Here is a 209,867-nt window from a genome sequence, read left to right as displayed (position 1 = left end):
CAAATCTGATAGTAAAGGTAAAGACTATGCTAATTTCTTTTCCTTTCTATAACCCCCTCTTTCAGTTCTGAACATAGCTGTCAACTTTCAGATTTGAAAATAAGGGATCAGCAGTCTCAAAAATAAGGGATCAGCAGCCTCACCTGTCCCGGGGACAGTCTACGGGATATCTAACAATCCGGGATAGCAGCGGGAAGCAGCGGGAAACAGCACTGGAATAAGGGAATTTCCCGCAAAAAAAATTGAAGGTTGACAGCTATGGTTCTGAAAATCCAAATTTTGTGACTGGGATAACTTAAAACAGAGGCATAAATTCAGTGTCTGATTACTTGTCAATGCAATTAATTAAATAACTCATTGTGGACATTCTTCTTTGGTGATCACTCATAGCTGAGTAAGATTGTCTTTCATGAACACAGTTTTAACAGTGAGTCCGTAAGTGACTGTTGAGGCCAATTCTGGATCCACACATCCTTCCACAGTGGGGACATAGGTTTCCAGGCAGGAGTCAATCACAGTGAGGGTTTGCCAAACGTGCCTTCCTCTTAGCATGTTTCTCCCTTTTTGTTCAAGCATCTTTGAAGCCCATTACACCTTTGGTAAGGGCTGTTCTCTAATTCGTGCACTCGCAGGCCAGTGTTTCCCAGTTGTTGGTGTTTATACTACAGTGGTACCTTGGGTTACAGATGCTTCAGGTTACAGACTCCGCTAACCCAGAAATAGTACCTTGGGTTAAGAACTTTGCTTCAGGATGAGAACGGAAATCATGTGGCAGCGGCACAGCAGCAGTGGGAGGCCCCATTAGCTAAAGTGGTACCTCAGGTTAAGAACAGTTTCAGGTTAAGAATGGACCTCCAGAATGAATTAAGTTATTAACTCGAGGTCCCAAAACCATTCAAAAACCAAGGCATGGCTTCCGATTGGCTGCAGGAGCTTCAAGCGGAAGCCGCATCAGACATTCATCTTCTGAAAAACATTCGCAAACCAGAACACCTACTTCCGGGTTTGCGGCATTTGGGAGATGTTTTGTTCAACATCTAAGCTGTTCAAGAACCAGGGTACCACTGTACATTATTTTAGATTTGCCTTGAGAGCGTCTTCAAACCTCTTTTGTTGACCACCAGCATTACGCTTCCCTTTTTAAAGTTTGGAATAGAGTAGTTGCTTTGGAAGACTATAATCAGGCATCCAAACAACATGACCAGTTCAACAAAGTTGATGTTGAAGAATCATCATTCTGGACATAAGCACTGATTAACACTCAGAGCTCACTTGCTCTTGCTCTCACTCTCAGCTTTCACCTGGGCCCTTTGCCTCCTGAGACAAGTTGCCCTCCATTCTGTTCTGTCTTCCTTTCTCCTAAGAATAAATCATATAGGTTGCCACCACATCCCCTAAGGTACAATTCCCTTTGAAGTCACCCAACAGTGGTTAGGGAATATACACTCTCCTCTATAACTAGGGTGTCAGGATTCACTCTGGCAGCAAGGATGTTATCAGTTCCTCAGTAGTGGGAACTCTCATTGGGGTGATGGCACACTGCAGTTGTGTTTGTTGCTTCTACAGTTCATTTATACACATAGCTGCAGTATTCCAAGTGCAACTGCTAAGCTATCTAGACCAGTAAAAAATAGGGGAGGGGTACAGCATGAAAAAGGGACGCGGGTGGCGCTGTGGGTTAAACAACAGAGCCTAGGACTTGCTGATCAGAAGGCCAGCAGTTCGAATCCCCGCAACAGGGTGAGCTCCCGTTGCTCAGTCCCTGCTCCTGCCAACATAGCAGTTCAAAAGCACATCAAAGTGCAAGTAGATAAATAGGTACCACTCCGGCGGGAAGGTAAACGGTGTTTCCGTGCGCTGCTCTGGTTCACCAGAAGCGGCTTAGTCATGCTGGCCACATGACCCTGAAGCTGTATGCCGGCTCCCTTGGCCAATAAAGCGAGATGAGCGCCACAACCCCAGAGTCAGCCACGGCTGGACCTAATGGTCAGGGGTCCCTTTACAGCATGAAAAAGCTCCCAGATTCAATCTTGGGCATGTACAGTTAGGTCTGGGAATGCTGCTTGAAACTCTGGAGAGCCATTGGAAAGCAGTCTCAACAATACTGAGTACCAACTGTTTGACTTGGTATATAAGGCAACTTCCTTGGACTGTGAGTGGCTCACTAAGAATAGGGATTGAGAACCTGTGACTGTCCAATGGCCAATGGCTGCATATGATGGGAGTTGTAGTCCAACAGACCTGGTAGTGCCACAGCTTCCCCAGTCCTGCTTAAGAACTGGAGCAAGGTTATATTTCCTCGGTTAAGCTTAGATCAGTTTGCTTTGCTCTATCACCAAGCTAAGGATATGACCCCACCAGATTTAGAATGGCTGATTCAGATACAGTGGTCATTAATAAAGGCCTGAGTTTAAATAAATGTAAATGAACCAACCCAAGGCTGGAATCTTAAAGGACCCTTATCTAGTACAATTTAAATCAATGTGATTTTCTTTGAACTAAATGTGTTTGGGATCGAGATGCGAGCATGTAAGGTCAGGCACACTCCTTGGCTACCATCCTCAAACTGCTCCATTTCAATAAACCCTATTGATTTATCTGGAGCGCAGGGCTTGAGTGCAGTGGTTACAGACTGGGATATAACATTTAATTATGAAACGGGCACATGAATAAAGAATGCTGTAGACTTTGATGGTTGTAAAGCTGTTATCCACTGCCACTTCTTGGACAGCAATTATTTTCAAAAGATTTATTAATTCTTCCTCTCTCACTTTAACAGTCCGCAAAGCATCAGTTTTATAGCCTTGCCAAAAGTTTGAAGATGGCGCAAGCCAGTGTGGGTCCCTGTTCCAATGGTTTTTAAATACCCTTTTCCCTTGTTTATATTTAATATGTGTATGTTAAAAGGTAAAGGAACCCTTGACCATTAGGTCCAGTCGTGGCCGACTCTGGGGTTGTGGCTCTCATCTCGCTTTATTGGCTGAGGGAGCCGGCGTACAGCTTCCGGGTCATGTGGCCAGCATGACTAAGCCGCTTCTGGCGAACCAGAGCGGCGCAAAGAAACGCCGTTTACCTTCCCGGAGTGGTACCTATTTATCTACTTGCACTTTGATGTGCTTTTGAACTGGTATGTTGGCAGGAGCAGGGACCGAGCAATGGGAGCTCACCCCATTGCGGGGATTTGAACCACTGACCTTTTGATTGGCAAGTCCTAGGCTCTGTGGTTTAACCCACAGCGCCACCCACGTCCCATGTGTATGTTAAAAAGGTAAAGGTACCCCTGCCCGTACGGGCCAGTCTTGACAGACTCTGGGGTTGTCCGCCCATCTCACTTAAGAGGCCAGGGGCCAGCGCTGTCCGGAGACACTTCCGGGTCACGTGGCCAGCGTGACATCGCTGCTCTGGCAAGCCAGAGCCGCACACGGAAACGCCGTTTACCTTCCCGCTGGTAAGCGGTCCCTATTTATCTACTTGCACCCGGGGGTGCTTTCGAACTGCTAGGTTGGCAGGCGCTGGGACCGAGCAGCGGGAGCGCACCCCGCCGCAGGGATTCGAACCGCCGACCTTTCGATCGGCAAGTCCTAGGCACTGAGGCTTTAACCCACAGCGCCACCTGCGTCCCTCATGTGTATGTTAACTTGCACTAAAAGGATATTTAAGTTTGGTAAGCTGGACAACTCTTTTTTAACCACTCTGTTACAGTGAGATGTTCTGTTGACATGTCCAAGAGACAACTTGGCTGAAAGAGTGTGGGTGGGTTTTATGTTATATTTTCTAATATTCTTCAGCAGCTGTGCCAGATAATCATTTGGTTCCACACACCTTCTCAATCCCCAGAGAAGTAAACGAAGCCCTGCCAGGTATCTTCAAACTTACCCAGATCTTTTATTTTCATGTAAGCACCTTTCCCATCGACCAAAAGCATCCAGAAGTCACAGGACCAGCAGTTTATGCCCAGTCCCATTTGAACTCTGGTTTTTGCATGATCAGCATCTTAAGCATTTCAAGGTTGTTATTTGTACGCTTTAAGATCTCGTGCTTATATCAGTCACTTGTTATATCAAAAATAAAATAGTAAATCCTACACCAGTGAGGAAAAGCACAGTGTCTGCTAACTGCAGTCTTCAAAATGCTGAAGTCACTGGAATTATTTTAGATATATATAGTTTGACGATCTGATGTTAACTGCATTTAGAAATGCAGAACCAGACATTCTAAAAAGTATTTTAAGTTAAATATGTCTAATGAGAAATGGAGTCGAAAAAGCATTTTAAATTAAAATGTTAACATTCAGAATATGCTTCTTATTTCTATGGGCTATAATCTAATACAGAGTATACTTGAGACCATAGGTATTTTTTCTGTTTATTAACCTTTCTTTCTGTTATTCTAGTTATAGGTACAAATTTATTAGAAATGATTGAGCATTTTATAAGCACTACGTTTATCAAAAGGAAAACACAATATCTTAATAAAAGATTCCTTCTATAAATATACTTAATCTCTCCTCCTGAGGTTTCCAACAGCTGGTAATTTGAGTATAAAATACAGTACATTAAAACACTCCCTCTAGCCTGTGCCATTTCATATTCCAAGTGGTCTACAGTAAAGGGCTCAGGAGCTTCAACTTCTTTTCCTTCCCCAGTCATTGCTACTGTCGTTTAATTTGTTTATTTTTAAAAGTGTCTAAAGGAGACCTTGTCCATCCAAAGTATTAGGGGGAAGGGTGTTCTAGGCGCCAAGATTGCTGCTCTTTATCTCTGTGCAAAGTCTCAGACATGACAAAGCCGCGGGGGGGGGGGGGAGGTGCGTTCTCCCAAGTGTGTAAGAGCCAGTAAACTTCAATGGAGCCCTGCAATTATTTGCTATGGAGAAGCATAACGCTGCAATTTGCTATTAAATTGGTACCTCGGGTTAAGAACTTAATTCGTTCCTGAGGTCCGTTCTTAACCTGAAACTGTTCTTAACCTGAGGTACCATTTTAGCTAATGGGGCCTCCCGCTGCTGACACAAAATTTCTGTTCTCATCCTGAAGCAAAGTTCTTAACCCGAGGTACTCTTTCTGGGTTAGCGCAGTCTGTAACCTGAAGCATACATAACCCGAGGTACCACTGTATTGTGAGGCTTGAGGTAGCGACAGGACACACAGTTAAAGGAGGTGGAAGAGGAGTCTTTGAGGAGAGGCAAAGGGGTGGAATGCCCCAACTTTTGTAAAATGTTTGGGAACTAATGTTGCTCATTTTATGCAAGACCTTGAAAATACAGAGGTACCTCGGGTTAAGTACTTAATTCGTTCCGGAGATCCATACTTAACCTGAAACTGTTCTTAACCTGAAGCACCACTTTAGCTAATGGGGCCTCCTGCTGCTGCCACGCCGCCGGAGCACGATTTCTGTTCTCATCATGAAGCAAAGTTCTTAACCTGAAGCACTATTTCTGGGTGAGCGGAGTCTATAACCTGAAGCGTATGTAACCTGAGGTACCACTGTACACATGTTATCCCTACATATCACATTTTGGGGAAACCTTTGGCCCTCCAGACATTGCTGATCTAAAACTCACATCATCCCTGATAGTTGGGCCATGCCTGCTAGGACTGACAGGAATTCAACAAAATAAGGAGGATTCAAGGTTAGCCAATCCTGCCTTGCAAAGTCAAGATACACAGTAGGGCAATGTGACCTATCTATTAGGACTAACCAAACAAACATAATGAACAAGCTTTTAAGAGCTCTGAATCAGGCCGGATATTAAGCAAAATTAAGCGGCAGTGCGGAGGAGAAAATGTTGGGGCGGGTGGGAGCTGGCATAATATTAAAGCCCAAACATATGCAGACTGAAACAGGCTTCAAATGGATTCCACGAATTGTTGTGCTGCCTTGGATTAGATTAGCTTCTGCGAAGTGCTGAACAGATTTTCAAGTTGTCCTGTGGGCTCTTGTAACAGAGAAACAAAAATGGTTAGTTCCTGATCTCGCAGTTACTCAGATCTGCCTATTCAGAACACGCAGGTCCTGTAGAAGTCATAGAAAATAAACAGAGAGAATATGTTTGCAAAGCTGGAAATTAAATTTTAGTTCATCGGTAGGTAAAAAGTGAATAGAAACTGTTAACAACTTGGACCAAAACCTAGTGGGGTGTGTGTGTGTGTGTGTGTGTGTGTGTGTGTGTGTGTGTGGTATTCAGGAGTTTTTCTTCCTTCTAGAAACAAAGGTTTGCAGGTTAAGGGTTCAATGCAGAAATGGCAAAACTTAGTGGAAGAGTAAGAAACCAAGAAGAAAGAACTTTTAACAAAGAATGGGGAAGATCTGTAGCTTACCCTGGTGAAAACTTGAGGTTCCCAACCCCTATGGTTGTAATTTGTGGGCAGTCATTTAATTTTATCCTGATTCTAATTTTTAAGCTACATTTTAATCAATTGTTTGATTGTGTTTTAATGTATTTGATATTTGATGTTAGCCCCCTTTAGCCCGGTCTTGGCCGGGGAGAACGGGGTATAAATAAAATTTTATTTTACTTTACTTACTTATTTGAAAAATCATTGTAAACAGCTAAATTCATTAGCAAAATTAATTTAAAGCAAGTGGTTAAATGTATTTATTAAGGAAAACATAGGGAATAACTAATAACTGAAATTATGTGGGAGATGCAGTAATGAAAATGAAAACATAAGAAACTACAGAAGGGGGGACGGAAGTCAAACTCTGTATTTTTTATTGGAAAGTCTGATTAGTGTGGATGATTGTTAAAAATTTCAAAAAATAAACAAATATTTAAAATAAATAAAATAAATAAATAAATAAAATAAAACACTAATCATTCTTGGCGTGGAGGGCAGAGATTTTCATTTATTTTATTCTGCTGCTGCCACTGTTGTATAAATATTCTCACACCAGTCCAAAGAACCCTGCATCCAGCTGCAAATGACAATCTCTGCACAGTCACCCGTACGACAGATTTTGGGATTACAGGAACCGCAAAGTAAAGCAAACTCAGAAGTGGGGCCAAAGTTCAAAACGTTCGGGAAAAAACACTCCTTTAGAAGGGCTAGGCTATCCCAATGGCTGCAATGCTAAGCATGCTTATTCATCATTTCCTATTTATCCCAATCTTTCCCCCAAAGAGCTATAGGTAGTATTTGGTTATTTATTTTCATTTGCATATTTATAATCTGCACTTTCATAAAAGAAAAGAAAATCACTAATAATAATAATAATAATAATAATAATAATAATAATTTTTCTTTATACCCCGCCCTCCCCAGCCAAGGCCAGGCTCAGAGCGGCTTACAAGCAATAATAAAAACAAGTTGAATGATTACAACTTAAAAACAACATTAAAATGCAACATTAAAATATTGAAACATTAAAATATTAAAATGTAGCCTCATCGCAGGAGGAGAAGGAAAGGAAAAAAGAAAGAGAGGGAGGGAATCAAATTGGCTCCAAGCCAAAGGCCAGGCGGAACAACTCTGTCTTACAGGCCCTGCAGAAAGAAATCAGATCCTGCAGGGCCCTGGTCTCATGAGGCAGAGCGTTCCACCAGGCCGGAGCCAGAGTTGAAAAGGCCCTGGCTCTGGCTGAAGCTAATCTAACTTCCTTAGGGCCCAGGGCCACTAGGTCAAAAGCATTAATTAAAACATAATTAAAAACAGCAATGAAACAACAAATCAGTACAGATTGCTCAACAGGAGAAAATTGTGTATTTATGGTAAAGTATTGCAGGGAATGTTACTGAAGTTAATTTAGCTCTGCCATTGCGATGTAGTGAGTGGAGCATGGCACAAGGACTGGGGAAACAAAAGTTCAAATTTCCATGCAGCCGTGAGGCTCACTGGGTGATCTTGGTCCACTCAACAACTCCCAGCCTGGCCTACCTCACAGGGTTGTTGAGAGGGATAACATGGTGCAGAAGGCACAGTGTATATCACAATGAGCCGCCTGGAGAAAAAGCTGGATATAACTGGAATAAGGAATGAATCAAGGAATGAACATGTATTCTCACACCAAACCTCTGAGCTAGGCTAGTCTGAGAAAAAAACGATTGTTCCAGTGTCAACCAGTAAAGTTTGTGGCTGATTAGGAATTTGAAGCTAGGTTCACATCTAAAAACAACAACAAAAACCAGGATTGTGGGGAGCATTTTAGAACTAGAAAAGATGCATAAAGGGCAACACATAATTGTCTGAAATTTGCAACAGCAAGATGGAGTGAGAGCTATTCACTTAAATGGCTTTTAATGGGGGATGACAGTCTGTCAACAGCAGCCACTTGCCATGTGTGCGATATCCAAAATCTCCAGGACCAGCAGTCCTGGGGAGCAACAGCAGGAAAGGTTATTGCCTTCAGGGCTTTCTGGAAAAGGTGTGTGGTTGGCCATTGTAGAGGAACAGAATTCTGGACCGATCCAGGTGGACTATTATGTCCTGTGCATCAAATAATAGATGCAACAAACTTTAAAATACAGACATTCAGTACAAAACACCTTGCTATATAGAGCGGCATGATAAATCATCGCTGGCATGGGGGGGGGGGGAGATGGGAAGCTGGAGGGAGTTAACATAGAACGGATAGCATCATGATCTTTCAAAGGAATGAAACTGAACTCTTTAAAGTCCTGGATGATGAAGAAAAGCGCGCTTCAGGGTAACTGCAGTGTTGAAACTTGTTCCCTTTTATCAGTTTAGGGCAGTAAAATTATAAGTGAGTGTTCAGAGCAAGGCTGATCTTGGCGGCCGTTTAAAAGCCTTGGCTCCATTGCCAATTTACTCAAAGTGAGAACACACATCGCCTTAATTAAAAGAGTTTTAAAATTATTATTTAGGAGGTTTTGATGTACGAAAGGATCACAAAGCCTTTTTATTGACAGCACAGCGTTCTTTTTTTAATTTCCATATGCTTTAGTCTCTTTTAAGGAGAATGTGATCATTTTATCAAGAGGGCAGTGTGTGTACTTTTTTTTTCAAATATTAGCTCATTAAGTAAAGAGAAATGGTCCTGTATATTAAATGTGCATACCAAAGGCACAACTCCTGGTTTCTGCACTTCTTGAAGGCATCTTAATTTTTAAAAAATAAGAGTTTGTTTTCCTGCTTGTGTTTTACATTTATTTTCCTGGTTCCGACAGCCATTAAGAATGTCAATTTACTGGGACCTATTTGGATCACTTAAAGGTAAAGGGACCCCTGAACATTAGGGCCAGTCGTGGCTGACTGTGGGGTTGCGGCGCTCATCTCGTTTTATTGGCCGAGGGAGCCGGTGTACAGCTTCCGGGTCATGTGGCCAGCATGTCTAAGACGCTTCTGGCGAGCCAGAGCAGCGCACAGAAACACCGTTTACCTTCCCGCTAGAGCGGTACCTATTTATCTACTTGCACTTTTGACATGTTTTCGAACTGCTATGTTGGCAGGAGCAGGGACCGAGCAACGGGAGCTCACCCCGTCGCGGGGATTCAAACTGCCAACCTTCTGATCGGCAAGTCCTAGGCTCTGTGGTTTAACCCACAGTGCCACCCGCGTCCCTTACTGATCACTTATTATTTTTTAATACTATGGCATCACATCTGCCCATAGGCCAGTCCTACTATTCACATGCAGCTGTGCTCCTGCTTGCAAGCTTCCCGTGGGCATCTGGTTGGCCAGTAGAAGATGCTGAACCTCATGTCAATGTCCAGATTTGCCAGGGTATTGCATTCATTTTAACAGGGATATAACAAGAGTGACTTTGCAGCCCAATCTGCTACATGCTTTATTATGAAGCAAGGAGGAGTATATTAATCAAGAGAAATTATGACGTTTAGAATCATCACTTAATTCCATAATTCATGATATGAAGTTACTAACAATAATTCTTTCAAAGTGTTAATTCTATCATGCAATAGCAAGCTATCACTCAGCTTCGGAACACATTTTAAAAAGCAAAGCCTGACTAGCTTTTCAGATACCTTTTAACTGAATAACTTTCTAAAGAAATGCCTGAACTGATAGTATAATTTTGAAGTCTTGCTTATTTTCTTATATTTTACTCCAAGAAGACCCATTTTTAAAAAATGTGATCCCATTGAGATCCCAAGATGAAATTTTGCAGGTAGCTCTTAGGAATATTAATCAATACTTTTTTTGGAATTGTTAAACCACATTGATTTTTAATCACTTTTTAAATTTTGTAACTTAAATTTAAAATTTAAAGTAAGCCCACTATGTGACATATCATATTAAAACCCATGAAGTTCTGAAGAGGTTGGTGTTTTTAGTTTTGACGTATCTCAATTCTGCGCTGAGCTTTTTTGTGTAGGCCAAAATTGTCATTTTTTTTTTTGAATTTTCAAATCCTCATAACTCAGGATGAGATAAAAAATTTAAATTGTAGATTTAAAGTTAGTTTTGATCATTCAACAAGTGTACAAAATATTAAGAAAATTGGATGACATGAGGTAAAAAAAGTTGGATCACTTGATGACCCATAGAATCAGTATACTGGAAATAAATTTAAGTGCCCCTTGAAAACGTATTAAGCGGGTGTGTGTGTGTGTGTGTGTGTGTGTGAGAGAGAGAGAGATATTGCTCATGTCCCCAATTCCAGTTCCTCCCTAAAATAATCTCTTGTAGATTCCACTATGAAAATGTACCATTGCTAATTGTTCAAACAAACGTTCACGATGCATTCAAAGTGATTTATCCCTAGATCTGGGGAAAGCATAAAACACAATTATCCTACATATCTGCCTTTGTGCTAAAGTGAATTAAGGATTGCCAACCATAATCCTACAAAGGTTTACACAATTTTGCCCTTATAAAGATGGGCTTGGTGGTGCACAAAACACCGCTGCTGAACACTTGATCAGCTACCAAAGAAAAAATCCAATTTCTGCTGTATACAAATTAACTCAAATTTAAAACGAACCTTTTTTGTCTCATTTCCCCATCTTATTGTATACACCACCCTTTCCTTCAGAATTTTAACTGGTTGCATCGGAAATCAAAACGAGTTCCACTTTAGTGTTTGGAAGTGCTAACTTGAGTCAAGTTCCTTCAGTCCTTGAAGAACATGAATAAAGTGGTAACACTGGTTATGTACTTAATTCATTCCGGAGGTCTGTTTTTAACCTAAAACTGTTCTTAACCTGAAACACCACTTTAGCTAATGGGGCCTCCCGCTGCTGCTGCGCCGCCGGAGCACAATTTCTGTTCTCATCCTGAAGCAAAGTTCTTAACCCGAGGTACTATTTCTGGGTTAGCGGAGTCTGTAACCTGAAACGTATGTAACCCGGGGTACCGCTGTATATAATAACCATTTCAGTCCAACTCTTGCAGATATTGTCACATATGGTTACTACAGAGGTAAGCATGAAGAGTTTTCCAAAGGCAAGTTGTTAATTTTGTTAATTTTAAGTCCTACCAAATGCCGCTATTTTGCCCAGGCTGCTTGTACAGTCAGCAGCCCTCCGACCCGTAAAAGTGCTGCTTTTTGGATCCAACAGGTTGTACTAAGTGGCTAACGGTTATACTGGTTTCCAATTGGATAAAGGACATATGCAAGATACTGAAGCTTTGCCCATTTTCATTGGTAATTGCATTTACCCTCTTGTTGGCTTTGGTTTCTATCAAGAATCACCACATACTTTGCAAAATCCACAGGCTGAATCTGAAGTTGCCCTCCCGCTTACAGTGGCTGTTTTACAACTCACACATTATCATGCAAGAAGAGTGAAATCAAGTCACTGGGCTGCTTGTGGTGGTATAGAAATACTTCTATATACAGTGGTACCTTGGGTTACATACGCTTCAGGTTACAGACTCCGCTAACCCAGAAATAGTACCTCGGGTTAAGAACTTTGCTTCAGGATGAGAACAGAAATTGCGTGGCGGCAGCAGAAAGCCCCATTCGCTAAAGTGGTGCTTCAGGTTAAGAACGGTTTCAGGTTAAGAACGGACCTGCAGAACGAATTAAGCACTTAACCTAAGGTACCACTGTACACACATTTATACACAAAATTGCTAATGATCTACCTATTTCCACTCTGCAAAAGCGTGTGTGGCTCATTAGTAATGGCTATTTCCCTCCTGGTCACAGTTCTTTAGCCATTTTCTTTAATAAGGTATGTTGCACAATGAACATACTGCTCAGTTCCTCAGTCAATGGCATAAACACAGAGCAGGTTTTGAAATTGGGCGAGTGTACGTCTGCTCACAAAAAAAGGCTTTCAGTCTTCACCTACAGAAATGCCCCTCCCCCCGTGTTGCGGGGTGCTCTCCAAATTTTGTGGGTAGTTTAAGGGTAGAGGGCAGGAGGAAGGAAAGGTAGGTGCAGCCCCATTCTACATTGCTCTGCTCACAGGCTGCATTTGATACAACCCATACTATGCCTAAGAAGCCTAATATTATGCCTAACAGCACCTTAAAGTACTATAAAGTAAACAGAAGCTCTGGTTTTTATATAGGTAAAGGTAAAGGTACCCCTGCCTGTACGGGCCAGTCTTGACAGACTCTAGGGTTGTGCGCTCATCTCACTCTAGAGGCCGGGAGCCAGCGCTGTCTGCAGACACTTCCGGGTCACGTGGCCAGTGTGACGAAGCTGCTCTGGTGAACCGGCACCAGAGCAGCACATGGAAACGCCGTTTACCTTCCCGCTATAAAGCGGTACCTACTTATCTACTTGCACTTAAGGGTGCTTTCGAACTGCTAGGTGGGTAGGAGCTGGGACCGAACGACGGGAGCTCACCCCGCCGTGGGGATTCGAACCGCCGACCATGCGATCGGCAAGTCCTAGGCGCTGAGGTTTTACCCACAGCGCCGTCCCGGTTTTTTTTATATATATATATATATATATATATATATATATATATATTCAACATTGTTGCTGGATCTGACGAAAGCCTTGAACAGAACAGGGAAAGAAGCAGTTCCCTGTAATTGAGACCCCAGCACCTCCCACCCCAATCAGCTTCAGAAAGTTGTAGGGCCTTTGATTAACAAAAGGGCTTCTTCCCTATATTTTTAACGCTGTTTTGTTATACTGTTGTAACCCATCATGGGCCCTTATGGTGAACAGTGGCTAAGAAACCCTATAAATAAAAATTTCTGAATCAGTCTAAAGGTGTGGAGTCCAGAACACTTCTGAAAGCAGCTGATTTCAAGTGCTGGAACAGAGTGAACACAAGTTTTCTTCCTTGCCCCTTCCTCCTGCTGGCAGCCCCCTGAAACACTTCTAAGAATTGGGGAACAGCTATTTAGATCCCAAGAGTTTCTGAGGCCTTTGGAGCTACATACTGAAGCACCATTCTAAGAACTTTCAAAAACTTTTAACGGGAAAAGAATTCATTTTACATCCAAATGTGGCTCATCTAGTTTAATTAAAAATAACATATCCTTATAACAGACATATCTGTTGAGCATGTTGTATCTGACACTACTTTAGGGACCGTAGCCTAAACTATATGGTTTTTTTTCATGTGGAAGTCTAGAACAGAAGATTAAAACACCGGCTTCACTAATTCACATTGTGCTTTCATTTTAAAGTCTTAAAACAATCTAGATCATGGGTGGGCAAACTAAGGCCCGGGGGGCGGATCCAGCCCAATCGCCTTCTAAATCTGGCCCGCGGACGGTCCGGGAATCAGCGTGTTTTTACATAAGTAGAATGTGCCTTTTTATTTAAAATGCATCTCTGGGTTATTTGTGGGGCATAGGAATTTGTTCATTATTTTTCAAAATATAGTCCGGTCCCCCACAAGGTCTGCTGACCCCTGATCTAGACAGTTATCAAGACAAGAAAGATGAGCCACCTGCAATTATGTGGTAAAATTACTCAAGTGTTACTGTAGCAAAGATACAAGTCAAACAAAAGACATTTATCCATAGGAAATTGAAAATAAGGTACAACTTGCTCCATGCTGCCTTTGTTAGGTCACATTCTGCTATAAAACTACCATTCTACAACACTGGAATAAAAATGGGAATTCAGTTCCATACCTGACATTTCTAGACACAATGGTACTTAAGGTTAACACTGAAGTATAATATTGTTACATTTCTTTATAAAAGAAAATATTACAACATACTTATACACCTGGAAGGGTAAGAAGATCATAGAGATAGACAATGCAAAAATATTTGCTGGACAAATGAGGGCAAACTGGGATAAATCAAAGGCCATTTCCATTACACAGGCAATACGATTTTATTGTGTTTTTCCATCAATTGCAGCAAAAAAGTGTTATAAACCAAATGAATAATCAAAGGAACTTAATTCTCAACAATTCTTCAAGAGAGATTATGTTCTAAATTTCACCTGGAGGGAAGAGATGAAAAAACCAAATATACAGTGGGATAAAGTCTTTTTCTATAACCAATTCAATGCATCCCTAAAGCATTAAGGCGACTGAGGCACCTTACTGCAAGTTATGTATCATCTCCTCTTTGGCAATGAGATGTGTAGTTTTATTAACTAGAGCCATCAGTGAATTGAGCTTGTGAGACCAGTCATTGAGCAAGTTATTTGGGTCCTTGGGTCTCTGAAAGTTGATAATTCCTGCCAGCCTATCTACTTTTGCAAAGATGGTCTTATTCACCACTAAGTTGGACAAAAATTCTTCAGATTCCTGTAAAGCAAACAAACAGCACTGAATTAGGCGATAAAATTTTAAAAATTGCTTTGAGTGACACTCTATTGTCTCTTAGGGGAATTCTTCAAGAGAAAAGGGATATAAATATTAAATAAATAAATAAATAAATACATGACAAAGATATCCGGACTTTGATTTTGTTCCTCCGAAATGAATACATTTCAACTTCATTGGTTTGGCTATCTTCTTATGTCAAACAGTTCTTTAAAAATTGTGTCTCTAGCGATACAACTATATCGAGTATTCTCAAACCAGGATGTAGCACAGAGGAAAAGTACTATTGCATGTCAAGGAAATATTGTGTGACACAGGCCAAAGTTATATTTGATAACAGTGTTCAGAAAGGTTAGCTGCTTAAGAGTGCATTTGAGATCATGTAATTCCATGTAATGTCTTTTGCAACAAATCTTGAAGAGCAGGTTCAACAAAAAAATTCAAACAAAAGTGATTCCCAAATATCCCCTCCACCCCCAAGACCACTTGAAAATTGCTGAGTCTTGACAGACCACTTCAAGAGTTTTCTGCTTGTCTTAGCAACTGCAAAGTGCTGTGCTAGATGCTGTATGATTTTAAATTGTATTTTTAAAATGCTCCTTATATTCTATTTTACTGTATTTACTCTAAGCACTCTTCACAGGCACATCGTGGACCACCTGAATGAAACCTGCAGGCGGCAGTTTTGGAAACAAGGGGATGATACAAAAGCCCTCAGCAATTCTGAAAATCACTTACATCAATTGATAAATCCAGAAGTTGTGCCATTCTCTTCATGGTAATCCTGGTGTAATATTTTGCCATTATTCTAATATTCTAAAAGAAAAGAAGAATAGAAGGTGATCAGAAAGTAGCAGCAGAAATACAAAAAAATAATATGCTGTAATGAAATCAAGGGCTTATGTAGCACAAGCCAAGCAATTATGTAGTTTTGGTATTTGAGGAAGTGTGTAAGGCACTCTCAGATTACACATGCACACAGCTTAATCAGAAGGGACTATAAAATAACATAAATGTACCTTAATCCCCAGTGGATGTAAGTTTTCTAAAATATTTTATATACATATACAGTAGTACCTTGGAAGTCAAATGGAATCTGTTCCGGAAGTTGGTTCAACCTCCAAAGCGGGGCTTCTGATTGGCTGCAGGAAGCTCCTGCAGCCAATCAGAAGCTGCGGAATCCCTGTCAGACGTTCGGCTTCCAAAAGAACGTTCGAGATATATATATTATAACAATATAATATCCATGATGAGTCTTACACTTTGCTAGAATGTGTTAATTACATCCTGATTTGAGTAGCTCCCGACAGTCTTTTTTTTAAAAAAAATAAAAATAAAACATCATTTATAAATAGGATGGTGATTGTCAGAAATAGTATTCCTCCTAGTCCTAACTTTTTGCTAGAAAGCAGATTGAACTTACATGCTCCACAACTCTGTTTTTTAAATCTTTCCATCGCTTTTCACCTTCCTCTGTGTAACCAAACACATCTGTTGCAGGACTTTCTAGAGAACCTTCCCTTAATTCTTTTCCATATTCCTCAACCAGGGTAGTCCAACGCATCAATTCCATAGTGGTAAATAATTTTAAAAGATCTCTGTTGGGGGGGGGGGGGAGGATAAAAAAGCCTCAGTAAATTGTTGACTGACAAAATTGCGAATGTAAATCCCTACTTGTATGTGTAATAGCAGGGTACGAACACCTGAGCCATTTTACAAACTGTCAGTTAGGGGTGAACAACCTGTGGCCCTCCAGATCAGCCAGAATGGCCAATGGTCAGGGATGAAGGGAGTTGCAATAGTAGTCACAGGTTCTCCACTCTACCTTAAATAAACATCTTGACTAGCTGGCTTTCACAACATTTCAAATGTCACACCAAATTCTACAGGGATTGTTTCTCAGTATATTAGCATGCCAACAGGAAAGCTACATACTTGTACTTAGGAATGTCTTCTAGTTTTTTATCAGTGCTTATTCTGTGTACCAGGTCAGACTGTTCATTGTCATAAGGTGACAGGATAACATAGAGAACAACACTCTTCAGTGCCTGTTTAAAAGAAGATAGGAAGAAACTTGATTTTGTAGCTGAACAAGAGGCAGCAATGCAAGCAAGCAAGCAAGCAAGCAAGCAAGCAAGCAAGCAAGCAAACAAACACACAAAGCTGAAATCAGCTTGATCAGAAGACAACCTATGCATCTAACTTTCTCTAATTTATGGAGGGTTATAGCCAATGGCTATGCAAAGAGAAAGTAAGAGAATGATTGGCTGCATAAGCTAACACCTGCCTGTGAAACCATTGGATACAACCCAAGGTACTAAAAATGACTCCACCTTATAGGATCACACAAGCAGGGAGCTGCAAGATGTTATATCGATCATCAAATCCAATCTCGTGTTGCAAGCAGGAATCTTATTTAGAACCAGCATTTTAAAATTATTTTACATCACTTGCTCTTTAGGGACATCATAGAATTAAAAAAAAAAAAATGGAAGTAATGATTCATGTAAGAAAAGTAACATGCAAACAATAAAAAGGCAGTCTTGCATTTAAACGAATTCCTTCCTTTGGAAAGCTGTAGTGTAAGTTAAACGTAAAGGTACCCCTGCCCGTATGGGCCAGTCGTGTCCAACTCTAGGGTTGTGCGCCCATCTCACTTAAGAGGCCGGGGGCCAGCGCTGTCTGAAGACACTTCCGGGTCACGTGGCCAGCGTGACAAGCTGCATCTGGTGAGCCAGCGCAGCACACGGAAACGCCGTTTACCTTCCTGCTAGTAAGGGGTCCCTATTTATCTACTTGCACTTAAGGGTGCTTTCGAACTGCTAGGTTGGCAGGCGCTGGGACCGAGCAACGGGAGCGCACCCCGCCGTGGGGATTCGAACCGCCGACCTGACGATCAGCAAGTCCTAGGCGCTGAGGCTTTAACCCACAGCGCCACCTGCGTCCCAAGTGTAAGTTAGCAGGCATTAATTCAGCCCCCACCCACAATCTGAAGTAGGACTACACTGTTTGCTTGATCTGCACACTTGAATTGGATGACACAGATTTTCCAAATATACCGTATTTTTCCTTCTATAACACGCAGATTTTTTCTCCTAAAAAGGAAGGGGAAATGTCTGTGCGTGTTATTGAGCGAATGTGTGGTCCCTGGAGCCAAATGGTGCGAGGGGAGGCAAAAAAAATCAGGCAAAAATCAAATCGCGCGTCTCCTAGAAGGGAAACCTGAAAAGAGGAAGCGGCTGCTTTCCGGCATTCTGCCTCAGGGTCTTACTGCCCACCCACCTGTTTCCTTGCTGTGTTTGCTCAAACGGAACAAAGAGCAGGGAAAGCCCCTCCCCTCCAGGCAAGCAGAGGGGAAAGCAGAGTGAAAACATGCAGGAGGGAGAGAGGGAGAGGGAGAGGGAGAGGGAGAGGGAGAGGGAGAGGGAGAGAGAGAGAGAGAGAGAGAGAGAGAGAGAGAGAGCGCCAGCTGGCTGGCTTGGGTGGGTAGGTGAGGGAAAACTTTTGCCTTCTTTTCCTCCCTACCCCTCTCCTGCATTCTTAGCCAGCTGCTTCTCTGCACACCCCTCTCCTGCTCCTTGTCCCTTCTGTGTTTTTCCTTCCCTCCCCACTTAAAATGTGGTTAAAAAGCATGGATCCACATGGATCCTCAGGATCTTTGCATCGGGTCAGCCCAAATTCACCATCAGATCACATAGCATGTCCATGGCTACACCCTGCCCCCCAAAAATCACGCACCCACTGTTGCCTGGGGCTGCAATGGTGCAAAAATGTGGTTAAAAAGCATGGATCCACATGGATCCTAAGGATCTTTGCATTGGGTCAGCCCAAATTCACCATCAGATCACATAGCATGTCCATGGCTACAGCCTGCCCCCCAAAAATCACGCACCCACTGTTGCCTGGGGCTGCAATGGTGCAAAAACGTGGTTACAAAGCATGGATCCACAGGGATTCTCAGGATTTTTGCATTGGGTCACCCCAAATTCACCATCAGATCACATGTCTGTGGCCACAGCATGAAGTACAAAAATGATACATCCACTGTTTCATTCAGAATGTTTTTTCCCTTGTTTTCCTCCTCTAAAAACGATGTGCGTGTTATGGTCAGGTGCGTGTTATAGAGCGAAAAATACGGTAGCCAAAGCAGGTGATGCTGGTTTCTTGACACAAGTGCAAAAGTGGGAGCAGATTACAAGGAGTTCTTGCCTCCTTAGCAGCTTTCTACATCTCACATGGATGAGAATCAGGCCCATTTCAGATGCTTACTGAGCAGATACTGCAGTGGGTAGTGGTGGAGTAAAAGCCCAAAGATAAAGGAACGCTGAGAGATCCTGCCCTCTCATTACATTATGCAGGCAAGGAAAACAGATATTGTATGTTAGGTTCATGATGCATGGGTTAAGGCTGGGATGGGCTAATTGCCTGCTGCTTCTGAAGTTGCAATACCAGCCTGTGAACTGCTTGAACGTAAGTCTTCAGATGTTTTCTATATAGTCTGAATGGAATCTACTCCACAGGCACAGCTTTAGCTATAATGCAGTCAACAGAAAATAATGTTATGGCTGTGACCAATTGATTGGGGGGGGGGCACGTTTCTCACAAAGAAAATTAAGCCACATAAAGAAATTCAAGAAAGTGAAATCTTGACCACAGTGCAGAAACAGCAGTCCTCTCCAAAACAATATGTAAAGGTAAAGGAACCCCTGACTATTAGGGTCCAGTCGTGGCCGACTTCGGGGATGCGGCGCTCATCTCGCTTTATTGGCCGAGGGAGCCGGCGTACAGCTTCCGGGTCATGTGGCCAGCATGACTAAGCCACTTCTGGTGAACCAGAGCAGCACACGACAACGCTGTTTACCTTCCTGCTGGAGCAGTACCTATTTATCTACTTGCACTCTGATGTGCTTTCGAACTGCTAGGTGGGCAGGAGCAGGGACTGAGCAATGGGAGCTCACCCCGTTGTGGGGATTTGAACCGCTGACCTTCTGATCGGCAAGTCCTAGGCTCTGTGGTTTAACCCACAGCGCCACAATAGCAAATGATAAAAAAGAATGTTCCCTCAAAAAGGTAAGACATTCCTTTATGTGATATTTTTTGCAGACAACTGAACAGGTTACACTGTATTTGCTACTTTCTCTTTCTGTCTTTTTTTACCTGCTGCCACTTTTCTCCTTCAGCCTGGATGCAAGGAGTATCGTAAATGGCTCTGTAGTGCTTACAAATGGAAAGGTAGGAACCTTCATGTTGATCCAGTTGAATCATTAAATTGTAGTATTTCAGTTTTAATTTCTGAAATGTAACACAGTGTCAGGTTAAACACAGAAATGGTGGTAAAATTTCCCCAATGTGACAGAGAAATCCATTTAAAACATGCCCATAACATCCCCTAAACCAGCTTAGTATAAGTCATCCACCACCAGACTTACTTCTGTGTTTTCTTCCTGGAAAAATTTGGTGTTAATTTTTTTGCTAATAATTTGAGTTCGGATATAGTCTTTCACAGCCAGACAAAGCCTCATCTGCTCCAAGATGAACTCCACACGTTCCTTCTTCTCCATTGATCCATAGGTTTCCACCTAAAATTCAGAATGTATTAATACTTTCTAGACCGATATGGAAAACTAAAGTTTGCAAGGTAGAATTATCCATCAAAGCTGTCTTGCAACAAAATAATAAGTGTACAGAAAGATGGCATCTGTAGGCATGCAAATACAGTTTACATGCCAGTATTTATGCTTCAGTTAGTATACTTTAAATTTTTAAACTTCAGGTACTGCTGTTCTTAGAAAAACTTTGAAATTTAAAAATCTTGGGTTGGATTCAACTGAACTGCTGTTCTAGAGAGGAAGTCAGTTCAACAGGACTTCTCCCCCACCAAGCTGCAGTGTACTAATAAGACTTTATTATTATTATTATTCAAAGCCCATCTGGCTGGGTAGAAGGGAGAAATGCTTCCACTAACAGAGTGATCACCTTACCACAACACTGAATTCCACTCCCTGATTTGTATTTATTGTTGATCTGCAGATAACTTGTTTTGCATACCCTATATACTGTACAAATTTCCATAACCAGACTTCTATTAATTTGTTTTCATCAGATATGTTTTCAAGACTTATGAAAATTGACATCAACCTTTAGGAATCTAAAGATGTTTTACCAGCCCTATTATACTAACAGCTCACAAGAAAAATACACCCCTGCCCCATAATATTCAAGTGATTATTTAATTTCTATACTGCTTAATATATTAAAAATTAAGCAATGTGCAGAAAACTGAAGCAAAAGACAACTGAAAATATTACAAAAAAGTTACATTAATGCAAAGTTGCTATTAATATAAATCAGTATCAATTCATTTTCCTTCTGACACACCCTCCGGGTTCTCACCCAGGGTTCAAACAAACTCTCAGAATGAGAAGAGTTCCTGGAAACAGCAGACATCACACTAGTCTCTCACTCTAGTCTTGCTTTTTATGGGCACTTGCAAACTGTAGTATACCTTTTAAAATACAACTGGATAATAAAGTAACCTGACACCACTGTAGCCAATAGCTGAAGGGTGAAAGCTTTTTCAAACTGTTTAAGGATAGCAAATAATAACATTCTGTGATAAAAGCAATTCAATAACTAATTCCAATTTTTATCCATTTAAGAACAGTAAGTTTTCCCCTTGAGCAAACTAGAAATTTGTAATAATTGTACTAGAAGTCTGAATGGTCCAAGTACATTGCAACATTTAGTATGGGGGGGTCCGAAATGTACAGTGGAACCTCGATTTTCGAACGTAATCCGTTCCGGAAGACCGTTTAACTTCTGAAACATTCGGAAATCGAGGATCAATGGGCGGTTGGCAAAATCCATTGAAAAAATGGAAAAGCACACAGCGGAAGCCATTCAATTTCCGAAGTGCATTCAAAAACGGAAGCAATTGCTTCTGGGTTTGTGGTGTTCGGCTTCCGAATCGACTGGATTCCAACATGCTTAAAAACCGAGGTTCCACTGTATTAACGATTTGTTATCTGTTTAAATACAGTCTGCATAATTCAGCTAGAGAATCTTTATTGGTTCTGGTTCTTGACAGAAATCAGTTTAGCACATCAGCTCAGAAAATGAATTTATAAGAATATTATTAGAAAGCTGGCAATCTTCACAGCGACAGCACCTAAGCTTTGCAACGATTTCTACAAAGTGTGCAAAACAGCCCCGACTGAATTCGTCCCATTTTCCAGTCTTGCCGCTGCGTGCATGTACACACACTCAAGCTCCATCCCAAACCTTTCTAAACAGTCCCACCCACCCCACCACAACGCAGTGAGGAACGGAAGAGGTAAGGAAAGCCCCATTGTGTGGATCCAGCCTAAAGATGGTGACCCAAAGTTCCTGGTTTGTTCATTTTTTCCATTTCTACTACAGTGACAATTGAAGCAAGATTTTTTAAAGAGTATATTTAAAAAAGGATCAAAGTTGCAGTACTTCAAACAATGTCATGTATTCCAGCATATATACTCCTTCACCTGAAGTTCTTGCAGAATTGAAGCAGCTTCTTTCACATCACCACTCTGCTCTTTTATTGTTGCAAGAGTATTGGTCAGCCGAGCCCTTTCGATTTCAACATAGATCTAAAAAAGAAGCAGAAAGCATTTAACTTTATGCAGTATGTTTGCCCATACAAACACTGCATGATTTGCCTCATCATCACAAACTATAGGGCGGGGGGAAGCTGGCGATGGCACTGCTTGCAGCCAAAGGAATGGGCCTTTCTTTATGGGCCAGCAGAGAAGGGTCCGAACTCCCATTCCACCACAGTGTAGCAATGGGCTCCTGGTGATGGACTCTTACAGGCCACAGCACTACTGCTACCAAACTAAGGGCTGCACTCTCACTCAATAATCAGGCCAGCCCCCTCCTGGCTCCCCCATGTAGGGCTCATCCGTGGCAAAGCAGCCTCCCAGGATTTGTCAGAACACAATTAAGAAAAATTAATGCCCAAGGCCAGGCTTCCTCAGCCTCGGCCCTCCAGATGTTTTTGGCCTACAACTCCCATGATCTCTAGCTAGCAGGACCAGTGGTCAGACATGATGGGAATTGTAGTCTCAAAAAACATCTGGAGGGCTGAGGTTGAGGAAGCCTGCTCAAGGCTAACAGGGAAGACCTTAGATAATCTTTTTCGTTGATTTCTGTGGGCACTCCAAATATGACCTAGAGAGGTACAACTCATAGGGTGAGATCCAACATCACACAAGTGGACTTTTGCTTGTGTAACAGGATTTCTCCTTCTGCTCTTCCCTCTGCAGTCCCCACCAACAACTGGCTCTGGAGAATCAACAGGAGCTGCTGTCTTAAGATTCAAGAGTGTACACAAGGGAGTCTTGAAATAAGTGCACGGTTCTTTAAAAGGAAAAATACTTACCTTTCCTTCCGTAACCATACGCAGTGTATCAATTAAACGCAGTTTGATTGGCAGATCTGTGATCTCTTCAACGTAAGTACAGCACTGCTGGACCATTTTAGCAACAGCCTAATACAAATAATGAGAAAACTTGTAATCCTATGCCAACATAGCCCATTTATCCGAACACTATCTTTTATGCTGTTTCATACCTGTCAAAATGGAAAAACTTTGCAATTAAAAATGGTTAGCCACATTTGCTGTGAAAAGGGAGTTACCACTAACACTTTGCTTCTATACTTAGATATAAACCACAATGAGCAGATAGCTCTCATGCAGGATTCGGCTCAAATGCTTCCTCCCATTTTCTCACTTTAGCAGCTTTGCTGTAAAGGTGCTAAAACGGATATTTAGTCTAAAATACATTTTATGCAAAACAACAGAACTTGCCTATATCCTATAGTGACTTTCACTAGAAGAACTACTTGTTTATTTCTCAGTGACCAAAGCTTGAGCTCACAATACAGTTAACATAGGCCTTTACATTATATACCAGCACGGTATGTGGCTTTGGTAAATTATAAAAGATGCAAACTTCCCCTCCTGTGCAACAAAGGCCTTCCGATAGACCACTATTTCCATTTGTTTGTGTCACACTATATCAGACTTTCATTGAAGGTGCCAAATGTCATTGGGGCAAATTATTTTTCAAAAACGTTTTTATTTTATAAAAATAGAAAAAATAGTAAGTTTCTACCAAATTAGGATTTTGGTTTCTTGTATTTTTCCAATACCCAAAGCACAATTTCTTCCTAGAGTTAGTGTTACTACTGTGGACCTGATTGAAGAGTGGAACTTGGTTGTCTGTATCACACATGCACATGATGTATCAGATGATTATCCTTCCTTCATCATCATCTCCCCCAATTAATGTAGCATCTTTTCTCTAAGATGGTTCATGATAAACAATGCTTTACAATACTACTCCATCTACTTTCCCATGCTGATGGTTCATTGCTGTCTTGCATATACTGCTAAATCGTAATGTAGAACTGCCATAACATGTTATACCCGTAACATTAAACATATACTTTAAAAAGTAGAGTATTCCGTGTATACGGTACAACACATATCTAATCTAGTCTTCAAAAACTTTGATGGGGGAAATTTCATTACCTCCTTTAGGCACTCTACTTCAAAGTCTAAATGTTCACAGAGCAATGATGTTTTACTTTATGGATATTTTAAAATTTTTAAATTGAACCCATGCAGGCTATTCCCACCCAGGGCTGCAGGTAAAAGTCCTACATGCTGGTCTTTACATCCAGAACTACCTTCAACATCTTTCATTAAAAATTTGTGCCTCAAGGTGAGATAATTCCTTTTCCTCCTCTCTTTGCTGCACTCTCCCTCTTGAAATGTCTCCAATCTGTCGACAATCACCGTAGCAAGCAAAGAAACAGAACAGGCCAGAACATTTTTATAATGTGTGGTGGGACTTTTATAATTTATACCAATACAGCTAACCTCCAGGACTCTTTGGTGCTACCAATGTGAGAAATATGCGCCTCTTTATGTTTCTACTAACAAATGTTGTCTCATATCTTCTGATTTTGTTGAAAAATTAAGAGAATAGCCCCCTTTGTCATTTCTGATATATTTGCATTTGTTTTGTATGTTTATAAAATAAATTTAAATAGGAAAAGGAAAAAAGCTCAAATATTCTACCTGCCAGCCAGCCAGCCAACCAACCAACCATGTGAGCATGCCTGGATGGTATTGAACACTTTGAGCCATGGAAATACTGTATGTCTTTTGTACACTATCATTTATTTTAATCCACCTTCCAGCAAATAGGTGGTCAAAGCAAACTAACATCTATATGAACAGCTATCATTCATTAGAACAAATTTAATTTTTTAAAAAACCCTTCATTTTTCAAGAAGTTATATAGCTGAGAAAATAGAGGTTTTACTTCTGGATACAAGAAGTAACAAAAATAAGCAGCAAGTCTTCCCAATGAAGGAGGGGGACTAAACAAAAGGAAGCATAGCATGCTCTTGCCACAACTGTTGTATGAACAAAGTAGTCAAGCGTACACCATCGAGTAACATATAATGTGTATGTTACAAATTTAGGACATCTTCATAAAGCAACCAGGGTTGGAGGGCCTGCAGGACTACAATATTTTTTGGTGTGGGCCCTTGGCCACAGGGGGAAGAAGAGAAACTCCCACTGAGCAAGCAGGCTGGCATTATTGGATGTTGCCCTAACATATATTCACTCCAAACCTATGCCTTATAAAGCATTTCTGAAAAGCCCAAAGCTCTTTTATTGTCTATATTCAGAATATGCATGCATTATTAGGCTATTTTGAAAGCTCATTGCCAACTTCACTCTATAAACCACAGCACAATTAAGATGTTCTATTGACAGTTGCCAGGATATTAGTGACAACTAATATTATCAAGAACAGCAGAGGAAGCCTCCAGTGTACTTGCCACAGGAATAGTGAATTATTAAAAAACCACCAGCGGCAGAGACACAACTCCCTTTTTCAAAATGACAACAGACTGCAACTTTGTGATATGCAGCACCAGTGTCATGGATGAGAGCAACTGCTGCAAACTGCACACAAACCCTCTGCCCACTACTCTTCTCCTGTAACCCTCCTTAGGAGGCAGTAGGTACAAAGACACTTTGCAGGAAGACTAGGTGCCTCCTGTTGTTGGCTATAAGGAACAATGTTTGATTACCAAACTCAAGAGATAATATATGGACACAAGGTTTTGAGCATCCCACACTTCTTACGGCTTAACACAATCTTACCTGCTTTAACTGACTTCTCCTCTTTGACAGAATAATAATATTTTCATTAAGAGCATCCCAGTCTTTAGCATCATAACACATTTTCACTACAGCAACCAGAATGCGAGATGTGGATATCATATCAGAAGCCTAAAAAACGAAAGCATATACTTAAGCACAGAAGTTTCTACAGTGTAAACACAAAGAAAGATTCCTGGCACTTCCAAATGGAGTAGCGCTACCAAAAAAGTCACTAGCTATTAATGGAAATTTGTCCTCAACCTTGTAAGACAAGTTGAGGCCCACAAGTAAGAGGGAAATCTGGGTTACATAAAGCAAAGCTAAGGATCAATTCACTGTTCTACTACTCACATCAAGTAAACCTACCAAAGAGGAATAGTACCAGTGTGCTAAAAGAACAAGGAACATCTCCCTTTTTTTATTCCCACCCACTTATTCTTTCTTCCAGAAGAGCGACTAGCAGTATTTGAACATGGGGCTCATATCTAATGCAGCAGCTTCACTGGCACAAGTGACTTCAGTGCAAACAAAGGAACTTCCTTTCCTGTCCCCTCCAGCCCCCCCAAATCAGCTGTGGAGCAGATCTGGGGGGTACATGCGAACAAAAGGGTATGAAAGTTCTGTTGTGACAGTGCAACCTCTCTGGTGCAACACTAGGCACAACACATGGTCCTGTAGGCTGTGGTAACAAAGAAAAACTTTTTTGCACCCTCTTGTTTCTGCAATCATAGTTATTAGAATGAATAAAAATCCCCACCATTCATATGCATGCATTGAAAGTCTGGGAAAAGATTCACCATTTTAACCCTTGCGAGAGAGCCAAGTACAATAGGATGGCTAAAAGTAATTAAGGGGTGAGAAATTCATGCTAGATCATGGGTGGGCAAACTAAGGCCCAGGGGCTGGATCCGGGAATCAACGTCTTTTTACATGAGTAGAATGTGTCCTTTTATTTAAAATGCATCTCTGGGTTATTTGTGGGGCATAGGAATTCATTCACCCCCCCCCCCCAAAAAAATAGTCCAGCCCCCCACAAGGTCTGAGGGAGAAGTGGACCAGCCCCCTGCTGAAAAAGTTTGCTGACCCAGATGATATATTCCATAATAGGGGGCTTTTAAAATGACCTTTTAAAAAACAATGTTATTCAGTATGCTATACTTACAGTTCGAGTCTGTTTTTCCAAGGAAAGCAAAGTCTCAATTGCTTCTTGAAGCCTTCCATCCTAAAATACAAGAATAAAAGCTGAGTTATTTTAAATCGTCCTTATTGTACAGGTTTTGAAGATAACAGGGCCCAATCATGGCCAAATGAGTCACGGCCATCAGTTAATTGTGGTCACTTCCCACTACAAACTAGAGGATTTAAATACATTGCAAAATATTGTTTTGTTGATTTCAACTGGAATTAGACTACAATTCTAACCACACTTACCCAGGAGTAAGCCCCACTGAATTCAACAGGACTTCAGAGTAGGACTGCAGTTAGTCATAACTAGACCAATCTTTCTTAAGAGACTTCTAGAAGTTATAAAAGGCTACTGAAGCCAAGTCTTCAGCCATCATTTATCTAGGTAAGTGTTATCAAAAGCTATTTTGTGATGTACAGTATTCATATACCGTGATACCTCAGGTTACAGACACTTCAGGTTACAGACTCCGCTAACCCAGAAATAGTACCTTGGGTTAAGAACTTTGCTTCAGGTTGAGAACAGAAATCACACGGTGGCAGCGCAGCGGCCCCATTAGCTAAAGTCGAACCTCAGGTTAAGAACAGTTTCAGGTTAAAAATGGACCTCCAGAATGAATTAAGTTCTTAACCCAAGGTACCATTGTACACAAGAGGAAATTTATGGACATAACTGCAACCCTTTTTGCCAGATGCAAATTGGATCCCTGACCTTTTGAAAAGGAGTGAACATACTCCCAATTTGCCTGGAATTAGCTAGTTTTCTAACGTGGAAGCCTTGTTGCTTAAAGGGGAAGGTGCTGCTATAAGAGAGCCCTGTCACTGCCTATCCTGTTCCCTGTGTTTAGTAGAAATTATGGTAAGCAAATGAAGCTCTACAGTTACTCAGTTGAATCCTAAAGCAACAATCAGTTCCTTCATTCCCACTAGGGTGGCAGAAGGGTAACCTGTCCTTTAACCACCTCAGAGGACCAGCAGCCACAAATTTATCACAGCCCAAGAACAAGTCCAGCTACAATTGCTACTTGCCCTGTTTGCTGGGAGAAGACAGCAGACTAACAGTATCCCAACCAAGAAAAAGAGCAGTGGAGAATAATAACAACAATAATAATTTTATTGTTTATACGCTGCCCATCTGGCTGGGTTTCCCCAGCCACTCTGGGCGGCTTCCAGCAAAATAGAAAAAGAATCCCAGTGAAGTAGTGGCAATACTTCGGAGAATAAATGACAGGAGCATCATCAGAAAAATAAGTTCTGAATTAGCTATTTTCACTCTAGAAATTAAAGCCACTATATTGCTTCTTGTACTATTGCCATAAGAGCCCCAGTGCTATTTATTAGAAAATGAATAGAAAATACAATAACTCTCCTACAGAAATAGAAGGTGCATTCACTCCTCCTTTGGTATCTCCTGTAACTATAGTCAATGCAGATTTGCAACAAAACTAAAGGACCATTCTAAACAGTGCAGCACACACCATGGAGTTATGTACCTTCAACAAATGGTTCAGAATCATCTTTATTTGCATCAGCCAGTAGCCAAAGCAATATGGTTTAAAAAGAGCAACAGAGGTTTAAAAGTAACCACAACTCTTAGGAAGGACACTAAAGAGTAACTTTGCATTGGTTATGTCTCTCAGGATAACCATAGGCCAGGCATGGCCAAACTTGGCACTCCAGCTGTTTTCGTACTACAACTCCCATCACCCCTAGTTAACAGGACCAGTGGTCAGGGATGATGGGAATTGTAGTCCCAAAACAGCTGGAGGGCCAAGTTTGGCCATGCCTGCCATAGGCCTAATATTGGTACCATGCACTGCTCGATGCAGCTTTGACCATGGCTGAAAGCGAGATAAAGCAATCCACAGTACACTAGCGGCTTTATCAAATGCAGCAAATATTTGCAACAGTGCACATTTTGAGCTATGTGTTAATCAATTTCCAAGAACAGCACTATAATCCAAAAGAAGATTTGATTACTCCTGCTGCCCCGATCTATCAAATACATGTCTACTCCAGACAGTCGGTGGGGCTGCATCCTTATTCCGATCATCACTTAACTATACTGTAGTTGCAATCTCTCTCCCTCCGTCTCTTTGCCTATTTCCATTCTTTCAAGCTACTCGGGTACAAAATTTTAATTTGGGGCGCAAGAGGCTGTCCCAGTGACACAAAGCTATCGCGACCAGCACAGCCCCTTAACTGAATACAGTGGTACCTCAGGTTAAGTACTTAATTTGTTCCGGAGGTCTGTTCTTAACCTGAAACTGTTCTTAACCTGAAGCACCACTTTAGCTAATGGGGCCTCCTGCTGCTGCCGCCGCGCCGCTGAAGCACGATTTCTGTTCTCATCCTGAAGCAAAGTTCTTAACCTGAAGCACTATTTCTGGGTTAGTGGAGTCTGTAACCTGAAGCGTATGTAACCCGAGGTACCACTGTATTGGGAAGTCTCCCTTGTCCAAAATACGGGGTGGGGCGCGCGAAATGGAGCAGCTTCATCCCGGTTTTGAACCGCAAATGTCTCTCGGATTGTGCTGCGGGGGAGCCACTTTCTGAGGCCGCCCCAATTTGCATGTCCCTTTCGCAAAAGGAGCCTCCCGTGTGGCCGCAGCCGCCTGAGCAGGGGAGGAAACTGGGCCCGTGACGATACAGACCTTCGCCCAACGCCGGCGACCCCCTTTCCCGAGCGCCCTCCCACCCGCGCCGCCGTCCTCCCTTGGCCGGACGGCGGCGACCTTCCCCTCAGGGCCCAGCTGCCGCCGGCTCTGAGCGACGCGGCCTAGGCCGGCCCGCCGCGCCATGACTCAGCCCCTCCTCGGCCCAGTCCCTCACCCGGGCCATCTGCTCGCACTCGGGCAAGCGCTGGTCCACGGTGGCGCTGTAGTCCACCTCCATTTTCACAATGCGGCCATCGGCCCGCTCCGCGTCGCCGTCCGCCATGCTGGGCCCGCGTCCGGCTCCGAGTCTCCCGCAGCTTCTTCACAGGCAAAAACCGCTCGCTCGGTCTACCTCAGAGAGAGACACAGACACAGACACTGACTCACCGGAACCGGAAACCCTTAGACGCATAGGCGCTTACAAAGACAGCTATCCCCGGAGGACCCCTCCCTTTCCCCGACGGCTTCCCCGCTCTGCTCTGAGAAAAGAGCAGCAGCAGCAGGCACTGCGGTAGACGGCTAAAGCGGGCTCGGCGGTTCTTCCCGCATCGAGTGATGGGGTCCTTCTTCAGGGCGAGAGGCGGAGGCCGAGAAGCCGGAGATGAAAGCTGAGGCGTTTGAAAATGCCCCATGGGACACTTTTATTTTTAACCCCAGTAAACTGACGTCAGCTGAGACACAAGCTGCTGCTAATAATGATAATAATAATAGTAGTAGTAATAATAATAATAGTAGTAGTAGTAATTAATTTATTAAAATCAGTAGGTATATTGGGATTATTATTATTATTGTTATTATTATTATTAGACCCAGGTACTTTTGATGGACAAAAGTTTCCTCGTGTTTTTAATGTTCTGTTGAGGGCCGCCCAGAGTGAATGGGAAACCCAGCCAGATGGGCGGGGTATAAATAATAAATTATTATTGTTATTATTATTACAAAAAGAAAATTGTCAATGGCAAGCGGTTGGAAATTTGAGGAGACCGCTCGCTACCATGCCATCTTCCAGAGAGGCTTCATTGTGCAACCTACGCGCTGTAAAAAAACCCACAATGAAAGCGCCCTGGGTTCAGGAAGGATTTTGGCCGTTCTAAAGTCTGGTCAGACGGGCTACTTGGAAGGAAAAGGTTAGGCCTGCTTCTGTTATTATTGAAGGCCTTGCTCGTTTTCACAAATGAGGGCGCTGAGAAATGCCCTGTTCTGTTCTGGATATGGACACTCGCCGACCCCAGAGTGCTCCACTGAAACGAATTGATTATTATTTTTATTTGAGTCATTAGATTTACAGTATATATAACTGAGGATGCGGCTCGGTTAGGCACTTTGATTTCAGGGGGTCTGTGAGGAAAATCCCAACATTTGCCATATACTCCAAAAAGCCTCGGGACGCAGGTGGCGCTGTGGGTTAAAGCCTCAGCGCCTAGGGCTTGCCGATCGAAAGGTCGGCGGTTCGAATCCCTGCGGCGGGGTGCGCTCCCGCTGCTCGGTCCCAGCGCCTGCCAACCTAGCAGTTCAAAAGCACCTCCGGGTGCAAGTAGATAAATAGGGACCGCTTACCAGCGGGAAGGTAAACGGCGTTTCCGTGTGCGACTCTGGCTCGCCAGAGCAGCGATGTCATGCTGGCCACGTGACCCGGAAGTGTCTCCGGACAGCGCTGGCCCCTGGCCTCTTAAGTGAGATGGGCGCACAACCCCAGAGTCTGTCAAGACTGGCCCGTACGGACAGGGGTACCTTTACCTTTACCTTACCAAAAAGCCTCACACTTGTCTCGGTGACACATCACCTGTTGCGAGTGCAAGAAATTCCCATGTCAATCCCTGGCAACCCCTATGGGTAGGACTGGGAAAGGCCCTTGTCTGAATTGTTCTTAATCATGGTGACAATACTGAGGTAGACAGACTCTGTAAGGCTACTTCCTAGGTTCCTAATCAGCGGCATAAGCAGTGTTGTTGTTTTTTGCATGCCTAGACAGGTACAGGAGGGTCCAATGGCTAGGAACATGCTGTCCCGCTTGTACTATGCTGCTGCGCATAATAGTCCTTGGTTCAGTAACGAAGAGACGAAAAGACGTTGGAGCACGAGAAGTTTCACACAGTGGTGTAGGTAAGGTACACCACACAGTTTTCATACATACCACTTACAATCCATTTGCACTTCCCCTCCTGCTGGATTGCATGTGTGAAAGGCAGAAATGCAGTTTGAAAAGCTCTCATGTGAGATTTCTGGGGTTCCAGGCTTGTTTACCCAGGGTCTGTGTTTCCTTTTGAGACATTGAGACATAGAGGAGACTGTGGTGTCTTTGTGATATATGGTTTATTTACACATATATACAACCTGAGCCTATGATGGAGGGGTTCACAGCATTAACTCCTCTAAGAGGATCTTGCTTTTCCCGTAGACGCAACTATTAAAACAGAATCACAGAATTGTAGAGTTGGGAGGACCCTGAGGGTCATCTAGTCCAACCCCCTAAGCCATTCCTCTCTCTAGATTGCTGACTTTAACAGCCTGCAACCTCCCCCCTCCCCCGCATCCAGCCCACTTTAAACCTCTAAACCCTGCCTTTTGTTCTTCTAACTAACTCTGAGCTGAAGGAAGGAGAGCCCCCTCCCATTTGTTGTCTGGCACATGGTCCCTTCTCATTTAGCTTTCCTACTGGCCCATTACCTTCCTTTTGTTTTCCAAATGGTCAATCACCCCAGGCAATTTCGTGATCAAGAAACAGGCATGTCTTAACATTTGCCTTGATTAAATTCTAACCCCTACTGGACCCAGAAATTTGGGGGAATCTGGTACCCACAAACCCCTAACAATATGTTAAAACTGAGTTTGCTAGATTTGACAAAAAAAAAAAAAGGGAAGTTACTGCTTAAGAATATCTTACTCCTATTTATAGTTTATGATTATTTTAATACTGATACTATCTTGTATCCCAGGGATGCAGGTGGCGCTGTGGGTTAAAGCCTCAGCGCCTAGGGCTTGCCGATCGAAAGGTCGGCGGTTCGAATCCCTGCGGCGGGGTGCGCTCCCGCTGCTCGGTCCCAGCGCCTGCCAACCTAGCAGTTCGAAAGCACCTCCGGGTGCAAGTAGATAAATAGGGACCGCTTACCAGCGGGAAGGTAAACGGCGTTTCCGTGTGCGGCTCTGGCTCGCCAGAGCAGCGATGTCACGCTGGCCACGTGACCCGGAAGTGTCTCCGGACAGCGCTGGCCCCTGGCCTCTTAAGTGAGATGGGCGCACAACCCCAGAGTCTGTCAAGACTGGCCCGTGCGGGCAGGGGTACCTTTACCTTTACCTTACTATCTTGTACACACTCTCTCTCTCTCTCTCTTAATGCCTTGCTAGCCTAATCCTGTTTACAGTCATACCTCTTGTTAGGTTTGCTTCATGATGCGTTTTTGCAGACGCGCAAAATGACATCACGCACATGCGCAGAAGCAGTGAATCGCGACCCGTGTGTGTGCAGACCCGGGATGTGTTCCTTTCAGGTTGCGAAAGGGACTTTCTCCCAAGTGTGTGTGTGTGTGTGTGTGTGTGTAGTGTTTCAGCCTTATTTATCCAGTCATAGTAGTTAAATGATAAAACTGAGTGGATTTGTAAGCTACTTTAGTGCTTATTTGTGAGAACTTTTCCCTGTCTTTTTTGTTGCTTTCCTTTCTTCAGGGAAGTAGGAGTGTTCTTGTAGTTAAAAACATATTACAGTGGCAACTCCTTTAAAAGGAGGGGGCAAAACTGCCTGTTAGAATATCCAAGATTCTAACCACATTCCTGTGCCTTGTTTTTTGGTTTTTTTTCCCCAGCTTTGAAAAAATGTTCAAGTCTTTGGTTTTCTATTTCTTTGCCAAAAAACATACGTTAAATTTATGTGGTGGTTCTGCTTTGCAATTTCTTGACATTAGTGTAATCTACTGATTTTCTTTACAAACTTAAAGGTCAAGTTTGATGACAATTCTATTTCACTTTACTACTCTGTTGCCCATAGTAACATAAACCTGTATAACCTGACCAGTAAAGTCCTTGTAAGGTTAAGATACTGATCTATGCAGAGATAAGCTTAAGCCTATTAATTTCTGTATGGGCTCAGAGTGTAACTCTGCTTCATTCTTCACTGCCTGTGCCAGAGTAGATATAAATCAATGACTTGAAATAATAATACATCAGATATTTTTATTTAAATTGGATAATTAATTGCTAATAATTTACTGCTGCATTTATAGTTGATATATACAGTATATTTTAAATACTGAGACAATTTGGCGATTTGTGTTATTTTTCTTTTTAATTATGTGAGTTTATTGTTACTATTAATAATTTATTTATTACTCACCCTTCACCATAAGATCCCAGGAGAGGTTACAGCATTAAAACACAATATAAAACAATTTTAAACCACTTCCAACCATAAAAATAAGGTGAGTCCTAAAAAAATACACCTCAAGTGTATGAATTTACTGGCAGATGATGTGTATTTGTTTTTCAGTTTCGAAACTGCTGTGAGAACCTTGTATGGATAGCAAAATGCAAGATTTTAAAATAAATCTTTAGTTGCAAACTTTGTTGGTCTCTAAGGTACTACTGGACAATTTTTGATTTTTTAATTTATTTCGACTGCGTCAGACCAACACGGCTACCTATCTGAATCTAGAAGCTTTAATTGTTAGCGCGATTGCTTAGTGTGCATGCTTGTTCAGAAAATAAAAGATAGCTGAAACTTGATTTTAATCTTTATGGACTCTTTCCTGATGACCTTGAGGCTGTTACTCCTATATCTGCAAAGTTGTGCATAAAAAATAAAGTTAAAGAGTGGGACCTTTCGGTAACCAGATATTAATTGCCGAACTGCCATTTTTGCCATTTTATTCTGTTAAATCTGATTGTGGTCTTCCTATTTTGTCACATTTTCTGTTGGCACAAAGAGGAATGCATTTATTGTTGAAATTTCAAGCTATGCTCGTAGCATATTTAGAGAGGAGGAGATATAGTGAAATACCTTGTAAACCATTGTTTTTGTATTTGTGGCCAGGCAGAGGGAGGATATTGTTCCTTATGTATTATTTTGTTCCATTTATAATTTCCTACGTAAAGGTTTTTGAAAGAAATTCTTGAGACAATTTTATGTTGTTTTTAACAGCAGGGAGAAAATCTGTTACTTATTTGTTGATATATTTAAAATGAGGTTTCTGTAAAATACTAAAATAGATTAATATTACCTTAACTTTCAAAGCATCTGGGTGAGTTTTTCTAAGCAAGAATGTTTTTAGTAGGCACCCAAAAGAGTACAATGAAGGCGTCTGCTTAATCTCAATAGGCAGAGAGTTCTAAAAGGCAGGTGCTATCACACTAAATAATCAAGTGCTTACAAATATGGAAAGGGTACAGTGTAGAAGTGCAAATTCTGCCAATCACAGCAATTACTTTAATTTAAGTTCAGCCCAAGATACTTTGCTGTCTGAGGCAAAGGACAAGATGTCCTCAACTGGACTGGCAGTTGAATCTTAACTTCAACACTGTCAATAAGATAACATTCTCCGGTGCACCTGCAGGCAGCAGGCCAAAGATTGCATTTTGGCTCCTTGACTGTTGAACTGACGAGTGTCACAAGACACTGTTCTATCCCCAGTGCTCTTTAACATCTTTATGAAGCCAGTGATGATGATCATTAGAACAGGCATAGGCAAATTTGGCCTTCCAGATGTTTTGGGACTACAACTCCCATCATCCCTGACCACTGGTCCTGTTAGCTAGGGATGATGGGAGTTGTAGTCCCAAAAAACATATGGAGGGCCGAGTTTGCTATGCCTGCATTAGGAAATTTGTTGCACAGTGTTTCCAGCATGTTGATGCTCACAGCTCGTGTTTCTGTAAAATGCCTGGATCAAGTGTGGCTGTACATGTGTGGAACCAGTACCTGGAAATAGTAATGGCCTGGATGAGGGCCAATACACTGAAGCTGAATCCTGACAAAATGGAAGCCCTATGAATGGGTAGTTCCTGAGTTTGGGATCTTGGTCGGTTATCTGTTCTGCAGAGAGTTGTACTTCCCCTGAAGGTTTAGGTACATAGTCTGGGGATGCTCCTCCATCCATTATTATCAGGAGTGCCCTTATCCACATTCAGCTGGTGCATGACCTACGAACTTCCCTGGAATGGGATAAACGAGCTGTAGTGGTTTATGCCGTGGTAACCTCAAGATAATCGCAACACTAAATATGGATCTACCCTTAGAATTAGTCTGAAAGCTGCAACTGGTACAAAATGTGACTGCTGGGCTGCTTTGTGTAGCAGACTAACAGCAACATGTGATAGGCTTGTTCAAGTAATCGGCACTGCCACTGTGCTATCGGTTGAAGTTGAAGTTACGGTATTTGCACACAAAGCCCTGTATGGCATGGGACGCGGGTGGCGCTGTGGGTTAAACCACAGAGCCTAGGACTTGCTGATCAGAAGGTCGGCGGTTGAAATCCCCGTGACGGGGTGAGCTCCCGTTGCTCGGTCCCTGCTCCTGCCAACCTAGCAGTTTGAAAGGACGTCAAAGTGCAAGTAGATAATTAGGTACAGTGGTACCTCAGGTTAAGTACTTAATTTGTTCCGGAGGTCTGTTCTTAACCTGAAACTGTTCTTAACTTTAGCTAATGGGGCCTCCTGCTGCTGCCGCGACGCCGGAGCCCGATTTCTGTTCTTATCCTGATGCAAAGTTCTTAACCTGAAGCACTGTTTCTGGGTTAGCGGAGTGTGTAACCTGAAGCGTATGTAACCTGAAGCATATGTAACCCGAGGTACCACTGTACCGCTCCGGCAGGAAGGTAAACGGTGTTTCCGTGCGCTGTTCTGGTTTGCCAGAAGCGGCTTAGTCATGCTGGCCACATGACCCGGAAGCTGTACGCCGGCTCCCTCGACCAATAAAGCGAGATGAGCGCCGCAACCCCAGAGTCGGGCACGATTGGACTTAATGGTCAGGGGTCCCTTTGCCTTTTATATGCCCCTGCCTGAGCACCGCAGCCTGCTGGGGAATTGGTGGTGGAGATGCTAAGTGGGGTAGTTGGCAGCTCCTTGCCCCCAAGCCTTGGGTTGGGTAATCCCTACCCTTTATCAAACATGCATCAAATGTGTACATCTTTTAGTGAAAGCTTTCTATCTTGCCCAGGCCTTGCCAGACAGAGGTTGGATTGTATTTCGCCTCCATACAGTGTTTACTTGGCTATGGATTTGTAACTGTATTTTGCATTTGAAACTGGATCTTATTGTGGTTTGTGTATTTGATGACTTTGTGTAAGATACTTAGCTATTTCAGTTTGAAGCAGTATATAAATAAATAAGGAAATGTTTTAGGGTTGGTGTTGCAGGCCTATGGGACACATTGCTTGGATCTCCAACAAAGGGGAGTGGCCGGGGGGATGCAAGAGAAATGGCTGAGAGTCTGGCACTGCGGTTGGTGCTACTTTGGAGCATTTGGCAACTGGGACAATTGCTTCACCCCCTAGTGATAGGCCCTCCCTGTTTAAATTGGCATTTTCAGTGATGATTTTGAATAGCTTTGATTTTTATCAGCTCACCCCAGACTTTCCCTGTGGGTTCATCTCCCACAATCTCTCTTAACCATTCACCTCTTTCATCTGCCTAAACATAATCTTTTCTGCGGTGGCTCTTCTGCTTTTGTATTTAGAGGGTGAGGAATATTTAGCACTTGTAATCACAGCATATGACAGATGCTACTATAGCCTTGACACCTTACATCATTTCAGTGGGTCAGCATCTTAATACAAAATAAAAAAATTCCTTCCAGTAGCACCTTAAAGACCAACTAAGTTAGTTCTTGGTATGAGCTTTCGTGTGCATGCACACTTCTTCAGATACCAAGAAGTGTGCATGCACACGAAAGCTCATACCAAGAACTAACTTAGTTGGTCTTTAAGGTGCTACTGGAAGGAATTTTTTTATTTTGTTTTAACTATGGCAGACCAACACGGCTACCTATCTGTAACAGCATCTTAATACATTAGTCATAACACAGCAGGAGCGCTTAGACTTCTTAACATATAAATGATCAAGTTCTGCTTCTGTGCAGCCTATGAGTGTAGTATTAAAATGTTTTCCAAGAACAGAAATAGAAGCTCTATGAAGCAGTTTCTCATCTGAATTTAAGAATGTGTAGGATATTTGATATTCTAAATATATATATATCACACTGATCCGGTTATTATCCGCACCACTGGATTAAGAAAAGGAAGATGGAACAAACAGTTTTGAGAGAATTTGGTTCCTTCTTGTTAATTACATGAAGCGTAAACATAATCTGAACCTATTAAAAACTTTTTCACTGCTGGTATAAATTTGAGATAACTGGAGTAAGTTTGTAATGGAATGAAACAATAAGCGAAAGGTCTGCATGTTATGCTACTAATTATAAAAAGGTAAATTGTGTATATATGTGTATTTATGCATTATATGAAAATAAAAATTGAACTAGACAATTCAATTATAAGATTCGGGTCTTACAGGCAGAGGGCCTTCTCGGTAGTGGCGCCCGCCCTATGGAACACCCTCCCACCAGATGTCAAAGGGAAAAAAACAACTACCAGACTTTTAGAAGACATCTGAAGGCAGCCCTGTTTAGGGAAGCTTTTAATATCTGAAGGACTATTGTATTTTAATATTTTGTTGGTGGGGAGAACCCAGCCATATGGGCAGGGTATAAATAAATTATTATCATTATTATTATTATTATTAGTGTGAATACATTGTAATAAGTGCAAATCCTTCCTTATGTAAAATCATTTCTCTTATAAGGACGTAAGATGAGCTTGCTATGTCGGGCCACTGGCCCAGGTAGCCCAGCTTCCTCTAAGGCTGGGACTCTCTCTCTCTCCAATTGTGTTACTTTAAGTTCAACGGCAATAACTTCCTCCCTAGCCTTCTCCGCAGTTTGCCATGTCAGAGTAGATCCCTGTGTCAGTTTCTGAATAGTTTCTATATTAGTGTTCACTTTTTGTCCCAAATTGTCGATTTTGGTAGTTACCACATCCACCTTTTTGTGAAGCTGTTCCAGTGAGTCACTTATCTTACATAATACAACCACTAGGGCCTCTTCTGTTGACATTCTTAACCGATTCAAGGTCCCCAGAATCTCACGGGTTCTTATCTTGCAGCTGGAAATCCCCCCAGCTCAACTCTTGTGACAGTTTCAAAGGCTTCCTCTAGAGGGAAACAATTCCTCTAGAGGGAAACAGTTTCTATTTGTAAATCCTTGTAAACTCAATTGAAACAGTCAAGTTAGTTTCAATTTTCTGTTACTTTTACTCCTTTTTAAATGCAGACGGAGACAGTGGAAACAATATATTCCTCTTATTTGGCTAACTGTCAGTGAACATTCTAATCACGGTCAATGAGCTTCCCAGAACACGTCAGTCCTGTTGGCAGCCCGTTTCCAGGATCGGAACGGTGGTATTTTAACTCTGTTCGCTCTCTCCTGCAGGTATACTCAGTCCAAAACTTTCCCCCCGTCTTCTCCTGCCACCAAGGGGGGTTTAGTATTTTTTACTGATGGAAGTTTAGTCCTTTACAATGTGCTTTCCGAGGCTTCAGCTTACATCCTCATTGCTTCAATCTATTTACAAAAGGGGAAGGTGGACTTCCTGTTTTAGACCTCCCCGTTTCGGCACCAAATTAAGACGTTTAAAAATCCAATTCTCCGCTCTACTCACAGGTAGTTGCTTTAAGATCAAATTGTCCACAGGAAAAAGTCAGCGCTCTCCAGCAACAGCTGTGTGGCTTTGCTCCGTGAAAGAAGCAGTCAATTCAAAGCACCGTGCCGCTCACCCCACGTCGCTCCGGATCCCCGAAACTGGGTTTCCCCGCAAGTAGGGGAGGCGCAAAAGGTGCCAGCCGAATCCCACATTCACAGGCTTCACCCGCCTGTGATTTCTAGTGGGTCTCCGCCATCGCCGTGGCGGCCAGACCCCGATTTCCACAAGCAAATTCCTCCCGATCAGAGGAATTCCGCCATTGCCGGAGGCGCTAACCCGGAAGTCCCTGCAGCTCCACATTCTGATGCAGTTTTATCTAGGAACTGAACAGAGGGGGCAGGTTTCCCCTTGCTTTCAATATGCAAAGTTTGTGAGTGTTACCCAAGCCCTGTTTACTTCATGTAAGACACTGTGATAGTAGCTGCAGTGCAAGCTTTTGCTTGCACCACAGGCGCATGTAAAGCAAGAAGCCCATTCAGTAAATAATGTGAGAATATGGTCAAACATAGTAATTTGAGAGTAGTCTTTATTCTATTTTTTGTGGTTCAATAGCCAAATCTATAGCTGCATTAAAAGTCAACGTAATCTAAAATTATAATGTACTGCAGCCATAAAAGAACCTGAATTCTAAATATAGCTATTTCCTCTGGGTAACAGTAGAGCAGGCTTTTGTTTGTTAGATGTGTTAAGGCAAGCCACCAGTGCGCCTTCTAGTTGAGTGTGCATTGGAGTGCAGAAGAGCTAAGCAAGAGTTGAAGTGGCTTATATTACCACTAGATGGCAGTGTTTGTCTCTGGACTAAGGCTTACAGATCCTAAGGTTGCATATAGGCAAATCTGAATTTCAAAATTTGTTTGATATTTTTAAGGAAATTTAACTTTAATAGTTGCATCTTGTAAATTCAAGTTTTGGGAACTGATTTCAGGCACTGTATTCTTTAGTAGAAAGTACTACCTTCATCTATTTTTTAGACAGAAAAAAAGACAGCTGGCATTCTAACAAAAGTCTTCATGTACTAAAAGGCGGTTCAATGCCAATTGTGGTGATGTTTCAGTGCAAAAGTGTTAAAGAAATAGAAATAACTTTGGCTGCAATCCTAACCCATTTTCCTGGGAGAAAGCACCACTGAATTCAATAGTACTTGCTTTTGAGTAGATGTGGTTAGGACTGTACTGTTAGTCTCTCATGCTTATATTTAGTACTTGATGTATTTTTATATTAAATGTTTGGGTTGCTGGTTCTTCAAGATCACAGTGACATTTTGAGAAGCACATATAATTTACATGACATAATTTTCAGGGGCAATTTGAGAATATAAGTTATTATGCATGTTAATGAATGAGCTTTAAATGTTGACATTCAAACATTATTAAAATGTATCAGCTTTTTATCTTTTGCGCATTGCTTGCTTCAAAAGTGGAAAAGGATTATGCCTGCTAAAAGAAGATAATAATGGCAATGTGTTTTCATTGAGGCATTTCTAACTGATATGAGAAGCTATGGCTGCTTTACAGAGTTGAGGGCTGTTAATGAAATGCTGCTCAAAAAGGAAATGGGTGAGGTTGTTATATCCTGTTTTTGTATGTCCTGTGCTGTCCTTTTATATTTATAAAGGACTTGCACATTTCTTTTTAAGAATACAAGCTTAATATTGCAATAGCTGCATCATCATCATCATCATCATCATCATTATTTTCAGTTTGTTGCAAAATGCTGTCATGGATCAGAACAAAAGCCTACTAGTTCAGGATTCCTAACTCAAAGATTGAGGAAGTAGAAAAGAATGACCTGTTTTTACATAATCCATATTTCATCACTTGCTTTTAGTTTCTTTCATATGTTATTTCAGCATGGCAGTAAGATTTATTTATCTAGAACACTTTTCCTCTGCTTTTTTCAGAACGACTTACAAAAAATAATAGTTCGGATAGAAGTCATTTTCTACCCATGCAAGTGCTGAACATTGCTATATATCTAAGACCATAAAATTCCTATCACAGGGGGCAGGCAATCATGGAGGGTTTTGAAGGTATTTCTTTGGCGTGTATATTGATGCTTTAAAACTCTTCAGGTGCTTTGGGTGATTATCCTCTTAAGGGATTCTTTTTTTTCCATGAGTCACTTGTTTTTGTTTGAGTGTCTCTAGAGGTTTGCCAGGAATCACAAAGGCCACAAGACACTCCTTTGCTACTATTAAACACTCCAGCAAAATTGGAGCTGTTGTGTGAAATGCATCATGACCCAAGGCTCCACAGATAGCAGGCAATAAAGGTAAAGGGACCCCTGACCATTAGGTCCAGTTGTGGCCGACTCTGGGGTTGTGGCGCTCATCTCGCTTTATTAGCCGAGGGAGCCGGCATACAGCTTCCGGGTCATGTGGCCAGCATGACTAAGCCGCTTCTGGCGAACCAGAGCAGCACACGGAAATGCCATTTACCTTCCCGCCGGAGCGGCACCTATTTATCTACTTGCACTTTGACATGCTTTTGAACAGCTAGGTTGGCAAGAGCAGGGACCAAGCAACGGGAGCTCACCCCATTGCGGGGATTTGAACCGCCGACCTTCTGATCGGCAAGTCCTAGGCTCTGTGATTTAACCCACAGCTCCACCCGCGTCCCATAGCAGGCAATAGAGCACCATAAAATGGCTGGTGGAAGTGTGAGTAGAGGTGGGACCACCACCACCATAACCGTTCCTGGTTTATTACAACAGAAATAGTTTTTAAAATGCCATGCATAAAAGATTTTGCAGGTGTTGTTGCCTCCAGTGAAGAAGAGTTTTCTTCTTGCATGTATCTCACGCTTAGTTTTATTTCTAAACACATCCAGCAAAGGTTCCCCCCAGATCTCTAGGAACAGCTTAGTAGCTATCGCTGTCTGGAATTGCCTCTAATTTAGTCATATACCATATGTCAGTTTCACCCAACTGCTGCTCCTTGCATTTTTCTAAATGGCCTGAAATCAATCTGCAAGAACCAAAAGGGGAGGGGAGATATGTGTGGAGAGTGAGGAGAAAGCAATTATCCCTTTGGATTTTATTTGAATTCAGTTGCCTCTTGCTTTCCTTGTGCTGGCTGACACTTCAGCAGAGACATGCTGTTTTGTTTAAAACGTTTGCGTCCCCCCCCCCATGCCATTTCCCTATTGGCCGGATGGGGCCATCCTTCCTGCTGTGGCTGCTGATGTCAGACACACACTCACACCCTTTCTAAGGCTGCTGCTGCATAGACTTCTCAGCTCGACCAGATAGGACCCGACCAGTACGTACACACAGCTCTGGTGGGGGAAACCCAGCCCTCAAGAACGATCAAAGGTGGAAGGAAAAGCCAAGACACATCCTGTCTCTCCCTCAGGGTGCAGTAATGCTGAAAGGCATAACATCAGCTTTAGTACAGTGAGGCGGGGAGAGAGAGCCTTGTTTACCAGCCTGGGAAGGAAACGTTATAAACCCTTTGTCTTGGAAATAAGCTTTGCATCTTTGCCGCTGCTGATCCTGTGTGCTGCTGCCGCTGCTGGTGACATTAACATCTGTGGACTATTTCATTTATTTTTACTTCCTCCCCCACCTCGGCTGCTCTAGGAATGTCTTGATGCAACTGGAAAGAAATTGTAGATTTTAATGCATTTCCAGTGGATGTCTCCATTCACTATGATAGCATTTTATGTTTGAGACTCCTTTGTGTATGTGTGAGTGAAAAATCACATGATCTCAGTTTGAAGCAGGAAAACTGGAAGAGAGAAGAAATTCTGTTTTTTCCCTTTTTTTGCTAGGTCAGCTTTCTAGATGGTGGCAGTGGCAATTTCTACATACATTGTCAAGCACACATACTACAGTGTGCTGTAGACCTTGCTGATTTTTAAAAAAAGATATAAAAAAAGATTTCCCCCCCCCCTTTTGTTGTTGCTGCAGTTGGGGTGCACTGTGATTACGTTTCTCCTAAATTGCTGATTTGCATTTAATGTGAAGGAATATGCTCATGAAGGAGTATCGGATCTGTATGCCTTTGACAGTTGAAGAGGTAAGTGCAGTAGATAGTAATGCTTAGCGCTTTGTTTTAACAATTGTTCCCGAATGTGACTGGAGTGGAGAAGAGTTAATAAATGACTGTGGTGTTTTATTGGGTTCTTTCTACTATTATGAAATGATTTTTCCCTCCACTCTGGTTCATGGAGTCGTATTTCTGTTGCGATGGAAGGAAAGTGCATGCAAGCAAAAAGTAAATATACCAATTTACTGTGTCATCAGAGTTCTGATTGGCTACTAAGCTTTACTAAGAACACACATGCAAACATAAGCAGGTACGCACACTTTGAGCAGGACTGATTTGGAATGGAATCCATGTGGCAAGAATTAATCCAGTGAAATTTCAAAAAAATAAAAATGTTTGGTTAAGACATCCTGTTCTCAAAACGTGCTCCTTCCATACTTCAAATTTAGATGTGTGATAATTTTTCCAAGTTTCTCCTATGTAAAGTAGCATTTGTAAGTGAGCTTCAATTCTTCTAGTGAAACTTTTAATGTAGCCATTCTGTTGTTGATATATTTTACTAAAGCACAGTGTATTTTAGGTACTGAGTATAGCACACACATATTTAAATAAAAGTACACATATTGAGAGCAAATGGCAGACAAAGGCAAAACAACATTAAGTATGTTGATCATGGTAGTTTTATACTTGGAAGGCAACAAGACTTCAGTACATAAGCTACAGCTTTGATGAATGTTTATATTTATTGGAGTAAAGTTGTGATGTTGTACATGCAGTGAACATCTAAGTTCCCCTTTCTTTTCAGATTCATATTAAAATGTTATGCTTGTTGTTTTAATTCAGTCCTTATCATGGAAGTTTATTTTCTGTTTCATCTTTTGGCAATGCGCAAATACATTCATTTTATTTTTGTTAAAAAAACATACCTGACAGTATTGTAGTCCACAAGGGGGAGCTTTGAACATATTCTTCCATAGAACTTTGTTCCCATCTTTTGATGCAGAAATATACAATAGTGGTAAGAATATCACTAGTAGATTGTTGCAGGTATCTTTTTTCTGTAAAAAATAAATAAACATAGCACTTGCACTCCATGTGTTTCGGAAGCCTGCTTGGACTATCTGGCATGAAACATTTCGGTTGTTGCAGAAGAAGCAGTGAAATGTTTCAAAAGTACCACATTTCTGCCTGCCTTGTGTAAAACGACTACAGTAAAGAGAAATACAGTTTTGAGGTTTCCAGTGCAATCTACTTTGTACCTGTATGTATTTGCTGGCTACATAGTATTTCGTACATCTGCAGACAGTGAACAGGTTGGGAACTAGCAAGCTCATACTGTGTTTGCTGGAGGTACATGTAATTGGTTGTTGTGTTGGTTTTTCCTTCAGTAGTTTCTTATCTTTTCCAGCCTTCCCAGCAAAGCCAACATTCTAGTGTTTAAAACAGGTTAGCAAATAATTCTGAATGCATTATTAGTCCATAAAAAAATAACCACTGCGTATCTGGGTTAGCCATTTGTGGACATTTACAACCTTAAAGCGACTCCTGCTCACCCCACCTCCCAATTTCCATTTTCAAAAGTTTCTGTGCCTAGTACTGTAGTTTGAAGAGAATAGTTTTGCATGAGTGAGAATTAAAACCCCAGGTGTTGTGTAAATATCTGAAAACCTTTGATCCCTCTTCAAGGGCAGCTTATGTAGACCTTTTAAGTAAGTATTTCTGTAGTGCCATCAAAGTATGTCAAATGCAAAACCATCTTTTAACAAAGATTTGTGGATGTGCATTGGTACAATTTGCTGCTACTTTATACTGTGAATAAAATTGCAATCCAACGGACACTAACTTGGGAATTAGTCCTATTGAACTTAATGGACATTACTTCTACGTATGTATGTTAATCTATATTTGTGCATGCACACGAAAGCTCATACCAAGAACAAACTTAGTTGGTTTCTAAGGTGCTACTGGACATTTTTTTTTATTTTTTAAATATATTTTACTCATACAGTATCTGTGCTGAGCTCCCTGTCCCAAACAATTAAAATGAATTAGTAATTGTTGGCTATCTGCAACAAGTTATGAACAACTTCGCATATAGGCATTGAAATTATACATACTTTCAGATCTGAACAGGATGCCACCCTGGATGAGGAAAAACTTAACTTCAGTAACAGTTAATTTTAATTATATTACTTGGAAGTTTGTGATAGGGTTTCTATAAAATAACCCAGTTCAAAATGATATCTGAATGTAATACAAACAAAGCCTACATTCTAAACCACTTAAAACTATCAAACACACTGCGGTGATTCAGATGTGACATCAAACAGTTTGACATTATGCCTAGCTGGATTATTGGGTTTCATTACTGCCTCTCCCTCCCTTTGTTCCTTGTTCTTGCACTTCCTGCCTCCTTTCCTGGTTTGAGATAAAACTTAGTTTGAAGTTTTGGTTGGCAAACTATGGTTTGTGCTTTCTCCGCAAAACAGAATTGGAAATTTGGTTTCTAATTCTGTTTTGCAAGGCAAACACAGTCTAGTTTTCTAGTTTGGATAATACTGGCAAGCTGGCTGCCTGAAACCAAGGTTGGGGGCAGGGAAGCCCCATGCATGAAGGGCAAAGGGAAGCACACAACCTGAGCCTCACCTTTGGCTTGTGCATATAAAATCAAATCATGGCTTGATGAACCAAGATGCATTTTAAGATAGGCTTAAGATAGAGCTCACATATCTGAGCTTGCTTAGTGTCCTTACGTATATATATATATATAGAACGGGCCAGTTGCTTCATCTCTACATTGTGTAGTAGAAAATACATGTTAGTTGCATGAGAAGCAATTTTGGATTATGCCCTGGTAATATAGAAGTTAATTAGTTTCAAAAGCAACCAATTTTTATACATTTTTTGTTCAGTAAACATTTGATAGAAAACTTGAAAACTGATTTAAATTAGCCTGCCTTGGAGTGTGTTTCTTGAGGGCTCTGAAATATGTTCCTCTTCTGAGACTGTAGCCTAAGTAATCTTGATAATGTTCTTTTTAACTATTGTCGTTTTGTGCAGAAAGCAATGGTAAATGTACAAGAACATTGGGTGATTAAGATGTTAGTAACTAACTGTTGCTTCCCTTGGCTACATTGCTATCCTGTTACTTTCCTTTAGTTTTTTTAAAAAGGCTATGAGCATATGACCTTTAAACATTCATCATCAAAGGGGACTTTTTCATTGAACAGTTAATATATTTGTTCAAAGTCTCATGTGACTTGAGTGAGTTGAGTAAAATGTCAGAATCCCATCTCCAGTAGTTTTGTGGTAAAAATTTCCGTTATGATTACAGTTTTTCCCCCCAATGCATGTAGAACTCTGATAAATCATATCTATTATACTGACGGAAGACTTGATTCAAGTCTTCTGAGTGCCTATGCTCATGTAACCACAATGATGCCATTTGTGCGCAAGAGACAGAGATCAGCAGGCTCAGGATAATCCTGAGATCTGTGGAAGTACAATAAAAAACAAATAACTGGGGGGGGGGGGAGTTACAAAACCTAATGAAAACTGAGTGTGCTCAGGGGCCATGGAATGCTAGCTGACTGTTGTGGAATAAGAAATGGGGGAAGTGGAATGGAATATGGTGAACAGGAGGCTTCCACACGACAACATTTTGTAGGTCCCGTTGCCTATAGGGCTAGGCGATATATCAATATATCGTCCAAAACTGGTTTGAAGTCCATATTGTGATACTGGTTTCATAATTTTTGACCTGGCAATATATCGCAAATCATGATGTGTATGTGTGTGTGTGTGTGTGCTATGCAAAAATCACAATTTGGGGGGACACCGTGAAGCCAGCCAATGCCTCTACATAGCTCCATCCTTATTTCAGACATCGTGATATGTTGTGATGTTGAAAACCAGGTATCGCCCAGCCCTATCTTAGCTACTTACACATCACCAAAAAACTTCATTGGTCTGTTCACAGGCCCATTAAACCAAACCAAGACACAAATGAGCAAACATGCAGGCCCCTAGAAAGTATGACTTTGCTCTTCACTGGTCATTATGCTGCTGTGCCGAACCAAACAGCAGTTTGACTTTATGTGTCAGCTAATGCTTGGCTCATGATTTAGCTGTTTACCAGGCAAATCACAGGTTGTAATCAAGGTGTGCCCTGTGGTTTGTTCTATTGAGCAGCCCACGCTTGGTCATTTGCACTAGGCCATGATTTGGCTTGGCTTGGTATTACCTGAGAACGAAGGCAGAGCTTGCAAAACATGTTTTTTTGGGCAATCTTGCCAAGTTGGATGACATATCTCATTAAATTAGTTCATTCATCGCTATTTCAGCTGAACGAGATTGCCCACCTAAGGCTGAAGACACTCCAGTTTGTAAGCCTGAGGCCAGTTTCTTTTTCAAAAAATACAACCATAATGAATGTTACTCCTATCTAGCCAGTAAAAAGAACTAACAATTGTTTACAATATAAACATTCCCTGTGGTATAATTTAGTATTGATTTTATGGCACTTGCTGAAACATCTGAGTATATATTTGCCCTAAGGAGTTGATCGTTCCTGGTTCTTAAGCAAGAGCATGAAATGTAGGAAAATATACTCTGCTTAGCATATTCATTATCTTGAAATACAATAGTATTTATAGTTTTTTAAAAAATATTTTTTCCCACATTTTCTGTTCGATAACGCCTTCAAGATGGTTTAACAGCATCAATCCAAACAGTTCGATTTCAGTAAAACAACACAATAAAACATCCAATATTAAGGAACATAATTCAGTAGTGCAGGAAGATAACCAATATCATAACAGTGAGCAAAATATTCAGTTATATAAGTTGAGAGTCCAGTAAATCTTTTCTGTGAACCATCCTGAGACCTCCAGGTAAAGGGCGTTATATGAATTCAATCAATCAATCTGATAACAATAATAATAATAATAATAATAATAATAATACAGTGGTACCTCGGTTTTTGAACAGCTTTAGTTCATGAACAACTTGGAACCCGAACACTGTAAAACCGGAAGTAGGTGTTCCGGTTTTTGAACTTTTTCCCGGAAGCCGAACATGCTCTGTTTTGAGTCCTGAGCTTCCGTTTTTACTGTCGTGCAGCTAATTTGCATCCCCCCATTGTAATTCAAACCTTCTGTTTCCGTATTTCCTGTTGTGCTGCTAATTTGCACCCCCCCATTGTAATTCAAACCTTCTGTTTCCGATTGCAGTTTTCTGAGGTGATATGTGGAGCTTACGGTATAGTTGATGCTTTTGTTTTTGCTATTTTGTGTTTTTTGTTTTTGAGGCTTTTTTGGTTAATTTGTTTTTGTGACTGTGATTGATTGATTGATTGATTGATTGTGTGACTGCGGAAATGGATACCCCCCCCCATCCAAATAGTCATTATCATCAGTGCAGGTAAGAATTTTTTTTAATTTTAATTTTTATCATCTACAATACTGCTTTATTTGTTTTATAGTACAGTACATTGTTTATTGCTTTCATTTTATGGATCAATGGTGTTGTTAGATAGTAAAATTCATGTTAAATTGCTGTTTTAGGGGTTGTTTTTAAAAGTATGGAACGGATTAATCTATTTTGCATTACTTTCTATGGGAAAGTGTGCCTTGGTTTTGGAATGCTTTGGTTTTGGAACAGACTTCCGGAATGGATTAAGTTTGAGAACCAAGGTACCACAGTAGTAGTAGTAGTAGTAGTAGTAGTAATAATAATAATAAGAAGAAGAAGAAGAAGAAGAAGAAGAAGTTTATAATCCGCTGACAGTCCATTCTCTTAGGATCTTCTATCTGGGCTTTTCAGGTAAAGGAGTTCCCTGGCTACTCCTTTCTCAAAGTGTGCCATTAGAATACTAATTGAGAAATAATGTTCTACATACTGTAGTTTTTAAAGAGAACAGTGGCATCACCAGCAAGATGACCATGTACAACTTGTCCTTAAACTGTTACTCATGGAATCTACTGGTTAGCTACTGTCCACAGCTATCTCAAATTAGTTCTTGAATTTCCCTCCAGTTAGCTTGCTTCAGTGACCTGGTGGTGGTAATCCGAAAGGGACCAGTTAAACCAAAAATAAGATAAATTGGAAATATATATTTAAATCAAAGCACAGAAATGTTAAAAAGAGATAAACTCAGCAATCCTGAATGAAATGTAACAGGGCATTGTATTATGGAAAAGAATATTACACGGACAAATAAAAATAAAGAAATAAACAGCTACCAATAAAGCATGCATCATTGCATCCTCATGAAACTTCCACTAGTCCAAGCTAGTTAAAAGCTTACTGAATCCCTAAACTTGCATCCACCTTCAAAGTCAACAACCACAGGATCTTATTGCCACATACGGCAAAATTTTCCAAGGCTAAAGACTCACAGCACTTCTAACTAAAGTGAAACGTGAAAGTCTAGAAGATCAAATCTGTTCAGAATGCCTTAGGGTTAGTCAAAACCACAATAATAGAAGTTCAGTTAGAAAGTGTGTTGACTATCAGGAAAACTACTCCAGGGCCAAGGTTTCCTTCAGACAATTGAAGTCTTGTCCAAACGGAAATAACAAAAAGGAACATAAACTTTGGCAAAGTAAATGCAAGTCAACGAAAAGTATTTGGGGAACACTTTGCTAAACACATTAAAACCACCACCAGCAAAATATTTAAATTTGTTAGAAGTGAGAAGCCAGCTAGCGAGGTGGGGTAGCAAAAGGAGTCAAAGGTGTGCTTAAAAGGTGGGAGGGACTGCAGAGCAGCTGAATTCATTGCATTGTTTTCCACAGTGAAAGATGTAGAGCAGCTGCCTGCCCTTGAACTAACTTTCTTAGGAAGGCAAATAAACAATGAGATGAAGTTATAGGCCTTATTGACAGATTTAAAACAGACAAATCACTGTTTTAAATCACAGATGGCATCCATCCAAGAGTTCTTAAATAGCTCAGATGAACTTGTCCCTAAGATCAGCCTCCATGCGTAAGCACTGGAAATAGACAGGATCCAGGGGAGTTCTGGGAAATTACAGACTGCTACAGGAAAACTGGTAGAAAGCACTATTAAAGATAGATTACCAAGAATATAGACAAACAGGTCTTGCAGAAGCAGAACCAGTATGGCTCATCTAAGTTTAACTAACCTTTGAGAGCTCTTTTAAAATATCAGTAAACATATAGACGGTGATCCAGTCAACACTGTGTGCTGAGATTTTCAAAGAGCTTTTGATTAAACATACCCCCCAACATTTTGGGAGGGCAAATCGGGGCACCACCCACAACTCAGTCGCTCACCTGCTTGCCTCCTCCCTGCCACCGCCCCCTTGCTTGCCCGTCTTCTTGTCCCCCTCCTACCTGTGCCAGAGCACAGGAGCCAAAACAGGACATCCCAAATTGGGATAATAATAATAATAATAATAATAATAATAATAATAATAATAATTTTTATACCCCACCCTCCCCAGCCAAGGCCGGGCTCAGGGCGGCTAACAAGCAATAATAAAAACAAGTTGAATGAATACAACTTAAAAGCAAGATTAAAATACAACATTAAAATACAGTGGTGCCTCGCAAGACGAAATTAATCCGTTCCGTGAGGCTCTTCGTATAGCGGTTTTTTCGTCTTGCGAAGCAAGCCCATTGACAGCTTAGCGGATTAGCGCTATTAGCGGCTTAGCGGCTTTTAGCGGATCAGCTGATAAGCGGCTTAGGGCTTAGGAAAAGGGGGGGGAAGGGAAAAAACCCCGCAGGAACTCGCAAGACATTTTCGTCTTGCGAAGCAAGCCCATAGGGAAATTCGTTTTGCGAAGCGCCTCCAAAACGGAAAACCCTTTCGTCTAGCGGGTTTTCCATCTTGCGAGGCGTTCGTCTTGCGGGGCACCACTGTATTGAAACATTAAAATATGAAAATGCAGCCTCATAACAGGAGGAGAAAGGAAAAAGGAAAAAGAAAGAGGGGGAGGGAATCAGATTGCCTCCAAGCCAAAGGCCAGGCAGAACAACTCTGTCTTACAGGCCCTGTGGAAAGAAATCAGATCCTGCAGGGCCCTGGTCTCATGAGGCAGAGCGTTCCACCAGGCCGGAGCCAGTGTTGAAAAGGCCCTGGCTCTGGTTGAAGCTAATCTAATTTCCTTAGGGCCCGGGACCACTAGGGTGTTGCTATTTATGGACCTTGAGGCTCTCTGTGGGGCATACCGGGAGAGGTGGTCCCGTAGGTACGAGGGTCCTAGGCCGTGAAGCTGGGCCGGCGTCTGTCACTCCAGGATGTCCCGCTTAAAACAGGACACTTGGAGGTTATGCATAAAGTCCGTCACCAAAGACTCTTGAGTAAGTTTAGTAGTCATGGAATAATAGGAGACATCCTCTTATAGATCAGCAACTGGTTAAGCAACAGAAGCTGAGAATAGGAATAAGCAGATCTCCAAAAGGACCTCTATTTTAATTTGCATTAAAATAGCAAATGAAGTTCAATATAAGCAAGTGTAAAGTGATGCATACTGAGGCAAAGAAAAGGCACAAATGAAGTCTGAACTGGTAGTGACTGATCAGAAACGAGTCTTTGGGATTGTACTGGATAACTCAATGAAATTTTCAGGTTGGTACACAGCAGTTGTAAAACAGGTTGGACTAAAATGCGAGCCAGCTTCTTTTTTGGCTGAGCAGTCTCAAACCCCTTCCCCATTATGCAGCCTTATGCAAACTCATGGCGCTTCTCTCTTTTACAACATTACAAGAGTATGAGCCTTCCTTTTCCTTTATGCAAAGTCTAATGCATGTCCAGCCTAGTTATTTCTAACACTGATTACTGCAGTTTTCTCTCTGGTCTTTCATTGTCTCACTTTCTTCTGTTCACATGGACTCTACTGCCATAGTTATTCGCCTCTTCCTCTCTTTCTGGTCATGCTTCCTATGACTATATATATAGTGCACACATGCATATGTGCAGTTTATAATTAAATGTTTAAAAATACACATACAAGCCAACAAACAAATATAGTCTAAATATAATCAGCAGATATAGTATGAATAACAATATTTATTTCAGTTCAGTAACTCCTAAATGCATACTTAAACCTCCATTCTATAAATCCATAAAATATTTAAATTGAACATCACAAGTATTAAGGAATTAATCATTGTAGCTCTCCTAAGAAGCATTCAAAAGGATTTGAAATCTTCCTTACTATTTTCTTGGTGAACTGCCCAGTGTTTGAAACTCCCATTGTTCCAGGCACTTTTTGCAACAGGGAATTTCATTAGTGCAATCTGTTTTTGTGCTCTGGGCACAGTACTGCGCCTAAGATTTCAGATTAAAACTTCAGAGTGGAAGGAAAGGAGGACCTTTTTCTGCCTCCCCATTTCCAGCTATTCTTTGAAGACTGGAGAAGAGACCCTCTTAAGGATATTGGGGGGGGGTGAGGGCAGGGGAAGAACTAGACCATGTGACAACTGAACACAATACTTTAGCTGCAGTTCATTCATTTTCAGCTTTGTATTCTTGTTATTAAAAAAATGTGCCTAGACATTACATAGTTGTGCACATAACACTAGGTTTAAGGTGCCATTTAGCTCCTAGCTTTCATATCTCAGTTTCTAACGCTGGAACTGCCCCTTGGAAAATATAGGTATTCCCTCCCCTAACATTGGTTCTTTTAATAATAATAGTTATTCCACTCTACTAGGGGCTGGCAACCTTTTTAGGCCAGTGACCACATTGGGATTTTTGAGTGTTCCATAGGTAGCATCGTCTCTGCTCACCTGTCTTAAGAGAAAGTGAAGAATATTTTGTAAAGAATGATAAAGGCAGTTTAGCCCTCTCTAATGGATCATTATTCCATGTCTGCTTAATTAAAATATTTGCTGAGAACTGCCAATGATTAGATAGATACAAACATACAATCAGATGTAGTATTCTGCATTTGAAACACACTGGCCCAAGAAGATCAGGCGTCAACTTGTGTTTCACCTTGATGATTTTGGGACTCCAGGAGGAAACAAAACTAGCCTCTGGATTCTCACTCTCAACATGCCTAGATTTTAATTCAGACTTCTCTTGAAAAAGTATTGTTTCAAAGAATAGCAATTGGCTGATATAAATAAAGCATTAGTTTATTCAATTTGTTAATCTTACAGAACGTAATGGACCCCTGACCATTAGGTCCAGTCGTGACCGACTCTGGGGTTGCAGCACTCATCTCACTTTATTGGCCGAGGGAGCTGGCGTACAGCTTCCGGGTCATGTAGCCAGCATGACTAAGCTGCTTCTGGCAAACCAGAGCAGCGCACGGACGCGCCGTTTACCTTCCCGCCGGAGTGGTACCTATTTATCTACTTGCACTTGGACGTGCTTTTGAACTGCTAGGTTGGCAGGAGAAGGGACCGAGCAACGGGAGCTCACCCTGTCACAGGGATTCGAACCACTGACCTTCTGATCGGAAAGTCCTAGGCTCTGTGGTTTAACCCACAGTGCCACCCTTACAGAACATAGCAAGTTGCTTTACACTTGAGCCCAAACCATTAACCCATCTAGTGCAGAACTGTCTGCAGTGACTGGTAGTCTCTGTCCAGGCTTTCAGACAGGGGTCTTTCCAGGTCTACTTAAAGATGCCAGCAGATGCTCTACCGCTACGGCCTTTCCCCTCTTCACAGTTTTACTCTTTAAAAAATGTAAATTTTCCTTTCATGTTCAGTTTCCAGCCAGCTAACTTTCAGAACTGATAAAGAAGCGGATCCAAATCTCTTCTACTTTTGCTGTTGCTTTGTGTGTATTTTACCTTCCCTGCCCACAAGTATGCAAAAAGACTTGCTTGAACAAAGAGATCTGATCTCTCTTGAGCACTCGTATCTGCTTACATCACAAGGCCTTCCTGAGTGCATGACTTTAAACTGACCTTGAGGTTTACAAGCTGGTAAGTAACTATACAACAGCTCAAGAACACAAGCCTACCAGTGCTGCTTTTAGGGAGCGGGAGTGGAAGGGGGGGGGGGAGAGAGGGGGGAATCCCAAGCATGGGATCCAAAGACATTTCAAAGAACATGTAGTTTAACCCTTTGGCAATATATTCTATTACTTATTGCTGTTATATAGGCTCTCAGTCCTATGTTTGAAAATAGTCAAACGGGCGTAATATATTAAAACATAACTTTTAAATGTTGAAGGTACAGGAGACACAATGGCAAAGTCACAGTAAAAAAAATTATGTAGAAGTGCAATTATCAACACAATAAACTCATTTCCAGAGGGGAAGCTATGTCAGTCTATACTGCAGCAAAAACAGAGGTTTGCAGTACCTTTAAAGACTAGCACATGTATTATTCCAGTCTACTTAATTTGATACACAAAATGTAAGATATACACAGGTGTTTGCAAAACAATAATTTGGTTAATTTTATTAGATGAAACATTCCCTCCTCACTTCACATATTAATAAACAGTGCATATTGCACAAGGCATCATGGTAAAAAAGAAGTGATTTTTCAAAACTTAGTTTAATCATGTGCACATATATGCCAATTTAATAAGTTAAAACTAATTGATCAGTGTATTGTAACTTTATAGGCTAGTGTATACATATATGTACTGGCTCTAGGGTTGCCATATTTCAAAAATGAAAATCCAGACACAAAAGTTGTTGAGCTCCCCCCCCCCCCACCGCTTTTTTAAAAAAGGAATTTTGCCAAAAAACAACACTTCTGACATGACTTGCCATACGCCTGAGTTTTACCAAATCCGCCTGGACGCTATTTCTGACGGACAAATTCCGGATATTTCTGGGAAATTCTGGACGTATGGCAGCCCTAACTGACTCTTATATTTGAACACAATCCAGTTAAACAATAGATTTAAGGTATGCTTAACTTTGTTGCTGTTTTGCCAAGCCTCCTTGTTTATCCTCTTGAAAATGGCCTTTCCAGGGTAGGTTGTAGAACCAATCAAACTCATTGGAGATCTTTCACGGTCTGTTCTGTTGCTTTTTATTTCACCACCTCTTCCCCTGCTCACTCTTCCAATACCAGGCTCTGTTTCTCTGTACTGCCTTCGTTCCTCTACTTTTGTCAAATTCAAAGCTTGTAACTTCTATACCTCCCAATTTTGGTGCCTGTTCTCATGATTCAGAAGAAGATTGTTGTTATCCTAGTCATTTCAGCCTGCTGCTTGTAGTGTTCCGAGGCTAATTCTTCAATCTGATGGATGTTTTTGCATTGTTTGGGATGAGATCCTGCCAGCCGCTTTCTGACAAAGTGCTTTGGGTTCTTTTTACAAAAGGTATCAAGGCTATACAAGATTAAATGCATCTTGCTTGAAGTAGCAAATTATTTGGATCTATATCTCACGATGAAAAATTTTGGAAGCTTTTTTCAGTTTGCAAACTACCGTAGCGTTCTGCAAACAGCATTTTCTTAGCTTCATAAAGAGGAAGAATGCTTCCCTTTATGACTGCTCTAAACAGTGAAGCTAGACTTGTATGTTAAGAGCGACTGCTCTGGTTCATTTGCTGCTATGCTATCATAGCAGTTGTTTTGAACAAAAAAAGAACTTGACTATAATAATGGATTGCCTCTCCCATCTCATCTGTGCCATGCTCTACTTAATATTTCTCTGCCCCTCTATTTTCCTCAGACTTGTTCCACATTTCATTGATCTTGGAATAAGGCAAAACATCTTGTAGTGGAAGTGTTATGTCATAAGAACAGGTGTCTATAGGTTGGTTACTTTTAGACTATACTTCACTATTAATAGCTTAACTTCTTCATACAGACACCTCTGTTTATGTTACCATGGTATTGTATGTCATGCTTGGTGGTAAAGACAAATAAAAATAGATGCAATGGCACCAAAATAACAGCATAACAGGTGGTCATATTTATGAAGTTGTAATTTTGGGTAGTGAAGAGACTGGTACGTTCTAGGCCCCAGAGTGTTGAAAATCAACCCTTAATAACTCACTGACAGTTGTGGAAAACGCTTTGCTGATAAATATACACTTGTTCTACCTTTGATGACGTACGTGAAATAGGCACGCATCTAGAACTCCCACAACTCCACTTAGATGTGAAACTTGCTCTTTTGTACTTGTAATATTCTTCAATTATGGAAAAAGTTGTACTCCTATCTAGCTGCATTTTGTGGATATAGGCAAAATATACTGCATTTTCAAGTACTGTTAAAGCAGAAGATTAACACAATTATGTATTGATCGTTCCTAAATGCTATTTGTAGGATGGCTTTTGCCTTTGCAAAACCTGTTTTAATTCTTAACTACCAAGGTTAGTATTGGTCTCTGATGAAGCTGAAAAATAATGCATACTATAAGTAGAGGGCATATAATATTAAAATGAGTGTTAAGTGAGATTATTATAGATTTACTTAATTAGCCAGCTAAAAATGTAATATGTTAGCAGGATTCTTAATCCTGAATTTTGTATCTGAGCAAGTTTGGTTATGTTTCTGTACTTGAAAACTGATAGTGGTGTACTAGGAGTTAGGGGTAATGACAGGGGAATAACTTTTAAATGAAGGATTTCAATTTGCTTCTTGTATTTTTTTTCACATATAGGAACACCTGCCAAGACTCCTTAGTCTTAACTGAAGACAAGTGCTCAGAACTTTTCAGAACCAAGGGCTGGTAGTGACTAGGATGAACATTGTTCATTCATGACATGGAAATTATATAGCCATGGTGACAGTGCACATATTGATAATTTGCACAATAATTAATACAGAATGTGGCTATTAACCATGATAGCATCAGACTATCTGGTTTATCAAGAGTTATCAGGACAGAGGCATGTTGATGCATGGTGCCAGTCATTCCCCACTTTGCCCCTTCTTGGCCTGAGTAGAATAAACAAACAAGGAAACTTTTACTTCTATTTACACCAGAACAAGCTATTGTGTTTGTTGCTTCCCAACAAGCAATAATCAGAAAGCCCGCAACAAACCATGTCTTCAGGGTGGCTGAATAACAGCAACACACCACAAAGATTGCAAAAAATAATGTGTCAGTACCAGGCTGCTTGATATTTTAAAGATATAAAATAAAACCTAGTTAAGAATGGTTTTACTAAGACCACAAAATTTGTTGGTTTACCAACACCTTGCTGATAGCACAATCCTATGTATATGTATATCTCCTGAGAGGTCAGTCCTGTTGAATTTAATAGGTCTTTCTTCCAGGTAAATGAATATAGGGTTGTAACCTAAGACCAGTTAGGGTGGAATTCAAAATAGTGCTAAGGAGATTGTTCCATCAGCACATGCATTCCTGCTTGCCTAACAGAATGACCTCTCCTCCATGTGCTGCTCTAGGGGAACTCCTGACCCTCTAGAGTGGATTTGGGGATGGCACATGGGGGAAACCCTGTTGTCCTAGCTAACAGGATCACCACGCTGGTTTCTGCTAGTAGTACAGGCAGCGACTGTTTTAGGTGTGTCCGATATATGCGTGACTGCACACATGTGCATCGCACGAAACCCAGAAGTAACCCAAAAAGGTCACAAAAAGGGGGCAGATGTGGCAGATGTGGAATGGGGTGTTTCAGGCTTTTTCAATGGTGTTTCAATTTCAAATATACAGCATGTCACTTAAACATGGTGCCTTGGAACGTAACCCATGCGTAAATTGGGAGCCGTCTGTAGTTGAATCCAGTCCTAAATCACATTTTGTGTACGTGCACAGGATTTCACTACAAAGCTACCAAATGTCATTGGTATTTGAACTGTATTTTTGTTACTGTAGATGTCCAAAATACATAGACTGTAGACCAGAGATGGAGGAACTGTGGTCTTCCAGTTATTGGTGGACTACAATTCCCATCCACTCTGACCATTGAGTATGCTGACTTGTACTGATGAGAGTTAGAAACCTGAGGCTGTTAACAGTCTCTGCTTTTTTGAGGTGTGTTCATGTGTTTTGGAGTTATTCCTTCTCTCTTAGTTTATAGGGAAAATAATATATAGGATATCAAATGCATAATAGAAGCATCTGTTAGGTTTATTATAGTCTAGATATTAAAAACATTTTCCCTGAACATCATTATTGGGGAATGGCCCTGAAAGATATGTGCTACAAAACAAAAGACCAAATGGTTTACTTTAAATGTAGTTGTTGGAATAGGGTAAGAGACATATTTTTTCCTGTTTTATAACAGAGAAAGCTTTCTTCTTTTTTTTGATAATTTGATTTGAGAAACAACAAATCACTTCTACTTTATAATATAAAAATTTATCCATAATGCTCTGTGAAATATTTGAATTATTTATTTTTAAACCATGAATAAAAAGATTTCTCTTTGTTCCCGACTTAGATATGTTGATAATGAATATAAATTAGTGAATCAATGTTCTTTGCAATAAAAGTCTCCTAACAATCATAAGCTATTTTAAACAGGCCCCTCTATCCTGTGTATGGATTTCAACTTTATTTAAATTGGACTGTTCTAAATTTATATAGGAAAAATGTTCTTTCCTGAGGCATCATTATTGTGTCTATCAAATGTTTCTGTTTGAATGTACCTAGTAATTTTGAACTTTTCTCTTAAAGCGAGGGTCCATTTTGAAGTTCTAAGTGGGCTGAGACTCAATTGTGAAAGACACAAGCACGTGATCCCTAAATGTCTTGTGTCTTTCTTTAGCTTTCCTTGCACAGAAGTGTTCTATGCACTGTAACCTTCTTTTAAAATAGTCAGGCATGTACCAGATATGTGCTTTTCCAAATCTGGGTGAGCACCATTTATAAAACTACTGTGCTTAAAATGAATGTGTGGACCTCTCTTCCATATTTCTCCCTGATATGCCACCTTCCTCTGTATAACTACATCAAAGAGGTGCAGAGAACTAATATATGAAAATGAAAATTTTATCCTTCCTGTGTCATGCAGCTCCTGCACAGAACTATTATCTTCTGGAGATATTATGGTGCTATGCCCAGGCCAGGCGAACTTGCAGTATTTTTTCAGATTACAACTGAGAAAATGACCTCTGCTCCCTCGTGTGACTGGGGACCAGCCATCATGTTTAATCTATGAGGAATTTGAAAGTGCCAAGAAAGATAGGGAAACTCTTGGGGACCTAGTTTCCATGGAGCTTTAATGCCTTGTCTTCAAAATATAGATGGTTGCTATTAGCCCCAAATCTATAGAGACATAACTCAGAGGCAGGCTGCACTGAATTCTGCCCTTATGATTGTATGTGAAGGGAGATAAAATGTTTATGGGAACTGGATGTTACTTTTTCACTTTCAACAGCTGTATTAGTAATAGAATTAGATATTAAGAGCAGTTTGCAAAATGTTCTTCCTCATGAAAGCTACACAACTCTACGTTCAGTTTACTACCTGCAGTGTAGTCTCTGATGTGTGATTCGCATTCCTGCTTCTAGACCATTATTGTGGGAGGTGAATTACGGGAATTAATTTTCCATGCTTACTGAATTTAACAATTCCTTTCTGCTTTGTAGATTCATTGTTGCTTCATCTCTTTGTTTATAGTCATAACTTGATTGAAGAACATTGGATCATAAAATGTTCCTTTATACTGCCGTAGTCCCACTGGTGTCAAGCATCTATGCTGGTACTTAATGAATAGCAAGAAAAGAAAATGGTAAAAAATGATGTTGTATTTAAAAAGAAAGATATGAAAACATTTACTACTGTAAAGCCAATGTTTAGCTTCTTCTCATGAAATAGCTATTTGAAACAAATATACAGAAGGGATGAGCTAGTACATAGCATGCATTTAACATCTGGTGTTGTCACTGGCCTTCCTCCCCACCCTGCCCCCAGACTTTATGCCTATTAATTTGTGTCTTAAGCCCATCTTTTGTGGGACAGCTCATGATATTACAGATTACTTTAAAAATCAACTTGTTTCTCCCCACAAATCAAATAATACAAATGGCTTCTTCCAGAGGTTCAAAACAGAGCACAAACAATAAAACAGCTGCAAATGTTAGCTACATAGGCGTGTTACAAAAATTTGAGTTAATTCAGTGGTTGACATCCTGTGAATGCTTACCTCAGAGTAAAGTATACGGAACACAGTGGGACTTACTGCAGAGTAAATATGCCTAGGATCACTCTGCATTTTGTTGCCGCATGTACCACACATATAGCAATACACACATATACCTGAATGATGCGTATTGTGACATTTTTTAGCACAGTTCACCACAGCAGAATTAGTAATGAGAAAATAAACCAGAGCAATTGATTTATACAGTTTATTAAAGACAGTTTATGTATATAGACAGCATTCAGACTGGGCCAAGCAATTACTGGATTAAATCTATAATCGGGGAAGTGGAGAGCATCAATTAGGAAGCAGCAGTGTGCAGACCATATGGGGAGTCTGAGGAAGAGGCTGATGTCAAATAAAGAGAGGTACATGGCAGGGTCTTTTTATTTTATTTTTAATATACCATACCTTTATCCACAAATTGATTTATAGGAAGTGTGCATTAAAAATTACAACAAGAAATTAAAAACAACACAAACAATTAAACAAAAATAAAAACTATACAGGCAGCTCAAATGCAGCTACTTATAACATCTGGTTAAATAAAAAAGTTTTGATCTGGTACCAAAAATAATACAGTGTTGATGCCAAGAATATCTTCTTCAGAGGACTATTCCAGAGTCAGGACACCCACCACAAAGTTGCTCCCCTCTTTGGTATATACATGGTGTACTTTTCCTATAAGTGGACCATGGAAAAGGGAGAATGTAAATAACACTTCTCCAGAAGTGGTATAGATTACAAACGTAAAGGTAAAGGAACCCTGGATGGTTAAGTCCAGTCAAAGGCGATTATGGGGTGTGGCGCTCATCTTGCTTTTCAGGCCAAGGGAGCCGCCGTTTGTCCTCAGACAGCTTTCCGGGGTCATGTGGCCAGCATGACTAAACTGCTACTGGTGCACAGAGGACTGTGTTGAGTGCCAGAACACAGAGAAACAACCTCCAGCTGTAAGAAGGTCAGCTGGTCATCAGGTGTAGGCTGCTGGCAAGTTCCAGAGGTGAGCTAGGATGAGTGGCTCATTCATTTGATACCCTGTGTTGTGTTAGCAAAATGCTCTTGGATGGGACTCTAGCAGGAACAGAGGTAGATAACCTGAGGCCCTCCAGACATTGTTGGACTTCGCAGCTCCCATCAGCCCCAGACTACATGGCCCATGGTCTGGGATGATGGGAGCTGTAATGCAGCAATATCTGTAAAACCACAGGTTCCCTCCTCTCTGGGCTACAGAGTCAGATGAGCCTACATCCCATTTCCCATTACAGTGGTACCTCGGGTTAAGAACTTAATTCGTTCCGGAGGTCTGTTCTTAAGCTGAAACTGTTCTTAACCTGAAGCACCACTTTAGCTAATGGTGCCTGCCTCGCTGCCGGAGCACGATTTCTATTCTCATCCTGAAGCAAGTTCTTAACCCGAGGTACTATTTCTGGGTTAGCGGAGTCTGTAACCTGAATCATATGTAACCTGAAGCGCATGTAACCTGAGGTACCACTGTATAAGTTTCTCTTTTGTCTTCCATGTGCACATGCACTTGGATCAACTCGTGATTCAAGCACTAGAATATGTGAAGTCAAGTTTAAAACAGGGTTGTCTTCTCATTAATCACTTAGTGCTTTAGCATGATCATACTAATGATGATAATTGTAGGGATGGAGCATGCTGAACTTTTTTATTATTACAAAACCTATTCATTCTGTAATGGCTGCTGACAGCACTGCAGTTCATAAGCCTTAGATGCATGTCACAAGCATTAAGAACTCTTCAGGCCATGAGATTTGCTGCTGGCTGATGCAGTTTAATAATATGCAATTTGTAGTGCTCTAGGGCACGAAGGAATCAGTTTTCAGTGGCAACCATCTGTCTTCCTGTCAAAGATGACAGACGTGGCTCTCTGACTCAGGCATAAAATTATTATGCTTCCATCCCCTCACAAATATATAGCCCCTGCTCTAGGTTACTTTTACTATATGCAATGTGTTGCTGCTACTTACCGTTCGTAGAGTGTCAAAAGCTTAGCCACCTTTCATCATTTTCAGGCCACTGCAGCTTGGCAATTTCCCAAGGAAAAAAAGTGGCTGGTAAAAGTGGCTGGTTGATGTCAATCACCAATTCACTATTCATCTTTGGCAATCTATGGCCTACTCTACTATAACCTTGAATTTGTCCTTATTTATTTCTATAACACTATTAGCTGTAATTTAAATGTTTACAACAGTTGAAAAAAACAACAAAAGCAGCAATATATACATAGATATATAATGCAATCTGAAAGCAACAGTACAGCAGTCAAAATAGAACAGGACAGAAAAGCTGTTAGGATTTCCCTAGGAAGGAAGTGGTGTTAACTTTAGGACTTACAGAACAGGTCCTGCTCTGGATGGAGGTGTTTTTAGAATAATATACAGTTGTTCTCACACATAAGGAAGAGAATGCTCCAATTACAAATTTGGAAAATAGTGCACAATATAGGTCTCGAAAGCACATACTTATGCAGATCTGGAATTTACCAATGATGGACTGCCAAAAAGTTATTTGGACCACAGCCATTTATTTGTTCACCATTGGACAGAACTATCCGCATGTTTCATATCTTAGAATAATCTTTAATACCACCATTTTGTTTCCCACAGACTTAGGCTGGAGGGGAATATCATTATAAGTACAGTGTACGTGTCAGGGGCTCAGGAGCAGAAGCACAGGGAAGAGGGGAGATGGAGAGCGAAGGGGAAGAATCTGAGGGCAGCGTAGGAGAAGATGACAGTGGCCCGAGAGATTCCATGAGCCTCTCCAGCGAATCGGAAGATTCACAGAAGGGGGCGCCGGTGGCCAGGGCAAGGGGGGTCCCAAGGGGGACACTCCAGAAGCAAGGGACCAGCGGGGACTCCCAGAGCAGCAGTTGGAGATCAGGACCAGCTTCCCCACCTGAGCATAGTGGGGGGGGAAGAGTCCCAGGTATCGGGGGTAGCGTCTCCCCCAGCAGAGAGAGAAGAGGAGTCAGGGCTGACCACGCTTCCATTGGAGAGTCAGGCAACGGAGGGGAGGTCAGGTCCGGCTAGCATCCCGGAAGAGGGAAGCAGTGACAGAAGCAGTGCAACGGTCAGGAGGAAGGTCACTGGGTTGGCGCGAGAGCCAAGTTCAAAAGTACAGGCGCGCGGGGCAGCAGAGAACGAGGATTGGGAGCCGGGTCCTAAAGCCCGCCGGAGACAGGGGGAGGAGTCAGGGGACTCAGCGTCAGAAGAGTCCAGAAAGGGGAATGCCCCAGCGGACAGGAGGACCCAGAGGAGAAGAGAGCAGAGGAAGAGGTGGAGCAGGGCGAGAATCTTAAACTGGTGTCAGGGGGGAGGAGATTCAGACGGAACTTCGGCGGTCTAAGGTTTAAGACGTAGAGCTGTGCGCTACGGCTTTGGAATGGAAACTGAACTTCAGTAAAGACTTTTGTATATAACGACGACCTGGCGTTGGTCCTTTGTGAGCTGGGACCTTGGGCAGCTCTGACAGTACGTGTTTCTGATTTTCCCTTTCAAAAATCTCCAATTGTAAATTCCAAAATTATTTATAATAGTTTTTCTTTAATGGGTCACAGGCTTTGTGGTGTGACTGCTCCACAAAGCATAGTCTGAGTTCTTTTAAAAGTACATTTAAACTTTTGTTTTATTTTCTATTCATATGGTTAAAGCTGAATGCCACTGTGATTTCTGCAGCAATTTGTAAATGTAATTGGGAAAGCTGCTGCTACTTACATGCACACAACTGTGCCGGTGCTTAATTAAATAATGGATGTTAACATAAACTTTTTCCTCTTGCTTGTAATGAATGACCTATTAGTGCAGCAACATTGCTGTAAAGTATATAGACAATACAGCTATTAAAATACACATAACATTTACTAATATAATTTCACTGGGCTCATTTCTAGAAGAGTAATGTGGTTAAGTGTAATTTTGGAGCTGAATTAGGGGAACCAGCTGCATTTCATGGCTTATTGAGCCTGGCCAAGCAAGGAAGATATCTAACATCCTATAGGATTAGACCTCTTGCATACACGTAACTCCATTTCCAGCTGTGTTACGGAGTTCCAGCTGAGATCTGGCACCAGCTGCATTTTCCTTAGTTCCAGATGTCAACATATCACATTGAACAGGAGTCCATGAGAGGGAAGCAGGAACTCAATATTTAACACTTTACCATTCTAAAAATCACAATAGTGCTAGCAATTGTGGTAGATACTTACAAATGCAAGCTAGTTACTGCAGACTACTGTCATAAATTAATAATGCATCAATTCTTTTAAAGTCATGCATGAATCAAGTTACTTTCCACCAGGAACTGAGCCTGTAGAGAGTGCTGGACTTCAGGACAGAAGGGTGAGATTTAGACAGCTGTACTGCCTCCAATTCTGCTAATTTTGCTTTGTAATATAACAGTTGTGCCTTTTTACCCATTTAATTGTGGTGGCGACTCCTCAACTCTGGATGATGCAGATTATTTAATATAAATCTACTATATGTTTTAGAAAGTTGTTTCCCTGGCTGTTGTCTATGCATTTTGGATACCACTTAAGATTTTGTAGCCAGATTTTGCATGACAGTTCCTGAGATCAAAGAGTGGTGTTTTATCTATGTTTTTATACAATTAGATGCCATTTTAAATCAAGATGGTGGACTTAACCTTTCAAAACTGCACTGATTTCAAGACTGCATTGGTGTTTTGTTTGTTTAGTTTCTTGGAATTCCCAAACTATGTCATGTATGAGATGGCTAGTAAATAAACAAACAAACATGGGGTGGTAGACATTTTTGAAATTTGAATATCGGAACCATTCTGGTGCTATGACTGCTAATTTGGATCTAAAGGTGGGATAGATTGCAGTGACCAAGTGTCTATCTTTGTATTACCAAGTATGCTGTTAGGCTTGCTTAGTTAAGCCCATTGAGAAATATTGTAATAATAAGTGTTTGATTATACTTTAGTGATTTTAAAAAAAATTTTTTTAGCTTGTTCCATTTTATCTGTGTGAGCCCTCTTGAGTCCCCAACTGGGAAAAATATGTGATATGATGATGATGATGATGAAGAAGAAGAATAGCTGGCTAGATACACCTAACTGCATTGGACAGGAGTGGCTGAATCACCCATTTCAACCTTAAGAAATATTTTTGGTGAATGGCCAAATCCTGTTTGAAGTATTCAACCAGTCCTAGCATGGTAAATAGAATCCAGAAGCACCGAGCTATTCCGCACCTCCTTGTTCTTAAGGGAAAGTGCAACTGCAGCTTACTTGTCCAAGACCCTTTTTGTATCATGTTGCATTGCAAGAGCAGTCTGTTGGATGGAAGAAGAAAAGAAAGCAGCCGCTTTGCATCTAACAAGATTTCAGCTTGCTTTGCTGGAGGAATATTGCTTAGGAGGCAAATTGCCCAATGCAGCCAACATACTCCAAAATGAAATGAGCTAAGGGTTAATTTTGAAATGATAATGGAAATGAGTTGAGAAAATTGCCTGCTTCAAGCAAGAGTTCAGAGGAGGTGTGAAAGTTATGAGTTCCATGCACAAAGAAAGATCATATTACTGTCTCCATTATTTTAGACGGTCCAAGACCTAGCCTTCTGAGTCACTGCAAGTGGGTGGATTGCTACATCCATCTTAAATTGTGCTTCAGTCTGCCAGAAAAAACACCAATGGAAGTGATACGAAATTCAAACAATGTGTAGCAGAGCAGGGCGGTGGGAGGGTTGTCACATATTTCATTTTGTATTCCTTAAACGGTCTGTTTCCATTTCTGCTGGCCAAAGTCGCCTTCATAAACCTTTCTTTTCAAAAACCTCCAAATACGCAATCCTTTTTGTGTAGTTACTTAAGTGATGTGGTGTGTATATCCCTCTTGATTACAACGCTTCATATTTCAGTGAATGCCTGAAAGGAATCAACATATTTTCCTTTGATTATTGGCTGGTTTTTCCCTCCTAAGAGAGTTAATATGCAAGTAGAAGTTTAAGAATGCTACACAGTTTTTCAGGGAGTTAATCAGAAGGGCAGAAAAATTAAGCATAGAGAGCATTGATCTCTTGAAAGAAAAAGGGCGGGGGGGGGAGAGAAAAGCTAGAGGCAATTTATATTTAGGTCTTGGAAGACATTTTAGAATAAATACAAGATGTTGTTTGCTATACCATCCATCTCAAGAAAAACAGTTATTTTCCCTAATCATCATAACTTGGCAGACACAGAGAATATTAGCCATGAGCAACAGCACTTGCTTCCATCCACTCTCTGCATTTGGGACATGTCATAAATTAATTGAAACAGATGTGCCTGTGCTGCACAAGAGAGAAAAGAAAAATGATTCCTCTGTTATGGCACAAACCCTGGAACTTGAAAGGTTCTGTTCTGCTTCCAGTGGCAAGGCATGGCGTGGCAGTGATGTGTTGAAAATGAACAGCTATATAATAAGAACCTTCTTATATACTGTGCATTTCAGAGCAGGGTGTTTTGGCTTGTCAGCCGTTTTATTAATGATGCACAAGTTGCTTTGTTTCAATTGTCATTTGGCGTGTTCTCACTCATTAATCCTTTTGGATAGTCTGTGCCTTTGGATGGGATAGCCCACACTCTTATTGTAGGATTTATTCAGAGTTTAATCTTTGTTCCCTTGCTTAGCAGTACGTTTTGTCTCTTTAAAAAACACTCTTGGTTTAATTGAACGGTTGTGTGAGTGAAATACAGTTTGTGCAACTGACCTTACTCTTCTCCACCATTCTTCTATAATCTTTAAACCCACCTCCCCCCCAAAAAAACAAACCTATTTAGAGTGTTGTAGGCTACCCTGAAGGGACGCGGGCGGCTCTGTGGGTTAAACCACAGAGCCTAGGACTTGCTGATCAGAAGGTTGGCAGTTCGATTCCCCGCGATGGGGTGAGCTCCCGTTGCTCGGTCCCAGCTCCTGCCAACCCAGCAGTTCAAAAGCACATCAAAGTGCAAGTAGATAAATAGGTAACGCTCCGGCGGGAAGGGAAACGGCGTTTCCATGCGCTGCTCTGGTTTGCTGTACTCCAGCTCCCTCGGCCAATAAAGCGAGATGAGTGCCGCAACCCCAGAGTCGGTCACGACTGGACCTAACGGTCAGGGGTCCCTTTACCTAGGCTCCCCTGAACAGTGGGAGCTGTATGGGGTTGCAGTGCTTGAGGGGAATCACCCAAGATCAGGCAGAGGGATCTTGCTCCAGCCGGTCATTGCTCAAAGAAAAGAAGTACAGTGGTGCCTCGCAAGACGAAAAGAATCCGTTCCGCGATTCTCTTCGTCTAGCGGTTTTTTCGTCTTGCAAAGCAAGCCCATTGACGGCTTAGCGGATTAGCGCTCTTAGCGGCTTTTAGTGGCTTTTAGCGGCTTATCGGCTTATCGGATAAGCAGATAAGTGGCTTAGCGGCTTAGAAAAAGGGGGGGGGAAGGGAAAAAAAGTCGGAAAAACTCGCAAGACATTTTCGTCTTGCGAAGCAAGCCCATAGGAAATTCGTTTTGCGAAGCACCTCCAAAACGGAAAACCCTTTCGTCTAGCGGGTTTTTCGTCTTGCGAGGCACCACTGTATTAATATTGTAAAGCCTACTTAGAAGGGCTCTCTGACTGGATTTCATTACACAAACAACTCTGTGAACATTTCACAGGCATTTGCAACAAGAAATCTTCTTTTAGGCCCTTTTAGTTTCAATCCTGTGGTCCATGGGGCCACAGGATCCATTTGATCTTCCATTCAGGGGGCAGAAAGAAAACAGTCTATCCTCACAGGAGGAGAGATGTTGGGTGCCTCCTCCATAACATAGTAGAAGAGCCCATGGCCAGCTCCCAAGGGCAAAGAGGAAGTGTTTCCTGGAGGCACATCCAGGAATGGTGGGGTGGGGTGGGCAACCTGCATCATAGTTTGAGTTGGCATTGTTTCCCTCCAGCTGAAATAAATGAGAGGGAAACTCCTACTCCAAAAACCAAGGATTGGAAAAGAGTGAAGCTGGTAGGACTTGGAATGACACTTCTTTCGATTTTGGTTCTCCTGCAGCATCCCACCATTCCAGCTCTCGCACCTTGAGATGCAGAAATTTGGGCAAATCTCTTCAATAATCCTTGGGGTTGCTGCTTATGTCGTGTTGTTCATACAGACTGCAAAGCTTAGGGGATCAAAGGGCCTCCCTGCTCTCTGTCAATGTCAGCTTGCCAGAGCATATGGATCGTGCCGTCTGCTCTGCAGGCCATAACCTCTTTTGCCAGTTCATCTAGCTGTGTACCAGTTTCTTTCCTTTGGGAGTTCTAGGATAAAGGAGACAATTGCCCTGTGACACTGCTGATTGGAACAGAGAGGCAAAAAAAGCCAACTACTGGGCATAATGAATCGGCAATGAAAATTGCTTTTTGGTAGTGTTCCACACTGTTCAAATAGCCCAAAACCTGCTTCAGGAAATATTTATCCACAGCCAGTTTCCATGCAGGGCTTGAGTGATCCTTATATTTCGTAGGCGGGTGTATGTTTCATGCTGAAAAGTCCTGCATGCTGCCCAATGCTAGCAAAAATAGCCATGAAAAAGCACAGATTTTTAGCAAAGCTGAAAGCTATCTCTTAATGAAGATTTATTTAGATAGATTAGGCGAATGGTATTTATGCATTTTAAAGAAAAATATATTTTGGTATTGCTCCAAGGAGCTTCTGGTGGTATATATGGTTCTCCCCTACCCCCTTCATCCTCACTGTAACTGTCAGATACATTGGACTAAGAGATGGCGACTGGCCAAAGGGCTGTCAGAAAGCTTCATGGCTGAGTGGAGATTTGAGCTGAGGTTTCACCTCTTCTAGTACAAGACTCAAAGTACTATAGCACACTGGTGTTCACTGCTTCTAGTTATGTACTGAACTGTTGCAGAATCTCCCAGGAAATCGACAGGATTTTCATGCCTACCTATTGTAGATGTAAAATTTTAGTCCTTGTTTATTGTGAATTATGTTTCAGAACTACTGCATTAGGGCTATTCTTCATTCTGCATAGGGTCACAAAATTGCAACTTTTGGCCTTTTATCTGTTTATATATTTTAATTATTGTTAATCTTAGCCTCCTAGTTCTTGTAAGATAGCCTCTTTACAGTGGTACCTCTGGATGCAAATGGGATCCGTTCCGGAGCCCCGTTCGCATCCTGAAGTGAACGCAACCCGTGTCTGCCGCTTCTGCGCATGTGCTTGACGTCATTTTGAGCACATGCGCAAGTGGCGAAACCCGGAAGTAACGGGTCGCCACGGAGCGCAACCCGAAAATGCTCAATCCAAGCTACTTCAACCCGAGGTATGACTGTATTCGTGCATGATCAGAACAGAGAATCTCTTCTAGAATTAAATCTTACCCCATATGTTGCTTCCACCCAGTTCCATTGAAATGTTGTACTTTTCACTGCTGCCATCAAGCCACTAGCTTTAGCATTAAGGGAAAGAACAGATATTCATGGGGTGCAATATGGATCTTTACTTAACAAATAATATAATACTGGTAATCTCACTCTCTAAAAAATATAAAGAAGTCATAAAGATGTTGTAGTGAAGCATCAGGCTACAAAAGAAATTGTGGTAAATCAGAGCAGTTTACCATTCACGTCACAGGTGAGGCTAAAAAGATTCTGGTACAAATAGCAAACATACTTTTGAGAAATGAACAAAAAAATGAAATAATTTAGGATATGGCTCACAAATGATGTAGATGAAATAATAAAGATTAACCATCCAAAACTATAGAGAGGCAGAGAAGGAATTAGATTCTCGGTACCTGCTTCATATGTGATGGTATGGGAGAATGAATGTTCCACCTGAATTATTATTTATACCTATAAATATCCCATTAACTGTCCCATCTGGGATGCTGACAAAATGTCAAAGGTTAATACAGTGTTCTATGTGGAACAAAAAAACTCCAAGGATAGCAATATTTTATTTGATAACACAGGGCACTGGAGACTTGTGGTATCATTATTAAATGTTTTAAAGTGAAATACTGTAATGTTTCCTCTTTTTTTGTCCAGCAGAGCTAGATATCCAGCATTCATTATTATTTTCTTTCCTTCTCCTCCCCCAACACCATCCCACATAAACACATATTTTGATTACCTTCTGCAATGAATTTGATTTTTGTGGCCTAAGAATTTAGTTGGCTGCAGTTATCATTTTTCACAAGTCAATTGAAGGTAATAGATTTCCACCCACTGTAGTTCTTGGGTTTATTAAAGCCCTGATATATTTCCAGCAGCCTATGTTATCAAGTAAATTCTCTATGGTCCTTGCAAGACTGGTGGTTATTTGTTTGAATCACTTGCTTTCTTTACCATAGCCTCTTCTCATGATGCTTTAGTTGAGATTCCTGCATTCATAAAATCATAGAATTGTAAAGTTGGATGAGATCCTGAGGCTTATCTAGTCCAAACCTCTGCAATTCAGGTATCTTTTGCCCAACATGGGGCTCGAACACACAACCCTAAGATTAATAATAATAATAATAATAATAATAATAAAATAAATTTTATTTATACCCCGCCCTCCCTAGCCAAGACCGGGCTCAGGGCGGCTAACAACCAATAATAAAAACAAGTTGATTAAAATACAATTTAAAAACAAGATTAAAATACAACATTAAAACATTAGGATGCAGCCTCTTCACAGGAGGAGAAAGGAAAAAGAAAGAGGGGGAGGGAATCAAACTGATTCTAAGCGAAAGGCCAGGCGGAACAACTCTGTCTTACAGGCCCTGTGGAAAGAAATCAGATCCTGCAGGGCCCTGGTCTCATGAGACAGAGCGTTCCACCAGGCCGGAGCCAGTGTTGCAAAGGCCCTGGCTCTGGTTGAGGCTAATCTAACTTCCTTAGGGCCCGGGACCTCTAGGGTGTTGCTGTTTATGGACCTTAAGGTCCTCCGTGGGGCATACCGGGAGAGTTTCATGCTGAGCCAACTGAGCTATCCCAGCAATCCTGCATTGCAAGTGGTTAGACTAGATGACTTTTGGGGTCCCTTCTAATTCTACAATTCTGTGATACCAACTGAGTATTGGTTTGCTGAATTATCTTTTAGATTTGAGATTAATGTTTTAATTGTCCTCATTTTCTACAGTCTTCTCAATAAGTTCAAGTATTCTACAGCATTTCCCCACATAGTAGCGTAAAATAGTTCCTTCAAATTGCCAGTAAATATGTGCTCAAAAATTACTGTCATCTGTTCTGTGGATCTGCAGGGGTAGAACCAGAGATCAGCCAGCATATTTTTCTTTAAAAAACAGACTCTTGGTCTGTTTCATTTCATTAGATTAGTTAGCAGCACATATTAAGTGTCCGGGCTATAATCTGATTTTTACTGAACATACAAATATATTTGTTTTCATTGCTTTATTTGTAATCTTCGTCCTCCAGTGGAATTTGAGAGCAGTAAATGAAATCCTCATTATTTTGTCCCTTGGATTAATCGAAAAGAAAAAAGTCAGGTTGGATTAACTTGAGTTTTCAGTATGTGGATAAATGAAAGACGAGGGCTCAAATCCAAGAATATCTTTTCAGAATGTGTGTAACTTTTTGAAAATTATTATTCTGAGCTCTCAATTTCTTATGTGGAATCTGCATTATAACTGCAACAAAAGTACTGATTCAAGAAGGTGACAGCCTTGATAGAGATTATATAAGGCCATATGGTATGTGTCATGCTGATTTAAAAATAGGTTGAAGCAAATCAGAGCTTGTGGATGTCCACCTAACTTTCATTAATCATAAAGCTTAGGAAAGTCATCCCTTTCAAATGCTAATGAAAAGCATTTGTGTCTGCGTTCTCAGTGGGAGCTACATCAGAAATTGTATAAACAAGCTGTGGATGCAGTGATTTGCCTATGTGAAAAGGATTGCCAGGTCTCAGGTTATTTAGTTTTCAAGGTTATAGCTTGGGTCTCATTTCTCTGTGATTGGAATTTGTCCAAAGCAGGCTTCAGTTGGCTTGCAGCCAGTAAGTATCCAAAAGTGTTCCAAATGTAGGTTTCTAAGTCATGTCTAGTTGTTGCTTTGGTAGGGTCACATAAGCTTACTTATATTAGTCATAAAGAAGGTAAACAACTGCCTTACGGACTCTGAAAAAGATGAAGCTAATAAAACCCTTAGGTAGTTAATTACCGAGTTTTGTGGTGGTTCAACTTAATCATCAGTGCTAAAATGAGAGTTGCTGGCAGGAATCTAAGCTACTAGGAACTGGATTCCAGGGGCTGTTGAGACTCTTTAAGTGCACTGATGTGGGAGAGCTGTCTGCAAATGTTACTTTTCAAGAAAAGAATACGTTGCTGTCTCAAAGTTAGAAAATGGTTTAGCATACTTTCCCAGTTGTGCTTTTCCACAATAGGGGGTCCCCAGTAATTAGCTAATTGGGAACCACTGCCCTCAATCTTTCACCAAACCACCTTCTTCCCTCTCTGTCCAGCAGAGTTCTGCTGCATGGAAGCAGCAGCAGAATATGGGTGGGGGGCAAGCCCTGATCTGTGTTGGCATTGATACTAGCTCAGAATCCAGTGGATCCCAGGCTGGTTCAACTCTTCCTTGCCATCACAACACCCCATTTCAGAGCTTTCTACTCACTCCCGACAGTGGGAGACCAGCTGAGCTGAAAGAGCTGGGTGGAGGGACACCTGCCTATTCCAGCCCCCCATAGCCTGGTTTAAGGAGAGTTTGGATGATTCTGTTGGTCCTCTGAAATGATGATTCTCTTTTAAATTATTTACAAAATTCTGTATACATTCAGAAAGGTAGAAAATGTTCCTTCTTTTGACAAAAGAGCTTGAGACCTGATGTGTTTTCTGGAGATGAACTATTTTTCTGATAAAACACAACTCGAAGACAATTGTTCATATTACTTAAGTATCACTTAGAATTCGTTAAAAAGCAACATAAAATAAAAACAGTGGTGGGTAGGGGAGCAAAGAGAAAGTTTATATGTAATTAATGTTGCAGGGATTCAACCACAGCATGTCTCCTTTAGAATCTATAATTAGTTTTAAATCAGAGTGGCAGAAAATGTGCTTCTGCCGATTCTTTCTTGGAATTAGTCAGTCTCCTATGTTTACATATGATGAACAAACATTTGGAAACATATACTTTGGATGTGGTAGCCTCCATCTTTTCTTTGAGCTCTTCTCTGGTGCCAATCTCTTTCCTAGAGACTTCCTCTCAAATCTATGCTAGCAGTTCCACACTTTTTGTTAGATTCCTGCTGAACAGCAGTCTAAAATATGGAACAGTTACGCCCTTGAGAGGTGGCATGTTGCGCACAATGTTTGCAAAATTTAGTTTTGGGGAGCAGATGGATTTGAAAATGGACATACTATTTCTTATGATGCGGCTCTGAGAGTGCTGATTTCCACTGTTAAAAGTGTCCTTAACCCAAGTTTTAAGGGTTCACAGATTCTGGTGGGCTTTGGTAGGTAACAGTGTCTGAGAACTCCAACAAAAACTGAAATGTGTGCTGAAATGGCTAACGCTCACTTATTCATTCCCATGGAATGGAAATCAAGCCAACAAATGCAGTCAGTGTTCACTGTAGTTGTTATTTTCAGTCCACAAATGATAAAAGTAATTGATGTCTCTTTTTTTTTGCATTTTGTTTCCTTTGCATTTCAATGAATGGTGTGTAACCACATGATAATAATGTAATTAATTCTGTCACGGCAGACAGCAAGCTGAATAATGTACTGTAGTTTTTGTCAGAAGGTGTTGTGCAGCAGAATGGAAACAGGGCTGCCTGCGACACACGCAGGTTGGAATGAAAATTTGTAGGCAAATAGGGATTGTGTTTACCCCTTTAAGGGGGAAGGGGTCATCACATGGAGCTTCAAAACTGCTCCAGGTCCCCTACCCGATACCACACACAGCTCCAGGTCAGAGGCTCCTCCTGAACCCGGTTGTGCTGCAAGATATTTGCAAGCTTAGTGCAGCAAGTCACTTTCTGAAAACAAATTTTCTGATGAGTCAGAACACATGCAGTATTGCCAGTACTTTTAAAACCAAATTAAACTGACGTTTAATCCAGACAAGATGGAAGTGTTGATGGTAGTTCAAGTTAGAGATGGTGGGACAGTAGAGTGGTTCGGTGGATTGAAAGGAGTTACACTCACAATGTTTACAGCCTGAGGGTTGCAAACAACTTGTTCTTTTGATTCCAGTGTGGCAGGACGGGTCTTTAAGTGCCTTTTTATCAGCTTAGGCTGGTCAGCCAGCTGCAGCTGCTTCTCTGAGATAGAGTTCAGCTCTCAGCCACTAATGCGGCAGTCATCTTTGTGAAGTACTGCAATTTGCTCGGTATTGTGCTGCCTCTGAATATGGGTTTGAAGCCTCAGCTAATACAGAAAATTCCAGCTCATTTCCCTCCTGGGCTATATGGTCTAGAGAAGTCATTTACGGAGCTTCTCTTCCCCTGTGTACTCTCCTTCTATAAAGGTGTGGAGGTTCCTGAGGGTACATGGACAGACTCTCCTTGTCACATTATCTGCACTGTGGAAAGCTCTCCCACTGGTGAGCTGTTGGGCTCCCTCACTGCTGGTTTTTCCTTATTCTTTCAGAAAGCTTTTTTTTTGCAGGCGGACTTTTATGGGGCTGTGTTGTTTTAAATTATCTATTTTCTTTTAAAAATCTGATTGTTTACAACGCAGAGTTGTTACAGCTTTATTGTGATTAGTATTTTTTATTTCTCTTTTATTATAATCAGCTTCAGGTGCAATGTAAATGAAAGAAAACATGGATTAGAAACATTTAAATAAATGATTAGCATTCACATGTAATTAAGTCCATTTAATAATAATAATAATAATAAATTTTATTTATATCCCGCCCTCCCCAGCCGAAGCTGGGCTCAGGGCGGCTAACAACAATAAAAATAATCCAACGATTCGAAAAACATTTCATTATAAAAATTAATTAAAATCAAATTGATGGCAACCAATAAGCAAAATTCTGTGCAGATTACCAGAGAAGGGGTGTCAGGATGCACCCTGGCCAAAGGCCTGGTGGAACAGCTCTGTCTTGCAGGCCCTGCGGAAAGATGTCAAGTCCCGCAGGGCCCTAGTCTCTTGTGACAAAGCGTTCCACCAGATTGGAGCCGTGGCCGAAAAGGCCCTGGCTCTAGTTGAGGCCAGCCTAACCTCTCTGTGGCCTGGGATCTTCAAGATGTTTTTATTTCTTTCTTTCTGGGGTGAAGGGTTATTAATATCACATCGTGCAAAGAAAAAAAGAGTTTTTTTCCTCCACCCCCCCCCTTCGTTCCAAACATAGTCTCCTAGTGGTGATTCATCAGAAGATTTACTTATCCATCCGTCACTCCCGCTCACAGAGATCCATTAATCAGCAATCTTATCTGTCGAGCTTTACTTGATGTATGTGCTTCAGCTTCATTTCCAATCGTATGTTTCCAATTATAATTCTGAGCTGAAGCAACCAGCACGCGCTAATTGGAATCGGCGTCAGGAATATCTGACTTCACCGAGGGCTCGTGCCAAGTGTTCGGCACCCCCATCTCTCGGATCAGGGGGTGCATTGTGAACACCACTGGCAAGACAGGGCCCCCCACCTCCTGGGGGGGTAGGAAGGCTGCATACTTCCCATAGCAGCCCCTTAATTACCTCGTATGGGTCAGAGAGATGTTATTGTCGGTCATCTTCCAACGCGCCACCTGGTGGCCCCTCTTGGCTGATTTTTCTGTCTTCTGTAGCAATTGTAATTTCATAGAATTCAAATTCTAATATGGTAAGATACAATCAAAGAAGCAATAAAATTACAATTAAAAACCAATTTGAATATTCAGTGCGATGGATGTGCCACCCATCACCATCATTAATATCATCTCCCATCCTCAGTCAAAAATCCAGGGAGCTGCTGGGGAACACCTGAGTGAACCTCATGGACCCCTGGTGGTTAACAGATCACCATTTTCTCCTTAGCAGGTACTGTTCGAAAAAACAACACAAATGATCAGTCATGTACTTATGGTTTGCAGGGGGGCATGTTTCACATGAGGAGAGACTGGGAGCTTTTTTTTCTGCGCCAGGCCATTGCTGCTTTTTCAGCAGACCTCGTAAGTCTGTGAATAATTGTGTCTTAAATAATCAACACTTTGCCTGTCCTAAAACCATTTTAAGAATATTAATTACAACAAAGTCAGTCAGCTGTCTTAACTTTTCTGATTTTCTTAGATAGAAAATGAGCCCAAACAGTTTCCTACTTTATATAGTATTTCCCATTACACAGATAACAGGTATAGTACCGGTAATTAGGTGAGTTGTGTATTTGGGTGCAAACTGCAAAAGTGGAGTACATTTCTTGATAACTCTGCCTGTTAGTACATGATGAATGCTAGCGTGAGGAGTCTCTACTTATAGTCACAAGAGCAGAAGGGATTATAATATTGATGACCTTGATGATGTAGGAAACAGTAATAGCCTGCATTTTCAGTTGGGTGCAACAACCAAATGTTGCAATGTTGAATTCTCATGTTCAGGATACTCTGTTTCATTCCCTCTCGTACCCAGTTTCCCCCCTCAGCTGGTCAGCCAGCATTCCTTGCCCACTGAGCTTGCTTAAGTTTCAATTGAAAGTAACAAAGTTTGCATAAAGGTTCAAGATTGTTTAGAAAGTGGAACGGAAAACTACTGGAATTCTTACAGTCCCATTCTGCAATTTTAATATGTTATAAAAATCTTTCTGCTTCTGTTCATTATGACTTATTATGGTTAATGACTGGAAAAGCCTTGTATGTAAACTAAACTAATTTTCATTTGCGAGCTGCAGTTTCATTTTTCATAAATGCTCTCTGAAGGCATCACAGGGCAAAAATTAATAGCGAATCTAATGTTTAACCCCAAATTATAACATAACAAATGTCAGATGAGTTCTTATAAATATTGTTCAACTTGTAGGTTGTGGAAGGAAATGGCTAAAAAAAAAATCTTTGTAGGCCCTACCAGGTCCCAGACTTAGAGAACAGCTGGGCAGTGGGTCATCTGCACCTGGGGAAACAGGATAGCTGTTCAGTTGTGTAAAAAGAAAAGTCACTTTTTCTGAACTGAGAAACTGAAGTTATTGGTCCTTAAAATTATGCAGAGTACAATTTTCCATACAGGAAGGTTTTAGAGATTAAGTTCTGCTACATGGAAATCTTGAGAACCTCTGTTCGTGCCAAGTGTGAATTTGACCTTGAAGAAGCACTGATTACTATTTTTGGTAACATCTGGAAAGTTTTTACAATGGGGAAAATTTTTCAGAATAAAAAAAAACAACACTTGGATTTTCATGCATTATTTCTTCCAGATTGCTTTCAAAGAGCATTCATGACAAGAAAATAGTAATTTCCCGCATCAAACCAAATAAATTGTTCTTATGGAAATAACATTCGTGACAAGAAAACACTAACTAAATAAGTTGCTATCACGTAATCCAGCATCACTTTTTAAGGTTGTAAAGCGCAGAGAAAAGTAATAACAAAAATAATTGGAAATCACAAGGACAAATTGTAGTAGTGCACCAAGACCAGTACCAAGGGCTTTTTTTCAACTGAAAGTCATTGTCACCTCTGTTGCGTTCCGGCACCTCTGTAGTGCTGAGTTGCCATTCCCCTACCACTTATCTGGAAGTGACAATCGGGTGACTGGGAGAATGTTTTAAATGATACGAACATGGGTGAGGTGCAACTGTATAGCTCTTACCTACCAAAATGGCGCCAAGAGGGATATCCCACATCGTACCAGTTGGACGCAACGGGACGTTCCCTTCTTCTCCTCCCCACGGAACCGTCCCCACATCTGCTCTGGAGGGTCCTGTTACACAAGTGAAAGTCAGTTCTACAACTGGACTGACAGCAGTGGACATCACTGAGCCCATCGTATGCTTAGATTATTTAAGTACCTATGCAGTTTTGAAGGAACTTCTTTCGGATAGGTGAGCCTCGAGTCGCATGAGGACATCGAAACAGCTTCATACTCTTATCGGCTGCCAATCTTTCTAAACTTTAGACTTTACCATTACGGAAGGCTCAGAGAGAGAAGCTGGCTTGGTTAAAAGGGATTTATAGGGTACAATGCGTCCTGATGTAAAGGCAGTGGTAGAGAAACAGTTCAGCTCTCTTCAGGCTAGAACTGTAGCCTAGAGGGCATTCTCGACATAGGGTCTAGTTTGACAGGTGTTCTGGGAGTGTTGGTTGTGCTGGAGGTGGGTTGATGGAGGCCCTGATTAGAGGCCCACCTTGGGTTGTCAGGGTGGCATCATTGAGAAACCATTGTATCCAAGGCTTATATAAAATACAAAGTGGGGAGAAGAGCTCTATTAAAAGGACAGGCAGCATATTTTATTTCAGTTATGAGCAAGAAACACTGTGTTTCGCGTAAATAAATCCCTTGGTAGCATTAAGTTGCACAACCAGCACTTAATGAAGGAATCTCATTAACTTTGGAAGGTCAAGTCACATGAATGCACCTGTCAGGTTCTCCATTGCTGTATTTTCCAGCAGATCTTAGCATAGCTACGCCCTGTCTCTCCATTTCCTGTTTTACGTTGAAGCGGACAAATTTTAGGAGCAAATTCTTGAAGATTATTAAAGCTACAAGAATCCTAATTGAAATGCACCAGTTCTTTTCATGCAGTGCAAGCTAAAAAAAACACGTGCTAAAGTGATCCCCCCCCCCCCCAGCTCTTAGTCCTGTGAAATTTCCCCTTTCCCTGGTAACAACTACCTTGCATTTTTGAAGATGTTTGCAATTTCAAAGATAAAAGACACTAACTGCAGCATCATATCAGTTTGGACACATGCCAAGTGTGTGTTTGAGTGAAAGCTGTTTGGATATACCAAGTAATTGTCTTTACTCTTTAAAGTTGCTCTAGAAAGTTGTGTAAACTTGGATGTATGCATGCTGAATTATTTATGTGATAAATTTGTACTTTTTGCATCCATAGATTTTTATATATTTTGTTGGGCGTGGTTGTCCTTTTCATTGCACTTCTTGTATGCATCATTATGAAAACGTGAAAAGAGGCACCGTGATAATAGGAGATGCTACTTTGATCTGTAGAGCACCACTCAGTGGTGGTTTGGAAATTATCTGACATACTGGTGACGGTAATGGCTGACCCTGTTTTTGGGCTGCTGATGTTGGAATTTTAACATAAAAACTTCAGAAAGACCAGGAAAGCTGAAGAAAATGGCACATGTTGCATATCTCATTGCAGGCAACAGACAAACCTTTTTCGTTCTTAAGCTATATAATAAAGTTTTAAATTATTGTTCTGCTGGAGCAAGTGCTTCACACCATTAAAATCATGAGTACTGTATTCTCAAAGTTCAAAATTTCAGATCTATAAGATCAATTTACTGGTGCTCGTTAATGGTTCCTTGTCATCCTGGAAAAAAGTGACAAGTGGGGTGCCGCAGGGTTCTTTCCTGGGTCCGTTGTTGTTCAACATCTTTATAAATGACCTGGAAGAAGAAATTAAGGGGATGCGCATCAAATTTGCAGATGACACCAAACTGGGAGGGTTGGCTAATGCCGCAGAAGACAGAATCAGAATTCAAAATGACCTTAACAGATTGGAGAACTGGGTGCAAGCTAACAAAATGAATTTCAATAGGGACAAATGTAAGGTTCTGCACTTAGGCAGGAAGAACCAGGTGTACAAATATAGGATGGGGGACACCTGGCTTACTAGCAGTACATGTGAAAAGATACAGGGGTTTTGGTGGACCACAAGTTTAACATGAGTCAACAGTGTGATGCAGCAGCAAAAAAAAACTAATGCTATTCTAGGTTGCATCAACAGAAGTATAGTGTCCAGATCAAGGGAAGTAACAGTACCACTCTATTCTGCCTTGGTCAGACCACATTTCGAATACAGTGGTGCCTCGCAAGACGAAATTAATCCGTTCCGCGAGTCTCTTCGTCTAGCGGTTTTTTCGTCTTGCGAAGCAAGCCCATTGACGGCTTAGCGGATTAGCGCTATTAGCGGCTTTTAGCGGCTTAGCGGATCAGCTGATAAGTGGCTTAGCAGCTTAGAAACAGGAGGGGGGAAGGAAAAAAAACCCGCAGGAACTCGCAAGACATTTTCATCTTGCGAAACAAGCCAATAGGGAAATTCGTTTTGCGAAGTGCCTCCAAAACGGAAAACCCTTTCGTCTAGCGGGTTTTCCGTATTGTGAGGCGTTCGTCTTGCGGGGCACCACTGTACTGTGTCCAATTCTGGGCAACTCAATTTAAGAAGGATGTTGACAAGCTGGAACGTGTGTCAAGGAGGGCAGCCAAGATGATGAAGGGTCTGGAAACTAAGCCTTATGAGGAACACTTGAAGGATCTGGAAAAGAGGAGACTGAGAGGAGACAGGATAGCCATCTTCAAATATCTTAAGGACTGTCACACGGAGGAGGGAGCAGGCTTGTTTTGTCCTGCTTTGGAGGGTAGGACTCAAAGCAATGGCTTCAAGTTACAAGAAAGGAGAGTTCCACTAAACATTTGGGGAAAACCTTTCTAACAGTAAGAGCTATTTGGCTGTGTAACAGATTTCCACGAGAGGTGATGGACTCTCCTTCCTTGGAGGTTTTTAAGCAGAGGTTGGATGGTCATCCATCATGGATGCTTTAGCTGAGATTCCTGCATTGTAGGGGGTCGAACTAGATGACTGCTGGGTCCCTTCCAACTCTGAGATTCTATGATTCTATGAAATTTATTTTCATGAAGTAGAAGGAATGATGTACCTCTACCTACCAAGCTGTTTTCCTATATAAAATTGTACAAGCTTGAAAAGCTCATTTTAACAAAGTCTGCCCCTTTATTTTAAACTCATTAGTTATTTAGCCTGCAGAGTTCTCCTCCACAAGGACATGCCCTTTTTGGAGAAATCTTATTAGGCCCCAAGCTTTTGAGCCTATGATGTGGCTTACTGTTTGCTGTGGCAATGCTGTTGTACATCTTGTTGATATATTTTTCACTGAATGATTCAGTCTTTTCATTTTGTTTTATGTTGTAATACCATGCAATGTAAACAGCAATTCTAGCTGCAGGAACCTAAGAGGGATTTTAAAGGTCAGGCTGTCGTTAAATCTCTCCATTTAGATGTTCTGAGATCAAGATATTACATTTCAGTCATATGTGATAATCTGAGTCTAAATCAGAAAGTTCTCTTCTTCAAGGAGACATTTGTGATTAGATTGATGATTTGTAGCATGCTAATGCTTAATGAAGTTGCTTTAGAGGCAAGATAACATGGGACAGAGAGAAGCAAGTGTTTTGATCCATCCCTACGTATGCTTTGAGCATTATAGATCTCCCAACTGAATTTAAAAACAACAACATTTTAACGGAATTCTATGAGTTGTTCCCAATCCATTCATAGAATGAAGACTTCCATGGATGAGAGGCAGGCAACTGTAGAAATTTCTTTTTCCTGAAGCCTCTACCCTACCTCCCATGGTGCTTTGGAGGGTTCCACTACACTTTGGAGCAGATTGGGTATTTGTAGAGGGGAAAGGAATAAGCAAAATTCGTCTCCCTCTCCCTTCTGTTCATAGAATCTTTTGCTGACTTAAAGAGCCATCCTTGATCAGAAGGCCAGACTAGGCCACAACTCTGCATGCTCTTGTTTAATAACTGACCCCATAGTTTACAGATTTTGTATTTAGTTCTTCCGTATATTTTTAAAATAATGAGGGTCATTGCTTAGGTATATACCTTATTTTATTGTTCTGTCTCAGGCAGGTGTCCATATGGTATTTTATTGTTGTTAATAATGCTTATTTTCTCTTAATTTTTCTACATCTGTAATAAAAAGAATTAAATCTGAAAAGGAAGACAACTTCCTACTATCTGCCTGTAGTAGAGTGCAAAATCTGCTTCTGCATTGGGAGCTTGCTCATTTTGCCACAGGGGAAGATGCAAAAGTTCATTTTCAGCCATCATGGAGAAATTCACCTGGATTTCCAGATATAGCCACTCTACAAGTGAGTCTGTATGCAGACAGCTCCCCTCTTTCGCTGTAAGCTTTATCACATAGTCACAGTAGTAATATTCCTCAAGAAAGGTATAAATCAGATCCCCACCCCCATCCACCTTGCTTTCTCCCACATGTTGACAGTGTACCTTCTTTGCAATTGTTTCCAAAATACACTTTATGGTCAGAATATCTTGTGTAGAAATCCTGGGCAGGCAGCTGGTGAGCATGTGTTGCCTCTGGATTTAGTGTGTGTGTTTATACACAAAAGGTAAAGGTAAAGGGACCCCTGACCATTAGGTCCAGTCGTGACCGACTCTGGGGATGCGGCGCTCATCTCACTTTATTGGACGAGGGAGCCGGTGTGCAGCTTCTGGGTCATGTGGCCAGCATGACTAAACCGCTTCTGGCGAACCAGAGCAGCGCACGGAAACGCTGTTTACCTTCCCGCTGGAGCGGTACCTATTTATCTACTTGCACTTTGATGTGCTTTCAAACTGCTAGGTTGGCAGGAGCAGGGACCGAGCAACAGGAGCTCACCCTGTCGCGGGGATTTGAACTGCCAACCTTCTGATCGGCAAGTCCTAGGCTCTGTGGTTTAACCCACAGCCCTACCCGCGTCCCGTTTATACACAAAGAACATGCCTAATACCCAAAAAGTCTCCATATGGAACTGTTCTGAATAAGAAGGAACATGACTTGGCTAAAAGGGATTTATAGGTATTGTGCATCATGGTGTGTTGCTTAACAAGAAATTTCTTAAGTTTGCAATAGATGTATAGTACAATATCTGAAAGGCCACCTCTTTTCCTACAGGTTGTTAAGAGTGCCAGCCAGGAGCAGGCATTCTGTGTAACAGGCCAAACCACGAAATTCCTCCTCCACGGAGGTGTGCCTCTCACCTTCGTTGCATAGCTTCCTTCATATGCTGAAGATGCATCCATTTATCTTGGCTTTTGACAGCTGAGATTTATATATTTTAGGACCCACCCTGTGTAAATTGTTTAAACTGATTTTAAAATTGTAGTTTAATATTGTTGCAGCCTTCCCTTGGACCTTATTGTGAAGTGCCAGTAAATACTGCTGCTGTTGCTGCTGCTGCTGCTGCTACTACTACTACTACTACTAATAATAATAATAATACATGGAAATATAATTTCTATGAAGTCTTAGTGGATGTTAGGACAGCATAATTATGAGGGTCATTCATTAAAGATTTCCCCTGACCCACCTCCGGTTATCGTAGGAGGATAAAATTGCACATGTATAATGATACATCTCTCCATAGGTAACGTGTTAATTTGTAGCTCTGAACTCCTAGCGGTTTCTCTGTTATGGGTGCTAATGTGGAGTAACCTCTGATAATGGAACCAGTTGAATTCAGAGTGGTTATCAGGTTCCTGTGCTTGAAAGGGCGCACACCACGGGAGACGTTCTATGAGATGAAAGGGACTTATGAGGAGGATGCCCCATAGGATGACGTAGTCAAGCACTGGCATCATCAGTTCAAGTGTGGTCAGACTTTGGTGGAATAGCTCCCATTCCTGGGCGACCACAGTCTGCTATTGATGAAGACACCATCTGGCAAATGTAGGCTGCCATTTTGGAGGATCGCCACATAACCATTTGCCAATTAGCTGCAGATGTCAAGATCAGTGTGGGCTCTGTAGAAAAAAATCATCCGTGACCATTTGCACATGGGAAATGTGTCTGCACCATGGGTTCCCCAGCTGCTGATGCCTTTCCAGAAGCAGGAATGAGTCACATGCTCACGGGCTCACATGCACAAAAACCATGATGACTTCTTTGCCAGACTAATTACTCAGGACAAAACATGGGCCCATCATTATGATTCAGAGACTAAATCCCAGTCCAAACAATGGAAGCACTCTTGCCTCACCATCTCCAAAGTAGGCACGTGTCCAACTGTCAGTGGGCAAGGTCATGCGCACCGTCTTTTGGGACCAGTGTGGAGTAGTGATGATGGATTTCCTGGCAAAGGGTACCACAATTACCAGGACATACTATGCTTCACTGCTGCAGAAATTGCAGAAGGCCATCAAAATCGAGAGGCATGGTATGCTGACCAAAGGTGTCCGCCTTCTGCAGAATACTGCACTGGTTCACAACTCGCATGTTGCTCAGACGGAAGCATGGTCCTGTGACTATGAAATCCTCCCTCACCCTCCTTATTCTCCTGACCTCACACCATCTGACTTCCACCTCTTTCCAATCATGAAGTTATTTTTGACGGGCAAGCTTTTTCCAGACGATGAAATGCTGATTTCTGACGTCAAGTTGTGGCTTCTGGCGCAACCTGCCGACTTCCACAGACGAGGTCTCCATAGCTGCATAAAGCGATGGGAGAAGTGTTTGGCTCTTGCTGGTAGCTATGTAGAGAAGGACTAATAACTGTTCCCAGTTTCGTTTGTCTCAGTCCACGGCAAGTACGTGAGGGGAAATCTTTAATGAACGCCCCTCGTATGTTTATTGTTGGACTATTCACTTCTTTCAAGGACTGCAATGATTTACATCAGTGTGGTGGATTCAAACATAAATGAGTGAATATGATTTATTCTCATGTTGAGGACAGTGCGTTTCTAGATTAAATATTCATGCAGTTGGACAGTAAACCATTTTATCCTTTCCTCTTAACTGACTCCCCAGCCTCACTGAGCTGTGGATTATTATAAACTTGAAGCCTGCAGAGAATACAGGGACAGATGGATTTTAATCTGCCACTAATTTATATTTGCCACATAGCAGAGCTGATGTTGAGACAATAAAATAACAAGAGCTTTGACTTCTGAAACTCTTAGGTAAAGCTGGCATTGAGTTGTCTGCTAGTTTAAGTATTTTCCACAAAAGACATTAACAACCCAAAATAATGTATTTCAGCCAGAGTTAGTAAATTTGAGAAAAAGGAATTTGAGCTATGGGTCAAGAGTTATTTATTTGGAACAGTCTTCATACAGAAAGTAAGAGAACTGTATATTAACTTGTAGGCAAATTATAAAGAAAATAAGCCAGCTTAATTATGAAAATCAATCTATTAATTAGTCAGTGCATATGTAAATATTCTCCCCAAACAGGAATATTTTCAATTATATTTCTTCATTCACAGTCACCTATTGCACCTTGTACAGGCACCAGAACTCATTAGAATACTAATATCTGCCTTATTATGCCTGATTTGCTTAAGAGCTGAGATCCCATGTGTTCACGTTTAGTTCAGTGTTTCTATTTATACAAAACAGGATTTTTCCACCTCATCTTTCTGTGTCTGGGCAATTAGGCTGAAAGGGACACTGTCATCCTAGTTGAGGACCAGATTTATGATTGGTTAAAAATAGTTATAAAAAAAGCTAAACAATAGAAATAAAATGAGACAGATGCACCAAGCTCATCTATCTTAGGTTCTTGTCATAGGATCAATCACTGCCATACCCATCTCTCACACAGATCTTATTGCAAGCTTATTTCTCTGACACTGCTCAACTGTCCATACATTCCTTTTGTCCCAGATTTAATTGGACATAAAAGCTGAAGGAATGAACTGTGTGTAGCTTTCATGCCACTTCTGAGGCTGGTGCCCTTTCTTGTAAGAACAACTGTATTTTATCTGAAAGAATCAAGTACAATTAATGAGTGCTTTCAAAAAAGATAATAAGGGATTAAAAAAAATAAACAATTCTGAATTGACCATCTGTAACTCAAATGCAAACAAATCAAAATTATCAAACCTAGACAGCATCTTAAAAAGCAGAGACATCACTTTGCCAACAAAGGTCCGTATAGTTAAAGCTATGGTTTTCCCAGTAGTGATGTATGGAAGTGAGAGCTGGACCATAAAGAAAGCTGATCGCAGAAGAATTGATGCTTTTGAATTATGGTTCTGGAGGAGACTCTTAAGAGGCCTATGGACTGCAAGAAGATCAAACCTATCAATTCTGAAGGAAATCAGCCCTGAGTGCTCACTGGAAGGACAGATCGTGAAGCTGAGGCTCCAATACTTTGGCCACCTCATGAGAAGAGAAGACTCCCTGGAAAAGACCCTGATGTTGGGAAAGATGGAGGGCACAAGGAGAAGGGGATGACAGAGGATGAGATGGTTGGACAGTGTTCTTAAAACTACCAGCATGAGTTTGACCAAACTGCGGGAGGCAGTGGTCCTGGTGTGCTCTGGTCCATGGGGTCACGAAGAGTCGGACATGACTAAACGACTAAACAACAACAACATCCCCAGACAATACCAGTAGCGACAGTATTGTCCCAGAATTTGTAAAACTGGTAAAGATGAAGAAAGATGTTGCTTCATCTACACCTAGATGAGAAATCTTAAGAGGGTACCAGACTTCTTGTTGTACTACAACATTCTTCATTTGAGAAATAGCCGCCTTTCAATTGAAAGCTTTGCAGCAACGTGTGATTATTTACTGAAGAGGGCTTATGTTGAAAGACAGCAGTTGGATAAAGCATAACATTCAACTTTGGGATAAATCCTTTTGCATTAAAGGTTTGGGCTAAGTGGAGAAAGATTTGGGCCACTGATATTTCCCCTGTGTCGTTTCCCCAAGCAGGATTTTTTAAACTAGGCAATCTGCGTAAATGCTGCAGTTTTGCCCAAAATAAATGACGGTTAGTGATTGCAAAGTCACTGCAGCATTTTCTCAGCAGTGGCACCCAGATTGTAGAGCAGCTTGCCTAGGGAGGTGTGTGTTTGGGCCTTGACAGCTTGCCTTTCAACAGGTGTCGAAGATGACAATATTTTAGCAAGCCTTCCAATTCTGCCTCTGATGTCTTAACTGCTGCTTCTTTCTCTTGTTGCTACATCTCTTATTTTGTGTTGTATGATCTGTAAGTTTGCAGTACACTTTGGTCAAAACTGTATAGAAACTCTTTATATAAATCAAAGATTGTGTCTAAAAGGTATACAAAGTATACATATAGTAGCTAATTGTAAAGTTAATATTTGGCAGCTCTGGCTACATAAAAGAATCTGCTGCCTTTTCCTCTCATCATGCAGTCAGTCCAGCATTAGCATGCCATGCTTCTAGTAAAGGTAAAGGGACCCCTGACCATTAGGTCCAGTTGTGGCCAACTCTGGGGTTGCAGCACTCATCTCACTTTATTGGCTGAGGGAGCTAGCGTACAGCTTCCGGGTCATGTGGCCAGCATGACTAAGCCGCTTCTGGCGAACCAGAGCAGCGCACGGAAATGCCGTTTACCTTCCCGCCAGAGCAGTACCTATTTATCTACTTGCACTTTGACATGCTTTCGAACTGCTAGGTTGGCAGGAGCAGGGACCAAGCTACGGGAGCTCACCCCGTGGCGGGGATTTGAACTGCCAACCTTCTGATCGGCAAGCCCAAGTCTCTGTGGTTTAGGCCGCAGCGCCACCCGCTAATTAGTCATCACATCCCAGCATCCCTAGACAACTGCCTCTCTATGTGTGTAGTAGTAATCACATAGGACATGTTTTAAGTTGCTGCTGTGCGTTTGCATTGGGGGCTTGTTTTCAACGACTGGGAAGCATCTGTTCATCTTCCAACAGAGCAGACAAAGCAGTTTCTCTGCCAAAACCAGGCCAACACGCTGACTGAAATGGATCTAGAAATCCAGTTTTCTCCAAGAGCGTTTGGATCGGGTCCATGGCCACCCGCTTAAAAATCTTGCCCAAGAAGGGAAGATCGGCAACAGGACAGTAGTTTCTTAGATTTTCAGAATCCAGGAGGGTTTCTTGAGGTGTGAATTTACCACTGCCTTTTTTAAGCAAGTAGGGACCACCCCCTCCCATTAATCACCTCCCTGGCCCAGCCACCTCTCCCATCCCTGCTAGTTTTTATCAGCCAAGAGGGGCAAGGGTCCACAGTGCAAGTGGTTGCCCTGTCAGATCCAAACCCCTTGACCATAAAATCATCCAACACAACAGGACTAGATATCCCTTGAGATTCATTTGCTTGTAACAGCAGAGTCAAGATCAGGCATAGGCAGACTGGGCCCTCCAGATGTTTTTGGCCTACAACTCCCATGATCCCTAGCTAACAGAACCAGTGGTCAGGGATGATGGGAGTTGTAGTTTCAAAACATCTGGAGGACCAAGTTTGCCTATCCTTGTGGATGCAAGCGATTTTATCCCCAAAACATTTTGCAAACTAGTCACAGCGAGCTGCCATTGGTTCTGCAACGCTCTTCAGGCCAGCCTGTAAGAGACTCCACACTATCCAGAGAAGCTCGTGAGGATGCAATGGAGGCAGCCTTTTTTGCTGCCTTCATTGCCAGTAGGTAGGCTCGATGATTAGCCCTCAGCAACGTTAACAGTCCCTTTCTTTCATTGCTTGTTTCTGCTCATTGCCAACCCATGGCTTGTATATTAACTTTGCTTTAGAACTCAGATCATGATTTGAGCTTCCAGACATTTAGACAATCAATAGTACAGAGCAGCCTGTGGACTCACCAAACCACAATGTGTAAAGCTGTTTGTCTGCTTTAGTTTTCCATTTGCACTGCAAATCATTACTTAGAACAGTCTGTCTGCTTTGAAAGCAACAAAGGGTCTTGTTGCACCTTAAAGATTAACAGATTTATTGTGCCATAAGCTTTTCACATTTTGTGCATGGAGGCTTATGCCGTCAAAAACTTGTTAGGGCACTTCCAGACTGTCAACTGTTTTTGGGTGGGATTCAATCACATAATGGCAAAATCAGGTTGTGTAATTAAAGTTGATTTGGTGCTCTTGCGCAACAAACTCCTAAGTCCCAAAACTGGATTTTTTTGTCATAAGGAAAGTGAGGATTAACAATTGCTTGAGACACAATGAACGCTCAAGACATATTGGACATCTTATAACTTTTTTGAAAACTGTGCAAACATTTTCAGATGAATGTTTAATAAGCAGGTCATCTGGAAGGGAGCTGTAGATCTTTCTACCTTTTGCCTTAATTCCTCACATCTTACTACTGTTATTAATGCAGTAATACTTTGTCCAGCTCTGTTGCAATCCTACTTCTGCTAACTTCAATCATGTGCCCTCAGCATAAAAATAGTTAAACCAGAGCTAAATTTGAACTATTCAAACAGTTTATTGTAAAAATATGATATGTTGGTTAGGAAATATGACATACAACAATAGTTCGTGTTAGCCCTTGGATGCAACTTTTTCTCTCCATTTATGGAGGTTAAATTTGGTTTGACTAAGATTATGAGAAAGCTCCTGAATTGTCTTCTGCACAGGGCTGCCAACCTGAGTAAAAAATGGGGGGGGGGGAGGTAACCCCACACAATCAATTTCCCACATGGTCTAGTCCTTCCACTGCCCACCCCCCTAATATCCTTACGAGGGTCTCATCTCCAGTCTTCAGAGAGTAGCTGGAAGTGGGAAGACAGAAAAAGGTCCTCCTTTCCTTCCACTCTGCAGTTTTAACCTGAAAATCTTAGGTGCAGTACTGTGCCCAGAGCTCAGAAACTGCTCGCGCTGATGAAATTCCCTGTCACAAAATGCTCCTAGAACAATGGGAGTTTCAAACACTGAGAGCCACATAACCTCACCCTGGAACAAAGGACCAAGGGATTCTCATTCCAAAAGGGAAGCCCTCCAGTCTGTCTGACAAATAATGCACTGCCTGATGCTGAGCGTGTTTTAGTGATACACAACATAATATTTAATAACAGCACTCTTCTTTTGGAGCCAGGCTATTAGAAGACCACAAGTGCTCCTTGTAAATAGAGCCTTGGTTTGTCTCAGACAATAATGCAGAAGATGGATAATTCCCACTCTAATATATATGTTTTGGCCTATTGTGTTGATGTCAAATGAAGCCAGACTCAGGATGGACACTCTAAAGTGTTTTTATCTCTTGGCACTAAGTAAAATAAGCTGTGAGAGGCACACAATGGAGAAAGTGGATTTAGCATCCTTTGGAGCCTTTTAGGGGATATGACTTCTAATTGTGCATTCTCTTTGTGTCACCGGGAAACACAAGGCTAGCAAATGTAACCTTTAAGCAGCAGGGATAGAACAGCTGCATAAATTGTTAACTGTCACATAAAGCATTGTCAAAGCAAAGCACAGCCAGTTCTTTTCTTTAATCTGGATTTATTTATAACATAAAAAACGACAATAAAACAAGATTCTATTCCCAGTTACAAGCAGCAGGGAGAGGTAGAATCACTGGGTAATTCATCCAAGTGCATCAGAATTCAGCTGCCTCTCCCACCCCTACCCGGCCACCATCACCCATGTAGGAAGGAGAGACCTAGTTCACAGCTAATAGCAGAGGAAAAGCCAGAGGGTGACCACACTTTAGTGCATATCTGTCAGGACATGTAAGTGTTAGAAAACTGTGGAAAGGACTGGGGAGTCCCACCACACATAAACCAGCAACCTGGCACATCAGAAGTTCTCTGGCATCTGGTCTGGGGATTTAGGACAAGTTGTGGCAAGAAGAGATGTGATAGCAGGGGCAGTAGCGGCAGGATTAACATTTTGAAGGGATATAGGTTATGGATTACAAACCTGCCCCATCCACCTTTAATTTCCCTTGATTCTCATTCCTGGATACTGCTGTGAGGGAGAAGATGCTTGGAGAAGGGGTCACGGTGTATGGACCCAGTATTGGTTGCAAGTACAGCTAAGTGGTCTGCCAGTTCCATATTATCTAAGACAGTCTAATGAGGCTTGGTGGCAGCTAGGCATGGCTTCAACCAGTTTTCTCTGGTGGTCACCTGTGGTTCACCAGAATATGGAGTAAAGCACTCAAGTCAGCATGTGGATCAACCTTTTAAGTAAGTAGGAAATGTATGGAGTGCAAAGGAGAAAGTTGGCGGATAGTTAATTTCCCATCCCCAACTTAAATTGTCTTTGCCTTATGCATAGGCCTGTATAACTGAAGGAACGCCTCCACCTCCATGACACTGAGGGCCAGTGCTGAGGGCCATCTGGCAGTTCCCTCACTGCAAGAAGTGAAGCTGCAGGGAACCAGGAATAGGGCCTTCTCTGTAGTGGCACCTTCCCATCAGATGTCAAACAGATAAACGACTGCACAGCTTTCTGAAGACATCAGAAGGCAGCCCTGTATCAGGATGTTTGATGTTTTGCTGTGTTTTTATTATATTGGAAGCCACCCAGAGAGGCTGGGGCAACCCAGTCAGATGGGTGGGGTATAAGTATTATTATTAGTAGTAGTAGTAGTAGTAGTAGTATTAACACCATATATTTATCAAGATGGGTTGTCTTCTGTCTGTGTATTCCCACACTTTTTATGCCATTGGCTAGCAGCTCTTGTCTTTTCTGCAAAGATGACTGGTCAGCAGGGAAGGAGTGCAGTCGACTCACAACTTAAAATTAAAATGTTTAAATTACGCGATGTCAGCTTTACATGGCTGGCAACCAGCTGATTAGAATCACACAACGGATTGCGCAGAAGGCTGAGAGCGTAAAAGCTCTTTTGGTGCAGGGTTTTCCCAACACAGAAAGAGCTTTTGAGCTCTCAGAGTTGCTTATCAAGCTCTGTTGAGATCTTGCAGGAACTCGGCCCTCCCCCTGGGACTCTCAGAATACTCTCAGGGTAGTATATGAACAAATACGTTTTACATATTTGAATATAGGAGGAGGTTATATGTAAATCAATGATTATCTAATTGTCCCTTTCTGTCGAAATTGCTTCCCTCCCTCCTACACCCCCTTGTGTACATTCACTACACCCAGGAGATGGACTAGATTGCTCTCCAAGCTTAAAACCCATTCCGAAATCTATGCCTACCAATTCCTGTGTAACATTTTTTCTTTACAGAGTGCCTATGAAACATTTTCTAGTCATACAGGCTAGAATAGGCATAAAATGAGAGTTCCTCTAGGAATGCTGTTGCTATGCTCAAACAGCTTATTCAAATAGACTCTCCCCGCAGCCGATGGAAAACTACTCATGGGAGCTGGGGAGGGCCTCCTGGAATGATATACAGTATGGAGTTTTTTGCAGGGCCATAGTAGGACAGGAAAATCAGCAGGTATTGGGTGGAGACACCTTCTACAAGCAAGAACTTTTAAAGCCTTGTGTGGTAGATTTAACAGAGAATGAGCCCTGCTCATGTAACATATCTCAATGAGTCCTACCGTCCACACGTTCTTCCAAAGTTCTGCGCAGGCTCTGGATTCTTGATTGGAGACACTGCAAGATGATGTACCTAATTGTGCCCCAATTATGGGTACAGTGCCTAGGCATGTGCAGATTATAAACAGGGTTCACAAAAAGTTATACAGTATTCCCTCTGAAAGAGCGGGTACGTTGCTTGGGGGTACCCCTGGATCCTTTGCTATATCTTGAAGCTCTAGTGGCCTTGGTGACATGGAATGCTTTCTATCGGCTTTGGCTGGTGGCCCAGTTGTGCCTCTTTTTGGATAGGGATAACCCAACTTCTGTTGTCTGTGGTCACATAACCTGTAGGTAGGATTACTGGAAGGCGTTATATATAGGGCTGCCTATTTAGATGGTTTAGAAACTTCAGCTGGTGCTGAATTTGGCAGCTGATGAGACTTGCCACCTCACGACACTCACAGAAAGATTGAAATCAATTCATATGATTCTACTTTTTTGTCTAATTAGCATTCCACTCAAAATGAGACCTTGAATTGACTTTGAGCTGCTCTGTGTTTCTCATGCTCACGAATAACCACTTTGTTGTTTGCTCAGATGGTAACTGAACTCCAATCAACGGGTTTTTAAATATAATTGAAATTGATTACCCGAAGCACGATTTAGAACAATAGGCTTTGCAAAAATTGCCTTGTTGAAAGCTAGAGCAAAGTAAAACATTACTTTTATCTCTTAGACTATATCTGTAAAAAAAAAAAAAAGAAGCTTTGTTCTTTTTCACAGCAGATGGCTCTTCTTTCTTTAACAGAAAAGAAAAAGATTACACACAGTTCATAGTATAGGTCCACAAATACAGTTGCCTCTGGCAACCATAAATTTAATTCTTGTAACCAGCAAAGAAAACTTTCAGTATATTTCACTATAGGAGTAAAAGGTAAAGGAACCCCTGACCATTAGGTCTAGTCGTGGCCAACTCTGGGGCTGCGGCGCTCATCTTGCTTTACTGGCCGAGGGAGCCGGCGTACAGCTTCCAGGTCATGTGGCCAGCATGACTAAGCCGCTTCTGGTGAACCAGAGCAGTGCACAGAACACTGTTTACCTTCCTGCCAGATCTATTTATCTACTTGCACTTTTTGGCGTGCTTTCGAACTGCTAGGTTGGCAGGAGCAGGGACTGAGCAACAGGAGCTCACCCCGTCGTGGGGATTCGAACCGCTGACCTTCTGATCGGCAAGTCTTAGGCTCTGTGGTTTAACCCACAGTGCCACCCGCGTCCCTCACTATAGGAGTAATATGGTTTTAAAAGTTGGCAGTTCCACTGGGAGGTAGAGGCTGCCTCTTACCAGCTGGCACCCGGCTTTCAGTCATGGGTTGGTGGGAGAATATTGCTGCTGTTTGCATCCATCTGTCTCAAGAGACAATGCAGTGCGCCTCCGGGGGTGAAGTGAAACCACTGCGTTAGCAGCACCAAAGTGAGCTCCGCAGGGTGCAAGCCTAGACAGTATGTATGGAGGTCCTGATCTGCCCAGATAACAAGACACACACACACACACACACACACACACACACACACACACCCTGGCCTTGTTTATGTGGTCCACAGGGAAAGCAGAGCAATACATTTGGCACTAGCTTGGCTGCATGAGATGCCAGGAGGAGGGGCATACAAGGCGCCATCCAACCGTCTTAGGGACTCCACTTGGGATTTGTGTGGGGTTTACCCCTTAGGCTTTTCTTCTCCCAAAAATGTCCCACAAGGCAGTGGAGGTATAGGATAAGAGTTTTCCTTCTCCTAGATGGGCTGCCTTCCCAGGGTTGAGTAGCCTCATCTGCCCCTCACTTCCCTCTACAGCAGGCTTCCTCAACCGCAGCCCTCCAAGTGTTTTGAGACTACAGTTCCCATCATCCCTCACCAGTGGTCCTGCTAGCTAGGGATCATGGGAGTTGTAGGCCAAAAACGTCTGGAGGGCCCAGTCTGCCTATGCCTGATCTTGACTCTGCTGTTACAGAGTCTTCTTATGCAGGTGTATGTCGTCTCTGTGTCCCCAAAGGACTCCGGAGTTCAGGCTTCCTTTTTATATTTTGCTTTGAGGGGTTATGTTTTTTGTTTTGTTTTTGGAAGTCAGTGAATAATGAACTTTGCAAATTTGTGAGTGTTTGTTGTTGTTTTTTATTCGTTTAGTCGCGTCCAACTCTTCTTGACCCCATGGACCTGAGCACGCCAGGCACTTCTGTCTTCCACTGCCTCCCTCAGTTTGGTCAAACTAATGTTAGTAGCTTTGAGAACACTGTCCAACCATCTCGTCCTCTGTCATCCCCTTCTCCTTGTGCCCTCCATCTTTCCCAACATCAGGGTCTTTTCCAAGGAGTCTTCTCTTCTCATGAGGTGGCCAAAGTATTGAAGCCTCAGCTTCAGGATCTGTCCTTCCAGTGAGCACTCAGGGCTGATTTCCTTAAGAATGGAGAGGTTTGATCTTCTTGCAGTCTATTGTGAGTGTTTAGCTTTAACGTATTTTGACTAATGTTGGATATTACCTCGTAGATTATTATTTTTTCTACAAAGCCCTGTGTGTGTGCAGTTTTGTGGAAAATATATAAATGTCCAAGTATTCTTTTAACTGTAAAAACAATTCTACAATTTTCTAAGTTTTTTATAAGCTTGTAATTTTTAAACAGTTGAAATATCTCTGCAGTTTAAAGGGGTAAAACATTTCTTGCGTTCATATGAACTTTGAATTCACCTGATACACGTCTCCTTTGCAGATTCCTGTCATTCCTCCTTTTTTATTTCTTGAATTTTGGCTACAAATGGAATGCACTTAGAGATGCATTATTCACCAGCGGCATGACCAAGCACTCTTGCAGTACTTAACTTTTGAGAAATCTTTTTCAGCTTCAGAGGTAAAAGAACGAAATAATTAAGGTCCAAATTAGGCATGTTATTGGCGATCTTTTTTTGTTTCAAACCAGGTCTGCTTCAATTGCTTATAAAGTAGAGGGCTGGGACATTTTTAGAGCAAAAGTAGATAAGGATGATTAACTCTTCCCCCCTTTATCTCGGTCTTCTCTCTTCATATATTTCTTTCCTCAGCCAATCTGTTTCATCTGGGTGAAAAAGTATTTGAGGGAAGACCTAACAAGGAAGTGATAGATGTTGGAGGGCTCAGCTCTTCTCATTTGCTTGTGCCCCCTTTGCTCTAAAAATATAATTTATATATTTCATAAAATTTGTACACTGTTTGATTGTAAAACAATAACAACATGAAAGCAGTTTACAAAATGATAAAACAAGAAAGTCAAGAAAAAATAGTTTAAAATATATGAAAAGTTAAAATACTAAAATACACGTCTACACACAGAGAGAGACAGACAGACAGAGACTTTCCTGGAAAGGGAACAAAAGTGAAATAAGTCTGATTCTTCCATCTCTCTAAAAATTATACAACAGTAATGCGTATAGTACAGTTTCTGATTTTTCAGTACCATACAGATATACACAATTTGCATATGGAATGCCATTAAGTAATCCTTCCAAAGAAGCTGATACAATGACATCTAAGGTAATTAATGTACAGTTATATAGTCTGGGACAAATAACAATCTCCAGTAATTAGCACATCCCTCTTGTGGTTATTGATGTTTCATCCTCGGGAGTGAATAGTTGCTCTCTTGATGAAGGAAGCTCTCCATGTTTCTCAATGTAATTTCTACCATGGCTTAAAGGATGGAAGGGAGCAGATGTTGCAAGTACATGAGAAATTGGCAAGTACATGCCAATTTGGAAGAGAAGTGGGCTAGCTTCAGGCCAGAGCCTTGTAGCTCTACCCATTAATTGCTTTTCCATTTTTTTTGCTGCTTGCTAGCACTATGCTGGTTTGTTTGTTTTTTAACCACAATTCACGTGGGAAAGGAGCGACAAGAAGTTGTCCCCAAATTGGAAAAGTAATTCTGCAGATATTGTCTAGGGGAAAGCCCTTCTTCATGCAGCACATAGTTAAACTACAGAACTCACTCCCACAGGAGGCCACCAACTTCAGTGGTTTTTAAAGGATTTGATAAATTAACGGAGGAGAAATGTAAAAAAAGGTAAAGGACCCCTGGACAGTGAAGTCCAGTCAAAGGTGACCTCAGTAATAACTCTGGTTACTCCTTGTGCCCTCCTTGCGAACGCTTCGGGTAACGAGCTCCGTTAACCTGGAAGTAGGTCTCCTGGAAGCAAACTTTGTCCCAGGATGTGAGCGGAAGTCGTGCGCTGGAGGCAGGCCCCATTAGCAAAAGCGCGCCTCAGGTTAAGAACGGACCTCCGGAGCGAATTAAGTTTGTAACCAGAGGTACCACTGTATAGGGTTGCGGCGGTCATCTCGCTTTCAGGCCAAGGGAGCCGGCGTTTGTCCACAGACTGCTTCCCCCCCGCCAATCATTTTAATTATTTAATTAATCCATAAAGTCCATTATCTTCATCTGCCATTCTTCCACAGTTGGTAATTCTTGTGTTTTCCACTTCTTGGCTATTAAAATTCGAGCAGCAGTTGTGGCATACAAAAATACCTTTACATCGTTCTTGGGCAATTCAGAACCTATTATTCCAAGGAGAAAGGCCTCTGGTTTCTTCATAAATGTATATTTCATCATTTTTTAAAATTCATTATAAATCTTTTCCCAGAAGTCTTTTACCTTAGGGCAAGTCCACCACATATGATAAAAAGTACCTTCCTTTTCTTTGCATTTCCAACATAAATTATCACAGTTATGATAGATCTTAGCTAATTTAACAGGGGTTAAGTACCACCTATACATCATTTTCATTATATTTTCCTTTAACATCGTGCATGCAGTAAACTTAACCCCTTTCTTCCATAACCTTTCCCAATCCTCCATCATTATATTATGTCCCACGTCTCGTGCCCAATCAATCATAACTGATTTAACTTGTTCATCCTTTGTATGCCACTCCAACAACAAATTATACATTTTGGACATATTCTTAACAACTCCGTATCTAACAGTATCTAACAACTCCGTTTCCAATTTGGTTTTTTCTGTTGCAAAACCCTTTCTCTTACCAATCTTAAATAAGTCATTAATTTGGTAATATTGAAGCCAATTCACTTTATTTTTAATTTGTTCAAACGGTTTTAATTTAAATCCTTCGTGGTGTCCACAGACTGCTTACCAGGTCATGGGGCCAGCATGACTAATCCGCTTCTGGTGCAACAGAACACCGTGACAGAAACCAAATCCCATGGAAACACCGTTTACCTTCGCGCCACATCAGTACCTATTTATCTACTTGCACTTTGACGTGCTTTCGAACTGCTAGGTTGGCAGGAGCTGGGACAGAGCAACGGGAGCTCTCCCCGCTGTGGGGATTCAAACCACCGACCTTCCAGTTGGCAAGCCCAAGAGGCTCAGTGGCTTTAGACCACAGTGCCACCCGTATCCAATGGAGAAGAATAAGGTTATAAATGACTGCTAGCCATGATGGCTACGCTCTGCCTTCACAGTTGGAGGCAGTAATACTTCTGGATCCCAGAAGCCACCGGAAGAGGGAGTGCTCTTGTGTTTGGGTCTTACATGCAGGTTTCCCCACAGGTATCTAAGCTGTCACTGTGAGAACAGGATGCTGGACGAGATAGGGTCAGATCCAGCAAGCTTTACGTGATGGAGATTTGGCGTAGTTCCTGCTTCATCAGTGTTACAAGGTGGATGAAGGTTATATGTTTGTATTCTCCATTTAAACATTTTTTTAAAAAAAGTTTGTAACGTTTGCGTTGCTCTCCACAGCCTCATTCACTGCCCATATTTCACTTTGGGGCTCCTGAGGGTGATGTGATTAAAACAAAAACAAAAACTTGACTTGGAATAACTTGGAACAGATTTTTACATTGCCCTAATTAGGATATTCCCAGTCCTGTTATACCTCACAGCACCCCCTCCACCTTTTGCAGAACACTTGGGGGTGCTAAACAGTGCTTTAAAAAGCAGCAGTGGGAGTTATACTATATATCTCCCCTCCAAGCCAGATGCTGGGGGGGGGGCAGTGCTCTGCTTTTCCTACCTCCTCCCTAAACCCATCTTCTAGGGTTTTTTGTTTTTGTTTTTGTTTTGTTTTTGTTTTTGTTTGTGTGGGAGGAACCTTCCAGAACATGAAGTTCCCTTCCCTGCCATTCTGAAGCTGCCTCTGGAGCAGGGAAGGTTCCCGGTTTTAAAATTATTCTAATTGTAGGCTTTGTCACAAAACCACAAGGATGTCTTGCAGAAAACGCTGGTGCTTCACTCGGTGCTGACACTAAATACACACAGGCTCAGTTAAAGGCATATCCAGGCATGCTGATCGGCAGCTACGTGCTGTAGCCTTGAGCCTCCTCGTCTGAGCTAGCTAAATAAGTTATAGAGTGCTTAAAAAAAAAGAAAAGCGCAAGAATGCATTTACAGACAGGCTCAGGTGAACAACCTATAAATCTTTCTTGTAGATGTTTTTCAGTAAATCATTCTGAGAACCAAAGGGTACATTGAACCCCCTGAACTGAATGTCATGCCTCTCTTTGCTACAGATGCAGCTTGGACATTTTCTCCCTCGCGTCTCCATGTCTCACGCTTCCACAGATCTCTCTTTGCTGTGGAAGGTACCCATGCTCAGGAACGCCTTTGCTCTCACCTGTGAAATGTTGCAGGGCATGCAGATATTTTGCATGCTGCCCAGCCTCTTCCATTTCCATTCCTGTGGCAATGTCTGGGACCAGTAGGAGAGTATGTAGCATTGGCTGCAGAAAGGAGCATTGTTTTTTGGTGGGGGAGGCGGCACATCCTGTGGCAGAAAGCACTGAAAAATGGCGAGGCTCCAGCAGAGTCCCCAAGGGGCCCAATCCGTGGGCCCCTCAGTTGCCAGTCAGGAGCTGGCGTAGCGAGAAAAGGGACACGCACATCCTTCTGCCCTCGATGGCACGAGTGGTGGAGCTTTGGATGCAATGGCGGGTCTGCCCCTCTTCTTGCTGTTTTTTGCTGCTCCCCAGCCAGGCTTTGGATTGCTCTGTCCAGTACAGTGGTACTTCGGGTTAAGAACTTAATTTGTTCCAGTGGTCGGTTTGTAACCTGAAACTGTTCTTTTTTTTTCTTTTCCAATAGATTTTTATTAAGATTTTAAAGGTTACAAAAAGAAAAAATAAAGAACATATTTAAACAGGAAAAAACAAAGGGAAAAAGAAAAAAACAGAAAAAAGATGCAGATAATTAAAAAAAAAATCAATCCTTTACATAACTTTCTTTCCTTTGCTTATTTCCTTGACCTCCTCACACCTCCCTTTTTTGTACAGTGGTGCCCCACAAGACGAATGCCTCGCAAGACAGAAAACTCGCTAGATGAAAGAGTTTTCCGTTTTGGAGGCGCTTCGCAAAACGAATTTCCTATGGGCTTGCTTCGCAAGACGAAAATGTCTTGCGAGTTCCTGTGGGTTTTTTTCCCTCCCCCCCTTTTTCTAAGCCGCTTATCCGCTTATCCAATAAGCCGCTAAAAGCCGCTAAACCGCTAATAGCGCTAATCCGCTAAGCCGTCATTGGCCTTGCTTCGCAAGACGAAGAAACCGCTGGACGAAGAGACTCGCGGAACGGATTCTTTTCGTCTTGCGAGGCACCACTGTATTCTAATTCAATTAGATATTTCAGCAAATCCTTTCCATCTTTATTTCTATGCTAATGTCCATACTTAACCTGAAACTGTTCTTAACCTGAAGCAGCACTTTAGCTAATAGAGCCTCCTGCTGCCACCGTGCCACCGGAGTATGATTTCTGTTCTCATCCTGAAGCAAAGTTCTTAACCCGAGGTACTATTTCTGGGTTAGCGGAGTCTGTAACCTGAAGCATATGTAAACTGAGGTGCCACGATACGCTTGAAAGTAATATAACCCGTGCTCTTTTTCTAGAAAAAGAGGTGCCAGAACTCACCATGAACGCCTCCCTTGTTGTCTTAGAATGGCAACGGCGTTCACCTGAGAGGTGCCAGAACCGAGTTCCAGAGAGCAGGGGTGTAGGAAGGGGGGGCGGTGGGAGCTGACTGCCCTGTGTGCCCTCACTGAGGGGGGTGACATTCAGCGCGCTGCCTGCCCACGACTCCCAAGCCTACCCCAAGCTGTCGGGGTAAGGGGGGGGAGCTGGTCCGCTGTAGGAATGATTGCTGGGTGCAGAGCACACTCCCCACCCGCGGGCAGCCTTACCTGCCTGCACGCGTGACCTTGGGGTGCAGGGCACACTCCCCCTCACAGATAAAGCCACAGCTGTCTGAACATCTTGCCCTCTGTCTAACCTTTTGCGGTCTCAGTAGTCTGCGGTGTCCTGTCTGTGACCTTTGTCTCTGAGACCTTTGTCTCTTTCATCATACACTGTGCAAGGGGGAAATGACGCGGTGGAAACAGGTGCCGAAATAACTTTGTATCACCCCACGATCTCGGGACTGGAAGATGTGTAAAGGTGACAGCCCAAAATGTATCTGCCTGGGTTTGCATATTGTGTCAATAGAAGGAGCCTCCACAGAGCTGGCCGGCAGCTTGCTTGCAGCTCACAGCTCACCTGCATTATCAACTCCTGCCTCATGTCCTTCATTTCATGCCGCTTTGCCGGCAGCATTCCCCCCTTCCCCCTTTGTTTTGACAGCTTGGGGAAGCTTGGTGTGCTGGTCCGGGGGGGGGGGGGTTACCGTGGGGCGAGGTCCAGGACCTGAGTCGAGGGTCGGCAGACAGTCCTCCATGGGCGATGCAGGGTCCACAGCGAGGAGCCGGGCAAGGACAGGAACTCTGGGGGAACCGGACTGGGTGCTGGCCGAAACAGCTCTTCAACGACATTGCTCCCGCAACCTGGGACCGGGCTGACTGGCCTTTATCTTCTCTGAGGCCAGGGGCGGTCCCGGCCCCCAGGAGACCCGCCTCTCCTGGCCTTAAGGCGAGCACTCCTCCGGGGAGAAACCAGTTCCCTCCGCCTCTCTACCCTGAGCCTCTGCAGTTCAGGAGAGGCTGAAGGGTTACTGGACCCAGGGGGAGACTCACCTGTAGGCACTGAGTCCTCAACCACCTCCGGAGGCAGAGTGGATTCACCTGGTGCCTGCTCCTGAGGATCCGGCACATGTGCAGGCGCTTCAGAATCAAGGCCCTGCCCCAGTTCAGCCGGCCCTGGAGGCGGGGACTCCTGTGCAGGCTGGGATTCCTCCGGTTCAGCCTCTGAATCGGATTCCCAGGCCATCACACCTGGGAGTCGCGGGTGGGCGGCGTGGTGAAGGTCCACCATGGGTGGCTTGCTCCGCCCCTGGCGGCAGGGCACGAGTGCCACTCTGACACCCGAGCAGCTATCCCGTGCCTGGGAGGGCACCCTCCGCGCGTGCCCCTTTGAAGCGCGCCCGTCCTGGGCAGCGCGGGCATATGCTCTGCTGCTGCTGGAGAGTGCCGGCTGAAGGGGAAAAGCCCTGAATATAATCTAAAAGTGCCTAGATGCTGCTGGATTGTGCTACATATTTACACTCTTTTCAGCCCTAAAAAATATGTGCATATATAATCCGTTCTTGCTGTCATTTCAAACACCTGAAATACAAGCCCATTCAGACCCTGAGCAGATGGAGTGGGATTGCAAACCAAAGGTACACAAGTGCTCCACTTATATCCCTGGAGCATTTGAACATATTCTGATGCTGTGCTGGGACACTTTGGACCTTACTGTTCTCCATGGGACCAGTATGTGTCCCAGCAAATGACTGAATTTTCCCATCTCTGCTTGGCAGCATCCGTTGTTCACATTTTAATTTATAATTTTATGGCTAGGACAGCTTCTACCTGGGAACTCACTGTTGACAGTAAAGCTTATAATCCATCCCCCTTTCTTGCCTTTCCTGTTGTTCAGATGAATTCTATGCTAGTTCTATATGCTACAATATATTAATGTAATCTGTATGGCAATCAGTTGCAAAATCGTCCTTGGCTTCCACAGAGGTGAGATTGAGTATAAAGATCAATCTGCTATTGTGCAATTTTTTACACAGAAAACATCTCCGTAGGTTAAATGCTCCACAAGCTTTTAAGTAGACGTTAGTAGCTGAGTTCTAATTATGAATACATTAAATGTATAACAAAAATCCACTTGTGCTATGGTAGGCACAGTTTGTAATAATGATATAACACTTCATCTGCAGGGTTAATGCCACAATATAAGCATCAGCTTTTTAAATACCCAATGCACAAGGGCCATTCTGTAACTATTTGTTATCTGTAATTGGATTATCTCAGTTTTAACTTAACACAGTACTTTGAGAAATGTGCATTTTAACAGATCAAGTACAATGTGTACTTGATATTTTTGTTTTGTTTTTTACTTTACTTGGTTTTTACTAAAATGTTTTAATGTTGAAATGTACCCACTAAATAGAGACTTGAATTTTGCAAATATCTAAGTTGTTGCATGCACACAAACAGGTCTGCTCACACAATAGGACTTCTCCCCCTCAGCTCTTCCTCATGCCCCCCCCCATTTCTGTTCCAGAGTGATGGTGAAAAGCCCAGAACAGGTGGGGGGGTTGGGGGGGGGAGGATAGGAAGGAAAGCCTTTTTACATGAGCAGAGCCATTCCATGCACACATAACCCCATTTAGCACTACCCTGAATTCCCCCCTTGGTTTATGTTTAATTTTAAAAATCTCAGCTGCTACTGAATTTAGCTAGGTTTAACTGAAGTCAAAGTCTACTCTGAAAGTTGTTAAACACTTGCACTTCTGCACTTATTTAATATTTTTGTGGACAGTTTACAACTAATGTCCTTTAAGTTTTACATTATATACATTTTGCAGTATATGCATTCTGTTAATTGAAATAAGTGTCCTTTACTCCTAATTTTAGTTATTTTTAAATGTTTTTAATTGTTTTTATTGATAATATTAACATTTCCTGTCAACCGCTTTAGAGGTTTTACTACAATCAATTGGCATATAAGTTTTGTTAATTAAATGAAGCAGGTAATTGAATAATAAATTGTTGCCAAAAGAAAAAGAGGAAGAAGTTAGTTTTCTTTTGCATCATACTGTCCCTGCCATACTGAGGATGAATCTCTTGATGATTTAGGCTGCTATTTACAAATCAGTTCAAAGGAATCTTCAAGGTCTTTTGAAAAATAATGCATTCATGTTACTTTATATATTTCATTCCTTCTCTGCCCACTTCTGGAACAAATCCATTCAGCACTCTTAAGGTTCTCCTACAATCAAAAACTATTTTTAATAGTCTCAGGTGGGCTGAGATGCTGTATGTAGAGTGGCCCAAATAGAGGCAGCTACGGGAAGAAAGAAATATTTGAACTGGCCCATCTAAGCTGACACATCTAGGAGCAATTTGTGCGATTGTGAGGCCACGTTTTCCTGTCAATGAACTTGCTATGAATTGCTATTAGGATCCAGGGGCCGCCTGTGTGTGTGTGTGTGTGTGTGTGTGCTCGGTTGCATGCTCCTCACAGCTTTGTCTTTAAGAACCATTCCATGTAGAGCGAATTACAGCTGTCTGAAGCAGCCCTATGATGCTGTAATGTTAAATTAATAGCTAGAAATGCTTTGGAAAGGCTCTGTGTATAAAAGTTCTACAGACGCATCTCGATTATTTATCCCCATCAGCCATTCTCAGGGTAGTTAGCAGATTTCTTCAAGAAATACTTTTCATTATGCGGATTACTAGGGTGAGGTTCACTTCTTTCCCCGATGATTTTGCGGCAGACCTAAATGTTTTGCTTCTCCTTTTGCTTTGCAGTACAGAATTGGACAGCTGTACATGATCAGTAAACACAGCCACGAGCAAAGTGATCGTGGAGAAGGGGTAGAAGTGGTGCAGAACGAACCCTATGAAGATCCGAATTATGGGAATGGTCAACTGACCGAAAAACGGGTTTATCTGAACAGGTAAACATTTCTGCCATTGCATTGTCCTGGGACATCTATTGTCCTGGAATATCTATGGGAGGTAAAGTCTTCTTGTGCAGTTTGTTCTGTTTCAAGCACGGGGGGGTGGGGGTGGAAAACCACTGATTTATAGAATTTATGAGAGAAACCATGGGGGTGAAGGTTCTTTCCAAATGTGCAGCCTTTGCCATTGAAAAGGAGTGTGGCATGGGGGCAGAGTAGTAGCTTTGGAAATGACATACCATATTTTTCCGTGTATAAGACTAGGTTCCACCCCTAAAAATAATGTCCAAAATTTGGAGGTGTCTTATACACAGGGGCCATCTCCCCCCCATTTTCTTAAATCGGAGTCCCCCAAAATAAGGGATGTCTTATACATGGGGGCATCTTATAGACAGAAAAATACAGTACAGTGGTACCTCGGGTTACATACACTTCAGGTTACATATGCTTCAGGTTACAGACTCCACTAACCCAGAAATAGTGCTTCGGGTTAAGAACTTTGCTTCAGGATGGGAACAGAAATCGTGCTTCGGCAGCACGGCGGCAGCAGGAGGCCCCATTAGCTAAAGTGGTGCTTCAGGTTAAGAACAGTTTCAGGTTAAGAACAGACCTCCGGAACAAATTAAGTACTTAACCCGAGGTACCACTGTACTTTCCTCCTCTCCATTTCTTCTTAAGACATTTTGTTTAGGTTTTATGTCTGGTATATATGTGTTACAGTTGCACTTGCACAATTCTCTGTCTCAGTGCTTCCAAACTTACCTCCTCTGTGGGCCCACTTGGAAATTGCTGAGGGTCCTGGCCAATCTTAATGATTTTTCTGCCTGCTATAGCAATTCTAATCCGCTAGATTTTGCATATGATTTTTAATTGCTTCTTTTACTTCATATATTCCAATTTGAATTGAATTGAAATTGTAAGCATTCATCACAGATATCCCACAGACCACTTGAATGAAGCTCGCAGACCACTGGTCACAGTTTAGCAGCTGGCATGTGAAACAAAAGTCAGCACAGCTTCCCCTTTCTGTATAGATTCCGTATAGATTAGTCTAAGAATTATGCCTGAGAGAAAACAAACTATAAGGTGACATGAATGAAGACCAGGCAGGACTCCAGATACAATGATGCTTAAAGTGCACTGAAGATAAGGATTTGTGCAAGCAGTTCCCCATAAATCCAGTCACCAGGGGAACTGCCTCCGGTGACAGCCTATGTCCTAGTCCGGACATGCAGCAACATACAAATCCTCTCCCCTCCCTGGAGCTCCCAGTGAATTTCAAGGAATTGCAGTTCCAAAGCTCAGTGTGACATCAGGCCTCCCCAGAGTCCAGTGTGGAAGAGTTGGTCGGGTGGGTGAATGATCTCTCCAGCTCTGGGATTTGGAATGGGCAGTGCAAGAGACTTGCCTTGGTTCTGCTTTCTCAGTGCAATATGTGAGACAACGCCCTGCCGCAAGTGTCTTATACATACCAGAGGACTTTGAGGAGGAGAAGGATGGGTAATGACCAAGAATTATTACTGGTTTCTGACCCAAGCCAACATTTCTGAACACTGTATAGAGGTGTTGGCCAAACTTGGGTCTCCAACTGTTTTGGTACAGTGGAACCTCTACTCAAGACCACAGTCCATTCTGGAGGCCCGTCCTTATGGCGAAACGGGTCGCTAGGAGAGGCGCCGTTGCGCGCAGGCATGGGCAATGATATTGCCACTTCTGCGCAAGCACGAACAGCGATTGCCACTCCTGCGCAGGCGCGAACGGCAGCAAACCCGCCACTCACTTCTGGGTTTGCCGTGGTCGCAACTTGGAATGTCTGCGAGTGGAGGCTGTTGTAAGTAGAGGTTCTACTGTACTACAGTTCCCATCATCCCTGACCACTTGTCCTGTTAGCTAGGGATGATGGGAGTTGTAGTCCAAAAACAGCTGGAGACCAAAGTTTGGCCAACACTGCTGTAGAGAATCATGAGAGCTAGAAATGTTTGGAGTGCATAGAAGAGAATTCCACTCATGGATCATTTATAAGCTGAACAACCCTAGGGAAAGTTCACTGATATTGTGAAAATGTCTATTTTACACACTAGATTTGTCCACATTAATGTATCTCTGGGACGATAAGGATTTCCTGCATGGAGAAAAGTTGGCTATCAAAAGTTCAAGTCAGGATTGCACTTTCATTGAACTCCCAATGAGCAGATGCTGTAGGATAGCTTCAGGGTCCAGTCCTTCTTGAGGTTTATGTCCCACCAAAGCTGATGATAATAATTCTTGGCTTTTAAGCTCAAAAGGATTGAGAGGACTAATTAATTCATGTTTGTCATGGTCTCTCAGATTCTCTAATGTGTAAAGTATATTAGAAGATAGAAGGTGTCATCTTTCCAGTTGAAGCCAAGTTTTTTCTTTTCAAAAAAGCATTTTTGCCTGAAACACTCAAATCAGTAACTGCAGTGTTGGGAAAAGGTGCTTTAAAATTAAATCCTGTCTGACACGATGGTTCTACTTGTCTACATCAGCAGTGTGCATAAAGTCAGTCTGGCTCACAATGCACAGAGAATTGCTTGTGGAAGTATAAGCAAACATCACTCTACAAGAGAAATGACTCATGGGGGGGGGCAACAGGTTTATGTCAGCAAAGCAAGGTGACATTATGGATATATATATATATATATATATATAGCCTTGAGCATCAGTAACCTATAACAGTAAAGTGAAGGACATGATTGGGGGATATCTTATTTTCCTCTTTGTGCTCTGCAATTTCTTCAAGCAAAATATATTAATATCCCGAGGTCACATGATAATGTTGAAGGGTTGGTGCTTCTGCTCAGACTGAAGACTGGTTCTAAATGAAAGATTTATATTGCTCTTTTTCAAAATGTGTTGTTTAATCTATTTCAGTTGCTTTCCTACTGGCAGCCTAACCAAACTTTGCTGCTTTGCATATTCACTTCTGTTCCCTTAGGTCCATTTACTTTTATTGAGCTTCTTTGTGACAGCAATATTCTGTCCGTTGTATCACTGCAGTGCTACCCCAGAATTCTGTCAGCTCCGTCCTTTTCACAGCCTAGCAACAAGATTACGAACCACAGTCCACTTGCAAATTACGTTATGCCAACATGCTTCAGACCCAAACTTAGGGTTAACTTCTAACAAATAAGAACCGGAACAGGTTATCCAGCTTTCACAGTGGTGCTTCTTAGGACAATACTTCACAACTACACACATATGAATATAAAAACATGGACAGGTTAGTGCAGGGGTAGGCAACCTAAGGCCCATGGGCCACAAGCGGCCCACGGGGGTCGTTTAACCGGCCCACAAGTCACCCCTGAACCGAGCCACCCGCTCATCGAGTCCCTGCGTGCTCTGCTAAACTGGCGCGGTGTGGCGCAGGGACTCGCTTCTGCAGTGCCAGAAATTGTGTCTGCGCAGACCCTGGAAATCGCAGGCGCACGCATACACACACACACACACACACACACACACACAATCTAGCCCACAGAAGGATCTCCACTGGAGTGAACCAACCCAGGTGAGGTAAACCTTGCTGACCCCTGGGTTAGTGTGTGTGACGTTAACATAAGAGAGTGTGCTGGAGGTGAAATAGTTAAACAGGTTGCCCAGTCAGGATCCAGGAGGGTGGAGTCAGTGGGACTATAAAACCAGCTCTGGGAGGAGCAAAGGGAGAGTTCATTGGAGGGGTTCATGGAGGAGTTTGTTGGGAGTTGGGTGGTTGGTTGGAGTGGGCATGAATTGGGATAGAGTTAGTGTAGCGAAATAGGCTGAGTCAGGAACAGTTAGGGGCTAGGAAGACAAGAAAATATCGGAGAGGTGGTTTAGTGAGTGAGAGCAGGTAGCGGAATTTATAGGTCTGGATAGGCACCCCATGATTGTAATGGACCGATACTGTTTATGAAACCACACACTTGTTAAACTGCAATAAATAAACAAAAGTTTATGTTTCAATTTAACCCTGACTGGACTCAGTATTGTCCCAGGTAGGGCCTGGGTGGTGGCAGCGAGAAACAAAGTGGTGGCACAGGGATCAATAGACAGTGAAACGTCCGGGGGTCCTGTGTGATCGCCATAGTGTGTTCATTCAGTTTTTTTAAAGGAGAATCTCTACTGGCAAGAGGCATGAATAAGCAAAATTCCAGAGATCTGTTCAGAATGTTTTGGGCTGGAAATTTGTGCAAAACCAAAAGTGATGGAGAAATATCTAACTTGGTTAATATTTTTCACAAAACAGCTGTATTTTTAGTACTCGACCTTAAGTTAATGGCAGGTCTTAGTAAACATGTTCAGTCCATGTTCGTGGAATGCATTAACTCTTCTGGGTGTGCACAAAATGACCTTCGAGTACATACATAAAACCTATGAAATCCAATGTACGTGTCCCAGCTGGAGTAAGAATTCAGACTGGAATGCTTTATCTTAATCCTGTTCAAGGAAAGAATGTTGGACGTTTCCTTAACTCTGTAAAGGAGAAATGGTCAGATCGAAACATGGTACGTGCATGCAGAGTCTCATCCTAGTTGGTGTCTGATCCAACCTTTCGTCTTATCTTTTGCGCCTAGGGCACATATAGCAAAGAGGGGAGTGATCTCTTTTGTGTTTTCTCTTTATCCCTTGCAATGTTCATCTTCATAGCAACCAAACTGTTTTGCTGTCATGGTTCTCTTCTTTCTGTAGCACATTGCCCTTAGGCAAGTGTGAGCTCCTTACCTACTGATTTTTGCCTAAGGCAAATGCACTAGCAAAGTAACACAGCTTTATGTCTTATTTTTTATGGTTCTCGAAGTGGAAAGTTTCCACTATTTTTTAATATACATTTTTGCCATATATTCTAGTACAAAAACCTCTGTCCATAATTTTAATATTTTCTACCATGCAAGCTACCTGTACAGTATTTAATGAGCAGTTTCTAATATGATGCATTTTAAAGGACTTCCTTTCAGGCAGCCTATTTCAAGGCTCTCTTGGTTTGACTCTATATTAATTTAGAAGTGACACTTTTGCTAGAAATGACAAGTATATAATATTGTGTGTGAGTGAGATTGCTCTTGCTCATACAGCAGCGTCAAGAATTAATTAGTTTTTTAAAAATGAATATGGGAATTATATTGGTCAGGAATGACACATCCAGATGATTCACTATGATGGATGACTCGTTGGACCATTATTAGTAAATTCAAGCAGTTTTAAGCTCTCTCTTACAGAAACCACTGATTGTCTGCCCTCTGAGCCATCCTTTTTTCTTTTTCTTTTTCCCCTCTGCTCCATCCTTTCAAATGCCTTAGGAGTGCTAATTATATTTCACTGCTCAGCACAGTTTCAGTTGCAGGCTGGTATTGGAAAGCTTTGTGTTAAATGCATTGTTCCCTTCAAATCAATGAAATTGCTTAGGGTGTGAGTTAGCACTAAATGCATCCCATTGTGCTCTGCAGATGGAACCTACCTATTAATTTTACATCTAAAAACTTGCAGGTCTGTTCACTGTATCAAGAAATAGGGAATCTTTCCCTAAGGTTTCATTCTACCTTGTAGTGAACTCCAAAACCTCACACATTTCATTATTTTTGTATCGCTTCAACCCAAATTGAATTCGAGTTTGTACCACTTTCTGAGAAACTTGATACAAGGCCTTTATTAAGCTATATTGTTTGTAAGCTACAAGCCAATCTAGTTCCAACAGGTTTATTGAAGTTCAGTTTGTTCTTAGGTCTAGCCAAAAGTTTTTGATTGGCAATTTTCAAACTAAGTTTTACGGAACTCTTACAAGATAAGGTTTTCCTCAATAGGAAGATCACTAATGGTGGGCCAAGTTTCCTGAAAGATGGCTGTCCGTCACTACTGCCACGGATGAGTCCAAATCTGACTGGTTATACGTCATTGTGACAACATCACATTTGCAGTGTGATCCCTGATTGGCTACATTCCCTGGAACAGGAAGAGAGGGTTAAGGGGAAGTAATGGCATCAGAAGCCAAGAGGTGGGGAAATCAGTCAACAGCAAAGAAAAATAGTACTACTTCCTGTAAATATTGGTCTTCAGGGAATATTTTGACACCTCCAAAAGCAGCCTTTCCCCCATTTGAGCTGAAGCCAGGACAACTAACAATCTCCCCCAGCAGTATATAACCATAAGATGTATTCTTATGTATCTTGCATCCTGATGTATTTTTGTGAACTATTTAAGGGTGGGGGGGGGGAGAGAGACAGACAGACAGACAAAATAAATAAAACAATTTAAAAATTGTCCAGTAGCACCTTAGAGACCAACTAAGTTTGTTCTGGGTATAAGCTTTCGTGTGCATGCCCACCTCTTCAGATACACTGAAACAGAAGTCACCAGACCCTTATATATAGTGGGAGGGTGGGTTTTTTCTCGGAAGGTTAGTGGGAGATGGGTGATTGACTCAATGAGTATGGTAAACCTGTTGAGGACTGTTAACGACTGCAATTAGTTCTATAGGAAAAAACAGACAGACAGAGATGTGCCTCTTTTTGTACCCGTAGTTCATTCAGAGCAAATATGACATAAGAGATATGGTCAGTGACCAAGCGTTTGATTTAGAGTCTGTTCCATTAACTTCTGCAGTGTGCGTGGGTTCTGGGCCAAATGTGTAATAGTTTCTCTCTGACAAGGAGGGAAGGGCAGATCTGTCAATGTCAGTTTCTCTCACTTTTCTTATCTTAAATTCAGTTCTCCACATTTCCACATCAATTTGTGAGTTTAAAATAAGGAAAAGAAGAATATTCACCAGCGAATTCCTCATAATATCCACATTTAATAAGCAACGTTGCCTAATATAATTCATTGTTGTATGTTATTTCCACTATATACATTTTCATGCACCTTTTATCCTAGTATATGCATATTGGAGATGTGTGCATTTTGAAGGCTGATTTGTGTATTGTTTTGAAAAGTGCAAATTAGGTAGGTTTTCCTTTAAATGTGAACTGAATCACATTTCTCCTCCCTCCCTACTGACAAGTTGATGTGGAAAAGTGTTTTCTCCCTGAAAGTCGAAAGTTTTTAAAGTGCTGTCTTAGATGCAACAATTTCTTGAAGAAGCATATGATCATAACTCTACCAGGGAGATTTCCATTAATATTACTGTATTAAATCAATATACTGTAGATAATGTAAGTAGATAAAGTACTCTTAATGTCTGTGCTTTCAGTCAACCACCACAGCAGTATTTTAAAGGGAATTATTATTAGGTAATTATAAGATGTATAAGATGATGAGAGCAAAATAACAAAAGGTCAAAATAATACTGTTTGTCAAATAAAACAGAAGAGCGAAAGGAAAGCATTGCACAAAACATGTATTTCAATTTTATTAGCTAAAATAATTCATATTTATGTAAGCAGAGTACTTGAGGACAGTACACAGGCTCTGTCAAACAGTTGTTCAGCAGATGCACTTAATTCATACCACACAAAGCTTTAAAAGTAGTAGCTAATTTTCCCTAGGTTGTAAACCATAGTCAAATGAAAGTTCCCACTTTGCTCCCAGGGTCATGTTCCCCTGGGAGCAAGCCTTGGTTTGTCTTATCACCTGAACACAGGCTAGCGGTTTGTTTTTCCCAAACAACCCAAGAGCAGAAAGCCAGGCCTGAGCTACTACTTATGGCTTCTTTGAAAGGAAACAAGTCATGAACCTGAGTTGAGACAGCACCATAAGCCCAATGCTTGTGGTTTGTTGCAATATGGCCAGCAAAAAGTGAAGTGGGGACTTTTGAGCAGCGTGCACCAGCATGCTGTTTGTTTCCATTAAACCCATAGTTAAGCATAGTTGCACCCCAGGCCATTGTGTGCAAACTGCCGCAAAGCAGTTCAGCATGTACAAGTCTCCAGTTCCAAGAAAAGACACTGTTTACTTCTCTCCCCCTACCCTGAAATCACCTGTGGATGAGGACATGCTTTGCACTTGTCACAGGTCTATCCCTGGTGTATACAAAAGAGCCAGATGGGTCAGGATATGGGAGAATGAGGAGGTGAGCTGGGAGGTGGAGCTAACACTTAGCGCTCCAGTGACATGCACAGGAATAAAATATGAAGCCAACTGAGAGAAGCTTGCCTGTGAGCTTGAAGCCTTGGAGAAAACATTTGAGTCTGTATTTCCTCAGGAGGATTACTCAAACACCTGGAATTAGGTTTTAGATTTTCTGTTTTTCCAGCTGCTAGAAGAAGAAATAACTATATTAAAACCCTAAGGAGATTTCTTCTTGTGGAGCATTGTGTGTTGCAGAACTACCAGGAACAGCTCTACTAGTTTCTTCTACCCCTGGTTTCACCTAAATTTACCTTCCTACCATTCAAAAGCATCATTTTTTCTAATCTCAGTGAGCAAATAACACCTCATTTTCAGTCTTTGAAAACTACCAGTATGTTTCCCATACACTGATGTGGAAAGTATTCCCTGAAGGTAGAACGTTTCAGATGGAACAAAAACTGCTGGTGATATGTGAGCTCTTGAACCAGCCCCGGCTGCCACTTGTAGACTCCAGACTCTTGGCTTGATTTTGATTATTCCAGAATTCACTGCAGTACCCCAGCATAAATCAGGTTATAAGTTCAGATGTCACAACAAAGCTTTAGGATACATGGCTAGGCATAAGCTAAGAAGTCCCAACACCTGACATGACCCCTGAGCTCCCCTTTGGAACAGTCATTTCCACTCTTTTCCCAAGCCACGTGACTGAGCATGCAAGTGAGCACTCCTAAAAGTAGGTTGAGTCTCCTGGGTCTGTTGCTTATGCCATCACAGCCATCACCGCATCCTTAGAAGTGGAGTCAACACAACCAGCTCACTCCCGTCTAGCCTCGTTTGCTTCCCTGGGAGCGGGGAACAGTTCAATGACAGGAGGCAGTGCTGGGGTCAAGTCAGGTGGCTCCACTATAGCAGTCAGGGCATCTGATGTCACTGGGGTGGGCCACACCCCTGAGAACCTGCTTGGCCCCTATGTAAACACTCCAGACAAATAAAACACAGGCTAAAAAGCAGGCACCCCAACTCCCCACCCCCGGCAACTCCTTATGCTGAATATTTTTCTTTTTAAGCCAACAAAAGTCAATAAGAATAGAATTTGGGAGGTGCAGAAGGAATAGCTGGTCAAATATTAACTGGCTTAGTATTCTTATATCAGAAATGGGTATCTTTTGACAAAAATCAAGATACAGTGGTACCTCAGGTTAAGAACTTAATTCGTTCTGGAGGCCTGTTCTTAACCTGTAACTGTTCTTAACCTGAAGCACCACTTTAGCTAATGGGGCCTCCTGCTGCTGCCGTGCTGCCGCTGCACAATTTCTGTTCTCATCCTGAAGCAAAGTTCTTAACCCGAGGTAATACTTCTGGGTTAGCGGAGTCTGTAACCTGAAGCGTATGTAACCTGAAGCGTATGTAACCTGAGGTACCACTGTACTGCATTCAGTTTGGGAGGTCATTCTCTTGCACAAGAGGAGCCTTCACCAACGTAGTACCCCCCAGATGTTTTGGGCTACAACTCCCATCAGTCTCGGCACCAGGTTGACAAAGCCTGCACTAGTGAATAGGACTTCAGCTGGTGGGCTGGGACCCACAAATGGGTTGCAGCATGATCCAAGGTGGGTTGCAAACAGAAGCACCGCCCACTGCCATCATGCAGATAGATATATGAGAAGGAGGGCGGAGGGGCTCCTAAATTCATGTTTTGGTTAAAGATGAGTCCTGAGTCTGAAAAAATATGAAGACTATTGCATTAGACGGTGCAATTGAAGAGAGAGAAGGAAAAAAGGAGAATAGTATTACTCAGGCTAATGCCACTTAGTGGCTTAGAGTCATATAAAATATGCAGTGTGTGTTATTGCTCATTCTGTTATATGACCAATATGTGAATTCCCAGGTCCATGTTTGGAACTTTGCACTACAGTGGTACCTCGAGTTAAGTACTTAATTCGTTCTGGAGGTCCGTTCTTAACCTGAAACTGTTCTTAACCTGAAGCACCACTTTAGCTAATGGGGCCTCCTGCTGCTGCCGTGCCGCCGGAGCATGATTTCTGTTCTCATCCTGAAGCAAAGTTCTTAACCTGAAGCACTATTTCTAGGTTAGCGGAGTCTGTAACCTGAAGCATATGTAACCTGTAGCGTATGTAATCCGAAGTACCACTGTAATATGTTTTCTTATCTGAACATATCCTCATGCTAAGTCAGTATTAAGGTTCTTCGTACTTGTGATCTAAATTTTTGTTTCTCTTTGCAGCAAACTCCCAAGTTGGGCAAGAGCTGTTGTCCCCAAAATATTTTATGTTACAGAGAAGGCATGGAATTACTACCCATACACAATTACAGGTACGTTTTAAAGAACAGAGGGGAAGTGTTGTTTTAAGGTGAAGGTCATGTTTGCCCTTGGGTGCATTTGTCCTTTGAGGCTCCACATCACAACAGGTACTAGATTCTGAAAGGTTTGCAGGAAATGCCAACTTCAGCTGCCATATCTGTTCCTTTGGAAAGCAGCAGGTATGAATGAGACATCTCCAGGGCCTAAATAGGGGCATGTTGGTGGTAGTGGGAGACTAGGAGAACCCATATTATTGCAGGACAAAAATGGTGGGCTAGAACACCTTCCTAGGTAAGGGCTGCGCATGTACCCTTCCCTTAGGACACTGGTGGACATCCCTGGCACCCAAGGATAATGAACAGACACCTGCCTTCAGCTCACAAAAGGTGGGAGAATTCCATTAGTTGCGGTGAAGTGAGTTGCAGCCAGCAGAAGGAACTGTTAAATGGGGCGAGGCCAGGAGAACGTAACAACTTAAGAAAGGGTGTTGCTGGATCAGACCAGTGGCCTATCTAGTCCAGCATCCTGTTCCCACAGTGGCCAACCAGATTCCTATGGAAATCTCACAAGCAGGATTCGAGCACAACAGCACTCTCCCCTCATGTGGTGTCCAGCAGCTGGCATTCAGAAGCATTGCTGCCTCTATTGTGGCTTGTCGCTGCTGATAGATTTATCCTACTTTTAAAGTTATCTAGGTTGGGACCAGTGTGGTGTAGTGGTTAAGAGTGGTAGTCTCGTAATCTGGTGAACCAGTTCGCGTCTCCGCTCCTCCACATGCAGCTGCTGGGTGACCTTGGGCTAGTCACACTTCTCTGAAGTCTCTCAGCCCCACTCACCTCACAGAGTGTTTGTTGTGGGGGAGGAAGGGAAAGGAGAATATTAGCCGCTTTGAGACTCCTTAAAGGGAGTGAAAGGCGGGATATCAAATCCAAACTCTTCTTCTCTTCTTCCTCCTGTCTTCCTCCTGTGGGAGCAAGTTCCGTAATTTAACTGTGCACTGTGTGCAGAAGCACTTTTTGAAACCAGCCCTGAATCCTCCAACATTCAGCATCACTGGATGCCCACTGGAGTTATAATGTTATGAGCAAGGAAGGAAATTTTTCCTCGGTGCATTTTGTCCATGCCATACATGATTTTATATGCTCCTATCATGTTGACTCTTATTTGCCTTTTCTCTAAACTAAAATTTCCCAAATGCCCTCAAGCCATGATGCTCATCTTCCTGGATTCTCACTAACCATTTTCCCGGGGATGCTAAGTGGAATGGCACTTGGGAGGCTGCCAGGATATTACCAGAGCTTGCCAACTGTAGTCCTGGAGTTTCCTTAGGATCACACAAGGGAAGGGACCATAGCTCAGGGTGTAGAGTGCATACCTTTGCAGGTAAACGGTCCCAGATTCAAACCCTGGCACCTCCAGTTATACCCACTCAACCTTCAGGGTGATTGGAGAAGCCAGTGCCTGGGACCCCAGAAAGTGGCTACTCAGGATCCAAGGGTCAGCAAACTGTTTCAGCAGGGGGCCGGTCCACTGTCCCTCAGACCTTGTGGGGGGCCAGACTATATTTGGGGGGGGGGGAATGAACAAATTCCTATGCCCCACAAATAACCCAGAGATGCATTTTAAATAAAAGGACACATTCTACTCATGTAAAAACACACTGATTCCTGGACCGTCCGTGGGCTGGATTTAGAAGGTGATTGGGCCAGATGCGGCCCCCGGGCCTTAGTTTACCTATCCATGGGATAGACCTACATTGGCTCCAGGTATGTTTCTGAGCACAATTCGAAGTGTTGGTGCTTTAAAGCCCTAAACGGCCTTAGCCCAGTATACCTGAAGGAGTGTCTCCACCCCCATCGTTCAGCCCATACACTGAGGTCCAGCTCTTGAGGGCCTTCTGGCAGTTCTTTCACTGTGAGAAGTGAGGTTACAGGGAACCAGACAGAGGGCTTTCTCGGTAGTGGCCCCTGCCCTGTGGAACGCCCTCCCATCAAATGTCAAGGAAATAAACAACTATCTGACTTTTAGAAGACATCTGAAGGCAGCCCTGTTTAGGGAGGTTTTTAATGTTTGATGTTGTCCCTTTTTTATTATTAATATTCTGCTGGGAGCCTCTCAGAGTGGCTTTGGAAACCCAGCCAGATGCACGGGGTATTTATCATCATCATCATTATTGACAAGATAAGCAAATAGGCAGACCCTGGTATAAGGCAGCTTCCTTATGTTTCTCTCTATCTCTGTTGGTTCCTTAGAGCCATCAGGGAGGATAGTTATTGGGAGGTTTCTGTTGTGTCCCAAGAGCTGTTGAGTCTTCATGCCCATACGAAGTCTGACCCCTGCTATTGCAGCCAAAGGAAGTGCCAAGTGTGAGGGGGAAATAGGATTCAGAGACAGTGCACCCTTCCCCCAACAATTGCTTTGGCATATTTTTGCTGAAGCCAGCCAATTTCTCCTCCCACAGTTATTGCTTGGGGGGGGGGCAAACTTTCCTTTACCTCCGCAGTATCTGCTGAGAGTAGGAGGTGGGGGCGTGAATTGAGGGTGAGAGCTCAACGTGCTGACTTGCAGGAAATGCATTTATTTTCAAAAGGTTTATCTGCACAAAACCAAATCATTTGCCAGATACAAATGTAATTCCGGTAATTAAATGCGGGTACGGAATTGTGACTTCAGTCCTCTGAGGAGTGTGCCTAACCTAAATTGTACTCCTCTGTAAGGACAGTATTTGACCTTATAGGAATACGTTATGAAATCAGCATCTAATCTGTCAGGGCAGCTTCAATCTGTTTTATGGGTTTTTTCCTGAAATTGACCTCTCTGGAGTCCTATTTACAAACTGAATCAGAAACTGGAATATCCCGGTAGTATTGAGAAAGAGCTAGGATATCTAAGACAAAATAAAAGCAAGGCATTCCCCTGACTTCCGCTACAAACAGGCTGTAGAATGCTTATCCGTTTTCTATTCATGTATGCAGGTGATGAGTTTACCACCTGTCTCCTTGGGGTGCCTTAACAGCTCTTGGATGGGATGATAGGGAGAGCAAAATTATGCAAAAATATCTGCTGCCCTGGTGCTCCAGGAATCAAACTTCCACGTTCACCAGCGATGAAACAATTAGAAATACAGTCTTTCTGCACTGTTCCCATATAATCCACAGGAAATGCAATAAGCATGTCAGCACAATGATTAATGTATTTTTACATTTTAATAAAGCAACATGAACAATAAAATAATTATGGCATTATTCTTTCCCCCCCTTTCTCCTCTTCCTATTGGGCAAATTTGGATCAGAATACACGGTAAGTTTTGCTTACTTTTTGTCATGTTAATTAAGTCTCGGAAAGGTTTTAGTAAAGCATAGTAATGGGGCTTTTCATAGTGGTAATATTGCTCAATAGAAGATGGATCCTCTTTTATATAACTAAGGAAGGATATTGCAGCTAATATTAGGAGGGCCTCATCAATTATTTAACTTAATATTATGTTATTATTTCAGAAGCTTGATATATTTTGCTACCCAGTAGTTCTAATTGAAATGAAACCTCTATAAAAATAAGAAAAGGACAAGGCCTTTAAAGTGCCGGTTATTGCTGGTAGTCAAGAGACAGATTTTATTTTATCTTTTATTAACTCATAAAATGGTCATCTATCTGGATATAGTGTCTGGGAAAACTCTTCATTCTGCAAGCAAAATTAAACACATCTGGGCTCAGTGCCCAGAAAGGAACTGAATAAAAGAATGAGAGACACAAAAGGCACCAGTACACCTACAGGTGCACTGATTCTATGATTCGATTTGGAACATAAGAACCTTCTACTCTTTCCTCTTTAAATCGCAATGCAAAAATTGTAGAGGTGTTATTCTACAATCCAGTTCCTTACCCTATAGCTTTTTGACCAAAGCAAAGGATAAGAACAAGCAATAGTCTGATGAAATGAAAAAGGGCTAGAATGGGCCTTTGCTAAATTAATCAAGTGATCAAACGGAAGCAGAACCCAACAGTTTCTGGACTACATTGGTTATGCCTCACTGTGAACCTGCCCACTCCTTGAGATTATTTGGTGGGTGGAGAGGTAGCATTACATAGTTTCGTCACCACGTGGCATAATATATAGTTGCATCTTGGTGGAGTCAGTCACTAGGCAGACTGGATTTAGTTATTTCTGGGTAGAGTCAGGAGCTTTCTGTTACTGTTTCTGCCCGTGTTTAAGAGAGACAATAAATTCTTGTCTAGCTTGCTGTCTACTGCGTCATCTAAGCCTTCCATGATAAGTTGGCAGGCACAGAGGACACCCAAAGAAGTCTCAGCCTCACTGGGTAGTCTCAGCCTCTTTATTTGTAGTATTTATTGCCAGGGAGAGCTCTATAAACCCTCACTCTTGGTAACCTTGGCAACTGTTTGAAGGCTGTTGCAGAACACTGGAGCTCATGTCATAAGGCGTGAGGAGCACATTGTCCAGCCAACTCCAAGGATCTGTACCTTCAGATTACACTCCGAAGTTTTGCCCAGCAACCTTCAGATTATTCCATTTACCTTAGAAAATGTGCCTCTGAGCAACTACTAGGATCAAACAGAGACTTTTTTATTAGTACCACCTGTATAACATGCAGGCACTACTGGGTTCAAATTCCATGGGTGAATAAAGAGGCTGTGTTGGTGCTTATTCTACAGTTATCCAGCTTCCTTTCTCACAAAAAACAAAAAAAACAAAAACCAGGCCTGGAAATGTCCTAAAGGGACCCCTGACGATTAGGTCCAGTCGTGACCGACTCTGGGGTTGCGGCACTCATCTAGCTTTCTTGGCTGAGGAAGCCGGCGTACAGCTTCCGGGTCATGTGGCCAGCATGACTAAGCCGCTTCTGGTGAACCAGAGCAGCGCACGGAAACGCCGTTTACCTTCCTGCTGGAGCGGTACCTATTTATCTACTTGCACTTTGACATGCTTTCGAACTGCTAGGTTGGCAGGAGCTGGGACCAAGCGATGGAAGCTCACCCCGTTGTGGGGATTCGAACTGCCAACTTTCTGATTGGCAAGTCCTAGGCTCTGTGGTTTAACCCACAGCGCCACCCACGTCCTGGAAATGTCCTAGTAGTTGTATAACTCCCCAGCCTACTCGCTTTTGGGCTCTTTTAGCTGACTATACATTGCTGTTTTTATTTTGCACATAAAGGGCTTTGAGATCCTAATCGTTATTTTAGATTGACTCTTAACCTAATGCTATGTAATATATTATAACAGGGAATGAGTCCGATTCTCGGAAATATGGTATTCAGTGGAAGCTTCTTAGGATGGAAGATAGCAGGGCAGAGAGAGAGATAATGCCATATATCCTGAAATCCAATTGCCTTTCTGGAGAAGGGGAAACGTGTTACAATGGAGCCGTGAAATATCTTAACAACTTGCTTCATTTCGAGAGAAACTGATAGCAAATCTAAGGTGTTGAAAGGAGATAGTGTTGAACCTGCTCGTCTACGCTTCAAAACTACATCTCTGAATTATTACAGAGTTTGACTCCGCAGCTCATAACAGGTAGCTGAGTGACTTGATTCTGTAGGCAGTGTTCATAAAGTGCATCAGTGGGCAAAAGGCTTGGAAAAGGCATACCAGTTGAAATCATGATGGTGTTTTGCCTGCCAATTAGAAGGTACAAATGCTAAGGAAAACCTTAGCGTCTCAGGACTGAGTGTCTCATACTGAGGCTGCATTAATAAGAATGGGATTACTCCGATGGATGGTGCCTTCCCACCAAATTCCCTCAACTTGAGATGTTGAACAGTGGGACATATTTGTGCCGTTCCTATTCTAGGCTTTTATTTACGATTTTGTTGTGGAATTGGGCTGTGACAAATTTATCCACCTGCTAAAGGGAGGATACGACTTTCTGTTCTGCAGGCAGCATTGCTCTCTTTCCCACTCTTGTTTCAAGTTAGCTCACAATGCTCCCGTATGTGGAACTATGGTGGGAAAACAAAGAAGAAAAACAGGTTACTTACCTGTAACTATGACTCTGTGAGGGGTCATGTGAAGGTGAGGCCTTGGTGGTGGTGCCGCAACTGGGGACTTCCTGGTCGGCACTGGCTCATGAGGGGGTCTTTTTTTGTGGTGGTTCCCCATTTGTGGAATGTCCTCCCTGATGAGATGCACTAGTCTCCCATTATTGACTTTTCCAGAGGAAGTTGAAAACATTCCTGTTTACTCAGGCATTTGATGCTGAAAGATGCTGTTTCTGGCTGAATAATGTTTTAAACTGTTTTAGAATGCTTTAAATATATACATAATTGATGTATCAGCTGGCCTGGGTTCCTTCACACAAAAGGGTGGGATCTAAATTGTAGAAATAAATCAGTGATACAAGCCACCCACCTTCTCTGCTGCTGGATGGAATCTAGACACATATTTTAAAAGGCTGTGGAAATGCTTTTTTAAAAAAAGTTTTGAAAAAAACATATTGAATTTGCCATAGCTCACCTTCGCCATCTAGTGTCACATTTGTGTAATGCACTTTATAACACACTTGAAACGCTTTATTTGCAGCTGTATAGCTCACTCCATGGTGTCCTTACAAGCTGCAGGTGTCCTCACTCTTATTTTTTCCTTATTTATCTGCTGTGGCAGACCTTCCGGGAACAAGTGGAAAGACAGCAACCACAGTCCTTTGAGAGTGCACCTTGAGAGCTGCATAGTTGTGTCATTATGAAAGTTTCCAAACTTTGCTCTGGACAGAAGGGAGAGCAGGCCTTCTGCCACCTTGTTACAATAGTAAGCCACACCCCACCTGAGAAGTATGCCATTTTGGCACAGCCCCCAAAACATTGCCCACTTGTGCGGTGGAAGGAATGAATGTCGCCTTGGGGCTTCACCCATTTTTATTTTCCTTTGGAGTGTCTTGATATATATATGCTGGCGACTATAGAAATAATTGTGCCTTCAACCCCAGAGGTACCGTATTTTTCACTCTATAAGATGCACTTTTTCCCCTCCTAAAAAGTAAGGGGAAATGTGTGTGTCTTATGGAGCAAATGCAGGCTGCGCAGCTATCGCTGAAGCCAGAACAGCTGTGCGAAGCCTCTTCAGGGCAACGGGAGGAACGCTCCCCCTGCCCTGAAGAGGCTTGACGCAGTTGTCCCAAAAGCCAGAACAGCAAGAGGGATCGCTTCGCAGCGATCCCTCTTGCTGTTCTGACTTCGCTTCGCTGGAGAGGCGCTGCGAAGAGAGGGAAAGCTGCGCAGCACCCCTTCAGCGAAGCAGGAGGAGAAATGGAGCCCCTTCCGTTTCTCCTCCCGCTTTGCTGGAGAGGCGCTACGCAGATTCAGAATATTTTTTTTCTTGTTTTCCTCCTCTAAAACTAGGTGCGTCTTATGGTCGGGTGTGTCTTATAGAGTGAAAAATACAGTCTTTTATGGTGATTTTCCTTCTAAATAATAATATAGTTAGCTTTGAGACAAGGGACACCACTGATTGATCAGAAACTGTTCAGGGGGCAGGGGCAGAAGGAGCAGCAAAAGTGTTCCATGTCCAAAAGAATATTAGACTACTTTCAGTGTACCTAACTGCTTTATAGTGACTCAGGCTATTGGTCCGTCTATCTCAGCATTGGCTACACTTAACATTGTTCTCCAATCTTGCAACCTGAGATGGTGTAATTGGAAATGCCAGGGATTCAAATGGAAACCATGAAACAAGTTTCCCTTGGCCCGAATAACTCTCCCCTCCCCAAGACTCCGGTCTGCTTTCTGATTCTTGTTGGGTAGGTAAGCCTATTCCTACTGTCTTTTAAATTCGGGGGGCGGGGTGAGTACAGCTGCCTGCCCATATGGTTCACCCCAGGATTGAGGACAGTGCACTGTGTTATCTTGTATATTAACCATCTGCAATTGATTGGATTTTGGCAGTAATCAGAATATATTTTCTGCACAGTGACTTGCTTTCACTCAGCATGAATAATGATAGGGATGAAAAAGAAAGGTTTAAAAGGAATTGGGTTAGCTAGTTTCGGCTATTGTTTAGTTTGCAGGCTAAAGACCTCTCTTTTGGCTTCGTCGTCTGTGCAACGGACGGTAACTTCAAAACTTTTATTTAGGGTACTTCAGTAATGCTAGGAAGAGGCCTACCATGTGACATCATTAATCTTTTGCCGTAAGAGCCACAGAAATGTGAGAAATTTTTCATTCGGCGCACACAATGTTGAATGGGTAGTTAATTGGTGAATTCTATCCAGAGGCTCAGAACGTCATGGAAAAATGCCTGTCTATTACATCTGCCTTTGATTGTGAAACATCTGGAGTGGCTGTATCATAAATTCCACACTCCATCAGTCACCAACCAGAGGCTTCCAAGCTTAGTTTAAAGTGCAGTGTTGAAAAGACTGAGATATATGCAATGACAAATATCAAACTCAGCATCTCTTGACTGGCCGTCTCTCAGTAAATGGTATACGTTAGCTTGCTTTCCTGAGGGCTAAAGCTTACTCATTTCTTACTTTGCTGTTAAAGAAACCAGCCACTTCATTGCCTTCCTCAGAAACAGCGCTTCCTGATAAACTAGGTTACTGTGCCACATTGAGCATTTCAGGATTACCCAAGTTGCATTTTAATTATTTACTTACACCTGTTGTAACTATTCTGCCAACATTAATGGCAGCAACAAGGGTTGGGATGCTCTCAATTTCCAGAAACTTGCAATTTTAAATTAGGAAGACCCTTTGGAGACTATTCTTCACTTGCTGTGCTGGTCCTGTGGATTACCCGAGAGGCGAGGTCCAAGTCTGGTCCATGGTCAAAGACGCAACGTGGAGGTTTGACATCTTAATGAGATTGTCAGGGGAGGTCTGGAGTTAGGCATTATCAACCTGAACATAGATATCAGTCTTTTCTTCTAATGCCAAGGAAGCTCTGGGGGCTCCTAAACTGTTGTCTGGATGCAATGATGGGATGGATGTGGGCTTATGAGGCAAGGCTTCATCTAGACAAAACAGGAGTGATTTTGATCAGTAGGAGAGTGGCTGAGGGCAGTATTGGATGGGGTGGCATTCCCCATGAAGGATCCAGTCTGCAGCTTGGAAGCACTCCTGGGACACCACTTTACTCCTAGAGGACAAGGTGATAGTTGTGGCCAGACATGCCTTTTCTCACCTTAAGCTTGTGCAGAAGGTGTGCCCTTTCCTAGACCATGCAGATATGGCCACTGTCATTTGCACCCTGACTGCATCCCGACTGGACTACTGCTGTACACTCCAAATAGGGTTGTTGTTGTTGTTGTTAGTTTTATTTCTATACCACTTTTTATTTTAAAGGGAAAAAAGCTCACAGCTGTTTACAGCACATTAAACCATCAGATAAAACAACCAAGAACAAAACAAATTCAAGGTTCAAGGAAAATATTTCAGATCCTTCTCTAATGTGACAATTTGCTTTCTCCCTATTCATTTCCCTACTTAATTTAAATAGCTGCCCCACAGCAGAACTACTCCAGGTGGTGTAGTGTTTAGAGTGTCTGACTAGGACCCGAGAGATCAGGCTTCAAATCCCCCACTCAGTCACGAAGCTCACTGGGTGACCTTAGGCCAGTCACAGCCTCTTAACCTACCCCACAGAGTCATTGTAGGGTGAACCATAGAATCTGAAGAGTTGGAAGGAACCCAAGGTTCATCTAGTCCACCTAAGAGAAAAAGTTGGGATATAAAGGTGATAAATAAGCTTTTGGAGAGGGTTTGGAACTCCACTTGGTGCAAAATAGACCAGCCAGATTAGCTTCTTCTTTTCAGTTATCAGAACATATCACATCAGAACTTTTTCATTTGCACCAGCCTCCTATTTGTTTCAGGACACCTATAAAACCCTAAATGGCTTGGCACCAAGTTGTCCATGGACCATTTCCTCTCTCGTGAACCTGTTTGTCTGCCTCTTTCAACACCTGGCTTCTACTTTACGTCCTGCCACCTTTGGAGGGGTGTGTGCAGTAGCTGCACTTCCAAGGAGAAGTTCTCTCCTGAGATAACCTTAGTCAGCCCTTCTTCTCATTAAGGAAGGCAGTAAAGATTTCTTCTTTTCTCCTGCTCCTTTAGCCTCCTTCAATGTTGATGTATTTTTAAACTGACCCACTTGCTAAAACAGCAGCACGAAAAGCACATAAAGCAATTTAATAGATGCATTTGCTTCCCACGCACCCAGACGTATTTCATTATTGCTGTGTTTAGTCCGGAGGCCGCTTTGGGTGCCATTTTGGAGGCTGAAAGATGTGGGTAGAAATTTTCTAAATCCATAAATATGAGGCCCTGACAGCATGCTTGCAGGCAGTCGCGGCAAACGATGCAGGAATGGCAGCGACAGCAACCGGCACCAGCTGCAGCCTCCTTCTCCTGTCAATGGTTTCAAGGACTCAGCTCTGTCTTACATTGAGCTAAAGGTGTTTTGGTGCCATTGTCAACGAAAGTACTTGAAGTGCATTCCAGATGTGTGTGAGTTGGCAGAATGCTAGGCAGATTTTTAAATTTTATTTAACTTAATTAAAATGCATATTGTGCTGAACAGTTATTTGGGATGACACAACTCTTAAGGTCAGCCATAAATCCTTGAATATTTTACCATATTTGAGATCAAATTATCCATCACTGCTGGCAAGATTAGGTTCGAATGACTATTATACACACACACATATCTATATATGTATATGTATTTCTGTGTGTGTGTGTGTGTGTGTGTGTGTGTGTGTGTGTAAATATATATATGCCAAACAGCCCTTCATTTGAAGATCACAGGGCGGTCTACAATAGAAAAGCACAAAAATACATAGCATAGTAACAAACAAAAACAAAAGGCCGTATAGATTTTAAAATTAACCATAGGCCCGGGAGAAAAGGAATGTTTTTGCCTGGCGCCTAAAGATAAGTAACAAAGGCGCCAGGCGAGCCTTCCTAGGGAGAGCATTCAACAAGTGGGGAATCACCGCACAAAAGGCTTATTCTCATGTTGCTGCCCTCTGGACCTCTCATGGAGGAGACACACGATGAAGGGCCTCAGATTATGATTGCAGGGTCTGGGTCAGTTAATGTGGGGAGAGGCAGTCCCTTGAGGGACATAGGGACTACAAACTGATATGAGCAAAATACTTGGGCCACGATGAAATTTGGGTAGTTCAGGCAGCTCACCAAAGCCGATACCACCAAATCCTATAGCTGAAGAGCACAATAGGGTAAGATAGCCCAGGGAGCCAACAAGAAGACAGATATGAGAAGCACAAGACAGCAGGGAAGCAATCGGGGAGGTTGGGGGGAGGAACAACCTGGAACAGACACAGGCAGCCTAATGATTTCCTTCTCTAAAGAGTTACCAGACTGAGAGAGTTTAGCAGTGACCAGGAATGGCTCATCATCATCATCATCATAGTTTGCCATGTGGTGCTTGTAACCTAGCTTAAATTTCCTTCCATGCCTCCTCCTCCTAGTAGACATAGACATGGTAGTTCATGGAATAAAGGATTGGTGCCACACAAGTGAACAAGAAGCGACTAATTACAGGGCCAGAAGCCCCTTTAAAAAACCCAGAAAGCTACTAATTAAAGGGACATAGTGTGTTTTCAACTAAATTGTGTGTGAGAGATTCGCTCGCCAAATGTGACTTTTCTCTGGTCTCTTCCCCCTTTGTGGCCCTAGCTCTGGAGGGTTGGAGGGAAATCCAGAAAAGGTTTAGAGGAAACATGGGGAGGGGAGGGAGGGAAAATTCCATTGTGTGAGGAGACCTTTCTCCATGCACACATACACAACTTTTCGGTATGTTGAATTCCACCCAGTGTTCCTGAAAAACTTCAGTAGTACTCTGTCAGTCCACGCTGGACAAATTATTTGCTGCCACAGATTTTTAAGACCAAAATCCCTGCCACAAATCAGCTGAGAAAAAGCACACAACTACATAGGAAACCCTGGAATGCAACTTGATCTGGGTTTTCCATTAAAAAAGGAGTCAATTAATTATGTCAATTATGGAGAAAACAGCTAGTACGAAATCAATCTTGACCACTCTATTTTTATACGAATGTGCCTTTCCTGCTCTGGAAAAGAGCTGGATTCAGCTTTGAACAGGCCTGAAATAGTTTCCAGTGATTCAGAATTAATGTCTCTAATGACAAAGCAATGAGAATTTTTTGTCTGAAGTTTCTGCAAAAGGTTCCCATTGGAAGATTGTTTTCCTTGGTTGTAAACCACAGGTTCTACTTAGATGAAAAAAAAGGAGAGAAGCGGCATTATCTTGTTTAATCTCCAATATTTTTATTTCAGGACATTGTAATCCCTTCATCCACTTCACATGCAATTTCAGTGGAAAGATTGCTATTATAGCAGCAACCCATAGGCTGGCTGAAAAATGCCATGTGTTTTGTATTCTGCTCCCTTAATTCTTTGGCACTTGTCTTGGCTTACTTATATTATACTGTGTTCTTGCAGTTGCTTCTCATTGCTATGACAACACTAATCAATCATCACACTAAAAATAGACTCTATTCTTTATTTTATTTTTTAAAGAAAGTGCCTGTGGTGAATTGAAAAACACAACTGTGGCTCTGCCTTTCCAGTGTTCTGTTTTCTCCTCTCCTTCCACTCAGGGAATACTGCTATGTTTTGGCAATTAAACCAGTTCTCTTCTGCAGTAATACCCTCCTTTGTGGCACGGATGAAAATATGGACACTTGTCTTCTTGCGACACCTCTGTCCTCATGTCAGAGATTGCTGCCTGAATGCCTGTTCTCTCTTATGCATTGCTGAAAGGTCTTCTCTGCTAGCTGTGTGTGGATAGGCAACTAGGAGATAAGCAGGGTGGGAATGTCAGGATGCTGCAAGCGGCTGTTTCCCAGGAAAGCATAAAAACAAGAGAAGATTTCTTACCACCCTTTTTTTTATTCAGTATTTACAGAGAGAGGCTATAAAACTCAACCTCTTGGTGTTGTCCCAAGTGAATCTCCACACACACACCCTTCTATCCCACTTCCTCATTCGTCACTTCTACGGGTGCTGCTACGTGCCCTCTGTCTTTGAGCTCTTTGCTCTCCTACTTTCAAGACTCGCCGGGTTCTGGGAGATGGAGGGTCTAGAATGCTTTCTAATGACAACGTGTCAGATGGGTGTTGCTCTGGCTCTCCCATGATTTCCCAACTTTTCCATCTGCCTCTGAGTTGCAACCTCCCTCAAACCCCTGTTGTAAATCTATACTGTCTTCCTTTTCCTCCTCCCTGGTAGGGTCAGGCTTGGGAGGCGGTCTCCACCATTCCTCCTGTGCCCAGTCCCTGATAGGGAGGGAAGCAGGGTGCTGACATTTGCTGCCCAGGTGTAGTATACCTTTGCATTCATGTGCCACTAGAGTGGAAGTATATTTGCTCTCATGGCATTTGGAGATTTAACATGAGACCTGTAACTTTAGGGAACATGTATACAGTGGTACCTCGGATTACATACGCTTCAGGTTACATACGCTTCAGGTTACAGACTCCGCTAACCCAGAAATAGTGCTTCAAGTTAAGAACTTTGCTTCAGGATGAGAACAGAAATCATGCTCCGGTGGCGCGGCAGCAGCAGGAGGCCCCATTAGCTAAAGTGGTGCTTTAGGTTAAGGACAGTTTCAGGTTAAGTACGGACCTCCGGAATGAATTAAGTACTTAACCCGAGGTACCACTGTACACTGCCATACATTTTTTTAAACTCAAGAAGCAAATTTTAAAAAGGCCAAAAATCAAGTGGCTCGAATCCTAACTAGCCTTCCATGAACAGAAGGGCTCTTTCCATTTTCCGAGAATGCTAGGGATTCATCCATACTGTTGTTTATCGTGGGCTGTAAGCTTCCTGTACCTCCATTAATTCTTTGTTATTCATATTGCGTTCTCCAAATCACAGATCCACACGTGCAAAAGCCAGATACTCCACAAAACTGTGCACAAGAATCTCTGCACACCCACATATGAAACAGATTGTTGATTCTGAGTTACAAGAGGCTCAAATTATAGTAAGCTCAGAAGCAGGAGTAAGTTCAAAACAAAAATTGCCTTAAAGGAATTGAGTGTTCAGTTGCTTTTGCATCTAGTTTTCTCAGTGATTTAGTAGACTGGAGCCTTATGACCAACTGAAAAGCTAGTTGTTTCCTACATAATATTGCAAACCTTTATAATCCATTAAGATTTTATGCTTTCAGATTATTTTCTTCCTTTTAAAGAAGCACCTGGCAACCCCTAGAAATGCTGAAATGGGAAATTAGAAAATTCACCCTGTGTATTCCTGTTTGTGCCATGTGTAAACATAAATTACCAGATTTCTGCTGGAAGGAATATATGCTTGAGTGGTGGGGGGGGGGGGGGAAGAGAGAAAGAATGATATCTTAAAATGCAATACATTTGCAAACATAATTTCCTGAGGCCTAGGACCTACACAGCTATGGGACTGCCTCTCCTGGTATGCCCTGCAGAGGACCTTAAGGTCCACAAATGACAACACTTTGGAGGTCCCAAGTCGCAAGGTGGTTAGATTGGTCTCAACTAGGGACAGGGCCTTTTCAGTACTGGCCCCGACTTGGTGGAACGCTCTGTCACAAGAGACTAGGGCCCTGCGGGACTTGACATCTTTCTGCAGGGCCTGCAAGACAGAGCTGTTCCGCCTGGCCTTTGGTTTGGACTCAGTCTGACCCTTATGTTTCCCTCCCCTTATGGTTTTGATCCATGGGCTACTTTTAAAATGAGGCTGCATTTTAAATTGTATTTTAACCTGTATTTTAAATTGGATCTCCCCCCCCCCCGCCCCATTATGTTTTTATTGTAATTTTACTGGTGTTAGCTGCCCTGAGCCCTGCTCTGGCCAGGGAGGGTGGGGTATAAATAAAATTTATTATTATTATTATTATTATTATCATCATCATCATCATCATCTGGCATCTAATTTTAATTCTCTCATAAGTGAATATGCTTTCACTTAAAAGGAAAAAAATGTACTTTGTCTGTAATGAATGGATCTCTCTGCATGATGCATAAACAGTTCCCTGGCCCTGCTGAAGCACAATGTCAATTATTGAGGGCATGCGATGAATCTCAAAACATATTCTGTGACTTGTAGTGCAATCTAGATTCAGACCAGTGCTGTTGAAAGCTGATGAGGCTCAGTCAGTAAAGATTGTGGAGAAAGGAGGGTGACCATTGGTGATTAAAAAGGGAAAATGTGAGGTGTTAGAAAGGCTTTTCAGAGTGTGACATTCTGAATAGATGTTCCCTGAGACCTTCTGATCTTAAATAAGCTGAGATCAGAAGCTTAAGTATTTTCAGACTGATTCATGATCCTAAAATGTGGCTTAATCTGACAAGAGTTCCAATTTTTTCCATTGCTAGTTATTGTTTTTAGCAAGAATTGCTAGCTTTATTTTTCAAAATGGACTATTTCAAATTTTCTCTTTCTTCCTGCTTTTTTTTTTTTTTTTTTTTAAAAAAAGCATATTTTTCAAAGGATTCTGAACAGGTTGGTCCAAAAGCTCTTGATGCACAAGATGGAAACTAGTGAATTCATTTATGGCATTCGCAAAATAAAACTGCTAGGTTGTAATGTACATATGAACTGGTGAGTTATAAATGGCTACAGTTCTGATTCTGATTTTCTTTTCTCTGCAGTGTTCATTTTTACCTAAATTCTCCATTCACATAGAGACAAAATATGAGGACAACAAAGGAAGCAATGATAACGTAAGTGATACCTCTTCTTAAAGATCCAACATATACCATCTGTAAAGGCTTTCATTATCACGCTCAGCAAGGTTCTCCCTTACGATCTTCAGAGCTTTTCCGTATCTAACTTGACTCCAAAAAAGCAGACTTTCTGTTTTGTATGTAGAGATTCTCAGCTCCTTTCCTTTGACTCCCTACTTCTTTTTAGTTTGGTGGAAAGTAATGTGAACAGAGAGCATTCATTGTTCACGGCGCTCAGTGCCATTGTTGGGCTATTGACGTGCATTTTCTAAGGAAACTTGTACCTGTTACTGAGATGTAGTTTGACTGCTAGCCTTCGGACTTGTGGAAACCTTGAGTGTCCAGGGAAGTGACAGGATCTTAAAAGGGAAGGGATCCTCTTAAGGAAAAACAGCAAGGAGAGTTAAATAGAATGCAAGCAGCAGCCACTGTTGATGAATTGACCTATCGTAGTTAAACAAGATGATAAATGCTTTTCTACGGCACTCAACTGAAATATCGTGTAGATAAATGGATAGTATTGAATTTTATATTCAATATAAAGAATCCAACATAAAGGAACACTGCTGTGCCTTGAATCTTCTGGGTTTGGCACTGTTGAATAGTCTCAGTGTGCCTTTTTGCTGAGTACCCTGCTGAGGACAAGCTATAGATGGTGTGGGTCCTCTCTCAAACTCTCAGAGGCATTAACTTCAGAGTCTGGCGGTTATTTGTGCTCTTCAGACAAGTTATTTGTCAAATTCTACTTCAGACTCTTAAGTCTGGTGGGTTTGGGGGCTGTGAAGCCGAAGGTTTTATGTGTAGCTCCAAATGGATCAACTGAGCTAAATGGACCAGTACAAAGCTGTACAAAGAGGTTGTATTGCTTGTGTTGGCATATTGTGACAAAAACAAGTCTAATGGCATCTTGAAGACTTAACATATTTATTGTGGCATTGGCTTTTGTGGACATCTGATGAAGTGCGCTCACTCTCTCTCTCTGAAATAATATTTATTGATTTTTACAGATCCATTCACACAAAAAGTATTCTCACAAATATTAAACTTTACCCAAGATTCTTCCAAATCTCTAGACTTCCCTCCTCCCCTCCGTGGATTCTTCAACTAACTTTTTTTAACTGTGTATTATAAATCTGTCTAGTTTATCATCCTCCATTGTATCCAAAGTCTATGTGTCGTTGCAAGAGTTATTTAAAGCCTGCCAAAGAGTCCAAGTGTTTACAGTGGTCTTTCAAGTGCGTTATTTATTTATCCCATTCCTTGTTGAAGTTTTGATCCTCCTGGTTTCCGATTTCCCCGGTTAATCTTGCCATCTCTGCATAGTCCAATAATTTCATCTGCCAGTCCGACCTAGTAAGTACCATATTTTTCCGTGTATAAAACTAGGGTTCCCCCCCCTAAAAAATAATGTCAAAAATTAATGGGTGTCTTATACACGGATACATCTCCCCCCCATTTTCTTAAATATGAGTCCCCCAAAATAGGGGACATCTTATACATGGAAGCGTCTTATAGACGGAAAAATACGGTATCTTGTTGTCTTTCAATCTTTGGGAAAGGAGCATCCTTGCAGCAGAGTCCACGTCACAATAGCCAATAAAGTACGGCAATACTCTTCGCTGCTTCTATGAATATCAGATAATTGGTGAACTAGATTACTACATGAGTAGGTGATGCCATGAAAACCATTTTGTTAAGAGAGATTTAGCTTTGTCATCAGTAAAGCTAAGCAATATTCTTAATAGCCATTCTTTTTAGAAGCAATTAGCGAAAGCCGTTTCCATCTTTGAAATTGCAGATTATTTTCTTCTACACACAGAATTTAGATTCATAACTCAGAATGCTGATCCATTAGGAGCTACATATAAAACCTCTATGGATAATGAAAATAATATATGTTAATGTACTCTTTGGCCTCATCATAGGAGAGATTTTTAAAACGAGTGTTTCAGAACTGACCATTAATCAAATGGAAACCGAGAGGCAATTTTCTAGTGTACATATTCTTGGTACAGATGAATAATGACAATGGCATTTGACAAATTAACAGCCGGAGCATACTAAAGCCAGCTGTATCATAGCAGATGGATTTTGTCTTTGCATATTAAGCCTCACTAAATTGGGGAATTCACCTAAAATAAAGAAATCCTTTTTCACTTATGAACTTGTATTGTCTAAATATGATATTACTGTATAAGCATACCCTTTGTCAGGAATGGGTTAGCTGTGGTCACTCCAGATGTTGCCAGACTCCAGCTCCCATCAGCCCTAGGCAGCATAATTTATGGGAACTTTGGTCCAACATCTGGAGGGCCAAAGGCTACCCATCCTGGCCGTTGTTCAAAACTTCAAAACTTTTATTGATACCATAGCAAACAGAAATGGAAAAATCCTTCTAATTTCAGATTATACTCACAGTTTCTGAGTATAAATGCAGCCAAATTAGGGAAGCATTTGTCAAGCATAACAGCAGAGAAATGTCTAATCCTTTGCAATGAGGAGAAAGGGTTTAGGTACAGTTCCAAGGAAAACATACCAGAGTCACCCCACAGTTTCTTTCCAAAGAACTGATTATTGCTAATAAGATAAAATTCTTGTGCTTATTAACAAAGGAAATACACTATAACTAATTTTCCTTTTAAAAGCTCTTTAATGAGTCTTTTAGCCAGCTTTGCTACATGACCTCAGCCAGCACTGTTTGGAACACTATCATATAGTCATTTACAGTACATTTTAAAGCTGTTTTCCAGTGAGGCATCATGGGCAACAACTCACATTGTCTCTGACCACTGGCCATGCCGGTTAGTGCTGATGAGAAAAGTCCATTGACATCTAGAGGTCATTATGTTGGGTACCCTAAGATACAGTATCTTATCCCCATCAGACAGAGCTAACTTGGGGTCTGGGCTTCCCTTCATAATTAGGTAAAGGTAAAGGTACCCCTGCCCGTACGGGCCAGTCTTGACAGACTCTGGGGTTGTGCGCCCATCTCACTTAAGAGGCCAGGGGCCAGCGCTGTCCGGAGACACTTCCGGGTCACGTGGCCAGCGTGACATCGCTGCTCTGGCCAGAGCCAGAGCCAGAGCCGCACACGGAAACGCCGTTTACCTTCCCGCTGGTAAGCGGTCCCTATTTATCTACTTGCACCCGGAGGTGCTTTCGAACTGCTAGGTTGGCAGGCGCTGGGACCAAGCAGCGGGAGCGCACCCCGCCGCAGGGATTCGAACCGCCGACCTTTCGATCGGCAAGCCCTAGGCGCTGAGGCTTTAACCCACAGCGCCACCTGCGTCCCTCCCTTCATAATTACTGACCATAATTAATAGCCATCTTACATAGGGAACTGTCAGGAAACTGCCATCGGCTCAGGGGGAAAGGCGGATGGATTACAGAGAGCCCCCAAAGATTGTGGGAAGCAGCACTTCCTCAGCGGAGGAAGCCACGCCTCTAGTGGGGAGGAGATGCAGGGCTCGGAGGATGCAAGGCGGTGCCAGGACACCTTGCCTGAGCAAAGCGGGGAGGAGGGAGGCCCCCCTTTACCCAAACCTTCCTTGCGCAGTAGGCTTTTGCGCAGAAAGGGGAGGCGTAGACTGGGGGTCAAGAGACTACTCTGCTGGGGAAGATTTAAGGACCGCCCACTCTCAGATTCTGCTAGTGAATGAGCAAGACATGGAATAGAGGCGCTCTGCATTGTAAAGCTTTAGAACAGACCGGGGAGGCATCTTGCCTGATTGTTCTCGAGCAACCACCCGATAGCCGTAACCAGAGTCCTTCCCCCAATTCCACCTAATTTAGTACTATGATGAAAGGTGGATTTGCTAACACCTCAGGGAAAGCCTTCTTAAACAAAACTGTATTCCATAGCCACGTGAAGTGTGAAAATAAAAGACATACTGCTTTTGCTCTTTGTCTTATTTAGTTAATGGGGTTTTTTTTGCTGCAAATGTACCTCCTGATCATACATGTGCCCTGTTTCAGATAAAGTTTTCCTTTTTTACTGCCTGTCCTGAACTGCAGCTCCCCTGTGCTATGTTGCGAGTTGTTTCCATTAATGTATATGCATGTATGAAATGGGGCTCAGTTGCTGTGTATCAGGAGTTTCCAAATGGTGGTCTGTGGACCACTTCATACAGGTGGTCTACAGCACATCTGTGAAGATCCTTTACAATCTGACTTCAGTGACTTTCAGGTTGTAGTACAATAAAATATAAGAAATCAAAGAAGCAATAGAAATACATTTAAAAGTCATACAGCGTCTAGCCCCAGCACATTACAATTGCTACAACAGGCAGAAAAAAGGTTGATCCACCAAAATCCTCAGCAATGTCAATAATAATAATAATAATAATAATAATAATAATAATAATAATAATAATTTATTTATACTCCGCCCATCTGGCTGGGTTTCCCCATGTTCATCTAGTTCATGTGGGGGAGGTTTGGGAACTGCTGAAGAATATTATAAGATGGTACTGTGCAAACTAAATTGAGCATCTTTATTATTGGAAAAGTAAGTGAACAAAAATGTAGAAGACATCTCTAGTTATGTCTGCCCATGTTGAAAGTATTTTTATATTGATACATAGAGTATTAGAGACTAGAGTTTGTTTAGTTTCGGCACAGATTGCAGAATGATAGTTCCCCACTTATTTACTATTGCCAAAAATTCAGCAAGGCATGCAGGGAATTTAGGCTGTTCTCGGTTTAGGAAATTCAGGTATTGTATCATTTTAAGCAGCGCGGTCTGAAGCATGCACCAGTCTTTATGATAGACAAGTTTGGGCTCACTGTAAAAACAGCCATTAAGCAGATAGAATAACTGAGATTCCACTTTAAATGAAGCCCCATAACATCATAACAGAACACTATTTCCAGTGGAGCTTCATATAATACAGTATAAGAAAATTCAATGAATAGACCATGTTGTAATTAGACGGAAGCAAAATGTATATTTGATTTTGAGGGTAATGATATGCAATGAGGTGTATTCATAAGCAAGCTAAGTAAATTCATTGCTGCAGAAAACAGGTGCAGTGGGGTTCTAAATCCATAAGGTATTAATGGCTAATTTAGTGTGATTACACAAATTATAATGGTTGGTTAGACTCCTATCAGAAGGCATTGCTTTCTCGCATATGAAATAACTTGTTCCCACAAAATAACCCAAATTCCTGAACCTGCTATATTTGCATATATCAGCATGTTTTTCAGGCATTTTCCCAGGGATGGGATAACTGCTTTTAAGCTGATTTATCCCTGTTGTTTTGTCTGCCAGGGTGAGGTAGTTATGACATTATGTTGTTGTTTTATATTGTTTCATTTTCACTTTTTGTACGCCTTGAATCTTTTCTAGAAACAGGCATTTAAGAAATTAGGTGGTGTTGTTTTTCAAAAAAGCAAAATTTGCATTTAGTTGGCCAAGTTAGAAACGTCAGAAAGCTGAAGCTTTGCAGTGGAAATGCTGACACAAGGGATTGTCAGCTGCTTCTATATTGCTGAATGCAAGCCAACAATAGTTCAGGGTTAATGCCAGTTCGCAAAGATTGGAATCACAAGTTGGAGCTTACTGGCCTCTTGCCATAATATTTCTCTAGTTCTTGTTTCTTGCAAAGCAGAGGGGAAAGCATTAGCACCGCATGCATTGCTCTTATTAAAATGCACACAGTATACAAATGCACAGAGTATACAGTAACGTGCTTCAAAAAAGACTAGACTAACCTCTGGGAACCTTAGGTTTTAGTTTTAAAGCTTATGTAAACATTACTGCCTTCCTGATGTTCTCCTACTAAGCATGGTTGGTTGCCCAGTAGCAAGGCCCTTGTGAATTTCCATGGCTGCATTCTGGATAGTGCAGTTTTCAGAAAAGATCACAGCCAGTTAGCCAGCAACTGTGAAGAGACCAGTGCTTAGACTTACAACCTCTCCTGTGTACATTTACTTGGAAATGAGTGCCGCTGGGTTCAGTTAGACTAGCTCCTAAATAAGCGTGCTTAGGGTCGCCTTAAAAACTAAAATAATATTTCTTTGGAACATATAGAATTTTAAACAATATTTTTACTTCTAAAGACTCTAGTTCGATGCACGGTTTATAGTTGCTTTTAGTGTTGATCTTTAAGCATTGTATTAGTAGTGAGATGCCTGGGTTAGCTAGCTAAAAGGTTACTTTGTAGTTTAGTGCATACTTTAAAAAAAAAAGTTATGTAAATTATTTATTTATTATGTAAATTATTCATGCTTATGCCTGAATCACTTGTAAATCCTACTTTGTCAAAGGCAAAAAGTTTTTCACATTGCTATTAATTGCTGGGTTTTTGTCCCCTCCCCCCCTTTTCCCACTGTTTAGTATGTTGTTGCACTAAGGTGATAATTCAGTGCTGAACAACAAGGACTGTGACAAAGTCTGTGGTTTAGATGCATTGTTATGAGCTTTGCTATTTTATCATGTTTCCAATTGCCTACTTTTGAGTGCTACAAGCCTGGATTGTGATCCCCACAGATGTAAGTGAAAAAGCGTGGATAAATATCAGTATACGTCAAGGCGGGATTTGGGAGGACAGGAATAACACAAGGTATCAGCAAAGTTAACTCTTTATTCAAAGAAACAAAACAGCTCAGGCCTAGTGAGCACAGCAACTCTTCCCAACAGGTCTTGCCCAAAGGAGTTCCCTGCCTTCCCACAGCTCCCTAAGTCTCCTCCTTCCTGGGTTCTTCCCAAGCAACCTGAGATTTCTTTACCTCATCTGTCTTTGCTGCGCCCTCTTCCCACTTCTGCAGGTTCTGGGAGACACTCCATGGCTTCTTCAGCAGCCTGCCTCATCTCTGTCCCTTGATCCCCCCTCCTCTCCAGCCTCCGCTGCTGCCTCTGGTTCTCGACTGCTCTCTGTCGCAGTTTCTTCCCGCTCACTAAACCCTGTTACCCCTTCGTCTTCCGACACCTCCTCCTCCCAATCTGCTCCCTCTTCTCCCTCTGACCACTTTTGTTGTCCGACCCCCAATCCCCTGGCTCTGAGCCTTCTTCCCTTGGGGGTTCCCCAGCTGGTGCCCCCCAACACTCCTTTGCATCCAGCATGATAGTATATCTACTAATAGTGTTTAAAATTCATGTACCGTATTTCTCTCTCCATAAGATGCACTTTTTTCCTCCTAAAAAGTAAGGGGAAATGTCTGTGCGTCTTATGGGGCGAGTGTGTGGTCGATCGCTGGCCCCCTTTCCAGCAGCCCCTTGCCCAGGCCTCCATTGTTGAATGTTCTGCAGATGGAGGCCGTTGGTTTCCCCAGCGACATGAGACTGGCTGATTAGATTATCTGTCTAGAAACTGTAGAAACAGCTCCCTTTTCTTTCCTCAAGAAGCTGCAGAACTGTGAGTTGAACCCCATAAAATCAGGATTTTTCCCTTTGTAAAGTAAGCTGCACAACTTTGAGCTGATCCTCAAAAAACCTGGGCTTTCTCCCTTTCCTATTCTAAAAACTAGGTGCGTCTTATAGTCAGGTGTGTCTTATGGAGCGAAAAATACGGTAGTTGGTGTAATGCTAAGCTATAATTTGGCATGACTAGAACGAGCCACTGTGATGCTCCCTCCTCCTTCTTTCTCTTCCAGTGTAGCATGAGAAGGGGCTTGGAAGCTTTTACTTCTGTTCTGCAGCCTAGCATTTTGTCCAAGTTCAGACAAACTGTGTACAGTGGTACCTTGGGTTACGAACTTAATTCGTTCCGGAGGTCCATTCTTAACCTGAAACCGTTCTTAACCAGACTGGTGACTGGGAGTGGCCGCCGAGACCATATAACACCAGTCCTGAAAGATCTTCATTGGCTCCCAGTACGTTTCCAAGCACGATTCAACATTGGTGCTGACTTTTAAAGCCCTAAACAGCCTCGATCCTGTATACCTGAAGGAGCGTCTCCACCCCCATCGTCCATCCCAGACACTGAGGTCCAGCGCCGAGGGCCTTCTGGCGGTTCCCTCGCGAGAAGTGAGGTTACAGGGAACCAGGCAGAGGGCCTTCTCGGTAGTGGCGCCTGCCTTGTGGAATGCCCTATCAGCAGATGTCAAGGCAATAAACAACTATTTTACTTTTAAAAGACCACTGAAGGCAGCCCAGTTTAGGGAAGCTTTTAATGTTTGATGCTGTATTGTTTTTAATATTCAGTTGGAAGCCAGCCAGATGGGCGGGGTATAAATAATAAATTATTATTATATTATATAACCGGAGGCATGCTTTTGCTAATGGGGCCTGCTGCGCCACCAGCATGTGATTTCCATTCTCACTCTGGGGCAAAGTTCTCAATCAGAGGTACTACTTCCGGGTTAGCGGAGTTTGTAACCCGAAGCATTTGTAACCTGGGGTACCACTGTATAATGTAATCCGGTTCGCACATAACACTATGTAAACCCTTTGCACAAATAAGTAAACATGCAGATTTCTAAAGCAAAAGTCACGGCTGCAGTGCCTGGTGCAGCTGCGCTGCCCATGATTTGGCTTAGCATTACATGCAAACTGGGCCACCGTTAGTTTGGATGAAAATTTTAATTCAACACAGATTTTGCATCACTGGTGTGGTGTCGCATGTGAAAGAAGCCATTGAAAAGATGTTTCCCAGTTCCCATTGACAAATATAGAGTACTTTTAAGGTATTCCATTTGAAGCAGCAGCATAGCAGCCTTCACAGGATTCTGCCTCTGAGGGAGAGTTCTTCCATTATAGCCTTCAAAATATGTTTGCTTTTAGTACTGTGCCTATCGATCAGTAAAGTACTTTGAATCCATCTGTCAAGCTAATATGGCACAAAGTGTAAAAGAGCACTCATCTTGCATTATGTTATCAGAGCTGTTCAACAAAAAAAAATTATATTCTTTTAGAAGCACTGCTGTCCTGTTTACTGAATTTTGCTAGAGGTACAGTAGTATCTTGGGTTACATACGCTTCAGGTTACAGACTCTGCTAACCCAGAAATAACACCTTGGGTTAAGAACTTTGCCTCAGGTTGAGAACAGAAATCGTGCTCCGGCGGCGCAGCAGCAGCAGGAGGCCCCATTAGCTAAAGTGGTGCTTCAGGTTAAGAACAGTTTCAGGTTAAGAACGGACCTCCGGAATGAATTAAGTACTTAACCTGAGGTACCACTGTATTTGCAATTGGCTGGGTGTTTAGAACTGGTGCTAGTTGTCCTTGTCAGCAGTGACCTATGGAAGCAAAATTCAGGCACCCTATCATGTTAAATAGCACTGTCTGAAGCAGGCACTAGTGTTTATGATAGACAAGTTTGGGCTCATTGTAGAATTAGGCCATTAAGCAGATAAAATGATTAAGATTCCACTTTAAATGAAATTCCCATAGGTTCTTCTCAAAACAGGATTTTGTGGAGCTGTGTATCTAACTGAACCACACCTAACATCACATGATATTGGGGTGGGGCAAATGGGCATGGTTTCGGAAAAATGGTCTCTCAGGCCAGATGCAGAGGCCTGGTGTGCCCTGTTTATATAATAATAATAATAATAATAATAATAATAATAATAATAATAAATTTATTTATTTATTTATACCCTGCCCATCTGGCTGGGCTTCCCCAGCCACTCTGGGCGCCTTCCAAAAAAATATTAAAGTATTGTAATACATCAAACATTAAAAGCTTCCCTAAACAGGGCTGCCTTCAGATATCTTCTAAAAGTCTGGTAGTTGCTGTTCTCTTTGACATCTGGTGGGAGGATTTTCCACAGGGCGGTTGCCATTACCAAGAAGGCCCTCTGCCTGGTTCCCTGCAACCTTAGTTCTTGCAGTGAGGGAACTGCCAGAAGGCCCTCGGTGCTGGACCTCAGTATCCGGGCTGAACAATGGGGATGGAGACACTCCTTTAGCGTGAAAGCAGGAGAATCCCACTCTTAATTTAAACCATAGTTTAAACTTTCAATGAGAATTTTGGTCTGAAATGACAATCCTTGGTGTGGTCATAATATATTGCTTCCAAAAACCTGAAACTTCCCTAATTTCTTCTTGATATCATAATATTTATTAGGCCTTTCTGCAATCCCTGCATTGTTAGGAACACAAAATGTTCTTGCCATTTGCTTTCCTGCTCCTTGCCAATATAGAGACGCAGATTGAGAGCCTTATGTTTCTTTCCATCAGCTTTAATCACTTAAAAAAAAGAAAAAACAACTTAAATATCCACAGCCTGATTGCAAAACCAATCAAATTATCTCCCTTGCAGGCTTCAAGAGAATTCTAGGGTATTTTGCTAGAGGAAGTACCAGGAGAATTAGCCCTAAAAAGAAATAAATCTTGTACACTAACGGCTCCTTATTTTTGAACTAATGAGAAATTTAGAAGCTTTAAACTTCCATCTGTGATACAGTGCAAGAAAGAAGTATGGATGAATTAAGGTTCAGGCACTCAAATAATGAGTCATTCTGATTTTAGGTTCCAGTTGAGAGTTTTTTTGGGGGTGGAAAATAACCTCTTAATTTAACAGTGGATAGGAGAGTAGGGGCAGCATAGTTGCTGAAACATTGACCTGCAAGTCAACAAAACCTTGGTTCATATCTAAGTCCTTTGCTGTCTGGCTATTGTTATGTGCAATGGGGAAAGCAGGCCTGTGCAAAGTGCATGTTACTCTTCTAGTATAACAGGGATGTCCAACTTACAAGAGAATGTGATCTACTCCCACTTTAAAAAAACTGGCAGTGCTTGAGCTTTTTTTAGGAAGCCAGGACACCCCATGACCAACCAGTAGATCGTGATTGATCTGTTGAACATCCCTGTAGTATAACTTCTGTGTGACTTTTTGAATCAAATAGTTTGAGGGAGGTGGTGTCACCACCCTTTGCTAAGGGCAGTGTGTGTGTGTGGCCTGGTTCACTTATCACACAAAATCATTGTTTTAAAACCAGCTATCGTTTAATGTGAATGAGCACTGTGCTGGTGCATGCTCCTCAAAATGTTTTTGGGATGCTCCTCCCCTGCTCCTGCTGCAAGCCAGTCTGGCTGGACATGTCATCCAAAACCAGGCTCATGGTTTGTTTCCTCCAAACAAACAACAACAACAACAACAACAATAATAATAATTTTTATTTATACCCCGCCCTCCCCAGCCAAGGCCTCCTCAGAGCGGCTTACAAGCAATAATAAAAACAAATTGAATGATTACAACTTAAAACAAAATTAAAATACAACATTAAAATATGGAAACATTAAAACATTAAAATGTAGCCTCAGTTACAAATGGTAACTAAGGTTTGTTCTTGACTTACCATTTATGGAAACAAACCACAACCAGACTTCATCCACAGCATTACAGATAGAGTAAATTTTGACCAGTGTGCATCATCACAAGTGTGATGGAGAAAGCAAGAGGTGAGCTGACTAAAAACACCTTGGTGGCGCAGGACGTCTCTCTGATGATGTGATATTATTATTATTATTATTATTATTATTATTATTAAGACATCTGAAGGCAGCCCTGTTTAGGGAAGCTTTAAATCTTTGATGAATCATTGTATTTTAATATTCTGCTGGAAGCTGCCCAGGGCAGCTGGGCAGGGTATAAATTTATTATTATTATTATTATTATTATTATTATTATTATTATTAGAAACAGTGAGTGTGCTGGCCTTGTAGGAATGCTTATGTGAGACTCTACACATAAATTTATAAATACAGAAAATTCACAAATGAGCCATATTACAACAATAGGTCAAGTCTCCAGTTTTCCCTCCTCCAAAGGAAACCAAACCCAGCAGCACTGCCCCTAGAACTTCTTAATAACTTCTTAATAAAGTGCTGAGCAAAGAACAGTATGTTTTAAAAATAGGGATTTCTATGTATTTTTGCAACAACTGAGCAAGGTACCAGAGGAGACACAGGGAGCTACTGTGGGCAGAGGGGCTGTCACCAGTGGGAAATAGCTGTTGTGTCTCCGAGCAGTTAGGCCACACTGCTCATATGATGTTTCCAAACTATCAGTTGCAAGAAGAACTGAAAAACCTTTTTTGTAACATATTGCTCATTTCTAACATTATTACAATAAAAACTGGAAAACTGGAAAGCCTTCTGATGTTGTGAAATGAAATGTCTCAGAGTTTTGTTCCATATTTTGAGAATATTGCTTGTAGCTGCACATGGTGCCAGCCTGTAACTATGAGATATTGCCAAGAACATACTCTGCTGTTTTTGGAACTAGCGCCTTTGTTCCTTAAGACAAGCTGTTGCCGGTTCATAACATTCATGATTAAGTTTAGACTACATGCCCATCAGAACATTGAAGCGTGTTTGTTTTACATCTTGCAGATATTTGATAATGAAGCCAAAGATCTTGAGAGAGAAGTCTGCTTTATTGATATTGCCTGCGACGAAATTCCTGAGCGTTATTACAAAGAATCAGAGGTAGGTAAAGGACTTAATGCTCTTGAGCGGTGTAGATTTGCATTGTGCAGAAAGCCCATTCAGACATCCATACTGCTCTGGGATAAATAGTCTCGACCAAGTATAGCTTGGTTATCTCTTCTGATCCTACCAAGTGATAAGAAGAATTTTTCCACCCACCAAGTGCTGATTAAGTGCATTACACTTTCTTTTCTTCCTCCCTTCTCACACCTTTTTACTTATGCTTGTCATGACTTTTATAATATAAGTCTGCAAGCAGGGATTGTCTTAAATATTAAGCTTAACCTGCTCCAAGGGCCTTTTTGGCTAAGGAGCTGAGTTAAAATGCTTTATGTAAACATGTGCTGGAATGACTTAGCTGCATACAGTGGTACCTCTGGTTACATAATTCATTCCAGAGGTCTGTTCTTAACCTGAAACTGTTCTTAACCTGAAGCACCACTTTAGCTAATGGGGCCTCCCTCTGCTGCTGCGCCGCCACCACGCAATTTCTGTTCTCATCCTGAAGCAAAGTTCTTAACCTGAGGTACTATTTCTGGGTTAGCGGAGTCTGTAACTTGAAGCGTATGTAACCTGAAGCATATGTAACCCAAGGTACCACTGTATTGTTTTGCCTTTACTCAATACTTTCCTTGTGCATGGGAATGACAACTCCAGGGAATTTGCATAGAATTAATATGCCTTCATATTTCTAATAAAACACTATTAAATTGAGTGACAAGATACGATTTTGCAGCATACAAAATCCAATATATCTTGGCAGCAAATAGGCTCTATTTGTCATAGCTCATGGGCAAAGTTATTCAATTATCTACATGAAAATTTCAATAACATCAATAACATTTATTACACTGCAGCAACACATCTTATGCCTAACTGCTGTTATCATTATGGAGTTGACAAAAGGCTAAATCTAAACATTTTATGTTGACTTTCTATACGTTAACACAGTGGTATAATGCTAAAACCATATATGATACTAAATGCTGAAGGCAACAGTTGTGACCTGTTTTAAGGGCTGTAGACCAGAAACAACATGGGTGATGAGCTGAAAAGGCTGCCCTCATCCTCCATCTTTGGCAAAAAGTCTGGTAGGCAATTATTATCATTCCCAGTTGGAGTAGATGATAAGCTACATGAAGACCAAAGCCCCTAGCCTTGATTCTGCCTTGAAGAATACACCTTTATGAAGTGTTTTGAAACAGTCCCTAAAATGTTAACAGTTGGATAGCTAGTATTGGCATACTTTTTGAATATTGAAGCTCTGAAACAGAATCAGAAGCCCTCCCATTTTCCCAGAGGTTGCCTCTCCCGCAGTGGAAGGGGTGAAAAAAACCTCTCCATTCTTATTTGAGAGTCCCAGTTGGAGTTTGGTCTGAAAGAAGACGCCATGCAACTGTGTCTCTTTGGAAATTCCTGGGCCTAAGGAATACAACAGTGCAGCCACAGGGCATTGAGGGGCGGGTCACCTACAGCGGCAAAATGTACTGTGTTGGCCCTGTAAAGCACAGATATTAAATTGGAACCAACTAGAGGGCTGGATACAGAGCTGACCTATCCTTGAAGGACTATTTTGACCTGTGTGGGACCATCCACCTGACATCATGACATCAGGTGACCCAAGCTATGACTGCAAATGAAGAATATTCCTTTGCCATCCTTCCTTGAACTCAAGCTAGAGTTGCAAACAATAAATCTTGAGGGTGGATAAAAATGCTCCCATTTACTGCCAAAGAACTGTTGCAGAACTAAAGTCAGAAACAACCCTGTGCCTGCTGCCTTTTAAAGATCAGCCAGAGGCTTATCTTGGATCTTAGTTATTGTTAGGAGAGCTTGCAGCTTTGTTGAGTTAAATAAAAATATATCATTTTGGAGTTCAAAGGCTTTATTCATGCAAGCTTTCTATTGGCAGGATGAAAGAGAATAGCAAACATCTTGTCTCAACATGTTGGGAGAGAAGAAACAAAATGGCTCAGCTTTTACGGGTAGAGTTAACTTAGACAAAACAGTGCCCTCATGTGATTTAAACATGCATTTATACAAACTTAATAAATAAAAATATTAATAACTAGAAACTCAAAGTAAGTAAGTGTATTTGCTTTTCTCCCATAGTACTTTGGTGCTTAGCACTAACACCCCTTATCTCTTATCTAGGCACTTAAAGCAGAGGGCCCAGATCAGTACTCCAAGCCTCTCTATTTGGCCCTCAGAACTCCTCCTCCGCGGCACATGCTCCTCAGCCACATAACCTCTCCCCAGGCCACACCCCTACCTTACCCTACTATGTACCCTCCTTGAATATTTTTGCATTGTGGGACCACAGCACCAAAATCAAAGAGACCAGAGAGCAGTAGGCATTCATCTCTGATGTAGAGCTAAGCACCACAGCACTAATATTAAATTAGCATATTATTATGAAGGAAAACTTAGTGAATTTTATTTCTATATACTCTACAAATGGACAGTCCACAAAACATCTGCCCCTTAAGTTCAAGGGCACACATAATTTGCAGGCACGGGTCGAGGAGGGAAAAGGCCTTCACTTACCGTATTTTTCGCTCTATAACACGCACCCGACCATAACACGCACGTAGTTTTTAGAGGAGGAAAACCCGTAGGCATGCCACCCGTAGGCATTCCCTCCATAACATGCACAGACATTTCCCCTTCCTTTCTAGGAGGAAAAAAGTGAGTGTTATGGTGCAAAAAATACGGTACTTTCTGGACTATGAACCTTTGAAATAGTAATATATAGAATACCAATGTTCCTGAAATAACAATAGTAATTAGATAGATAGATAGATAGATAGATAGACAGATATAGATAAACACACAGAGAAAGAGAGAGAGAGAGAGAGAGAAAGAAGAAAGGGCATTCTGCCCCCACCCCCCAGGGAAGTCTTAAGAGACTGATGGTCCAATATTCCATTCTGGAATAAGCCATAAATCAGGCTGTAAAAAAAGAAATACCTTTTTAGGATGTGTCAAAATCAGTGTGTATCTCATTCAATCTAGATTATAAGATATCAGCTAAGCATGCTCGGCACATGCATGACAAGAGATACTGTCTCATTGCAGCTAATTAGAAGAAATTGTGCAGTAAAATTATATCTCACAGAGATAGAATCTGCTTAAAATAAGAGTATCTAATATAAACATTAATTTTTTCCAAAAAAAAATCTGTTCAAGACTGAAGATAATCAAATAGTAAAATGTTAATCAGAACAGATCTGGAAATAAAGGGTTGTATCCAACTAAGTTCCACTCAGAGCAGACATATTGAAATTAATGGACAGAAGTCATTCAGGTTCATTCATTCTAATGGGTCTAACATAAGATGCAGCCCAAAATCAGTGACCAGGATCCAAAAAGCAGCTGCTGACTAATCTGCCCTCCACCCCAATGTCATGCAGCCCAAACTATTGAAATTCTCTTCTGTTTAAAAACAGTTTTCTATTCAGAGGCAGCCGATGTGGTGCTGTGCTATTAGAGAAAAATAAAATCTTAAGTCTGCTTGAACTCACAGAGGCAGGTTCTTTTTAGATGCCTGCTGTTTTATTTGCTTTAGTCTTCAGAGCTAATGTAAATTCGCTTTTTAATAAGAGAATCTTTTTTTTAATTAAAAAAAGTTTTGTGCTCTTTCCGCCCGAGCACAGATGCCTGTTCAGAGCAATGGAGCTCACTCATGCTTAACTGTCACAGGGATGCAGCCAGCATTTGTCTGGTTCAGAAAATAATGGTTCCACTTGCACCATAATAAGACCTCTTTTATCAACTTGCTTTAGAATGTCCCTCTCCTCCCCTCGGTGCTTCTGTCAGCTCTAATTTATGAGGCAACCTCATTTTGAGAGAATAATTTTGCTAGCAAATGGCATAAATTGCTCCATGTTTTCAGTACATTGTAACGCCAAGTGCAGAATGCTTTAAAAATAGCACGTTCGGTATTGAGGGTTAACAAGGCAGAAGTACTGCTGCCCATGCTTGATTTTCTGTTGGGTCCAAAGCAAAATAGGAAGCCAAATGTAATTATTGTCGTCTTTTTTAAGGGGCGGGAGAGATTGTGCCAATTTTCAATCATATTTTCAAAAAGATATGTCCTGAAAACTCAGAAGAAAATGTTTTGGATTGGCATAATTGTGAATGCAATGAGCACTTATTTGGAAAATAAAAAAGGGTAAATATCTATCTGGTACCATCATTGCAGAAGTACCTGTAACATCAAAAGCAAAGATCTGCAATTCCCTATAATAGTCCTGGTAGTCTATATTTTAGGAGGTTGCTTTATGAAAGGCTGACGCCCATTAAAACCATATTTCTAACTTTGCTCTGAACCCAGTGCATATTATCCATATTTAAAATAGACATTATACATACTTTAGACAACTTGTGCTTACGCTTAACCTGTATTTCAGGTTGTGAATAGAGATGAATTCAAATATATGCTATTTTCTAAACCAGGGTCACAATATTATAGGAAATAAAGCTAAAATTTTCCTCCTAAACTAATTCTCCTTCACTGTATGATTATATATCCCTTCAATTCAGAATCCATACAAACTCATTTCAATTTAACAACCAAGTTGGTCTTAATAACATTTCTATTCATTAGATTAAGCTCTAGTTGGTTTTTGCTGGGAATGGGGGAATTGTGTGAAGAGCTCTTGTTTTTATTGCCATCTAGAAAATAAATATACCGTATTTTTCGCCCTATGGGACGCACTTTTTCCCCTCCAAAAATGAAGGGGAAATGTGTGTGCGTCCTATGGGGCGAATGCAGGCTTTCGCTGAAGCTTGGAGAGCGAGAGGGGTTGGTGCGCACCAACCCCTCTCGCTCTCCAGGCTTCAGGAAGCTCTGCGCAACCCTCGGGAGACCGGCTCCGAGGGTTGCGCAGAGCTGCCTCCAGTCCCAGGCTCAGCGCAGCTCTGCGCGGCCATCGAAAGCGGGGCGCGAAGTCCCGCCCGGCTCCCGATGGCTGCGCAGAGCTGCCTCCAGTCCCGGGCTCAGTGCACTTCTCCCCATCGCCAGCCCCACAAGCTCGGGGGACAGCAGGGGAGGCGGAGCGCGCCTTCCCGCTGTTCCCCGACCTGGTTCTTCCAGCCCCGCACCTGGGGGGGAAATAATTTTTTTTTCTTTATTTCCCCCCCAAAAAACTAGGTGCATCCTATGGGCCGGTGCGTCCTATGGGGCGCAAAATACGGTAGTTATTCACAGCTCTGTGGTGCTAACGTCACAATATCTGAGTCTTGTCAAATTGAACAAGTTTGAGCACTAACTTGAATTTGTTGGTCACTCAGGTGAAGAAATTAATTTGAAAATGATTATCAGTAATGGACATGACCTTAAAAAGTATATGAAGGTGGCTGTTAATAGCAGTAGTAGCTGTTACCGTATTGGCCCAAATATAAGCTGTACCCGAATATAAACCACTCCCTTAAAATTCTGCAGGCACTCATACCCGTTCTGTTTTACCATATGTCTGTTTCAGCAGCGATATTATAAAAGCCAATTTTTGTAAGGTCGCAAATTTAAGCCGCACTTTAACTTTTCACGTTAAGAATTTTGGGGGGAAAGTGAGGCTTATATTCAGGCCAATATGGTATTTATATTTAGTATAACTCCTTACAAGCTAGTTTAAAAAAATAAAAAGCAATAAAAACATTTATATGATGAATAAAAACCATAAAACCATCACATTGCAAAATAACACAGAGCAGCATGGCTAAAGCGTCCTCTTAAAATCATGCCAACAGATCCAGTTTAATAACAATTATTAATAATAATCTGGTCCTACACAAAGCTAAAAATCGTTATGTAATGGGAACTGTAATGGTTGTGAGGGGGTTACTTGTGCGTAAATTGCCTTCAGTTTAGTTAGATTGTTTGCTCAACCATGTTTAGGGTTAGAGCTCGCCCTCCGTGACCTGTTAGTCACTTGCAGAATCCGTCAGTGGGCGTTCCTTGAATCTCTTCCAGCATAAAAGCTGTTTGACCCCAAGTCTCCTCCTATGTTCCCTGCGCGGAACGTGTCTGCGCAAGTAAGGGGAAGGCAGGGGCGTGCCAGCGCTCTCTCCACTAGTTTCGGTTGAAGGGTCTTGGAGCCCTGACACCGATTCCTCCATCTCCCTCTCCTCTCTATTGGTTTCACGCTGAATTCCTTCCCCCCTGCTGGTTCCCTCTCCGGCATCGCTCTGGAGCCCTGCCTCCGCCTCTCGCTTTGATGTCAGTTCCCTGACAGGAACTAAACACGAAACATGTAGCTTTGGGTATATGTTTGATATATAAAGAATAACATAACCTCGATCTCATTTTTGGGGTTGCATTGAAACCACAGCAGTGTGGGAAGCGGACGTTTAACATCATTTTTCCCCTCTCTGGGTGGATCTAGTTTCTGCTTGCCAACTTCCTCTTTCCGTTCCCCTTCCTTCTATTTTCTTTCTTGTTCCTTTTGTGGCAGTTAGCTGTACTTCTGGCTATGGAGCAGCTGTGGTTTGTTTGTTTTTTTACTGTTAAACTCTCTTCTTTCTGCATAAACTGAAATCTGAGGCATAACAGCAATACATAGTCAATAAATCACACATCCTGGGTGGGGCGTATTATTATTATTATTATTATTATTATTGACTTCACACATAAGTGCTACATTACCTGCACAGATGCACAGTGGAATGGACTCCTTTGGAAGGTGGTAGACTCTCCTTCATTGGAGATTTTTAAGCAGAGGTTGGATGGCCATGTAAGATGGGTGCTTTAGTTGAGATTCCTGCATTGGACTAGAGGATCCCTGAGGTCCCTTCAAATTCAACAATTCTATGGTTCTGTGAAATGAAGGGAGTGGCAGGGGAGAGGAATTGGCTAATAAGTGTGACATTCCTAGTAGAATGAAAAAGGATTCGACTTCAAAGGCACACAGATGTGGACTGCTGAGATCAAATTCAAACCGAAAAAACCCAGGTTTTTGGTGAGATCAAGCCGCCACATGGACAGGCCGTTTATTAAATACATTTAAATGATTAAGGTGTTGCCATGTGCACCAGGTTACAGAAGAGTATGGAACTAGGAGAAGTGCTGCAATCAGGAAAGGTATTAATAAATATAAATTAAATATAAATATAATAAATAAATAAATAAATTCTCCATAAATGGGTCTCCCACTTTATCCGGTATATTATTTGTAGTATTCCAGCTCCCAAATGCTAGATTTAATCCCAACGTAGGATTAAAGTTGGAAGTCATTCCCACAGACCTCCAGAATTCAACGCTGTGCTTTTCTGATTGTTCCGTCAGTGCAAACATCTCACCTTACAAGGTAGAACGAGTCCCCCTTCTTCTCCCCCCATGGGCTGTTCTGGGGGATCTTCTCACTTCCCCTAGAGCCAATTTTGTGGGGAGGAGACTGGGAGAAGCCCTATTGGGTAAGTGGAAGTCATTGTGTTGGGGCTTCTGCTGATGGGACTCGTTGGGTGTCTATACAGTGGTACCTCAAGTTACATATGCTTCAGTTTACATACGCTTCAGGTTACAGACTCTGCTAACCCAGAAATAGTGCCTTGGGTTAAGAACTTTGCTTCAGGATGAGAACAGAAATCGTGCTCCGGCAGCGCAGCGGCAGCAGGAGACCCCATTAGCTAAAGAGATGCTTCAGGTTAAGAACAGTTTGAGATTAAGAACGCACCTCCGGAACAAATTAAGTACTTAACTCGAGGTACCACTGTACACAGCCCAAGTATGAATTGGGAGCAAAGCCAAAACTTACTCAAACCCAAATCAAATCCAATGTATTGTTTATTGAGCCAAACCTATTGTGAATGTGGTTGGGGTGCCTACTGTACAGTGGTACCTTGGTTCTCGAACGGCTTCATTGTCGAACAATTTGGCTCCCGAACAGCGCAAACCTGGAAGTAAGTGTTCTGGTTTGCGAACATTTTTCAGAAAGCCAAACATCCGCTTCCGCGTGAGTGCAAGAAGCTTCTGCAGCCAATTGGAAGCCGTGCCTTGGCTTTCGAATGGTTTCGGGAGTTGAACGGACTCCCGTAATGGATTAAGTTCAAGATACAAGGGACCACTGTACTTAAGGGCACATATTTGGCAAAGAGCTTGAAGAACTTAATTTCACTTCTTTGGAAGGAAATGTGCAAACCTGAAGTGGTCTTGCACCAGTTAGCAGCTGAGTTGCATATTGGGGCATGATAAGAGGAGGTCACAGTGTGAGCAGAGGTGGCACTGGGCACTTCTTGTATATCTCAGGTCACAGGAAACTAGTGCAACTTATTTCCTGATCCATTGGCTTGGCTTACATTACTGCAGCTGAAGCTGGTTACTTGTTACTAGCAGGACAAAGCCCTTTTGAAGTGTGTTACTCTTCTATCCCATTTATCAATAATCTTGTATAATATCCCAGCACAGATACTTTTCCAGCATGGATTCATTATCTCCTAGAGTTCTTTCCTTTCCATTTTGCAGGACCCTAAACACTTCAAATCAGAGAAGACTGGGAGAGGCCTATTAAAAGAAGGCTGGAGAGACACTCAAGAGCCCATCATGTGTTCCTACAAACTGGTGACTGTGAAATTTGAAGTATGGGGACTTCAGACTCGAGTGGAGCAGTTCGTTCACAAGGTGAGTGAAAGACAGTCTCCCAGTCTCTCTTGCCATCCTGTTCTGTACGTGAATATGAACAGAAACAGCAGTGTGTATAAGCTAGGAAGTTGATGTACAGATCTGGTTTCAGTGTTGCCAATTACAAACTCTGTCCATATATTTAGCCAGGGATTTAATGTGTAAAGCATCGCAGATTTTGAAATAGTTTGCATGTCATCGGTTGAAACCAATTTAGTTGCTACAAGATCCTCAAACAACTTCAAAGGAGAACTCTTTTTTTAAAAAAAGCAGTACAAACAATTACAAGGCATGAAATAATTTGTCAATTTATTCTAAAGAAAGATAGAATGCTTTTGTTGCAATAAGGACAATTTCCATGCAAATCTGCACTCTTCTTAATCATGTTACAATCCCATTTATCTCAGTGAGACATGTGTGGCTATATCTTGATCTACATGACTAGACATAATATGAGGTCTATGCCTGAGAATCCATTTATAAATCTACCTGTGTATGATGTCCAGAAAAAAAAATGCCAGGAGTCAAAAGGAAATAAAGAGAAAAAAGCAACAACCAGAAGTCAGTGTTAACTATGGGTGTGTTTTGGTGTGTGTGTTTGCTACTATCAAGAAACCATAATCTGAAGCCATGTTTTTTTCTTGGCCTGTTAACCTTGGGGGTTTTTTAACATTGGCTTGATATGTGAACCCAGCATCCTCCCTTAACCATGGTTTGTTTGGCCACCATAATCTACACGTACACCAGGCTATGAAAGCATGAGACAAGGGGAACTTGAAAACATGCAGACCTTTGTAGAAACAAGCCATCATCTCTATGACAGCTTGTGGTTAACCTTTGGTTTGTTGGACAATCAGTTGTCGTCACTATGATGCTGTGATCATACAGCATTGTGATGGATACAGCCAGCAAGGTGAAATGAGCAGAACGTTAGGCCGGGATCAGGGAGATCCAAGTGCAAATTCCTATTCAGCCGTTAAATTTACTAAGTGGCCTTGGGCAAGCCATTATCTATTTGCATGCTGCTGTGAACATGAACTAGGATAACCCCACCCTGAGTTCCTTTGGGAAAGCAGGATACAAATGCAGTTGCTATTCCCCCCCCCCCCATGTTAATATTGTGAAGCATGAATGTAAATAATTCTCAGGCTTCTTTTTATCCACCGTGATTGGGAGTTCTAGTTCCTAGCATCTGGATTCCTATGTAATAAAATTCAGACTGCATGTGCCGGGAGTGCAGACAGGCAGAAAGTCCCTGCCAAGCCTAATCATCGCCAGATGCTCTATGCTCTGCAGTTCCACAGCTGAGATGGGCATAGTGAGCACAATGCGAGTGGGAAGTCAGTCCCAGTCCAGCCCAGTTGCCAGTGACATCAACATGCTCTGATGGGGGGCATGCAGCTAGGAACTGCTCATTCAACATCTGGGGTGGTAGCCCCAACACCACACAGTCGTCACTGACAGCTGCATGCTCAGCAGGGATGCAGCTGATAGTGTTTCAGTCAGCGTACAAGGGAAAGGCAAGAGGCAGATAGATGGGCTACCACTTTTCTCCCTTATATTCCACCGGATTGTGATGGCTCAACTTACAAAGGCAGCCTAACACATGCAACAGGCGGTGTTTCAGAGAAACCTACCTTGGAGGGCCCAGGTTTCAGATTCCTACTTTGTACCTACATTTGCTTCCAGGACCACATTTCTCCATGTCTCTGGTGCCACTGTGCATCAGTCCTGTCTGCTCTTCCCAAGAACTATCAACCAGCCTGTCGAAGAAGCTTACACATCAAGAATGTAACTACCCTACATTCTTCTTTTTGTGTCTGAGACAAACAAACCCTTGAACTATGTATATACTTGCTCATGCGAGGCTGCTTGTAACTTATTACTCAAAATTCTGCACATTTTTGTTTATCTTTGGTTCAAGGTCTAAAACAGGCAAAGAAGAACAAAGTAGGAAAGGAACCATTGCAGATTATAACATGGGATGTGGAATCTATAAGAGTAATATTAGAAAGCCAATGTTCCTGATTTTCATTGCATGCATGCTTCCTCTTTGGACGCTTGGCATCCTAGTGCATGCTCAAAGTGTCCAGATAATAAATTCACAGTTGTAATGAATAGTTCTTCCCCATTTAAAAGACCTTGGAATTTACTCCCGTCAGCTTTGAACTAATCCTGTATTTCTTATAAAGTCTCTGACCTGCTTTTTGAAGAGGGTGTTCTGCAGTGATTTGTGGCTAGGCTAGAAGTTTTACACTTCCCCACAACAATAAATAAATAAAAGCAGAAATAACGCTAAAGAAATTCGCACATTCCAGGTCATCATGTTCCTTGGCAGAGCGTGCAGAAGTCCACCCCATTCCTCCCTCTTCCAGGTTGAAAAATGGCTCATGCGTGCAGTCCTGTGTGCTTTGAATACACACGCAATGGTCATTCCCTGTATGTAGTTTTTATTTTTAAGCAGAAATATATATTGTTTGAAAAAAGAAGAAACTTTAGCACAGTGCTGCATGTAGCCAACTGATTTGGCTAAAAGCTTATCTTTCCCATGGAGATTTGATCCAAGCATACTGGGGGATGGTGGGAGATGCTGACTATTTCAAACTTCAGGATGCTCCTGGGATTCAAAAAGACAGAAAGTTGCGCATGTTGTAGGTTCATGAGTCATGTAGCAAGAAATGGCATCGTGCCATATCCTCAGTTCCACCTACTTTCATGCAAGGTCAGGAATAATCTCCCCACCCCCAATCTAGCAACACAGAGTTGATCTTCACTTTCAAATTGCACATGACATTGTATCTCCCTTAGGTTATAATCAACCAGTGCACAAGAGCTACCATAGTAGGCTGGCACAGCTCATTGGGGAAAGTTCTAGCTGCAAGCCATATCTTTAGCAATCCTTTACAAATTCACGACCCCAAATCCCAGCCATGCTTAGAAAAAGGGTCAGTTATTGGGCTTAGAATCAAGGTGGCGAGTTGTCTCCCAAACTTTAGTAGAAGTAGCAATATCTCCTCTGTGAAGTAGGTTGTTGTTGTTGTTGTTGTTGTTGTTGTTTAGTCGTTTAGTTGTGTCTGGCTCTTGGTGACCCCATGGACCAGAGCACGCCTGGCACTCCTGTCTTCCACTGCCTCCTGCAGTTTGGTCAAACTTATGTTGGTAGCTTCGAGAACACTGTCCAACCATCTCATCCTCTGCTGTCCCCTTCTCCTTGTGCCCTCAATCTTTCCCAACATCAGGGTCTTTTCCAGGGAGTCTTCTCTTCTCATGAGGTGGCCAAAGTATTGGAGCCTCAGCTTCAGGATCTATCCTTCCAGTGAGCACTCAGGGCTGATTTCCTTAAGAATGGATAGGTTTGATTTTCTTGCAGTCCATGGGACTCTCAAGAATCTCCTCCAGCACCATAATTCAAAAGCATCAATTCTGCAGTGATCAGCCTTCTTTTTGGTCCAGCTCTCACTTCCATACATCACTACTGGGAAAACCATAGCTTTAACCATACAGACCTTTGTTGGCAAGGTGATGTCTCAGCTTTTTAAGATGCTGTCTAGGTTTGTAACTGCTTTTCTCCCAAGAAGCAGGTGTCTTTTAATTTCGTGACTGCTGTCACCATCTGCAGTGATCATGGAGCCCAATAAAGTAAAAATCTCTCACTGCCTCCATTTCTTCCCCTTCTATTTGCCAGGAGGTGATGGGCCCAGTGGCCATGATTCTAGTTTTTTTGATGTTGAGCTTCAGACCATATTTTGTGCTCTCCTCTTTCACCTTCATTAAAAGGTTCTTTAATTCCTCCTCACTTTCTGCCATCAAGGTTGTGTCATCTGCATATCTGAGGTTGTTGATATTTCTTCCGGCAATCTTAATTCCGGCTTGGGATTCATCCAGCCCAGCCTTTCGCATGATGAATTTTGTAGCTTAGGTAGAGAAATACTGACAGGCCCACCCAGGTCACCCAGTTTGCTTTATGGCTGGGTAGAAATTTGACCCTGAATTCCCCCTGAATTAAACCCTTCTAACCCAGGTTTAGCCAACATGGTAGCATCTAGATTTTATTGGACTTCAACTTCCAGAATCCTTAGCCAGCATTACCAGTGGTCAGTGATGATGGGAATGTAATCTGACACTGTCTGGAAGGCACCACAATCTAACCACTAAACCACACTGGATTGATTTCTGCCTCAAGCTTTATATCCTTGATGCTAGTCTGTAATCTTTTTGCCCTTCAGGCCCAGAATTCAAAACTGATTCTGAATGTTTTTCAGTGTCCTCACTACTCTCTGCATGGATCAAAACTGCAGAATACAACATAGAAATAGGTGAAGAAGTTATACATTTCACTGTCCTTTATTTTGTAAATTTGTTGTAATATTTAAAGCAGTTTTTTGTGTGAAACTTAAATAAAATAAATAGTGTATCATGAGTTTAACTGCAGAGTCTCTCCTATCTGTGCATGACAAAAGGGGAAAATACCTCCCCGATAGGTATTCTCTCTGTGCTGTTTCTCCTTTGTACTTCCTTGGTGGGATCATTTTGCTACAGATAGAAAAGTTTAGTAAATCATCTCTTTATGGTGCACACTGTAATTCTGTTTCCCTAAGGTACAAGTTGTTCTACTTTTCTTTCCCCTGGGAAATGCCCAACACTTGGGATAGGATATAATTTTTGAAGGGCGCTGGCCTTTCATATATGGAATGGACATAATCGGTTTTAAAATGAAAGCCATGTGAATATCATTAGCCCAGCTGCTGAAAATCTGGGTATTTGTTGCACCTCTTCCTACTTGTGTCATCACAAATCTGTCTGACTGGTGTTTCTGCTGCCTGGCACAGTTTTCATTGCACTCTTTGTATGTGCACCTTTCAACAAATGGGCATTACAAAATTATTGTTGTTTAGTCGTTTAGTCGTGTCCGACTCTTCGTGACCCCATGGACCAGAGCACGCCAGGCACTCCTGTCTTCCACTGCCTCCTGCAGTTTGGTCAGACTCATGTTTGTAGCTTCGAGAACACTGTCCAACCATCCATCTCTCTGTCATCCCCTTCTCCTTGTGCCCTCCATCTTTCCCAACATCAGGGTCTTTTCTAGGGAGTCTTCTCTTCTCATGAGGTGACCAAAGTATTGGAGCCTCAGCTTCAGGATCTGTCCCTCCAGTGAGCACTCAGGGCTGATTTCCTTCAGAATGGAGAGGTTTGATCTTCTTGCAGTCCATGGGACTCTCAAGAGTCTCCTCCAACACCATAATTCAAAAGCATCAATTCTTCGGTGATCAGCCTTCTTTATGGTCCAGCTCTCACTTCCATACTTCACTACTGGGAATACCATAGCTTTGTTGGCAAGGTGATATTACAAAATTAGCAGTGACTTTTCTGCTTATATTTGGGAAACAGGGAAACCATACATTTTTAATGTGTCATTATGTTTAGATTGGCATGGAGGCTCCATTTGGATGGTGTTAGATCTATTTTATGCATTAAGTTATCGATTTATAACATCATTTCCCATAAAATATCTTGAAGTGATTTTACAGTAAAATAATTATTTTTAACATAATACTGTTTTGATATGTGGAAATGTTTGCATATATGGGTGGCAGCCATTTTACATGGGGGTTCCGCTCCTGGCCGCCATTCTGCCCTCTTCCGGGTCCAAAAGGACCTGTGTGTCAGTGGCCATGCGCCAGTTGGACACACACTAGATGGTCATTGCCTATATGTAATCCCCTTTCATTGTTTTGACTGTTAACTTCATTCCAAGATAGATAAAGACTGGGATAAAAGATTCTCATTTTAAAAGGCTTGTTGAAAAAGGAAGGCCTTCAGTAGGCATCAGAAAGGCAAATGAGACTATCTGATGTGTGATGGGAGGAAGTTTCAAAAGGTAGGTGCTGCCATGCTGAAAGCCAAATTCCTATATTGTACAGAACAGATCTAACAAGATGATATATGCAGGTGTTCCTCTCCTGCAGAGCACAGTGATCAATGGGTGTATAAGGGGTGGTTGTTTTTTTTACTTAGCCTGGTCCCAAACTGTATTCACCAGAAACAGTAACTTGAATTTAGCTCAGGAGGTAATCGAACCCAGTGCAGTTCTTTCAGCAGCAGCATAACATGTTGAGGGGGGGGTACCTGCGGCCCTCCAGATGTTGTTGGACTCCAACTCACATCAGCTCCGTCAGCAATGTCAATGTTCAGGGGTGAAGCGGGTAGCAGGCCAGCAATATCTAGAGAGCCAAATGTTCCCCACCTCCAATCTAGTGCATACCTCTGGTATGATGCTATTCCTGTTTGTTTGTTTTTTTGTTTGTTTGTTTGTTTGTTTGTTCTCAGAGATGTCTTTAACCCTTGTTCTGATTTACAGGTGGTCAGAGATATATTGCTGATTGGCCACCGACAGGCTTTTACATGGGTGGATGAGTGGTATGGTAAGTCATGTTTTCAAAAATAAACTCACATGGGCAAAAGGATTATCTAAGGCCTTATTAACTGCATGCAGTGCTCCCCCCCCCCCCCCCGCTCTGGTGGTCTTGTTAAGGCAGCCATCACAAAGGACAGATTTTGCATTTCTTTCAGTGCAATCTTATACACGTCTAGGGAGATGTAAGTTTCACTGAGTTCAGTGGGGCTTATTCCCAGGTAGATGTGCATGGGATTGCAGCCTTATACAGAGCTCACACAGAATGTATCCTTCATAGCCAATGTGGCAGAAGGATTTTTTTTTTAAGGGACGAGGGCATGCTCTTTAAAATTTTAAAGAGTGTGGTTCTAATCCACCCACTTTTTGTTACTTGGAATATATACAGAATTGACAGTTGTGGTTACAATTTTGCAGCAATGTGTGTTCAGTATTATTTAAAAGCATTCATACATAAGGAAATAGAGATACGCTGGCATTATGTGAATAGGCTTAAAAGTTACTTAAGTCCATTAATTTTAAGAAATCTACCCTAAATGCAACTAATATTGGATGTCACTCATGATATGCATTTATGTATATATGCATTATGTGTATATTCATTTTGGGTGATAGACTTGTGTAAAGCTGTCCTAAGACCTTCATTTTCAGGTTTACCCAATGAAATGCAAGTAAGCCTACAGAGTTTTGGTTAAAAATAAAAAATGGCAAGTAAGCTACAGAAAGATAAGTATCAAAATAGAGTTATACAACTGAATCACCCCCCCCCCAAACTACTGCAAATATAATAGCAGGAGGAAGAAAATCTAGAAGGGGCTTGGACCACAATAGAGCTTAACAAGTTCAATCTTCAAAGCACAGTTCACACATTAATCACCCTAGCAGTCTGTGAAATAAGGATTATTATCTGCATTTTACAGATGGAAAAGTGAACAGGAATGATTAGGTGACTCGATCAAAGGAAAAGTAAGTGTCAGAAGGAGGATTAGTGCTGTCAGCCTTCGTCGGGTAATTAACACAAAGATAGAAAGGTGAAGGGTTATTAGAACTAGTCCAACCCTAACTGTCCATCCTATGCCTTGAGAATATTTCCTCTATGGAGAAAAACAAAAACAAATCAAGTTAATTCTGCAGCTCCCTGTTTCTAAACCATTATTTTTAACCATGTTGTCCCACCGTTCCATCTGAGCTGTGTAAAACTGTTTCCCAACAAAAGGGATTTCTGGTATTTCAGCTTGGTTCATTTTCCATATGTCACTGTTATTAATACAATAATAATGTTTTCATTATTACAGAATTGTTCTACAAGTTTAGGTGAAGCATTCATTGGTACAGTTCTACAAGTTAGCATCTGCACAGGCATTCAGTGTGAGAGTAATACTGCGAGAAGGAACTGCTATGCAGGATCAATTCTTAGGAAAGTGGGTTGAGGAATTGTGCAGTTAACCTGAATTCAGGCAGTCTCTTGGCCCTGCGCCTAATATTAGATTGGCACTGTAAGGGGATTTTGTCAACCCTTTCTCACAGCTTTGTGCACATCTGACAGATTTTCAGGCACTTGGGGCAGTGTTGTAGTCATCACCCACAGTAAAGGTAAAAGTAAAGGAACCCCTGACCATTAGGTCCAGTTGTGACCGACTCTGGGGTTGCGGCGCTCATCTCGCTTTATTAGCTGAGGGAGCCGGTGTACAGCTTCTGGGTCATGTGGCCAGCATGACTAAGCCGCTTCTAGTGAACCAGAGCAGCGCACGGAAATGCCGTTTACCTTCCCGCCGTAGCGGTACCTCTTTATCTACTTGCACTTTGACGTGCTTTCGAACTGCTAGGTTGGCAGGAGCAGGGACCGAGCAACGGGAGCTCACCCCGTTGCAGGGATTCAAACCGCCGACCTTCTGATTGGCAAGTCCTAGGCTCTGTGGTTTAGCCCACAGCGCCACCCGCACCCCTAGATCACGCACGGTAGATAAACTCAGTTTCTAAGTTTTTATAGTGCTTCATGCAGATGAAACCAGACCCCCAGGAAAAAACCCAGAGCCACTGCGATAGATGTGGTTTGCCTGTTTGCATCTATTGAATATCCTCAGGAAGGTCTTGAACAGCTTTCATGGACGAAAACATAACTTTAATTCACGAATAAGTTCTTATCCACAGAAGCACTGTGATATATAGTGCAAAGCCACCCACTTCCCGCAGCAACATCATGCCACTTTATGTCCGTTTTATTGCACATGCACCCTCGAAGCATGCCCCCAAACATTTATTTTTCAATAAAAGACTCTTCTGTCCCCACCTCTGCCCAATAACTAGGTTTCTCTTCTCTTCATTGACTTTGTACAGCATGCTGCTGAAGCAGAATAGGATGCTAGTGGCATCCTGGCATAAGGGGAACGTTGCCCCTCCAAAATAAAATAAAATAAAATAAAATATACACTTCCTTTTGGAACCAGGAGCACAGCAATGAGTGAATAGCTTTCTGTTGTATTCATTTTGTATTTTTATGTTGTGTGAACTTCAGATGAAGGGCAGTATACAAATTTTAATAATAATAATAATAACTTTTCCAGCAAACCTGTGCCTAAACTGCTGGTGCAGGATAATGGCAAATTATTTTAAATAATTGGCATGTTTTAAATGCTTGGGGCTTTTTAAAATTTGCTGCAGAAGTAAAATAAAGGAAAGCTTCCTTTCAAGTAATGTTTAATTGGTCACCATAGCTCAATATTTGTTATATGTTTAAAGCTAGATATTTATAAGGTGTATATCAATCGATGGTATCAAGCATTCAGTGGGCCAGTGCATTGGGATTTTGCTTATTCTAAAAAGGTGGATTTTGTTGTTGCACTGCCCTCTAAACCTCAATCCTAAACTTGTTCATTTGGAAGTATTTTCATTATTTCAACGGTTTTTACTTCCAGATAAATAAGCTTAGGGTTTCATCTTAATATGCAATTAACATTGCTATAAGACAACAGTATTTCATTATTAACTGAAGTGCTGCTAATGAAGAGCATGTACTTTGCCCGGCAAAAGTGCTTTTGATCGTGCCATTTTCATTGCTTATAAGCTTATTTGATCAACGCTTTAATGCTCCTTCATTCTAAGTACACTAATATTAAAATATGATAATCCATGACTCATGCCAGTGGTGATACAACGTATTGTTAGGACTACATTCCACACTGTAGATCTCTGATTAATTGGCACTACATCAGCAATGGTTTCTTATACCCTTTTTTTTTATTTAAAAAAAAATAGAAACACCAAAATGAATTTTGTCACCTGAAGTAGGCCACTGAAATGAACAAAGCTAATCAGGAGTATTTGTATGAAAGGACTGTGAGTTCAATTCATTTCTGGTACTGATATCCAATTCCAGGGCTCAGAATGTGCTCACGATCACCCCCTTCAAAAAATCTAACTGTTGGGTGTCATTGGCAGATATTTTGTTGGGGAGGGGGTCTAATAAAATTACAATGTAGATCCAACAAGACTGAAGTCTGCCTACCCCTGTGATATAATGTAAGATCTGTGAAGGTAGGCACTTCACAGTGGAGCTCCTGCAAAACTTTGAAATGCCTGAAGTATACACACGTCCTAGTGGATCCGGTTTGCGTATGACTTTCTTTGGTAGCTCTACAAAGCACATGTTTATTTGGATTTACCTTTCAAAGTGTTTGAATCCTTTCACTATTCATAGGTACTTTCTGCAGTCCTTCACTACACTGCGTAGGGTTGGCTATGATTAAGCACTATACAAATTGTCGAAATCTAAAAACACATAATCTCTCAAAGCTGAGCTGTGTAGTGTTAAAACAATGAAGCTACTTTTTTAAAAAAAATCGTGTGTCATTATACATAATGTAGAGTTTTCCTGGCATGTCTCTGACAAGGTAAGTAAACTCTCGTGCTGTTCCTTAATCCTTCCTCTTTTTTCCAGGAAATCTTCTAAATTTATTTTAGAAGATGTTTGCCTCTAGCAAAGCCTGCACCCCACACCTTCCTGCCAACCTCACTTGACAAAAACATCCCAGCTTCCAAGCACCCCCATTCTGCAATTATCCCTTAACTCAACCTTCTTATACCTTCCTTGGCTGGTTTAACTTAACAATCTTTATTATGAATCCTCATAAAGCTAGCCGGCTTCTGCTTTTTGGCTTTTGCTAGAAAGATAATTCTCCCTAGACTCTTCCCTTTCATTCAAGCCTGGATTGAATTAATAGAGAAAACAACCCAACATCTTGAACTTTTTTCAGATATGACTATGGAGGATGTTCGAGAATATGAGAAAAATATGCATGAAAAAACCAACATTAAAGTTTGCGATCAACATTCATCTCCTGTGGGTGAAATAGAGAGCCATGCCAAAGGAAGTGTATGTAGCCTCTTTAAAAATATTGCCCACCCTCTGCTAGAGCAAAAAAGAAAGAACACAAGTGGTCAGATTTTGCATGACAATGATTTCTGTGGAAGCAGAATTCATCAGTGCAAAGGCTCACCTTGATTTCCTTCTTTGCGCCATTTTCCCAGTGGAGAATTAGAAGGGTCAACATAAAGCTCAGATAAAATCTGAGTGGTGAGCCTGCTGTAGAAATATCCTCAGCGCATTTGCCCACCCCCAAATGTACAACCTTATCTTAAAAATCGAGTTCTGAGACAGCTATGCACAGCCCTGGTTGTTTAACTCCCTATGTTGCCACAAGACCACTTCTCACTCCCTCTTCAAAGCATCTTTCCCCTCATATTTCCAAAAAACGGACTGTTGCATGTGTGTGTTTTAATGCAGGCAACAAACCAATGTTCACTTGAACAAATACTGCACTCTTTTGAAAAGGCGCACATGGCCATGAAGTGACTCAGTGTTTGCTTTGTTTGTTACATCTGTCCCTGGTATTGTGAACACAGTGTGAAGCCAGGCTTACAGTCTGGGGAGATCTGTGTTGCAACTCCTGTTTTGGGGTATGCCTGTTTTAACTTCAGATGTAGGTATCTACTTCCAGTGGAAAATGAAACTGTCAGGTTAGAGTCAACTGGGCACACCAAGTTGCAGATTTACATCCAAGTTCCCTGTGCCAATAATTGGAGCTGTGCTTTCCACCAAAGTTGGTGGTCTGTTAGATCAGAACCAGGCAACGCAGAGCCAGCACTATCCTCCAGAACAGACTGGCTATGTTTTTGTGCACAAGGATGGTCTCCATCCACTGAAATTATTGGGGAAGTTTGGGCACGAGAGATCTCCTGAGCAGTGTGCTGAGCTTCGGTTTGATTGATTCAAAGCCACGTGAATGCTCATTAATCAAACAGCAAATGGAAGAGAGCAGAGCTGGGGCAATTATCTCAAGTGAGTAAAATACTTGCTTTGATAAACAGACAAACGAATGCCTACTCCCATCAGCAGCCCAATGGACAGTGCAAATTATAGCACGGTGTAGCTGCTCAGCACCGCTCTCAACTGTTATGATCACGGATTTCCATTCCCATGGGACTCTGCCACATCTTCAATTCCCACTCTGCTGCCTTTTGCCGATCATGTGTTTGGGTGTCAGTTTCGCCATTAATATCAAGTGATTCTAGCAGCCTCATAATATTGATACCCGTGCAATCTGCACTCTCCCTAGTCTTTTACCAATATCTTTCCCATAGAAGTGATGAGTAGCTAAAGTTAATTAGAAGGTTGTCTAGCCTGCTGATAGGCCTTGAGGCATTTGACTATAACAGGTCTTTTCAAAAGAGCTTTTGCTTGGGAACAGTGGTACGTATAATTAATTTGGGGGGGTTTGTAACCTTTTTCAGCTTTTCTTCGGGCTTGTCCACATTGGAGTTTATTGTGTGCTTGCATTCCCATTTAAATTTCCATAATCCACATGACATTACCCTCAAACAACACCAATCTCAATGCTTTTTTCTCCTGTAATTTCAGCTTTACCAGATCTGGGGTTAATCCAGTAAGAAACCAGGTTCCCTACCACTCCATTTGGGGTTGCAGACAATTTATTTTGGTGGTTTGGGCAGAGTGGATCAGTCATTACTTTCTGCCACTCCTCTTTCCATGGCCACTATTTCGTCAGTGCTTTCATTTATTTTCTGGCCATGCTACCAAGAGGAACATAGGCATAATATATATATTGATCCATCAGATGTGCACAAAACCAGAAAACTGCGCAAACCACATTAAAAAATTCTGCACCAGATAACTGTGCAGCAATCTGAAAAGTATGCGATGAGGATTTAGAATTGCTTTTGTTTCTTTTCCAGCATGCTAATAACTGGCATGTCTAGCATGCTCCTGGACAGAGGAGTGTAGCTTTGTTTTTTTCTTTTGATCCCTCAGATTTGCACTAAATAAAGGTATGTGCTGAGCATTTACAATTGCCTTTGTGCTTATGCACATTTCCTGGGTGTGGGGAATTAAAAAGAGAGGTGTGCATGCAGCTATCTGTGCCCTGGTACTTAATTGACATAATATAATCAATAGAATAAAATTAGAAGGTAGGGGCAAACACAAAAGGGAGTGACTACTGGTATGAATAAAAAGAATGAATTGCTCCTCGTATTCAAATTCAGATATGTGTGGATATGGCCTAGTCTGGTCTAATTTTAGTGGATTGACTGCTACACAATGCTCAAATGTGGGCAAGCTCTGAGTTTCTTTCATGTGAGTCCATTTCATTGAAGAAAAGCTGAAACTGAAACCAAGCTGGGTTTTGCATTGAATAAACAAACCCTTTGCTAGTATTCAAAACAGCAACCTGGATTTGAGGCATGCAAATCTCAGATGACCTTTTGCTGAACCCATCTTGAATTTTGTATCCGTAGAGGGGAAATAACCAGAAAGAATTGTGCTTTGGAATTTTCTAGGAGGGAAAACTTTCTTTACGGTGAAGTAATTCTGCCCTCTGGTGGAACTGTGTGCAGCAGTGTCTAGCTGATATTTGATTAATTTGTGAATGAAAACCCAAAGCCTTTCACTGTGAAAAGAAGGACATGTTCCATGGCCTGGTTGCACGTGCTTTGCATCAGCCATTTTTTTCAGCAGTGTAATTCCTTCAGGTTTGAGCTCACCAGCTGGATTCTTAACAGGTTCATCACTGGAATGAAAACAAGACTGGAATGTTTTCTCAAACACAGGTTCTTCTAACTTAGGGTGCTTCCAGACAGGGGTTTATTGTGGAATTGGTGCTGCTCATGTGCATGTTTGGTTTTTTCCAGGGTCCTTATGATGTCATCAAAATTCCAGCTCATACTTCCCCCCCCCTTTTCTTTTTTCCATTTAATCTGGCTTCCACTTTAGTGTGGAATACCAAACATACGCGGATATGTTGGACACGGGTGGCGCTGTGAGTTAAACCACAGAGCCTAGGACTTGCCGATCAGAAGGTTGGTGGTTCAAATCCCCGTGACGGGGTGAGCTCCCGTTGCTCGGTCCCTGCTCCTGCCAACCTAACAGTTCAAAAGCACGTCAAAGTGCAAGTAGATAAATAGGTACCGCTCCAGCGGGAAGGTAAACAGCGTTTCCGTGCGCTGCTCTGGTTCTCCAGAAGCAGCTTAGTCATGCTGGCCACATGACCCAGAAGTTGTACGCCGGCTCCCTCGGCCAATAAAGCTGCAACCCCAGAGTCGGTCACAACTGGACCTAATGGTCAGGGGTCCCTTTACCTTTGCCTATCCAACACTCTATATATATATATATATACACACACAAATACTGTTGGTGTAGAAGCTCATTAGCTTGGTCTGGTGGTTCGTTTGTCATAGGTGTGGTGATGTTTCAGTGGATACTGTTTAGCACTGCACTTCTCCTTCCTAGCCTAGCCATTTTGTTTAAAAAGGTAAAGGTAAAGAACCCCTGACAGTTAAGTCCAGTCGCAGATGACTCTGGGGTTGCGGCGCTTATCTCATTTTACAGGCCGAGGGAGCCAGCGTTTGTCCGCAGACAGTTTTTCCAGGTCTTTTGGCCAGCATGACTAAAGAAGAGTTTGGATTTGATATCCCGCTTTATCACTACCCTAAGGAGTCTCAAGTGGCTAACAATCTCCTTTCCCTTCCTCCCACACAACAAAGCAGAGCAGTGCACGGAAATGCCGTTTACCTTCCCGCCCGCCGGAGCGGTGCCTGTTTATCAACTTGCACTTTTGGGCATGCTTTTGAACTGCTAGGTTGGCAGGAGCTGGGACCGAGCAACGGGAGCTCACCCCCCTGCAGGGATTCAAACCGCCGACCTTCTGATTGGCAAGCCCAAGAGGCTCAGTGGTTTAGACCACAGTGCCACCCGCGTCCCTAGCCATTTTATTTACAGCATCCCAAATGATATGAGCCTGTGTGTTAAAAAATAAACATAACCAAATAGAAATGGATATGCCTCCTTCCTTGGAGGTTTTTAAGCAGAGGTTGGAGGGGCACCTGTCATCACTTCTTTAGTTGAGATTCCTGCATTGCCAGGGATTGGACTAGATGACTCTTGGGGTCCCATCCAACTCCAAGTCTATGATTCTACACACACAACCCTCCATATTGTCCGTTGTGAAACATGCTAACTATGGCTGGTAACATTTGCTCTCGTGCTGTTCCTGAGATTTTAATTTTCTGGATGTCCATGGTCAGATATACTGATGGATAGGGAAGTAAAAACCTCCAGACACGTTCCGTCAAAATCTGTCCATTGGTGCGGATTGCAAGCGGTAGAATAGCAAGGAATAGTCACTAATGAAAAAACGGGAGCATGTGAAAGCTCATTTGCCAATTGCACACATGGGAAAATCAAACCTGAACAATCCACTGGCCGTATATCGCCCCTCTCTGGAAGCACCCTTAAAGCAGGTCTCAAATGAATCATCTGTTGTCACTGAGATTATTTACCATGTAACTAGCTAGACCAGATGGACTTCCAAGTTTCCTTTCAACTCTGTATTACCTTGGTTTGAGTGTTTTTTAACAATCCGTTAAGGAACAAACTTAAACAGAGATGGAAGAGGATTCTCGTTGTTTCATTCATAATAATCTCAGCTTCTTTTTGGTGGTCTTGATCTAATTAATTTTCTGTATGAATATGCTGTGTACAGGGCATTGTATAGAGAGACACTTTCATGCCCCTTAGAAAAGGAAGTTAATGATGATGATGACGATGTTACCAAAGCCTAGTGCTTATGAGATAGTTGAGATACTGAAAATGGGCCCAAGCTGGTGGAGACTCACCTGATAAACTACTTCAGTGTGAAGATTATCATGATCTGCTAAGATTGTTCTCCTTGGAATCTATGGCGTTTTGTGGAGGCCAGTTTTATATGAAAGAATTTTAAATCTTGTGAGCTTCCACCTCCAGTTTGAAGTGATACAATCCATATACAACTGGAGCAATAAATGAAGTGGTTTATATTCTCCTTTTCAAACCACCAGCTTTCCAACTGACTTTAATGAAGTCTGCGCCTACTAGGTAAAAAATAATTGATAAAATATTGTGTTCTATGTATCTTAAATGACATATTCTTTGGAAATAATCTAATAGATACAGTGTGTCACGCAAATAAAAATGGTTCAGTGACAAAGCTTAGCTGATAATATAGAAAATTAGAGTGTCTGACCATGTGATCTTAAACAGCTACACCAGAGTTGAAGATAGCATGCTATTCAGTGTAGTGTATCTATGACGTTCACATGATCAGTTGTTTTTATAAAGTAACCATCAAGGCCTATCTTGAGCCTCTATTTGCAAAAATAGCATTTTAACATCAGTTCACTAGATGGAAATAGCTATTAAAGAAGCAATGGTTTGCTTGAGCTGGGCTAGAATTCGAAGCCTGCTGCGTCTTCCATTTATATGTGAATTCTGCCCATGTTGGAGCAAGGACAGACAAGAATATAAACAGTGGAATTGCTCAAAATTCATAGAAACAGACGCCTAAATTTTGGTATCAATGTGAGGAATTACTTTTCAGTGTCGGCAGCTCCAAGAACGATACGAACGGTGCCTGAAATGTGCCTCCTGAAATTTCAGTGGCCAGTTGTGAAATTCCCTGGCAATAGCTTCCCTTCCCTTTCGAGTTCTAATGCACTGGAATAACAATGGTCATGCAGACTAGCATCTTTAAAAAGCCTGGAACAAACATGTGCAGTGGTTCTAACATTTTTTTGTCTTTCTTCCTTTTCTTCTCATTGAAGACATGACTATGGATGAAGTCCGGGAATTTGAACGAGCAACTCAGGAAGCCACCAACAAGAAAATTGGGATCTTCCCTCCTGCAATATCGATCTCTAATGTCTCCCTCCCTTCTTCAATCCGCAGTGCTCCTTCTAGTGCTCCGTCTACACCTCTCTCCACAGAGGCGCCTGAATTTCTATCAGTTCCCAAAGACCGGCAACGGAAAAAATCTGCCCCAGAAACTCTCACCCTCCCAGATCCAGACAAAAAAGCTCTCTAAACCCAGCATGTTTTCATGACAAGCCATGACTGAAAGAATAGCATTTGCAAAGCTCATGGTAGTTGTTTTGTGTAAACAAAATTTACTGATCTGAAAGTATGACCTTTCCCCGCTCCCCATCAGGCTTGTCCCTTAAACTAGTTAGCTAAGTGCATGCGAGAACATAGTTCATATGCTCCGATTCCTAGACTGCAGCTGTAAGCCATATGACAGATGTTGCTATCAACACAAAATGAAACAAGCTTGCAAAAGCAAAAGTCAGTCTCTACATAGCAACTGTAGTAAACAAAAGATATTCTCATATATAGCATAACAGTATTTATGACTGGAGATGTTATATGGATTTAATAAAGGTGGCAAGGACATCTTGAGAGAATGAGGGACTATTGAGGGACAGTTTCAAATGACATTTCTCATTTCAAGCCATTATATCTCAATTTCTAAAATCCTTTTTACTCTCAGGCCAAGTGCACCTTAAAGTAAACCTTTGAACTGCTATTCACTGAGAAACACTTGAATACCAACAGTAATTATTCAGATTCTTGTTTTACTGAATACAACTCAGGATTTGGAGCGCTGCTAATGCACACTTTAAGCTCTTCAAAACTAAAGAACCAGTGAGCTCCGGTTGTAATTCATTATACTTATTTTTAGACCCTTGGAACTATTTGTATCTTGCACAAAATTTGTGACTCCTTTTTATGGTGTGCTGTTGTATAGCTGTTCTGTGTTGGTATTTGGGAGTGTCGTTGCAGAGAGCAAGATGGGAACACAAGCAATTGATTGGTTAAGTGATTTATTTCAAGCCCTCAGAATTCCTATGAAACCAGACAAAACACCCGATGTAAAATCCTTTTAAAAATGAAAGATAACATTCAGTCAGTTTTCTGCTAGACTGTGAGCAGGTGTTTAGCTATACTAGGCTATAAAGCTTCCCATTCTGCCAATGACCGACAAAAATGGTCAGTAACTGATGTGATGGATGCCATTCTAAGGCGGGTTGCCATCAACCCACTTTCTGCTCCTTAGCTGTGAGAAACAGAAGCCCTATTCAGGTGTCTTGCCTGAACAGGTAATGACCTGTGTTGGGGTGCATGTGACCTGACATACTGCCCAGTGTCCCATTCCCACCCCACTTTTTCCCTGCCTTCTCGTGTTGAAAAGGGAAGGGCTCAAGGAAGATAGTTAAGTACAAGTAGAAGCCAGTTAGAAACCCTGCTCCATCATACAAACACAGGTAAAGGTAAAGGGACCCCTGACCATTAAGTCCAGTCGTGGCCAAATCTGGGGTTGCGGCGCACATCTTACTTTATTGGCCGAGGGAGCTTCCAGGTCATGTGGCCAGCATGACTAAGCTGCTTCTGGCGAACCAGAGCAGCGCACGGAAACGCCGTTTACCTTCCCGCCGGAGCGGTACCTATTTATCTACTTGCACTTTGACATGCTTTTGAACTGCTAGGTTGGCAGGAGCAGGGACTGAGCAACGGGAGCTCACCCCGTCGCGGGATTCGAACCGCCGACCTGATCGGCAAGTCCTAGGCTCTGTGGTTTAACCCACAGCGCCACCCGCGCCCACAAACACAGGTAGACCACACCTATTCTACTTGATGCGAGAAGTTTGGGAATAGTGTGGCAGGATGAGTACATGCAGGGGTAGAGCTAGTGGATGTGCCCCGCCCCCATACATGTTGACATTTCCTGTACAGAAATAATGCCTGAATAAGGATACATTTTAGGGAACAACCTTGAAAGAGAGAGAGATGTGGAAAACAGCAGAGAGGCAAAGAGAAGAAGCAATCTCTTCAGCTTACTAGCTTCCCTCCCACCCTCTTTTATATTGTGTGGCAATCCAGTATGCTTTTTAAAAAGGCTCTTTCCAGCCTACCCACAGCCTTGCTTGTCTATACAGTGGTGCCCCACAAGATGAATGCCTCGCAAGACGGAAAACTCGCTAGACGAAAGAGTTTTCCGTTTTGGAGGTGCTTCGCAAAACGAATTTCCTATGGGCTTGCTTCGCAAGATGAAAATGTCTTGCGAGTTCCTGCGGGTTTTTTTTCCTCCCCCCCCCTTTTTCTAAGCCGCTTATGCGCTAAGCCGATAAGCCGCTAAAAGCCGCTAAACCGCTAATAGCGCTAATCCGCTAAGCCGTCAATGGGCTTGCTTTGCAAGACGAAAAAACCGCTAGACGAAGAGAGTCACGGAACGGATTCTTTTCGTCTTGCGAGGCACCACTGTAGTTCCCAACACTTGCTGGAAGAAACAGCAGGGAGGAGGAGAAAGAGTATATGTTAGGGAGAAGGTAAGCTGCTGACTGGTGAAAAGCCTGAAAGCAGGTCACTATAAGGAGACAGTGGGAGGTGGCAGGCCAGATTCTCCTTACCTTAAGGGTAAGATGACAAAGCTAACATCTGACTGGGGATTTAAGATAGTATATAGTCTCCGGACAGCGCTGGCCCCTGGCCTCTTAAGTGAGATGGGCGCACAACCCCAGAGTCTGTCAAGACTGGCCCGTACGGGCAGGGGTACCTTTACCTTTTATAGTTGGTTTATTACCATATTGATTGCTGATCACTGTATAATTCTGCCGCCATTGGTTTCTTTAATCAGACTGGAGCAGCCTTTGCCAACAAGGTGCCCTCCAGACATTTTGTACTAAAACTTGCATCAGCCCAAGCCAGTATAACTATGCTGGCTGGAACGAATGGGAATTGTAGTCCAAAACATCTGGAGGGTCACCAGCTTGGCAAAGGCTGGTTAGGTAAGCAGTTTAAGACAAGGGTTCTTAAGCGTTGTGACGGTGGGCCTCCTCATGTCTAGATCAAAACAACCGATTATTTTAAGTGGTAGTATGTGGCCTGTTTCATCCTGGCGCCAAACTATGGGTAACAATAGCTGGGGATGTGAACAAGGCCATGTAGATTCGTTATGTTTTTAAGATTTCCCCAAAATGGGGGAAGTAAAAACTGTAGGAATTTCTTCCACCAGAGGTAGGGAAGAACACCACCCATTCAGCTCTCTTGAGTTGAAAGTAATTAGCAGACAGGAGTATAGGGGACAGATTTATAACAAGGAAGCTGCCCTATCTAAGTCCGAACGTTGGTCCATCTAGTTTGTCTACAGTAATAGACAATATTGACCATTACTAATATTGTCTACAGTAACTGCTTTCCAAGGTTTCAGACAGAGGACATTATCAACCCTACCTGCAGGTGCTGGAGATTTAACTGGAATCTCGCAAAGCATGAACTCTGCCCCTGAGTCTACCACTGCATGCAAAGCAAGTAGATCACGTCTAGTTTGGAGAGGATCTCCCATGCTCAAAATACTGCAACAAGACAATAAATTGCAATGCAACTGAAATTCTGAAAAGGAGGACAAATTCTCTAAATAACTATATCTCTTCAACGAAAGCTAGGAGCAGCCTATAAGCCTTTGGCCTGCACAAGGGTGTAAGAGGCCCAGTTTCAGCTTTCAATATGTGGACTAACTGGAGATAATGCCTATGACTGCAGCATATTGACTTCAGAGAGGAAAGTGAAACCTCGTAAAATTTGGTTAACCTAAACAAGCTAACGGAGATGTCTCCACCCAGTCAGTTTTGGAGCACACAACAGCACACAAAAGTAATGTGATGATGCAACGTAGAGATCTTACAATGCTTCTTAGAGAAGCAAAAAAAAAGTCTGCCAGTTCCTGAGTTGCTTCTTTCATACTAAATTTCTTTCAGGGAAAAGTAGAATTTACAGGTTCACTCAACAGGGCCTTCCTGGCACCTCTTTCCTACTACAGCCCCTTGTGCTCACCCAAAACTCAACTCCTAAGGGTTGAGGGACCCTGCAGAACAGTGTAGGAGGAGACACGGGACTGCTGCAGGACTGGGAAATCAGCAGGGAGGCCCTTGTGCAAATGGAAGTGCCTTTCTGCTTGCACAACAAACTTTTTGATCCACTCTTAAGAGTATGTCCTTTTTACTACAATAACCATGGAGAATTACAGTACCAGTTGCACATTGCCATACAGCTGGGAAAGAGATGAATTCTTTCTGGCCTGTTAGTAGCATCACCCTCAATCTCAGGAATTAAAGTTGCTTCCCCATATCACAACTTAAATTAGGAGTCCTTTTATTTCCTGACATAATTGTCCCATAATTGTCCTGAGGGCTAAGGATATAATTAATTCCAAATTGCAATTAATCCTTCACCCTTTTCTTTAGCCGTGTTCTTAGTAACTCACTGTCCAAGCTATACCAGGCCTTGTGAAGTGGTGAATGTGTCATAAACTTGTAGTGAGATTATGCACGTTCTGTCAGAAGCAAATAGAAATATAGATCCAGACCTCAGGGTGTTGCTTCTCTTTTAAGTCATTGGAAAAAATAAAATAGCGGATATATTTCTATCGAGCATGGTAGCATGATGTTGCGTGTGGAAAAAGTAGCTGACTTCAATCCCCCCTCCAACTTCTAAGTGGCTTGTTTAAATAGTAAATAGTAAGGTGATTTTAGAAGAGTAGTTTCAGTCGTAGAAAAATGGGGTGGGAGGACAGAATGCAGCTCGTAGGTTTGACAGCTTCATGAACCTAAGGCCAACACCACCTACTAGTTCTGAATACACCTAACACTTAGCTTTATGCCTTCTCTCAATTATTGTCTGTTGTTTTTTCATTCTTTCTCAACATCCTGCTGTTCTGTTTGGCTGTTGTGATATCTCCCACCCACCCTTATTATCAGAAACCTTTTGTATATAAATCTACCCTGAATCAGCATGCGGCTGTAGCTAACAGGTGGCACTACTGCCAATTGAATTGTGACAAATTCCGTAGGCCTACAAATAAATGTTGCTATCCTTCTATCTCCTTTTTTGAATGTTCCGCACAAATCAATAGGGCCAGATTGCATTATTGTGTTTGTTTTAACTGTCTCACTTCCTGCTCTCCTGTTGCGTTACTTTGACTTTGGGGAGGGGTGGAGATGAAGCATTTGTGTAAATGAATTAACATCTCCCAAGAAGATGTTACTTAACATAACGCATAGTGCATATCTGAAACACAGAAAGGCAATATTGCATGCAATGGAAAAATACTAATGGAATCTTCAGCTTTACCTCCCCACTCTTCAATACTGTATCTATAAGCGTTTGTTCAGCTTAGATATGCTATTTAAATTTGGTGCTTAATGAAGAAGACACAAGTTTAATTCCGCTGCATGTCTCAATGATGGGCTAGCCCATTCCATTCCTGCCTCCTACTTTCTGTCTTTGTACCGGTGGGGGAGAACAGATACAAATCTGTTCTGGAGAACTGACATCATCCTTACATCTATGATTTTCATGGGTCATGGCAGACTCCTCAATCATTTTCTGTTTTCCCTCACTGCTTTTGCCGTGATCAGGCTATCAAATATTAAACAACTTTTCGTTTTCTCCTTCCATCCCCCCCCCCATGCTATGACAACTGCTTTAAAAAATATTTCCAGCACAAGAATAATAACTAAATTAAATTTCTAACATATTTTTGTTGCACTAATATGTCTTTTATACAAAAAGAAGTTTTCACTGCTAAATTGTCTGAATTACTTTGTATAAATTTGTATATTTTTTAGGTTTGATTGTGAGGAACAGACAGAGCTGCGGGTGTTTATATTATTTGTTTTGTGGAACAATGTGGTTTTAGCTGGCACTTTTAAAAGTGTGGTGCAGCACAGCAAAACTAAAATACTATGGCATTGCAGTGGTGTTGTTGACCCTGCCTTTTTTTGTGACAGGCAAATTGTATACACTGAAGCACTGCTAGGGAAGAAATAAAAAGGAGGTATGTGTTGCCGCTTTTTCCAAATCAACCTCTCCTACCTGTGATACAGACTCCCAAAATTGTTGACTTAAAAGTTCCAATCTTGACATTGTACTCAGGCAAAATATTAACTGAAGTATGCTTTTTTAAAAGCTACACCATAAAAGTTCAAGTAAGAGCGGCTCCACTCTTGGTACAGAAAAATCTAGCATTCCTGTAACAACATGTGGAGAATATATACATGCATCTTTAAAACCTCCCATATTTGTATCAAGAAACCTTCACTGGGCCCTTATCAGAGGAACTTAAAGGCTATGTTGTCGACACTACCTGCTTGCTGAGAGAAACAATACAGGCATATGTTGAATTTGCCAAGTAACAGGTTGAGCTGCCATAAAAGACAACGGCGCCCTTTTGATGAGCAGGCATCGTTCCTGTTTGTTGTACCATTATGCTTGCCTATTTGAGTAAATTTGCAGAAATATTGAACTTAATCATCTCCAAGGCTATAATCCTGAGACAATTCACTGCACAACTCCCTGCTGGAGTGGTGCTCCTCCAGAATAGATGTCTTCAATCTGTTTCTCTTAACCAGATTTCTGTCTAGTGGACGTTTCATTGAGTAACAGAATATTCAAGATGTTTGTTAATATGAGAATGTACAAAGAGTGTTCTGTGGTTTTAATCTGAGCAGTCATAAGCAGAGCAAAAGCTTTTCACTGATTCCCTCCTCCCAATGCAAATACCACATCCAGTATCCTTCTGGAGATCCCCTGAGCCTCAGAAGCAGTATTTTCAGACAGTGCCGGAGGCTGGAGAGGAGAAGGTAGGAAGGCCCCATTGAGAATTTTGAATTCTGCTCACACTTCTTTGAATGGTTTGCTGCACCAAAACTTTAAAACATGCTGTCATATAGAATAAATCAAACATATGCACTTTGAAACAGCTACAGCTAGTAAATGCAATAGGGGAGGATAAATGAATTTGTCAATAGGAACTTGCTGTTATTCAGCCTTAATTTAGATGTCTTATGTGTCAATAAAGGCTTGAAGCTACAACTATTCTTAACTGTTGTCCCCCCCCCCAAAAAAAAAAACACCCTCCTAGTTTGTGTGGCCGGCATGGTCTTTTAATTACAGCCTCTGATTTTTAAATGTTACTTATGGAAATAAGTTTTTACTTCTGTGGCAATCCTTGTGACTTTGAATGTTGTGTATATTATTGTTTTTTGCTGATAGGTTTAGTGTTACAGTACATTGTTTAGATAAGCTCGTTCCATGAAAGGAGGACCAAGCGGCCCGAGTTAAAACATTACAAGGCTTAGAAGGATCCGAGTATCATAGTTTCCATTCACACCACTTAATTGTTGCTTTTCAGTTATTTATTATCGTTTTACACGTTTTTCTTACATTCTGTTGTAAATAAACTACCAAGCAATCTTCTTTCCAAGACTGCCTGTTTTCTTTCTGTGAATTTGTGCAATGAGATCCAGATCTTATAAGAATGTTAATTTACCGTATTTTTTGCTCTGTAAGACTCACTTTTTCCCTCCTAAAAGGTAAGGGGAAATGTGTGTGCGTCTTATGGAGCGAATGCAGGCTGCGCAGCTATCCCAGAAGCCAGAACAGCAAGAGGGATTGCTGCTTTCACTGCGCAGCAATCCCTCTTGCTGTTCTGGCTTCTGAGATTCAGAATATTTTTTTCCTCATTTTCCTCCTCCAAAAACAGTCTTGTGGTCTGGTGCGTCTTATAGAGCGAAAAATATGGTATATACTTTGTATTAACGTTTTCCTCTTCAAATCCAGCCTGCAGAAGCTTGAAATATCTGGCACAACACAAACTTTACTTGAACATTGCAAAATAAATGAACATTTTCCCTTAGCTGTCTCTCAATTCTGGCTAAGATGTTGCTGTGAGTGGTGACAATTACTATACCACTCTGGTTGCAAACTGATCCCTAAGATGCCTTGTTACTGCTCACTACAAGGCCTGGGACAACTGAAGCCTTCCTATAATATTTTATATGTATCATCAGTGGAATATGAGGAGTCCTTTGGGGTGGAAATGAGTTCAGTTCTGCTGACATCAAAATATAAGTCACAATTTTTTTACACAATGAAATACTTCATATGGGGTTGTTCTGTTGACTATATTCCATTTGGTCTTTGTGCCTTGTAAAGGGTAAGAATTTTTCAACTTAGATTAGAATGCTGGAGTGTATGGTGAAGCTTTCTTATACAGTTGGTTTAACTCGCCCATTATCTAATCTGACCAGACTATCTAGGTCTTTCCCATCATCTGCTACCTGGCTTTATAAAAACTGGAGATGCTAGGGACTGAAGCTGGGATTTTCTGTATGTAAATCACCAACTTTATCGCTCACCACTATTGTTTCTCCTGGGAAAACCTTTTTATTTAGAGCTTCTCCCCTACGGTTGCTTGCTTGTGTGTGCAAAATATATTATTTTTACATCAAGAACCGGAGTACTTTGTGCCAACCTGCAACAGAAAAATGATGGTAAATTGAGACACATTTTAATAATAATAATAATAATAATACCCCGCCCATCTGGCTGGACTTCCCCAGCCACTCTGGGTGGCTTCCAACCAAATATTAAAATACAGTAATACATTAAACATTAAAATCTTCCCTAAACAGGGCTGCCTTCAGATGTCTTCTAAAAGTTTGGTAGTTGTTGTTGTTGTTCTCTTTGACATCTGTTTGAGAAGGCCCTCGGCGCTGGACCTCAGTGTCCAGGTAGAACGATGGGGGTGGAGGCGCTCCTTCAGATTTTAAATCATCAGGTTCACTACCACTACTGGGGCTCACATTTATATGCTGCTTGGGGTGCAGAAGGCACACAAAATGGACTCACAATCATTAAACTCAACATACTCTCAATTCAATACAGCAGACTAGAAAAATAGCGGGAGCCAGCATTAACAGTTAATTCCAGACTACACCTGCGTGCAACTGTTTCTGCTCCTCCCATTTCAGTCCTCTTCTGGTCCTGGGAGACAGTGGAGCAGGAGAGGTAGGGGCAGGAGGAGGAGGTGTGGAAGTCCTTGACTCTCTCCACTAGCTTGACCTGTCCCTCCTGTTCTTCACTTTCCAATCCTTCCCCCAGGTCACTGATTCCTTCTTCTAAATCAGTCTCCAACCCCACTTCTCCCAATGCCTACTCCTTAAGCGTCTATCCAGTCCCTGAAAAACATTCCATTCAAGTTGTAGATTCCAAACACTCGGCAAAGACAAACCCGTGTAGAACATGTTGCAACGGTCTAACTTCAGTGTGAATAAACGTATGACAGTGGCTTGATCTACCTTCTCCAGGAGAAGTCGCAGCAGAAAAGCAGAGCTTCCTAGCAATAGAGATGCATGATATGGAGTATTGATTCGTATTTTGTGGTGTAGGATCAAATAAACTATTTGAGCCATTCACACAGTTCTTTGTTACATAAGAAACAGGGAACGAACTTCAGCGTCAACCCCCCCCCCAAATATAAAACAATTATAACTGCAAGGACACCACTAATCTTCCAACTGGAGTATAATCTTACGACAACAAAAAATCACTCGGCTGTACTCAGCACACTAAGTACCCATTCCAGTTCTCACTTGTATACTACAGGTACTATTAAAACATTTTGCAGCAAACAATAGCTACATTATAACAAAAGTTATGAAACAATAGCCAGCCCAACTGCCTGCTACATTAGTTTGAAAGGGAAATGCCTATTCCATATTTAAAAGTACAGTCCTAAGAACTTTTACATTTTACAGAATTATTAAGGCAGCTATTCTAAGCGCCATACTGTGAGGTATGCAGGCAGATGTCTCTCTGATGTGGTTGCGGAAAGCAGGGCCGTCTTTAGCATATGCGCCGGTGGGTTGCAAAGATCTGCCCAGCACCCCCTTTTTTAGGGGGCAAACTTAAAGTTGTTGATCTTGGGGGGGGCGGCAAACACAAAGTTGTTGAGCTTTTTTGCACCCCCAGGTAAAGACGGCCCTGGCGGAAAGCTCTGCCACCATGGCTATACCATCAGTGGTGCTTCGTGGGTGGTGGACTTGCAAATGGGCTGTTACAGAATTGCAGAGTTGGAAAGGACCCTTGCGATGGAAAAATCTCAACTAGATCATACACGACAGATGGCCATCCAACCTCTGCTTAAGAACCTCCAAGGAAGGAGAGCCCACAACCTCCCAAGGGAGACCGTTCCACTGCCGAACAGCTCTTACTATCAGAAAATTATTCCTGATGTTTAGTCAGAATCTCCTGTCTTGTGACTTGAAGCCACTGGTTCAGGGAAAGCCTTGGATCATTGCATCAAAAAGCCTCTTTGTATCCCTATCATGCCCCTAGATAAGCTGAAAACGTATGCTGGACCTGGATTTACTTTACCTTCCATTGGTTTCAATGAGAGGTAACGTTTTTAAAATGCCAAATGGGGTCCTGAAAATCTGCCTCACCCCACCTTCTGCCCTGGCCGGCATGGTTGCAGTATCTCCACCACAGAATCTGTACCACCATTTTAGGACTTATCTGCCTAAATCTTTGGTGTTCTCCTTCGAAACATTAGTAACTAAAGCTGTTGTGTTCTTGCAAATAACAAGTGACAATACATTTTTAACGCAACTCCCCCTACAGCCAGTTTTATCTGGCAAAGAAGCAATGTGTAAAACATTTATGAAATAACAAAAATGCATGCTTTTGTGTGGGCTGTTCATTTCTGAATCATTTTCTTTTATCAGATGCGGTAGAACTCATCTACATTTAAATGAAACCTCGCTGGCATGATCAACCATCCATATGACTGCTTGAAGGGCTGTGGGGAAGGCCTCATTAATACACATAGGGATATACATAATGGATACTATCGGGAAAGAACATTTGAAGTCTCAACATACCTACCTTAGGAAGCATGCAGAACTAGCTCCACCATGTGGAAAAATGAGGCAGCCACCCTGGGTAGCAGGTTTTGATCTCAACTGAAGGGTGAAAAGGTGTTACTTTCCCTTTTTGTATTATTTTGTATATGAAAATAGTATTTTCAGTTCAAAATCTATATGTAGATAGAATGCAAATCTTTGCCCCATCACTTCAGACTAATAAGCTTTTGAAAACATTTTTACAGACTGGCTCAGTGTTGTATTTGTTTTTTGTTTTCTCTATGCAGCTTATTACCGGTGCTCAAGGCACTGCAGACCAACAAAATCTGCGCTCATTGCTGTAAATAATAATTCTAAAACAATATTATTAAAAATAACAATAGCAGTTTAAAAAAAAAAAGAGTTATAACTTGTAATTTAGAAAGGTTAGCCGCAAACCTTTTAAAGCTTAATCTTAGCCAGGGCTTATCCCTACACCTGTTGCTAAAGCCAGAGCTCAGTGCGCAAGATACGATGCAGTAAAGGAAAACATGCCTTTGGGCATGTACCAGTGTTGTGTCATCTTGCTGCTAAGGAACCATAACCATAGTGCTGTAGCTTGGCTTAAGAAGAGCACACATGAGATAGGGCGTGACTTCCTGGAAAGTTGGAAGTCCAGAAATTTGTCGTTTCACACATGGCACACTGAAAGCAATTCCATTAAGGCTGACGTTCTATGTACGCTTACTTGAATGCGATCCTTTACAGTGAAATTCCTAAGCAAACTTGCCCAAGTAGAAGTTGTAAAGCTGCAGTTCTCAAAACTGTTCTGTTACAACCACTCCCATCTATTCAACTAAATCTCAATAATGCTCTTTAGGGACTGGGTTGCAAAGCAATATACTTTGCACTGTGTGTAATCTGCCCAAACCCTCCAAAGAGATTGGGGATTTCTGTTGACATGCAAGTCCTGGTGAGCCATAGTCACCGAACAGCTACCTACAAATCAAGAGGTTCACAGTTTGAATCCTACCTTTGCCCCACTCGCTAGATGGCACCAGGTCTCTCAGCCCCCCTATCTGCAGTATGGTAGCAATCCTGACCTAATTTGCAAAGCTGCCGTAAGGATTACAAGATGACGTACGTGAAACTTGTGAACGCTCACAGCTCTGCTATACAAATCCCAAGTGTCACCGCTCCTTCAAACATCTTCCAACAGGAATATTGCAGAAACAGAACTGAGCAGCAGCAGGTATCGGGATGTTTGAGGGAGGCCTCAGGTTTGTAGGAGAAAAACTTAAAGGAGGGTAAAACTCCTCCCCTCCCCACAGAGAATACAAAAGACATCGGGAAAAGAAAATTGGAAGAGTGATATAATTATCATTATAAAATTCCCCTAATCAGAGCAGGGAAGGGTTTGCTGCAACCCTTAGGAAGGAGGATACAATGAACAGGAATCACAGGTGGCTGAGTAACTATCAGGTTCCAAGAGAAATGGCGCCAACCCAAAAGGTAGCTGCTTCCATGTACCCAGTGGATGCCCTAGGTTTGCAGAAGTCCTTAAGTTTGTGAAGTAAAAGGACGTTAACACAATGCGCCCTGCCTGCTAGGAAGCCTCAGAGTGCCGACAAGAGGAAGGAGATCAAAAGAAACTGGGAGTGAGTCTTTTTTGCTCTTCAAAATATGGCAACATTTATTTATTTATTTATTTATTTATTTAAAAAGTATTTTAAAATTTATCATGGGATAAACTTTCACTTATACAGTGGTACCTCGGGTTACAGATGCTTCAGGTTACAGACGCTTCCAGTTACAGACTCCGCTAACCCAGAAATAGTACCTTGGGTTAAGAACTTTGCTGCAGGATAAGAATAGAAATCGTGGCGCAGCGAGAGGCCCCATTAGCTAAAGTGGTACCTCAGGTTAAGAACAGTTTCAGGTTAAGAACGGGCCTCCGGAACGAATTAAGTTCTTAACCCAAGGTACCACTGTATACCATCAGAGCATGTCATTTGGTGAAAGTTAATTTTTGCAGAATGACCCAGAAAAAAATCTCCTCTGGGGTCTCAGCATCGTGAACGCGGCCGCCAGTCCATTTGGATTTTTTACAAATAACGAGAGTTTGTTGAGGGCCCCAACTCGCTCTTTTCTCTATTATTAATTATTATTAATATTATTATTATTATACTTTATATACCACCCTATACCCGGAGGTCTCAGGGCAGTTCACGGAACAAAATCAAAAATATAAAAACCACAAAATATTTAATCAAAATAAAAACAACAACCCAATAACACCCCCCCAAGAAGCCACATTTTTAAAAGGGCATAGAAGGCTTCATGGCAGGGCCTGGTTAGGGTGCTGTTAAAATGACCATAATTCAAACAGTGAGAATCCCAGACAGAGAAGTTATTGAGGGGTTTTTTTTTGGCAAAGTTGTTGCGTTTTTCAGGGGAAAGCTGTCGTACGTCCGGGTTTTCGCAGCACCACGCGGTTCCGGGGAATCCCGGACGCATGGCAACCCCCATCTGGCCGGCGCTCGCCCCAGTTCCTCGCCGTCTTCTCTTTCCCCAACAGATGGCGCTTTGCACTGTTCCCGCTGCGGAAGCTCACTGTGACTGCGCGACTTTGGTTTTGCGCCGAGCCCGGTTGATTGGCCCCGGTCGATTTCATTCCCGCCCCTTCCTTTTAAAACCAGGAGGTGGAGGCCGCCGCCGCCGCCGCCGTCCTGTGGGCGCAGGCGCACTTCCGCCCTTCTCGTCTCGTGTGGCTCTCAAGATGGCGGCCTTCTGTGAGGAGTTCGCGCTGTGCCCTTTGGCGGGAGCCGGGGTCCCCTCTCAGGGGCCGCTGGGCCTGGAGCAGGATGCGGACCGGGTGCTGCTCACGGACCGAGGCCGGACGGTGACGCTGTATAAGGTAAAGACTCCTTGAGGAGAGGAGAAACAGGGGGCGTTCGGGAGGGGATGCGAGCCCTTTGCCGCTTTCCCCATGTCTTGTTTCAAGTCCCTCAGGCACGATCCCTAGGAATAGTCGCAAAAGAGGGGGGGCCTAGTGGCGAGGACCCCCCTGCGCACCCGGTCGTTTCTTTAGCGCGCAGAAGGTTCCCCCGGGTTCGAGTCCCCGGCATCCCCCGCAGTATTGGATGGCAGGAACGATGGCAAAAGCGAGGACAACCTTCCTGCAGTTTCGCCTTCACCTCCAAAGGCTCCCTCTTCCCTTGTTCCCCAGGACAGACGGATATTAACAACAACAAGATGACATAGGAAAAGACTTGGGTCTCTTTCTGCAATCCCTAGAATTCTCTCTCAAGAAAATCTCAATTTGCTATGGCTCTGTGTATTTAAAAGAGCTGAATCCCCACAAGCACATACCCTAAAGCAGACATAGGCAAACTTGGCCCTCCAGATGTTTTTTGGGACTACAACTCCCATAATCCCTGACCACTGGGGTGGTGATGGGAGTTGTAGTCCCAAAACATCTGGAGGGCCAAGTCTGCCTATGTCTGCCCTACAGTTTTATAAAAAATTACAGTATAGGAAAAGATCAATCCTTATACAGTAGGATCCTTCTTGCAACTATGATTTATAGGGGTTCTCCCAAGCTGGTGTGTGCACTTCTCCTTATGTTTGTATGCATTTTCTTGCAATTTGAGAAAGTGCATACAAGCATATGAAGGAGTGTGCATACCAGCTTGGAAGAACTGCCATAAATCATAGTTGGAAAAAGCACCCTGCTGTATAGTTCTGTAGAAGGATTTATCTTTTTCTAGAATTGTTTATAAAACTATAGGCCATGTGCTTATGGGGTTTCAGCTCTTTTAAATACACAGAGCAATAGCAAATTGAAATTTTCTTGTGTGCATCTTAATAACATGCTAAGGATTTAGTGTCTTAACAGTTGATAAGTTGGATTTTTTTTTTAGGTTTCAGATCAAAAACCACTGGGTTGCTGGTCAGTCAAACAAGGTCAAACAATTACATGTCCTGCTGTGTGTAATGCTGAAACAGGGGAGTTCATTATTGTCCATGATGATAAGGTATGATTTCTTATTAAGGCAAGCATTTGACTGTAGTTATGTGGGAAATTGTTGCATTTGGTATAGTTTTATTGAAGCCATGGTGGTCTTTTAAAAAACTTCCTTTATAGAAGTTGTAGTAGGCAAAACAATTCATGTTTAATCAGTCTGTTTTGAAACTGCATGCTAGTGTGGATGAAAACTTGTTCATATTTTTAGAGTGTGCAATAACTGATTTCTGATAGGGAACTGAGCCTCACAAAGACTGCTATCCTAACAATATTTCAGTCAAAATCAGTAGGATTTATTTCCATAGAAACAAAAATGCATTAAATGTACATTGCAGAAGCCAATGGGATTTTGTAGGTTTACATTTGCAAATTCTGCACATATCAAGAGACTGGCATGGGTCTGTCGTAGTTGTCCTCTCTGCAGCATTCACACACATACCTGAGTGCACACTCATCTATTTTGGAAATCCTGGCTGTGTGTATATCACAGACCATAAAAACTAGTGTATCTTAAATATCCTAACCTGAATTGCTTGTCTAGTCGAGCTTTGAGGTAATACTTTGCAAATAGATATTGCGCCTTTTTAAAATGATGGTTTTTTCAAAAGGTTTTACAGATATGGAAGGAAGATGACAGTAACTTGGATAAAGCTTTTAAAGCAACGGTAAGTGCTGATAACTTGTAATAAAATTGTTTTAGAGCATGGTAATTACCTTGTGCAATCAGTTGATGGCATGAGTTCTCTATATGTTAACACCAGCCTTGCAAATTATGGGTTGGCTCCAGAAAGGTTCTTCTGCAAACCAAAGTGGTCCTTCCCTATCTGTGATCTGGCAGGGGTACCAAGTGGAGCAAGGAAGGAGATTTTCACTGATAAGCACCTCTGGACAAGCTGTTCCGCAGGTTCAGGAGAGAACCTGGAACGGCATGGCAGATGATGTTGGGGCTGCAGGTGAATATTGTCACCTCCTATTGTAGGGAAATGCCATGTGAGCAGAACTCTGCCCATCTGAAGTCTGGATTGCTCTAAAAAATAAAATAATTGTGTCTTTCTAGAACACTATATTTCACCTGTCCTTTCTCCTTCCCGCCTTAGTAAGATAGAGGACCTTTTGCAAATTGTTGAAACAGTCCTTCTACCTAGGGCTAATAACTACTATTGCACAGTAGAAGCTATGCAGTCACTTTAGTTAGTATCTGTGCTTTCAATATCTAGACTTGGATTTTTGTGAATCATCAAAATATTCAACTGAGTAATGACCTTTTGGGGTTTTCTTTTCTCTTTGGGCATAACCAATTTTGCTTTGCTGAAAGAGTTATATTTCAGTGTCAGTCAGAATAGTAATGCAGATGCTGTCACTGAGTTGCTGCAGAATTTCCCAGCTGTTACAGTTGTTTTTACTGTACCGTACCCTTCTTCAAAGGTGTAAATAGCAAATGACAAGAGCCCAGATTCAACTAACTCAGCACCCTTGTGGAAGCTAGCACAAGAGTTTCTGCTAGCACAGTGGACCTACCCTGCTCCAATTCTTCTCCCATATCTGCTGTGAATTGTCAGGAAAACCCCCAGACAAGCATACCTAGTAATATTTAGATCTGTAATTCAGTTGCAACTCATTCCATTGCTCATACCAGTACCTGGAGCAATCAACTTTTTGAGGCCAGCTAGAGTGAATATAATTTTTTGCTGAACATTGCAATATTTATTAACATTTACCATACTTTACCGTGCATAAGACTAGCTTCCCCCCCTTAAAAATCATGCTAAAAAGTGGGTGTCATCTTATACATGGGTAGCGCATAGGGCAGACGTTTGATTGGTTGCTGCCGCGGCTGTCAGCAACTATTGTGTGTGTTATTGGTTGCTGTGTCAATGGGTGGTGTTGAGTGGCTGCTGCTGCAATTGGGCAGGCGATTGGCAGCTTCAGCTGGTGAGGGGACAGACGGGAGGCGGAATATTCTATGCGCGTGGGTGATAATTTTTCGGCATTTCCCCTAAAACAACCCTGGGCAATCCTCCGCAAAAAAAGCTCAACAACTTTTTGCCATCTCCCCCATTTTCTGTAATTTCAGTCCCCAAAAATAGGGGGCGTCTTATAGACGGAAAAGCGGAAAAGTATGGTATTACAAAGATACCTGCACTTTTGTTACCGTTTATATTGCACATTTATATTCCAGACTAAAGTTAAGAGTTTATTTTGCAGTTGTCAGCAGATGTGTATCGGATACATTCTCTGCCTGATACCGAACCCCTGGTCCTGTTCAAAGGTGGTGCTGTCAAGAGTTTAGATGCTTTACTCACAGCCCCTCAGCAAGAAATTGAAAGCGTTGTTTCAGACGAAGTTATTAGGTGAGTGCCACAGTTAATGCAAGCTTTCCAATTCAAAAATTAAGCTATAGATTTGGTGCTGGGTCTCTCTGAATCCCTTAACCTCACTCTGGTACCAGAGCTACCCATCACCTTGTTTCTTTGTAATGCCTTATTCAGTTCATTCTTCCTGCAGGTGAACTATTAAAGTTTCTTAAGTAGGCTTGGGAACTAAGGAATATGGTGAATAAAGGCTCTCTATTTACTCCCCAAAAAGGGGATAGTGCAAAAGCATGACGGATAACTTCATACATTCAAATTTGCATCATACTTTACACTCATAGTTGTGTTGTATTGGCTGTGAACCTTATTTCAAATAATAACCATGTTAGCATGCAATGCTAGACCAAACCATGGCTTAGCATGAATGTATGGACTGCGAGGGAGATGTTCACACCTGCTTTGCTACTCCCTGGTTCTTATAAGCTCTCTCTGGTGCAGAAGCTATGCTTGGGTTAGTGTGTTGTCTGAACCCAGGATTGTGGTTAAGCTCTCTCTTTGATAACAAGCTGTAGCCAATTTTTGAACTTGGCTACAGATGGTGATTTAAGGAGAAGTGAGCTCAACCACTATCCTTGGTTTCGCTTAGATGCCACATGAGACCTAAAGAAGCCACAGAGAAGCAGAAGCATATTTACATGGTCCTAGTAAGCAATAGTTTGGCTTACCATAGTGTGCAAAGTAGGCCATTGTATTAAATATTCTTTGTGGCCATGTTTTTAATTTTAATTGCCCTGTACTAATAATATAACTTATTTTTAGATGGAGTGATGCTTTCTTGGACGTTGGACATCCTGTTGTTACATTTATTACTGAGCAGGTAAGTGATAAATATTGTAAAGTACTGATGCAACAACTTAAAAGTACATTTCCATGTTTAAGTCACAGGTGTGGCATATTGTTTACTATCTTATTTGTTGATGCAGAATACCGTATTTTTCCCTCTATAACACGCAGATTTTTTCTCCTAAAAAGGAAGGGGAAATGTCTGTGTGTGTTATAGAGCGAATGTGTGGTCCCTGGAGCCGAAAAATCAGGCAAAAATCAAATCGCGGCGCTTAACGGAGAAGGGAAAACTGAAAAGAGGAAGTGGATGCTTTCCTGCATTCTGCCTCAGGGTCTTACTGCCCACCCACCTCTGTTTCGTTGCTGTGTTTGCTGAAACGGAACAAAGAGCAGGGAAAGCCCCTCCCCTCCAGGCAAGCAGAGGGGAATTCCTCTCTGTGCTTCTGTGCTGCTGGGGGAGAGGGAGAGAGAGGGGGGAGGGAGAGAGAGGGGGGAGGGGGAGGGAGAGAGAGGGAGGGAGGGAGGGAGAGAGAGAGAGAGAGAGAGAGAGAGAGATAGCTGGCTTGGGTGGGGGGAAACTTTTGCCTTTCTTTCCTCCCTCCCGTTAAATCCCTCTCCTGCATTCTTAGCCAGCTGCTTCTCTGCACACCCCTCTCATGTCCCTTATTTGTTTTTCCTTTGCTCCCCACTTAAAATGTGGTTACAAAGCATAGGTCCACATGGATCCTCAGGATCTTTGCATTGGGTCACCCCAAATTCACCACCAGATCACATAGCATGTCCATGGCTACAGCCTGCCCCCCCAAAATCACGCACCCACTGTTGCCTGGGGCTGCAATGGTGCAAAAACGTGGTTAAAAAGCATGGATCCACATGGATCCTCAGGATCTTTGCATTGGGTCACCCCAAATTCACCATCAGATCACATAGCATGTCCATGGCTACAACCTGCACCAAAAAAATCACGCACCCACTGTTGCCTGGGGCTGCAATGGTGCAAAAACGTGGTTAAAAAGCATGGATCCACATGGATCCTCAGGATCTTTGCATTGGGTCACCCCAAATTCACCATCAGATCGCATAGCATGTCCATGGCTAGAGCCTGCACCAAAAAAATCGCGCACCCACTGTTGCCTGGGGCTGCAATGGTGCAAAAATGTGGTTACAAAGCATGGATCCACAGGGATTCTCAGGATCTTTGCATTGGGTCACCCCAAATTCACCATCAGATCACATAGCATGTCCATGGCTACAGCCTGCACCAAAAAAATCACGCACCCACTGTTGCCTGGGGCTGCAATGGTGCAAAAACGTGGTTACAAAGCATGGATCCACAGGGATACTCAGGATCTTTGCATTGGGTCACCCCAAATTCACCATCAGATCACATGTCTGTGGCCACAGCATGAAGCCCAAAAATGATACATCCACTGTTTCATTCAGAATGTTTTTTCCCTTGTTTTCCTCCTCTAAAAACGATGTGCATGTTATGGTCAGGTGCGTGTTATAGAGCGAAAAATACGGTAAGTCTTAACACTTGAATAAGAATCTTCTACTGCAGGGGGCTACTTACATGCCTAAATTTGGGTACCTCTGTCTCCCCAACAAAGGTGCTCTAACAGATATTTCCAACCTTGGAAACTGAAATATAAATATTTAGATTTATTTTCCATGATAAGCATTTTTAAGTTATTTAAGTTGAACAAGCTTGTAGTAGCAATGGTCACACATAACTGAATCCTGACATATGTGCATTGTGCATATGTATTCCACAGAAATAATAATAATAAAAACATACAGTGACTGATGGAAGGATTGCTCAGGCCTACTAAGAATTAAGTCTCTTCATATGATCCACTATGGAAATGTTACTATGCAGTAGAAGATTAATACAGATGCAATGCTTCTGTGGTGCAGTTTTTATTTGCAGTTCTTGGGATGGTTTGGACAGGATGGGCAATGAATCATTCTCAAACTCAGAAAAAAACTTATTTATTTCAATATTGCAGTACAATAGGTTGTCCAGAATGAACAACAAGAAACTCCTATTTCATTGTGCTTTAGAAAATTCTGCTTTGTAGGGAATGGGGAATACTTTCTTATAAGAGGAATCCTCAAACTTAATGGTGCAAGCATACTATTGCACAGGCATTTGTTCACTGTAACTTGTATTACACAGTCTTTGCTTTTTCGCTTAAATCACAGCTACACAATGATTTGTGGGGAATTACCATTGCAAATGTTTTTTGGGGGCCCCAAATATCTCTTAGGTATATGATATAGTTAATTTCTTCTGTCTAGCTGCAATGTCTTTTTAATGAACCTGGTTATCTGGGAAATGAAAGAACGCCACTCTTTTTCTTCAGGATGGGAATTGCTTCATATATGTTCAGCAGTGTAATCCATGCATCCTTCAGAGGTTTAAACTGGAACAAGGTGGCGAGTCAGCCACACCGCTGGGTTTTGCAGCATACTTGAAAAACAAAGTTGTCACGTTGCTTTGCTTGTGTAAGTATAAGGTATATTCTAATTGTACAGGAGGGGAACCCTGCCTTGATAAAGCGCCGAAGAGCAAGCATCATGTTATTTCCAATCAGTCTTTTGCAATTAAATGTTGCATAAACAGGCATAGTAGTTAATAGTTCTCAACAGTATAATTGTATACTTCTGTGAGGAGCATAGACATTTATGCATATTTACAAATTCAGTACACTGAGACTGCATTCAGATGTAATGTACAAACATGAACTCGGAGCCAAATGCTGCCTCTTCCCACTAAATGGGAGGGGGTTATAAGGTTACAGTTTTTCTGTGCAGTGGTACCTCAGGTTAAGTACTTATTTCGTACCTCTCTTCATTAAAATCCCTCCTCAAAGTGTTTCTATGAGGATATAGCAAATTATTTGTGCTATGAGGATATAGCAAATTATTTGTGCTATACAGTGGGACCTCGGGTTAAGTACTTAATTCGTTCTGGAGGTCCGTACTTAACCTGAAACTGTTCTTAACCTGAAGCACCACTTTAGCTAATGGGGCCTCCTGCTGCTGCTGCGTTGCCGGAGCCCGATTTCTGTTCTCATCCTGAAGCAAAGTTCTTAACCTGAAGCACTATTTCTGGGTTAGCAGAGTCTGTAACCTGAAGCGTATGTAACCTGAGGTACCACTGTATTTATGATAACATTATTTGCTGTTTTAACCACTTGCCAGAATTGCTAAGCCTTTGCACACTTGTAATTGTCAAACCATATCATGCTGCTGTATCCGAATGGGATTTCAAAAACCTAAGACTGTTTCTTAGTTTGGGGTACCTATGCAATCATAAAGCCTTTAGTTGAGGATGGTATGTAGAAACTGGACAGACAGTAGTCCATTGATAACAGAGTATGTAGCTGTGAACAGAAGTCGCAGGGAAGGAGGCTTCCCCAACGCATTAAAATTATCTGACAGGCAATGTGCATGCATTAACTCCTTGGGGGATTTTTGGCAATTGTGCCTGGTATGCATGGGCTACACAGGACCTCCATGGAAGCAGCTGACAGAAATGGAACCATTCCGAACCATGCCTCCTCTTAAGTGATGCCCTGTCTTTTACGGTGATGATTTCTGTATGTCAACTAGTATTTATTAATTCTTAACTATCACGTAACTGAATTCTATTCTTACAGATTCCAACGGATGTGTGTATAAGGTTCTGGTGCCCCTGCAACAGAGTGGCTCTGAAGAAGAGCAATTTTTACAAAAGTCTCTTCTGATCAGACTTCTAGTATCCGGCAGTATTTTAAAAAGCACTTCAATTGCTATTCTCGATAAAGATCATATTGCCATAACAGGATGTTTGGATTCCCCAGATGGCCACGTTAAAGGTAACGTAAATCGCTTCAAAATGCAGCAGCTGGACTAAATCTATTCTGCTTAATTTGTTGACTGTAAACAGGAAGGAAACATCCAAGAAGCACTCTTAAATAAACATTAAACAAATATTGAGCACCTAAAGTCAAGATTCTGTACAACAGCCTGGTGCCTGCCAGATACTTATTGACTGCAACTCCCACTGGTTGTGCTGCCTTGGATTAATAGGAGTTGGAATCCAACAACATCTGGAGAGCTATCATGCAACATAAAATGTAGAATAAAAAGCAACAAGTGTCTGGTCTGCAGGCAGCTAATCTAAAAATGCAGATGCGTAAGAAAGAAGAGCAAGGAAAGACAGCAGAGAAAGATATACAGGCAACTCCCAGTTTGCATGGGGGTTGCGTTCTGGGTCATCATGTGCATAAGCCCACCCGGTTAGGCCCTCTTCTGGGTCTGAAAATGGTGCAAATGTTCATGGAACACTAGCAAAATGGGAGTTGCCTGTACAGTTGATTGTTATTGATCTGTTAAACCATACATGGTAGAGTGATTAATTATACAACTGAAGCTTCACTTTCTCAGAAATAGATTTGCTGAACTGTTTTTGTAAGAGATTAGTAATGACTCTGATTATGAATTGAGACTTACTTTGGCAATGTTTGACAGGATGGTTTTGGTATGTTAATTACTTTGTAGGTCACGTTGCCAAAGTTATCTTACTCAATTTGCAGGCAGCATTCATAACTGAAAGCTTTGCAAATGGTACTCTTGTTTTTCCTATTTGTAGATTGCTTTTCCATATGGAATATAAAATTTCAAACATTACAGGCTTTAAAGGAATTACCACGGGGAACCACTGGACAAGTAAGTTGTGATCAATGTGATCAATCCATTTTCATTTTAATACACTTGTAGCTAGTTTACGGATGCGGGTGGCGCTGTGGGTTAAACCACAGAGCCTAGGACTTGCCGATCAGAAGGCTGGCAGTTTGAATCCCTGCAACGGGGTGAGCTCCCGTTGCTCGGTCCCTGCTCCTGCCAACCTAGCAGTTCGAAAGCATGTCAAAGTGCAAGTAGATAAATAGGTACCGCTCTGGCGGTGTTTCCGTGCGCTGCTCTGGTTCACCAGAAGTGGCTTAGTCCTGCTGGCCACATGACCCGGAAGCTGTACGCCGGCTCCCTCGGCCAATAAAGCAAGATGAGCACTGCAACCCCAGAGTCGGCCACGATTGGACCTAATGGTCAGGGGTCCCTTTACCTTTACCCAACTAGTTTACAATGGAAAACCTTGAACACAACGTATGAAATATGAAAAAAAGAATGCTGAAAAAGGGTATTAGTCAGATTTTAAAATACTCCCTGTTTTTCAGTGCACATATTAGATGTCCTGCAGAGTGCACTGATCCATTGGGTGCATAAGGGGTGCAGCAATCTTTGAAGAGCATATATGTGAATGCAGTGCAAGCCCAGCTGCTTAAGTGCATGTGCAAAACTCCTTCAAGAGCCATTGTCACTTTTTGAATTGGAGACTGACTGATCCAGATCACTGGATATTTCTAAGCTCATCACAGATCTCTTTGAAGGGTGTTGGCTTTGTAAATTGATCAGTAAAGGTAAAGCACAACTGACAGTTAAGTCTAGTCGCAGACAACTCTGGGGTTGCGGTGCTCATCTCGCTTTACTGGCCGAGGGAGGCAGCATTTGTCCACAGACAATTTTTTCTAGGTCATGTGGCTTCATGACTAAGCTGCTTCTGGTGCAACGGAACACCGAAACCGGAGCAGCGCATGGAAATCCCGTTTACCTTCCCGCCAGAGCGGTACCTATTTATCTACTTGCACTTTTTGGCATGTTTTTGAACTGCTAGGTTGGCAGGAGCTGAGACTGAGCAATGGTTATGGGGATTTGAACTGCTGACCTGATCGGTGAGCCCAAGAGGCTCAGTGGTTTAGACCACAGTGCCACCCACGTCCCTAAATTGATCAGTAGTTTGCAATTAATCTTCTACAGATCTGGCAATAAGAGTAAATCTTTGTAAGTGTGCCCCATTGCTCATTTATCTATCTATCTATCTATCTATATATAGATGACAAAACTGTTACCTTTCAGAAGAAATTAGAAAGCTCAAAAGATCTGTAGCATTTAAGGGAGTGTTTGTGTTGTGAGTATACTGCACTATTTCACTTTCTACTTGCTAATTGTTTGTATTTAATGTTTCCTAGTGTTGGTGTTACGGAGACAAACTCTTCATAACACATGGTAACGAATTAACAGTAATACTGTATAAGTGTGAAACATCTTCCTTGGCTGCTGCTGTTGGGAAAGTTAAGGATACACAAACATCAGGTAGGGCTTAATTATAAAGCTTATATTTACATTCACATAATCCTCTTTTGGAAATGCCTTTAGAAAACTACATGTAAAAAATGCCCATCTTAAGCTGCTTATCCTATTAGAAGGCATTGTACTAAGATTTTTCAGTTTACAAATTGGATTTTAATATTCACAAATACTCTCATTTGTATTGTCCAATTCTCTGGATTTTAGATGGTATGTTGAAAAGTATATTTAGTGTTTTTGCTTTACCTTAATTTATTATGATTAAATTCAGTTAGACATTCAATATGGTAAACTCATAACAATAGCATATTTTGACATCCAAACCCACGCATTACAAAAGCCAAGTTCTTGTCCGGTATAATTTTTATAGAAATCTTTCTTTGGTCATTTGTGCATAACAATAATAGGTTTCACTCTTTAATGTGATAATCTATATTACTTTTTCCAGAAATGAAGATTATACCTGCAGATTGGAACATGCTTCAAGAAGATGATCTGATAGGTACAAAGCCAGATCAGCCTGCTAAGTGTGAATCTAATAGGCTGGTATGTTGGTTTCATAGTCACTATTCAATCTTCCTTTTGCTATATCCATTTCACTATTTATTAAACTCTTTAGATAGATGGATAAAATAGCATTTTCAACAAAAAGGCAAACCATTTTAAGGAATCCGTACAAGATACCAAAATTCCTTAAGTATCCTTGGTTTCTGTGCAATACAGCCAGAACGTTAATAGGCAATGCAAAGCAGGGAGTTCCAATTATTACGAAAAGAAACTCAGCTATTGAATTTAAGGGAATTGTAGTCCAGCTTTTAACGATGAAGTTTAACCTCTCTGATCTGCATAATGGTTGCAGTTGAAATTGGGAAATGTTAGTCCACTCTTTGGTTTTTGGAAGATTTTCACTTGAATACTTGGGGTTTAATCCAGATTAAGCTTTTGCAGTCTGATCTTATAGTCATGAATAACTTTTCACATCACTTGATTACAAATTGATCTTAAATAGTTACCTTGTTTCCGGGGGGCGGGGGGGGGGGGGGCGGGGAGCACAAAATATTAGTCCTGAAAGCATTTGCTAAATTGTACTAGGGGGGGATCAAGCTCTAGCAGGGTGCACTAATCACCTATTTCCCCCTTTCTTCGGTGCCATAGAATCATAGAATGTAGAGTTGCAAGAGATCACGGGGGTCATCTAATCCAACCCCCTTCAGTGCAGGAATATTTAGCCCAACGTTCCTCTAAACTCATTACACTATTCCAGAGGATCCTCCAACCCTGTGCAACAGCTTTTCAGGCAGCTCCATGGGGCTCCACAGGAAGAATCAGTAAAAAAATCCTATTCCATTTGCTTCCTCTCCCCCCCCCCCCCATTTTACAAACATGGTGGTTTGACAGTGGGTCATCAAGTTGCATACCCATCCCTATTTATTTTGATAAAAAATATTTTTTAAAAAAATCTCTGTGGATTTATGACTTCAGCAAAGATATTCCTAGCTGCCAGCAAACAAATTGGTAAGCATGTATGTCATATTAAAGTAAAAAAGGAATTACTAATAAATGCTTTCCAGAAAATTAGTTGTATTGGACCATTGTACTAAAAAAAAATATATCTTTCTTACCTAAGTTTGGGTGAACTTCAAGGCAGACTTGCATAGGATTGGGAAAGCTAATTCACTACTGAAACAGGGTGCTCTTTATTCTGGATTAGTTAATCCAGAACATTTTTTTAACTCTACCACCACCCACTGCTAGAAGGTGACCTTAGACAAATTGTCCTTTAGAAATTGTGGCTCTCGGCAGGAACAAAGATCATGTTCTAAAATCTGCATATTGAAATATTTTTCATAATCTTGGATTTCTCTCTCTACCTCGTCTAAAAAGATCAAAACTGATGCTTGCATATCTCTTTCCTTTATTAAATTATTAACCTGTTTTGTCCTTAAAACATTTTTGTTTTGGTGATCAAAAGAGAATATAACTACCAGTGAATTGAATCTGCTGGCAGAATTTCTAAAACTAGTTGTAATTGGTCCAGGATACGTGTTACCATTGGCTGTTCTTTTTCTTTAACTGTCATGGAACTTTAATTATCAAAGAATCTTACTATGCATGTTTAAATACTTGCAGTTGAGGTCAAGAAAGAGCATGGATGCAAAAACTCAACTGGAGACTCTGACAATGGAACAGCTGCTTTTAATTATCAAGGTAAATATAATAATTTATTATTTATACCACACCCATAAGAAAAACACTTAGGAAAGGTGGAGTGTTTGGGTAGAGAACAAGATGTCACTTATGCTTTAACTAGAAAAAATGGTATCAGAAAATATGGTATACAGATGCACAATATTAAAAAATATGTATACTAACTTCTTAAAAAAGAAATTAGCAAATTTCTTTTTTCCATCAGACTTTTAAATTGAACTCTGACTTTCAGTTTGAACTTGTTTTAAGTCTTACCAAATTGGGTCTCTTGTACATAGCTCAGATCACTGTGATTAAGCACTATGATTAAACCAAATTTAAAATATTGGTCCTTCAAGTGTTACAGTAACTGTTGGTTGATATTGTGAGAGCAATTGGACACCTTTGTGGGGTTTTATCAGCCAAGTAATTATATGGCAAAGCTAGAATCCCACTGAAATATAGAGCTGTATTTACAAAGTAGAATTGGAGATTTTACATAAAATTTATTCTAACAGAGCTTGCATTCAGGGGCGGAGGGGGGGTGCCCCAGGTGTCAACACTGAGGGGGGTGACAAAATGCTGGGCGACACTCACCTTGGGCCTGCAGAACGCCCGAGCCACACATCTCTCCTGGGGGTGACGTGGTGGCTTCTGCGCCTGCAGACTCCGGGCTGCCCCAAACGGTCCGCCCACTGCTTCCCCCCTTAGCTGTAGGGTGGCTGAGTGGCAGGGGGCAGGCAGACTCCTCGGAGGCCCCAAGGAGCGTCCTGCCCCGGCTGGTCCCACCCCATGGGCAGCTGGTCCTGCTCCGCAGGTGCAGGACATGCACGCTGTCCCAGGTGCCTGATTGGCCTGCTCTGCCGCTGCTTCCATTAGCTTGCTTATAACTTCATTTATGTAGGACAGGAATGGGAGAAGAGGGAGGCAGCTACTTTTGTTTGCTCCAAGTACCCACATGGCTGCTCATTCACATGAAGCCACATGTCGGTATAACATGTGCAGACTAAACCAATGAATCGTCTCACCGCTGATCAAACAAACAATACAGTGGTGCCCCGCAAGACGAACGCCTCGCAAGACGGAAAACCCGTTACACGAAAGGGTTTTCCGTTTTGGGGGTGCTTCGCAAAACGAATTTCCTATGGGCTTGCTTCGCAAGACGAAAATGTCTTGCGAGTTCCTGCGGGTTTTTTTTCATTCCCCCCCCCCCTTTTTCTAAGCCGCTTATCCGATAAGCTGCTAAGCCGCCAATAGCGCTAATCCGCTAAGCCGTCAGTGGGCTTGCTTTGCAAGACGAAAAAACCGCTAGACGAAGAGAATCGCGGCACGGATTCTTTTCGTCTTGCAAGGCACCACTGTAGTTTGTTTTCCAGCTCCTCTTCCCTCATGCCTTTTGTAGCTTGATGAGCATCAGGGCTGGGGTACCAAACAAATCATATAACTCCATGCCGCAGTTGAAACAAACCACAGTTCATAAACCAGCAGCAAACCATACCTTCAGAGCATGGTTTGTTGGCAGTAAACAAACTATAGTTAAGCTGTTGGGCAGGGTTTCAATTAGACAGTGATTTAATAAACCATGGTTTATACTCCCATCTTTCAACTTTAGCAAAACTAAACCTGGTTTCCTGTGCTTTTTAGCAATGTAAATGTGTGACTGAACTAGATTAGCAATTTTTCATTCCTCTTTGCTAAACTGAAATAACAACTGAAACCTTGACCCAACATGGTGCCCTCCAGAGTTCCTGGTCAGGGGTGCCAACTTGAATAAATATTGTGGGGGCCCAGGTAAGCTCTGTCCTGCATAATTGATCACATGATGCAGAGCACACATTCCATTTGAAAGGAAATGCTCATCAACTTTGTTGAGGCCCAGCCCCCACTAATATTGTGGGGGCCGAAGCCCCCACGGCCCCTAGGAGTTGGCTCCTATGTTCCTGGTAGTTCTCACAACCAGCACAGTTGTGCTGGGTGACAGATATTTTTGCAAGTAGTAAGCAACTGTTCTAAATCACCTTTCTACCTAGGGGGCAATGCTTATCAAAAAGTTCTCATTTAAAAATTAAAGCAGGTGCAAATGTTTGCTATTGAATCCAATGTTCTAGTAGTGTTTTCATTCATGTTAAGACAGTATTGCTGAAAAATCTTATGATTTAGAGCCTGAGTACTATAAGGGGAGGGGAAGCCTCATGCAGGGAGGTTTTCCCATCCCCTCCTCCACCCATATACCATGGCATTCCTTGCCATCATCATCAGAAAGAACTCCTGTGACACATCCAGGCATCTAAAGGCAGTGCTTTTGTTTCTTACAAAACATTCTCATGTAGGTTTCGGCTGCAGTCTTATGCATTCACATGCGAGTAAGACTCATTGAACTTAACGGGATCGACTTCTGAGTAGTTATGCGTAGGATTGCACAGTTAATGGATTAAAACTCATAGGGCGACCAAGATTACTTTTAATTACTTTGGCTAGTTAAAGCTGGTTTTCTGGGACTGTTGAACAAAATACTCTCTTTCAGGATTCTTCTCAGAATGTAATTGAAGAAAAGCTGAAGACATTTTTCTCCAGTACTCAGATACCAGACTTTCAAGCATCAGTTGGATGCGTACTATCTGCTCTTGTGAACAGGTGTAAAAGAGAGTCCTCATTTTACCCTCAGAATTGCCTGGTGCAAATTATCCAGACACAAGGCCTCTCTTACAGGTGAGCTAGTATTTATTTTATAATAAGATAAAAAGGTAAAGGAACCCTGAACGGTTAAGTCCAGTCAAAAGCGACTATGGGGTGCGGCACTCATCTTGCTTCAGGCCAAGGGAGCCGGCATTTGTCCGCAGACAGCTTTCTGGGTCATGTGGCCAGCATGAGAAACTGCTTCTGGCGCAACAGAACACCATGACCGAAGCCAGAGCACACAGAAACGCCATTTACCTTTCCGCCACAGTGGTACCTATTTATCTACTTGCACTGACATGTTTTCAAACTGCTAGGTTGGCAGAAGCTGGGACAGAGCAATGGAGGCTCACCCCACTGTGGGGATTTGAACCACCGACCTTCCGATTGGCAAGCCCAAGAGGCTCGGTGGTTTGGACCACAGTTCCACCCGCATCTCTCTTATTTTGGACCACAGTTCCACCCGCATCTCTCTTATTTTATAATGAAATTTAAGGAACTGGAATCCTTCAGGAACTTTGAGAATAGTGGCTTATCAGAAACTGATTTCTTGTGAACCTGTGGTGCTCCCAGAAACCTGAAATATTTTTGTGGATAAAAGTTAATATTTAACTAATTGCAATTATATCCAGAGATGTAACTGTTTACCCTTTTGTTCAAGTATGTGCCCAGATCTAATGGCAGTTGCCTTGGAGAAAACAGATGTACACTTGTTACAACTATGTCTCCAGCAGTTTCCTGACATCCCTGAAGCAATTACCTGTGCTTGCCTGAGGACTTTCCTAAGGTCAGTATCAAGCAATTTATTATACATTTTTATTGATAATGCTTGCAATTGTTTGCTTTGAAGTACTATTTTTTCTCATCAAATTACTTTGTGGGTAATAAAGGAACTTCAGAGACACCATGGTGTATGGACACTAGCCTACCACTTTGGCAAGAAGTAGAAATGACATGTATTTTACCCTCTTTAATTCCCTTGTGTATGAGAGCTGTTCATAATGAACTCCATTGCAGTTATCAGATGAGATTTCCATTGTTTTAGAGACATTTTCATTTAGAAAATGCTGAATCATCTTCTTTTTTAATTGACTGCAGTCAGAAAAGGTTAGTATATGAAATCAGGGAGAGTAAATTAACTACCTGATGACTTTAGGCATTCTCCAAATGCGCAGTCATCTCTAAAATGCAATTTTGTGTGTTATGGGATGTTGTGTTATGGGAGGCTGAAGGCAGCCCTGTTTAGGGAAGCTTTTAATGTTTAACAGACCACTGTATTTTAATACTTTGTTGGAAGCCACCCAGAGTGGCTGGGGAAGCCCAGCCAGATGGGCGGGCTATAAATAATATTATTATTATTATTATTATTAATCAACCAACACAAATTGAATGTAGAGACTTCTCTAGACATGCATGGAAAGGCATGTTCTTCTGTCCATCTTAAACCCAGATAGTAGTTATTGATGTTGTTATGAAATGTCAATTTCAGAAATTTCTTATAAAATGCCGTTTTAAACTAATATCAGCATCTGGGGACTTTTCTTTTTCTTCCTAGCATTGCTGATGACCGCCTTGAAGAAATGAATGTGAATTTAGATTCTGTAGCAGGTTGTGTTGATACTGCGCACAACAACAGAATGGGAAGGCAGTCTAAAGTTCTACAGAACGGCTTCAATTCTGAGCTCCCGGAAGAAGACATCTGCGACAAACCGTTAACTCAGAAATCTTACATGACATACACAGGAGAAATATGCCCTGTTGGACCACAGAAGGCAATGTTGCTGTATCCTTTCCACAATAAATATAGTTGTTCTTAACAGATGCGGAACGGTTATGTGGCACCTGTGGCGCATTGTTCCACTATGTTGGAACCTCATTTCTTGGAGATTTAACAATTGTGAAGGAATGGTGAAGGTGATATTTTGCTGCACCATCCCCAGTGCACCCTGAAGAACTGCTTCAGAGAACAAGGTGCGGTGGGGGGCTGTATGGGGAATCAGCAGTTTGCTGCCTCCTCCACTCCTTCCTTCACTGAGAGCTTCTGTTGAACCTTGGTCCCTTCCTTGGCAGAAGGATCCCTTCAACTTGCAGAAAGAAGACTGCAGTTCTAACCTATTTTGTTAGCCTTTTAAGAAACTGCTTTCTTTTTCAAAGATGTTGCTCTTAAAAAATTTGGGGGGTAGACTGGGATACAATAAAAATCTTAATGTAACATTGGTCCTTGACCCTATTACCTGAATCTTATGCAGAAACACCATTCTTCGTTCAGCATACAGTGAGACATTTCTTTTGCCTCATCTGAAAGATCTCTCAGCTGAGCAAGTCATTGTAAGTAGCGACTCCTCTCTTGACTGTTTCTAGATATTATTGTTGATTACATATTTGTTCTTTGAGCATCTTATGGCTTTTAGAGAAATTATCAATGAACTTTTTCAGTTATGAAATCCATATCTAAATATCACATATCTACCGTATTTTTCGCCCTATAGGACGCACCGGCCCATAGGACGCACCTAGATTTTTTTTTGGGGGGGGGAAATAAAGGGAAAAAAATTTATATGACCCCAGCCCCCAGAACGGGAGCCAGAGTGATGCCAAAGCGCGCAGCTTCGGCATCGCTCTGGGGGCGGGCGAAGCCCGAACTTCCCCAGCCCCCAGAACGGGTCCCGGGAGTGCAGGCAGCTCTGCGCAACCCTCGGGAGCCCGGCGCGGCTTCGCGCTGGGCTCCAGGGGGTTGTGCGGAGCTGCGCGGAGCCCGGGAGTGCAGGCAGCTCTGCGCAACCCTTGGGCTCCCTAGGGTTGCGCAGAGCTTCCTGAAGCCTGGAGAGCGAGAGGGGTCGGTGAGCACTGACACCTCTCGCTCTCCAGGCTTCAGCGAAAGCCTGTATTCGCCCCATAGGACGCACACACATTTTCCCTTCATTTTTGGAGGGGAAAAGGTGCGTCCTATAGGGCGAAAAATATGGTAAATCCATGTTGATTATTACTGTGATAAATTGATAAGTATCCACTGAAAGATATTTCATCCCACACTGGTTCTGTAGAACCTCCTCGGCCTCTGCTAGTGATAGTTTTAAACTTCAGGTATAATGTTAGTGTAAGCTTCTGGATGTGTTCATGATTAAATTTGTTGCACTTACGCAGATTATTATATATTATATAAATTAGAAAGGGAGGGTAGAATTACTGCATGACATTGGTCAGATTAGACTGAGGACCTTCAGAAGTTTCACTTTTATGCAAGTTGCTACAGGCCTGATGTAGATTTGTTATGTCTGAATCTGAAATCAATATAGGAAGGCAGGCTTGCTTTGCGTTTTATATTTGTTTCTGCATGGAAAAAGTCAGCATAGATTGGTAATATAGTGAGATCCCTGAATTGAGTTGTAGAAAGAAAATTGAGACAAGTATTTTTTTTAATGAATACTCGTTTGCAAGTATATTAAAAATTCTGTACTGCATATACTTAAATTTGAACTACTACTTTTAAATGATATATTTTTCTTCCTAGTTATTTCTCCGGTATCTGCAGTATCTGTACATGAAGTGCAATGAAGAGGCTGCTGCAGACCTTCCTGTAATATTTTGTCTGTCCATAAACCAGGTAAGGGACAGGTGGGAATTAAATTCATCATTGTTCTTGTGAGTTATCAGCATCTGTGTCAACTCAAGATGTCTGCTTCATTGAAAGGACTTGATCTGCATGTGCACTCCTCTGTGTATTCAGAGTCCGTTTCAGCCCAATGGTAAACATAACTCTTCAATTAATGTTTATTCTAAAAGTGAGCATTGGGCTCTTATGGCAGAAATTGTTTTATAGGATCCTTGGTTCCTTTTTTCATGGTTAAAGAAAAATATGCTTCCCTCCTCCAGTTGCTCATGGTGCAGTGACAGAAGGATTGTTAACACACATGATGTGGTATTGATCTGTTTCCCAATTTTGAATGATGTTATTGCCCTAGCTAACTTGGTTTGGGAAACAGATCTGAAAGTTTACAAGATAGCATTGATAGGATCCCTTACAATGGGATAGAATCATACAGTGAGACAGGGAAGTACTTGCTGGTCTGTGACTTTCATGATTGCCTTGGAGATTCTGCTCCTATAAGCAGTTGCTTAGCTATGCCTGCATTACACACTGTTATTTGCAGAATCATTGTTGAAATATGACGGTTTCAACTCCCTCCCACTCGGCAGCCAAGGTTGTTTTAAATTTAAATGTGCTACATGTACATTTCTTGCCAAAAGTGTGGCAAGGAAGCTTTTATATTATACAGATATTATTTCCTGAGTGTTAGTCTCTTGCATAAAAGCTAAGCAAGTCTTGTGGTACCGTTAAAACATTGGGTTGTGCTCAGCTAAGTCCTACCCATTAGCCCTATTGAAATTAATTTTGGGTGGGACCATCATTGAATCCAATTTCAAGAAATCTATAATGGCATAAGCTTTTGTAGACTACAACCCACTTCATCATATGCATGACTGTACAGAAATGACTATCTTCTGTAAAATATCGTTATTTTCCATTTCAGTGCAGAGAATTGCATCTGAAGGCTGCATGAACAGAATTTTCCTGCCTCTCCTCCCACCAACTTCCGTACTCCCTAAATGTGCAGGAGCTTTAGAGGGTCCCCCAAATCTGCTCAGAAAACTTGAGGGGGGGGGCAAGGAATGGAGGGCTAGATTAAAATCAGAAGCCCCATTGCACAAAAGGAAATTGATTCTGCTCACAGATGGGCACATGTCACTCAATAAAATTATAAGGCAGTGGAATTCTGTCTAATAATTGGTGCTGACTTTCTCATGCATGTGCTGAAGGTTGAGGTATCACTAGCTTACACTTGTCTATCACTGGTTTAATTTTCAGATCATGGACTGGATATGCCTTCTCCTAGATGCTCACTTTACAGTTATTGTGATGTTGCCAGAAGCAAGAGAATTACTTTCTAAGCTGCACAAGTTTGTTAGAGCCCAAGTAAGTTTCCCTTCCTTTTGAAATTGCAGCACCAGAAGCACAGGTTGAACGTTGTAGGTGGTGATACCAAACCGAGCTTCCTTTTGAAAACTACAAATGTTATCCTTTGTTTGATATCACACGCTGCCCTTTTGCATGAAGGCAACAGTAGTGTCACTTGTGGGAATAAAAGCAATGTTTATAAAGGGCTGGCAGAAAATACGAACAAGTCTTATTTGTTTCCCTCTTTTAGGTACGTTTTTACTCAGAACTCAACAAGATTGAAGGAAGCCTGAGGCATTTGCAAAGGATACAGAACCCAGATGATGTGGGCTTATATTCCATTGAAGTTCTGAAACTTGTATGAATAAGGCACATGTTTCTCATAAAATTATTGTTACGAATCTACTGTGGACATTTTTCTCCCTCTTTGCATTCCGGCTCATCTGTTCTACCTTGTAAAAGCTTATTAATACCAGAATTCTCATTGGTGAACTGTACTGATACCCCTTCAAGGCCATCTTTTCTAACTTGGTGCCTTCCAGATGTTTTGGACTGGGGCAGATGGGATTTGAAGCCTTTGATATCTGGAGGGCACCAGGATGGCAGAGGCTGCTGTAAGTTACAACATCCAACCTGAATATCATGTATATATGTATAAACCATAGCTAAGATCCACTTTAAGATCCACTAAAGACAAGAGGGTGTCATTAGGAAAGCAACATGCATTTCTCAAAAGAGGTCTTAGCTTGTTTACACTTAGTCTTGTAGACTTAACACTAACACTAACACAGGAAAAGTAAATCACAACAGCAAAGGTCATACCTAATATAAACGTTGTAGGTAAATTGTGTCAGGAGCTTGAAAGTACAGTGGTACCTCTGGTTACATACTTAATTCGTTCTGGAGGTCTGTTCTTAACCTGAAACCTGAAGCACCACTTTAGCTAATGGGGCCTGCCGCTGCAGGATTTCTGTTCTCATCTTGAAGCAAAGTTCTTAACCTGAGGTAATATTTCTGGGTTAGCAGAGTATGTAACCTGAAGCGTATGTAACCCAAGGTATCACTGCACTGCATGCATAATACATAATACACACAATACAGTTTAGAGATAACTCTAGCTCCTAAAACCTGCTAAAGAAAGTCTTGTAAACCATGAAACTTCATACTTTAGGTAGAGTCTCCCACAAGGAAAACTCAGTTGAAAGAAGTATTACAAAAAAAGTTTCAGTCCATGCCTTAATTGGTCAAGCTTCCATGCTGATACATTGTTCAATAGGGCATGCCTAACAAACCAGGAAAGAGCTATTGGGCTTCTCAGGGGAAAGATGCTCCTGAAAACATAATTTTCAGCTCTGTACACCAGAACTGGTATTGTGAATTACTTGGGAACAAAAAGCGCACGAGCTGGTGTTATTTTTCTGCCCGCACGAGGGAATAGAAGATGATACAGAAGCCACATGCAGCACTAGGTCAAAACGCTGTAATTTTAGTAAATTATCAAGTTCCAATAGTTTGCTGTATTAAGACAGCATTGACTTAAGTCTTCGGCATTCCATCAACTGGGTCAACCCAACGGGAATACCATGTGCCAGTAGACAACCGCTGGTCTTTTTGCTTATAAACCTGCTGCAGAAGCATTGGATTGGCTCTTTCCATCTTTCACACACCCATCCTTTGTCCTTCCCCCTCTCAGTGGCATTGACATTGGGAAGCCAGGTGTACCCTGCCACTCACTGCTAATGAAGGTTCTGTGGTGCTCTGCGCCTTTTTGTCATCTTTAGGCATCTAACCATTCTCTAGGGTTAGGAGAGCTGTAATGTTCTGTTTATGATGTGTTAAAGCTAGTGGCAATGGTTCGTCGCAGCAAACCTAAGTGACTTTAAAAATGCATTTATCGACAAATCAGAGTTAAAATGTGGTGCTACAAAGAAAACAAGGTTTGTGGCCTCTTGTTTTCTCATGAATTAGTCGCTTCATAATTAAAATGGAAATCAGATGAGCTTTGTCATTTGCAGCTTGCAATAGAAGATATGACTGTAGTTAGAAAAAGCACTGTTTGTACCTTAACAGAGCTATCGGGAAATGTCAGTCTTACAAAAGCAAGTCTGATAGGCTGCAAAAGCCTTGTACAGCTGTCAGATAATCATCATAAAACTTACAGCCTGCTTTTAATGCTGCAAAATTTGCAGATTGTATTCTGCTGGAGGCCGTATTCTGCATTTCAAGTGTCCCTGATTTTCCACCTGATAAGCTTTGATTGCTGCATAAATTACCAAAGGAGGTTGAGTGTGAAGATCTTGGTGATTCATATATCATTTAGAACACCTATGTTCCATACAGACACCACCTCAGATCTCTGAAGAGCTGCTTAGACTTTCCTTTGAATGGTGGCTGTCTTCCAGTAATGAGGATCTGAGCTTAACAGCAGCCTGGAACATGGAAAGTCCTTTAGCTTAGCCATTTCCCCAGGCATTGCATCAAGTTGAAGCACTTAGAAAAGATAGCAACACCAAAATGAATTTGGTGATAGGTAGAACAAAAGCTTTGGCCTCAATATTATACTAAAATGCTATGCCTTTTCCTGAAAGGAGTGGATAACGTTTTGGTTCATATACTTCACGCAAACCAGTACTCTGGCATCCAGACAGAATGACAAATTGTCATTCTTGACTGTCCACACAAAAGAAAGTAGCTATAAACATTAAAACTGTATAGCTTTACTCAACCATCAACAATTTGTTGTAATCACATTGGGTTGGATCCAAAAATGTTCTATCATTCACTTAGGGAGTCCATTTAAAAAAGCATTCACTCTGGTGAATGCTTCTACAAGTGGAAGGATGTGAGATGACTTTTGCCAGTAATTTTTCCACCAGGCCACTTGTACTATTCTTGAACTATTCTGAGGAGCCCCTCATCCCTCCCAAGCAGATTTTTCAGGGAAGGGAGGGGAAAAGGGAAATAACTATTTTCTGACATTTGAGTATATTGAAAATGACTTGCCTGCCTTAAGTTTGTGGGGGGTCTTTTGTCAGATCAAAACACCCTTCTAAAACCATAAGGGTACCTGTGGATCTTTCTAACCCATTGTAGCTGAACCCTGATGCTATTGTTAAATGTCAGACTCCCTTGGAGTGGGTTGTATCATTGTGAGGTTTACCCAGTAGCCCAGAGCTTGGCTGCAGTGTGTAGGTGTATCATATAAATGCTCTCCAAGTTCCTCCCAGGGCTGGAAAGGGGTTTATTTAACCTTTGGTTTGCTAGTAAAACTGAATTACCACGTCGCGAAATCGCACATGTCTAAAGAGTGTGTCACCAACACAAAAAGTTTGGAAAGCTCTGCAGTAGCCTTTGCCAACAAAGCTATAAAGGACAGCATCTGCAGGTAATCAGTTGCTATATTAATAATTGGAATTCAACTTTTGTACACCTTTGCAGGAAGACTAGGGGAAAGTGCAACTCAGGAGCAGGTAGCATGCAAGGTTTGTGCATCTTGTCTCCCTTGTTAACTGAATCACCTTTAATAATACCCTTCCCATGTGGTGGCCATGTTGTGGTAGAACTGCAAGTTAACCAGAATAGTGGTCTACAACAGAATATAGGAATTCCTGATCTTCACAAGGCTGCAAGTGTACAGCAAGCAGACAGCAGGCCTCAAGAAGATACTTGCAGAATAAACTATGATGACTTGCACAGGTGAGTGTAATGATAATGTTCTATGAAATGGAAACCTAATCTCACATAGTTTAAGCTATTCAGGGGGCAAAATATTCCTGCCTCCAAAAATGATTAACAATCTGATCTGTGTGATCAAAGGATCTACAGCTAACCCTGAAGACAATTTAACATGTCTCTTTTCCAGATCTAATGTCCTGTCATTGATTATGGCAGTTCTGGAATTGAAGGGTCAGATGGGATCCAAGGCCATATGGGGTGTGGCTGGAGGAGGGGGTAACCATTCAAAATCTGAGCTGTTTTCAAAGACTGCTGTATTTTGAAAATGTGCTGCATTTTGCTCTGAGTAGACCCATTTAAATTCATGAATATGACCAGACTAGGGTCATTGGGTAGAATTCAGCTAAGTTCTTGTGTACTTGAGGTCTGCTCATGTGAAAGGACTTTCCCAGCTTCTCCCTGCCTTGCTGTGCCACTTAAAATTGCTCTGGAGGGTTAGGAGCTAGTCTTGTTGGGTTAACAGTTAACCTCACTTAGCACTACATTGAATGCCACCCATTAATGTCAGTGGGTCTACCCTGAGTAAAACTTAGTGGAATACTACCACTAAATGTATTTACTGTTCCAACACTTGAATGAGAGAGGCAAATTATTTGTGCTATACAGTGGTACCTCAGGTTAAGAACTTAATTCGTTCCGGAGGTCCGTTCTTAACCTGAAACTGTTCTTAACCTGAAGCACCACTTTAGCTAATGGGACCTGACGCTGTGCGATTTCTGTTCTTATCCTGAAGCAAAGTTCTTAACCTGAAGCACTATTTCTGGGTTAGCGGAGTCTGTAACCTGAAGCGTCTGTAATCCGAGATACCACTGTATAGTGCAAGCTACACATCTAGATGCAATTGACTGAAAAGGGAGGTCCAACATTTTATTTTGTGTTTGTTTTTATTCTAACCTGCTGATTTATGGATAAGGGCTATCCGCAAAGACTTTGCATGGCTAATGAGCTTCCAGTCCGCTTTTGGTTTTCAGATCGCAATTCTGACTGAGAAGCCTGTATGTTCATAAAAATGAACATAATCTGTGGAAGGGATGGATTCAAGCCAGTCTCTTTATATTTACTTTTAAATAGCATTGGTTGAAATAACCTAAATTCTCCCACATCCACCTAATGTAGGAGTATTGCACCGAGAGAGAAAGCTAGGGGACAAATTGCTACCAACTCCCTTACATAAAAGATGTTGGTAGTAAAGTGGGCAGCGAAAAGCAGAGGGTACCAGGGGGATAAAAGGCACATTTTTAAAAGTAACAAGTAGAATCATTTTAAAACTGAAACGGGTGGAAATATAAAGCATTAATGACCTAAATACAGCAAGGTAGCAGACCTCTGAGAGAGCTTTAGAAATGTCGCTGGCTGAGCCCAAGGAGTCTGTAGGGTACCATCTCTCTGCCTTCAATGGATGAAAAAGAGCACATCCCTGCAGATTTGGGGAAGCTTTGGGTCTGCAGGGTCCAAAGCCATCCAGTTCCCTGCACACGCCCCCAAACCAGCTACGAAACTGCCAATCCTGGAGAGGGCACACTCAATGAGAAGGAAGCTCACAAAAGGGGAACGGGGTGGAGAATAAGCTGCTCCTCCCAGACAAATGCACAGTGTCTGCTCTGGTCAGAACAAGCCTAACAGTGCAGGTCATCCCCATAGAGTCTTCCTCACCGCCTCCTCCATAGGACTGCTCTGCCCAGAAAAGGCAAAACTGTGAAATACTGAAGACACCGTGGTTTATCAGCCCTTTAACTCAACTGGAGTCAATTATAGATTTAAAAGGCTCACTCGTCATCACACATCTGTTTGCCAGTTTGTATAAGCAATATGTTAAGCGGAATAAGCTGTTGATCGTTTTGCTGATTTATCATATCACTATTTTGTTTATGTTAGGGGTAGTGCGAGTTTTCCAACGTGCCTTGGGGAATGTGCATATGCAGGCAGGCCTTTGTGCATTTATTGGAGACGATGCAAAATGCCAGCAAAGGTGCAAAATCTCGTGGAGATACGAACATTCTCAAAGACTTGTTGGAGAGGATGCATAGCACAATGGCTTCTCAAAATTTCAGCAGCACCCTGTGCAATGCTAAAATTCAGTGCCCGACCTCTCGTGCTCCGTTCTACAGCATTGTTTTGGCACCCCCGCTTGCAGCATGGTACCCAGTGCAACCACTGTATTTTGACTAGGAAAGGTGTTCAGTTCCCTGGACTGATGATGCACACATTATCCATCAGGACTACCAACTTGTATGAAATACAGGGCGGGAGGGGGGGAGGTAAAGTAAGGCACAGACACCATTTGAATGGCAACGCCCAGTAACTTTGGTGGTGGGCAGCCACCTCAAATATTTTAATGGGAGGGGGCAAGGGGCCTTGGCCCCTAGGTGTTGGCTCCTATGTTCTCCATGAGATGTGGTGATTGTGTCCACTGGCTTGTTGTTATGCACATTAGCCATTTGACTCAAATTAGCTCTTTTCTTCTGCTAAGGTCCCAACTAGATGTGTGTCGGCTGGAGGGGACGGGGAAACAGCCCCTCTGAATTTCCTATTTGCATTGGAAAGACATTCTCTATTGGTGCCAAATATTACAAACTAAATATTATGAGGGTACCTTAAGAGTGTAATTCTAGGGCCTATTGGAGGGAGTCCAGTGAGCCATAAGATAGATTCGATCTACTCTCCCAATGTTACTCTGAGGTCCAAGTGGGAGATCCAATGTTTAGCTTCCCTCTCCCTCCCTTAGCATCCTTGTTCAGCAAACGTAGCTCTGGTGTCAGTGTGCCAGGCAGAGACTTTGATCTCTGGCATCCTCCCAGTGTGGTGTAGTGGTTAAGAGGGGTAGATTCGTAATCTGTCTCCACTCCTCCACATGCAGCTGCTGGGTGACCTTGGGCTAGTCACACTCCTTTGAAGTCTCTCAGCCTAACTCACATCACAGAGTGTTTGCTGTAGGGGAGGAAGGGAAAGGAGAATGTTAGCTGCTTTGAGACTCTTTCGGGTAGTGATAAAGCGGGATATCAAATCCAAACTCCTCCTCTTCTTCTCCCAGACCAGCGGTGGAATTTAGACACATTTCTGAGCGTATCTAAACCTATCCTTTCCCTTTCCTTCCCATTGTTTTCAACATCCTGTGCCAACACGGTCAGGGACAGTGGGCGCCTAATTCCACAATATCTGGAGGGCACCACTTTGGCCCACCAACATCTAGAGAGCCATGGGTTCCTCGTTCCTGGACTGTGAGGCTATAGGATGGGAATGAGGAGCCTGTGGCTCTCTAGATGTTGGTGGGCCAAAGTGGTGCCCTCCAGCTCCCATCTGCCCCAATCAGCATGGCCAGGGATGACAGGCGTTGGAATAGAAGAAATTCTGGAGGGCTACAGGTTCCCCATCCGCAATAAGGGCAATAGTTGGAAAGAAAATGGGACACACCATACCATACCTGGACTTAAGAGAGTCACTTCTAAAGCTCAATATAGTTTATTAGATGAACTAAGAAAGAGATGCCCACTGAGGAGCAGATCAAGCTCAACAAGGGTGGAATCTACACACATGTACAAACCATTCTTAAAATGCTTTTTTGTTTTGTTTTTAAAAATACATGTACAGTACATTAAGTTTTCCATAAGGATCGCCATCGCCATCAAGTGTCGTATTGCATATTGCACTTAAAACACACTTAGAATGTTTTATTTGCAGCCCTATGGCTGAGTCCAATGATGTAGGAAAGCTCTGCCATGTGCAAGATGAATATTACAGGGCTGTCATACGTCCGGACATTTTCCCGGATATCAACAGGATTTCAAAGGCAGAATTGATGTCCAGGGGTGGGGATTTCCAAAACTCGAAGGATTTTTTGGGGCTCAAAAAAATAAAAACAAAAAGCTGAACAATTTGGGGGGAAGCGTTGTCTAAAAAAATAGCTCAAGAATTTCCTTTTTATTAAAATAGCTCAAGAAAAAAAGTCAAGTCAATCAAAAAATAATGGGCTTCTTTTAGCGCAACAACTTGGCTTTAAAAAAAAGCTTGCGTAG

At 42.0% G+C, this 209,867-nt stretch overlaps 3 protein-coding genes and 1 long non-coding RNA gene across 5 annotated transcripts; 2 read left to right on the top strand and 2 right to left on the bottom strand.

Annotated features, from left to right (window-relative positions):
* Nucleotides 1–7,222: 7,222 nt before the first annotated feature.
* Nucleotides 7,223–175,681, bottom strand: LOC307210145. The gene is made up of 2 exons (XR_013835871.1): nucleotides 169,793–175,681; nucleotides 7,223–9,466 (listed from the first exon to the last, which is right to left on the bottom strand). It is a non-coding gene; the product is annotated as an uncharacterized lncRNA (long non-coding RNA).
* PSMD12 (proteasome 26S subunit, non-ATPase 12) lies at nucleotides 14,153–30,077 on the bottom strand. Its single transcript, XM_079965544.1, has 11 exons — nucleotides 29,858–30,077; nucleotides 27,003–27,062; nucleotides 25,841–25,969; nucleotides 23,033–23,140; nucleotides 22,137–22,241; nucleotides 20,046–20,195; nucleotides 19,774–19,908; nucleotides 16,552–16,664; nucleotides 16,040–16,214; nucleotides 15,355–15,432; nucleotides 14,153–14,598 (listed from the first exon to the last, which is right to left on the bottom strand). The coding sequence occupies exons 1-11, from the start codon at nucleotides 29,963–29,965 to the stop codon at nucleotides 14,389–14,391; spliced, it is 1,371 nt and encodes a 456-aa protein (XP_079821670.1). The 5' UTR covers nucleotides 29,966–30,077; the 3' UTR covers nucleotides 14,153–14,388.
* PITPNC1 (phosphatidylinositol transfer protein cytoplasmic 1) lies at nucleotides 42,574–169,101 on the top strand. 2 transcript variants are annotated; one of them, XM_079965659.1, is made up of 10 exons: nucleotides 42,574–43,443; nucleotides 104,272–104,420; nucleotides 114,670–114,758; nucleotides 118,040–118,047; nucleotides 130,379–130,450; nucleotides 142,735–142,830; nucleotides 151,292–151,447; nucleotides 157,806–157,869; nucleotides 162,113–162,231; nucleotides 168,012–168,150. In XM_079965659.1, the coding sequence occupies exons 1-10, from the start codon at nucleotides 43,396–43,398 to the stop codon at nucleotides 168,015–168,017; spliced, it is 807 nt and encodes a 268-aa protein (XP_079821785.1). In that variant the 5' UTR covers nucleotides 42,574–43,395; the 3' UTR covers nucleotides 168,018–168,150. The 2 variants fall into 2 exon arrangements, with proteins under 2 accessions (XP_079821785.1, XP_079821784.1); XM_079965658.1 differs by lacking the exon at nucleotides 162,113–162,231 and having other exon boundaries at nucleotides 42,582–43,443; nucleotides 168,012–169,101.
* A 5,744-nt stretch (nucleotides 175,682–181,425) lies between the features above and the next one.
* On the top strand, nucleotides 181,426–202,520 carry NOL11 (nucleolar protein 11). Its single transcript, XM_079965406.1, has 18 exons — nucleotides 181,426–181,842; nucleotides 182,849–182,962; nucleotides 183,561–183,617; nucleotides 185,158–185,303; nucleotides 186,084–186,141; nucleotides 188,474–188,615; nucleotides 189,773–189,970; nucleotides 190,747–190,823; nucleotides 192,182–192,305; nucleotides 192,748–192,845; nucleotides 194,430–194,507; nucleotides 197,011–197,195; nucleotides 197,824–197,949; nucleotides 198,718–198,945; nucleotides 199,412–199,490; nucleotides 200,674–200,766; nucleotides 202,030–202,137; nucleotides 202,370–202,520. Exons 1-18 carry the CDS (start codon nucleotides 181,441–181,443, stop codon nucleotides 202,481–202,483), a joined length of 2,427 nt encoding a protein of 808 aa, XP_079821532.1. The 5' UTR covers nucleotides 181,426–181,440; the 3' UTR covers nucleotides 202,484–202,520.
* Nucleotides 202,521–209,867: the final 7,347 nt, after the last annotated feature.

The sequence above is a fragment of the Podarcis cretensis genome (assembly GCF_951804945.1).
Source record: "Podarcis cretensis genome assembly, chromosome: 2".
In the NCBI taxonomy this organism is placed as follows: domain Eukaryota; kingdom Metazoa; phylum Chordata; class Lepidosauria; order Squamata; family Lacertidae; genus Podarcis; species Podarcis cretensis.
The sequence above is the reverse complement of the archived record's forward strand: the minus strand, read 5'-3'. Positions and strand labels throughout refer to the sequence as shown.

Bases quoted from the DNA above. Each gene is read 5' to 3' on its own strand.
- PITPNC1 (XM_079965658.1), top strand. From the start codon at position 43,396: ATGCTCATGAAGGAGTATCGGATCTGTATGCCTTTGACAGTTGAAGAG. The intron at 130,451-142,734 runs GTAAGTGATACC...TACATCTTGCAG, and splicing joins ACAAAGGAAGCAATGATAAC to ATATTTGATAATGAAGCCAA. The intron at 157,870-168,011 runs GTAAGTCATGTT...TTCTCATTGAAG, and splicing joins ATGGGTGGATGAGTGGTATG to ACATGACTATGGATGAAGTC.
- NOL11 (XM_079965406.1), top strand. From the start codon at position 181,441: ATGGCAACCCCCATCTGGCCGGCGCTCGCCCCAGTTCCTCGCCGTCTT. The intron at 183,618-185,157 runs GTAAGTGCTGAT...TTTATTTTGCAG, and splicing joins ATAAAGCTTTTAAAGCAACG to TTGTCAGCAGATGTGTATCG. The intron at 202,138-202,369 runs GTAAGTTTCCCT...TCCCTCTTTTAG, and splicing joins ACAAGTTTGTTAGAGCCCAA to GTACGTTTTTACTCAGAACT.
- PSMD12 (XM_079965544.1), bottom strand. From the start codon at position 29,965: ATGGCGGACGGCGACGCGGAGCGGGCCGATGGCCGCATTGTGAAAATG. The intron at 23,141-25,840 runs GTAAGATTGTGT...TATTTGTATTAG, and splicing joins GGAGAAGTCAGTTAAAGCAG to GCTGTTGCTAAAATGGTCCA. The intron at 22,242-23,032 runs GTAAGTATTTTT...CTTCTTTTTTAG, and splicing joins GTATGGTTACGGAAGGAAAG to ATCTATGTTGAAATCGAAAG.